Source organism: Sander lucioperca, chromosome 18 (assembly GCF_008315115.2).
Source record: "Sander lucioperca isolate FBNREF2018 chromosome 18, SLUC_FBN_1.2, whole genome shotgun sequence".
NCBI lineage: Eukaryota > Metazoa > Chordata > Actinopteri > Perciformes > Percidae > Sander > Sander lucioperca.
The window spans coordinates 14,428,804-14,679,872 of NC_050190.1; the positions used below are offsets into that span (position 1 = coordinate 14,428,804).

Below are 251,069 nucleotides of genomic sequence, written 5' to 3' on the forward strand. Positions count from 1 at the left end.
ATTCAAATATCATCATCAATCACACAGTGAGTGAATAAAATAAATGTATTCGGTGACCGTGCTAAAGCTAATGTTGCAATAATGAACCCCCAGAGTTTGCCCTCATTTGACACTGAACGAGTAAAGGGAATAAATTAATTCAGAATTTGCAACCTGTCTTTGTGATTTTCCTGGAAAATATTTTTCATGCACATATAATAAAAGTGTTGTATTACAGAAATAAAAATGTCTCTGCGGCACGTGTTACTCTATACTCCACATGAAATATTGACCTTTCAAAGCCAAAACAAAGTCTGTAATACGTTTTGGAATAACAGTCTATTCAGTAGCGAAAGACTTGATCCTCAAAGGACCAGAAACTGAATTTTGATACTAATCATAGACAATGATTCACCTACTTCAATAGGATGTGTTAAAGCGCTTGAAACGTCTTAGGTCATTACCTCACTTGCATGACAATCAGAACAACTTGTATTCTGTGGAAGGGAAATAAAATGACTTCAGCTGTGAAGGTGAATACTGCCACCCAAAGGGACAAATGACTCATGCAAAGCTGATAAGAGCACATTGCACTAGTGATATCATAGATAACAAATGTATACAGAAGCAAGTTTTTAGCAGCTCTAGGGATGTCAATGGTGGTGAGTCGGCTAGTCCCCCACTTAGATGCAGACTAAAACATCTCAACAACTATTAGATAGATTGCCATGGAATTTGGTACAGATATCCAGATGAAGAATCCTACCGACTTGATCTCCTCACTTTTCACCTAGTGCCACCAGGAGGTTGACATAAAATGTCTTGTGATATGTGAAAAGTCCACACAAATATTGGATCAACTGCCATGACATTTGAAACAGACATTCATGTTCCCTCCAGGAGAAATTGTAACTTTTCCTGCATAATACCAGCAAAACCAAAGGCATTCGCATCAGCCTTAGCTGTTTGTGTTTAATGCTAATTGCCGTACCTTAGCATGTGAACACGCTAAAATGTGTGTAAATGTATCCAATAAGTACCCTCAAATATTTGAATGGAAAAAGTAGTGTTCATGGTATGGACACTACTTTTTGCTGACAATCCTACAATGCAATCATAATTTGTCAATCAAAAATAGTTGTGTTGTGCAGCTTTACAGTCAGTGATGATACAAAATGATGATAATAATAAATCTCAATTTACTGCTCACAATTAAGTAAACTATAAAGTGTCAGTAGTTAGGGAGTAGTGAATGAGTGAACAAGAGAGTGGTTTTGGGGAGCCTTAGTGCCTTAAATTCACTCATTCAGTACTTCAGTTCCCTCACTTCTTCACTTTTTTTAAATTTAGAAAATGAAAAAATGAAATGTGTATCTATATATTGCTTTAAATAATTTGGAAATCAGTTTAATTTGCCCACTAATAGCATATTGGCTTTCAGATAGCATATCCTTCTTGACATTTATTAGCACGCCACACACTAGGAATTAAAATCCGCACCATCTTTAAAGTCAAGGCGTATCACACCATCGGGATTTATTTTTCCCCAAACGCTCCCTTTACGGAGCTATAATTATAGAATTCTCATTTCCATAAATCCATCGTAAAACCAAGCTAAACTTCCATGTGCACAAAAGCTTTGTAGTCTGACCCTCACAGTGATGAATCAGTGCTAGTATTTTCACTAACAGTTCATCAGCTTTTGCATTATTCATTGGGATGAGATATCTGACTTTACTACTTAGACATAACCAGTTTTCAACTTTGCACCATTTCTTGGGTGGCTGAATGGTATAGTCATCTGTACAAATGGAATCATTATTTGGGTGTCTGTCTGCTCCTGCGGTTTGTGCATAGAAGCAGGTATGACTATAATGGTATTTGTAGCAGGAATGCTGTGGCTAACCACAGCGATGACTGGAGAGAGGCTTCACATAAACACAGTTGCCGTGTTTTAATCCAGCTTTATATTCTTTAAACAAGACAGCTTTAACACTGTATATATCATGTCAGCTTGTTTTGAGTTGACTGTCTGACTTTCCAAAGTTTACAGGCCCTCAAATGATTCACAAACAGCAATCTGTCAGTTTTTTTTAACCTGAAAATAAATCACTGACTTTCACATCATTCATTTTATTTTTCATTTTTAAAATGATTTTTCTACTCAATCATCCTTCGATGAACTCTGTGTTACGTACAATCTGTGACAACATCAGCTACCATGCAAATTGTCTGTATGAAAATAGTACCACAAGTCTTTAAGGACCCACCAGAGCGCAACAGTGAATTACAGCACTTCTCGCTCATTTATCACGGCAGGGGGTTCAGCTGGAGAGATTGTTCAGATTGTGGCCAGGATTCTTCTCAAGAAGAACCGCGCTGCCAACAAGGACAGCCACAGCTGGAGAGGAAAATAAAGCCTCTTTCTTTAACATGAAATGTGCTGCCTTGTTAAAATTTGTGCATGTATTTCTTTAATAGGCACCTAGTTCAGCAGTTCCTTTTCCAGACTGAATGCACAATGTCACGTCCCACACTAAGAGCTTTACATCAACAGTATGAATGAGCAATTTACACAAAATGTAAAAACCTGTATAATAACCTCTATGTCAAACCAAAAATTGAAAACACATGCACAAACTGGCTGTAATTTTTTACTTCTGTTCAAAGTGCATTATCTATAATGAGGATTTCCACTGAGTACCAAAAGAATATGTTATTAAGGTACCATTAGCATTATTTGGACTTTGGACTTTGGACACTTGACACCTTGCAAATACGATTTTCAGCGCCTCCAACTCTTAAGGGAAATATCTGGCTTTCAGCTGCTAAATGTTACAATAAGTTCTCTAGCTAGTTGCTAACTTTTGGTGTTTGTTGTTCTGTGCTGGGCAGGGAGTGTAGTGGGTTTTAAAAGCTTTTTGCCAAAAATGGCTGCCTTCTGCTGCTGAGAGCTGTGAGAGTCAACCAAAACAGTAAAGTTGCGGGTCAGAAAACCATAACAATAAGCTAAAAAAAACTAAATTCTCCATAGAACTGAAGGGAACTGCAAAGTCATTATTCCCTTTGGATTCATCACTACAAAGGACTCCTTTCACATACAAGTATAGTCATGTAATTTTGCATTTTGTAATCAAAATATTGATTATAACTTCTTTAAAAGGAAAATGTATTAAATTCTCTATTCCTTGATAGTGGTTTCTAAATAATAGTGTCACATAGAAAATTGATGGAGGATCACCTGCTATCCATTTATCATATGAAGCATGCCAATCCAATTTTTTTCTAACTTTTCTTACAAAATAATTCTTACGCTCCTGCAGAGGAACACTGAAGTTTTGGTGATCCCTCGCACAGCGGTTTTAGTACAAGTGACTGGACTTGAAGGGAAGCAGTTCCAGTAATCAATAAAATAATGACAAAAGGCCGGCTGCACTCTCCCTTTCATCAACCATGTGCGCTTCCTGCAGCAAATTCCAACAGAGTGACTTGTCCAATAAAAAGATGAAACATGTTTTTACTGAAACATGCTGATGTGAAACCCTGCATCCTAACCGGGTATGTTTACTTCTCATATCTTGGACCATTTGCTACATATTAGTTGTTGAATGCATTTCATATTGCATGTTCAGTCAGTGTTAGAGTCCTCCAGATATGTAAATATCGTAATTTTATATAAACATATTTCTTGCTACTGTACCGCATCGTATCAGTTGGTATTTATAGAGTGGAGGTCAGTATATGATGTAAACAAGCTGAATCTGGTGTAAATCTCTATAAATATAGTGTAGATACCTGAATAACTGCACCAGCAGCTGCTATGTATTGAGGGTTTTCTTCAGTTTCCCTCACTGCATAGCAACCATGTTTACTCATGCCTATCAACAGACTCCCAAAGGCCACTCAGCGCTGCTACAAGGAATCTGTATTATTATTTTTGGCTGTGTACTTATATGGCTAACTTATTGCAGATTGTGATAAGAAATGTAATGGTGCCGGGAAAAAATCCCACATTCTTCTCTCTGGTACTGAACAATAAAACTTGCAATAAACACAAATGTAGTATCATTATCACTCATTGTTTTTCACCCCAGTTATCCTAAATTGACAAATCACACTGTCACTCCGGACATGTTCTACCAAATGGTGTGTATTAATCAGATGCAAAGCACTGACAAGCACACACACAAACAACATATAATCGAAACCGGGCGTTCATTTTTTGAAAACCTCTGACTCATGGCGATTTTGGTAAACGCACCATCAGATCATTAAGATCCAAAGGGCTTCTTCAGACGTTCAGGCAGAGTGGAAAACTTTCATTTGTCTTATTTTCGAGAAGTCAATCCACTGATTCTCGACTGCAGAATGATTATTGGTATCAGTGTCAGAACCCGCAGTCTGGCATGTTCATTTATGTCTCTTTTTGTTTGATTCGGTTACACAACCTCAATAACTCACTTTGGACAACAATAAAAGCTTGTTTGTTCTTGTGCTGACTTAACAAACAGCAGATTGTTCTGTTTTGTCCACTGGTGGTACCACCAGCCATACCAAACATTCCAGCCACCTCCATTGACAAATCCTGTCTGGCTCAAGGTTTAAGTCTTTAGCATATACTCTTAGTCACTGCCAAGTCAGTTATGTAATTGAAGTCTGCTGTTTCTGAGACTTTCACAGTGGTTGTCCCTCTCAGCAGGACACAGTACGAGGACAGCCGCTGCCATATTTGGGCAAAGCAACCGTGTCATCTCCAGAAAACACACTCTCAGAAAGAAATGGTATGTGCTATGTTCCAATTTTTCAGCTGTCTTTGATCTGTGCTGGTATGTGTATCTGTTTGTTATTTGTCCATTTTCTTTTTTGCATCAATTTCCTGGAGGAACAGTTCTATCTGTGGATGTGTGTTCAGTAGTTTTGGTCTGGAGACTGTGAGAGCCTGCAATTTGTTTATGTTAGGAGGTTCTTTCCAATGCAGTCACGGCTGATGTAATGAGATTTTTGCTCGCTAAATGCATCGATTACTCAAGTAGAATCATAGTCACTGTGGTAGCCAGAGATGTACTACTGAACCGCTGTGACATTTCATTGTATTGTCTAATGATGATTAAGGCAGAGTGTTTCAGAATGATCTCCCTGTAGTAGTGGGAAGAGTTTAATCAAAACCAATGTGTTTGTAATCACAGTGTCTTGATTTATGTGGCTGCAAACAGTGCGGAGGGGCCACCAAATCAAAACTGTTATCATCACCCATGCACACACACACTCTCTGCTGTGAGGATGTGCCACTTTAGAGCTGTGAAATAAAAACATCTCTGACAAACAGCATGAGTTTGAATGAAGGCAAAAATCACATCTTAAAGCCGTCTTATACTTCAATAATCGGAAATCTTACAGGAGAAAATGCTCTTTTCCCGGATTTAAAGGGAGAGAAATCTTTGTCAAATTTGTGGTTTCAAAGTGTGTGTGTGCCAGAGTTCATGTATTAGATTGGGTTCAGCTTCTGTCAACAAAGCTGCCGTATCAGTGGCCTTCATTCAAATCTGGGAAATGTTACCTCTTCAATGATTCTATTGATTAGAGCAGATTTATGGCAATGTATTTTTTTACATAATCACGTTTTTCACCTGGCAGCTACAATTTAAAACTATAAGTAAATGTTTGTTTTTTTTACAGTTGCCTACAAAAGAGCTACTATGAACTTTTGTTTGAACAATATTTGAATTTTTGGAACTCATCTTTTCTCTACGTTAATCCAAGTTATTTCACTATTGCTTGAATAGTCTGTACCACGTCTCTTCCCACCCGTGAATCTAAAGCCTGACTGCCAAGACTAAGAATCACTGATCCATTTTCATCTGCCAGAACATACAATTATTGCTAATGCCAATACTCCGACACAACACAGACTTGCACACGTCATTTTTAGAGCGAAACAGGGACAGAGAGAGGGAAGAAATTTGGGTCACTGTCATTTAGCCACAAAGATAAATGCTACATGAGAAACCCTTTAATCCCAAGTTTTAGCCTTCAGTTATCCCATACTAATTACTGAGATAACCAAAAGATGATACTTTTACCATGACCTTTTCCATATTATCTTGTTTATAAACCAAATGATTGCATTGCAACATTATCGAAGTGCATCGCCAAAGGAAAAGGACGGTATAAACTGATATAGCAGACTTAAAATTGTTTAGTGAAGTGTTGCGTTGGCCTCTCTCCCTGCTGGAGCTGGCTGTGTCTGTTCTTTGTCTGGGCGAGAGCTGTTGCTCTCCCATTTCCTTCTCTCCTTCCCTTCTTCTCCCTGCTGAGGTAAAAATGAGTCACTGAGTCAGCAGCTGTGCTCCGTCATCCCCAATATCGCCCAGGATTCCACAGGAGACCAGCTGCCGAATCGCTGCACTCTGACAACATCACTTCCCCTTTGCCCTTCTATGGACATGTTCACTGCCGACAAAAAGGCCAGTAATAAGATCTATGATGATTAGATTTTGTTCATGTGTAATTTATCCTACATGTTTTGTTTAATGGCTTTTTGTTTAAACAAGCCCTACAATGCTGCAAATTCACTTTTTACTGTCGCCTTTCAAGACTTTATTTTCCCTATAGAAGCCATTGAAGATGTACATCATTGAGATTGTTGCTATTTTGTCTCTCGTAGGCCACCTACCTCAGCAGGAAACAGGCCTTGACAGCAAGGCAGGGGTTTAAAATAACATAAGCTCTGAAGAGGCAAAAGCCTCAATGACTCCTTCAGGACCTCCATAAATTATGGGGTCACACTTTATTTTACGGTACACTAATAAGACATAGTAAGCCATAGGTTACTTTGTATAAATAATGTGTTCTTTATTAGACAGTAAACAAACACAGTTATACCCTTATTAGACACCATATACCTAAATTATGCTGTAATGAGAACATCCTAAGAAATTCTAACAAGATCTAAAAAAGGGAAATAACGATGGATCTCACTTTAGATTACAGTACTTACTGTAATTACAGTATTCTATTGTAATGTGTTGCTAATTACCCATTACTGGGAAATAAAGATGCAATGTTGTGGCAGCTTCCATAGCCTATGTTAATGTGGTCGAATACTGACATGGCATTAAATGGTCTGATGTCTTAACTGGTATGGGAGTAGAGCGTTGATGAAGCATGCATTAGGCTATGTATTAATACCTACAAACTCAATGGGGCTCCAGAGAACATCCAGGATATGAGAAACTGTGTGAAGTAGTGACCAGATGGGACTCGACGTGGTTTGACATTACTTAACAATACAATTTTCTTCTAATGAGCAACAAATGACCCTGTAAGAAAGTGAAACTATGTTAAATAAATGCCAAAAAAATGTATGGTCCTCTGAGCTCTCAGTGTTTTGTCTGTCTATTATATAGGCTTTGCCCAATATTTAATTTAATATAACAGTGTCTAAGTATAGTATATTTTGGGTTTAATATGGCAATATATGTGGTTTCTAATTACAGCATAATGTAGGTGTTTGGTGTCTAATTGGGGTATAACTCTTTGTAGTGGCACTGGCAGGATTTGATTTCATAGCACGCACAAGAAGCGCCCGCCCGCTTGTAGGTAAGTTCCCATGCACGCACATGTATGTATGCGTATGCAAGATGCAAAGAGAGATTGATTCATGTTTTTTCGTTTTTGCACTAATGCTACCAATACAACACAACCATAAAACTCTGATTAGCCTACCGCACGGAACAGGCCGGGTTTACACAATCATCATTGCAGCTCTACAGTTGCTCATATTTGCAGAGTCATGAAAGACATCAGACTGCCAAATACACCACACACAGCTAGCCACACACATAACACATGGTCAAAATAATGTAGTCATATCTGTAGTGACTCTACGGATGGCTGAACTTGTTTCGGACGTGTTTTCTGGGTTAAAACTAAACCAATGTCCAGTGTGCTGTAAAACTTTGAATTCAGCGATTTTATTTATTCACAGATACATGCTAACTGCAATGTTTCACTTACGAGGCGGAGACAAGAGTAAAATTCATGCATTAACCTGTTTTGCCAAAACAGTGCTGAAAAAACTTGTGTGTTGTGTTCTCATCAGCTGCTATGTGATATATTAAGCATCCCACTCATATTCCATAAGTGATATATAAAGGCCAAACACATGGAAGCATATGAAACAAGCATAACTTTCACCTGAGATTGTGGTTGTTTTATTCATGACACAACAAAGCTGTTAATGTTTAGCAGGCCAGGGGGGTATTGCACAAAAGCTGAATTTATAAATCCAGGATAACCGATAAAGCAAAGCTTGACCTAGTCTAATGCCAAGCCAGGCTGAGGAGGAGCGACTAGGTCAAGCCAGGCTGAAGTAATTTGGATAGATGCGTGTTCACGGCTTTCTGTAACAGACCGCGAGGTCGATCACAGATTTACTGATGCTAAAATGGAGACTACGTATTGTGCATACTTTATACAGAGTGAGCAGCAGCTTCTTATGGAAGTATGAGGTTTACGTGCAGTTTAGTGTCCCAAATTCCACTATGGCCACGCCAAGACCCGCCCTACGAAGCAGCTCGATTGGTTGGGGTTAGGCATTTGACCTCGAGTGGTTAAGGTTAGGATAGTCAATTGGTTGGGGTTAGGCAGTTGACCTCATTTGACAAATGGGGTTACGTTACGGGGAATTTGGGACACTAAACTGCACGTATACCGAAGTATGATAACGTGAAACACATTATTTGTAAAAAAGAAACATGGCTGCTGTAATGAAACAGTGAGAGAAAGCGTGACAGACGATCACAGACTGCCTGAATGCATAAGTAGCCTAAATATATACATTAACTAACCACTGCTCTGAATTGAAACCGTCATAATCATACCATTCAAGGAGTTAGGCTAATTATTTGCACAAACGAACAGTTGTACTCTTTGCCTTAAAAGTGAGCAGAAGACTAATGTTACGCAGGAACTTTACCATGAAGATCAGTTACAACCACTAATCTACAATGCTAGAATAGGCCTATGATGTGTAAATATCTCTCTCTCTCACTCTGTCTCTCCCTCTCTCTAGTAAGGGCTAAAATATAAATTATCTAAGTAACATTAACTTCCACTTCTCGCTTTGTGGAAATAATTAGCTTAAATCATTGAATGGTTTCATTTAAGAGCAGTAGTTCATAAATGTATATTTTTAGATATATCATTCAGTCGGTCCGCTATTATCTGCCATGCTTTTTCTCACAGCTTTTTTGTTTTACAGAGGCAGAGTTTCCTTCTTTACATATTACATGCTTTGCTTCCTCATAGGCCTATATATGGACATAGAAAAGATACTGAAGAAATTAGACTCTGAAATCTAGAAACTATAAAGATAATTAAGTGATAAATATAATGCACACTGTAAACAATGACTGTAACACAGTGTATTCATCAGTTATTTCCCGCCAGCAAAATATAAGGTTAAAAACCATTGAGTTATCCTCTCCCTGTTGTTTCATGAATGTACAGTATGTACAGTAGCCTCAACTATATAGTTACTGGTCATGTGAACTAGGACTATAATTAAGGAGGATTGTACAATTAGGATATAGCTTTTTATAATTGTACAATCCTCGCAAATTGCAGTTCACTGGAGAGAACACACATTGTGTGCTAAGAATGCCAAATTAAATGCACATGGAAGAGGAACATAGATGATCCTTTGTTAAAGAATACAAAAATAAATAAATCAACTAAATAATTAAAGGTGTATGTTCCACTTCCGGGATTACTCTGTTGCCAGCGGAAATTGCACTGGATGACACTCTTTTCGCCCGGATGTCCTGTACCTTCCGCTTTCTTTGTGTTGGAATGGTTAACTGCTCCTCAGATCTCTGCAGGGTAAATCCAGACAGCTAGCTAGACTATCTGTCCAATCTGAGTTTTCTGTTGCACGACTAAAACAACCTTTGAACATACACACGTTCCATCAAAACAAGTTCCTTCCCGAGGCTATTTTGCAGCGGCACCCTGGCTCTGTCCGGCACTTAGCGCTGCCCATGACGATTGTAATTGGTTTAAAAAAATGCCAATGAACCAGAGCACGTTTTTCTCCCATCCCGGAATGCTGTGTGGACTAGCCAGACCCTCCTCCGCAGCGCGGTGGAGGAAGGTCTGGCAAAGCAAGACTACATGTTCCCTTACTTAGTTTTGCGTGTTAGCATGCTAAAAATTTCAATTGTCTAATTAGCATTAAACACAAAGTACAGCTGAGACTTATTAGTTTTGCAGGTATTGAATCATAAATCCAAGTATTGGACAGATTGGTGCTAGAGTAAAATTAAGGGATCATCAAAGTTATCACAAGGGGACATGAATGTCTGTACTGAATTTGAAGGCAATCCATCAAATAGCTGTCAAGCTGGAGGAAAAAGGGGATCGCCATAATCAGGAAGATTCCTCCTCTGGGTAGCATGAATGTTGATACAAAATTTCATGGCAATTAATCCAACAGTTGTTGAGGTTTAGTCTGAGCCAAAGTGGTGGGCCGGCATTGCCATCCCAAGAACTAAAAAATTAGCATTCACAAGGCAGCTGTCTTTTATTTTGGAGTTTTATCCTGAGAGTTCAGGAGCAAATACTTACTGTTTTTATTTCACTGCATAGAACAAAAATAAATCATAAAAACAAAGGGGAGGTCTCTATTTTTGTCAGGGCTGTTGATTACGCATGAGTGGATTCCATTAGTCAATGTTTAAACTGAGGTGTTTAGTTTTCCCATTCCACTGGCTGAAAGGACAGGCAGGTCTCTGTCTCGCTCCATCTCATCTTCCTTCCCATTTTCCTGGGAACGGAGGTGTCGTGCAGTGTGCTGCTTATTTGAGGAGTCACTTGGAGGCATGGCGTTGGAGATGAGCACTGTATCTGTCACTGCCTACTGACAGTTCACTCTCAGACAACCCACCATTCTGCTTAATGTTTATCCACAAGTCTTTGTGGAAAATACAGCCTGAATTCTTGGAGACATGCGGGTTTCTCTGTATCCTTTCACCTGTTTTGTTTTCCAGGTGGAGTAGTGTTGGACCTACCCGAGGGCCTTTCTCCACTGATTTTTGGGCAGTTTATCGCTCCGCCTCATCTGTCCTCCGTTTCTGAAGAAAAATAAAAAGCCAGTGGAAAGAACCAATGTGTTTTGCCTTTCTGGAAAGAGGGAGATTAAAATCTCGCGCAATAATTGTTGCTTGAAGTCTCTTGTCTAGCTTTAAAAAAAAAAAAAAATCCAGCTTTGTTGACTTTGGCAAGCTGATGATGTTTTAGCATCAGAGCACAGGGCACCATTGTATTTCAGCTCAATAGTGGGCCATGTTGCCTAAAGCAAAGACACTCATTGATCCAAAACATTAACTTTGAGGATGACTGGGCACAGTTTACTTGAACAGATCGTTCCTTTCTCGTTGGAAGTAGTCTCTAATGACTAAAAGCTTTGCAGAATGATCCCATAGCGAGTAAACATAGCCAGTATTCAACTAGAAGCAATTATCTTCCAAAAAGGTAGCATTGTAAATAACTGCATGAATGTTTACGCTTGTGACTGTAGATAAGGTTATAATCCTTTATTTTTATGAAATCACACTGTTTGTTTTTTTTAATTGTTGGTGAGCAGCATTGTCAATCATTGTTAGTGGTGGAGTCCGCCATTCCCACCCTGGATTCATGCACAGCGGTCCGATTTGCACGAACTACCCAAGGGCAAAAACTTTGTTTTCTGTCGGAGCACATCATTAGATGAAGAGTTGCAGGCCACAGGCTGCACACCTCCATCTTCTCAGCAGATAACAAACTGTGTTTATGGTACCCGGCTTTTGTGTGGACAATTAATGCTATGCAGCAGCATGAAGTCAGAACATTGTTGCAATTATTATTGACTTTATTAAACCAATGTGAGTTTGTTTGGCTGCACCGTAAACAGATACATCAGTTGCTTTTATTTTGTATTTCAGCTGCGCAAAGAAGTATTTTACTACACTTGTTGTTAGGGACAGTGCAAAAAAATATTGGGGAGGGGGGCTGAATCTTATATTTTATTCTATAAAACAGCAAGACTCTCACCAGCCTCATTTAATAAGTATTTGTCCCAAAATGTTAAACTATTCTTTCTATACAATGTAATGTCGATTAGTTTCCAGAGAAGAATATTCAGCCGTATTGTAATAAGAGAACACATCCTTGATTAAAGCTTTAATGTGTAACTTTTTGATATTAATGAACGTCCATTACATTCAAGCCATTGCCAAATGAGTTGCAACAAGGCTTATTAAGACTATCAGCTCCACACAACTCTCTCAGTATTTCTCAGTATGGCTGTGTTCAGAAGATTGTGGCGTCCGGTGACTTTCCCGCACAGAAACTCAAGTGAAGATAATTACCTCTTCTGAAGAGTCCATCATGTTTTTTTTAATTATCCGTGTCCTCCTTGGCTACTAGCAACTGCGTGGAGGAGGGGGGCGGTGCGGTCATGGAAGGCTTGTATCATGTGGACGCGCTGACAGTTTTGTTGCCATTACCTCCTGGGGTCGGCAGAAACTACGCACTATAGCTTTAAGGAAGAAGAAAGTTTACATACTCATGCCAGAAACTTTGATTCCAATCAACAGTTTTGTTGGGGGGGGGGTTAGATCAGATACCAACCAAGACCAGAAAAATCTGTGTGGGGAGTTACTTAATAAGTTACTTAAAAATAGCAATGTTAAACAACAATTTGACCTCAGTATGGATTTAATAATGATGTCTGGGTTCTGCCATGTTCTGGTTGAATGCTTGATTGTTCTTAAACATAATTGTTGATCCATTAACACAAATGATCACTTAAGTGTAACTGTTGACTCTGCGTACTAATTGTGTCCAGCTCTTCATTAACAACAGTTACTGATAATGAAGATATTATTATCCGGATGTAGGCTATTATAAATGTTTAAGGGGACTTTTCTGGTTCTTGAGTGATATACAGAGACTTGATGACCCCTCCCTGTGTGTGAGATGTGGTGTTTGGCTCCTGGGCCTACATGACACCATGCATCTGTACACCGGCCAGACTAACTTTCCCTCTCATTTGACTTCAGTGACTGCTTTTATTATAGTCTTACATTCAATTTTGCACAGCTCTAGTGAAAAAGTGAAGAAATGAGTTCAAAGCTCACGAGGGGAAGAACAGGAAAGCTTTTTGACAGCGTCCTCGGGAGAGAAAGTGTCTCATTGGAAACTCTCTGAGCAAACTCTCGGTTTCTGGATTGTGAGGTAATTTCATTTCGACCTTGTCTCACCCTGGGTCTGCTGTCCAGGGGATTTCTTCACACCCCATTTGGAATATGCTGCAGTGGCAAGTCCACTGAGATCTGTAAATAAAGGAGCCGACAAAGGCAGGGCTGTGGAGCCGATCTTGCATAATCACCTTCAGTTAGTGCTCAATCTGATTTGAAACGAATACCAAAAAGATCTCAGGGCAGCAGAACAAGCCCCAACATCTGCAGCTCTGCTCCTTTCTTCCTATCTTCTCAAAAAAATATGGCTATCGGAAACCTCATGGCTGAAAACACCTTCGCCTCATCATCTGTTCCTCTTTAACACCCGGCAGTAGATCCGCCTGCTTGGGCTCAGTCTTTGTATGATACTTCAGCTGGATCTGACAACTTGTGGGTTTTTTCATTGTTGGACCAATTTGAAGGAATTTCAGAGTCTTTTCTCGACTGCCACCTCACGAAAGAGTCAAATCTTCACTTTCCAAAAGCAACAATCTGCACCTGTTGATTCTCATTAGAGCTGACAGCGTTGTGCATGTATCAGATTGATTTAGGGCCTTTCTTAGTTCAATGTTGATTAAGAGTATATCAAATCAGTATGTAGAAAATGGTAACCAATCATTTTATTTGGAAAAATACAAATCACTCCACTTCCACATCCATCTGTTTGTCATTTTTGCATGTGTGTGCCTCAGAGATTATGTCCACAAACAGCTGACCATTGGGGGGAGCATGTCAGAACTGGCAGCGGGTCAAATGGCAAGCCCAAGTCCACAGAGGACAGTGGGAGTGAGAGGAGGACATGAGGAGGCAGGAAAGAGGGCTTTGAGTCACACAGCACAAATAAGTGAATTGCACCTCTCTGCAGGGAGGGGTGACTGACTGACTGGTGTTTGGATCCGTCACAGCCGTGGAAATGGCTGGAATCTAAGCAACGACTGGAAAGACACTCCACATGTGTATACTTGACAGTAGTGTGTGCTGATGAGCCCACACACTCGTTAAGTCAAAAGAAAACATATGCAAATATGCAGACACCATCCATCCATCTTCGTCCGCTTATCCGGTATCGGGTCGCGGGGGTAGCAGCTCCAGCAGGGGACCCCAAACTTCCCTTTCCCGAGCCACATTAACCAGCTCCGACTGGGGGATCCCGAGGCGTTCCCATGCCAGGTTGGAGATATAATCCCTCCACCTAGTCCTGGGTCTTCCCCGAGGCCTCCTCCCAGCTGGACGTGCCTGGAACACCTCCCTAGGGAGGCGCCCAGGGGGCATCCTTACCAGATGCCCGAACCACCTCAACTGGCTCCTTTCGACGCAAAGGAGCAGCGGCTCTACTCCGAGCTCCTCACGGATGACTGAGCTTCTCACCCTATCTCTAAGGGAGACGCCAGCCACCCTCCTGAGGAAACCCATTTCGGCCGCTTGTACCCTGTATCTTGTTCTTTCGGTCATGACCCAGCCTTCATGACTATAGGTGAGGGCAGGAACGAAAACTGACCGGTAGGTACCGGTATGCAGACACATGCACATCAAAAAGTTCATTTTCTGTATTGTGCATTATGCAAATTAAAACTTTCCTATTCAGAAAATCCTTATTATATCATTCATTCAAAGTCAAAATAATTAAAGATCAGGCATCATCAGGCATTAATCACTACTTATATCATTTTATAGACCCACGTTTGGATCTCAAAAAAGTGTATTTGTAGAAGGGAAAGAACAAAAACTAGCTCAGTCTATGATAGTTTACATACCAAAGAGGAGACAAATTATATTGACACACAGAGCAAAGACAGGAAGTACTAAACCAAACATAAGAGGACTATCTCACCTTAATGCTAACCCACAGCTGACCCTGTGCTAGTTTCAAGTTGGGACACACAAAGCTAAAATTAGAAACTGAGGGGATATGAGAGGACTGTGTTAGATAAAAAAAAAGATGAGCTGGTGACACTGTTTATTTTTCCCATCACTTCCTGTGGTCTAGGGAAAGTAAACTCTTGTTTCAGTCTGGCTGTGCAATGCTGTCTAACGCAGTTGCTTTGTGCTTACTGCTTGTCCATCATGTGCAGTACACATGATACTGGATCCTTTTTGCTTAAAGGCAGCTGAAGAATTAACCTGTTTCTTTCTTCACAATAACCAGATGCCTTGAAGTGAAGACAGCCATCAGATTATTAAACTTCTCATATGAAGGCATTTTTACCGAAGCGGGGGTCGTACTGCTGCAGACTGCTGAGTCTAGGACAAACGCTCATTGACCTTTGAGATAAAGCGAAACAGATTTCCACAAGCATAGGGAAACAGTTTGGTCACAATAACCTTTGTGACTTTCTTTTGAAGGCGATTGCTCTAACCACAGCAGGAAGGACAGCCAGCGTTCTTGTCCAAAAGTATTTAATCTTGTCCTCTTCTGGGCAGGAATGTGGAGGATGGCCATGATTATGCAGACTGGGAAGTCTTAAATCACCAACAGAAGCTTGCTTCTATTCTGCAGACTCACGCTTTCTCCGCTTTCTCCCATTTGTCCTAGCTCTTTCTCCCATGATGCCTTGGTCTTATATTATTCTGTTATGTATAAAGCAGCCATGCTGTCACTAGCTTTAAAGCTGCTCTATAGAATATTTTCATATTAACAATGGATGAAATTACTATGTGTAATGCAAAAGGTGTCGCTAGTAATAATGAACCCACAGAGAATGATCACCCGACTGTGGTTCCGCTCATAGCTCTGTGGACCTTTGTAGCATCTTTCAGCTTAATATTTTGGTTTTACTTTTTGGTTCATTTTCTTCGCTTTTATCAGTGTTGTTTCCAGGCGCATCAGACAGCTTTTAATGGTGAAAAAGCTCTAATAACCCAATGAAGGCTAGAAAGAAGAAAATATCTTCAATAATGAAAGCATTTGGTTTCATAACTATATATAGTGAGGCTGTATATAGAGTACAGAGTATGGACGATTAGGATCTTCAGAGCTTTTGATATCTCGATCCTTGTCTTTGCTTTGGCATGGTCCAAGTTATAGGGATCAAAACATAGCAGCAGACCAAGTCTCTATCAGATAACAAGGGCTAAAGACCTGAGGACATTTCAAGCATATGTGGTCTCTCTGCAGGGTTTAAATCTACGGAATGGTCGGGGGATTTCAAGAGAAAAAGTTGCTTTTTTGTAATTGCACCACTTTTCCCACTAGTGCCTCTACATATGCACATCCACTGCTGGTCAGCACGCGTTAAGCACGTGTAGTTCATGGGTTTTAGGGAATCAATCAATTCAGCAAAACTTACTCCAAAATATGTGTGATTATATTTAGGATGCAATTCAAGCTCCCCACTACCTTAAACACTACTACAAAACATAAACCTACTTTTAAGTCTGAGCTGTTCTCTGTCCACATGCTGATGTTTAATTGAGATGACACTGGAGCGAACAGCAGAACACGTTTGAGGTGGCAGGAAAAACACAGCAGGCCGCCACAGGACTGTATATCCTATATTCTGTTGGTTTAGGTTTGGTGGGAGAACAATTATTGAAGTCAGATTTAAAAATGAATCTCGTGCGCCTCTTTTCTTTGGAGCTTACATTAAGAAACGGCGACCACAACATCCCTCCCTCTCACTCTGCAGCTGTAGGACTCTCTCCCTCTCAGCCACAGTGCTCCTGCCTCCCTAGACATCTCGAATGACTGCTGTCAGCATAGTCATTAAGTCTTTCAGTCTGGGTCTGTTTAAACAAGCTCCTCTGGCGGCCAGTGGCCACACAAAACAATTCCCAGCCACGGGATGATTTGCTTCTCTCTGCCCAAATTCATGCCTTGGTCCATTTAATGGGTGGTCAAACATACTTATTGTTAGGTAGAACAAACACTCCAAGACATGTTTTTGTTAGCTTCCTTGGCTGCTTGCGATGAAAGGGTACAAAAACTGCAACCACCTGTTTCTGTTATCACCTAAGAAGAATGGAATATGCTGTCAATGTGTGGCTTACATTTGTTTTTTGTGGATTCACTGAGAAATTAAAATCCTTAAAATTTAAATATAGTCTGCAGCCACACTAGCAGCACTGTGAGGCTGTACTTAAGCACAGCGGTGCTTTGAGCTATATGTTAACATCAGCATGCTGACAATGCTAACAATGCTAACAGATAGCAGGTCGAATGTTTGCAATGTTCACCATCTCAGTTGAGCGTGTCAGCATGATAACATTTGCTAATAAGCACAACACAAAGTACAACCGAGGCTGATAGGAATGCCATTAGTTTTGCAGGTATTTGGTCGTAAACCAAAGTATTTGACAAATAAAACCTGACCTGATGGTGGTGCTAGAGAACAAGTCAATGTATCACTAAAGTCAGAAGGCGCAATCTCCTGAGGACCATAAACGTCTGTCCAAACTTTTATTGCAATCCATCCAATATTTATTAAGATATGTTAATCTACTCCAAAGTGGTGGACTGACTGACATTGTCATCCCTAGTGCCATACGCTGCTTCCATGGCTAAAAATAGTAACACATTTCTTGTATATTTTTGTACCAATAAACATTGCAATGTCTTATTCTTTTGTTACATTATAACTCATCCATCTCAACAAGTCTAGTCCCTAAATCCAAGCCAGATTCATCTAGAAAATCTAGGTATAGAGATTGAAGGTATCCTCATGGGTCTAGACAGGGGACATACCTGTCTGAGTCCAAATGTAGCATGTCATCAGGCCAAGGACATCAATGTCCTCTAATGACAAAACCACCTGCTATCGCTGGACAGATTCTCTGAATACCTTCTTTTCTGTGATTTGAGACATCTGTGCTTTTGTAACAAGCCAGTCACTCAGTTCCCATCCAGGCTGGTGAAGAGAGGAGGTTTTTTTTTTCAAGGTACACTGGAGATCTACATTGCCCATTCATTTGGATCTCTCCATAAACATTGCAAACCGCTTTACCATCAGTAAGACAGTCTAGTATGATCACACTCTTTCAAAAACAACACTGGATACCGTCTCCCCGGGATGATTACCTTTGCAGCCTGAAATGTGGCTTCGAGGACAGAGACAGCTTTCAATGCTGCCCGTCATCTGTTTCTATTTCATACCATGCTCAGTTACAAGCACCATTCCTCCCAAAACACACACACACACACACACATGCACACTTGTGTTCTTGACCCCTTTTTGGCCAATGTGTCAGCCAAAACCCAAGCCACACAGAGCACCCCTGAGTGTTTTTGTGTTCACTACTGCCCTCCAAACCCACATGAACTTGAGGCGAGAGGACAGTCTTAAATGCCAGACTTACAGTGGATAAGAAAAAAGTAGCTTTGATGTGCTGTATTTTTGCTGAGTGCTGAAAGATCCATCAGTGCTCGCCACCCCGCCAGTATCACTGTGGATACCACTAGAGTTCCTAAAGTAAGATCCTGCATCAACTCCCCATGGGAAATAAGGTGATGAAATATCGTCTTATGTCTAGAGTCAGATCATGCTCTTGTCATAACACTCTTACAGTGCTAAATGATTTCCTTTGGGTACTGCTGGGATTGCTACTGGGTGATTGTCGTGTCAAAAAGTAGCAGCAGGCATGTGTTTAAAATGTTCAAAAGGGCTTGTGGTTTCCACCCCTCTATTTGTTTCCAAATGTAATCAGTGCAAAGTATGGCCTCTACACGTGCCTGGAAGGTTGAAAACACTCAAACAGTCCTCAGGGTCTCTTTGTGACATTTTAAAGGGGATAAGAGTTTAGATTTGTGAGTGCAAAATGCATCACCTCATTCCTATCTAAATCGTTTTAAAACCAGAGCTTTAAAGGAGGTCTCATGTTACCATTACTGTAAAACACTGGACATGTAAACCACCCACTGACCTTTCCTTTGCTAGAACTCAGATCTCAAGTGCTGATAGAGTGATGGCTTTGTACCTGAAATGACAAAGGTGTGCTATTCACCTCAACACAGCCTGTGAGCTACAGTAATGCAGATCTGATAGTGGACAAGGATCAGCAACAACATTACATTCCAGTTCCAACAATGACAGGCCACACTGATATTTGAAGCCAAGTGTGAGAACGTAACAGTAACCAAAGTTAAAGCAGACAGACTGCCTGGCATGCGCAACATTTAGGACACAGGATAGGCATAATGAGCCTGGCATTGTTCTCAACAGCATGCTGCAATCTGGGAGAGCAGTTGGTCAGCAGTGCCAGTCTGTGAGAGAAGACAGCTCTGCCGTACAATTTGTCTTAACCAAGCAGGCATGACAGAGCCCTGAGAGCATGTAGTTGAATGAGTTTGTGCCCTGACTTAGAGGACAAGGGTGAATGTCTTCAGCTTTCACAATAGGTTATGTGTGATCACAAAACAGATAGATGAAAACAAAGCCCACAACATGACATAGTTTCCATGACAAAAAACATCCCTTTGGAAAGTCTATGAATGCATGACACAATGCACAATCTTGCTCATTTCAGCATAGCAAGGCTTTCTTCACAGTCAGTCACTGGCAAGAAGTCCCACGTCATATTGTCGACAGACCGGGCTTAGTGAATTTAGCTTCTCCACTAAGCAGGCTGCTGAATGAAAATTGTTTTTGGACTTAACAGACACGAACATGGACTTCTTGAACCGAGTGACATAGCCCAGCTCTGTCTGCCAACAGCAGCCAATGTGGTAGCATAACCCTGTTGTCATTCGGCTCTCAAGATCCCTCAAGTGTTGAGGCTCAAAGTTAATGAGTTGAATCTCTGCCCCCTGACACATTGCTAGCACTTCCTGCAGACTGAGAGGAGTCTCCGGTTAAAGAACAACCTTGTCTTTATGCAGAACAACACAACCTGTGTGGGGAAGATTGATTACTTGAAAATGAGATGATAGGACACAAAAATGTAGGGGCCAAATCCTTTCACTGTTAAATTGCAAGATGTTGATGAAGGATCCTATGCAGAGTTCTTCTTGCTTGACTAAATGAGAGTAGTTATCCTAATGCAGCAGTACTAATCAGGATCAATGATTGCAGAAGCAGTGCCACTGATGCTCCATTTTTTGAGTTGCCTGTTTATATGCTTGTGGTCAGAACTGCATGAAAGTGTTTCCATCTGTAAATAATCATACACTGTATATTATATATGTTGGGTAAAGGTTGAATCACACTACTATACAGACTGATACTTTACATCAGTGGTTCCCAACCTTCTTTGTCTGATTTAGCCCTACAGCGCTGTCAAATGAGCTCATAACCTCCCATTATGTTCCAAATGTATGGAGCAATCAATGTTTGAGTTGTTTTGGTCAGGTTTGCAATCCACCACTTATTCATTACTTTTAGCAATCATCTACACTCACCTAAAGGATTATTAGGAACATGGATTATTAGGATGGTGGTTTATCAGTGAGGGTTCTTTGACTTCACTTTCAGTGTTATTTCGACCCATGTGGCCTGCCTCTCATATCCCCAGAAATAATATACTGCTTTCATCAAATGCCTGTACTGGTATTGTAATACATGTCTTATCTTTTGAATGAAGAAGATGTGTTCTGTATTTCCCTCACACACAAATATAAAGTATAAAAACAAAACCCTGTTTCAGCATGGGCACTATCATGTTTATCTCATATTTACTGTGGCAATACACTGTGTTCACAGCGCACATGCTGTGTTCCTATTCATGCCATATTCTAAAGCCCTGTAAGTCATTTTGGTGTTGATGTTGAGAGTGGAATTATGGCAAGAATGTGCAGTGATGTGCCTGAGCACACTGTACTTGGCTGTTCATCTTGGTGGTGGTCTGTGGCTGCTTAATAGTGGCGCTTTGGTTCTGGAAGAACACTGAGCTTCTGGATTGATGAAATATCCCTGAGATCCAGCAATTGAGGGCCTTGAATTCATTACACATGTCCTCAGTCTCCACAGTTTAACCCTGTGATCAAGTGCTGCCCCTTGATCACCCGTGGAGAGAAATACCACACAGAAGCCATCTCCTGTCTCCTGAGGGAGTTTGTTGTTGAGTGTGAGAGCTACTAAAGACTCTTGAAAATAGATAAATAATGTTGGTAACCCGCAGAGCTTAACTGAAGGGAATTCTGAGAGGTCTTATAGAGAGGCTTCGCGGCTCTTTGGTGTAGAGAAAGAGACATCTGCTTTCAAATCTTGCATGTGGTCAGAGAGTTCATTACTTTTAGGGTTTACTGAGCCATTAGCTTGGGAAGGGATAAATAGCTGTTGATGTGTCATTAGATATTAGCCTGCTGCGATGAAGTCAACTGAAGTGGGAAGGTTATGTGGTCATGTCAAGGTCTCAGAAAGTTCAGTAGTCTAACCAGACAGCAGGGCCTGATTTACTAGACCATCAACTGGCAATGTTAAACTAACCTGATGAGGACTAACAGGGCAAAGAAATCCAGTCAAATGTAGCATTTTAAACTGCCAGGAGCACTAGTGCAGAAAAAGACACCACATCTCCTCTTACACCACTGGTTACAACAAACCTACTGATCAGTGAGAAGCAGGGTATTTTAAATGGTTATCATTCTGCTTCATGCCTAAAAGTGTAAAAAAAGAATTCCTCAAAATAAGTTTTTAAGTTAACAAACCTGACCTCTAACCTGCCAAAGCCCTTGGTTAAGATAATTAAATTGGCTTACTTTTAGAGGAAGTTAGAAAATCTGTTCCTCTGTTAAAGGCAGGAATCAATTTCTGTCAACAAAAGCCCTTAACCGCACTACCACAAACCTGCTGTTACTCTATCATAGGCGGTAATAAGCACATCATATTTCAGCAACAGGCATGCGATCTGAAGTGACATGTTATTTTCTCCTTGCTCTTTTTTTCCTGGATTGAGATCAATGTTTTTTTTCCTGGATTTTAGGAAATCACATGAACTAAAAGATGAGGAACGTGCAAGCCACATGACGTGGTGCTCATTATTTAAGGCAAAAACTTTCCATCCATCCATTTTCACACCATACATTGTACATAGATGACTAACTGGAAAACAACCAACTTGGACTATAAATGTGGTCGCTAACTATTGTAACTAATTGCAATGATTCAATGTAGGCTACCGTTGGCAGCACATGCTCTCCTCCCTAGCCCCCCGCTGTTCTCTGCAGTCTGCACTTAAGAGCCGCTTCGTCCTTGCGTCTTAGTCAGTGGGAGACAACAATATAAGCCTCTTTCCGACCAAGTAGTTACAGGAACGTAGTTATAGGAACAGTCCACTTCTAAACAGTTCTACTAACTACACTCCCCCAAAACCGTTTTTGCAATTTGCATTCACACTGGCCAAGTGGCCATAGGAACTGGTAGGAGGGGTAAGGGAGTGATGCAAGCACGGCAACGGCCTTTATAGCGTCGTCACTTGACTTTAGCGCCACATACAATAACAAACCAGCATGGAGGAGGCCATCGGAATGTTCCTGTTGTGCCTTGCCGGGATCCTCATAATGGAGTTCGAACGGCGGCGTTTAAAGACTAGGCTGGAGTACTTAACAGAGAAACACAGAACACGAAGGCTCCAGCGTAATATGATCCTAATTAATATGATGGAAGAAGATAGAAGAGCAGAGCGCAACAGACAAACAAAACAACGGGTAAGTTTAACTAGCATTAACAATTAGCTGGTTGAATGTGTGATGTTTGTCTTATGAGTTAGCATACGTAGGCGAATTGCAACAGACAGTGAAGAATATGTACTGTTTGTGTTTCAGACGTTGCTAGGTCACTAAGCGTTCCTATGCGTAAAAGGGAAAAGACCCCGCCCTGAAGTAGGAGCTGAAAGAGTTACAGGAACTGCGGTCAGAGGAACTTAATAATCCCCAAATTGGTCCAGTCGGAACACGAGAAAAATAGGGTTCTAGGAACATTATGTTCTAGGAACTGCAAAAATCCCTCCGGTCGGAAAGGGACTGTAGAGTACTATAGCATGAGCAAGTTAAATGTTAGGAACTCAGTGGTGCGGGGCCTTCTCTATAAAGATACTTCATCTGCCAGACACCACTGTGCGGCGGGGTATCGACATCAAAGAGACGTTCAACAAATCCTTGGTTGGATTCACAGACATGCTACTGACGCCCAACTACTTTTGTACTTTCTAAGAACTCTTGGCTTCTTGTGGCTAACTTGTTGTGATACATGTTGACCAAGTGTAAGCTGGTTTTCGGTCCTTTATTGGGGTAAAAAAATAGCATTTTCCCTGCAGTGTTTCCATGAGTGATTAGCATATATCCTCTTTTAATGTTGAATGTGCTTTGGTAAAAAAATGTCTGCCAAATAACGTGCTGTATGTTAAATCGTGTGTAGTGTAGACGAATCATTGACTTTGTATATGTAAGCTATGTTGTGTCAACAGAATTATGCAGAGACATGATTAAACTCTGGCGCTAACAGACAGCTTGACAACTCAAAACACACACGCATGCAGATCTGTGCTGACTCATCAGAGGCAGCAAGCTGTTATAACGAATTAATACCAACATAGTGGTGAGAGTCACGGCATAAGCAACAGTCCTTTGGGGGAAAAGGGCCCTCTCTCACTCTGTATGTGCCCAAGCCACAAGCATCCCTGAGTTACATAACCGTCCATTTGTGTAGGCGTAGACTTCCATGTGTCTTTTTTCCTCAGGTCCTGACGGCCACACAGATGGACAATGAAATGAGGTTCCAATATTCTGATAGCATTAGCCAAGGGAGAATCTGTCATCTTCATAGACTGATAGAGGGGAGACTTGATCTGTGTAAGTGCATTTCCAGGTTTTTAAAATGAAAGATATGCTCTGAAGAGAATGAGGCCCGGTGTCTGCCAGACTCATGCTGTCTAGATTATTCATGCAGCGAGGAAGGGACCTACATCGACCTGCCACTGACAAGTTAAACTAAAACAAAATAAAGTTAGACTACAGTGATGGATTTAGAGGACAGACCAATTGAAAGATCCATTTAAAAAAAGCAAAATTTATTCAAATGTATGTTACATTATATACATTTAGGGTAGATGATAATCATAAAGTGGTATGAAATCGTTCATCATCAGTGCATGATTTGTGTGACGCGACTAGAAATGTGCTTGTTTTATGTTCAAAGTGCATTTCCTGAGCAGATGGTATAGTAGTAAGCTTGGCAGTCTTCAGAACCAGGCAGAGAAGCCATGCTTTTCCTTCACCACCCATATGCTGTCAATCACCTTCCCATACTGGAACACACAGGAAAGTCTTTGTTAACACTGGAGGCAATACTCTTTGACCTTTAAATATATCCTTTCACCTTTGCTGTGCTTGTGTGCATGTTGTTCCTCCATGTGTGCTCACCTGGTCATCAGAGACCTGCTCCAAGTAAAGGTGGGTGGCGTTGACCACTTGCATGCGGGTGTAGCCGTAGTCTGTGCTGCGGAAAGCGCTCCACTCTTTGGGGTTTGGATTGAACCGGTCTGTCTTCTCTCTGCAGCCCTGCAGAGGAATCAACAGTGGTTAAACTGAATCTGTTAGTGATGAGATGTATGCCTTTCTCCACAAAGCCCTGTGTGACATTTACAACTGTGGCTGAGCCTTGGTGCGAATCTGGCTGCATTTCGATATGCCGATGACTAATCCCTCTATGGTTGGAACGAAGCATGCCTTGCACCGCCCACCACCACATAACCAAAGGAACAGCTGGTACTAAACTCATGTGGCAGAACAACTGCTACACAGACAGAACTGTGACTAATACATCACGTTGTTTTTGTTGATACTGCTGTCAATGTATGCATTGATCAGTGCGGGCAAACATTACCAGTGATGCAGTGGCATGAAAGTACTTACAGCAGAGCCTGTGATGATGTGTACTGGAGCTTTTGGGTTCACATAAGGCTGCTCTTTGCTCCCATTGTACACCTAAAGAGAAAAGCATAACAAGTCTCTTTCACTTATCCAAATGAAGACGATAGATGTAAATATGTGGTGAATTAAGAACACAGGGGCTGACCTTGTCACCGTAGACAGGCCAAAGCCTCTCATATGTGTGCTCATGTGCCCACAACTCCACATCCACTCCTAAAAGATATTTAATGATAGTCAGCAAAAGAAAGAAAAAAAGACTGCCCAACAGCTCATTTAAACACATTCTGCTGCATATTCTAATGTTTCTCAGATCCCCTTTCCCCCCATTTCATTTTGAGATTTCTCAGCAATCAACAAAAGCTTAAAATCAGAGCAACCAAAATGTTCAACGTTCCACCACAAGTTTAATAATTAAATGCAACAAACAAAAGTCTGAGAAATGTAATACAGGAAAAACATTTGCAAATGTGTTGTTGGGATGTTAGCCAGACCAAAGGCCTGCTTTTTTAATAAAGGATGTTTAGATTGCTCTGCTGAACTGTTGGAACATTAGTCTGTCTGAGAGTGCAAATTTGTGATCTTAAACACCCATTAGCAGCACACAGCTGGTTGTCAAATAGAGACCATACCATAGTGGTAAAATAGATCCTCGAGACCAGGAGCTGGCGGTTTGGTGTCATTCAATCCCAGTCGGACCTGAGATATAACAGAGAGGAATAATGTCAGAATAAATTGGCATTAGTGTCCGAAACACTACCTGCTACCTGAAACACTACCTGGTAGAGCCCTATCATGCACGTGCCAGCCTCACTCCAAACAGTGCCAAGTGCTGAGGGAAGTAAGTCTAAGTGGAAACTATTTGGTAAAAATAACAGTTATTCTATCTTGCACCCAGCGCAATTGACTTTGTACACCAACGCATGTATCATTCCTATTTTGCACCCGACGCACAGCGGACTTTTCCCTCCACAGACTCACATCGGTAAATTAGGGAATGAACTTGCGCTCCCGGGGGCTGTTAGCAAAAAGAGGAAGCGTGTTCTGGTGCAAACGTTCCCTAGTGCTATTTTGCAGTTTCAGAAAACAATTCCACCACAGACCAGAAAAAATCTAGTCTAAAGTCAGTGGCGCGTTATTCAGATGCTATTTTAAGGGCGCATGCTTGGCCGTAATGTAGTGTGTGCACACCGTGCATACACATTGCTTCTCTCATCTCACGGATCCAGCAGTTCCCATTTTTGCAAACCATACATAAATACAAGGAAAAATATGACCTTGTTTTACACAAGTTGTGTTGACATGAATGAGGAAATATTAGAGGACTTGATGTTGATGTTGAACTGCATGTGCCGATGCCACTTAACCCAAATGCCCCAGCAGCAGCACGGGAGAGGAGAGACAGAAGAGCTGCATCGTCTAGTGAGGTAATCTCGGTCTAATGTTAGACTACATTGCAAAAATATCACCATGCATTCATAACCTCGTGATTCAGTGAGAGTGAGCCCAAAACATTGGAAAGTATGTTTTTGTGACATTTCTTTATTTACATTTTGACAAAAAGAAAAATCAATAGCAAACGTCAGTCTCCTGGCTGTTTACCGCTCCTGGCGTGTGCCCATGGATGTATTAAGAGTGTGTGCCTAGCAAATCCGCCATTATAATAGCAATCCGCCATGGAACAAGTGCGCCTGCTTTTAAAGGGAATGTGAGATAACGCTCTGATTGGTTTCTTGCACGTTACGCCCAAACCACACCTATGAGTAATGTAGCTACTTCAGACCAACCCATTTTAGATTTGTGTCGGGCGCAAGAGTCATTTATCCCGCCGGTATAATAGCAACAGCACCCAAGATCCGCCCACAAAGCTACTTGCGTTTGGCGTTTGATACTTGCGTTTCAGATCGTTAAAATACGATGTGGACTGGCCAGCCTGCAACACCTGTGACACATCTGCTACCAGGGGTAATTAAAGGGCCGGGGCAATACAGCAGAAAACAAATACTACAAATACCTCTATAATAATAAAATAAAACCTTAAAATAAATAACCTAAAAAAATGAGTACTTTAAAACAAATAACCTAAAAAACTATGAGTACTTGGTAGGCAATTAACAAAATGTTTTAAAGTAATAATATAATTTCTTTTGCTTGGCAAAATCAAATAAAAATGATGTTAGGTACATAGTCGTATTACCAAACATTTGTAATTATGCTTTGCTGGTAAAATGCCTGCCTAAATCATTACAACAGGAATTTTCACAGTTGAGACCAAGCAGGGGTGACCAGCTTGACACAGCTTCTCTTAACTCCCCACTCTATGAAGAGTTTCTTATAAAACTACCTGTCAGTAAGAGTTTGAGTCTTGTTCATCTTTATAAGGCAGTGTGAAGAAATTAGTAGTTTAGGATACACCATACATTAGAAAAAGTTTATGAATTAATGGATAGGATTCTGTGGTTTACACACATAGGAGTCGAACTTGGTACAGTCATCCTGGTCGTCATCAGAGCAGTACATTGGCCTGTGTCCCATGGTGATGATCCATGGACGCACTGCTCGGTTCTCTGGCTTGTTGGCCTCCTAGGTTGGGAGAAGGAAGTGGTGAAGACACACATATGTAAATGGGTAACACTTTACAATAAGGTACACAAAAAAGTAGGTAGTTAATGATTAACGAATGAGGAACGAATGAGAACTGAATGAGGAATGGTTAGTTAATGAGTAGTTACTGATTGACTGTGATTCAAGCACTAATGATTAGTTACTGTTAAACATACTGGTAGTTACTGTTAAATGAATGAGGAACGAAGTTAGTTAATGAGTAGTTATGGATTGACTGATTCAATCAGTAACTACTCATTAACTAACCATTCATTCCTCATTCGTTAATCATTAACTACCTACTTTTTTGTGTACCTTATTGTAAAGTGTTACCTGCAAATGTGTTTCAGATTGAGATAGGAAGACAATTTTATTTTGGAACAGAATGAGGAATCAGTAGATGTATAATGGAGAAAGAAAGAATGGAACTATTACTACAACATAATGGAAAAAAGAGAGAGTTAGAGATCAAGTGTGGGAACAAAGCAGAGCACTTAGCCATCATCAACACATGTAACTGCCTGGTGCGGTTATTAACCTCCAGGTCTTTCTTCAGCCACTCATACTGCTTGAAGAGGAGCTCCTGGCCGAATTCGAGATAGAAATAAACCTCAGTGGAGAGTGAGATGATGTGCGCGGACCCCAGGTTCCAGCTGCGGACACACACCATTAAAATGATACACAGCCTTGACCCAGTAGAGGAAGCATGGTAAAAGTCAGCGGGTAAGTAAGAACAGGCCTGACTTTAAATGCCAGATAAGTGTGAAAAGTACTCCAAAATCCAGGCAACGTTTAGTCTCTGACATTTTGCTGCAGAATGCAGTGCCAGATCCACTTTAGTGAATAAAACTCCTTGCTGTAATATGAGTGCTTACGTGTTCATCCTACAGGGTTAATGGAAAAGCATGTGTGCTGTATGTTATGAACTGAACAGTTTCCAGAAGCAGTCTTGGGATTTCAGATGCCTGCCTCCCCTTGTTCCTAATCGGCTCTCAGCCAGCAGGCCTGTTTGCGTCTAGACCAAGGGATTGATCAGTGGGCAGGTGGCCTGTGGTCTAGCAACGTATTATCTTACTGTTTGAGAGAAGGAGGTCTGTCATGGGCTATGAGTCACTTAGTTAGATGTATAGCTCCTTTGTTTAGTCCTCATGTCCCTGAGATAGGAGAGCGCTCCTCTGCTGCCAATTCCTCTGGGCTGCCTCTTACAGCTCATTAATGCTTACTGAAATACAGTAGGAGGTTTGGTAAATCTTAACATGATACTTCACAAGGCCCTTGTTGGAAAATAAAAGACTTCTCTCTCCGAGCTCTGTCTGTGCAGCTAGCCTCCACTTTTTACTACTGACCAAAACCGCTTGTGGTTAAGTACGTCAAAGTCCACCTTAACTAAAGCAATATTTGGCTAAGTCAGATATTGTGTTATTCCATAAGGCTGACATATTTTCGTCTCCCTTACCTGTACCACAGGCTCTCAGTCTGGCCTGGCATGCTGAAGCGGTTCCTGTAGTTGGAGAAGTTACTGTGAACAAACAAGAAAGTAAAAAACAAAGTTAGTTAGACGGACTGATCATACAATTTACGTTCTTTGGATATATGTGGTATATAATCGGTTAAAGATGACCATCAAACTGTGGTGGGGACATCTGCGTCAAACTTAAAAAAAAGATATATATATATATATATATATATATATATATATATATATATATATATATATATATATATATTGTAGCTAGTTTTAGATATTCTAAGAAACCGTACACTTTGCTGTTGCCAGGATATCAGTGGCTGCCTCTCCAAATTAAAGGCTGTAGAAAAACATGGACATGGCTTCTGTGACCTCACTCTATAGGTTTCCGATGGGAGGTTTTGAAGCTTAGGATCATGGTCAGATAATCAAAATTTGGGCAACGTGGGGGAGCCTGGGTGGAGCCGAGATGGGACGAGCAAGTAGGAGCCACTATGGCTGAGCGCACTACACCTGTCAATCAACAAAACAGGCCTCTAAATATACCCCTTCTAAAACCATGACATCTTCTTTAAAGAACAGTGTAATTTTAGATCCAGCAGCCATTTGAGAAATCAGATCTTAAGGCACTTCCACAGTGGTTTAGCACTGAGATGTGGTGGTTCCCACTTGATCCATATATATAGGGATGCTTGCAGTTATCTATCACCGCTGCCACAATCACCACCACTAATTTCTAGACTGTTTGCACTGCACCAGATGACAAAGTCAGACCTTTAGGACAAGAAATAATTAAAAAACAGCATCCAAGAGTGCACCATCAAGCACATTAAACCAGTACTAGTAAATATTACAATGGGTGCAACATGCAAAAGGGAAAAACTCTTTCATGGAAAGCTCTCCCTGACGCCAGCCCACCAGTCACTTTTTTCACGGTTTTTAATTTCAGCTTGAAAGCAGGAGCCAATCCCCTCAACGGACCATTAACTAAGCGAGGTGATGGGAATGATTGTTTTCTTATCTTACATAAGGGAGTTGGAAAAAAAGGCCATATTCTGGAGTGCAGCCTGAGCAGGGTGGGACAGTTCAGATCCCTGCACTGACTGGGTTAATGTAGGGTTGGGGGTAACTAGAGACCAGCAGGGTCAAAGGCTAGGAACAGGGGCACAAGAGGAGGATCACAGACACCTTTACTAATGTGAATAAGTCTACTTAACTAGTAAATAATGAGACACAGAGGTCAGAATTAAATGGCCAAGGCCAGTGTGATAATACTGTAGAGGCCAGTTTGTGATCTGTGATATTTTAGCACAAAGGAAAATACCGTTTGCCTCAGCATCTCTCTATGTCCATCTTGAAAACTTTGTTTAGGTGTCTATCATACTATTATTACCACATATCAACATGATCCTTACCAATAAGTATTTAAAAATTCAAATTCCACATTTAAGTCTTAGTTATTATGAAATGATTTAAAACAAGCATCATAGCATTTACAACAATGCATCAAATTACAGTATATTCTAATCCAACCACACAAGTAATTTAAGTTAAAATAGAGCTAAAGAGTGAGATGTGTTGCTGTGAAAATCAATTATGATCTGAAGCTCTCAGTCATGGCATTGAACCAGGAACAGTAATAAAATGGGTTCATACTCCCATCTTGTGGCTAGGAAGTGTACCCGCAACTATGTAGAGGGATATGGGAAGGCAGTTACACATAAACATCCATTTTTTTATTCAGTAAAATAATGCACATACTCTCTACAAATCCAAACAGAGTGATATAACCAAGCACACCCTGAGGGAAAGGATTAGCCTGTAGAAATGTAGTCAACTGCAGGCTTTAAAGTCTCTTGTTTTTGTAGCGGTGGAAAATCTGATACAAATACAATAAATTTATATTTATTTCATTAATCTGCCCTATGGGAGTCCAACGTAACATGTGAGTCATCCTCTGTAACCAAAAGCACGCTTGTTTCCATGTGTGTTTGCTTTTCCATTAAAACAAGATCAAGATAAAAATCTGGTGGCTGTCAAAGTCAATGTGAACAACCTGACTCTTAAACTGACCCAACAAGACGTTCCCTCCTCATCAAATCTTCCCTTTCATCATCTGATGAGCTTAATCCAGGCCGTTGGAGAAACTAAAGGAACAAGCTGTAGTCTAAAGGATGCATGTCACTAAACTCTCATCACATGACAGCAACGGTCATTTGCCTGTCCCACCGAGGGCCTGATGAACCATATTGTGCTTGGTGAACAAAGGCAGTCTTGATTGGGGCCTTAACATCTTCTGTGGATCCACTGTTCTCATCCTGCTGGAATGCTGACTGAAAACGTTTGTGGTCAGCCATGTTTCAATTGCCTTTTACCCATTAGGTTTTGAGGTTGGAAAGAGAGATGAACAGAGAAGTACAGCAAGAGCACATCAGACAGCGAGGAAGAAAAAGCAGGGGCCAGCTGCTGGGAATATTTGGATTCCTAACAACACCGCAGAGCAAAACACACATTTAGGTATAGGAGAGGGACAGAGAGAAGCTGGATTTATGGTTATGTAATGCAGTGAACTGTTTCTTGATATCAGGTTCTTAGTCAGGATGCAGTGCCAAAAAAAAAAGAGACTACTGTTACTAGCTCCTTAATGAAGACCAGGCAGTAGTCGCATTACACATGGCAAGGCCAGGCGAAAACTGTCTTAGTATAGCAGGGGCAAGTAAATATTATGGTGCAAGATCTAAATGTTTCAAAATGCATAAACACACACAACTGACTCCAGCTGATGTGCTTGGAATTTAGGGATACATTAACTGCTCTCCCTCAGGATGAAAGGCATTTTATGCTGCTGAAGGTCTTTATCTTCATACATTTTACAAGTCTTGTATCGTCTTCAACAAAACAACTTGGAACTGAACTAAAAAATGTCTCCCAGGACACATTTTAGGCTACAATTCAAAGACAGTTGTACAATTTGGTTCTGTATTAGGTTGTTAATACAAAGCACCCTGATTGATTATTTGCATTGTGGGGAGATAATAAGCTGAGGGGACAGACGCGATACGAATATGTCAGAATATCAATGTACAACAAGGCTGCTACAATTTGTTTACAACAAATTATTATTTTCATTGCCAATTTGTGAATCATTTTCTTAATTATAGCTCTATCTATAAAATGTAATAAAATAGTGAAAATGGCCATCACATTTGACCAGTTTCCAAGCTCAAATCGTGTGTTTTGTCTGGCCAACAGTCCAAAACTGAAAGCTATTCAATTTACTATAATGTAATACAGAGAAAAGCATCACTTACTCAGATTTGAGAATTGTGTATATATATATATATATATATATTATTTTCTTACAATTGTCTGATCAATAAATTATTACAAATCAATAACAAATTGTTTTAGTTCTAAATTTGTTTTCGAACACTTTGAACACAAGTTGCTGCATGGTTCTAGCCTCACTGTCCTGTCTCTCAGCTCAGAAACGTTCCCAGACATTAAATGTGAACAACGCGACGATAAGTCAAAAATGCAGACAGAGTTCCCACCACCATGGGCCGTCTCCGGGAACTGAAAAACAGATAGTGAGCTGATGATTCCTAGTCACATAAATGTTTGTTTTGGAGAGCGTCGCCTTGTTTAGATGTTGGTGGTTCCTGACACTGCTCCAGCCTTTAGAGACCAAAATAGTTCCCATCTGTTCAAATGGTACAGTGAAGAGTTTTCAGTAGACCAAAGTGTGTTCTTTATAGTGGAAAAACTGCAGCTCACCAGCGAGGTTGTTTATAGGGGGTTCACAATCCCCCCCCCCTCCCCTCCCCAATGCACACACACACACACACACACACACACACACACACACACACACTTAACATTTACAGTAGCCAGTTCTGAATGCAATTTGTCTGAATGCAATTTGTCATGAGGTGTCTGGCAAGTCTCTCTGACCAATATAGATGTACTGCTATTTTTGCCCAAAACCCATTAATCAGAATTTTGACCCGAAGCAGAATGTGAATAAAATGTAAACAAAAAGGAAAACATTAGCTGGTTGAAAACAGAAGAGACACGAGACAGTCAGGCAGCTTCCGTGTTGACTGCCACTGACTAAGAATTTCTCTTGACGCTGTCACTGTCAAAAAACAATGCTTCACCAAATGTAAGTTAATTTATGAATACGTCCTAAAAGAAAAATAAATAAATTCCACTTACTATGTAGATTCGTGGTTGCCTGGACAGGTCATGTAGGGCACGTAGGCTGCTATGGACTGGATCTGCCTCATGAACTCATCTCCAACCCTGGCATTGTCCTGGAACAGTGACATTCAGCCGTTAAAACATGACGCCAAAGATTTCCCCTTCAGACAACAATGTTTCATTTTTCTTCATTCACTGATATTCAGCCAAATTAGTTTTAAGAACTAAGTCCATTTTTCAGACAGCTTCAGAACCCAAACAAACCTCGTTGAAACCAGAGGCATTTTCTTTTTAGATATGCTCATACTGGCAATGCAGCTTTTCAAAACACATTGCGGTTCATGGCTGTACTGATGGCTTTTACCTGCCACAAACATCAATGACCTTTCAGACAAAATTCCCTTTCTCTGCTTTTCTATTTATAATATCAGTGAAGCCACAGGATGTACGTGCACATTCCAGCTGAAGAAAACAGCTTGGATGAATTATGGTTATACATTTTTTTGCAGTAGTCTGCTGATTGCATTTAGAATTTCTTCATATTTCAAAATAAAGGCATGAATAATACAGGAACTTATTTCAGGAAAAATGATATAAGCTTTCAAAACAAGGTTATGCTAAATATCACAGATGACAGTTGGGAGGCTTTTAGATGAGCAAATATGTTATTGAGACTTCAGATTCAGGTTTTGAATGGCGCTTATTTTATTCAAGAAATACTTGGGCGACATGACCATGACTCTCGTCTTTCACCGCAGACTTAAAGTATTTCACAGTGATGCTAATCATAAGCTGTGTGTCTCAACCACAGCTGAGAGCCTTCATATGCACTGATAATACATAGTGGTGAGTCTTGGGACTAGGGGCAGTGGAGAAAGGTAAAGTGGCTTATCTCATCTGTCATTGTGGAATAAGTGTAATATCAGAGTGGCTTTAAGAATATACGCTACTGATGAAAGATATTAGCTGTCAGTGTCCTTAACTGGGCACAAGTGTAATCAGAGTTCATGATATTGAAAAGACAGAAGAGTAATATACCTCATGCATATCGTAGGCAAAGTCCCCTGTAAAAAAAAAACATCTACAGATTAGAATTAATCTTTAGGTGTTTTTAAGAATGTTACGCTCTCCCAGTGTAGGGTAACACCATTATACAATATATGTATATCTTTAGTGGACTGTGCCAAAATTAGTTTCTCCCCAAAAAAGTTTTGTTTACTTATTTATTATAGAGATAATCAACTTAAAGGAATATACTTAATTGCTTTCTTGCAGAAAGTTTGATTCCACTCTTATGTCTGCATGTTAAATATGATGCTACAGCAGGCAGTTTGATTAGCTTAGCATAAAGACTGGAAACAGGGTGACCCAGCTAGCTTGGCTCTGTATGAAGGTAAATTAATCTTCCTACCAACACTGCTAAAGCTCACAAATTAATATGTTATATCTTGTTTGTTTAATCTGTACAAAAACTTGTACTAAAAAAGTTACATGCTGGAACTTATCATTTAGTGTGCTTTAGAGATGCGAGTAGGCAGCTTTTTGTCTTCATGCTAAATTAAGCCAATTGGCTGTTAGCTCTAGCTTCATATTTAACGTACAGTCTTGAGCGTGGTATCAATATTCTGATCTAACATTTCCCAAAATGTCAAACTATACCTTTAATAAATGACTAGTGGACCACGGTTAGCCTCCAATAAATAAACTATTATTATTATACTATACAATATTTGATCTTGTTTTATCAATCAAAGAATAATATTTTTTGTAAACTTGTAAAGTGGCTGTTAAACAAATGTTTAAATTGTTGTTTCATGTGAAAAGCCAACAAAAGACAAAGAAAAATGATACTGTTCTTTTATTATCTTTTATTATCCTGGTGGGAAATCGAGACAAGGGACAAAAGCTAGTGAGCCAGAGATTCAGTCGGATTGTTGGACAAACACATTTTGGCACAACACAGACCATTATCTGTTTAGACTCTACTCCCCACAAGTGATGGAGCAAGCAAATGCCCGGAATCCAACCCTTATGTTTAAAAGCAAAGCATACAAATGACAAATAGGCATTATTATGCTGATGTCAATAATTACCACTATATTACAGGATTATTTCTTTTGGAATGGGTCTGCTAGCTTACTGGATATGATTTATGTTAATATAATCTGTTGCAAGCTGTGCCAGGTATCTGTGGATAACTAATGCCTGAGTCAACAGCTGATAAAACATACTGCCTCTTCATGGCTTTCACAGTGCAAATTGTAATATTTTAATCAGTGTGGAGCTTACCTACGTGCAGGATGACATCATACATGCCAAGCTGTGTCTCCTTTTGCAGTCGAGCCAGAGACTGAGGGTTCTCATTGCCCATGTCACCATACACTGCAAACCTGGGACTGAAGCTAGTGCTGTCATTCAGAGCAGTGAAGGAGAACATGTCGCTCCAGCCCTCTTCACTCCCACAGTGGTAGACTGAAATTACACAGGAGAAGAAAAACTCTTTAACATGAGTTATGAGTGAAAGTCAGTAATATTAAAGCTCCACCCACCGTAAGTTGCAGTAGGTTTGAGGTCTGTAAGAGTGACTCTGTGGATGTACATCTTCCTCATCTCCTCTCCTGAGTCCACAAACAGAGCAGCGTCACCTTTGGCGCTCATGTCAAAGAGCCGACCCCCCAGAAGGCCGTACTCCACCTTGCTCTCTGTCTTATTGAAGGTGGTCCAGGTCACCACCATAGAACCTGGCACTCCTGTGAAGAAAAGCCCAATTATTGGAATCGTGATGTAGATTGATATGACAGAACAACTGGTGCATTTATTAAAGCCAAGAGATGCTTATAAAAAGGCTGACTTAGCACAAGAGTGGTGCTTTTGATCTTGCCACTGGCGAAATATAACCATCAGAAAGCTGAGATAAGCTGACCACTGGCCAGGTACTCATTTCATAAAGACACCAACATCAACTGCATTTAATGACTACCACGTTTTACCTTCATCAGGAATGAACGAAAGAACATTTATGCTGCACAGACTGTGTGAAGCAAGGGTTACATCAGTTACTGTATATGTATGGCAGTTAAGGGAATTACTGGTGCCTTTGACCTAAATGACTTACAACAACAGGTAGTTTTTTTCCGAGCAACGGGGCACTTCAGACATATTGCTGTTGCATTAAATAAGGTTTCGTCAAGGCCTTCAGTCATTAATGTTCCTATATTGTAAAAAGTGAAATTTCCATGTTTTTATTTTATTATAAAGCAGGTCAAGGTGCTATATAAATACTGTGAAAGCTTCAAAATGCTCAAATCTATAGAGAAATGAAAACAGCCCATATTCAGGAACTGTGCCTTTAAACAAGCCATTAGGACTTCCGTACAGTTGTGATGTCACATCTATATATAGATAGAAAGTGCATCTACAGTCATTCCCCGGCTGCAATGACAGTGTAGAGACTCAGAGAGCGCATATGCGGAAGAGCCGAAAACGCTGACCAATCGGAGCAGACTTTGCTTTTTCGGGGGAGGGCTTTAAAGAGACAGGCACTTGAAATAGAGGGTTTTAGACAGAGGGTGAATGCAGGCGTATTCAGGCAGACAGAGTATGACAAAAATATGTTTTTGAGCATTAAAGCACGTAAACGTATTTTAGTAGAAACCCAAAATACAAGTGTGAATCTGAAAATGAGTATAATATAGTACCTTTAAATTAGTTGCATTACATGAAACTGTTTTTTTTTTTTTTTTTTAAATATCAAGATCACTGAAAGTAGAGTACTGGAGTTAATGCACCGATCCGATACCACGTAAACAGCCCTAAAGAAAATCTACGTTAAAGTAGTTTATTTGTTCTTTTTCCGTTATAACTGACTGTCAAACTGGATAATAAAAGAAAGTTCTGTGGCATTCATTGTTTGTGTTTGTTCATGTTTCACAAAGAATTTAACCTGAGCCAGACCGAGAACAAAGATAGAAATAATATCACATCCATACAGGGATAGTAGTATACAGTTGTTAAAACATAATAAAATATATGACATACTGGTATCGGATCAGTACTCGGTATCGGCTGATACGCAAGTTCAGGTATCAGAATTGGTATCGGGAAGCAAAAAATGGTATCGGACCGTCTCTAACTGAAAGTGAATCTGAACTTCAGTGAACTTGTTGCAGAGCTGCAGAACAGTAACAAAACGTTCAGCGGCCCAGATGTACCAGTGCTTTCAGTCATTTTATTATTGAGTGATTTGTACAAAACATCTGTAAATCTGCAATCCATATGACCTGGATACTGGTTTGTATTACTAAGCGGAAAATTGTATCCCTAAATGAAAACACATGAGGCAGATGGAAACAGTTCAAATGCTTACCTGGATAAGAAAGGTGCACTTGCTCTGGCTGGGTCCAAATGGGAGGAACACCAAGCACCAACAGGGGTGCGAGGCTTAACAAGGCACAGGCAGCATGGACAGGCACCATTTTAACACTGGGCTGCAGGGACAACAACCTGATTAAAGTAGCAACACACGCCCAGCAAATAAAACAATCTTGTCACTGTAATCACATGATGTTAAAAGCTTTCATGACAAACATCACATGACTGAGCCTATTGATATAAAACCAAGTGAACCAATGGGTCTGTTTTGAAATGATACAGCCTCAATATATCCTACCTGACCTCAGTGCTAGTTTACACAGCACTCAGTGGCAGTGACACACTCACACACACACACACACACACACACACACACACACACACACACACACACACACACACACACACACACGTACAGACACCGTGTTTGGGGTATCTGATGAGGACCTCTGTCTGCATCAGTCAACCCAAATGATGAAAATGCAGAACCAAAACAGCAGAGTCAGCAAGAACAGCACGGAAAGAGATGATGTGTCAATAAAAACAGCTGATGTTGTTTTTCATTGTGCAATCAGGGAAATCAAAGTGAGCTCAAGTACAGCAGAGATTAGCCACAAGCCAAGGCTTGCCTCGGATCAATAAAATGCTAAGGCAAACAGCTGATGTGCCTCACTGATTGGAGTAAAGGCACTGTCATGGTCATGGCTCATGAAGACAAAAGCAAGATGCATTTGAGCCAAAACACTAAACATGCTGATGTCATTTATTAGTTATGGTAACTGCCTCTCCAGTTGAATGTGTCTTTCAGTGAGATCAGCTGACTGGGATGACTTAAGACCACAAATCTAGACCACAGCTTTAATGAAATGTTTGGTTTTTGAAATGTGCACCATTGATATCTCAATAGTCGCTAGAGGGTGCACACTGCACAGACTGAATTATGAATAGGATGCTTTATTCTCTGATACTGGGCGGTATTAGCAGTTGATATCGGATGTGTTAGCTGGTTGGCAGTCGCCTAACAGAATCAAAGGGAAAGATTGATTTTATTATTCCTGCTTAGGAATGGAAAACAAGGTGAGTTACACCATTTAGGATACTATTGTGTTGTAACGAAATGATATACTGTGAAAGTTATAGACTATTTGTGGACCACTGGTTGTAACGTTAAACCGTGCTTTTTTTTTTGTCTATTTGCCTATTTAGCTAGCGTTTGCTGTTAGCTGGCGAATTCTTACTGTTATTAATTGTAGCGTTACGGTAGCGTTAGGTTACGTTTAACGTTACACACAATACAAAGCCTTTTTTATGTTGTCTACTAACAACACGTAGGCAACAGTTTAAAGATACTGAATAAGGCTCTCCAAAAGCTCAACCTGACCCGAATACACGTTAAATTAGTAACTGAAAACACTCACAACACAACTTAGCTGTTTAGCCAGGGATCGGTTCCTGGCCACGTCATTGCGCAGAAGATCAAAAAATGCCCGCATGGATTGTGGGAAATTGTGTTTTGCCTTTAGAGCCTGTAAGACTTGAAGATGAAAACTTTATTCCTTTTTTAAACAAATAAAAGACATAACAAAATGCAATATGAATGCTGTGAATAATAGATTTAGAGACATAACCCATATTTGTGATTATCTTATTGTGTTGACCTGACCACAATATCTGGCTGTGTGCGCTTGTATGTATTAAACTATGTCTAACAATTTAGATTAAAAGGGGCTTTTCTTTCTCTAGGTCTAATGGACTCCAACAGTGAAGACGGAGAGTACCAAAATCATGAATATGCCTTACAACAAGATGCAGCCCAGTACAGAGTGACCTATAGGAGAAACACAAAAGAGGTGAGCTGGGTGACACATTATAATACACAAATGTATCTCTGTGTACTGGACCTCTTTTGCTTCTTATAATTGTGTTATTTATCACCATGCAAAATGTGTTGTTACATGCAGGTGGATTATAATAAAAATGAGGAGTTCAACAGAATGAGGTAGGTCATTGCATATTTTGGTTACATTACAGGAAGTGCACAATGGGATTTGGTTTACAACAGAATGTTTGAACATTTTACACTGCACAGGTATCCAGTGAGTCGCTCTGGCAAAAACCTGGGCAGAGTGAAGCGGGTAGTCTCATGTAAGAGGAAGACCCATCATCTGACAGTGACTCGGAGGAAGCAGCTCGGGACTGGGAAGACTTATGATGCTGCAAACAAGGAGAATGAGATGAACTGCATGCAGGATATGCAACAGGAGATATTTGACATGGACCCTTGGGAGTTCCCACTAAATGTCACTAATAACCACAAGACTGGTAATACTGGTTCTGAACAAGCCGACTACTGTACGCTCACTGAGGTCAGAAATACTATCACAGCTCAGATATATTGTTTTCTTGTGGTTTTTATGATTTTTGTTATGGATTACTGTGTTACTAATATGCAGATAAAACAACCTAACAATGTTTTTCAGCTCACAAGGGATCATAGCACAATGACTGATGTGCTCTTTGGAAGACATCTGAGACTGAAAGTATCTTTAACATTGTGGCAGAGAAATGTTGGAGAGCTGTTGACGTACTTTCTGAGGTACGTAGTGTGTAGTTGGTTTAAAAAATGTAACGCACAGAGTGTTCGCTAGAATTTCACAAATATTTTAATTTTATTGTCTTTGTGCAGAATCCAAGATATTGGTGTGTTTGTTGATTTTCTCCCACTGATAAGCAGAAGGTGAGTGACTTGAAATTGGTCTGAGCTACACTGCCTACAAGTGGAGTAAATGTTGCTTTAACCTAATTGTCTCTGCAGCATTGAGGAGGATCCCCACAGGGTCACCATTGGCTGTTGTGTTGACCTCTTTCCTTTAGTTAAGAAAGTCCTCACCAATCCATATGAAGAGTGAGTATTCCTGCTGCAATGAAGTGTTTTGTTGTTTGTTTTGCAGTGCAATTGAATTATTACAGAATTAAAGGCTTATGTTAATAGGGGAACTGACAGTATGTGGAAGGACAATTACAAAAATACTAATAAATTGAGATTGTCTTCTATTCTCACAGGTATCTTATAGTTGGTTTAAAGTGGATAAGTTCAGTTTTGAAAAACTGGTGGGAGGACCTAAGAACAAGTGGCTGTAGTGGCTCAACTACATGTAAACTTCCGAAGGATAGGTAAGTGTTGTTTTATGAGCTGTAGGATACTTCAGAAAGAAATACTGTATATATTCGAACAAAGTTGTATTGTCAAAACTGAAAAAAACATTGGGACAAAGTAAACAAAATAACATATAAATCCATACAGGTCACTTAATACTAGCCAGAATTTTTGCCACTATTTTCAATATTTTGCCTAATGTGTTATCAGAATACACAGCCATTGTGGTAAAGTATTCATTTATCGTCATTCTAGAAATTTCCAGGCATTTAATCAGCAGTTATTGGAGTTATGGTATCAGAACCCTTCACTGAAATCTGTTTCGGGAACTGCTGGAGACATGGCTAAGGTCAGTGCTGCATATATATGAATAAATCATTACCGCTGTCATCATTGGCTTTGAATTTTATAATACAAAAAAAGTCATCGTCTCACATCATCATCTTTTTCCCCTAGGTCATTGACTCCTTCCTGTCTCAACTTACCTGACGGCATCAAAGAAACAGATAACAGATCTTTCTCTGATAGCAGTCGACTCCTTAGATTGGAGCGACTGTTGTTTCCACAGAGAAGTGCCTTTTAGCGTGTAGCTGTCCCTAGGGGATATTGATGTATTTATTGGCTGGCAGATAAAGTTGAACAGTTGAAATACTGAGAATGTGCAATATAAATGTAATCATGTGGCAAATTTGACTTGATGGTCTTTTTCATTGAAGAAGTAGGATGTTGTAATCATGGAACATCAACAAGGAGTTTTATCATTGTGCAGTTTCAGTTAGGTCACAGAAACGTGGAGGCCTTAATGAATGTAAGAATGTTGTTTCATTGATATGTTGTGTATGCCTATTCTCTTTGATTGCACCACTGATGATGAATAAAGTTAGTATATTCGGTTTTAAAGTTTCTGGTTTGAAATTTATATTTATAACAACCAAAACAAAGGTTGGAATGCCCTTCTTCTTTAGGAGAAGACAGCACCTATATGTTTCCACTTTATTAATGGAAAGACAAAACACACACTTCTCTGGAACTGTATGTGCTACTTTAACTTAACACTGTTCTTTACCTCAAGTTAAAGTACGGTTAGAAAAATAAACTGCCAGATCACCAGCAACACATTTCAGCTGAACCCCTACAATCCAATCTCATCTGGACTTCAGCCTCATTTCATCTTGAAGTGATTTTAGAGATATGGGTTTACATAGCTCATATCTCTCCATTTACATGTGGCATTATCTCACTTGACACAGATAAGTGGAGGGTTGGTGTCTGTCATTGTGATGTGAACCTGAGGCTGAAGTCCACCTGTGACTGGGCAGGAGAAGCTGTGTGAAAGGACCTGCAATTCAGTGAACTGTCAGCAGTCGACGGCCCTGTTTGCATTCTGGTGCTTTTCATTCAGTAAGTGTTAACTAATACAGTAGAAACCTGGGAGAAGATTTGGGTACAGAGAACTACATATCTCATACAGGGGTCTTCACTGAAGGTAAGACATTCTTCAGTACAGTTTTCCTGTGTGTTCTTCATTAAGTTCACTGAATTCAATAAGAAGCGTACAGTACTGTATCATTAACTAAACACTGTTGGTCTGACGACAAAAGAAAGTGAAGGATGAAGTGTGTGAGATGCTGGCTGTCAGCTGTAGCCCTGCTGCTGCTAATTGTAGCTGGAGTGGACATGGAGCATCTCCAAGCTGAGAACCTGAATCTCCTTCCTCCAGATGAACACAACTTGGTCTTGAACCGTGGAATGAGAGGTATTTATTTGTGTAGACTTTCACTTTGACTTTTGTTTTTGCTGTTTGATGTCAATAATAATGTACTCTGTTTGCAGTTGGGGATTTGAAATGCCCATAACTTGTGCAGAATCTTCAAAACTGTCTCTGATGATAGTGCTACAGTGTGTACTTTGTGTTAAACAGTCAACACTGATTGCTTTTAAATGTTGAATTACCTATATCTTCAGATTATCAATGTGCATTCTCCTGTGGGTGTGGGTCAAATTCCAGCCTGCAGATCCAAATTGCTTAGTGACTCATTAATGATGAGTGTTTTGTCCCGTGAGGTGATTTGTGTCTCTTCGTAAGATAGTTTGTCAGACAAACAGTTGTAATAGTTTCGCAATTGATCAAAGTTTAACATGTTTACCTGCTGGGAGATATTGAGAAACAGTGTTGGTGTGCTGTTGCCATCAATGTAATGACTAATTCCTGGCATTGCTGTTTAACACAGTGTAGCTTTTGACACTACGACTGGGAGTGCTAAAGTTAGATATTTTGAGATTGTACACAGAGGGGTTGCAAATGAATAGTTAGACATTTTATAAAATACCACTCTGGTGTCAATCAATCCCTTTGCAAGAAACCAAATAAGCGTATTTCCCAAGATGTCAACTATTAATAAGAAAAAAGTAGTTTCAATGGAAAATATCTGTAAATATGTTTATACGTCTCCATAATGAGACATATAATACATGTCAGAAGATTTCTTTTTTTTAAATAAAAGCCCTCATTGTACTCCTATTCCCCATTCAATGTGATTGTCAACACCACTGAAGCATCACATCGATAGAAATCTATTCTAAGGACATGACTGATGTGTTATGACTGATATGTTAATTTGCCCAACAGTGCTGCCCAGGGACTGCCATGAAATGCTGATGACCTCTTCAGGCCAGGCCAGAGACGGGGTGTACCTGATCCAACCAGGTGACTACCCCATCGTGGCCTACTGTGCCATGCAGGAGGGAGGCTGGACCGTGGTGCAGCATATCACCATCAATAGCAGCGTGAATTTTGATCGTACCTGGGCTGAGTACAAGCATGGCTTTGGGGCTGTAACTGGTGATCACTGGCTCGGGAACGAATACCTTCATCAGCTCACACAAGGCCCTGGGCACTATAAACTGGGAGTAAAACTAGTGGACCGAGATGCCATCACCAAGACAGGGGAGTATGATCCATTCCTGGTGGAGGATGAATCGTCGGCATACAGGCTGAGGCTGGGGTTGTTCCAGGGCACTGCTGTAGATGCTCTGACCCTGGACACAGAGAACTACCTGCATGACAACCAGAGATTCACCACTAAAGACAGAGACAATGATAACTACTTCCAAAATTGTGCAAAGCTGGAGTTTCAAGGGGTGCCGGGAGGAGGTTGGTGGTACGACGCCTGTGCTGGTGCCAACCTCAATCGCAGGAATGTCATCTACTGGCAGAAGGACTGCAACAAGGAGCGACTGTGCAAGTATGCATGGATGATGGTGAAACCTTCAGACACAGTTAAACTGATTCAAAGTGGAGACTGCAAAAAAGATGAGCTATAAGGATATAGGCTTTGTGATACTGTGTGACAATGGGTTTGGCAACTATTGAGGAGCAAGAGGGTTTTTTTTAGGTTTTCTTTGCAAGAAACACTACAGAACGCTACATCACTCATTTTCTCCTAAGGGCCATTAAACTGGACATTCAATTCACCACATTTTATTCCGAAATGCATGGACATGATCACAAAATACTGAAAAGAACAAAAAAATAAATCATAAACTTGGAACACAGTATAAAAATGCAGTACGGTTTTAGTTCTAGCTTTGTTTCCATCGATCACTATGTCAATACATGAAGCAAAGCATCTCATCATTCCCCAAATTGCAAGTGCAGATTTCTGGTTTATCACAGTTACGAACAAGTGTTTCATGACATTATAGCTTATGATACATGTAAAATATCTTTTTTTTGCATGTCATCTCCCATCCAATGCTAACACAGAGGAACATTTTACAAACAGCATTTTATTTGCCACAGTACATTACAAGTTTGTCAGAAATACAATGAAGATATGACATATTGATTTCGCTACAGTAATTCAGAGAAAACAAGTACTGTATTTCAATGCTCAAAGAAAAAAGAAAATATCCTGAGGATGAAGACTAATAAACAGTTTATAATAAACAATGTGTACTCTTATATCCTCCACACTGTTCCTATTGTAAACACTGACATTGTTTAGCAAGTTTGTCATTTAGTTCGAAGGGTTTGTAGGGTAGACCAGTAGGGTTCCGTTTGGGGTTATTTATTAATTTGTGTCTTTTAATTTGTGGAATCATTACTCCTTAATGTCCGCTGAGATTTTACAGAACAGAAAATGCAGAATGTGTAATGTGAAAACAACAAAGATGAATTTATATTCACTTATCTGACAAATTACATTGGCACGTGTGAAAAGGCTTTGATTATGATCAAGTTACAATCTTGACTTAGCAAGCAGATTCAGGACGACACTTATTAGCCCTTTAAAATAAAATAGCAATTTCAAATGTGCATTATTAATACAAACACAATACCTACAGAATGAAACTGCATGTCATGACATTTTGTGTGTAAGAGCATCAACTTGGGGGAGGATACTGGCAATTTCTAATGCTTTTACAGAAATATACAGTGTAAATTATTAGAATAGAGCAAGTTTCTTATGCTCCGGATATCAAACTGTGCATCCTATTGAGTACAAATACAGTGCAATATACCATAATCTGTGTGTTAATCGGTGGCATGAGAGCATCAATTTTGAGGGAAAATACTGGCATCTTTAATATTTTAGAATCTATTTACAGTGTCACTGATTATGTTGGGACAATTTTAAGTCTTCAATTTCCAAAGTTTGAGCAATAATTAATACACACTATAGCAGACCTACTGATTAAGGAGCAACATTATAAATGTTACCACCTCCTTGATATAGTGTTTTTTACTTTTGATATTGTGTTGAATTCAAGTTCGTAAAGCCAAGATTATCAATACAAACATATAATTTACAGCCATCATCATACACCATCTTAAAAATAAATAAAATTTCATGTAAGTTTGGAGCTGACCGCAGGGTTTTGTCCATACCAGTATAGTTTCTCCTCAGTCCTTTTCTTCTTCCACTGGCAAAGTAAGAGCATACGGAAGGTCTTTTGGAAAGTCTTGTTACAAAGGGCATAGCACATGGGATTGACGGTGCTGTTAACATAGCACAGCCAGTAGCCCAGATGCCAGAGTGAGAGGGGAATGCAGTCTGAGCAGAAGGTGGAAATAAGCACCATGATGTTATAAGGCGTCCATGTTAGGATGAAGGCCAGCAAGATGGCACTGAGAGTCTGAGCTGCCTTCCTCTCCTTGATCAGCACCATCCTCTTCCTCTTGGTGATCTGGTTCTTCAGCGTGGTGTCTATGGGCTTCGACGTGGAGGAGGTGGACGGGATGCTCATGGACTCAGCCGAGGAGAACGTTGACGACGCCATTTTGGTGTCTCCGTTTTTGCTGTGGTGCTCCACGTGAGTGTCTTTGGCCACAGGCTTGAACTTGTAGGATACACACTTGCTGCTCTTCTGAGAGTTGCTTTTAGGTGGTGTCTGGAAGAAGCTATTCTCTTCATAGCTGCTGCTGAGCTGCTCGCTCTCACTGCCCACTCCACTCTTGATGTTCTCACAAGCCTGGTTCCTGAAAGAGGGCTGGAAGCCCCCTGGAGACACAGGCCTGTCCTCATCCTCGGACGAAGCATAACTGTTGAAGGTGGTCAGCTGACCAGCTTTGGACCACTCGTCATTGGTGGTGGCTGCTGATTTGGCCACATTGCTTCTGCTGGAGGAGGACCAAGAGGCTTGATTCCTGTCATGCGAAGCCGACCTTAATTTACAGCTGAAACAGGATCTGATAATGGTCTTCTGAGGCTGGGGGACCCCAGCGTCTGTGGGATAATTAATCCCCTGCAGCTCCGCCAGATCTTTGGTCCTCTTCTCTGTCTCCTTGTAGATTCGACAGTATAGGATTGTCATGACTGATACAGGAATATAAAAGGCAGCAATCGCTGTCCCAAAGGTTATCACAGGCTCAGAGAAAAACTGGATCTGGCATTGCCTCTCAGGAACAGTCCTTTTTCCTACAAAGTATTGCCAGCAGAGAATAGGTGGGGCCCACAGAATAAGTGACACCAACCAGGCCAAACCTATCATGATCCCAGCTCGTTTTGGAGTCCGCTTGGCCCTGTAGGTCAGAGGTCTGGTGATGGAAAAATATCTGTCAAAACTGATCACCAACAGATTCATCACTGAGGCATTACTGGCTACATAGTCAACTGCCAACCACAGGTCACAGGCGAGGTTCCCTAAGGCCCAGTAGCCCATCAGTATATACGAGGTATACAGATTCATTGAGAAAACACCTATGATGAGGTCAGCGGCTGCCAAACTCAGCAGGTAGTAATTATTCACTGTCTTTAGCTGGCTGTTGACCTTAAAGGAGAGCATCACCAGAACATTCCCCACAATAGTGATGAGGCTGACTATGGCCGACACAGTCGCAATGGTGATCACCTCCCAGAGACTGTGAGGGACCAGATGGATATCCATTGAGCTGGTATTTACAGTAGAGTTTAGTACACTCTCTCCTTCCATGATCCTTTGTGTTTATTAGCATCCAACCATGACAAGAGTGTTTGGATTTGTCATTTTCAGGAAGATCTTCTGGTAAGAAAGGAAAGAAAATGTTATTTCGTTCATGCCTACAAAAAGAAATTCCATTCATAGCCACTAGATGGCATTAATTCAGCATGTTGAGCATCACATATTAACACTTGACTTGACACTCAGAAGGAAAATATACAGGCTTAACATGTTTTGCTCTTTGAAACTAAATGTCATTTAGACAAATTTGTGTTTTTCATACATTCTTAACAGATGATAGCATTCACTTTAGTAAGTCATATATACATGTGGCATTGAAGGCATTGTTTTCTCCATTTTTGTCATTTGCATCTACTGGAAAAATTATAGTAAGCTATTGTACTTCACCCAGCTCACGCAATTAGATCAAGCTCATGTGAGTATACCCATATGGAGTGTTTTAGGGGAACATCTGTGGCACATTTAAAAAAATCCAGGTCATTACATAATTGTATTCCTTGCTCTAAATTTGTGCTGTTATATTTATAGTGCATTAACTCAATTCATAGTTCTCTAAGATGACCATTTGACAATGAAAAAAATCACAGATAATTCTGGTTTTTGACTAAACTAAAATCCTCCAACAAACAAATGATGACAGTGATTTTGGTTATGTTGGATACTGCCTTGTGTATTTAGCGCTTACAAGCTTTATAGCTTTTTGTCTAGAAATTTAGAACCTAGCACATTGTGATGTTCCTTTATAACATTACTGCAGAATAAATGCATCAGTAATAAATACATAAGTCAATCCATCAATTGCAAATGTCACATGTGTAATGCAGCATTATTTAAAATGTTTCTGCTTTCATTATTTAATCTGTTTAGAGATAGTTTAACTTTGAGCATACTTGCCCGTCCATTCACTATACCAACTTATCACTGCACAGAATCATTAGGAGGCAGAACCTTTCCCTGCATGCACCAGGCAAAAATACCCCCAAAAAAGTGGCCAATCTTTGGCAGAGTTTAAGAAAAAGAAGCACAGTCACATTTACAGTTATGGGCAACTTTCAGTTCAGGTGACCTGCATGTTATTGGAATGTGGGAGGAAAATCAATAATGTAAGTGTATACAATGACAGATGCAGTCTGTGCCCAACTTTGAGGTTGGTGAAAAATACAGATCTGCCCCCATTTCAAACTCACTGGAAACTAATTTGTCAGCCATGCATCAAATTTCTATTTCAGCACTTTTAAAAGCGATGACACAAAAATAATCAAACAAGCATACATTTTCTTTGCGGAGAGCCGGTGCAATTCTTTTGTCCTGCAATATAGGTTACTCCCTTCTCTGCAGCACTTTAGTCTTTAGAAATAGAAGCATTTTCAGTCCGTCTTTTCTGTCTCCAAAGCCAACCACAGAAGCATGTGTATACAACTCAGTACATCAAGTCATATGTTCTGGTCTTATCTCAATAAGGTTTGGACTCACTAGTCACCCACTAGTCAACACATAATGTTTAAGCACTGTTTTTACGGATAATTAAGTCACATCCTCATTGCTCATTGCTCATTGCTCATTGCTCAGTGCTCATTGCAATTGTGCAGTTTCTAGTGTCAGATATTATTGAGGCGGTAGAGCCCTCACACCTAACTACACACCCTGCACCACTAGAGAGCAGCAAACACCCTCCACACGTGGAAACTCACAGCACATATGGTCCCCTCACTCTCACACAGTGCTGGACGCACCAATCGATAGTGGCTGAGGGGCTATCCATGCCAAACTGGACCCATGTGTTCGAAACAAGCCTAGGGGAAAGTGCTACAGCTTAATACCTTGTCTTTCCTGACCTACAAATGCATGACAGTCCCATGTGGTGTTGGTCATGCCTTGAGGGATTTTATCAAATGCGTTGAAGCAGCATTAAATCCCCAGGGTTTGAGTACATTTGTATATGCGCATGATTATATTCTGTTGGGAAAACACAGATTTATGCCCATTCAGTGTTTGAGCGTGAGGCTAGTGTCTCTGTGTCACACTGTTTCACAGTTAAGATAATTTCTCACTCCCTCACTCCTCTCTCAGGAAATACTTAGGGCAACTGGGCATTGGTATTTTCAACCATGCCACTTGCTCTGCTTAAAATAAGGGAATTTCAGTGCCATGTTACAGCCCAGCATCTGCGCCCTGTGCATGACCTTCAAAGACCTTGTCAGCTCCAGAATCATTACTTACTATTGAAAATGACAGGTAAAACAGCAGTAGCATATCACCATCAGGAAGGCAGAGACTGTTTGAGGCTCTCAGTGTGGAGCAACAGTGAAGTTAGAGAAAATTCACATCCAGAGAGAGAATCCTTCATGTGGTTTGTGGCAATTGAACATTTGGCAAATTAGTGTGGGTGCGCTGGCATCATGGATGTGTTATACATGTGGGCAGAGAAACAGCAGCTGGCCGAAGATAAAGCTGGATGAACATTTTTACGGTTACTTTGTTTTGTCCGAGCACAAACTGCTGGATTTGTCAATACACGTTCATCCCAAACTTCTTAACCAATGACTATTCTGCTCCTTTCTTTCACATAATCTCTCCTGCGTCTCATGTACCAAGAAGATCTCTCCTAACTGCTCTCATGACTGGATAGCTCCTCCTAAAGTGTATTACAATTTCAGCCCACAATACAATGCTTTCAACGTAATCACTATCCAGTATTTGAGAAATAACTTCCTCACTTATTGGCATTCATTTGACAGTGCCAGGCAGGAGTGCCAGGATAGCAGGAGGCCCATACAAAAAACATTCCAGTCACTGAGGGGGTCCTCCTGCAGGACTCATCCTGTTGTAGAATGGCATTTTATATCACATCACTCAAATCCCTACATCATTACACTGTTTAGTGTAAGAGATTTCATGAATCTGTCTACAGAATTATCTGCTATTTCCTGGTATGCACAAACCGTTGTTTTGTTCTTATTGTTTACCTTAGCATAAACCCTCATAATATAGTAAAATGGTACACTGATTTCTAAAACTAAGTTTTTTCCTTTTTTCCATTCCATCCAGAATGAGGTCAAAGCCTTTAGCTATAACATTGTTAGCGTTGCCAGCTACCTTGGTCGAATGGTCCACCACTTTGCTCTTAAGTGAAATATCTCAACAACTGGATGGACTGCCATAAAATTTGGTACAGATATTCATGTACCCCTCAGAAAGAATTGTAATCATTTTGGTGATCCTCTGTCTGGCGCCATTATCAGGTCATCAGGTCAATTTTTAATTTGTCAAATACTTCAGTTTATGACCAAATACTATGGCAACACAGCTATGGACAACTTGTCTGGTTGTTTTCTTCTTAGCAGGGGGAAATATTTAAGGGGTGTCAGCCAATCTTCATTGTGTTTATTACTATTAGCTAGCAGCACACTAACACACTACAACCATACACTAAACTACGATGGAGAACATGGTAAACATTACTCCCAATAAACATAAGAACCTTAGCAGTAGGCTATTGTTGTGAGCAAGTTAGCACGCTGACATTAGCATGTAGCTTAAACATCAATAACAGCCTCACAGAGTTGATCGTCTTATTTACAGCGTAATTCATATTTTATAGTGTTCTGTGACTAATTTTAAGCTGTAGGGACACAAGCCAGTTTAGTAGTAATTGAACCAAAATAGTCTTCACCAGCTGGTATGAAAAGAGTTTCTTTTCCTTTTTCAGAACAAAAAGTGCATCTAGGCTGAACCATAAACACATACACACACGCACACGCACACGCACACGCACACGCACACACACACACACACACACACACACACACACACAGAGACACAGAATAGACTTGTTCTACCTCTTGACCTCAACAGGTAGAGCAAGTCAAGCTTGCTAATAGCTTCTAAATCGAAGCAGGAAGCGTCTTAATGGTACACTCAGAATAAACTCAGAGTCTGTGGTAAACATGGACTCTGCATCACTATAAATAGTGAATATGGTCTGTTGCGGCCACTTTTTATGGATGCAGTTTGGTATCAAACATGACGCACGGTTGGAAAGAGCTTTGTGCCGCGTTTGAAAAACAAAGACAATGCTGCAGAATTTCTGGTAGCATCCCACCTGTATTTTGACTTGGTTATACAGTGTGTAAAAATTTTATATAGGGTTCATCACTATGCATCAGTGCAAAATATTGAAAAGACGTAAAGACGTGCTCTCACTCTTGCCAAGAAAAAGAAAACGTCCTCATTACATATACATCCTAAGAGTATTAGACTGCCTCCTGAAAATATTGTGTTAGCTCTGTATGCATAAGTAATTTTCATTGATCCAGTGATTAACAGTGCCCAGTTTGTGACAGAGGACAGGCTAGGGGCACAAATCTGAACCGAGCCTCCATACTGAGTGCAGAGGCGGACATGTTGAAGGGTGGCTTCCTGCAGGTCCTCTGGCACCTGGCCATCAGTGCTCCTGTGCTGTGGCTCCATACACTGGCCCCCACCAGGGCTCCCAGTCATACATAACCTTTTTCTACACTCTCCTTTGGTTGCAGAAACATGATAACAAATAGCGTGTGTGTGTGTGTGTGTGTGTGTGTGTGTGTGTGTGTGTGTGTGTGTGTGTGTGTGTGTGTGTGTGTCATTTGTAAAAGAAAGGGAAACAAGATGAAAAAGCAAAAGAGAGGCGAGTCAAAGCAAAGGAGGCAAAGGACGCTGTGTGTGTCTGCGCGGTGAGTATGTATGATATGCAAATTAGCCCAGAGCTTTTTGGCACAATAGTCCGTGCATCCTGTAGTCAGCCCACTGACCCATGATTAAGATTCCTGCATATGTGGCATCATGGATGATAACATAAAAAGTGCTTGAATTATTCTGTTTATCAGGTATTGGAGGAGAAAGAAAGAAGATTATAAATGTTCACATGTAAGATCTTGTTCTGAAACATGCAACCTGAAATATTTATCAATGTGTCAACATTGGTGGCAAACAAAAGTAAGAATCCATAATCGGTAATGCAGAGTATACTTTTCTGCTTTTTTTTTATTTCGTGCCTAAATGTTTTCTCCCATGTGAGTTTAAAATTAGTTTTAAAAATAGTGCAAACTTAAATTTCATCTCTTCTCCGATTAGAAATGATGAAATGAATATTACATATTATGATCTGCTTTTGAACACCCCGGTGGGTTTGGCAGCTGCTGAAGGGAATAAAACAGTAACGCTTAATGACTTAAGGAGTTCTTTATTATGAGCAACAACATTTCATTAATGCCCCATCATTTAGATAATGATTTGGCTATAATAACCTCATTTGTGTCCTCGTGAGTGTCTGTCGTTGTTTGGGGTTGTCAGATGTTTGTTCCCAAATTGTAACACACCCAGTTTTCTTTCTGCTGATGTCACATTTGTTGGTAAAAACAAAGGTAATGGTTTGAATAAACTCTAGGCACTTATGCTCAATTGAGGGTAACCTCATTAGGTTGCTCAAAAACAAATGGACATACTAACTCAGTTTGTTAATATATGTAAAATCTAGCTCCCTGGCATACTATGTATGAACTTAAAGAAAAAGATCTGATGCCGTAGTACATCCCTGCTGGAAAATCATTGACAATTTCACCAAAAATGTGATTTAAGGTGAAATTGCTGCATAAAATCTAGTGTTCTACGATCTAGTTACAATTTTTCTAACCCACCAAACCATTGCTGTTTTAGGTTTAGACTACTTCCAGAGACTGCTTTAAGAGAACCACAACCTTTCTTCATTTGTTGCAGCACCTCACAAGATCTGTGGGGACTGGATGGACTCGTTAAAATCTCGCTTCACTGCTTATCCCTTCCCTGTTTTGTCATTTCCACTTAATAAAGAGACGAGGCAAAGGATGTGAGAGCCTTGTGCTTTAGCTTTTGAGAAAAAATATTGATTGTTTTTCATTTTAGAACTATGCAGTTGAAATGAGGATACCATTTTGAAATTTCCGATATTTCAAAGACAAGTCTAAAAGGAGATAGGAGTAGAGGAGAGACAGGGGAAGAAATATGATTGTGCCATAAAATTAGGTGTACTACTGACAGACTGAGAGAACATTTGAAACAGAGATATGTGAAAGATTGATGAGCGTATAAAATAAATAGATATGTTGCTATGTGAAGAGGCAAGATATTGAATGCCTTACAGCCTATGGAAATATCTAATGTATGGCACTTTTCTATACTCCAAGTCCTCCAGTAGAACAGACGCACACATATTTTTCTGCCAGTACATTCTCTGTTGCTTTCATCACGGTAAAAGGCTACATTAAAAATACATGTCAAGACCTCTCAGACATGCACTTGTGCACACATGACGCTGTTTCCCCTTAAATCCAGGTCACGCCTTTGTGCATTAATCAAAAAGTGCATACTCAATCACTCATGATTCTCTGGAGACTCTGAAACAAGTCACTGATGTAAAGGGAAAGGGAAAAAAGATGAACATACTCACAGTTGACTTTTATCAGATCTCACAGTCGTCTGTTTAAGGGGGCATTGTGTCTCGTGGTGAGAGCACAATTCATGGTTAATCCTTTTGTTTTGCCTAGGAAGCCTTCAGGTCAAGTGTGCGCTGAGGAACAGGATCACAACACAGTTGGAGAGAGGATTGAGGTGGATGGGAAAATCCAGCTGACTTGACCCTTGCATGCCAGAGGGGTCCAAAAGGTAAAAAGTGTGAGCACAGAGGCAGAGGAGAAAGCGGACGAAGAGTAAGAGGAGGGTGGACACCAGTAGGCTTCGGTCATCCCTGTTCAAGAGGCTGCAGAGTACGGCATCACATTCCCCCACGGCCATCTAACACAGCCACCGTGCATCCAGATGAGAAAGTATCCTCAAGTTGCAGATAATCTATCCTCAGTCATTCATAAATTAGTAGAATCTGCTCAGGAGCCAAAGAAAGGAGAGAGAACTTTTCCTCCCAGTGTGAGCTGAGCTGGATGAACTACCTCTCAGCCAATTTGAAGCAGAATGTCACTCAGAGGCTGCCTGACGCCTGAGCCAAGTCACTGCTACTGCCACACTGCTGCTACTGCTGCTGCTGCTGCATCTACTCTGGCCCACAGACACCGATGTAGCTGACGTGAGCTAGCAGGGAGGAGAAATTCCCATAGGGCTGAATGGTTCATCATGTTTCGGGACAGTGAGCATGCCAGTCAGATCACAGAGTGTGACGGGGGAGGGGGGGGAGAAAAGGAGGTGGCTGGGTGGCTTTTAGAGGCTTTTGAATGTGTAGGGGCGGGAGGATGTTGATGGGGGAGAGTGGTGTTTAGTCAGAGCAGTCAAGCTATATCCTGTTTTTGTGTGGTTGTGTCACATAAACCATTAATCTACATCCAACGGCATGTCTTTTGTGTGTGTTTTACAGCAAAGCAAGAAGAGACAGTGTTTGAACAGCCTTGTGGTTATCAGCAAACTTATCTGCAGAGCATAAAACACCACTGCTGCCTTTGTGCTCACATGGGAGAGTGCTGACATGGCTTGGGCCAGATAATCAGACTACTGAAGTGACAGATGTTTTTCATTGGGCCATTTGCATGTGTGTTTGTCTGTGTGTGCGTGTGTACATGCACATGCATACACAGCATGCATGTCATTGTGCTGATTGGGGAATTATTCGCTTGGCATTCGCTGACTGTACTGGATTGGTTTAAAGTCCTCATATGTTTTAATCCAGATGATGGTTGCTGATCTGTCCCATGAGCTCCCATCAAACTGTCAGAGAGATACACAAATAAATCCGGTTGCTGCCAATATATTACTTTGAATTGTAGAATATACTGAAGGTATTTCCCTTTAGCGCATAGTCATGTTTTTTATGTGATACATCCACACATTAACACTCACACAAAGGCACAGGTGCACACACCAACGTGCTATTGCCTTACAAGCTCATTCATGTTGATTATTTTTGCAGGATGTGTCTTATTGATTAAATCACAAAAGTCAATTCGAAATACTGTCAAGCTTATGCATTATTCACTTTCTCATTAAAAACTGATTATAGATCAGTAACTGAAATGAAGCGTGTGACCTTTAACACTAAAATGGTTTTCCAATACATTGAAACTGAAAGTGCTTTTTCTTCCAGATATCTTTTTGATTTTGATCATCATCTCTGGGAAACAATATTCACATGCTTCTAATAATAGCAGATGTCACTGCACTGCATGTCATAGCAGTGCTATCATTCAGGCATCTCTGCTCATCTGCATCCTGAAGGCATGGGTGATTTTCCACAGGTTGCTGTCTTATCACTGCATGCCTGTGAGAGAGATGAGATGGGGGAGGACATCAACACAGCCAAAGATAAATTGCATCTGTCCATAGTCCACAGGGGCTTGCTTATCTCCTGACCCAATTGTGCACCCATATGCTGGCAAAAATAAGATCAGCCTCTACATGGTGCGATTCTGATATCTTTTTTTTCTTTCTACTTTTCCTCTGAAAGTGTTTGTGCTTTAAGTGAAGGACTCTTCCTGAACTGAACCTTGGTAATCAGCTTCATTTAGCTATATACTGCACTTTTTTTCAAATTAGGAATTAGCTTCCTTCACTATAAATGATAAAGAAGCAGCACAATAATCAAATGAAACAATCAATTGTCACTTTGGAAGCCCTTTTAATCTAGTTAATCCCCGGCATACGTTTCCCTCCAGACTGGCTGAAAGAATCGACTCTTCTGATGTCCTTCTCTCTTCAAGGCTTTGATGTGCAACAAATATTTATCTGCCGTCGTGCCTGCCTTTTTTTTTCTGTCTCCTTCTGGCCCCAAGCAACAACTCCTTTTTGACATAATGATTTTCCAATACCTTGTACTGTTTCAGTGGATTTATATGTCCCCCTACTGTGAAGCTTGCTTTTATCCCTGAGTATAAAAGATTTGTTTTGTAGATGATAAGATACACAGGGTGTTCTGGTTTTAAGCAATTTGCTGCACAAACACTTTGTTTAAAGCCTTCTGATGAGGAAAGTTTTCCAATATTTGATGAAAGCTATGTTTAGGGTCATGAATACCTCAGTGCTTACCGAAATTAGAATCAAGAAGCAGTATCCATGTCACTGACGAACAGTAAATGAAATCAGCCGGGTCTGGGTGGTACATGAGCTCTTCCTCCCTACAATGCAACTTTAATGTTGCCTAGACAGTGGAGATTAGGTTGAGCTGTTATTGTGGACCTGTGGTTTGCACTCCTTTCAGACATCCAACACCTACTCCTTAGATACTCCTGCTTAAAAACAATGGCTTTGTCTGAACAAGACCTGGGCTAACCTGTGCACATGTGAGCGTTTGTGTACCTGTGTGAGTGTGTGTTATAAGCCATATTGGTAAAGCTTTAGCTTCACAGCCCATGACAGTGTGAGTATTTAGTCCTGTCATATCATCACAGTTAAGGAGCCATATACACTTCCACCCTGTAACAAACTTAATTAAAGTTTAGGGTACAACATACATAATATAAAATAGTGTGGTGAGCTATTTATTACACACAAATGTCATCAATGGTGTTTTCAGGGAGGCAGTTCAACATTTTGGAAAACATTCTTTTTTTGATATCTTGCAAAGAATTAGACGAGAAGATCGATACCACTTTCATGTCAGTCTGTTCAATATGAAGCAAACGCAAGAAACTAGTTAGCTTAAGACTGGAAACAATGGGAAACAGCTACTCTGGCTCAGTTTATAGGTAACACAATTTGTCTACCAGAACCTCTAAAGCTCAAGAATTCACGCGGTTTATTTTGTTTGTTGAATTCGTTCAAAATCTGGAGTCTAAGAATAACAATTAGTAGTTTTACGGCCGGTTGCGTGCAGGAATATTTCTTGACCGTGCACAGTTCCTTGGAGCCTTGTTGTCCCCGTAGGGTTGCCAGACAATTAATAATTTGAAGGCTTTAGAGGTGCTTGTAGGGAGATCGTTTTTTAACTTTGGACAACATAGCATTTAGATAGTTACACTGTAATTTGTGGGCTGCAATCAATTTTATTGATCTATATCTGAAGAATTGAATTAAAGAACAAAGAGAAGAGAATAGAGGGAATCAAAAAAAACTTTCATATGGCCCATGTGAACACACACCTTCACAATGGCATATTTGCAAAATCAAAAAATACCAAGTAAACACTGCTTGGTTAGAGTTTATTTCCCATTTTACGCTAATGACATCACTGAGTCGCTGTTGCCCTTGTGTATGCAGGTGTGTGATACGCGAATGCACTTATGTGCATACTGACGCAGATCCTGTGGAGGACACTGTGTACAAGATGTCCAGACTCCCTCCCTATCAGGTTGTCCAGGCACCATTCGCCTGAATTATTGGTCGCCAAAAAAGGGTGTCAAGGCTTCAAATGAGCGCGGCCAATGCCACGGAGAATCTTATCAGCAGCAGCCAAATTTTCACTGTGTGAAGAGAAAAAGAAATTAAACACCTTTTCAACAAAGCTTGCCCCAGCCTGACCCCAGAGAGACAAAGTAGAAGAGAAAAGAGACTGAAAAGAATTGATAAAGGGTGTTCAATATCTGATCTCTCTCTCTCTCTCTCTCTCTCTCTCTGACTCTACTTGTCTGTCTGAGCACTGGCCTGCTCTCACATTGGGCTGGCCTTGCAGAGCTGTCTGTGTCTTTTTAATCACTGTAACTCAGAACCACCCGCTGAATGCTTCCATCTGCCCCTCTCTGAGATGAGAGATGGAAAAATCCTGAAAGAGAGAAGGTATGACATCCAACTAAAACAGCTCCATCATGTTTATAATCATCCTCCGTGAACAAGTAGAAGTCTAGTACCAATAAATCATATTCATTTTCGCGCTGATACAAAGCTTGTTTCTTTCACCCCTGGTGAGATGAATTCTTGTGTCCATCCCCAGGACATTGTTCTAATCTGGTTTATTCACATGCTATGTTCTAATAGGAGGGCCCATTTATCATGCAATATCCTGAGGTATAGTATGTTTTAGTGAATCCACTATTTCTCATTGTGGAAATTCTATAAGCCACCAGCCACAGTTTCTGCTCATGCGGCTTATAAGAAATGACGTTTTTACTCCATGAGGGGAAGTTTTGCAATCATGTCTTCTGCTTGGTCAGTGATGAATAAAAAGATGAATCATTTGCACCATTTAGATTAGTACAGAATGTAGATAATCATAACAATGTTGGGAAATGTCATTGATCCATGTCCACATGTATTCATTAAATAATGTTTACTGTCAACTTTCCCTTTTCAAAACCACAAATGAAGCATAGCGTAAGTTCAGGCAGTTCATGGAGTCAAGCTTGGCTATTATCTCAGCACATACTGTAGCTGACAGTCCCTAAGCCAGCACACCAGCTGATGGCTCAGCTGATTTCCTGCTAAGCATATGACTGGATTTCCAAATAGAGCGCTCTATTTAAACTGCTTTTCCCAACCTACCTTGCTGCATCTCTGCTAGCGCTTGCAACCCACCTCCACCCCAGCTCCTCCTTTTAAATTTATATTTATGTTGTCTGACTTAATCAATGTCATGTCTGCAGTCATTGATGCTGCTCTGTTCTGTACCCTAGGGGGATCCTGCCACTGCTGTTCTCCCCGCTTAAGGCTTTCCATGACTGCATATGGAAGGGCAGGGAGGTGTGCTGAATCTATTTATTGACAAGTGTCCTGCCTGAACTGTGAATTTTTGTCAGTATCATATCTTTGTATCGATTGTGATACCACACATTCCTGTATTATAACATATCTGCATATCTACCCATAAACTAATGAGTTGAGCATTGCACATAAATACATTCCTGTATATTATATACATGTACTGTATACTGTATGTGAACCTTATCATACCAATACAATATCTACAAGATTTGCACTAACCATGTACAGCATATTACCAGGCATTATAGTAACTGTATATATTTAAAATATGGTCTTGGGTTTTTTAGTTTTAGTCCAGTTCTAGTTTTTGAAACAAATGCTGTTATTTATATCTTTTTGATTTAATTATTATAAGTATCTATTTTATTATCATCATCTACCTCTTTGGGTGTCCATGTCGTCTGTTTTGTGATTTATTGAATTGGCTGCTGCAATTTCCCTTTATTAATAAAATACTCTACCTATCTACTCTATCTATGTCTCTTTCCATCAAAAGTAGAGATTAGTTGTGTAGCATTACTGGTAGTAACTTCACATAAATAAGGGATTTTAGTGTGGCTGTCTGGCACTGGAGGTGAGTAGAAAAAAAATGGATGTTGAATTAAGGAACGGCTCGGGAAACCGAAGTCCGTGCAAAAAAAGGTGTTGGTTTAATTAACTAAAAATCACAATAAAACAGAGGAGAAAATTAAGACAGAGCAAATAAGCTGAAAAAATTATATAAAACCACAGCCTCATACCAAGTTGCTCCCAACAACAACTCTCCAACAGCAGGTAGGTAGGTTGAGTCTTGAGGGTGGAGGATAGCTCAGGGCTTGTGCCCTTTTCTAAATAAAACAGACTCTCCCACAGTCAATGCCTAAGTCGCTTACAGTAACATACCTTTCCTGGCCCCACCCTAATTGGACTAAACCACTAACCTAATTGGAATAAACCACTGCATGGGGATCAGGTAAACCAGAGAAGGAAATTTCCACTAAAACCTGATCCTTGCAGGAGCATAGCAAACATTTGAATGCCAACAATATTTCAAGGTGAAGAAACTATTAATAAACTCATCCCCTTAGAATAAATGTTATGCTCCTCCACCCCTTACCTAGCCAACAGATAGAAAGATGAAGAGACTACTGAGCCCTCCCCTTCCTCTTCAGCCCAGATTGCCAATGACCATTATGACACTAATAAAAAAGGGAAAATCAAAATTGGAAAACATCACCAAGGTTAACATATTGCACAGACAAGCACATAAACCTGATAATATCTTATTGATTAAATTGGAAATAAACCAACTGATTCATGGCTCCACCTGTACCTAACTAGGCACAGGTGGCCTGACTGAGCCTGATGACAGTGACTGCTGTAGGAAATGTAGGGAATGTGGACATGTGAAAACATATAGAGAGAACCTTTTCACAATTTTTTTATAATAATAACAATTTATTTGTTTTTTTTATGAGTGAGGTGAGAAGATTGGTACCACTTAATTTTATCAATTTATGAACCTACAGGACATCCAGCAGCCAGTTAGAAATAAATGAAAATTATTGTTTCTATTTTGTGCCCTTTTTTTCATCACTCTGATTACTCTGAGAGATCATTGAGTTTATCGAAAAATTGATTTGTGAATAAGGAAGGAAGCTCAAGCACCTTACTATTATTGTTAGTTTTTATTTACTGATTTATTTATTAGCATTTTCTTTCTCTTCCTTTTCTTTTTCTATTTTTATTTTATCTTTTGATGTTTTGTTGTTATTTGATGGTTAGACGTAATCTGTCATGTATTTGTTCTGTTGTTTGTTTGTGGAATGTTTGACTTTTTTGTGGAATACAAAAAAAAAGACTGGAATCAGGGAAAAATGTAAGCCTGGCTCTCACCAAAGGTAAAAAAAAAAATCATCTCTGCACACAACTGCATCAACAGTATACAGTATCTTTTAAAGAGCCAACGCTGTTTGTACTGCACTTGCCACATCGCGAACATCTACATCACGAACCCGCCGACGGCACGCTGCTGCTGCGCTTTGCTCAAAGTAGCGAAACGCTGTTGCGGTGCAAACAATGGGTTTCAGAGCGCAGCGGTGCCGTTGCTGCCTTTGGTCTGAAATGCCCTAACCCAGTTACAAACACAACTTTGTGCTCCTGTTCGGGAAATTTAAGCTCGTTTAAGTCAATTTGATCGTGAATCTTGCATGTCTACTTCAAAAAAGAAGATGCACTTAATGAAAACACAAATGGTCCACAAATGATTTTGGTTATATTAATAAAGATTATTGCTTCAAAGACAGAACACATCCTAACTCTGAAGCAAGAGGCACACACATCACATCAAAGCGCTTCTACATTTGCAACTTGTTACGAAAGACTTCAGTTCAACTAATGCTGTACAGAGAGAACTTGAGAACAGTCTCTGCTTTCTCGTAGATAAAACTTTATTCATTTAAACATTGACCCTCAAAATTGTGTACGAGGCCCGAATGGCACTATTAGTGTAGATCCTGCTCCCAAAAAAAGCATGGCCCAGTTTAGAATGTGGGTTTGAACAAGTGACACCAAGTTTTCTGCCTCCATCAAAGAGAATGCCTGCTGACCCAGGCCTAGTTTCATATATGGAGACTTCAAATTGGGTAGACGTGATGGTTTTGTGTGATGTTTGTGTGAGAGAAAGGAGATAACTTGGCTTCAGTGGTGTCACTCCATTAACCTGTGATTATTCTTGTGTCAACACCACAGATCTGACATAATAGAGGGCCATCTCCTGTCGGCTGACGAACTGCTGCGCCAGCTGCATTCGCAACGATGAGTCAGATGAAGGGCGGGCAGGAAGTGCATGACAAACAGATGTCTCACTGACGCGTTATTATGGATCCCACGTAACTTCTAGGCAAGTCCTGCCCTACGAAGCAGCTCGATTGGTTGGGGTTAGGCATTGAAAACTCAGATTGGACAGATAGTCTAGCTAGCTGTATGGATTTACCCTGCAGAGATCTGAGGAGCAGTTAACCATAGTCCTCATAAATCGACCAGAGTTTAAAATGCCAACACAAATAAAGCGGAAGGTAACAGACATCCGGCCAAAATGAAAGACATCCAGCAGAATTTCCGGCAGCACCTGAACAATCCCGGAAGTGTTTAATTCTTAAGTCTGACGATGATTTAGCCTCTGGGGGCAATGGCCAATATTTGGGGGTTCCAGTGTAGCCAGTGGATATCTGAGCCACTTCATCTTCTGTGCGCCGGGTCCGATTAGCACGAGACGCGAGAATGGAGTTGGAGTTGAGAAAGGACATCCCTATAAACAGATATCTGCATATGAACAGCAGATAAATAAATAAAAAAAGTTAACAAAAGCTAAATCGTCGTTGTACGTAGCCGATAAGTTCTGAGACTACATTTCAGCCAATATGTTTCACCTCTCCACAGACTGTTTACCTGCATGAAACCAAAACCCACTCAAACGTGATTGACCAATACTACCCAGACTACAAACGGACTACAAATGGAAACCAGAACGTTTGATACCAACATCTTTTGCCGTTGCCTACAGATTCTGCATTCATGTGCAGATATCTGTTTATAGACATTACATTTCCAGTTTCCATTTACAATATATCACTTTTAAAGACCAGTTAACAAAGAAGACATTAAAACATGTCTTAATGCATATGTCTTGCAATTGGGATGGCGTGGATAATTTAAAGCAATTACAGCAATAAATGGTTGGACACGTTTATTTGGGGAAATTGCTTTTTTTTCTTATACACTGAGAGGATATAAATAATACACAGAGATGTCAATTTTCCCCAAAAAGGGCTATACAGAACAGAACCCAACAAACCTATATAATTGAGCTATGGCATCCATATGAAGCATAAATTGAGAAATGCTCTCACCAGGTATAGTAATAAGATGGTGGCCGGGGTGGTCAAGGGAGTAAGAAATGACACAGCCAGTAACAGAGTATAGCAGGTGAAGCAACAATCAGCTGAAATACAATGACAAAGCAAAGAAGTATCTCATTATCTTGATTTAATGTGATTGGGATGTGCTTAAATGTGATCGGTAATCAAAGAGTCAGCTGATACTGAACTGCACTCGCACTGCCAGAGCTTATGTTGATTCTTCATAAAGCTTAGATCGGGCCCAAAAAATCAAGCCCAACCCTACCCGAGCCCGTGCACGTTGTGTCCGAGCCCGGCCCGCCCCGACACATTGGCCCAATCCCAAAGTCCGGACTCACAGACTCACAGACTTTGGTGCGCGTTTTCGCAAAATTCGTAAGGGCTTAGGGTTGTCCCAATGTCGAATTTCAAAGGGCGTGAGGGTTTGAGTACACACTTACCGAGCCCTTTCCGTGAGTCTGCATCGATGCAGACTTCACCAAAGGGAATTACCCACAGTTCAAAGCGTTGTGACGTTTACCGCGGAGACCATAGGGCACGACACATGACCACGGAACACAGACCAACCTGTTGTCCAGCTTGTAAAACAAGAGTTTGAAAAAATTGGGAATCAGGCAGCCGTCTCCTGTGCCTTGGCCGTGTGGAAAGCAACAAACTTAAAATGAAAATTCCCAAACCGGCAAGTGTCAGCAACATCTTTGTTATTAAACGTCACCAAGGTAACATGTGATCTCGTGAAGTGCTGTCCCAATCCCATTTTTTACCTATCTGAGCTCATGTGGCCTCACACACTCACTCAGTTAGCACCTGAGATCAATTAAGTATGTGAGTCTTTAGTCCTTAGTCCTCAGGGCTCACTTTGGGATTGGGCCATTAACTGTAATTATGAGCCCGAGGCCGATTTAAACCTGACAATTTTTTAATACGTGGGCCGTTATAACTGACGTTCTCAACTACAATTCATTTTACCTGTGGGTAACATATCAAGGCAGCAACATAATCAAAGCCCTGGAACCATATAGGAGACTTTCTTGTCTCGATCACCTAATTAATACTGTCCTTTGGCACAGTCTGCATGCCGATGGAGAGACCATATCTGCTGCTAAAGGACTCGTGGGATATCAGAAACAATCTGGACTGGTTGCGCAATTATCGAAGACAGTGCTACTACAGATGAGGGAGACACGATTTAGCACAGTTTACTCAAGTCAGGACATATACCCAGAGCTACGGGAGAAGCTGGAGAGGCATAGCTTTCTCCCCACCCAATTAGGCTAATAAAGTAATGATTAAAAAAAACACAAATGCTTGATGAAGGGCCCGGGCAGAGAATCTAAACTCTAATTCCTCATTCATCATTTCAATCAGATGATGAATAGTGTCTATATGCAGCCCTGTGGTGGCAAGAGATCAACAATTGTGGGAGACATAACACTTGCATAGATCATTTACATTTGCTACAGAGTTTGTTCCTACTGGCACATTTGTATCCCATCCATTAGTGTTTTATACATAGCAAACATCCCAGAACAACAAAACAGCCAAGTGCATCAGATGTTTGAAGCCATTTAAAATGGAATATCTTTCTCAGGAAATGCATCTTTGTAAAGAGTTTCATTTCAAATCACTGCAGTGGATTTGAGCCAGGATTGCTTTTTGCTGAGAGTACAGCATTTAGGAAGTTCCAATTGTTTCACATCGACTGCCAGATAATTTTAATAAGAGGCTGTTTCGCAGTGAAATATTTTTCCCTCAAAGCAAATATATATTAATATGTGTATCGATCATTAGAGAAGAATGTCCATTTATTTAGATCACTGTGTTGTTGCCATACTCAGTGTATTGATTTTAAACATTGTTTAAATGAATGTTTTGTGCTGGATACAAATAGTTACTTTAAAAGAAAGCCTTCTGGCTCTCATTGGCTCTTATTCTTGATCTGATGATTTCCTTCATTTACCAATATGAACGGGTATAATGTTGTTGGTGAGCCAGAAATGGCCTTAGAGCGCAAGAATGATGCCGAACCCTGTCATGGAGGTGGATATTGAGCTGCAGCAGCAGTCAGTGGAAAACTCTGCCATGCTTGTGCTGAATTCCTAAATCACAAGCCGTTAAGGAGGCTTTTCACTATACTGCTGCCCCCGAAGGCTCTGGTCACGCTTGCTATTCTCAGCCTCTTGGGCATAGAGATTTTGCAGAAAAGGAGAGATACAGTCGAGGTCTGGATTAATCTTCGCAAATTAAGTCTCCCCAAAAGATTTGACTCGTTTTAGAGCAAATGTCATACATCCTAAAACAATATGGCAAAAGGACAAATGTCAAAAACTACATTAATCCACTGTGACTCATCTCCACGAGAACAAAAAGAATGTGTTTTGTGTTCTGCATGGTGACTCATTCACTTTTTCAGCCTCCTCTTCTTCGTTCTGTCACTTTTGTGTTCTATCTTTCTCCCTCTCTCCATATCTCTGTCCACATTCCTTGGAAAGCATTTCATGCCTGAGCAAAGTGCATCTGCTTATCTTCATCCATACCCCGTTGCCCTCCGTATGGCCTGAGGTCCACAAGCTTTGGAATTTTTCCAGGGACAGACTCTCTAAGGCTTACCTCGGTTCACAAGGATGCACCTGGGGACCCACGTGTCGACAGTTACACACTTAAACCACCTACAGTGCAGAAGTACAGTGCAGAAGTACAGTCAAACTGAACCCTGAAGCCCTGATATTCCAACATGCTATTCATATTAAACATGTACACCTCTGTCAAAACCACAGACAGATGACAGATGCATACAACCTCACACCCATAAAACACAGCCCAGACTCCTCTGTCCCACTGTTGTCTGTACATATGCTATCTGGCTGCTGACATTTGCTGTCCAACAGTCGTGGAGCAAAGCTGTCAGACTGCATCTCATCTGCTTCCTGTCACACTCACACAGCATCAATCCCCCGTGACTCCTTACAGCTCAATGGCAAAATGCCTGAGGAAGGACAAAAAGAGTAATTATTTAATGGTTCTGTCAATGGCAGTGAGAATTCAAGATACAGTGTAATTTATTTGATTCAGCAAGATGGACATCGCAGCATCCCTGACTCCCAAATCACAGGATACATTTCATGCTTTCAAATGGCTGGTGGTGATGATCCATCATTCAAGGAAACCATAAACAAATAAAAAATAAAAAACCTTGAAAGATCCTGTAATATTCAATGTCATGCCACACAACGAAGACATAAAAAAGACTCCACGGCCATGCTACAGTGTGCTCTGTAAAGCTGTATATTTAGGCACAGTGGTGCTTTAAGCTTATGCTAACATGCTCACAGTAGCCAGGTTTCCATCCAAATGTAGAGATTTAACTGAATTTATATTACTTTGTTCACTGTCTTAAGCTTGACAGTATGGTAACATTAAATATCACTAAACGCGAAGTACAGCTGAGGCTGAAAATGAGGTCATTTTGCATGTATTTGTTTTTTTATTTTAAAGGTCTTTGACTTCCTAATACTTTCCTATGACTTTTCCTGGAAAGAGCTAGGTCTATGTAATTTAGCTGCAATTATAGGCTAAGGAAAATAAGGAATTTTCTTGCAAGGTCTGTCAATGTAATGTAATCCCAAGCAGATACTCAATCATTATTAATTTATTATTGGGAACATTATTTACCATATTTGTTTAAGTGTGTGCTTATCTGTAGACAAATTTCACATTTTTGCATATTCAGTTTGGCTAGCAGTTAATTAAAATGAATTGAAGTTGAACTAATTGAGCTTTGTGATAGTTTATGCCAATGTGTTAACAAAATCTGTTCAGAAAGTGTGGTGGCAAGTCTAACCCAGTATCGCTGACATCCACAACCTATGCCTCCATCCCCCAACAGGAATTTCTGCAGCAATCTCTGGTCTGCCACCTCTACATAGACCTGTTTTTATTTTTATTTTATTTTTTTTAAATATGAAAGAATGAATAATTATTTCCAGAAGGAAACACACAGCTGCCTTTAAGTGCCAGACAGAGAGTGGGTGCAGTATAGTGAGAAGTCTTTTGTGTGACTTTAATATTGTGGCATTAATACTGTGGTCAAAAACATGTGTGCAGAGGCAAACTAAAGGCAGCGTGGAGGCTTTTGATGTCAGGTTCTTTTGTGTGCAAGCCTCATGGCTTTTAATGAGGCAACCTGCCTCATTATCGGAGCTCTCCAAGGCTCTGACACAGCCACATGGTGGGACCGCCTTTACTCACTGTTCTGAAGCCACAAATTACAGCAGCTTAGCCCCTCACTGGGACTAGAGGCCAACCTAGTCGCCCTTTCAATGGCACCGGAGGGACACAGAGTTGTTCATACACATGTTTAGACAAAACTAGCTTCATGGGCAATTCCTTTGGTCAGTCCCATTAGAGTGAAAGTTTGAGATTTGAGGCATACATTTGGGATGCTGTCCATATCGATTGAGCAGAAATATTCAGCAAGTTGAAACAATAAAGGCAGCAGCCTCTACTTTCAGCACAGCCTCTGTTGTGACTTTTTTCTCATTTTGTTTGGCATTAATTTGTTAATTTGTTAGCTGGAAATAAAGGTTTCCTTAGTCATGCCAAGACTGTAGCCAAACTTTAATTTCACCTGGGGACAGTTTAAAAACAGCACCGCCCAGCAGGGTTTTGGAAATATTATCTGCAGAATCACATTAATACGCTTCACAGTCTGTTAAATTCAGATTAACAATATTTCATTACCTGTTCTGCAGCTTTCCTTCATTTGCTTTAACTGACCTTTTTAAATGTGGATGAAGTTTAATATGTAAATATCAGTTTGTTCTTATAACTAGATTATTTTCCCAAGCTCTTTACACTGACACCCTTATTAATCTTACCATTATTTTGTTAACCAAGAATGAATTCAGTTGGAAGTCAATTTTTTAAACACGCAATGTAGTGCCACTCTTGTATGTGTTCTTTTTAATTTTCTCTCTCATTATTTCTTATGAACTCAGACTTTTACTTAGAATAGATTGAGAAAGATTAACTTCATGAGGGAAGAAACAAACACAGTAGCTTCCAGTAACCTTGGATTCTGTCCCTCAGGCTATACCAGTGGTTTTGCATGTGTTATCCATTTATCAACAAATTGCTCTTCCGTGCCTTACTGATGAACATTTTTCCAAAACATAAGTTATAGACTTTAGACTTAATACCTTTAGACAGATAATTAATCACAGAGATCCATAAGCCTGCTTTATTTTAGTGAACATTCTGAAATCATCTCATGGTGATACAGTGCAGCCAGGGACTGATGAATACCTTTACTACTGGTGCCTTACAGACACTTTATCATCAGGTCGAACATAATTTAAGAGTCAACTGCAGAACAGCATACGTTTAATATAAGAAACTACCAATTTCTTTCAATTTCAAAATTCCCAGTTAGTCTTTTATCAGTGGGTTTATCAAAGCTCTTTTGCTAATAATAAATACAAACCGGCTGCTTGCGTCTTAATGAGAGCGGTAAGAGTGAACAAAAACTGTAAAGTTGCAGTTACAGTTGGCCTAAAGTCAAAACAATGAGATGAAAGCTATAAAGCTATAAAGCTCAGTAGAGCTGAGGGGGACTGTAGAGTTGGGTTTGTCACTAGCAACACCTTTCACATTACACATAATCAACTGAGATAAGTGCAGCTTTAACTACACCAAGGTTTGAGACTTTCCAGAACAGTCCCAACGATTACAAAATCATGCGATAATCCTCATTTAAGTTCACTGTTGTAGAAGCATTATTCTGCATTAATAAAAAACACTTGCTGTCAGGAAGGTAGGTAATTAACCCAAAAAACGTATGATGTGCTTTGGAAGTGTATAACAGTGAAATAGTATGCACAACAGGCAAAAACAGCATGAGCCATTATGATCCTCAGCAATAAAAAACAGCTTCACAATCATTGTCAAAATGTATTTTGACTATTTTACTTTACTTGTGTGTGTGCACAAATATTCGGTTTGGTCCTGTGTGGGAACCGCCAGAAGAAATCGTTCGTGACTCCATTGTTACAATGCAGGGAGTTAATCCAGGGACATCCTGTGAATGGTAGACGCTTTTCACAGCCTTTAGAAGAAGTCCTGTCCTCAGTCCTTTGACCCTCCAACTGACTCTTAAAAACACTTTCAGACTGTCCTGAATGAGACTTTTGCAACTTTTGTTTGAACCCATGCTGAATATTGTCATTGTTATTCTAGTCTCGCTTTGCCAGACCTTCCTTCACAGCGCTGCGGAGGAGGGTCTGGCTAGTCCACACAGCATTCCGGGATGGGAGGAAAAATGTGCTGTGGTTTATTGGCATTTCTTTAAACCAATCACAATCATCATGTGTGGCGCTAAGCGCTGGACAAAGCCCCGGTGCCGTTGCAAAATAGCCTCGGGAAGGAACTTGTTTTGGTGGAACATGTGTACGTTCAAATGTTGTTTTAGGGGTGCAACAGAAAACTCAGATTGGACGCATAGTCTAGCTATCATAAATCCACCGGAGTTTAGAATTCCAACACAAAGAAAGCAGAAGATACCGGACATCCGGCCAAAAAGAGAGGAATTTCCGGCGGCAACGGAGCAATCCCAGAAATGGAAAATCATGGATATAGACTATTGTTATTCTAATCAATTACTAGCACCACAAAAGACACAAAATCAAAATCAGATGTTCAATGTTAATGAGAGTCAACCAAAATATCTTCAAACTGAGTGTGTTTGCGTGTGTATGAGTGCATGCCTGGACTTGCTTGCAAGAGGAAAATTGTGCAACATTGAAATAGTGTTTGTTGCCCAAAGCTGTAGGCAAGGTGCCAAATGCTAATTGGGTGAGATGTCTGTCAGGAGTCCTCAGTGGGCTGATGCTTGCGGGCCGTTTACCCTACAACACCCCAACTCTCCAGTAAGGTGTTTATTTTGGGCGTATAGCCAGTGCCCATCATGTGGTCCCGCATCCTACACACAGACAATTTATCACCCCACCATACACCAGCAAATGACTTGCTCTCACATAAACAGCCTATTTTAACCACACAAGCCCTGCTGTTTACCCCCATTTGGGTAAACCATGCTGAGTTTTGCCTGAAGCATATTGTTTCCATATAGTCTCAGCTTTACCAGTTTGTGTTATATGTAGATGATGTTTGAGTCAGAAGCACTGTTGCTTGACATTGTTGTATATATGTGTATTGGCATGCTAGCAAATATAAATCTGTAAGTACAGTATATGAGGTTATATGTTGTTTATCAGGGAGATCAGCCCATTTCAATGTTCTTAAATAATTAAGTGATACATATAACAGAAAGTGTATCCCTGATGAGGAGACAGATGAGAGAGGGGAGATGAGAGAGCCACTCTTAATGGAAAATAAACACAGATGGCCTCCCCCAACTGCTGAGAGGTCTTGATGAATTTACTGTCAGAAGTATAGCCTCATACAGCCAGGCCATTGAGTAAATATTAAAAGTGACACCTCTTCAAAAGTTTGAGGATAAACCAGGGCTAATTCGTGAAGGGCACTTTGGTGGTTTGAACTGACATACTTGTCTTTTTTGGAGTCGCACTCAAGCATGAATCTTTCATTTCCATCCTAAATAATGTGCCGAGGTTTATTGATGAGATTCACTTTCCTGTGGTGCCGTGTGCTAATTGGGCGAAGTTGCACTAACCTCCCTGGTTGAATGATAAGAGAATAAAGGCAAGGTAGCTACTTTGAATAATGTACACAGGTTGTGCTTCTGAAGGTCTTTCATGGCGTTTTAAATTTAGAAAGCTTTTTTTTTTTTTTTTTTTGATTTTTTTGGGGCATTTATAGGCCTTTATTGACAGGACAGCTGAAGAAATGAAAGGGGAGAGAGAGGGAATGACCACAGGTCGGAGTCAAACCCGGGCCCGCTGCATCAAGGAGTAAACCTCTATATATGGGTACCCGCTCTACCAACTGAGCTATCCGGGCGCCCAAGTTTAGAAAGCTTTGTCAGACTTTAGAAGTAGTTCAAAGCAAACTGCCAGAAATACATTGTGTATACTGGGAGTGGCACATGTAATATGTACTCTCAATCACCTTTAGTATGGTTTAACCCTCTAGTTTTGAGGCTGTAAAATTAAGTGAGAAAATGAGTCTGAACTCAGTGTACCTAATATGTGTATTCTTTGGTTGAAAGTCCCAACTTAGTGTACTGTATTTTATTCAACTGTACTGTTGATCATTTGATAACCTGGTTAAGCTCTCTTCCTGACGTAGTCACGCTTCTTTAGCTCTCACTGTGTGTTCACAGAGCTACGTGTATTTTATTTATAATTAAAGCTTTTGTGAACCATCAGTTGAATAGTTAGCCTAGTTATTCAGTCAGGGATGTTACACATACACACATCATCTCTGATCTCAGTGGATGAAAGTTATATTTCACGTGTGAGACATGTAGTAGCTACAGCTGGGCATGTGAGCGAAAAAATGGGCAACCTAACATGAGTAATGGAGGTCAGAAATGACTTGCTGTTTGTTTCCAGCCATTGTGGAAGAAAGGACACTCATGGCAACCCTTGTCTCCCTTTATGCACCGGGGGTGAGGAGAGGACGGGATCAAAATCAAAAGCAGTAGCAGCAGCAGCAGCAGACCCAGAATAGCTATTACAAGCTTAATAGTTGCTGGTCATTTATTTACTGCAGAGATGTATGGATGATGGTTGGCCATCACAATGCCCATTTCTGACAACGATTGCAGCTTCATGGTTGCTGTCGTATTACAATCCCAATGTTTCATCCTCAGTCATAATTAACAGAATTAAGAGATTCACAAGCTGGATAATGCAGCTGCAATTGTATATTTAATCAATAACTTATTGTTCCATTTATCTCAGCGCTAGATAACTGTGGCAACATAAAACCCATTCCACATAACAACAAATTTTAATACTGGCTGTGGACTCTGGTGACAACTGCCTGCTTTGTTTTTATGTGCACAATAACCTAAAGCTGTCTAAGCTAACAGCCAAGTCCTGGGGCACAAAATTTAATAAAGCAGAGTGAAAAACAACAGTAAATTGCCTTTATAAGCTCATGTCATGTGAAAATTACCTGTGGAACGCACTTCAGGCTTCTCACAGGATCGAATGACATTATTGTATCTGTTTTTCCTTTTCAGTGCTGTCTAGAGCAAAATTATATAATTGCACGCCTCTTTATTAACCTCAGGGTAGCCAAGAGATATAGAGTGTACTTGTGCCATGTGCTGTAGCTGTTCCACTCCATGTTGTTTAGGTTGCCAGCTACAACAGCTTCTCTCTTTGGACAGCACCGGTTGTGCCTCCGGTGGTAAAGCAACTGCAACTCCTTTACAAAATAATTTTTCATGTTTGAAATCTGCAAAGAGTTGACACTTAAGGTGCCCGACAAGATTAATATTTTGTATTTTGAATTATGGCAGCAGGGAGCAACTCTGCCGCAGCTCCGGGCTCCATCCAATACCAGCCTGTACTGTGTACATCAAAGGCTGCTGCTATCCACTACCTTTTCGGAGATTGTAGCTTAAAATAGCAATAATGTTTAGCAATATGACACAATTAATATAGAAACTTTTGCTAACTAATATCATAAATGAATAGTTTGTCGTCCCAGACCAGAGAAGACAGTTTATGTGGTTGCCAGTTTATGTGGTTATCTGCAAAGTTTCTATTCAAGGATTGTTGAACTTTAAATTTTTGACGTTTCCGTTTTCCGTCCAGCGCCCACGTTGTTTAAATAGCAAATGCACCTGCGCCCATCTGCGCGCCCATGGGCGTGCTGATCTTACAGGGAGGTGTGTTCAGGTGAATTCTTGGTGTATTGCGGGTATTCAGGCAGCGGGAAGTGATCGTGCCATTGACCAACAAAAACCTAGTCTAAAGTCAATAGCGCAGCATTTCATTGTTATTTTAACAGCAAATTAGTAAAATGCGCCTAGGCTTACGCACAGCGCGCGCACACAATGGTTGTTACACACACACAGGGAAGCAGCACACAAACATGCAAAAGATTACAAATAAAAATATTACGGTGCAAATCCGCCATCATAATAGCGATGCGCCAAGGTACAAATGCGCCTGGCTTTTAAAGAGAATGGGAGATGACACTCTGATTGGTTTATTGCATGTTACGCCCAAAACACACCTATGAATTAATGAAGACACTAAGTACAACCCTTTTGAACCATGCGCCCGGCGCACGGACCCTTTTTTCCAACCTGTCTCGTTTGGAGCATCAGAAAAGTGTATTGAGTAACGGAAAATGGGCGTCCCAGTGGACCTTCTGTCATAGTCTGTAGGCCTGTACATAGCAATGGATAAAATGATCTTTTCTTGTATCCGTGTCACATGGGTTTCGCCACTGCCATGTGTCTTTAGGAGACTAGCGCAAGTAAACGTGAACACAAATTATGACCGTTTTCTTTCGCCCCATAGTCACCGAAGTAAATATTGGACTCATTTTTCACAAGCCACATACGGTATCTCCTATTCTGACAATAAAATGGTATTTTTCAGATAAAACAGGAGAAAATAGTGGCCGGGTTGGTTCAGTGGGTAGAGAAGGCGCACATATACTGAGAGGTTTATGCCTCGATGCAGAGGTCCAGGGTTCGAGTCCGAACCTGTGACCATTTCCTGCATGTCTTCCCCCTCTCTTTCCCCTTTCTCACCTAGCTGTCCTTTCGAATTAAAGGCGGAAAAGCCTCCCCAAAAAAAACAGAAGAAAATAAATTAACTTTGTTCGAGACCTGTTTTTGTCTCAGGAACAAACTCTCATGAGATCTGGCAACACGGATAGGCTAAAGTCATCTAACGTTTGCGAATGCTGTAACAAAACTTATTTTGATAATGGTGACTATGGCTTTTAGCTGTGTAAATAGTTAACGTCAGCAAAATAAAATATAATAAATTATGCAAATATAACTTTTCATTCATCCACACAACGTTCACTACACTTTTAAACGAGGCCACGCCCATTTAGGAGACAGGAAGTGTGTACCATTTCATACCATTGGTGCAATCTTTAGCTATAGGGAATATGTGGCTTAGTCTACAACTACCAGACCTTCTATTCTCTCCCCATGACCTGTCCCACCATTAAAGGAACAAGCAACCAAAGGGCAGATCATTTTATCCATTGCTATGTACAGGCCTACAGACTATGACAGAAGGTCCACTGGGACGCCCATTTTCCGTTACTCAATACACTTTTCTGATGCTCCAAACGAGACAGGTTGGAAATCCCAAACTGCTCAGAAGAATGGAGGGAGATCTTAAAAAGCTTTTAAGAGACTTACCTCTGTGCCCGTCCTTGACTCGCATTAGTCAGCATCAGTGTCAACCCCATTCATACTCTGCATTGATAATAACATGTATTATTCATAGATAGGAACAAGCAAGATTAATTATACAATCACTGTCTTCATCGTTATCATCAGTCATCTGTTTCTTATGCCAAGCGCTATTCTTTCCAGTTTGTTATTGCTTGTCACTAACGGTGTGATCTAACCGTAATTATCTCCATCTTTGTAAAGAGGTTGCATCCTGCTTTGAAAAAAGCAGGCAGCTTGTGGCACTTTGAATGACAACCTGGTGATAAAAATCAAAGCATGAAAATATCAAGGATAATTACTGTACACGTGCATACTCATCAACTACAATCTACAACACTATTACCTTGATTAGAGCCATCCATTTGTTTCTTTGCCAGGCATGTTTCTTTTGGCTTAGTGTACTATTTGGAGCATTTTTTTTTTGCATTGTCTCCTGTGTAGCAGAAATGTCTTCGGTGGAAAACAGCAGGTGGTGTGAGGTGAGATTAAAGGTACGATGGTTATACCCTTAACATGTTTCAGACGCTATCTCTTTCCTTGCCTCACACACTTGTTCTTGCTTTCTCATGTTCTGTCTGATCCTCTGTGTGATGCGCTCATCATCATCCTCCCTGTGCTCAGATTCATCTGCAGGCTTAAGCCCACCAATCTTTGGATCAAATCTGAGGGTTTGTTGCCTGCAGAAAAAAAAGTGTGATCAGGATCAGGCTTCTGGATAGTAAATGTATATTTTTATAAAAGATATATCAAAGGAATACTCTGACATTTTGGGAAATATGCTGATTCACTTTCTTGCCGAGAGATTGATTACAAGATTTATACCACCTTCATACCTGTCAGTTAAATATGAAGCTACAGCCAGCAGCCGGCTGGAGAGTGTTTATGTTCCCTCAACCCTAGGAACCCTAACAGTATTACTGCACCAATGAATACAAGGTCACATATCCAAAACATAAAATATGACCGGGGGTTGGGGGGTATGTGGGCTGAGGGAACATAGGGCCTCATTTTGATTGGGGGGGGGGGGGTATTTCATAGAAATGAGGAAACATAGCTTAGCTTAGCACAAAGACTAGAAACGGGGAAAAGTTAGCCTGACTCTGGCACATAACCTACCGTAAAACCACAATTTTTCGTTTTTACACAAGTTTTTGTACAGGCTAAAAAAAACAACAAGTATGACTTGTTAATTAGTGAGCAGTGGGTGGATCTTTTTACCCTCTGATAGAGCTAGCTAGCTGTTTCTCCTAGTTTCCATCAGTCGTGCTAGCCAGCAGCCTGTTAGCTTAGCACAAAGACTGACATGGGATAACAGTTTGCCTGGCTCTGTTACTTAACTCTCCATCAAAACCTTAACTAGACGTTTTTACACATCAGCTTTTATATGGATTAAACAAACTAAATATAACATGTTAGGTAGTGAGCCTAAAGGTGTGTTCAGATAGAAAGCGAAAATTTGATGTGCAATTTGGGTTTATTTGCCCCGCAGCAACTATAGCAACTGTGCTGATTTTAGCTGTAAGATAGCCAGCAACGGACACACAAACCGCGTTCCTCTGATCGTTTATGAAGCAGATTCATATACACATAGGCCTATATACAAATGTATTTTGTTCAAGTGGAAACATAAATTTGCACGACCACATGTTCGTGACTAATCGTGCTGCCCCTGATAAATTTGCGTCTGTCTTTAGCCGGCTGCTAGCTATAGTTTCATATTAAACGTTAATGGACATACATGAAAGATATATTAATCTTCTCATCTTACGCTCAACAAAAAAGCAAATAAGCGTGTGTCCCAAAATGATGAAATATGCAATAATGAAATATGCAATACAGAGCGTCCAGTTAAAAGTTAGTCAAAAGTAGATCCCTCATTACAATACACAAGCCTGAAAGTCACATTTGCACACTCCTCTTATTTCTCATTCGTCCTCTCCAGGTATGTTTGGCCTGGTGTCAGAGCTGGAGCTGCACTTCACTTGTCTCTTGCCGTATCAGCACAATAGAACACCCATGGAGTACGAAGCAGCTTGTTCAGCTCACTTCAACCCTCGCTCAGCACCGTTCACCTCACATCTCTGTCCCCCTGCACTGCTGGCCCTGCAGCATTCAGTCACTCAGCAGCCACGGGCTAAAGTGCCTCTGTCTGACCTTGGACATGTAACAGATCCCCTGGACAAGAACCTTAGACCTGGTTCTCTGCAGAAATCCAAGGACAAGACCATTAAACCAGAGATGATGTTCAGGTACTTGTTAGGTGATGAAAATATATAAATGGGTTGTTAAATCTATCAGGATTTCAGTACTACAAGAAGGTTTGTGGTTTCATTTTCATGTAGAACACTGTTTTGTCGCTAGCTACTTTCAAAGTGATGTTGCCTCACAAAAAAAAAATTAGTTCTTGTAGGGGGTCTGTCTAAATCTGTCTTAGAAAGATGAATTAAATAGGAGTTGACAGACAAAGCTCTTTTCTCTCTGAGACATAGTGAATGAAGGGTTTCCCGCATTTCCCGTTCAGTATGTATGTCCCAGAAAAACAACAGAAGAAACTTCACCAACTTTTGTGCCCTTAGACTTTGTCAATTTAAACAACCCAAATCTATCAATCCCAATCGTTTCACACCCCGAGGAAAGCCTTAGATGGTAAAGATACGAAGCATTGTGGTTGATATGTCATTCAAATGGACTATAAAGGGAACTGCAGTCTTCCCATAATAAAGACCACATTAGACCTGGCCTCAAGCCTCCCAATAAGGATCAGAGACATAAATATATACTGTCTAACAATTTACCCCAATCCCACTGACTTCTTATAAAAGCTTCCTTGAGGCTGCAATCGAGTTCAATTAGGTGTTACAAGTTCACTGACAGATGTCCCGATTAACAGTTTTCGAGAAAAAAAGAGGTTATGAAATACAAACTTCGGAAATCTTTCATCTTTGTCTTTTACACCTGCTGGTGACTTTTTAAATCCACACACTGTTCGCCTTTCTTCTCCACCTGTCTTGCTCTGTCTCTGTCTGTCACACGCACGCACGCACACACACACACACACACACACACACACACACACACACTTAAAGTCGCACATAAACTCTATTGATGTAGAGTGTGCTTCAGGGAGGAACACATCTGTCAAATAAGTGGATGCCAGTGGATGGAGGACAGAGGGTTTTATGCTAGCATGGAGAGCACTTACTGCAATTGCACACACACATGCAGCCACACACCAATTTTAAATGGTTTCAGGAAAAAAGTACTTTCCTATTTAGTGTACAAGTGCTAAGCATCTTTTTAGAGTAAATCTCACCTCTGTTTCCATCTGTTCATTTTATGCTCTGCACAAATTTAGCCCCTTATGTTTACTGAAGGTCACTATACCCTCACAATGCTGAATCAGTAAACACTCATTTGTTACTATGTGCAGGTAGATGTACCTTCCAAATACAAGGATACTTAAAAGGAATCTCCTAAATTAGCAAATTACTGTATAATCTGAGAAAAAAGGTCATCTACAGTACCTTATTGTTTTGAGAAGCAACACCGATCAATCTTGAAAGTCATGCCTGATTGCATATCCTCTACTCTTGATTGTTACTTTTTTGACGAAATAATCGCGACATAAGGTTTGCTAACTATTGTTTAGCTTTCGACCACATCAAATGGTCTTCATCAGCGAATGGAATTGGTCAGTTGTCACATGATCAGTCAATTAATCAGCAATAATTTTGTTGCCAAACATTCTCTGGTTCCAGCTTCTGCATTGTGAGGTTTTGCTGCTTTTCCCTGTTTTATATTATTACAAACTTAATGTGTTTGTTGGACAAAATTAGTAATTTGAAAATGTCACCCTGGGCTCTGGGAAATTGTCAGGGCCATTTTCCACAAATGCCACAAGACATTTTGTGGACAAAACAATTACACAATTATACTCAAAGGTCAAGAATGGACTGTCATGCTTTACTGTAAAGCAACACGGAGGGTCCTAAAAGTGCTATGGATCAAAACATTATAGCGATTAAGCTTGCATGTCAACAGAACCATCCCCATAATAACTGAGAAAACAATTTTGGCAAAACTTGCTTCTTTTATGCTTTAAATGAGACTTTAAAAAAGTCAAGAGCTAATCATAAAAATGACTAGTTAGATCTCATTTTGTCCAGACAACACAAATTGGTGTTTTATTAAATGACACAGAGGCGGATCCTCAATTTTGATGACAATGAAGCTATCAGCTGAAGGTAAGCAGCATGCTGTCCTTCAGTAAAACAAAGTTAAATTCAGTTATCCATTAATGGTGTTGTAAAGGCCATCAGAGTTGATTAAGCCTGTGAAGAGGGAACTTAAATTGCCTCTCTTCCTCTTCATACTGGGTTTAGCTGTTAAGGTGCTGTTTGTTGTGTGATGTTGCACGAAAGGCACAAACACTGACAGGATGAATCAACGAGACAATATGCAGTGACTTGTCAACAGTTGGAGGTTTCTCTGCAGGTCGCCAGCTGAAGGTGACAGCACAGATTGTGACTCAAGCTGCTCTCTTTTTCCTGCCGACCTGTCATTCCACAGCACTCCACAGCACCGCACACCAGGCAATGACAGTTGTATATGACTTTCAGCTGCTTTACATCAGCAATTGGTTATTTGCGGGAGTCATAGAGAGAGGTTAGGCATTACAGCAAAAAAATGATACAAAAATGATTGCATACTGAATGCAACACAGATAGGGGGCTAATATCTCCAAATTAGCACTCCGAGTTCAATCTAATAGTCATTTTAAACCATAGATGTTTACCAAAACTAAATCAAAAATATTTAGAATCATCTAAATTATAAAAAAACTGTCAGGTCTTCCACCTGAAGAGGATAGTGGTGGCATCTAGTGTAAAATGTCCCCATGGTTGTCTTTCCACCTTAAGCCTAACCTTAAGCCTCTGGCCATGTGTCCTGTTTTATCAGAGCTCTATGTAGGCGATCAAGCCCCTGGCGTATGTGTGAGGAGCTGTGGGCAACAAGCTGCCCGCTTGCTGTCCCAGGTAACATAATGGAGTAACTGTGTAAAGGCACTTCTCAGGAGAGTTTCTTGTCTTTCTTCATGTTTTCATTGAATACATGTTTTACTATTATATTAAAGTTGTTGAAAAAAAAACAGAAAGGAAGAGTTTGACAATTTAGGAAATATGCTTATTTGCTCTCTTGTTGTGAGTTAGATGAAAAAATCTATACCACTATAATGTCAATCCGTTATATATGAAGCTAAGCAGAAGTAGCTTCTGCTGCCAACGTATATATCCACGATCTTACACTTCCCAGATTGCTCCATTGCCGCCGGAAATTCCGCCGTATGTTCTTCTTTTCTGCCGGATGTCCGTTACCTTACACTTTCTTTGTGTTGGAATTTTAAACTCTGGTTGATTATAGAGGACTATGGTTAACTGCTCCTCATATCTCTGCAGGGTAAATCCAGACAGCTAGCTAGACTATCTGTCCAATCTGAGTTTTCTCTTGCACGACTAAAACAACTATTGATTGTACACATTCCACCAAAACAAGTTCCTTCCCGAGGCTATTTTGCAGCGGCACCTAACGCCGCCCATGACGATTGTGATTGGTTTAAAGCAATGCTAATAAACCAGAGCATGTGTCTCTCCCATCCCGGAATGCTGTGTGGACTAGCCAGACCCTCCTCCACAGTGCTGTGGAGGAAGTTCTGTCAATGCGAGACTAAGCAACAGCAAAAACAGCTAGCCTGGCTCTGTCCTGTCCTCATTATGTGCATTGAGTTAACCATAGAAATAGAAAGAGAGTAGAATTTATGTTGAACTGTTTGCAATGGTAAATGGCAGTCAGCACTGTGCATTGACCGTAAAAATAAAATGAGTTAGCACGCCACAACGCTCACAGTTCTTTGCAATGGCAGTGGTACATCTTGACCATCCTGCTATGATAATTTTAACAAAAATGTCCGTTCTTCCATCATTCCAATTTTTTATATTAACATATTTCAGGCTTGTTTGGTTTGTTGGAAACAAAATTGAAATTTGTTTGTTTGTGTTGACAAACTGGAATTGAATAGGCAATATGTCATCAGTTTGATGGCTTTATTGTTACTATTTCATGTTGAGAATGGTTTCCCACAGCTTTCATTATATGTCAAATTATTGAGAATGATCATATCAGTGACTTCACATATTTTCTTCTCCGTTGCCATAATGGCCACATAATATGCTAAATAATGCTGCAGCCCCTTTGCTTGTTAAAAGCATAGAATATAATATCTAAATCTTCAAATTGAGTTTGTATAATTGTGTAATATTGCTTTTGCTTTACACTGTGTACTCAAACCATATTACGTCAATATTTACTATGACAGTCACAGCTTTTCAAAACAATTAGTGATGAATGTAGCTTTTTAATCTTGCAAATCTCAGTGTGCTGGGACCATAAAAACCAGTCAACATGCTGGAGCTGTTACAGGTGTAAGTTGAGGAGTTGAAGAGGCAGAACTGCTCTCAGCAGCAGGCTGCAGCACTGTGTGGTGCCTGAGGTGTGGTGACATAATGCAAGCTGACAGGTGGCACCATGGGTAATAGGGCTAAAACTCCCATCATGCAGCCCACTGAGGCCCCGTCCTACCTCTCTGAACAAACCAGAAGTGCACATCTACTCACCCCGTGCTACTTACTACACTGTAATCAAAAGCTGCAGGATGGTCACGATTATCATATAGCTTTGAGGTTTGGAGTGAGTCAAATTAACTTAGAACTAAAGCCAAGGGCTGTTTGCACACAGTAGGTATCTTATTTTGAAAAGATTTGGATTAGCCGCAGAGGCAGATGTTGCATCTTGCTGATTTTGGGACTGAAATGACTCACTGTCTCAAATAACTTGTCCTGTTATGATGTTTTAAAAGTTGAAATGTACTTTTTGTGGGTGTATTTAGAAAATCAATATCACTTCATGTATCCCAATGAATAGCACAAACATGAATATTTCTTGCATTGATTTCTTTATTTTTTCCCATCAAAAGAAATGCACAGATCAGCAAAGCTACTACATACAAATGGCCATACAATAGCAATTACATTTTTGTTCTTGTTTGAAGTTGTTCAGTAAATTCTGATGTCATTTTTACACTGTGTACCTTGAACATTTGCAGTTATGCTGCATTCAGCAAGAAATCTGTCAAATCAAACCAACGCTGTTCTTCCATGTTCAAATGAAAAAGTTCAGCCACAAACTACATATCTGGACAGCTACTCGTTACTGCTCCAGGAGAATTACTGTACTTACATACAATAAAGAAGAAACAAAAGTTTTGCATAGCTTCATTGTAATGTAGATACAGTACTGTAAGGCACTTCATGAAAAAATTAGGCTTTTTTTATCCTACATACAGTAATAAATCTTTTTGCCACTTTATTCTAAAACATCTCAATATGCAAGGTTACAACATCTGGAAAAAAACTTCTTATATCACATTTTTGCGCACTATGTAAATCTACTGAACTCCTCCACTTTACTTTTGGCATTAAGTCTCAAGTTCAATATTTTCAAAATATTGAAGTTGGGTTCTTGTGCATAATATGACTGACACATTGTCCAATAACCCCACACAACCCAGTGTTTCTCAAAAAGACAAAAAAAAATTGTGCAATGATTTGGGGTTATGTGGAGTAAAAGGCAACACGCTGTCAAAGACGAGTCCCAAAATAAAAAAAATGAAAACGTCTGGGCAAGTTACAGGTCGTATTCTCATCGATTGGCACTGTACCGGTGGTCACAAGGGTACATCTGACACGGGTAGGAGAGGTTTCTCTTTTATAGATTAAAAAAAAGTAATTTTCTCTTGTCTCTCCTTCGGCCAGTCTGAAGCATTGACGGGATGGCTGTGCGGTGGTGTAGTCCAGCAGCAGTATGTAGGACTACATTTTCCAGCAGCCCACTTAATATAGATAGAGGTAAAGAGAATGCATCTGCTCTATCCAAATTACCCCTTTGGGGATCAATAAAGGTTTATCTTATCTTGTCTCTTATCTATCCGAGCTGATCTTCGTACTGTTTGCGGAAGCAATCTCCAGCTGGGAAGAAATCCCAACATCGCTCCTGGTACATCTTCCACACATATGACTCCTGGAGTCAGACACACATACATGGGTGTGAAAGTGTTACTCAAAATTAAGTAATTTACATTTTGGACAATGTATATGCATGAATACGTACATTAGGGGTGCAAGATATATCGACTAAATATCGTTATCGCAATCTCATGTTGCGCAATATTATTGTACATGCATACAAAAATAAGCTGAGCAATTAAATGTTCTTATATATTGGAATGTTTTCAAATTGCAATTTTCTATTTAATTATAATTTAAATAATCAACACTGTCTGAACAAGCTGTAGGAAGTGAAAGTTTAGGTTGATGACCATGACTTGCTGGCAATAATGCCAGCTGCCATTATTGCTGACTTTATGGCAGGTGTTATCAATAATGTCAGCTGTCATTATAGTCAAATGTCTGTCACATTTATGTCAAATTTACTCAGTTGTAGTCAAATAACATGAATTCTGCAAGTTAACAAAACAACAACAAAATACATTGTGGCTGTTGCCTTGTTATTATGCCCACTCTTTGAATGCCTTAGTCTGTCCATTTTGGTAAACAATGTTTTTTTTTTTGTTTTGTTTTTTAAATGCGGTCTTTAAAAAGTCTTTTCAAACATCAATTTCAGACAGGTAGTTAGCAGGTAGCTAAGTAGTTGTCGAATATAAATGACAGACAAGTGGTTAATAGAGTTATTCACAATCTCACAGTTGAACTTTAAGCACATCTTATTGTTTTACTGCCAGGAATCCGGGCTTTGAAGTAGTTTAACGTGACTTACCAGCAGTTTGACATTAACATGAATGACAAAATATGCAGTTGGCACTTTTGCATTTCATTAATATCGTGGAGAAATGTCAAGTTTTATCATAAATGTAAAATTCTAATGTTGTTCCTTAAGGAACACTGGACTGAAACAACTATTCATGTAGAAACAAGATGTGATAATGCTTATTTGCCTTATTATCTTATTATAAAAATAAATAAATCACAATGTAAATTCAACAGCAATGTTGGTCAGAAAGATTGCAATTAGATATTTCCCTTCAATCATTCGGCCTGAGCACAGACAGCACCACATTATTTCTGACAGTGACAGGATAATAATGGTAATAATTTTGTCATTTTTGGTTGGTTGAAGATTAGTGTAGAGTCATACTGTACCTGGCCAGTGTGCTCTGTCTCATCCTTGTTGATAAGGTACATCAGGAAAAACCTTTAGAGAAAGCCAGGCCAATGAGACAAAAAACAACCGTCAGACCCAAAAAAAACAATGACACATTTAAAATTCTTCTATCTAAATATCTGAGAGGAAAAAAAGAAGGCTTTGCTGAGGTACATTTTACTTTGTTAACACCGTAGTAACAAGATTCAGTGTTACTGTACAAGTAACACCATCCCATCTCCATCCCCAAATCACCTGTTGTTTCTTAAATCAAGATTAAATGGCAACGGGCCGCTGTATCTCTGTGGGTATCGCAGCCTGCCAAATTCTGATGAATACTGTATGAGAGCATGCTATCACAAACCTATTTTCCAATAAAGTTCATGTCATTAAATAGTAATGAAGCAACATAATGAGGTCGCTCTCATATCCTCTGGCCAGCTGACTGTGAGCGCAAATGGACTGAGACCTTCTATTGTCACGGGCATTACACAGAAACACTGGATAAGCAGGGAGTGCGGGGGGAAACGCAGAGACAGATGGAAAGAATACCTGAAGGGAAACTAGTGTTCTGGATCACTGGGGCTATTAGTGACTTTGGCCCTGATGCTATGGTAATGTGCTGAAGCCATCAATCATGTGGTTAAATTACAGAAACACATGTTGGCGAGAGATGACGATAATGATAATCACATTTGCAATAAAAAGTAAAAAAAAAAGGTTATATAAAATGCTCGAAGGCGGGATACTTACAGGTAGTTGGCCAAATTGTGCTCTTGTAAGGTGTGAGTCTCGAAGCCGTGAGGGGTTGTGTCAAAGTAGTCGTTACCGATCCCACAAATGAAACATTTGGTCTGGGGACAGAACAGATAATTAGAACACCTGCTCTCTTTTGGACATTTTGCATTATTTTGTAAAGGGGGCCTCCACTCATTTTACACATAAAGATCAGTTCACTCGCCATGGTTAGTACTACTCAGCCTGTGAACAGTTGTATTAAGTCTTCTGAGCTTTCTAAAGTCTGAGAAAATAACAATGAAAGTCATGTCACCGGGCAGTGTTGGGCAAGTTACTTCCAAAATGTAATACATTATAGATTACTAGTTACTGTCATTTGAGAGTAATTAGTTATATTACAATATTACTGTCTCTGAATTGTAATGTGTTACACTACTTTTGCATTACTTTTGAGTTACTTTTACCAAAATAACAGGGTTATGTTTGATTTGGCAGCTAGCTTGTGAATCCACTTTAATACATCATAGATTATTCATATTTTGTATAATTAATATAAATATGCAAAGTAACTAAAGCTATAAAAAATAGATAAGTAAAACGTATAATAGGTAATTAGGAGAAAATGAAAATACTCAATTAAAAGTACGGCATTGTTGTAAAATGTTTGTTTATAGCACTTCAATAAGAATTCATGTTGTTTAGTTTAAACACTTTTTAACACTCTAAAGGAAATGTTCAATTATAGTGTGATTAAAACTCACTATTAACATTATTTATAGTACTTGATTTACAGCTGATTTGTGAAAATGTAGCCTACACAACCTTTTTTAACAGTAATTTAGTATTACTGCGAACCGTCACAGGAAGTGCTTTTATTTTGAAGTAGGCTACACGGACGTTGTCTGTTGTGTAGCCTACTCTTGCTAGCTTACTGAGATGCAACATGTCCGTCAGGCTCCAGTTGTTCACTTTCTTGTTTGTAAAACTGCAACATATTGAACAGTAAATGGTCACAGTAAAAGACAAGCGCTTTTGGTCGTCATTCGAAGCCATTCCACTACAGGCAGAGTTACTCTCCACGGCTGATAAAAATGCAATGATATTTACGTGTAGCAAGCCTCAACATTAATTCCCGACATGTTTATATCTGTCAGCCGCTGACGTACCGTCACCTGTTGGGACATACATGCTGTCCGTACCGTCTCTGGTTCTGGCTCTGACCACGGGAACAGAAACAGGACAGCTCACTTCAACGCAGTGTAATAACTCCTGAAAATAATATCCATCTCGCAAATGTATCTGTCTCTGCAGTCATCTCAACCATCGAATACAGCGACAGGAAAATAATACGCCTTTTTTTTTTTCCTGTGAAGAAATGTGCGGTGTTGGTGAATTCTTTAAAAAAACAATGCACCACTAAATGTTGCATTAAAATGCATTGTAACTCGCGTTACTATATAATATAATATATAATAATATAATATTACCGAAATTTAATTAGTAATGCGTTATATTAATGCGTTACAGCAAAAAGGAATACATTACTGTAATTGCGTTACTTTTATAACGCGTTACTCCCAACACTGTCACCGGGGTCATCTGGGCTAAAACGTCATTCACTCATATTTTAAACTAAATATTTATTTTCCCGTCACTGCAATCTCTTAAGGACCAAACGTGTGCTCAGAGCTTCATCTGACTGACTGTTGCTTGAAAGACTGAAGAGAGATGGAGAGTTCAAAAAACAAAAGTAGGCCACATGTCTAAACTCAAGCTGTCCTAAAAGGAAAGGAATTTCCTTTTCAACAGTGTTCAAGTTAAGCGGCTTATTTTCTGTAAAACATACAGACTTAGTATGATATCATCATAATATGACATCACATCCCTTCCTTCTCTTTGTCATAGTACCATGGTGGTTTTAGTCATTTACAACTTACACACAACTTATTTTTGTAGCTCTTATCATACAGTAAATAATGTCATTAAATCATATTATGTTCCTTCAGAGGACAAAAAGCCCTCCCATCCTCAACCCACGCCTGCTTCCCCTGAACGCCTTCAGCGCTCCATAGTTTGGCAAGTACGGGTGAGAATTAAATCTACTCTCACCTCCATGTCCTCTTTGACTTGTTCCTGCTGGTCTCTCAGCTCTCCAAAGGCATCAATGATCAAACCTGCAACCATAGAGGAATTTTTTGAGGAAAACGTTTGAGAAAGTTTTGTTGAAATGGGATATTTTGGCTTGTGGTAAAACACTACAACAAAAAAACAAAAACAACAAAAAACTCAAAAGTGCAAGTACAACGCTGAAGCTCACCCTGGATGATGGCCAGGAGGATGACGATGACGAAGAAGAAGAAGGTGATGTCAAAAAGGATGCGGTAGAGCTCATAGGGGTCCCCAGCTGGGTCCTCGATCTCATCCCCAATGCCCCCTCCTGCTCTCACCCCAACGTACATGTGGAACAGGTAACACTGTGGAAACACAGAGGGAGGCTCTTTGCAAGTCTGGCTGTGTTTATCTTTTTTTTTTTTTTTTTTTAATACATGTGATTGATACTTACAGTCATCATGTCATCACACTTCATGTCTGGCTCATCCTCATCCTCACTCTTGTTGTAGAACTTCCTGAAGAAGTTGAAGGCCACCACAGTGTAGAGATAGACCACAACTGCCAGCAGGCCCACTGTCAACACCAGCTTGAAAGAAAAACAAAAAAATACAGATCGCAGTCAGTAAAATGTCACTACAAACTTCCTGTCTATTTATGTACTTGGGCTAGAAACATTACACATAGCTGCCAGCTCCCATTCGTTTTCTATAAAAAGCAGTTAAACCCTCATGAGGAACGCGGGCGGATTGCTGGCGGCAAGAGCAGAGCAGGCAGCAATCGCACACATCAGTTTGACATTTATTTATATAAATACACTCCATACAGACACAGCTCCTGCACTGATGAACCTAAACAGCAACAACAGTGGAAGCAGCATTAAAATGTCGGCCTATGTAATTACTGCTGTGCAGTGTTACGTGCCGTTCTTTTATTAAATTATCAAATAAAAAAATAATAAAAAAAAACTGCATCTGGATTGACGGTGTGATTGATCTGCCCACAGGCAGCTGAGTGCGAGAGGTGTCAGCGATTCCTTGCGGCCTCGCCATGTGGGTGCATTTCCACCCTTGGAGATTGACATTCAATTTTTGCCTCAGGTCAGTTGACATGAGAATTCCCTGTAGGAACTGACAGTCAGCATTGAAACTGAAATAAAGGCAATTGAGCCATTTTAACTCAAATGTCAAAGGATACTGGGCTTATCTAAATTCACATGTACGCATCCGCGCTCCCTTTACTTGAATCTCTCCCTTTTGCCTTAGTTCTCCAAATTATATCATGAGGGAGAGATGCAATTATTGGATGCAAAGATACAAAAATGGACACAGCACATACAATATTTACTAGATGACACATTCTTGCTCAACCGAGCATAATTTTAACATCCATTATACATTATGACATGTTGCACGGAAGGCAACACAAGCCACTAGTGTGATACTTGCCAACCGTGTACAGAAAGTGTAGAGAAACAGATATTAGACCAAATCAGATTTACAGTTTGCCAATATCTTAGCCAAAACCACTTGTAGCATATCAAGGCTTGGCTGCCTACTTTTGCTTCAGAGTCTCTGTACTCTGGTGGTCAAAAATGCTAGAAGAAAAACACAAAAGTCCTGCAGCTCACACAATTCTTTTCAGAGTATTTGTTTCTTTGCTGATCAAGCAGTAGAACACAGATAATGGATCATGATTGCCTTTTGTGTTAACATCTTAAGCAAAATGAGACATTATACATTCTTTCTACAGTTGACAACAGGCTTGACACCAGTATTACACAAAATGCCATCAGAGGCTCGAGGTTGCACATCGAGGAATAAACAGCCGGTGGTTACAACCTAACCCCGACCACTAACTCTGCAGTGACCCCTGCTGCTTGGAGGAAGACCGGCATCCTACAAATCCTTGCCTGTTTGCCGTTATGTGTGACGGAGGAGAGGATGGTGCGAAGGGTCTTGAACCCCATGGCGATGTCCAGCAGATGAGCAGCAAAGAAGAAGTTGTTGTAGTGGCCCAGGATGGACATGGTGGTGTACCACACTAGATACAAGAATGACTAGTAGAGAAGCGAAGAGAAGTTGATCAGAATCCATCTGTCCGGTCAAAATATCATCAATCAACCCATTCATCAAATAATTCACTCTTCCATCCATAAAACCACAAAACAGAGCAATTAATCATCCCAAAGTGTACTCAAACTTACATTGTCTGTAAACACCACTCCCAATTTCCAGACATGGTACTTTGTGTCGATTGAGCTCAACCTGGCAAAAAAGAAGAAAGGTTGATATGAGGGGCTCATATTTCCTATTTGACCTCTATTCTATCTATTTCTGTCTAATCTCTCACCATGACACTAGTGAAGCCTCTTTGACAACGGTTTCCTCTGTAGGGTTGAAATCCAAGGCACTCTTATCCATCCCCAGCAGCTCTGCTATCCTCTCAGCTCCATACAGGTCTCCGTACTTTTTGATCACCTACAAATAGCAGCAAAACAGGAACAAAAGTACACAAGTAAGTATCACCAGATTGGGTTTATGGTTTGTGTTTGCATAAAAGAATACACAAAAATTACACCTACTTTGCGTTTCACAAATTTATCCCAGTAGTTGTTGGGGAAGGAACTGATAAAAACAGCAAAAACAAACAAACAAATCTGCATTAATCCATTGTTTATAAAAGATCATGGGTGAATAGCTGTACTGTAGTTGTCTCACGGAGTATTGATGACCAGTCTGTCCCACTGTCCTTTGATGTCATCATCTGACGGCTGCTCTGTGATGTAAAGGCCGGCAAACTCCAACTTCCTCGCAATCTCCTTCTCACGTTTGAACACTACCAGGGGCACCTTGGACACAAAAGGGAATTGCGTTGTTAGTGCAGTAAAGGAAATAACACAGTGATTTAAGTTAACATGCTGCATATCCAGTCCGTTTAGATTAGAAAGACTTTTATTGATCCCAAATTGGGAAATTTCAGTGTTACAGCAGCAAAATATCAGACACACAGCACACATACAGAATATACAAGACATAATAAATAGGATAGAATACAAGAACAAATATTCAAAAAATAAAGATAAAAAAATACAAAAGAAAGAATGTACAAACGTATATACAAGTTGGGAATAAAATGTACGACTACTTAAATAGTATTTATAAAGATGCAAGTAAAACAGCTTTACTGCTAAAAGCAACAGGAAGTCAGCGATCACAACAGCAGGGCTAAAAAGCTTTGTTGAAATCTTATTTTTTACAGTATAGGGCGCCTAGATAGCTCAGTTGATAGAGCGGGCGCCCATACATAGAGGTTTACTCCTCGATGCAGCGGGCCCGGGTTCGACTCCGACCTGAGGCCCTTTGCTGCATGTCATTCCCGCCTCTCTCTCACCTTTCATGTCTTCAGCTGTCCTGTCAAATAAAGGCCTAAAATGCCCCAAAAAACTAAATAATTACATATGTGTATTTTCTTGTCAGCTAGTGTTACTGTACCTTCAGGTAGTAGTATCCCACTACACACAGGAAAGATATGATAGTGTGTAGTATAGCCAGACAGCGAAGCGTTGGCGCCATGTAACCTGTGCTCTCCTGCAGGACGAAATACTCAAGTGCAGCCTCGTCTTCATCCTCCTCCCTGGTTCTGCCTCGACCATCCCAGGGGTCTTCATCGTCTGAGTAATCACCGGCCACCTGAAAGACAATGAGTCGTTTAAAAAGGTATTTAGCAAAGCCCTTACAACAATGTTCAATAATTAAACTGTCTACATTAACACCTTAAATTCGAGCTTACTTTGTAGAAGAGCAGAATGAAGTTGATAGCAAAGGCGACAAAAAGTGCCAGGAAGCGGAGGTTGTAGAAGTTTCTGGCAAGGTAATTCTGTGAAAAAAATTATTCCTGTATAAGCTTGTACCACCTTAACATACTTAAGCTAATAGTTCTAAACTAAAGACTTTAAGACAGCTGTGAGGGAAATATCTGACCAGCATCTTAGTCTGGTAGATTTCCAAGCCAGCGAAGAAGCTAGCCATGAAGACCTCTGGTAGTTCTTTCTTCTGGCCGATCCTCTTCTTCGGGGCTTTCTTCTCCACTGGCGGCTCTGGAGGGCCTTCATCTTTGGCCTTGTCATTGTCCTTCTTCTCGCCATCTTCTGAACTGCAACAATAATTTCTCTATTAGTGGCAGACAGATACAACGCTGCTGCCAGGTCACAGATATGCGCACACACACACAGACACACACACATGCATGTATGCATGTGACCTATGAGGAGAACAAAACCACAGAAGCACAGTACACCCAGAGTCTACCAGATTTACATCCAACATCACATCCCATCAGGAGGTAACTTAAATCTCAAAATTAAATATCTGACATTGTTCGTACTCGAAGCCCCTTTGTGAGGAATTTGAAAATGTTAGAATATTTAAAAAAAAAAAGACGGTGGCAGACAGCGAAACACGATGATACACTCTGTGCCATCAGAAAATGTTTAAAGATGTTTTAATCACATACAACTCATATACATTTTAATTCCACTGAGGATGAACAATGAACAAATTAAGAACACTTACTCTCCTTTCTCTGAATCCGATTTGTAGTCTCCATTTACAGCTCTCTTCTTTGCAGCCAACTAAAACAAAATACATTGTTTTGACCATCAGTCACTTAAACAGTTTGTTCTAATATAATAACAAATGTGTTTCAAGTTACTAATGTTTTAGTGTCTCCAGTGTCTATCAATAAAGACATGATTTGGAAATTGAATTGGATTTAACATGAGTACTGACCTGTGCCTTCTTCTGCTTAACAGCGCTGGCAATGGACGGAGCATCCCCCACCACCACCTCTGACACATCCCCCAAACCTGGCTCAGCCCCGTGCTTTCCCTCCTTCTTGGGCTGTATGTTCAGCAACTCAGCCATCAGGTCTGCCTCTGCTGCATCTCCCTGAGCCATCTGACCCATCTCCGCCAACGCTGAAGCTTCACTCGCCTCCATCTTCTCCATCTCCAACACGTCTCCGTGGATCCCAAACTGGGTGGGGTCTGGCATGTTTCCCAAAATGTCCGTCACCTTCATGTTCTTGGCCCCTTCGACGAGGCCACCCCCAAACATGGTGGTCCACAAGATGTGGAAGAAACCCCAAACCAGGCTGTAGACAAAGTGGAAGAGGCCTGTGATGATCATCCAGAAGAAAGAGAAGAAGCCTCGCACCATCTCCCTAACGCTCATCTTCCTGAACTTTCTGTACTGCCGCCTCATGCTCTTGAGAGTGAGCAGCTGGCGGAAGTGGCAGAGGCTTTTTTTCATGGAGATGCAGGCGATTGTAAAAGCTGAGGAAGACTCCAACATCACACTCTCCTCCTCTTCCTCCTCCTGCTGCTTTTCCACCACACTCTGGTTGTCGACCTCATCTTCCTCCGGACGCTCCGCTGGGTCTGGCTCGGAAATTTGAGAGGCCAGCTGCATCTCGAAGATGGTGTCCTCGCAGAAGTTGACAAACAGTTCCATTTTCTCACTCTCCCCGCCTTCGTTGACGACATCGAAAATAAACTGCCGCTTTGACTCTTTCACCTGAGGCTTTTCCCACTGGGTGCGACTTGACTCACTGATCTCAAAGTAGACTCTCTCGATGCGCTTGGCTCCACCCATGATCTCAATACGACCTAAATAAGGCTCGAAGTAGCTGAGGACACTCTCAGCCAGGTCGAGGAACGTTGAGAGGCGAGCATCATGAGGCATATGCTCAGAGAGATTAGTCAGCAACACAGCTACATTAAAGCCAATGTCCTTGGCGGGTTCATGAAATCTCTCCACAAACTGTGTGTAGTTGAACATGTCGTTCTCATCAGCCTCAGCGCATGAGAGAAGAAACTCAATCTCAGACTGGGAATACTGTTTCTGGTTCTCCATGGACTTCTGGAAATCTTTCTTTGAGATGACCCCTTTCCTCTCGGGGTCATACTCCTTGAAGCTGTCCGAGGTAGTCAGGTCCTTCAACTTGAGGAACATGTCGAAAAACTTCAGGATCATCTCCACGTTGCTGGAAGATTCCACCAAGGTGTCCACCATTTGTTTGCCAATAGTACCATTGACAACATTACCTGTGAAGTTACGGAGAAAGAGACCAAAGCAAAGTTTGTTAGTACACACGTTCACAGGCAACACTCTATGCAGATTATGCAAAGCGGCTTTGCTAAATATTTGATTACATTCGAAGCAAACAAATCTGTTTAATGAAAGTCATAAAAGAGACAATATCCTTGCAAACTCATGATGCTGGCACAGCTCATGTGGTGACTCATCAAAAAGTAAACCTTCGAGTAGGGAGAGCATCATGACGATCATGTCCTTCTGCAGGTCCAGCAGCTCCTTCAATAATTCAATCTGACTGGAGTCCTGTGAGGAGAAGACAAAAAGGGAAACCTAGTGACTCACACTACACTATCACACAGACTACTGATGGCCTCCCTGTAAGAGTACAGCCATCATTGTCTAATATCCCTGAGAGATCAAGGCTGCCTCAGATTGTGGGGACCCACAATGGCCCTGCTGGGGCCCAGAAGGGCCTTCTAGGTAACATCCATCCATCAGCACCAGGGTTAATGTTATTTTACTGTCTGAGAGCAGATGGCTAGGTCCGTCTGACTCAGTTAGGGTCTCTATGGAGTCTGTATTCGGCATGCCATAAATCTGAGGCGTACTTTGATGCGCTAAATTCAAAATTCAAACCCCTCCACCTGTGCTCTCCTTCATACAGGCTTCTACTGTCCTTTCTAATGACCATGAGATAAGGTTAGGCAGCTGGATTTTATCCCATTTCCGGCTTATTGGTGGAAATATCATGGATTTGATGGAGTCATACATCATATACTGTAGCTGATTGGAATGACATATGTAATTATACTGCAGTAGCCTGAGGTTATCCTCAAGCCTGGAGAGACCTCTAGTGGCTACAGATATGTTAAAGGAGCCTCTATCTGACAAGGACACATACCATTGGTGGATGAATTATTCAGATTTTTACTTAAGTAAAAGAAGCAACACTGCTAAACAGAAGTACTCCATTACAATTTAAAATTTGACTTCAGTAAAATAACCACTTAAATGGTATATGGCTTAAACACTTGGCTAAAAAAAACATCCCAAATATTACATTTTTGCTTATACATTAATGCAAACCCTGATTTGATTCCAGCAGGCTTCCTCTGTTGCACGTCACACATAGAAATTGAATCTAGTAGTTGATCTAGTGGAGCTAATTTTAACCACTTTATAAACTTAAATCTATAATACTGAATCAAATTTTATAAAATGGTATGTTTTATAAATATGTAAAACCTTAATCTGCAACTATACTGAGAGAAATAAAAATGAATTGATTGATTGATGCTAGTAGCTGTCAAATACATGAAGTGGACTAAAGATGACTATATTTCCCTCTGTAGTGGAGTAGAAGAATAAGGTAGCATAAAATGGAAACGTTTGTCAGCACAGTACAAAAACATGGCAGCACCGCCACTTTGCAGACAAAAGTACAAACCTGGGATAGTTTCATCTGCATGTTGGCAAAAACATGCAAGAAGCCCACCACTGCGTCCCAGAGCCTGCTGTGAGCCAGACTCTGCTGGTTCCCGATACATGGACCCTGGAGCACACAGCATAGAGAGCACACAGAGCGAGGAGAGATAATCACAGAGCATCAAAATCAGATGTTTGAGCTCATGATTTTAATTAGCGCTTATTGTGGTGCAGTGTGTTGTGATATGGTACCTGTATATACTCAGTTAAAGAGTTGAAGACCTGCTTAGCCACTGCCAGTGCTTGGGAGAAGTTTCTCTGACCTGCCTCATCTATAATATCCTTACCAGAGTAGTACCAGTAGAAATCACTGATGGATTCCTAATAGAGGAAAGAAGAAAATGATTTGGCACATTAAAGAACATAAATGAATGATTTTTTTCTAGATCTGTCTGTAATAATTTCATACCTGGAGTCTTAGTAGGTAGTCTACAGTACTAATGATGATGTTAACAGTAGTTGTGTTCCCTGTCTGAGTCCTCAGAAAGTTTTGAAAATCTAAAACATTTGACAAAATAAGAGGAAAGATATAATTGGTCGTTGAGTAGATTCACACCACCCAGCCTGTTGTTTAGAGACATGCAGCTCTTCTTTAATTTTGGTTAATGGAAAAAAAGTGTCCACCTACCATTGTTGTGGCCCTCACAGAGAAGCTGTAGAAACCTAAAGAGATCCTTAGTGAACTCATCATTCTGCAGAACCTTGGAACCTGAGGACAGGAAATGAGATTCACTGCCCCTTTCAGTGATAAAAAGGTCAGAGACCCATCATTTTAATATCAGTACAGGCATATGGTCTTGCATAGCTTTCACTTTCTCATAAAGCTGCTGTCTGGCTGTCAAACAGCATCAAATTATGTGCACTATATTTGAAGTTCAGAACACACAGACGAGGTATAGTGCATCATTTTTTCCCCAAAATAAAACTAAGCTTTTTTGTTTCTTACAATAAAAGCTTTGGAAGATTTGTTTTTTATTACACGCTGGTTAGTATCATCAAAATGAACAAAAAAATAAAAAGTCCGACACAGGTGACAAGCACTGACTTCTTACAAAAGAAGAAGTGGAGAGATGTGAGTCAGTTTGGGGCACCTGACCATGGACTGAACAATCTATCCAGATGTCATATAAGCATGCATGCGCTCCTTCAGTCCAAGGTACAAAGAAGGTGGTTGTATTGCATTCAAGACAAGGGAGGAGGAGAAGGAGGAGGAGGAGGAGGAGGAGGAGGAGGAGGAGGAGGAGGAGGAGGAATGGGGGTAGAGAGGGATTGGAGGGGAATGAGGAGAGCGAGGAAGGAGTTGAACGGAGAGCAATCAAGATGTCAGCATTGCATAAAAATGAGTAGAATCTAAACCATGTATTTACCCCGCTCACTCACGTTGACTGCGACCGATGAGATAAAAAACATGATCAGGAGAAAACAAACAAACAAACAAAACAAAAGCAGACATAAGCAAAGGAGAAGACATTGATATTCAATCAGAAGAAGTAGGAACAGGAGAGAGTGATAGCGCTATAGATATATCTTTACATACTCACATTGATTAGCGACATTGACATGCGGTTACAATTAAACAAAGTCTTGAAGTGCAGTCTGCTCACTAGGGCAGGTGTTTAGACTACAGGTTAGACAGACTACAGGTTAGACAGAAGACTAACAGTTACCATCACTTATGCCTGAGTTCATGAGGTGAAAATGAGCTGGAATATGCATGAAAAAAAACCATATCTTTATACTGTATGCAACCCATCAGATAGAATAGAGACCTCTGATTAAATGTGGATTTTCATGTGGATGTACTTGTGACTGATTGCTTTTATATGGCAGACAAGGCCCAGACAGGACTTAGACATACAGTAGCACAGGTTTATCTATATTATGATGATGACATATAACATGACACACGGGAGACACACGTGACATGGAGATGGGCTTGCACAACAGCAAACTAAAGAGCAGGTGTTTTGTCAAGCTAATGCTGCGTCCTTCGTCTTGCAGCCAATTACAAGCCTGACTAAAAGGACGGTAACGCCATGAGCCAGGATGAGCCACATCATGCCACAATAAGGTGTCCTCAGCGAGATCTCTTACAGCTCGCACTGCGGTGTGGGCCACATCTGTAAGACTGAGTGGCTGAAAATGCTTAGTGTTGCTGAAGAAAAAGGTGCGTCTGCTGCACAAATAAATCTAGACATTCCACAACCTGTTTCATTGTCGAGTTACAGAGATACTCTCAGATCAGCATTCAGCAAAAACACAGTGAAGTACATAAATTACTTACTTTAAGTATTGAGATTATGTCTATATTGTGCTTTTCCATACAATGATACACATCATAGAATCGCACTATGCCACAGATATAGACTTCGTCTAAAGATTCTTATTCAGTACCACATTAAGGTCATAGATATATCGTGTATCTTTGTGATTAAAAGTCTCCTGTTAGAAGACACATTAATCACTCATATTGTTTGTAATCAATGACAGTCTCAGAGACGTTTACCACGTGTAGTATCCTCACTTACTTGATCCTTCTTCAGTAACCATCCCCAGACCTTCAGCTTTATTTTGCCTTTCAAATGCATTTAAGTCCAGGACACTATAAGAGATAAAATACAAAGCCTGAATTACTGTATGATACATTTCATTTCTATAATCTGTATTTCTGCAATATGTATTTTAAAGTGGTATTCTAGAAATGTAGTATTGCACTTCCTTTAAGTTAGTGGATTCATAAGAGACAGTTCAAACTATAATGGTTAAAACAAATGGTTGATAATATCCTGACTTTTAGTCCCTAATATATTTCAGATCTCCAAAAACACTGGATCCTACACTTCCCATAATTCAACCAATTAAATAGCATGTTTTAATTAAAGCCTCCCTGATTGGTAAAAATCTTTCAACAGCCCCAGTTTGTAAATGAGGCCTTCTGTTATACAATATTAGTCTCCAAGCTCAAGCTCAGATAAACCCAATGACATCATCAGGGTTATCTCCACTGTTCTCACAGGTACTTCCTGTGATCAGTAAACTGACATTTCTGCGTGTAGTGGGTGGAGGTTATGGCTTCATTACCTGCAAGACATCATCAGTCCAGACAAACTTTTGAAAAAGCCAACATCTCTTTTTTCCTTCAGGTAGTCCAGCATTTTCTGCATCAAGAATGAAGCACAATAAATAGTGGGCTGATGCTGTCAACTATACAAATTGTGCATGCCAACTGATGTGTACCTGCTGCACCAGTATGTTTCCCCCGTTGAGGACAGAGATGCCTAGTTTGAGGGTGAAAGTCACCATAGCACCAAGCCGACCTGATGACCGCAAATGATATATCATACAGTGGCGATACCAAAGGTGGCAGTTATAAGAAGGCAGACAGGTGAATGTGTCTCTTCCTACCTTTGCTGGCACTGATCATCTGAAGCACCATCTCCGCAGCTCCTCGATCATGTAGTCTGGCTTGCTGGTACAGCATCTTTTGCTTCTCCATTTCCTTTTCCTGTATCAAACGATAACAGTAAGCACCACTTCTGAATAGGTTTAAAAAAAACAAAGTGAAATTCCGAAGAGTATTCCTGAGAAATCAATAGCACCTCAAAAGTTTTCTCTTTCCCTTCAACATCTTCTTCTTCTTCACCTTCATCACAACTCTAAAAGAGAACGCAGAATGTCAAACCTGCAACATTTTGCTTAACAGGAGCATACATTTTAGTAAAAGCAATTTAGAGAAAAAAGTACCTTTGCCATCATATCTGCATATGCAATATACAAGGGATCCTCTTCCAAAGAACTAACAAAAAAGGAAGATAAATATCTGGTGGTTAAACTTTGTGTAGCACACAATCACATCTCATCTTATTAATAATAATAATAATAATAATAATAATAATAATAATAATAAGAAAGTTCCAGTGGATATATTTATAGTCAATGCAACGTATGTAGAGTAAGCAGCACGACTACTGATAAATACTAAAAAGAACTGCTTGTGTTTCAGTCCCAGTGTGAAATATATGTTGATGATTTATCTTAATGCAGCTCTTTATTAGCTAAGAGACAGGCCAAAACTATTATGTAGCACAGATGGAGCCAAACATGTTGGTGCCAGGTGGCCAGGTGTGTGACAGTGAGTGTGTATTCACCTGCACTCAGTCAGAGCGTTGTGGCTGAAATGTAGAATGAGCTGGTGCAGAGGGTCTGGCTGCTTTCTGACCACCTCCTCTTCCTCTTCCTCCATCTTAGGCTGCGTTTTCTGGACAAACCCATGCAAGTACATACTGGAGCTCAGGCATGTAGTCTCAATATCAGCTATATGATCCCAAAATACTTTGTATGAGCAGTAGTTACAGTAACATTGAACTGTTACTATTATCGTACTATACACCACTTACCTTAAGAAAATAAGGTTGTATCAGAAAAAAGACAGTAATAGCATACACTGATAGCATGCAGACAATAAACCACAAGTGTATGCACACACACACACACACACACGCACGCACGCACGCACACGCACACACACACACACACACACACACACACACACACACACATCTCAGAGAGATCCAACAGGGCCAAGAGATCTCACGCTCACATTCACACACAGCGGATGATGTTCAGCAGTGTTAAAAGGTGAAGAATGGAGTTAAGCATGACTCTCCATGAACCTAGTTTACACTTTATCATAGACTTCCTATTCTTTCACGATAGCAAACACATTGGAACTTTTTTTCTGTAGTGTTGCTGCAAATATGTGTGCTTGGTTGGCTAGATCATAAAGTTCTGTGGCTTTCATTTCAAATAGTGTGGAAATAGATGAGATTTTCAAAAGTTGTATTATCGGTAATTTAAATTGTTATCTTTATTTCATTATTTATAAAAAACAAAAAAACACACCCATTGGCAAAGTAGGGTATATATCGAGTTCCAGCGTGCCTTCATGATAGCCTCTTATTCCACATCAGAAAACTGAATTTGTTAAACTATTACATGAATCCTTGAAGCATTTTTAATCAATCTCTGCATATTTTGCTGTAGGTTATCATGTGCTACAAAGTGCCGATGAAGAAGCACTTGTATGAAGTAACTGTAATGTTTTGATTGTTCAAATTTAAGAAAGACACTACAACTTTCTGAAATTTCATTGGTAAGGCGAAGCATCGAGGGAGGATGCCCTCTTACCGATGTTGGACGGGACTTGATGGTCGAAATACACCGGCTGGCTCTGACATCAGCGGTGATGTCATGCTTGCCAAAAATGGTTGTGTGTGTGTGGTTGAGAAACATCATATGGATGACTGAATGCGAGCCAGTGTGTGTGGTGGAATTGGCGTACTTTTAATGATGACAAGTAAAGGAAAGTGGTGCTGTAGGGGCGACGCTCAGCTCCCCACAGCACATGGGTAACAACAAGAGGGCACTGGGGGATGACACAAGTACTTACTGCAAGATCCTGCACTAGCTTCTCCTCAAAAGAGTACTCCTCTGTTTCTATCCATATTCTCTGATAGGCCAGGAGGAAGAGGTTAATAGAGCGATGCCTAAGGAAGGGTAAGAGGAGATTAGCCTGGGTTAGATAAGAGCAGAGCAAAGGAGGGGAGAAGACCCTCAAGGAGAGGTTAATGCAGGTTAGTTTAGGATGCTGGCACATCCAACTGGTCACCTTAGAGGAAACTTATCATGTTGCTTAGAAATAGAGAAATGCTCTCTGCCTTGTCATCAGCAGGCAGGAATTGCAATTCTAGAGTAGAATAAGGAGTTGATCTGAACTTTGATTGTGTTAAGCACCCATGTATCTGCACATCAGCAACAGTTAAAGCTGACATTTAAGGGCTGGCTCTCGGTGCATATTTAGCATTCAGACAGTGGTATCAATCTTCTCATCAAACTCTTGGCAAGAAAGCGATTATACAAATATCTCCTAAAATGTTAAACTATTCATTGCATTACTGTACGGATATGGACCAGTGGAAAAACCAGCGGGAATATTTGAATGGGAGTTGCATTTGTAGCATAAACCGTGCCTGGAGGAAAGCGAGGGGTACAATAGTTAAGAAAGGTATGCAAGGTCGTACAGTTGCAACGTTGGATCAGCGCTACGTTACCGTCAGCATGGAGAGCAGACGGTCATAGTCTGAGTTCTCATGCATTATCTCCAGCCAAATATGTCGGTAGGCTTTCAGGAAGTAATTATTGTTTTTGTGCCTGAGGGGATGAGGTACAGTAGAGTGTGATATTGAGGAGAGAACAAAGGCTGAATAAAGAGACAAAAGAGAAAAGATGACATTTGAATGTGTGAATCTCCGGGACCGTCGACATTATCCAGAAGTTTCACATCCAGCCAATCCACAAATCTATTAACCCAAACAAAAACCATCAATTGCGCCCGTATTGTAAATACTGTCTAATAATTATTAGCTATTGCATACTGTGTCATATTTCACTGTCAACAACTCTGAATAAATGAGTCATGCTGTCAGGCAGGCGGGCAACATCGTCTCAGCACATATTGAAGATGGCCACCCCCAGGTTGGGCCTCATAATTGTTTTCCTCCCTACTGTAGCTCTCTGCCTGACTTCATGTGATTGAGTTACAGAGCAGCAGGGCATGAAATTGCTAGTGTCCTTTTTTTCTACTCCTTGATAACAGCTGCGGGCCAGACATTTGTCCTACAAATGCTGGGAGGGAGGCTGTACATTAATGCAGGGTCAGAACCCAGGAAGAGAGAGAAATTAGGGTTGGGAGTCAGACAGAAGAAGAAGAAGAAGAAGAAGAAGAAGAAGAAAGTGTGGTGGTATTTGGCCAGCAAACACAAAGAGGTGATGTTACAATACTGGCTACACAATTTCTCATTTACTACTAGTACCACAAGGAGCTCTCTGCTACTTTCGAATGTTCGAGTGTCATGCTGGATTCACCATCATTAGGCTGTTTAACATGGTTTTAGGCTAAAAACAGTCCAGCAAAGATGTAGAGGCTGTAAGTGTAATGTATGCAGTCATACCGTGGCAGATTATAAAGTGGAGCCATGCGGAAGCAGGCGACAACCGCTCGCTTCCTCTGCTTGGACAGCAACTTCTGCCATACACATTTCTTGGATCTCAATGGCTGCTCCACCTAATAGGAGTAGAATAAGTTAAGATTACATGTTTAATTAACACTGGAGTGGCATTCTCTACGAGGAAAACTCATCTCTGATAACTGATAGCACTTTCATCAGGTTTTTTCCTCAGCAGGACTATTTCTTTAGTAACTCATGGTGTGAAAAGAGTAAAAGAAGAAGCGCAGGAGAAGAGTCAGAAGCGGTCAAGCGACCCAGTGCAAATTTTCTGTCAAGGATTACTGCAATTTATGTTTCGCCACTCACGTGTAACCAAGTAAAAACAGAGTTGATTCTATGCTTTTTTGTGGCTGTACCAACCAAAGTGCACAAAAATGGAACAAAAGACAAGGTTCAATGTTGTTGTGATCTCGCAATATACTGTACACACAAGGATGTGAATGACCAGAGCTTTTATTATGTGCTATGATGAATGGACAGGTGAGTGTGGAGGTGACCATATCCTATGCAGATGTTCAAGACTGACTCTTTGGCAGCATATTTAAAGTGACATTAGCTATATGATTGGTGACCCTGCACCTTCACAGTTGTTTAATGAAAAAAACAACCTGGGTGTCATTAGCAGCTCATAATATGTTTGGATCTGCATAAATGTTTGAGCCCGACCTGCTCCAGGTTGAAGACAGCAGCAGATATTCTCTGGATACGGTCCACCACCCTCTCAGGGTCCGGAGGCCCCTCGCTTCTCATCGCTATGTCCTTGTACAGGTTTAGCTGCCACCTCACTGCAGGGTCCTCTGACTGAGAGTGTGTTACAAAGACAGATGTGAAGTACAATGCATAGTGTCTTTGGAAGCTAATAACCACAGAGTCATTGATTTCGACATGCTCACCTTTTCTCGAAGATGCAGATTCTGCCGAATATGATCTTTGACTTCTTCATCTGTGTCTCTCTTAAACAAAAGCAGGAATAGGGATGCAAATGTAAAGCTTACAAATCTTTCAAAGAAGTGTTCTTGTTTGAGTGTAAGAGTAGATCTTCACTTTAAGCAGTGATCTCATTAGACCTACATCAAATGTGTGGCCAGCGCATGGTCACATAAAAGTTGTCTCACCAGGAGGTAGCGAGTCTTGGCTAGAGAGATGAGCTCCTGGTCTCCTGGGGTACACATGTTGAGGCCGATTGGCAGCATCTTCTTCAAAGCAGCCACAATCAGCGAGGTCTGGATAGAGTAGAACTCACCACGCCTTTTCTTGTGTTTCCTCTCCTGGTCTTGTCCTCCAGACTGAAAAAATCATGATTTTAACCTCAAACAACACAAAGTGGTGAATAAAAGAAATTATGGAAGCTTGATACACTGGTCCTTTAAAAAGGTAATACATACCATTTTCCCAATTTTGCTAGGATTAATGTTGCACTAAAGCACTTGCTTTCAACATTTAAACTGATACCTTAACAGTATTTTGTTGGAGCTCAGTTAACAGTGGGAGAACTCTCACTGTATCTGAATAAAAGCCAGATGCAACTGAGGCATTTATTTTTCAGGCCTGGCAAAATCTGTGACCAGACTTAATCCGGGCCAGTGAAGCATAAAGAAGTTTCACACCTCAGCAGAAACAGAACTAGCAGACTGATGCTGTTAAAACAGCAAGACGTTACCAGTGAGGGGAAATTGCACTTTTGTTCCAAATTGAAGCAGCTGGCTCAGTGAAAACACTAATTTCCCCACCCCCCCCCACACACACACACACAGACACACAGACACACACACAGAGCAACATAATAATAATAGCATGAGGTAACTATTGGCCAAACACACCAGGGTACCACAATCCATCAACAGCAAACACACCAATGGCATGTGATCACATGATTTGCGACAGAAGGGCTGAGCTTCATTACTCCTGATGAGATGTGTTCCGCCCAAAAGGCAATGAGGAATAAGCAAAGTTACCATGTCACACATGGTGATGAATGGAGGCCACAAATAATCAGGTAACTACACTATAGACAATATAGCACAGCTGCACAAGCTATTGGCTTTTCTGCTTAGCGACCGGAGCATATAAGCCAATAAGCTGGCAGGTAAACAGCACATGCACTGCATCACTCTACCTTCTCCTTAAAGGACTGTTTGAGATAGAGAGAGACAGAAAGAGAAAGGCAGATAGAAGAAAAGGATGAGAGGGCAATTAATGGAGGCACACAGTCCTCACATGGACGTGCACTGCGATGAAAACCATTTCTTTGCCTTTAAACAGCTAAACCAGGCAGAAAAGAAAAGAAATGATATAACCCCTGTAATGCTGAAGAGGGCTAAAGGTATGAATGTTAGTTTCTGTCATCTGCTGTATCAAGCTTGCATGCAATAAATTCATACACGCACACACACAGTCATCAGTCAAAGTCCATTTTATTATAGTCATGTTATTAGCAAAGAGGTTCTCTACTCCTCTCAGTCGTTTGTCATATGTGTGTTTACACATAGTTCCTCTGAGATTGTCATGGGCATTTTACATGTTAACATGTACACAGAAGTGGTGGTGTCAACATGGCTGAGAAAAGGTTAACATGTATTTTGCTCATTCATACTAATCCTGCTTATTTATAGATCTTTTTAATCTTTCTCACACACGTTCAATGGTTCAAGGATACCGTTTCACACGACTAAAAAGGTTTTAATCCACTGCCAGAGCAAGGACAGAAAGTTGACAGTGTTGAGAGGTAGGTGGCAAATACAAAACCTACCTTAGACATCTTGGTTTTATTATCCCCGGTCAAGAAGGAAAGGTTGTTGATTTCATTTTGGACCACAAAGTTCTGCTCTTCTCTTTTGAAATTCTTGAGAAAGACAAATGTCGAAGAAAGATCAGTGTTCTAATTCAGAAAAGCTGGCTGTTTTTTGGAGCTAAGCATACATGGAGATGAGAGAACATACGTGTGACTTGCACCAGAGGATAAATATCTCAGCGACCATTCTGAAGAGCTCATTGGAGTCCGCGTCTGGTTCTTTCAGCCACCTTGACCTGCAGTAAAGGTGAGAGATTAATACATCATCTGTATTTCTTCTGCAAACACTAAACATCTGCCTCATCTCCTCCTAAATACTCATTTTAAAAACAACTCTATCATCCGCTCCTCAGTGAGCTAACCTGTTGTTGTCCACATAGCGGATTAGCATGGGGTAGAAGGCGTACAGGTCCCTGCAGAGCACGGCAAACTCGTCGAGGATGAGCAGCTCGGCCTCCTGGGTGTCACCCTTACTGTCAGCCTTCAACAGCTCTTCCTCAGACACTACCTTCACTGTCTTCTTCTTCAGCTTCTCCAGTGTAGGCAGGAAGTGGCTTTTCAGGAGGTCTGCACGGGCCTTGCTGATGATAGGTTGCACGTACACTGAACAGTGGCAGACGAAATGTCACTTTAAATGTTAAAATGTCAAGGTATCTCAGAAAGTTGCCAGTATTAGTAGTTGCCAACATTTGCATATAAATAATGCCCATTTTTTACTTTTTCCAAACAAAAGTAAACCACATTAGCAATTCAACCATTGAAGCTTTTACATTAGCTACATTTCCTGTTCTAAACTCAAAAAAAGATATAGCTCTTTTGCTGGTGTTCTAGTGAAAGCAACGATTTGCAATTTTTTGGAATAAATAAAATTAAATAAAACAGGGTATGAGCAGGTCTTATGGTTCATGCAGGATTTCTGTGAGATGGTAAAACGACACTGTCTCTTCGAAAATAAAAAAGTTAAAAAAAGAAAAGCAGCCCATGACCACCTGCAATCCTCTTCATCCAGGAGGCCTCATCGATGCCCAGGTTGTTGTTAAGGATCTTGAGGATGTTGCCGAGAATGAGGCTGAGGTTTTCTGAGGTGACAGTGGTGCAGCAGACGCTGACCCCACTGGCTGGCTGGTTCTCGGGCCCCCTCTCCCACCAGTAAGACAGATAGTTACACAGCATGGGCAGCACCACCTCGATAACGTGAGGCATCTCTGTGTACCGCGCTCCAGACTCAGCCATGTCATTGATGTCCTTCATCAGACCGTCTAGCCGCGGCATCCCGGGACACATCTCCTTGACTGAGTCTGCTATGCCTAGGTCTAAAAAGATCACAGGGGATTTACATGTCATCAAAATGACATTTTTCATTTTCATTACATTTGTTGGGGGGATATTTCTCAAACAACAAATATTACTTAAGCACAGTGAGTGTGCTGACATACACACAGCAGATATACACATAATGTACAAAATGTATGATGTATGTAGGAAAAACATATCAGCCTTTTCTCATACTGTAGACAACATCTCAAAATGATAAGATGTTTGTAAATTGTTGTTCATTATCCATAATAGCGGGTTAATCTGCCACCTTGGTCCACCGCTGGTAATTAACTTATTTGACAATAATTACATATGACTCACTGGCTCGTTCTCTGGCGCTCTTAGTATTAAAGACGGAGCAGGGGTTGTACGTGTTGAGTATCGGCTCCAGGAAAGCCACAGGCATGGCCCCAGCCAGGGTGGCCAGACACTGGCCAAGAGCTGGTAGCTGTCTGTGGGACACAGAGAGGAGCAGAGTTGGTAAAATCTGTGTTGAATATCAGTTGGTTTCATCACTGAGGTTTTAATCACTTGACACAATGTTGAAGCTGAGATACCTTTCTACATAGATGTTTTTCCCAGTACCCAGTGCATAGAGACTGGTCAGGATTCGATAGCAGGACACTTGGACATCATCCACTGGAAAAGATAAAGAAAATTAAAAGTCCCCTTATTTATAGGGGGGTGGGCAGATATGTCCCATGGTGTCAGGGTGTAAGAAGCAGGTAATCACATAAGCTTAACATCAACTAGACTCCAGTTTTTTTAGCAGCCTCTCGCACAATATGTTTAATCATTCCTCTGCTGTCGGGACTCACAAAGCAGGTCGACTCCAAAGTGGTGTTGAGTGATGTGTTCAAACAGAGCAGTTAAAATGGGGAGCAGAGCTACGGTGGTGTAGTTGATATTCTGCGACACGCCTTTCATCTGGGAGCGAGAGTGAGTGAACTTCCCCAGCTTCAGGTTCTCGAACGTCTTCTCTAGGTCCTCTGCGGCGTTCTCAAAGAACGTCCTCAGCCCCACCCTCACCAGCTCCGAGCCCGACTTCATCACCGTCCTGTTGGAGTGAAAGAGAGCGTGATAAACGACTAGAACCAAATGACTAAATATGCAAGGGCAGGGCTATAATAAACCACTGGATACACCCTTGGTATGCAAAGGACAACACTGTTTACCCACATTCGGACACGGTCAAAAATGTAATTACTTCACTCTCGCAATCGCTGAAGGTTTTAGTCATGAAATATGAGACGTTGAGTATCAACCTGACAGCCCTTACACTGAAACATCAATGATTTATTTAATGAATAAGGTGACTATTTAAATCCAAGGGGAGTTTACCAATGTTGTAGACATACTGTATGACACTGAAAAAGCACGACGCATTAATATGATTAGTCCGTCCATTTTTAGCATTTCACAGTTCATAACATTGCTAAATGAATTACCCATTGTTAAGCCTTGATGTGTCTCACTGGGAAGGACAAATGAAAGACCGAGTCTGTGGGTATCCGCTGTACAGTAGCTCTTCAGCACAAACAAGACACAATAATGCATTGCCCTTTTAGCCTCATTATGTGTGAGCTGCATTAACAAACAGTACATTGTCTCTAAGGAACACTATAAGCCTTGGGCAACATGTGCCGTATGAAATTTGTTTTGCTTATTTAAATGCCAGAGGACGCTCTTTGTTAATAGCAGTACCTCCCAGAAGACATTGCAGTAATAACTGTTTAAAAGAAAATGCTCATGACAAATGAAAACCTCTTGAGGGTCCTACAGAGGTTACATTCTACGTCATTGCATTACACTGGAAAAATGTAACTGGTTTCTCAAATGATTATTGTTTAAACACTGTCATTATCCAACTGAGGCTTTTGTTAACATTTAAAAATGTGTTAGTTTTCATTTCAAGAGAAAACTCAAAGCTGCCAGGTTCCCTGTGAGTCTCGAGTTCTGCCAAATTCTCACCTGGTGTCCAGGGTGTGTGCCAGGATATGCAGACAGCTGACGATGGTAGTGGAGTCGCTCCCTACAAGACAACCCAAAAGACTTCAATATGACGTGAACATACACACTGGCATCCATGTTTAGGGCACTTTCCTGACCTGAACTGACCCTCTCATGGCAGCAATAAGTTAATGTCTGTGTATGTACCAAACACTCAACAGCCTCCAATCAAACAGGTGAGTTAAGGGTCAGTTAGACGTGGTAAGGTTAGTGGATCAATATTTAGTTCACCACCTCAGATGGATGTGGGATATCCACTGTGGTTAATGGCACGATGGGTTAACGTATCAAATTCAGTGGTTTGTCTTTTTAGTCGCTGTTGTTGAAAGAAATAGTTAAATTTTTTGAGGATATAGGCATATTTGATTTCTTTTTGATAGTTAGATGATCTCATGTCTGTATGATAAACATAGAGCTACAGCCAGCAGCCGGTTAGCTTAGCTTAGCGTAAAGAGTAGAAACTGGGGACAACGGCTAGCTTGGCTCTGCCTAAAGGTAAGAAAATCCACCTACCAGCTCTTCTTAAGATCACAAATAAGCATGTTATATCTTGTTTGTTTCATATACAATTAAGTGCAGTTTTATAGATAAATGCTGCAGTATTTGGTATCTAATATGTTACCCAAAAAGCGTTTGCTGTGCACTCAAAACTATATTTTTAGGCCACTGTTAATAAAGTCCTTAAAACAAGACACCTCAGTTCATGAGAACCGAAAATAAGTTAATGACAACCAACTTAAAGGGGAAAATCACCCCAAAATCAAACATATTTTTTCTTACATGCAATTAATCATGTATGAGAGGCTCATTCTTTTAACAGCGTGTGATGTACACATTAATGGTATCCTCCTCGAGTGAGCTGTAGCATTAACTAGCTAATGTGAGCTAGCATAATCGGTAAGCTACAGTTACAGCTCCGCCGAGGAGGACATGAGTACGCTTCCTTCTGCGCTGTGATACGGTTGGCGAGTGTAGTTTGGTAGAAAGAAAATAGTTTCTACATGAAACTGCTCACAAATAAGGTCTGTGGATTATCTTTAGTAACCGGGTTACAATTTCTGGAAAGAGACATTGCTGTTGAGTTTATCAAATGTATTCTTTTGGCGCATTGAGCACCACATGCTGAGTGCCACCTAGTGTGCCATTATATCTGAGAGAAGGCAGGCATTTTTTACGGCTGATATCTCCAACAACACGCATGCACACTGCTGACCAGTCAGTAGCAATTAGCTTACCAAAGAGAGAAATCCTATGTCTGACAAGAGCTGCCAGTTTACAAAACAGGCTGGAGGTGTGATCGACAGACAAAGGAAGGAAATCAGACAGTTACAATGAGTACATTCTAGAGAGACGATTAGTAGTTAAGATTATAAGAGTTTAGGATTTTAAGTAAAGAATGGTAAAGAGTTATTGTCATGCTATATTGCTGTAGGTGAATGTAACTGAATGTTTCGTACCTGGTGACCATCTCCTTCTCCTTGTTGGAGGCGTAACCGCTACTGCTCAGGTTCTTACTAGGGGAGGAGAGGAAGTAGAGAGAGTGGTTCTTGAAGTACTGGTCGATGAGAGGAAGGAGAACCTGAAGGAGGACATCGATAAAGACAAGATCACATCAAGTTGACAGTAACTGAATTTAAAAGGGTTATCAATATATGGACATCAGCTGTGTTTATATCACATCCTTACTTTGGCAAAAAACTTGATTTCTTGTTCATGAGGAGACCTGTCTGTTTTGCCACTGGCAGCCATGGCCTCTGGATTGAGAGCGTAAATAACAGATTTAATATTAAGTAACAAGACTACTTCAAGTCTCTTGTCAGGGCTCCAGACTAACTTTTTGCTTTGGTCGCACTGGTGCGCCTAACTTTTTTATACAGCTGTGTTAATAACAATTACAACTGTAGACAAATGTCAGCAGTTTGGACCGGCGGCGCTGTGTCTGTCTGCATGTCGCAGGTGGGCCGTGTGTGAGTGATTGGGGGCGGGGCTGCGCGGAGAGGAGAGATCCAAACACAAGCACGGCTTTACAGAAGAAATGGGTCACGTAACGCAACATTAAACCATATCGATATAAACGACATCGCTTCGTTAGTGGAGGTGCACCGGTGCGACCTAGGAAAAATCTTAGTCGCACCCTTACAAATTTTGGTCGCATATGCGACCAAATTGGTCGCACTCTAGAGCCCTGCTTGTAGTCAGGTCCTATGTAATATTACCATACCCAGGTGAGCGATGAACTCTTGAGCTGAGTCGACATACTTGAGCAGCTTCTTGAGGAACTTGTAAGCGAACCTCTTCTCCATGGTAGAGGAATCCTGCTCTAAGTCCTTCAAACCCCTGTAACACAATAGGATATTAGCTATAAATCAACCCTTTTAACTATCAAATGGAAAGGTTATTAAGTAGTGTAAAGTTTCTGCAAGACATCAACGTGATTATACATAACAGCCATTCTGAAATTGTTGACCTCGTGATGCTATAGCCGTTGATCTGCAGGTAGCGGAAAAGGTCCTGGGCCTTCTCCCGATCACGGGCCTTCTCCTTGGCTGTCAGCGTGTCATAGGGCACCAACAGAGGGTGTGTTCCTCCCCCTGAAACCACAGACAACCCAGCGTTAAGTAAGACAAAGTCTATACCCATGAAGTTCTACTTCCGGGATTGCTCCGGTGCCGCTGGAAATTCCGCCGGATGTCATTCTTTTCGGACGGATGTCCGTTACCTTCCGCTTTCTTTGTGTTGTAATTTTAAACTCCGGTGGATTTATGAGGACTATGGTTAACTGCTCCTCAGATCTCTGCAGGGTAAATCCAGACAGCTAGCTAGACTATCTGTCCAATCTGAGTTTTCTGTTGCACGACTAAAACAACCTTTGAACGTACACGTTCCACCAAAACAAGTTCCTTCCCGAGGCTATTTTGCAGAGGCACCGTGGCTCCGTCCAGCACTTAGCACCGGCCAAGACGATTGTGATTGGTTTAAAGAAATGCCAATAAACCAGAGCAAGTTTTTCTCCCATCCCGGAATGCTGTGTGGACTCACCAGACCCTTCTCCGCAGCGCTGTGGAGGAAGGTCTGGCAATACGAGACTAAGTAAGACTTGATCAGCCACCGCTCTCTACTGTTTGTCTGTGTGAAGGCGTAGGTGACATGAAGTGGATGCACCACTCAGCTGAACCTATTTAGTCAAGACCGGTGAGGCAGACACACACATATGCTCATAGACACATATTAATACTGCAACAAGCGAGTGGCACCTTAAATCCACCCACACAGGCATACTGTCTCTTCCATCTCTGTTTTGCAGGTATCTCCTTGTAATGATTGAGTTCATCAGCAAATCACCTCTGCTTCCAAGGTCACACTTTTTCTTCTTGGCCCAGATGTTATGGTAATTTTCAGCCAGCACCTCCACCATCCCCTTGGATCAAAGACAAGAGACAATCAGTACATCTCACTGAGGAGCATGTCCTGCCCACGTTACTCATTCACATTCAGAAAATATTGCTTTTCATCTTGTATTCAGACTGAGAGATTGTTTGATGTAAAAAAGAAAAATAAAAGCATGATAAAACAAATAGGAGGTCACTCACCTGCAATTCTCTTGATAGAACCACATTGCTTGTGTCTATCGGGCTCGGATTGAAGCCATTTGCCTGAAAATGTTCAAAAAGATGCAGATTTACAGTGAGACGGTGTGTTATTAGTTATTACTCAACACTTTGAAAACACAAGATTTAGCATTATGTTAAAATGATTATTCTGTGTCCTTAGGCTTTCAGTCTATTATACAGGGAGATCAGCAGGTTTAACTTACATCTTTATAAATACTATTTAAGTAGTTGTACATTTTTATTCCCAATTTGTATATACGTTCTTTCCTTTGTATTTTTTTCTTTATTTTTTGAATATTTGTTCTTGTATTCTATCCTATTTATTATGTCTTGTATATTCTGTATGTGTGCTGTGTGTCTGATATTTTGCTGCTATAGAACTGAAATTTCCCAATTTGGGATCACTAAAGTATATCTAAGCTAATCTAATCTAATCTAAGACCAGTGATTTCCAAAGTCAACTAAAAACAGAAATGATAAGTAAAAAGAAAAAATAACAGCCAAATAGGATTAAAAATTGCCCATCAATCTCAGTCAGATGCAACGCACCACATAACGCCACATGCTACAATTAAGATGTGTGAAAACTAGTTAGCAAGCAGAGAAGTTAGAATAGTTAGCTTAAAGTAAGGAGAAATATGTTGAAATTGTTCTCAAAAAAATAATGGATAAACAGTTGAAATAGTTAGCTAAAAGAAATAAACAGTTGAAATAGTTAACATTAGCTAAAATACAGTAAATAAACAGTTGAAATAGTTAGCTAGAGGAAATGGTTAAAAAACGTAAAATAGTTGGATTAAAGTAAGGAAAAAAACTGCTAAAAGAGTTAGCTAGCTCTAGTAGTACAAGTGCAAACTTAACTAAAGCAATCTAAACACGGATAATTCAACTGCATGATAAATATTTATATTGTTGTAATATCCACTTTTATATAATTAATCCAAGCCGGTTCAAAATCTGCACTAGCTTAGATGATTAGCATTTATGAACCTGCTTGTTTAAGAGAAAATATACAGAAATCAAAATATTGTCTCAAAAAGGATTAAGATTTTTTTTTGGGCATTAAAAATATTTGATTATGAATTTTTCATCACACCTCATACCAAAGACAGACAATTTTGTAGAGAAATTATTTTTTGACTATTCGTCTCCAGCAAACCTTAGCTTTGGTTCGTTTTAAACCTTTCACAAACGTTTTCGGAGGACAAGCACATTTGGTGTTAGTGTTTGTGTTTTGCGCTGTACCTGTGATGCCTGAGAGATCTTTCGCATTTTCTCGTTCTCCCTCTGTTGAGACATGCTTTCTCCATCCTTAGTCCTGTCGATGCTCCAGCCCATTGCCAGCATACTCTTCATGGACTCTCTAATTGGCCATCTGTAAATCTCTTTCTCCTGAAGCACAGAGACAGAAATGGGGAACAAGGACTACGGTAAACCCAGAAGCCTCAATCTTTAGGTTAGCCCTTCATTGTTACACAAATCTCACATTCAACATTCTTTACCTTCTCTGTCAGGGCTTTGTAGATTCTGAGCTGAGGGTGAATCTTGGCCTTCTCATCCACACAGTCGCCATATTTCCATCCCAGCAGCACCTGAGGCACAAGCACAAAGGGATGTACAAGGGTGATAGCAATCTTCATTGCCTTTACAGTCCCCTAAGGACATGATTTATTATTTGAAAGACCGGGTAAGAGATTAAGTATGCATAACATAGAGTCATGGTACATTCAGTTCTCGCTGTGCTCAGCAGTTAGTACTTTTTCTGACAGATGCAACAATGCAGGCTAAGCTGTTGGCGCGAAAGAGAGCAGGGGGCTTCTACACAGAGACTAGTACAATTATTGTCAGCATGCCCAGAGGATCCCTTTCAGCAGTGACAAAAATGAGGCCTCACCAAAGGAAACAATGCTGTGATATTGGAAAATATAATATAAAATTTTGATCTGAATCGTTTTTTTACTTTTATATGGCTGCATTTCTGCTGATTTTGCGTGCAGTATTTCTTCAGGGAGAGGCATTTTTTTAGTCCTTACAACACTCATGACTTGTTCCAAGTCAAATACTGTGCAATGTAATACCTGTTTTTCCCCAGACGAAAGCTCTTTTCTTTGGCCTTACCTTCTCTGCTGACCATTTCTCATGGGAGTGCTCTGCATATTTATTGGCAAAGTGCTCAAGCTTCTCTGGAAGAGCAATGCTAGAAAAAAAAAGTGTGACAATTAGTCAGCTTTTGTATGCAAATGCTTGTTACTGTCATGTACTGTGCATGTCATCACAGGTTTGATATAATAACACATTTCCTATTAATGTCTGGCTCCAACACGGCTTACTTAGCAGTACTGATGGGTTTGGGGTCAAAGTTGCCCTGAGCATCTACAGAAACAGGCTTCTCCACAGTGGTACTAATGGAGGCATCCACGTAGTCCGGTGGCAAAGCTCCAGCTATGGCACTGAGGCAAGGCATGGCCATCTTGAATAGCTCTGCGTCATATTTCTGCAATGCAAAACTTAGCTTTAAAAATTGAAGTACAGTTGTGCAAATTGTATTCTTATTTTAATTTAAATATATCTATTTTGTTGTTCATTTAAGGTGGAACTTAAATAACGTTATAAAGCCACACGAGTGAAAGTGTAACAGAGCAGTGGGACCAGGAGCAGGAGGAAAGACGTTAATGAAGAAATATTTTAAAAGCTGAAAAACCAGCGTGCTAGAGGCTTTGGATCAATGATGGCTGTCCAGATATTGATGTTTTCAGGCCGGCCTTTTGCACAGCCTCCTTTAATGAGTGGGCATTTACTGTTGAGAGATGTGCTGAGTCCAGCCATCTGCATCACGGACAGACCTCAAGATATTTGTGCCAATGAATCCCTCGCATACATACATGTTAATCAAGACTGTGATGAATTAGGTGACTTTTATTTAACTGTTTATCACTTTTGTAGAGCATAATGTTTTTTAACAAGAAGTAGATGTTGCTATGACTATTGCTCAAGAAATGATTAAGTCACAATGAAATTGCAAAGGACCTTAAAATAAAAAAAATAAAATAAAAAATAAAAACTTGAGTGACCCCCTCACCCTCTGTGACAGAGAATCAAATACTCCCCAGAAGATTTTCTTGGTGAGCAGTAGTTCATCCTCGGATGCTGTGCCGTAGCTGCCCCAGCCCGATGGGAGGCAGTAGTACTTCCAGTTCTGCTCATAGTGGTTGGTGAGCAGCTAGAGGACACACATAGGGCAACGGTCAAGGCAAGCAGAGTTATAAACAAACAGAATTTAGTAAACAGGACACTTAACTGTGTTTTCAATGACAGGCAACAAGTATACAGCCTGTACAAATGCTCACAACACATTGGCACTGGACCATGCATGTATTGCTAACAGCACGCCAAAAAGGAAATCAGTTCTCCAACACACAGCACAAAGAAATCCAAACATGCACGTGAATGTATAGAACAAGTGTGTAAACTAGTCACAACCTATTACTTCAGTATTTCTCTCGTGTGTTCCAGACAGATTGAGTGGAGCAGTGGAGCCAACAAGCCTGTAATCACACAGTCCAATACTTTATCCTCTTATTTACCCTCCTGCAGCTGCCCACTTCTTCCACACCAGATGATTAATACCGTGAGTGTGTTAGAAATGTTAGAGTGTGTGTGTGTGTGTGTGTGTGTGTCTGAGAGACAGAGGTGTACTTGAGTAATATTAGTACATTAAAAGGTACACCTGCAATAGAGTTTTTGGTATTTAGCTTTAGCTGTTGGTACCTCCCCACCAAGCTGACAATCTAATAAACAGAGGTAGTAAGGCACAATCAAGCAGCAACCACACAGACAAAACAAAGGTTAGATTATGTAGAAAAGTACAGTAAAGAAAAGGCAGACAGAAAGCAAATAAAACTGAGGCATGCAAGCAATCCAACATGCAAAAAAAGATAAATGGCAAGATATAGTATGTCAAGTGGATTTAAAAAGAGTGAGGAAAGTGAAGAAATTGTTGCCCACTCTGAGAGGCATCTTGCAGTAATCGGTCAGCAAGGGCACATCAAAGACGAGGCGGTGCAAGAGCTGCTGCAGCATAGAGGGACGAAGGTGCCTGCAGAATAAAGTGAAAGAGAGATAAGAGTGCTGCTGCTGCCCTGAGCTGCCTTAAACCAGAACATCTTTGGACTCTGACCACTTTTGTGATGCTGATTTTATCTTAATTTTATTTAGGGAAACCAGGCCCTGAGCCATAATAGAGTTTTGTTAGAAAGCAGATAAAATGTACAATTGATCTTTGCTATTCCTTCCAGCTGAGATACAACAAGTGCTTGGTGTATTATCACTAGTAACAAAACCTAGAGAAAACTTTTAACTCTACTCAGAGAGTTTCAAATGTTCCTCACTTGCAGACAGCCAGCAGGCACTCCTCTATTGCGTCTCTCTGGGCCTTGGTGAGTGAACGGCCCTTGGAAAGGCGGTAGATGGTGTGCAGAGTGGAGTCGATGAGGGTGGCGTAGTGCTCGGTGCCGGCAAAGAGAGGGGCGCAGCGGGTGAGGAGGGGTAGCATGGCTGAGCCGATGAAGCGGTTCATGGCCAGGGCCGTCTCAGTGGTACATAGACCCTCCTGTGGAAAGAACGGGTCACAGATCATACAACATGTGACCGTGGGGACATTACTTCATTTAAAGTGAGACTATGTAATTTCAAAAAGATTTGCTGCTACAGCCTTACTAAGTCAGGTACGACCAGTGGTGGTATGGTGGCTAAAGTTAGCAAACTTTAGATACATATTTCATAGACATTTTTAGAGTCAGGCCACTACTTTTCTCTTATTTTGCTACTCTTAAACTATGTTTGAGCATTCACAATTGTTCATGTGGTGGGATTTCCAGAAACACCATGTTGTGGTAAGATGAGACAAAGGGAAAGCTTAGGCAACATCAGGTCATTCCTAGGTCAGGGGATGAGAATATTCTTCCAGACTCTAATAGCCAAACCTGTTCATGAATGAATACATGTTTGTGTCTCTACAGATTGAGGGAGTCCAGGCAGCTGCATGATAAGGGAATGTTTGTTCCTCCTTTTGGAGGTTGGTGGAAACAGGGTAAAGGGGCCTGACACACTTTAGCTAACATCCCAGATAGAGATAGACTCAACTAGCTTTTAGGTGAGCATCTTTTGTTTTGGCGCCATCAATATCTTGGCTTAACAAACTTGACAGCTTGAGCAAGAGATATATGCATCTGGGGGACACAGAGGGACCTCAGAGTTTGGACGGCACTACACTATAACACATTGTGGTTAAACTGTACTGTCTGCCTAAATTTCTCCTCGATCGAGTTCAATAAATGCTTTTGTATAAGTCATCAAAGTCTCCTGAACCTTGACGTATCCAGAAGTCAAGCTGCTCCTGAGTTATTCTATAACAGTCTAGTAGTTAACAAAAGTTACATAGTCTTGCTTTAAAATTAAGGAGTGTATTTGATGGCCATTTTCAAAGACTATGGTTTAAATGAGCACTATGAAGTTGTCTTGTAAATAATCTTGCAAAACGTGTTAGCAAGCTAAGCTAAAGAGAGTACGGTAATATTACAACCACGAACAACATAACATACAACATAAAAGGTTCCCAGATATCAGACTGTGACACATGCTGCATTGATTAAATTAGCAGGAGTAAATGTCAGTGTGAACAGCACTGTGTTTTGTCTGATGTGATGTTACAGAGGATATTCTTAGCTTCTGCCACATTAAAACTGTTGAACGGGGCAGACACCTTCAGAGCTATATATAAAACACTTTACCCAGGGATCTCCTTGCTGTCTAGGCCCTAACTCAAACAAACTTGTGCATTGTACACATCTTATACACACAATGGGACTCACAAAATAGCTGACTTCACTGCAGGCTAGGTGCTCAAAATGACTTTCACTTGTGTGCTGCTGTGCTTTAAATAAACTTGACATATTATGTTATGATGGATTAATTTCAGCCCAAAGTCTGCACCCTATGGATTTGAGAGTTTAGAGTTGAGCAAGCCATCTACTTTCATCCATTCATCCATTATCTGTAACTGCTTATCCTTTACTGGGTCGTGGGGGGCTGGAGCCAATCCTAGCTGATATTTGGTGAGAGGCGGGGTACACCCTGGACAGGTCACCAGTGAATCACAGGGCTGACACATAAGCCTCTTTAAAACAGAGATTCCACAATACTGCGGTAAATCACGCCATCTTTGATTTTTTACACTGAACCAAAGCATAATGCTCCCCAGTGTGTGATTTCAGATAGCATGGCGGCATTCCGGAAGCAAAAGAGGCGTCACATGTAACACAACAGCTTCGGTGTGGTACGAGTTTGTACGCTGACCACTGCACCCCCATGCCGACCAAGCCATCTACTTAAAACTCCATAACCTTTTTGTTGATAAATAAGAGTAAATAAAAATTACATTAATCAACCAACTTGAACCAAGGCTTAATGAGGAGCTCCTCATTAGTATAAAAGGTTATTAAAAATATTATTGCTCCTGAAACGCCTTGATAAGGTTCATGTTACAGAGGCTGGCCATTCAATACTTCTCTCCCGCACTGTTGTCAGCTTTACCCACCGTATCCAGAGAGGTAGCAGCCCTCAGGTCAGGAAGGAAGCCCACTTCGAGCAGGTGAAGCAGAAAGCTCTGGTCCTCGATACCGTACACCCTGTCCAGAAACAGCACCATGGGGGCCTTGTGATCTGGACAGAAGCAGGCTGACATGTCCGGCTCAGTCACCGAGCCATCTGAAAGAGATTGAGACAGGAAAAGAAAGGCACAACATATAGAGTAAACTGCATAGGTGTGGAGCAGTGAAATACCCAAAGAACAGACCACAGTGCATAATGACAAGTCCTTTCTGATTAGGAAAGCAATGTGTATTCATTAGGGGGCATGCAGCAGCATGGTGCTGGAGCCACGGCTCGCTGTCTTCATTCTTGGCCTGCGGACAGAGCTTGTGTGGCGGTGTTCTAGGCAGCAAATTTAATAGGCGAGTCTTGCCATGCTTATGCAGATCAATCAATAGAGCAAGACAGCTCGCTATAGAAATGATCTGGCTTACTCAGAGCAATGGGAGTGTGCAGTAAAGCGTTGTGCTGATTAAAAAGGCATGAGCAGTGAAATGTAATCAATAACCTTCCGCCTTGCACTGAATGTACAGACTTTCCTAAAACCATTGTATCTTTAAATGAGCTACACGTGGCATCCTGTAGTAGCATGCAAATGGATGGGATGCATCCTGTGGTGGAAGTATAAAGGTGTGCAGTATGCTGCCCTGTGTTATTAGAGTGGACATCCTGTAGAGTACCTTTGTTGGGGATGGGCATTTTGAGAGGTATGCTGATAATTCCCACAAGGTCTTCAGTCGGCACCAGAGAGCGCAGGATGGCACGAATACGCAGAGCTTCACCTTTCCCCTTGTTGATAAGCTGAAGAAGAGAAAAGGAAGTGAAAATAGGGTAAATCTGTCAGAGAAAAACAACAAATTCACAGTTTCGATCAAACGTACATGCATCTCTGGGGCGCAACGTCCCAACAGGTCAATGAGGGCAGAGTAGAAGGACATGATGGCATTGCCCATATGTACCACCTCCTCCTCATCGTCACCATCAGCAGACCTAACAGTAGAAAAAGTGAAGAGTTGAGAAAGAACAGAAACAGAGGAAGAACATTTCTAAAAAGCATCACAGCAAAGATGCAAGCAAAGGGGGATAAGCAGCTAATTTTAAAGGGATAGTTCACCCCAAAATTATAATAAAATTATAATATATATATAATATAAAAATAATGTTTCCTCTTACTTGCAGTGTTATTTATCAATCTAGATTGTTTTGGTGTGAGCTGCCCAGTGTTGGAGATATCAGCCGTAGAGATGTCTGCCTTCTCTTAAATATAACTGGATCTAGATGGTACTGAGCTTGTGGTGCTTAAAGCTTGATTTATGGGTGTGCGGAGGCTCCATGCAGAGCTTTCGCCGTAGCCTACGTAAGTGGTCTGAAGTTTATACTTGTGCGTTGGTGTGTGTGTCGATCTCTAGCAGGGCCGGAATGTGTGTGTGCGTGGGGAGTGTATGGTAGAGAGAATGAGAGAGTGATGGTGATTAGCTTTGGAGCGAGTACCAACTCTAGAGACATTAGTGAAACGACAGTGGGAAATCTGTAGCAGGAAAAGTTAACCCTCTCCTTGATTTCATGTTGTTTATGAAGAAGGAGAACCAGGAAATGAGTAGGGGGAAATGCAACGCTTCCAAGCCTCGGCCGAGCGTCGCCGCGACGTGCAGTTACATTTTTCGAGAGGTGCACGTCAGGCTACGGCGTAGGGTTTGGCGTAGGTACGTGGAGACACGGACCTACGCCGTACGTAGCCACGGCATAGATTTAACGCAGAAGCATACATCACGCTTTAGCGCCAAAACCATTCATTTGAAAAACTCAACAGCAATGTCTCTTTCCAAATGTAGAAACTATTTTATTTTCTACATGAAAACTGCTCACAACCAGGTCTCTGGGTTAACCGGGTCATGATTTCTGTAAAAAGACACTGCTGTTTAGTTTTTCAAATTTATTTTTTTGGCGCTTTGTGCATGACAAAGTCTAGTGCCACCTAGTTCCATTATATTTGAGAGAAGGCAGGCATCTCTACGGCTTATATCTCCAACACTGGGCAACTCACACCAAAGCAATCTCGATTGATAAATAGCACTATAGGTAAGGGGAAAAATATGTATTTTTGACTTTGGGGTCAACTGTCCCTTTAAGGGTAAGTCCTTAGTATTGACTTGATATGTTTTGCTTACACGTCAGAGCTGACTCCATGCACAGAGCCCGGCAGGTCCAGAGCCGGTGTTTCAGATATCTTGATGGCTTCCTTCATGGCAGCCAGCAGGCCGTTCCCTCCCTCCCCCCTCAGGGCAGGTCCAAAACACTCTGGACGACGGATGAGCAGCTTCACAACAACGCTGGAGTTCTCCTCCACGCTCTCGCCTGGCACACAAACATAAGATCATAGGATTACATACATAAAAGAAAATACATAATTAATGTCAGCAAAGAAATACAGCACATTCACAATCTGTAGCGCTAACATAAACAAACACACCACGATAAACAAACACACCACAAGCCTCAGGCAAAACTCCAGGTAGACTTTGCCTTAAGCAGCAGAATGAAGTTCAAACTTAGTTAGACCTTTGCTATCTTTTTCTGCATGTTTTGATAAAGACACAATAAAAGAATAAACAAAAAAGAGAGGGAAAGAAAGAGACTGGATGGTCACTGCAGTCTTACCGTTGACAAAGACAGCAAAGCGTAGGAAGGAAAGGTAACGCTCCCCCTCAATGGGGTTCCAGCCGATGTCTGGATAACCTTTAGCCAGGAGTATTGGACAACTCTGGAGACCACAGCCTGCTAGGTAGGTGACCACCTATAGATACAGCACACCCATAACATATAGATCAATACTTATCCAGCATTAATCTTTTCATCATAGGTGATTTCAAACTCCTGTTACACACTACGGTTTCACAAAAGGTTGAGCCGTACCTTGTCCAGATCAGGCTCCTCCAGTGCCAGAGCCAGACCATTGTTGTCCATCACTGAGGAAGCAGCCACATCCAGAGGAGTGGAGCCCCTCATTGCTGGTGAAGCTACAATACAAAGCACACTGGTAGGGTCAACCATTTACTCTATTGTATTTCATATGAGCCTGTGTCTGCTTTTATATATCAATAAAGTGCTGTCCAAACAGCAGGGGGTAGTGTTGCCACTCCTTCCTTAATATTAATGGTAGCTGATCTGCCAATGGCTGGTTAAAATAAGTGATAAAGGAAAATTTCCTCTAACAATTTGCTTTTGACACATACTCATGTTAGCTTCCACAAGGTTTATGGGAACCAGTTTATGTAGCACTGTGCATACAAACACATCTTTGATCCTGTGGTGGTATCTTGTATATTCTTTGTAGAATTTTACAATTTTATACATAACTTGTTGTGACCTGCCTAATGAGCAATCTCTGAAGTGTGTGTGTCATGCGTTCACGACTGGGTGCATGTGTGTGTGCATCCAAGGGAGACACTCTCTTGCCCCTGCAGGGTGCTCTCGGTGACTGTGGCACCGCCATCTTCTAACAGAATGAGAGATGAGTCGCTCTCTTCGCTGATAGATTCTCAGCGCTTCCACTCACAATTACACACACATCTTCTAAGGTGTGAGGCTAATATACAGTATGTGAACTCACAGGTGCAAAACAAGTTCTGTGATGGCAAAAGGGCAGCTACAATGTATCACCTATATTAAAGAGAGTGCTGGCAGTTTTTAGAATTTGGCTTTCATGCATCCTAGAGGTGGTTTTACAGATATGTTTGGCCTGTACCATCAATCTTCTTTAAGAACATCCTCCAGCATGTCCTACAGTCCTGATCAAGTCGTGTGGTTTTCATCCAGTAAAATAATGTTGTAGCTCAGCATCAGTAATCCTTTGGCTAATGATGGATAATAGTAAGAGTGGCAGCTTAACAGAGACATAGAGGTGTACCCACCGAGGCCCACGCTGCTATTCTCCAGCAGGTAGCTGAGGTGGTCGAACATAGCTTTCTGGTTCTGACGGCTGATCCGACAGAAGTAGCACAAGAAGCGACAGCAGCTGGCCACCATCTTGGGGAAAGCAATTTCCTGTGGAATGGCACATACAGACTAAGTAGGGTCAAACATCGTCCATGGTTAGATTTTTAAAACAAGATAACTGAAATTTCACATTACAAAGCACAAGTACACAAAATACACAAAGTGTGTACACGTGTACAATTTGATACCAAGTGGTTTTGGAGAGGTTGTTGCTTAATTTTGGGGTGCTGAGTTTATTATAATTACTTTCTCCAGGCTTGTTACAATAAAGTCCCTGGCATATCTTTGCTCCTAATTAACGTCTAAAAAGCCTGACACCTTCACACACTGCCAGCCAGCCTCACTCTGCCCTTTCTGCCCTCCATCCCAGACTCTGATGCTGTCAGCCTGAGGAGGAAGCCCACCTACTGGGACCATGTCTTCATTTTTGTTTTTAAAGATTATTTTTTTGGGCATTTTAGGCCTTTATTATATAGTACAGCTGAAGATGTGAAATAGGGGAGAGAGGGGGAATGGCATGCAGCAAAGGGCTGCAGGTCGGAGTTGAACATGCGGCTGCTGCGACAAGGACTGAGCCTTTGTACATGGGGCGCACATGCTACCAGGTGAGCTATCCAGGCGCCCCGACCATGTCTTCATTAATGCACACTTACAAATGATAACACACAAAACTGAACTTAAACACAAGTTTTCTCAGTGAGCAACATTCTTTTTGGCGAGGAACTGCAGTGAACTGTGTGGGGGCCTCTTTAACGACTTGTGGAAGCAGAGAGAAATATAGAAGTAGAAGTTGTTTAACCTGGGATTTGTGTCCTCCGAGCACATTGACCATGACCTCCATAACGGTCTCATGCATGCCCAGTATTCTCATTAGGTTGGGATGCTGGTAGAAGACTTTGTTGTTCATGATGTCACTGGAGAGGGAAAAAAGACAAAATGGATACTTGATATTCACTAAAAACACAAATGCATTTTTAGTAGTGTGCCAAACTAGTATGAAACTAAGGATAGCAAAACCAGTATATATATATATATATATATATATATATATATATATATATATATATATATATACATATACATACATACATACATACACACTTTTTTTTTTTTTTATATAAACAAAGGTGAGCCGATAACGTATAACATATATAACACAAGTATAAATATACAAGTATATAACACAAGTAGGGCTCCTCTGAGAAACCTACGCAAGTCCATCAATCATGAGCTTCTCCTCCTCTTTCCCCATACGGACAGACAGCAAAGATCTGATCTGACCGAGGGCGGCCAGGAGGTTGATGGTGTCCTGGATGGAGGCAGCACTGATTGTGTAAGTCTTCCTCATGGCCCGGAGCAGCTCCCCGATGCTGTCATACTGCCTCCTCAGTAGGCTAAACATCTTGCGAACCAGCTCTGAGTCCAGGACGTGACACTCCTGGGCCCAGCTGACCATCGTCTGAGAGATCAGCTCCTTCAGATTAGCTGGCAAGAAAGATGGGTAAAGATAAATGATAATGTAATTTCCTTTTACTGTATAAAAGGAACTTGTTCCATGAAAAATTAGTGTATTTGCTATGAACAAACTTCATATTTAACTAAGTTGGTGGACTTAGAGTAAGATAACACAGATTTAAAAGGAAAGAATAGTCAAAAAGTTGTTGAGATATCGTGATTATTGGTCTAAAAACGCTGAATCTTGCACTTCAATTGTAAATGTAAGATGTAAAACCAGTGGAATGGCCCTTTAACATTATATTATGTAACAGCAGTTAAGCCTTAAAAGTGATTATTTTATGGAAATGTCACCTGCCAAGGGACCGGTCACTTCACATGTCATACTCCTCAGAGAATCAAAATTACATAATTTAACATAATTAAAGCAGCAAACTTTTTCTTGGGGGCAGCGAAACAAGCTGTAAACACAATAGTGACATACGTATTAGCCTTATACAGGTAAGTAGTTGTTGTGAATGTGTTCGCAAACAGTTTAATATTTTAACATTTAGCAGACAAAGAACAAAACAAGCATTGTTCAGAGTCAGGTTTCCGGTCACCTAGCAAAAGTCCAATATTCAATCTCTTTTTAGCTCTGTTTGGGTCCCCACCACTCCTCCTACTAGCTGCTAAATGCTCCACTGTGTTCACCAGCTAATCACTTTGTCTTGCTGTCGTTTGGTGTTGGGGAAGTGGAGTACAGTTGGTTTATTAAAAAAAAATCTCACAGAAAACAATGCTGATGAGAGCGGTGAGAGTGATTAAACCATTACAAATGTAGACAATAAACAAAAAAATAATGAGCTAAAAGATGCTAAAATGCTCAGTAGAGCTGAGGGGAACTGCGGTAATGAAATATAATTATCTGTGGGTTCATCAATACTAATGAGCTCTTTTACATTACACACGTAATTTGATGAATTGTTAAAATAAAAATATTGATTAGTGCAGCTTTAATGTTGCGTAGTTAATTACAGTTTAGTATCCTCCTACGCTATGCTGCTTTCAGAGATCATCAAAACTACATTGCTATACATTTATAATACACATAATAAAGACAACTTTGGTGTGGGTGACTAGAATTACTAATTATGAAGGGGGTATTGGTTAAAACAATTCAGGTTTTTCTTATTTTCAGCAGCAAGATGAGATTTGCCTTAAAAATAAGAGAAAGACTCGCTGGATTGTCCTGTAATCCTTACTGCATATCATTGGCCTTACGGAAAAAATATACTGTAACCTTCCTTCCATTAACTGAGTTCACATTAAGGCACATTTCTCCCTTAAACACAACAGACACTAACATACACGCAAAACACAAAACTCCATTAAACTGACGTTAAAAAGGCATCCACTTGACTGGGTGCTCCCTTTTCTACACAAGCCATGCCTGAGCAATACATTCAAAGGCTGCATTCCCACACTGGCTCTGTGATGCAAATAAGACCTTGAGCACAGAACAAAAAACCACTGACAGCTCCTTCAAAGTCTTTCGTGTGGCTTGAGTCAAGCTAATAGGACTGCACACGTGTATCAGCCACCTCTACAAGCCCCAGCTTCTAAAGGAAAGGTAATCAGCTGTGTTTCAACAATGTCAGAGTTATTTTCTTCTATTCTATCAGAAAGAAAACGAGCTCATTCATGAAAAGGCACATTTTCAGCGGAGCGAAAAGGAAGCCCTGTTATATAACGAATAAAGGAGGGGAAGTGGACAAGGTATTAATAGTTCTGTACAGTACAATATTCTGCTTCTGTGGTTAAATTGAGACATTTGTTTGGACAGCTCGTATGTGGGTTACCTTTAAGATGTCATTAAACTGGATCAATAGGGTGTGTGTGTGTGTGTGTGTGTGTGTGTGTGTGTGTGTGTGTGAGGGTGTGCACATATATTTGTGAGTCTGTTCTTGGAGAATGAATACACAAAGGAGAGGGAGACATCAATTAAACCATTTAGAACCATAAAAGATGAAGCCGTTTATACACAATTGATTTCCTTAAAAGTATTGCAATTAGGTGATTGTTTTTAAAAACCCCTGTGTCTGTTTGGTTGATTGGATCCGTTGGTTTTCCAAAGACTATTTGACATAAAGCTGTCAATCAGTGCAAGTGTGTGTGTGTGTGTGTGTGTGTGTGTGTGTGTGTTTGTTTGTTTTGTGTGATGGGTGGGGAGCCAGCAGCAGTAACTGATCCTGCCGCTGAGAGTTGCGTGGGTGTCGGAGAAAGGGCAGAAGCACCAGCTTGCTCCAAAATGAGAAGCAACATTTCTTCCTCTCAGCCAAGATGCTTCACAACACCTGGCTCTTATTCTGTCACACTATCAAACATGCTTGCTTGTTCCATTTCTGTCTGTTTGGCTCTTGAATACACCCCTCTAGCACTCTGCCCTCACTACACCCCAGCAAACAAATCAGACCAGGCTAGCGTTACATTGATGGAAGCCAGCAGTTTTTTATAGTGTGAGAGTTCACACACAATCCCTATACTCTCACATACATCAAGGCAAGTCATCGTGTCTGAGCATTAAATGCTTCTGGTGGATAAGCCATTCATCAGAGGAGGAAAACGACATCTGCGCTCCTCTTACTTCATTCCTGTGAAATAATGGCAAAGACGACGGCGCCTTTTGTATCTTCAGGGTCTCACTGTGCAAGGAGGAGAAGTTATGGCTGGAGTAACACTACAGAATATATCATGTCATCTTCACTCTGGCCATCCTCATGCCTCCTGGCAAACCCTCTACTTCTATAAGATTTTATTTTCAAAACATATACCAACTGTCACATTAACTTCTCACATTATGTGCCTACAAAGAAAATACATTCAATTCCAAACAAAATAAAAAGAAACAAAAACTAGATCATCACGAAACATGCAATATACTGTATACTAAGCAAACAGTGGTTTATGACCAAATGCCTGCAAAACTAAGGACGTTCCCATTAGCCTCAGCTGTACTTTGTGTTTAGTGCTAACTAGCAGATGTTAGCATGCTAATATGTTAAACTATGATGGGGAACATAGTAAACATTATCTACTAAGAATTAGCATTGAGCATGTTAGCGTGCGGACATGAGTACAGCCTTACAGAGCAGCTGGTTTGGCTGTAGACTCTTGTTGTACATTTGTTTTTGGAAAGCTTTTGTTAAATATGAATCAAAAACCCAGACACTACACTACTTCTAAAGCTACTATGCAAAAGCCACGGAAAGGTAAAAAAACAAAACAAATATGGCTACCATACAAGCTTTACCCCCAACATACAGTATATATATAAATCACAAAATTATTGAAAAAAAACTTTTTGCAGATAAGAGAATTATCCCACAGATATTCTGAATTATTCCACTCCCTTTCTGATGCCTCCAGCTGTTACAGAAGTAGATGTGATGCTCCTGAACCACCCAAAGCACCACCCAAAGCACTCTTTTACTGAGAAATACACACTCCTTTATTTTCACCCAGCCTTGCTCTTTGGAGATCAGCGTGGTGGTCTTATATGCTCCACGTCAGGGTCACACCAAATCCCAATGGAGAGATTGCCTTTCAGCAACACACATTTCATCCCAAATGTATCCACCTGCAACTTGGCAACCTCCTGTTGCCAGCATTGCTTCTAAGAATAGACCAGGATGGAACGGCAATGGCCATAGATTTCTAACAGATTCTCAGAGGGGTTTTCAGAAGTAATATAATACCCTGCTTAATGTTAGTTAGTCCCTATCTACGCAATTACAGGCATACACACGTCTTGTTTTATTGCCAGAAAAGGTTAATTCTCAACAGAGGTCACATATAAGAGCCAAACTGCTGCCATAAATGGAGACTAAGATGCGCTAATAAAACTGGAAAGATCCAACAGTGAGCAGCAGTTTTAAATAACACACTGCTGTCTATAGTGAAGGCCAACAGAACAAAGTAGAACATATTTTCTACCAGTTAAGTAATAATTTGCAATCAGACACTTGATTGGTGGCCTCTTACAGAGTAGTACTTGAGATAGAAAATTAGATACAACTTGTTGTGTATTTATACTGTTGTGGCACCCTGGTTATGTGTCTGTGGGTTTAATCAGGTGAAGGATTTGTTTTTATCACCAATGTTTTTTCCCTCTCATGGCTCCTCTCTCTGGTTTCCTGGGGGGGGGGCTTCACTCTGGAGCCTCTCCTTCACCCAGCTCCATATTACCATAATGAAATTGAAAAGAAATTGAAATGGAAATGACTGCCACCCGGTGACTCAGTCCACATGACACCGGCAGACAAATAGAGGCAAAACTGAGGGTGCTAGAGCTGCAATACAGGAGCTCCTGCTTTTAATTCTCACATCCCTCTAAGCGAGGAATACAGACAGAGAGCTCGTAAAAAGAAAGTGAGACCATAAACAAGCTGAATGTAGTGGAGAGCAAATGGATAACGTGTGTAAGAACTTATGCTTTTAAGGGAAAGTAACACATTTTGCACAAGCAGTATAGAAAAAGAACAAATTCAATATCAAAGGCACTATTTCTTTGCAAGTTTTGGACATTTGGACTTGGAAATAAAATCTTTCTTTAACTGCTTACTAGTCTGGATCAACGGAAGTACATTGCCAGGATAAGCCTGACAAGCCAGAAGTGTCCGGCAAAGCGCTGGATGTCCGGCTTTGCCCTTCCCCTGCTGCTGTGTGTCAAAATCCCACTCGCTATGGGAAACAAAAAGAACAACCTCCGAACTAGCAAGCTAACGTTACACGCTGAAAATGGCAAGTTCTTCTGACGAAAATTTGAATTGTGCAATAAGGCAGGCCTGCTTTGTTCTTTCGGTGAATGATTGTAAAGATCTACAAAGAATATGTTTATGGCATTTACTATCTAAGTAGGATGTTTGGGAACTGATTGGTGGGGATTGCTATGGACGAAGTACAGCTGGCAATTCACTGGTAATTACCTTTAACCATGTATCCAGCTAATTTAAATAGCTCACGTTAATGTATAGTGTGAACAGTTAACTTAATTTAATATTTTATATGGTGTTTTCTTTCGTGGGGTGCAAATATTCCACCGAAACAAGTTCCTTACCGAGACTATTTTGCAGAGGCACCGTCGCTGCATCCGGAACTTAGACGATTGGTTTAAAGAAATGCAAACAACCCAGAGCGTTTTTTCCTCCCATCCTAGATTAATCGTTTCCAAATCAAAATCGCCATTTGAAAGAATGCATTTAGCTAATTGTGAAGACCGCGATTAATCAAATGTGCAATATTTAGTTGAATGTTTGGTGTAACATTTGGCATAACATTTCTTATTCCTCTTTTTATTATTATATTTGTATTATTACTATTTCATAAGATAAATGCTGGAATAATGTTACATATCACAGATTCAATGTTCCATGCTTATTAAAAGAAAAACACTTATTGCTGGCAATTCATATCTATGTTCTCATCCTTGTATAAGAATATAGAGCAGATGGTGTCTCATGTTATAATGCTCCATGACAAGATTTATCACAGTATTACACAGTGAATATTGAACTTTAGCTAAACTTAAAAAAAAAATAACAATCTCAAATTGAATTGTAATCGCAATATCTGGCAGAAAAATTTCAATTAAATTGTTTCCCCAAATCATTCAGCCCTACCTAGAATGTATCTGTGCTGTAGCCAGACTTTACTCACACTGTAGAGATAGGTCTGGCAATGTGAGACTAACTGCTTTCTGATCTTGCTACTGTTTCAGTATGTTGCTAAAGTAACAAGGCTACGATTGGATGCTTTCTAGAATATGAATTTATTGTGAGCCAATGCATGCATGAAAACGCTTTAATTGCCCTCCTCCAGCCAATCAGATGTGTCAAATGTGTTTGTCACCGAGACCCAGGTACACTGATGCAGCAGGTACACTACAGCATCGCTATTATTATGAAGTAATAAAAACAGTGACTTCCTCACATGGTGCGGCTTGCTCCTTCTCTGTGGGCTCCTCCGCTTTGTGGGACTGGCCTTTGATCTTGTTCACCAGCATCAGCAGGCGACCTTTGATAGATGTATATTGCTCGTATTCGTCTTCCTCCATAGGGATTCCTGCACAACACAAACAGACATGCTATATACAGTACATGGAGAGCAAAGTATATTAGAGCAATATCTCTGCTCTCCTGTCGGGTTGGCATGATGTGTAGCATTGGGTGTGCAGTATCTCCTATTTCTTAGCAATTTCAAGTTGTTTTTTCATTGTTCTCTGTGTCGATGGTGCCATGTCAGGTCGGCGCTATCTGGCATGGCTGAGACTGCCATTAGATCGGTTGTACCACGGAGGGTTGGGCAATTCAATTATTTATCAAAACATCAGGATGTCAGAGCAATGTGAGGCACTGAACTATAACTCCTGTGCCGGGAAACAGAGAGAGATGCAGAGAGGGAAAAAGAGAGCATTTCTGAGTACTGTAACAAAGTACTGGAACAATTTAGCTGATGTTGACACAATGGCAGCCCAAGCAATAGATAGAAAAGGCACAGCTCTATATGTTTTTATATATAATTCTTTATCTATTTTTGATTTTCCACCCACACTGCCAGCTCATGCTGCTTTTGTAAAATATCTATATACAATTATACAATCAATCTAAGCAATATGAGATAATTGTATCAAGTTAAATACAATAATGCATGTTTCATGACGAAGATAACCAATAAAGCAGCTCATAAAAAGGTTTTTGTGAGATCTGCATTTTACCACAGTGGAGCTGCAGCTGGTTGTGAAAATCATACAGTTCCTCCTGGATGTCTGTTGGACATGGACAGTCCTCGCCCACACTGAAGGTCAGCAGCATGTTGATCTAAAGTATGGAAACATTGAAAGAAGACACTTACATGCATAAACAATGGCTGGTACTTTAGTTTCAAAAGCAATCTGAACATGATGTGAGCTCATTGTAGGATTCACAGGAAAGAAAAAAATAGCTTAAGTGGCTAATTCTCCCTCGGCACTCACAGACCGAAGGACACCATGACAAGTCATTAAAGTAGCTTTGAAGTGCTGAACTCCATCTCCAGCTGTGACCCGAAAGGGATACTGTATGTGTGTGTGTGTGTGTGTGTGTGTGTGTGTGTGTGTGTGTGTGTGTGTGTGTGTGTGAGTGTGTGTGTGTGTGTGTGTGCTCACGCTCACTGGAGCAATGACACCACAGGAAAGAAGGATGAATTTGCCTCGAGGCTTTGTTCAACACACACAAAGAGAATGCTTGAAACATTTGGAGCGAGGATACTGCTCCCATTCACTTTGGAACCAAAACGAGGGAATTTTGACATTATGAAAACTAAAAAGGGAATCTGAGGGTGGGGAGAGAAATTAGCAATGTATGTGGAAAATTACAGAAGTTATATAACAGCTTCCTCTGAATTAGCCAGTTTCATGCATCATTTGAAGCAGTCAGCCTGCAGTCTTTCCTTGTGGTCAACTATTATAGATTCATGTGTACTTTACTGTAAGGTTCATCAGCTCTAATTGATTTGACTTTCTGGCATTCACCCTCTGTGGCTGATTTGTACCTTTAGGTCACATAAGCATCAATAAGCTCACATGACGAACACGCAAGAGTCATCAGAATCACATGAACAGAGGTGAGAATTGTTGTGAAGTTGATGCCGTAAATATGTCACAACTCTAATGTGAGAAGGTGAAGAGAGGTGTTACCGTACATTCCCCCCTAGTGTGGAGTGATAGTCTATAGCAGTCTTAGCAAAGACTTCATCTTAGGCACCAGAAGCAGAAGTACATTGTTTCAGTTAAAAATGTACATCTCGTTACACATAAGAGAGAAAATGATGTGGTTTTCATGACAGCGCAGGGTAGGCAGTGTGGATGCTGTTTCACTCTTGTCATTTGTTAGCATCGTTCATTGGTCAACATTTTTACACCAGGGATTATAATTAGAGCTTCTCTCAGGAGTTAGTGGGTTTGTGCAGACTGTGTTTCATTGACATCTTCCTCACTCTCTAGTTTGCTTTGTTGCACCAGCCAGTGTGGGACAACTTGTGTGTGAGTTCAATCTGCACACCCCCAACCTGAGCAGACCTGAAACTAATACACCCTGAGCTAGTTTGTACATATTTGTACATCAGTGTTTCCAACGACTTTTACTTCCTACCCAGCAGCCCTGCAGTGACTATGGCCTCATCTCACCTGTTCTTGAGGGGGCGATCTGAACTCTTTGGTCTTCTTTGCGGTAACAGCAGCAGACATGTTGAGGGCCAGCATCAGCTCGTTGTAGCGGAACTTCTGGTTGTACTGCAGCTTGGACACGAAGCTGTCAGAGAAAGACACGATGGCCTCGATGCGGTGCTTCAGCTCGCAGTCGCAGAAATAGTGAAGCAGCTCACACATCTGGGGAACAGACAAGGGGAGGAGACAGACAACAACTACAGTTGCATCACTGTTGCACATCTAGATGCAGCTGTTATGAGCAACTCTGTTAGGAATACATACAAACAGCCTTATGGCATCATATTACCCCACTTATTAAAGATCATTTGTTCAATACGACAGAGTCATTTCATATTTGACTGACTTCTGAATGGGTCTATTACCGTGGTGCAGTTATGGAGTATGTGAGTGTACTGTAGATGAAGATGTTCTTTGATATTACAGGTTTTGGTGATTTACCTTCTGTAGTGTACATGAAGGTTTAACAAATATAAGATGATGCCAGATCTGTTCACATGTGCTCACTATCACCTGTCGTTTGACGGGCTCAGGCAGCCGCTTCTCCAGCAGTCCTTTCATTGGCTGTTTAGCCTCTTTGGCGACCTCCTCTTCTCCAGCTTCCACTGCCTTCTCCTCTGCCCCTGTAAGTCCTTCTTTGTCTGTGGCCCCTGTAGCCCCCTCCTCACGTGTCTGTCTGAAAACATTTGGGTCAATGAGCAGTAAGATCTTATGGACGTCCTCACTACCTAGTACACCCATAGTCAACAAGGTGCTGATGAGTTTCAGGATTGGCACAAACTGGTACTCCACCCCTCCTCCTACAGGATCTCGGATGTGGTGGCCGCCACCCTGAACGGCCTCTGTCAACATTGAAATTGATTTCTCCTTCAATGCGTCCAGTGGGATTTGTGGACTGTAAAGATGTTGCTCCCGTTTGGTGCTGATGAAACAGGGTGGAGCAAAGTTGAGGCGGGGTTTTAGTGAGGTACTAAGCCCCACCCCTGGTGGGAGGTGCTTTTTGGAAGCATCGGAGAAGAGGCGAATGGAACGTGTCTCAGCCGTGACGGGGATGATGAACTCATCTTTCATCATGAGTCGCGCTTCTTTTGCTGTCTCCAGGTGGGTGCTGATCAGGACATTGTAGAAGCCCTCACGTAACATGCCTGACAGGTACTGATTGTCAATGGTGTATAAGAGCTGTGATTGGTCCAGGTGGCTGCAGAGGGCGTGGGCCACACGAGTGTTGCCCAGAGCACAGAGGGCACAGTAGAGCTTCAGGGTGTGGTAGTGGAACCTCCTCATGTCTTCCTGCTCAGACAGCTCCATGATGTCGACACACCTTTGAAAAGAAGTAAGAGAGGATTAGCAGGAGAGGTATACATTTTGATTTTATCCTGCCAGTCTGGAGATTGAGCCGGCGACCTCCAGGTCCCAAGCTCGCTTCTTTAACTTTAGGCCACCATGCCTCTATGACGTGTAATGTTAGAAAACCAATCACCAGCATTATAAGATCTTGGTAGAAGCATGCTGCATGCTTATTGGCTCATTGATGCTGATTTACTCCTTAGGCATTGAAATTTGGTTTTGAATGAATGAACTTCGATACTAAGGAGGCAATATGGGCGGTGCCTAAAAAGTATTGAATTCGGTACCCAGCCCTACAGAGAGTGTTATTTACCACACAGGCTAATAAAATAAGGGTCGTTAAAGGCTCCCTTTAATCAAAGTGATACAAAGCTGGTTTTCTATAATACTATAATAACCGGCTTTGCAAATGTTTTATGAGGAAAGAAATGCATTGAGCACATTTCTTATACTTCAAGGATACGCACAATATCCTTTGAAATCCAACTGAATAGATACATCATATAAGCACACTAAGCCATGTACTGCACCTGTTCTCTTCAGGTATATGTACAGCCAACATCTGTAGGGGCTCCACACACTGGACCACCCAGCCATGTCTCTCGTTGACCCTGGCTGTTTCCACCTTGAGGAAGGTGTTGGGCATGCGGCTCCACAGCACGGCGCTGATGGTCTGGACATATAGACGCGGTGGACACTGGGGCACCGGGTTCTTATGTTCACTTTTAAAAATAGCGGATGACAGAGGCATGGCATTCTGGAGAGAGCAAACAAACATGGAGGGAGTGATTAAAGGAATATTTCAATTTTTCAAACAAGGCTTTGTACACTCATTTGCCACCCTGACCTCCACAGTCTTACTTTTTGCTGCAGTTTAAAAAACACGCACAACCCCCTGCTCAAACAGACAGTCATTTTGAACAGTGTGAACTAATGACGCCGTTATTTATCTAAGGAAGTAGACAGTCACAATCTGTCAATGACTGATTTGTGTCAATGATAGCTTTCTTGCTTAGTCACACAATCTTCTCTTTTTTTCTCTCCTCTAAACAACTGACACAAGTACTCATCCCGTTGTTGATGCTCTCAGTATCTTTGGTGCAGACATAAGCAAGTTAAAATATTAGCCTAGTGGACCTACAGCATCTGAAGGGTGTGTAGCTGCATAATCCTGTGTGGGGGCTGCATCTCTGTGAGGTAACATAAGGTACTGCGGGAAAGGTTAAAATGAAAAGGAGCATACTGTGAGCAGTAAAAATTGCATTTCCTGGAACAATTAGGGGACTCCACCTTGACTTTCGACAGCTCGAACTGGAAGAGGTTAGGGCTAGTGGGTCGCACAAACACAGCAGGGAATAGCTTGGTGTTTGGTTCCACCTGGAGCAGAGAAAAGAGCAGCAAGTTAATAACAGGTCCAAACAGGAAGTACACATCAAAAGCTTGAGAATGACTGTCAGAAAGCAGCTCAATTATGCATCATAAGAACTCCACTGCTTAGTATGTGTATGCATGATCGTTTGAGAGTGTCGGCTGGCAGGATGACTCAGCGGCGGGTAAAGCATCACCTTCAGTGACGGTGGGAGAACATAAGAAGATTATACCCTTCCAAAGGTTCTTTAAGATTTAGTTCTCAGAGTACATCTGTACAGGCAAATTCTAAATCTGAAATGTAACAATACAGACGTCACAGCTCTGTTGGGAAAATATGCAAAGACAGATGACGAGTTAACCTCAGGGTCAACAGGATAAACTGCCGACTGACAGAAAGAAGAGTGGACGGACAGTTGTAGTGATTGCGACTTACTGGGGGATTGACACATAGACGAATAACAGGCAAAATCACAAGGACGCTTAAAATTAACTTTATATATTCTGCAAGTCCTTACAAAAGTAAAAAATAAAATCAAGATCTTAAAAAGTTTTCTGCTGTATGTATATTATACACTGCATCTACTTTTTTTAACACAACTTTTGCGCAACATATAATAATAATAATAATAATAATAATAATAATAATAATAATAATAATAATAATAATAATAATAATAATAACTTTTATTTATATAGCACCTTTCATGAAACCCAAGGACACTTTACAGAATTACAGTGGCTATACTAAGGGAGATTGTAGGCTGTGGTGAACAAATGGTGTTTCAGGAGGTTTTTTTTAAATGTCCAGGGATGTAGCATTTCGAATATCTGCAGGGAGGGTGTTCCAGAGGGATGGGGCTGCAACACTAAAGGCTCTGTCTCCAAAGGTTCGAGGTGTGGGGAATGGAGAGCAGGCCAGTGTCTGAGAATCGCAGGTTTCGGGGTGGGGTGTATGGATGGAGGAGTACAGTGGGGCCAGGGCATGGAGGGATTTGTAGGTGAGAAGGAGAATTTTATATTTGATGCAGGTCAGGACTTAATTGGGAGCCAGTGAAAGTGGATGGGTGTTGGGGTGATGTGCTGCCACCTCTTGGTGTGGGTGAGGACCCTGGCGGCAGAGTTTTGGACATACTGGAGCCTGTCTAGGGTATGTATGTATTCAGTACCTGGTAGGATGTGGTTATCTCCTTGCCACCGACAGTGAATGTCACCAGGCCGGTGGCCAGGTCTATCAGACAGCCAATCTCCAGGTCCACGTTGCTGCGACTGGAGGTGTGAGCAGCGCTGGTCACATCACCACCCCACACGATGTAGCAGTTACTCCTTTTCACACTATTAAGTGCAAATATCAGTCACTCATCTTATCTTGACATACAGTACATTTTAATGAAAAAAGGTAGCAGTTTAAAGTAAAGAACATTAAACTTTAAAGTAAAGAACTCTAATGAAAGGAACTTGAAACTGCTGCAAAAGGAAGTGGGTGTCCCTAAAAAAAGGATCTTACCTCTCATGGACTCGTCCTCGCTCGTCACCCAGGGTTACAGTGACCGATCGGTTTTTACTGAGACTGAAGTTGTTGCTATAGTAATGGTAATCGGGGGTAACCCATCCAACCCACACACCGGCAGGGTCCTGACCTGCGAAGACCCTTACCGAGTGGTAGTACTGTAAAGACACATGCAAGAGTTAGCCAACGCTGGAGGTGTTGCAACCAAATGGTACTAAAATTAAATGATTCAATACCGTAGTGATGCTGCTGTAGTCCACTCGTCTGCTTTCATCACTGTGCCTCACAGATCTCAATGGATATCTATCGGAAACCGTATTCAACAGGTGATTATCAAGTACAAACCAGGTGATGGATATTTTAATCTTCAGCTCTGATTAGCTTGTGATGTTCAAAGCCATTATAAGATGTTGGGTTAATATAAGATGGATAAAACCCAACATCTTTTACTTCAAATATTTGCATACTAACTGACACTGAACTTGAACGGTCCACTTGATGTCATGATTGTCAATAATCTAAAAGTGGATCAGCAAATAAACACGGTAGGTATAATGCTTTGGAATGAGTTGCTTGATATATGGCTTAAATTCATGATTTTTTGAGTACCTGTGTTTGACTTTAAGGGTATCTTCCTCGTGGACTCCGTTCATGTCTACAACAGGACTGGATTTGAAGAAGGAGTGGAACTCTACCGGCATACTGAGACGACAAAACACCATATCTGCGTTGCTGTTCTGGGTGCCAAATGTCTTGTGGGTGACTTTAAGACACGGGGGGCTGTCAATGGTGCCGTCAATCCTGGTTACCTGCAAACAGGAAGAACGTCTTTGCATTCATCCAGTTATCAATTGATGTTATTTTTACCATTGAATATGTCACTGCTTTTGCTCTTACTGCGATGTGGTTGTGGTCCTTCGGGACATTGACAAAAGTAGGCAGCCGCTTGCTGAACCACATGGTGACCTCTCGGTTCATGTTGACAGCAAAGGGTTCAAATCCCTCCTGAAGGCCACACATGGTGTAGTACTTGAAGGTGCTGGCATCTTTCCCAAGATTCATACGCCCCACCTGAGCCAGACCAAGACTGCACACTGGAATGAACCCTGAAGGATAGCCAGAGGAAGTGAGGGAGGGAGAGGGAAGAGGAGAGAATAAATTGCCTCTAAGAACACACACACACACACGCACACACACAGCAGGAGGGGAGGGAAAATCAATCCAGCTTTTGCAAAAAGGCAATTTACAGGTGTCACATTAAATAAGGGTTATTTCGTTATAGGGAGCCCCTTCTTTTTCACTTATGTCCCCAGCATGGTCATACTAGGTAAATGCTCTGCATGTGAAGGCTTTTTTAAAAGATGAGTGAACAACAACTTGTTCTACCATCACCTTATCCGTCTGACACTCCCTGGCCTTAACATCACCTATAACTGGCTCTGTTACCACACACATCCTTATCCACATGTAAACTTTCTCACCATCCTCAGTTTCAAAGTCAGTGAAGCAGAGTTCAGAGCCCTTGGTGGTGATGAGGATCTCTCCATTAAGGGTGAAGATCATGGACTTGTCCTCCATGTTGATCATACAGCCCACGACGTCCCCAGCATGCCAGCACCGCCCGAACAAACGGCTGCCCATGTTTAGACAGTGACCCTGTATACAGCACATGTATAAACGTAAAATAAAACACACAGGAGCACATAATAGGATATACAGTATATTACAAGAAATGTCCATCTCAAATCTTTTATTCTCAATTACAGAACTTCAAGCATAAAGTATTCAAATAAAAGAAAAAGTCAAAGTCAGTACAATAGTATAAAGAAAAATACACTTGATTCAACAATATTACAAACCCATTGAGTTCGAAAAAAAATAGGCTTCAGGATTGGATCCCTTTTTTGTGGAGTAATCAACAAGACTCACGGAAGGCTTGTATAATGTGGACGTGCCGACAGTTTAGTTGTCATTACTTAGAATTCCTCATGGGGGAGACAGAAACTACGCACTATAGCTTAATTTTTAATGTCCCTATATACAACTCTGAAATGTGAGAGCAATCCTATGTTGGAGAGATGCCGTTGGTATTGGCTCGAGCTTAAAAATTGCACACTTTGTCAGGCTGGTGCCGGGCTAGGGCTTAAACATCACGCGCCAGGGCCCGGGCTGGAGTTTTTGGCACTTGCAGGGCCCTAAATACAATGCTAATGATTATTAGGAGATTCATTTAGGTTTGGTTGACAGCTTACCCTGTATCCATCAAAGACGAAAGCGAGCTCATCCGTGCCAAGCTCCACATCTGGCTTACATCCAGGTCTGGCCCAGCCCACTCTCATGTCTCCTCCCGTCACAGCCTCGAATTCAAAGTACCACTTCCCGGTCTTCACGGCATACGTCCTCTCCACTCTGAAGAAGCGGACCCTGTCGATGCTGAGCCGCTCAACCACTTGTCCTACAGGGTGGAAGGGATAGCCACAGGTTGTAGATTGCTGCTTCAAAACCAGCAGAATCCCCTCCAACAAATAAGGAAATCAATAATGGAAACATTGATTGTAACAGTCTAACATTGGGTGAGGTTAAAGGCAATCATTTCACACTCACACACACTATTCTATATCACTGTTGACTGAAAGGGAGTGGGAGACTGAATCCTTTTACTGGATTGAATGTCAGTGCATTTAGATGGGCATAAGTCCATGAGTCAGACTCACCGCCTTCCTGGTCCGAGGGCTCAATGTTGTATCCATAGCCAATCAGAGTGCGGATGGCCTCTCGCAGGCTGTCCCTGTTTGACTTCTTGGTGCGTTCATCCAGCAGAACATAGGGAACCAGGCGAGGGTTACGCTTACTCTTCAGATCCTGCATAGAGGACAGCCAGTCAGAAAAGATTTTATGCAGGAAAAACATCCCCAACTATCCCTGGTTATGTCATCAATTGTACTGTAGGCGAGCTCAAACACACTACGGTTACGTTTGTTACAACTGTGCTGTCAAACCCTGTAATTGAGAAGGTAATTGTCCATTACTTATTGCCATCGCGCTACTGCTGCTCATCACTTCCTCTATCTTTTTCTGTGTCATTTCCAAAAGCAGTTCTCCCACTGGGGTTCGACGAGCAACCAAGGAAGTATCGTATCAATGCTACTTTAGCAGATTTGTGGAGCTTAACTTGAAATCCTTTGCTGGTTATGCAGATCACAGGCTGTTTGTTTGGTCTGGCATAACAGCTTTCCCTGATATCATTTAAGGGCTTAATTGAAAACCTTTGGCATTTTTCCAAAACGCTGGTCAGTTACCCAGTCTCATGTTATCATAGAAAATATGACCAAACATCTGCTTTCAAGATAGATGCCAAAGTGTGTACTTGTGCAAACTGACATGTAGGTGTCATGTAGGTGGCAGAGCAGGGACAAAGAACATGGAAAAATGGCCAGTTAAAACATTATGTGTCTTCTAAATTAGACATTACTCTGAAAGGTGATTTCAGAACTCTTCACTCCTTTTACTTGCGTTCAGTTGCCAGCTTTCATTCAGTAAGCCTCTTTTTCCACACTATTAGCAAAATAAATGAGCCTTCATTCACTTAATGTGGGAAGAATGATTACATGACGTATCAAATTATTTCTGCTGTAGATTCATGCTTTTAAATGAAAAGCAAACAGACTAAAACCATCCACCCTATGACCACAGAAACAAGATTCATTTCATATTGCATTGAAGTATATAGTTTCCACGGAGATGACACTTTTTACATCACATCATGGAAGAAAAGTGCAGTGGAAAATGAGGACTGTGTTACATCCAATTTCATGGCAATGGTACCAAAACGCACAAAAGCCTGATTAACAAAAGCTAGCAGTCGGTGTATTCATTTTCAGCACTTGTTTGTTCAACAGATTAGAAGAGACGTGCTGTATTAAGTGTGTTCTGGACAATGTCTTCTGTGTCTTGTTGCCCTTTACTATAGAACATCTTGCTGTGTGTTGAATAATGACATATAGCTAGGAAATGTCAGACTAAACAAACCGTCTGACATATGTGCTGGTAAAGTAGAGACTGTAATGGGAGATGAATTAATGAACCATGAAGGAGAAACTGAGCACATAAAAAAAATATAGCAGCAAAGCTGGACACCGAGGAGAAAGCTGCCTCAACAAGCATCTCAGGGGGCTTTTTAAGGTGAGATTTTGTTTGTTTTGGTCCCAGCATAGTGTGCATGAATACATGCAGCGTACCTGCTGAATACCATATGTCCATCCCTGTTTGATGCGGTCCTTGGCCCACACATTGTGTGCATTCTCTGCCAGTTTGTCCACCAGCAGCTCCTGACCTGGAGTCAGTTTTATGTCAGACAGGTCCAAAGGAGTCGGCTTATAACCATTGGACATCATGTAGCTACAGGAAAAAAAAGAGAATGCAAAAGGTTATGGAAGTAATAAAAGGTAAATCCACCAGGACTAGCACTACCCACATGTATAGCCTGATATGAATCGTTATGGCAGCACATACAGTATATTAACACTATATATAATTTTTTCCTGGGTTTACACACCTTTTGATTCACCATTTTTAATCTTAGCTCTTACTGTAGAAAGCCCAAAAGGCATTATATCTTTCAATTGATGGTTAAAATATAAACCACCTTTCTCTGCAAGTCTGTTATTATTTTTTCATTGACTAATTATTGGCACAATCACGATCAGTAACTAGAGACAGCTTTCTAACAAACAGTATGAACTGAGCTACATTTAAATAAGAAATGTGTGTGTTTTGATGGACTTTGTACAGTACATATAGGCATGCACGCTTACTTCTTAGGGAGTTTTATCTTTTTGAGGGAGCCCTCAGCATTTGGATTGACCTGAACTACACGACAGCCCAATGCCAGCAGAGTCCTGTGAGAAAAAACAGCAGAAAGTGAGTTTGAGAACGAATGCAGATTGTGTTTAATCCACACCTGAACATCTCTTCTGATTTGACAGTTCATGTAGATCCAACAGTAGCGACTGAGGGGTTGGGAGTGTTCAAATGGAGTTAAATTGTGCGTGTCTTAATCTGTCAGGAGAAAAAGGCCAAAGAATACCCATAGGAATGCAATGGGTGTGAAGTGCTTTTGACACATTTTCTTCATACCTTGTGAGAGAACAAAGTGACAATAAAAATGAGTTTGGTGTTACTCAGAAACCCATCAGTCTCACCCAGATGTTTCTGCCTGTGCCCCAGATCAAAATTAATCACAGCAAACCTTAACATTCTCCTGTATCATCTAAAGAGCATTTATGTAAAGCACCTGATGAGTGGAAAAGGACCAGCAAGACTTGTTTGGTTGAGCGACACTGGACATGGAAATAACCCTTAAGTGAGGGTCATATCTGACCACAGGTATGTGCATTTGTTGTTGTCTTACAGACACTTCATTTTAATCCTTATGAGTTTGTACTCCTTGGTTTAGACTGTAGGTGATGTCATGTATGTGATGCTCCTAATTAATGTTTATGAACAACTGTTTTAAACAAACTAGAACAAATCTAATCTATTTTTCTTTTTGACTTTCAGACACTCTCTTTCTTCTTCTCTTCAAAAACAAAAGTACCACAAAGAAAATAAATCCATAATACTTCAACATACTTCAGAGTTTCTGTTGACATCTGCAGATTGTAGTTCTTTTCAGTATCTGGCAGCTTGGAGAAATCCACCAGGCATGGGTGCTGCCGCTTATTATCATCCCTTATCTATCAGAAAAAAGAACAGTCACAGAAATCCTATTTCAACTTCCTTTTTGTTGTCTGGAACTTTTGTCCACAGTTACTCCATTTGTCTGTACATCATGTGGGAAAGTTTACTAAATATATGCATATGAAATGTACAGCCTTGTAAGTCATTGTAAACCAACAAGGAGAGGAGAATGTGGTTTAAATAAGGGTGCTACTGCTTACGGTGATAAGACAGTCTACTGTAATGAACATGTTATGAAAGAGGAATAAGGGAGCATGTTTTCTTGGGGGCGATAGAAAGGTGTACGACTGGAATACCAAGTGATGGTGTAATGCCTCTCTCGAGGCTGCACTGTATGCCAAATAATCCCTTTGGCAATGCTGCTCAGAGGAGGCGGCATGGCAATGGCGGATGTTTACCAAGAAAACATGCAGGGCTGCGTACAGATATGCAGCTGTGTGTGGGTTCAATGAACACCAGCCAGCTCTTTTGTAAATAGTACAAGAACTCTGTGAGAAATCTCTTCTCTGGCAGTTCTTCATTTTACAGAATTACATTTGTGGAACAAAAAAAAAAACAGGGGCGAAGAAACGAACAACACTTTGCTTATTCGCTTTGCTGTAGGACGTCTACTGTTAATGCTGCTGTAATGAATCACAATGAATGACAACTACAGAGCACAGAATGGCCTGCAGCGTAGCCACATCCAAAAATCTCTGTACATCTAATACTATGTGTACCATGGCCATATCTCACTATTTGACACACTTGTGCCTCTGACCTCCTGAGCTTAAAAAAAAAAAACGTCTTGACAATAAAATGCTAATGTTAAATTAAAGATTCTGTTGAGGTGCCGAAAAAGAATGAAACTGGCGGTATTAGTAATATCTGGAGGATTCCGTTATACGTTTGTATTATAGACATAAGAGCTGTGTTCCGTATTGTTGTTTGTGTTGTCATCTGTTCCTTTAAAGGGCAAAACAGGTCACTTTGGTGTTATCCTTTAGCTAATGTACAATAAACCAAGAAAGTCTTGTTTTTGAGGGTATAAATTGCAGGTATAATGACTAGAATTTGGTTTAATAATGCAAAATAATAATTTTGACTGTTTTTCAACTTATCATATTTAAAATATACATTAGGTGTTCTACTTCTGTGTTAACTAATATTTAGAATATAAGTATTTGGATATTATGGGAAATACACATTCATTTTCTTGTCAAGAGAACCAGAAGACAGTTAGCTTAGCATAAAAACTAGAAGCAGTGGGAAACAGCTAGCCTCCTCTCCAAAAGGACGTCCCTAAAGCTCACTAATTAAAGCCTCTGAACACCCACACAGGTGTTTTCAGTTATTCTGGCTGATTATGCTGCGTTCCAGGCAACCCGTAACCCGTGTTTTCACAACCTTCTACCCGTGAAAGTGCCCTGGAACGGCAGGCAAACCCGTAACTTTCTACCCGTGAACTCGTACCAGATCGTTGTACTCAAGTTACAGTTTTTGACGTCACACACACATAAACAACAATGGCGACCCCCTGTTGATGCTGTACAGACGCAGGTGATTAACAGTGAAAAATAGAAATAAATATACATAAATAGGCAACGTAAAGTAATTCCGCACATTGTAATCAAAACAATACACATACGATTGTGTACTACTACAGGTAATGTTTATTAAATGAAGCCCAAAATATGTCGCCAACTAGAAATCGCTAGTATCAGCTAGCGCTAGCTAACGTCAGCATTAGGTAGCCGCTAGCTAACGTTAACGTTAGGTAGCCGCTAGCTAACGTTAACGTTAGGTAGCCTAACCTGAACCCTGGAACGCTACCAAGTCATGAGTCGTGACTTGAAGTTGTAACTTACGGGCCAAAAATTGTGTCTTGAATGCAGCATTAGACTCTTTTCAGGTTGAAGGTGGGCCGGAGCTCTGATGGGAACTTATTAGGTCACAAATTCTTTCTACCAATAAGGATGACAAAGGTGTCCTTTGTCCCGCCCTAACAGGTGCAACAACACTAACAGTGGACTCAGGAAGATGTCAATCACTCAGTCTTTCCACACCCACACAGTCCTGGAAAAGGTCCAATCAGCCACATTAACTATAAACACCTGTGTGGGTGTTCAGGGCCTTTAACACATTATATCTCATTTGTTTAATCCATAGTCTGGAGTCTGCTTGTTAGCTAGCCGTTTTCCCCGACTTCAAGTCTTTATGCTAAGCTAAGATAAGCAAAGAGAGGGGTATTCATCTTGAACATATAACTCTCAGCAAAAACAGAAACATAATTTTTCCCAAAATATCAAACTATAACTGCATCATAAAAGCGACTTTTGGGTTTACATTTGGAAGGCATTATGTCTTTAAAGAATCAATTAAACTTCTTTTAAAATAGGAAAAATTAAATGAAGATTTAAGATTTTGAAGCTTTCCTCATGGTTTATTGTTGCTGTGAACACCCTGTTCTGCCCTTTGGTGAAACAACACTTCTACTAAAACACAGACACAATGACTATGCTAACTACAAACAAACTGGAAGTATGCATCTAAATGAATGGTATGAAAAGCATCGGACATGGAATTGAGTTTTCTTTCCACTTACCCTCTTTTTGGTGTGAACCGCAAATTATAAAAGAGAAAGCAAGATGACGTACAGGCTTTTGATGATTCAATTCTGATACTACCAACAACTAATGCATTTAAAGCTGTTTTTAACTTAGATTTTTTTAGAAAATGTGTAATTGTGATGTTTATTTCTCCACAAACATGGCAAAATGTATGGGTTATGCTTTTTTTAATCTTTCGATCCAGAGTGATGATTTTGTTCTAAGAGTATTATACTATAAAGGAAAGGAATCAGCATATATTTCTCACCTTGCCATACGACCAACCCAGCTCAATTTTATTCATGCCCCACAGTTCGTGGATGTTCTCAGCAAGCTTGTCTCGAACCTTCTCTAAATGAGGCGGCATAACAATCTGAGGAAACAGGCAAAGTATGAACCTAAATGAAAAAAGTTAAACAGTGACAGGATTATTTACATGTTTGACTATTCTTCTCCTGTTAGTTTACCTGGCTAGTTTCAACAGGTGTGGGGATGAAGGAGGCCTGTGACATGAACTGTGTGGTGCCAAGCAGATCTCGGACTCCATTCGCATCCCTCTTGTACTCTTTCACCGGCTCCACCTTCATCTTCTCTTTCGGCAGCAGAGCTTCGTAACATGGAACGTAACTTGACGGAGGCAGGAACTTAAAGTCGCCATGTCGGCCACCCAACAGGAAACGTACCCTGACGACATAACATTTTATTAAATTATTATTCTGCACACTAAAGTTGTAGGAGAACTTTTTTTTTTTATATGTATGCGGGGGGGTATATATCTAATATAATTTATGATAATTTATATATCTAATCATAAGTGATAATCAGACAGCTATTTATGAAAGAAGCAGAGAGTGAAAAGAAAATCCAGCTAAGTGTAACGCTGTTTCTCCTCTAAATCCACTTCAATCAGTTCCCGCCTCTGCTCTAACAGAGACAAGTTTAGCTCTGAGACAGGAAAAACGTCACAGGCCATCACTGTAAAGAGGCTCTCCTGAGGCTGCCCAAAATAGCTACTCAAGTAGTAGTGGTGACGCAACCAAGCCCATTCTGACTGCAGCTTTCAATTATTGAGCAGTGAAGATGTGTGGCTGTCATTTTCTGGCACGTTTAAATCCGTGGAGATGTTCACCCCGTTCATTGGGTCAGTTTCAAGTACAAGCTCTGAGGTGTCATTACCCACACAAAAGTGGCTATAAGCTGGCACTTTGTGTATGAAATGCTGAACATTTACTCTAATTGAAATGTCTCAACAATTGCCGGATTGATTGACATGAAATTAGCTACAGACGTTCAGAATCCCCCTCAGGATGAATTGTAATAACTTTGGTGATCCCCTGACTATTCATCTAGCACAATCATCAAGTCAAAATGTTAACTTGTCCCACCCTTTGGTTTAAAATTAAATACCTGCAAAACTAATGACATTCAGCCCCCGCTGTACTTTGTGTTAATGCTAAATTGCAAATGTTAGCATGCTAACACACTAAACTCAGGACACGTTGCTTCAACACTTTGTGGAACATAATGGAGTCCACCCTGATTCCCCTTCCACTGCCGGGTATTGATTTTTTTTTTTGAGAATATATTTTCATCATGCAATAAGGATTTCAAATAGCTTACATGAACAAATCAAATCAGACCAGTCTCTTGGTGTCAAGAGTCTCTGCGCTTCAAAGAGTGAAAGCTGTTAATGCAGAATGCTGCTTTGCTCTACAAAGTCAGAGTCAATCATGGAATCATGGGAAAAGTGCTGGAGCTTGAAATTCCATTTTAAAGTCTTGTCCATCACACTATCTGTGGTCACCACGGCAACAGAACAGAATATGAAGCCGGCCTATTTTACCTGTATATGTGTATATATATATATGCTTGTTTGTGTCTCATCTGCCTGTACTTCTGTGTAGCTCATTTATCATCAAAGAATTTCAGGGAGTCAATTTGTCTTAGACAGCGCACAGTAGAAACAAATAAACACTCACTTGACCCCTGCAGAGAAGCTGACGACAGGGAAGAAGAGCCCATCAGTGTTGAAATTTTCGAACATGCCTTGAACGGGCTGTCCGTTGATCCTGAAAGAGATGCTGGGAGCTCCCAGGTCCAGACAACAGCTCACTACATCCTCTGAGGTCAGGATGTGCTGGTTCATAGACGCAACTGCCCGTGGGATACGACCTGTTGAGGACACACACAGGCACACACACACACACACACACACACACACACACGCACGCACGCACGCACGCACACACACACACAGCTGAAAAAGACCCAGTGAGTGACGCTGGCACAGATCACGTCTCTCTCACACACACACATAGGATTAAACATGCACATTTGTACACACAGTTACACACACTCTGGGCAAGGAGATCATCCCTGCAGGGCACTGATCCTGTCTAGACACACCCTGGCTGTAGCCCAGGGTTACCACTAATACATTAGCTTATTATGATATCATCTGAGTTGCACACTGAATTGCATTCCTCCCACTGACCTGACCAGAGGTGGAGTCCATCAAAACCATACGAGTAGAGGTCATCTCCGACTCCATTGCCTCCCCATCCCTCTCCTCCTCCAGGGTAGGGAGCGTAGCCTTTAGCGTTGGCCCAGCCCACTCTCAGGTGGGTGGGCTCGCTGGTCACAAAGTGGTCCACCTGGTCAATCATCAGCTCGTAGTACCACTTCTTATACTGAGCTGAGCCCTCGCTCACCCCCAGGAAGATATTCGGTCTCATACTGGCAATGAAGTGAAACATGAAATCATTAGTTATCCCTCAGAGGCAGTGACACATTCTTAGATATTCTCATATTCATTTGTAATATGCTATTTTTTCTGAAAACTAATGAAAAAGTCTGCCCTCAGGACAAGATAATTCAATTTGCTTCTAATATATTTGGTTCAGGAAGTTCTTTAAAAGTGTTGATAACTTGAAGCAAGGCAGAGCAAAGTCATCACTTCACTAGTGTCAAGACAATGATCCAGAGAGATTTGTGAGATTAAATCTTAGAGTTTAAAACGATCTCACCCTCACCAAAACGCTTCTTTTCATTGTACAAAGGACAATAAAATGTGGAAGGATAATACAAGTTAAAAGGAGATTTTAAGGCCAAGTACAATCTCAGCGAGCTTTCGTGTGCAAACTATCACATCATGGTTGAGCGTACATACGTCACACCCACAGTGGGATGGTTGGGGCTCTGGAGCCGGCATGCACACGCAGCCAGACCGGCTTTCAAAACACATATTTTTCCATCTATGCATTAACAAATAAAGCAAGGTAATACAGTACCTACATTTACAAAATATATGTTAGGAATAGAAATATATATATATATATATATATATATATATATATATATATAGACCTCTCTAACTGTTATATTTTGAGGTTATGTTACAGCTTGTGATGCTACAATGACTGTATTGTTGATTGTTTTTGATTGGAAGTCTTTACTGATTTAGATATTCCTTGAGTTTAATGGTGCATCCAATTTAGTAAATAGTTTGAAAGTAGGTGGCAGTTACAAAGAACTTTAAAAGTACTTTACACACACAGCGATGGTTTAACAAAAATCTGGTGCAACCCAATCCTGTACACCAATCACAAACTAGGACTTTATTCACTTGGTAATGAATGAGAATTTAGTTCCTTATTTCTAACCATTTGATTTGCAAATGCAATTGAAATGTAAATTAATGAAAAAAAAGCATGATGTTGAAAGGAGACATGGTGAGTGGATGGCTTTCTAACCTCTGGACATCATTGACCAGCTGGGTTTGCAGCAGGAGATCTCTCTTGGGCAGCAAGTGATCACAGATTAGGTTCTGATTGGTTCGCACAGCTACGCCGTTACACACACACAGCGAGCAGAGCACATCCAGAATCTAAAAAAGAAAGCGAGGCAGCAGGGAGGAAAATAAGAAACATTATCGAGAGGAAGAGCCCTACAGTTCCCCAATAACGGATTTCACATTGACCTCACTGTCCCTATTAAACCCTGGTTATGAATCCATACCTTTCCAGAAATTACTTATTATTATTATTATCTTTGTTCCTAATCAATGGCCAGGTTGCTGCTCTAGGGACAGACAGTTTTCATGCAACCACTGCTTAATTACTCAGAGATGCTTATTGGGGGCAAAAACATGTCCAATAATATTCCATTGATGTTATCTTAGCAAAGCTGTAGAATTAAATTGGCCAGGAAACTCAGCCAAGGGCGACAGGCCACCTTTATCATTGGCTCTTTTCTCCTGCTTCTAGAGCTAAATTATACACTCCGGCTGATTTATGACCCAGGCCAGCTGACTGCCTGCTCCTGATCTACTTTTACTGTTAAACTGATTGATTCATGATGAGGACACAATGCAACCAAACCCCTGGGAACCTTCTGTCAAAGACGGAAGTTTGTATGCTAGTGGAAGGTAAGCACAATGAATTAGTAGCAGAAGACAAGAAGAGGTGACAAAGAGGCCCAAAGGGAACTGTTATGGAAATAAATATGCATCCAGTGAAGCATTTTGTTGAGCCTAATGAGGAAAGAACTAGAGATGGCTGGATGCAAGATAAACAGGCACTTTAGGTGGTGGTTGTGTGCTTTCTTGCTTAAAGGTTTATGACAACATTTGAGTTATGGAAATATGTCAGTATATGTTGAAAGTTCAACATTTTGAAAAACACACATTTGCTTTTTTTGCAGTTAGATGAGAAGATTGATACCACGCTTATGTCTTCAGGTAAAATTTAAACTGGAGCCAGCAGCCGGTTAGCTTAGCTTCTTAGCTTAACGGAAACAGGGGAAGAGCTAGCCTGGCTTTGTCCAAATAGGTAAAATCCACCTACTGGCATCTCTAAAGCTCACTAATTAACATGTTATATCTCATTTGTTTAATCCATACAAAAAATGAAGTATATAAATATCAATTTGCAATTTAACAGGGGATTATGTGCCGGCCTATTTTGTGGTCAGGAGCTGTTGCCAGGCAACCAGCAGAGACTCCAGGAAGCTACTGGTTTCGGCCAAGATGTAGGTGCTGGTAGACAGTTTTTGTTACATTTGGATAGAGCCAGGCTAGCTGTTGCCCTCTTTCCAGTCTTTGTGCTAAGCTAAGATAACTGGCTACATATTTACCTTACAGATGTTTGCATGGTATAGATCTTCTTATCTGATTTAGCAAGAAAGCAAATAAGCACAAAAACCAAACAAACACCAAAATGTCAAACTATTCCATTAAGAATATATTTCATTGTTTTTTTACCTTATTCTAATTTGCATGTGTAATTTCCTTTCACCAAGACCTTTATTTTCCACTTGGGTTCATTCAACATTCTCCTTGTGCATCGACCACATTATACACAAAAATACAGCCCAGATATGTCATTATCTTATATCACAGTGGAGATTGTACCCCAAATTAACATTTGACTGCTACTTGCTGCTCACCTTGTGGTTGCGTCCGTGCTTGTAGAGCAGCGATATGATGGACTTGATGTGTCCTCTCTGGATAATGTTGAGGGCCTCGGGGCTCTCAATTAGAATGCAGTGCAGAACTTCCAGGATGCCTGCACAGCCGCATATTCATCAATTAGTTAACAGGTGCAGAAGAGAAAGACACACCAGAGGACACTTATCAAAGATATTCTGGCCACATGGATTAACAGTCAACACCAATCTTTATCATACATTTAAAAAAAGAACGGGAAACTATATAATTTCTAAGTAGGCAGTGTCATCTTTTTACATCTTTTAAGACTCATGTCCCTGTCGAGGAGTGCTGCATTCCCACTGAAGGAACTGGATAGCTTTGTGATGTCTCTCTGACAGAGAAAATGCAAGTTATGTCACAATGCCGTTTCACTGGAGGCTCAGTATGTGTGAGGATGATAATGAGCATACCTGAAGAAGACTCCAGTCTCTCCAGCTTGCTAACCAGCCAGTCCAAGTTGTTGGAGAACTGGGTGCAGTTGTTTCTGTTCCCTCTTATTAACGCAGCTGCATGGTACAAGCAAAGAGTGCATGAGTCACATTTTATAGGAAAGAAAACAGGTTTTTGGGTTAAGTGGTTTGATGGATCCTCTTCAGTGCAACAGCAAAAACAATTTTGCCCAAAGGTGGACACTTTAAATGCATGCCCAAAGATATGGAAGGTTTAGCTTTACCTTATACATATTAATTTAGAAGCTGCCTAAAATAGAGGGAGGGAATGACACAAGGAGAGAAAAGACATAAAGCGGACAAACACACCCACATTATGTCTTAGCAACAAAGAAAAAAGACAGGGTCACCCAATGCAGACAGACAGAGAAGAAAGGAGGGAGGCATCCTAAATCCACTTAGCGCTACGCAGAAGCAGGTGTGTGAAGGATGGAATGGGGCGGGGGGGAGAGAGAGAGAGAGAGAGAGAGAGACGTGGCTGGAACACTAATCTAAGCCAGGAGGTGAAATCAGTGTAAATAAGAGTGTGAAGGACACACTTGGAGGGCAGAGGGGTTTCGGTGTGGCAGGACAAAAGATACATTTTACATCCAGATTCTCTTCTTAGGAATGTGACAGGAAGAAAATCATGCCTGCTCACAAGTACATCCTTTATGTCACAACTGATGACGAAAATGTTTCAGCCAAACATTGTATTCATCAGATACAGCAGGTTTTTTTAGACAGAGAGGGAGAGCAAAAAATATTTATTTCCCCCTGCCAGATCATTTTAGTGAGATATGTCTACATCTGACAGACCATATGCTAGCAGTGCAAGAGGTTAAAGTGATTTTGCAAAGGCATGGCTGATGACATAGTGCTATGGGAATACAAAGAGCACAAGAACAAGTAAATAAAACAGAAAGCAGCATAGTGATGAGAATTGACATTCAATGGCTAAAAAAACATGGTCATATGACATAAAGCTGTCAATCAGTGCAAGAGTGTGAGTGTGTGTGTGAGTGTGTGTGTGTGTGTGTGTGTGTGTGATGACTGATCTTGTTGTGTTGATGCTCTGGAAGCACATCACATGAACTGGGTATCTCTTTTGTATGCAGGGGGTAAGTCTTTTTTCCCCAAAAACTGTGATTATGTGTGTGAGTGTTGGAGATGGGAAATTGATGGTGTGTGTGTGTGTATGTCTGTATAATGTTAAGTTGAATTCTGGAAACCTCCGAATACAATCTTCCACTGTGAGGCATCTGTAAATGGCTGGCTAAATACCAGGTCAGCACACTTCTTCATCACCAATGCAGCTACTTTACCTTCAAACAACGACTCATCTCTGTGATTGATTACAGTGTGTGTGTGTGTGTGTGTGTGTGTGTGTGTTAAACGGGCTTCTTACCCAGCAGCTCATACAGCAGGTTTAGAATGTCTTTCCAGGCTGCTCCGGCCTCCGACCCCGCACACTCACCGAAGTGGGCAGCACTGTTGTAGAGGTTGAGACGATCGATACAGTTGGACACCAGAGTCAGCATGCCCTACGAAATGCACAGTGATCAAATATGTGAACGTGACAGAACCACACGAAAATAACATAAATATGAAATACATGTATTTTACACCGACATCCCCTATTAAAATACATATCGTTCAAATAGCAAGCTCTCATTAGTATGACAACTTAATTTGGTGAGCTCTTTTTCTGCAGCATTCAATTAGTCAACCATCCTGAACGCAGCCCTATGGCTCTCTCTTGTCCAATTTGGTGGTTGTGTCATGGTGATTTATACCACAGCGAAATATCTATAGTGATCAGATATGCTAAATGGGCACCGTAAAAAGACAAAATGGAAATTGCTGATGATTTATAATGCCAAGGAAAATCATGAGTCAGCTGTCTGCAGTGAAAAATTAACCTTCTAAATGTAATATATTAGGAGTGGGACAGAGATGTGCCGCTTTGGTATATTATCATAGAAAGACGGGTAAATAAGATGAAATGCTGAAATATGCATAATTTGCAAATACTGAAACCACCAGAAATGCACATTTATTTTACTTAGCTAATTCACATTCATGTATGTTGGCTTGAGGATATGGTGACACATTGTTGTAGCCTGTAAAGGTTAAGGGGAGTGTGGATAGTTGACATCATAGGCACCCTCAGTAAGGCAGCTGACATTTCATAATTGATGATCACAATTTAGGTCCTAGAGGCTTAGCAGAAAGCTTCAGTGCACTCGTGCCAGCCTCGGGAAAACTTATAACACCAGAACTGCTGACACCTTCAAATGCAATGCCTCCAAATACAAGATGGCATTGAAACACACTTCAAAGAATCAATTGCTTTAGCCCGTCACATACTTTGTCTTTTGCAAGTTTGCCGCTGCTCTCGACTCACCCATATGTGCAGTCACTTACTGAAATTGCCTCAATCACAAGTCAAACTCTTTAGTCCAGGGGGCTTTTAATATTTTGCTGCACTGCAGAACAGCTCACTGTGTTATTTTTGCTGTGCCTTCCTTTATGGTGAAACTTACTTCCTGTTTGAAAAGGTTCTGCCGGTTCTTGAGCGAACGCAGCTTGATCTGCCTCTCTTCATGCTCCAACTCAGCATCAGGGAGCTGGAAATATGTGATGAGGTCATTGAGGGTTTGGAGCACCTCCTCAACAGGCAGCGACACCAGTACCCTATTCTTAACACCCAGACAATCCAGGTCTCTTGGAGGGAGAGAGAGAGAGAGAGAGAGAGAGAGAGAGATGGCACAGAAACGTCAACACATCACAAATAACCCCACATTCAGACAGAAAAGCAGTGCCTACTTACATTTGTGATCATGCATAGTTTTCAAAATACCCCCATTCATCACAAATGCAATAATGCCTGGTAAAGACACTCTAATTGGGAGGCTGAGCAGACTTGCGGGGAGGCTGTGATGACTAACACAATGTTTAGCCCACAGGTTCATCCATGCTGAAATGCTGATTTCCGCTGGCCTGCTAAAAATAGCTCCTGTCGTACTCGTGGGAGGGGTGAGCGGAGATGTGTGTGTCACAGCCGCGGGGGGAGGCTGACAGACTCTCACATGTTCCCGCCATGAGTGCCCCACGAGCCCAACCCAGGGGACAGCGGGCCGTCTGATAACAAATAAGGGCGCTGGAAGCATCCACTTACGTGCCCACGACTCCCCTTTTTTATAGCTGGCAGTGCATAGCCGTGACGCCGCTGCAATGTTTGCCATTTGGAAACGCATGACTGGACCACTGAGTGAGCTGTCTGGGACTTTGGCACCTCACTCAGTCAAAACTCACAGGCCCACAGCTTAACTCCCCACTGGGTGCGTTGACAATCTGGAGGGATTTTTGTGTGGACTGTGTGAGTCTGTGGAGCTTTGAGATGTCTGATTTTTAAGATTAATCTGTGTGTGATGTTGTGCAGTTGGGGGACTCTTTGTTTTATCATCTCTATTAATTATGCTCCATCATCATTATCAGTGTAACGATTATGCAACTTGTACCATGACAGGACATTTTGCAAATTAGCCTAATAAAATGGCTCAATACAAATGTGGACTGTAATTTGGTTTAATTGGGCAATTTGTGTGATCACGTCACTGCATTAGTGAGGAACAGCAGTGTTACTGCTTCATCATACCTGATGAATCGGTTGAAAAGTAGTGTGGTGTTGCGGATGATTCGTGCAGCGCGGGACTCCTCGTGTTGACAGCGCTGCAAGGTCAACCCGTCATCCATGTGACCTTCAGAATGTAGGCACGCCTTGACAGGGCAGACACGAAGAGAAAGAGTGTGAGACACTGCCATGAGATGATATAGGGAAAGAGGGGAAAAAGGACCAAAAAAGGAAGAGGAAGTCATTTAATGGAGAGAAAGTGACCAGCCATCGGGAGCCAGCACTGAGCCACAATGTCTGGAACACAGGTGCTGACACTACAGGCTATCTGGCTGTGTTTACATGGCGGACACATTGTCACGCATATTATCGCGCACACACCTCTATCACTTCTGCCATAATAGCCAAGGGACAAGGTTTATATTTAGCCGAGGCAGAGATACGAACTAATAGACAATAATCTTTATTTTTAGATGTGCTTTGCATCTGAAGACGAAACAGTGTGTGCTCGTGTTTGTCTCCGCTCACTCGTCTCTTGAGGGGACCCAGACGGGCAGATTTGACATCAGGTGCCTGGTAGGAGAGCCAGAGTCCCGTAGCCATGTGCATGATGAAGCAGAGCGAGTCCCCGTATTTAATCTCTGCCACCCCCATGCCCTCGATGTCCCGCTTGGGGCTCTGCTCCAGCTTCTCCTGCACAGGGGAGGAGAAAATGTCAAAGTTGTCAGTCTGGAGCATGCTGGCACAATACAAAACATGCACTTTCAGACACACTGCATGCAGATCTGTTTTTAATCAACCACCAACCAAATGTCAACTGCATCTGCTGTTTATGGCTCCATTTATCACAGCGGGATGATTGTATTTGCTTTGCTAGGATCAGATATAACTGCGACCCCTAATCGACATGAGGACTTAAGTGATAAATGACTTCACTTATATTCTATAATACATGCTTTGAATCCACATTGGAGGAGTCACTAATTGGCTGACAATCACTGGCCATATCTAGAAACTCCATTACACAGAGTAAGGCTAAATGGACGGTTCAGTCAGAGTTGGCAAGAGCAGCTAAATTAACCTCGATGGTGTAGCTTTCACTGCTCCAATAATTCTTGTAATTTTCATTGTCCTTGGAAAAATGTGATTTTCCAGTTCAAGAGGAGTGGGCAGTTCATTTGTAAAGGTTTAAAGGTGATCCTTTGTGTGTAATGAGAAGGTGTGTGGTTGATCACATGTGACACAGGTCACCTTGAGGAACAGCGGGAGAGTCAAGTGAAGACATTTTGTGCCCTTGTATCTGTGTGCGTACGTATGTCCTAACCTTAGAGGCTCTGAAGCAGAAGGCGGTGGCGATGGTGTCTGACCTCTCCCGGTCCTGCAGCACCAACCCCCTATCCTCAGTCAGGGCCAAGTAGTGACCGGTGGTCAGGTGGCGCAGTCGGAAGGGCTGGCCCCAGCGGATGTGGCTCCCACTCCAGCTGTCAAGATCACACCCACACATTAAAATGAAGCACACATGCAAACATACAAGGAGACACAAGGTGCATTAAATAAGCCCTGGAAGCCTAATAGCTGCTAATTAGTTGATCTAAACATTGCTGCCAGCTGTTAATTATCTAGCATGCCACGGGGTAGAATAATAAGCATATAGATGAACTATAGCTATAAACTAATTATGCACTTTGTTTCTGTTCAAGAAATTAAAAACAAACCACGGTCAAAAACATTGTATATGTGACAAATATAATATTTGACACAAGATTTGAAATGAAAAAAGGAAAGGCTGCGTCCCCTGTGAGGCTGTGAAATAGCCAGGATCAAAGAGTTAGAGAAAGGGAAAGCGACAGAAGGAAAGAGAAAGAGGGAGGGAGATAGAGGAATAAAGAGACAGAGATGCCACAGTGCATCATAGGTAGTGAGAGGGAGGAAAGGACAAATGGGTTTGGAGAGAAAAAAAAATTGAAAGAGAAAACAGCAGATACAAAGAAACAGGTGGGATGGAGAAATAGGAGAATGGTGGAAGATTATTTTAAAAAAAAAGCTTTTAAAAAAAGAATAAAATAGGTAGTGAGAAACAGTAAGGAAAGAAATAGATAACAGATAATGTGAAACACAACCCACCTGATGCGGAGCGGCTCCAGCCTCCACAAGGACCTGGCCTTGGCACCGGCTTTACCCGTCTCATAGTTGACTATCCTGGGGATGCCAGAGAAGCATGAGTGGGTTGTCTTTCTGTGAACACTTTAAATGTCTAGCCACCACTGATACTGTCAAGGTCATTCATCCTGCTTCGAAAGAACACCACCTCTTTACTCTCATTTGTTACGCTGATATTCACTGGGAGGATGTTTTTCTACACAAAAACACACACACTGGCTGTATTTACTCTGCTGACTAAAGCATCACATCCCTCAAACAGAGACATGTGCGCCCTGATAACCCACACCTACACTGTCTATCATTTGGGTGACTGGGTTCAAAGATAAAATAAATCTCTCATCACCCCCCCGCTGACAGCTTGGAGTGTGTTTGATCTGCCCCAGAAAAACGTAAGACCTCTAAACAGCTTGTTCCTTCTGTTGAATTTGAAGGACAACAGTAGGAGAAAAGCCAAAGCGGGAAAATAATATAATATAAATATAATAATCCCGCCTCTGTCTTTGCCATGCTCTGTTCTAAAAATAGACACCATGTGTGTTTTCGCCCTGGAGGAACACACATATCCTGGCACCTGGCTGAGCGTGAATGGGCCTTGCCCGCTGGTGTGACCCATTTCGAGCCCAGTGTGCCATTTTTCTGTGGCCTACGTTATCTGTGTTGGCACCAAGCAGCTATACTGTAGATAAAAATAACACGGCAGCCATTTTGGCTCCCCGGAGAGATGAGTGCCACGCTGGTCAGAGGCATTCTTTATGAAGCAAGGTAGGAGGGAGCTGAGGAAGCATGGGTAACTCACAGGTCAGTTAGCTTCTCTTGTGCTACATACTGTAACTGCTATGCCATCACTAAAGGGTGACCCCCAATGTTGCAGCGTAACCTAGTTTGTTCAACCCTTGCTGTGTTTCGCACCTCTGCTGCTCTTCACTCTGGTCTGATCCTGGGATGGCCACTACCTCGTCATGTCCATGGAACAGCCGCATCACATGACCACCCAACAGGTAGCCTATTGGAGGAGGAAGGACATTAGATTTAGATAAGGAGACTCTAGACATTTTGTTTCCCGTTTTTTTTTTTTTTGCTGCTTTTGCCTCCACTGTGAATGCTTGTCATCTCATCGATGCAATCTGTTAATGTTGATGTTGACTTCAGAAGACGTTTTCCTAATTTCTCAATAAAGAAATCCAAGCAAATTCAACATGACGAGGAGATTTTCACAAATGCTGGGAATGGTCACAGCGGAAAATATACTTTTAGATTGGATGTTTCAAAGAACAGTTTAACAAGATGCTTTTTAACAAATGAAAACGCTACATTTAATTCTGAAACAGAAAAGTCTTTTGAATGTTTAGGGGCCTATTCTTGACCAATTAGTGGAAACTTGCACTATCCTATCTTGAGATATATTTACGAATTGACATTCATTTGACAGCCTACACCCCCTCTTTTTATTAATATATATAGTTAAAAAATACTATAGAATCATGGAGAGACATGTGGAAAGAATTGTGAAGAAATAATGGAAGCTGGGACTTTGTGTGTAGCCTCTACCTTCTTCTATGTTGCTACCGGAGCAGATGGGATGGACGTTCCACAGGGTTTGCATGAAGGAAGCATCCACCTGAATGTTGCCATTGGAGATGGATAAGTGCTGCAGGAAAAGAGGAGAAAGATGTTGTGCAGCATTTACTTATTTGCATACATCAACACCAGTGACAGGACAAAAGACTGCCCTGGGCAAAGGTGGTTTTTTTTTATAACTTTACTTGCATGGTTCTACTTTTTTGTTCCACAGAATACGATAATTTAATACACTGAACCTGTAAGAGATTATATTAAACATTTATACATTTTGTAAATAACTCTCTAGACTACAACCCGATTGCAAACAAGTGTGGGTGCTATAGGAAGATAGACACTGGCTTTCTGTTATCTAAATGAAACCATTTATTCAACATCAAATGTGATGTGTGAGTTCAGCTTAAGTTTGACAGTATCTGTAATCACTGATCCAGAAGAAAACTCCAGTTTATAACTTAGTGTTGAGGGAACCATAAACATGACGGACAGATGCCTTGAGTGTTTGGGGATTTATACCATCTGGGGGGCTGTAATGCTGTGTGTGTGTGTGTGTGTGTGTGTGTGTGTGTGTGTGTGTGTGTGTGTGTTTTCCACAGTTCTTTTGTATCCAAAAAAACAACTTTTGTGGCAGCTGTGTCCTGATCATCTTCCCTCTCCATAGTGCCTCCGCAGCCCTTGGGTGCTGTCCCCACATACCACTGTGTGTGTGACAGCAGAGACAGACTACCAGATTGACATTGGTGACTGTAAGGCGATAGTGGTCATCTGGCTGTGCCCCTACCGCCATGGGGGGGTAAACACAGGCTGGCTGCTGTCACCAACTTCATGGATCACAGGGGACATGTTTCTCAGGGTTCACATCGCACAGTGCTATGATGCGGAGCTTAGAGGGCAGGAAGGCATAATAGTCAAAGAAATTAATGCTGAAAAGGTCAGTTCAGCAGTGCAATAGGAATATAATCATTATTGATGGCGGCGGGATGTGGGGAGGATGACGACTCATTTTAAATGGCACTGGCAGCAGTCTGAAGAAATCCTAATCCACCAAACCAGACATTTCCAGTTCAGATCAACTTTTGCTTAATGTAAACGATAGCAGCCTTGCAGTCATCCAGAGGGAAAAAAGGTGTTGCTTTTAACGTTACAGCCTACAGAGAGAGTGTGGTAACAGGATTGGAATAATCTGAAATGTTGTCACATTAGGGGAAGAAGAGTTGATGCTCTAAGACCTCTATATCACACACACACACACACACACACACACACACACACACGCTACAGCTTAAGGATCAAACAACAAACAATAAACTTACAAGGTATCGCTCTGAGGACACACTGACGAGGATGAGGTCATCACCGATCCGCACTTTCTCTCCTTCAGATCTCTGTTTGGAGGCAGGGTGGATCGTCCACCAACAGGCCTCACCTACAATGATACACACGCATAGACACATTATATATATATATATATATATATATATATATATATATATATATATATATATATATATATATATATATATATATATATATATATATATATATTTATATATTTATTAGAGGTAGGAATCACCAGAGGCCCCACAATATTATCACGATACAATATTATTGCGATTTCAAACATATTGCGATGTTCTGCGATATATTATATATATATTATATTATATATATAAATATATATATATTATAATACCTTTTTTCCTACTTCAAATTATGTCCTCAAAGCAAAACCTTGTCAACATCTGTTTTGTCTTGAAAAAAAATTGTCTCTGGTTTGTTCATCTCGTTTCACTTTTCCATCTGGTGGACTTAAAAAGTGTATCAATACAGTATTGCCAAGGAAAATATCACGATACTATGCTGAATGTCATCTGTAATTACTAATAATGCAATGAGGGGGGAGAAGGTAGAAATGAGAACTTGGATGCATGTGGATGCACCATGGCAACACTCTTTTTAAGTCATATTGAGGTGACTGCTCATCTGGTGCATGGTATGAAATAAATAATAATGCAAATGTGCATCAGAGATGTAATCAGCACTGACAAAAGAACCACACTGTATGTCTACAGCGCTCCACAGGGAATATTAACTGAGAAAACAGACGCTTGTGAACAGAGAGGGAGGGATAAAGAGAGGGGAGCTTGCAGACAGCAGAGAGAGATAGACAGACAGAGTGAAAGAACCAGAGGGAAACAGGAACAAAGACAGGGACAGACAAAGAGAGACAGAGCCAGCAAGAATGAAAGAGGAAAAAGAGGTGGATAAAAGCAAACTGTACAGAGCTTTTCTTTTACCTGTTGAATCCTCCTGCAGACCAACATCGAAGGACAGCTTATCTGTCTGTGATCTTGATGTCTTCAAACAGGCCAGATACTGTGGTCAACGGACACATCAAACCACACAGGACAGAGCTGTCAAACACACTCCTCTGCAGAAGACCTTGCTAATTTATTTCGATGATGGCGACATTGATTGTGCGCGATCTCTTACCATAGAGCTGAAGGAATGCCGCAGGAGGATGGCGTGTCCATACAGAAGAGTCTTGTGTCCACCGCTCTGCGCTGCCTACAGAGATCATTCATGCACACACACACGCACACACACACACACACACACACACACACACACACACCAATACGTAGTTACATATCAGCTCAAGCTGAACAGCCCCAGGGGTCTCCCTCCAACTGCTTCAATCTACACCCGACCTCTGGCACTGAATGTTGGACCTTCTCGCCAGCGAAGATGACCTCAAGTTGGGGGGAGGGGGTACATATCTCTTGGGGAGGGTTTTGCCACCCCATCTCGTCAATGCAGACATGCAATCTGACTTGCCACAGGAGATGGTGTTTCTGGCTCCTGTATCCATGAGCGATACGGGGTCATCTTTCCAGCACTCCGACAACGGGAATGTGGGAAGGATGCACAACTACTGTCAGTCTCCGGTGCAATGTCAACATTAGCAGGGAATGACTCCACTGCTTATGAGGTTGGGTTAAGATGCAGGAGGGGAAACAAATGGTGTCTCTACTGGAAGAAATGCAAAGGGGATAAAGAAGAGTTTTTGTTGATTTTCTTCAAGCAACTCCTGTGTTACTCACCTTCCTTATGAGCCTCTAGGAAGCATTAAGGTAAAAAAGAGTGTCATTATTCAGAAAGAACTATTGTTCTCCTGAGCCTTTCTCTGCCCGCCTCTGCCTTATTTTAGTCTTTGGTACACATTATTAAAGTGGCGAGAGCACACGATTGTCAAACTGTCAATTCTTTTAAGAGGGATTTAGAAAAATAAGTTGACTCCCATTCTTTGGCATTTTACAAAGTATTGCCATTGGCACAGGATCCAGAAATCATTTCTGAAACAATTCCAAACAGCCAAGTTTATGCCACATTAAACTGAAACTACAACCACTGCAATGACATGTAGTAAAGACTTAAAATCTACCAAAGCTCAGTTTTTTTTTCCAATTTTATTTATCTGAGAGACACGTAATGCATGGCAGTGTTTCGTGAAAGCATCCTACCATGCACAGCCTCTCTCTCCCGTTTCATTCTCTCTCTCTTTTTTCTCCCTATATCCCCCTCAATTGGCTACATGGGACAATAGCCGGCCTGTGATTTGATGCAGTTGTGTCGTGCAGACTGCAGCACTGGCTTTCAGGCTTCTTCTGTGCTCCTGGCTACTGCTATATGCTGGCTGAGGTACTGAGCTTAATGCAGCGAGGCACATCCAGCTGCAATCAACACCACAACCAATAAACCCAAGCCTTCTGCCCATCTGTACCTCGTGGCTGGGGACTGCGTTATACAGATCGATTGTGCACTGAGGGAAATTGTGGCTCATAAGAAAAATAATCTTCTGCATGTAGAGACACATTGCAGCAAAAATTCAATCCACCTTGAGCAACTGAAAAGAGTCAGACTGTATTAACCTAATCTCATTGAGCCATAAAGAAGAAGACTATTGGATCAAAGAGGTATGAGAGAAGAAACAAGTACTGGATCTCCTGTCCAGCTGTTGACCAAAAGTGACATCCTCATATCAATTTAAAGGCATGACATTTAGCAGGACGCAGCCTCCTGGTGTGTGAGCCCTGCAGCAAATTACATGTGTGTGTGCATGTAGCGGCAGTGTTGTGGTTTCTCTCAATAAAGGAAGTGTGACTACAGCCACAAACGAACACCAAGCTAGAAGAAAAAGTGGTGGCAGTGATGGCAGAGGAAAGAAAACACTAGCACACCAGATGCCGTCATGGCAGCTTGACTGACTGATCTCATCATTTGCCCTTTTGACCAAATCAAACAGGTCAGTGCTTTTTGGATGAGCAACGACAAATTCACACAGAGTAGTGGCTGGTGAATACTGATCTAAAAGGGGGTTGGCTTTTACACCAGTTGTAAGTGTGTTTGCAGTGCTAAGTCTTTGCAGGTCCTCTCCAGTCCCCTGTGTCTCAGGGCCTTCCGGCTAAAACAGCCTGAAGTACCGATTTTCTCTAGCCACTGTCTATTGATAAGCCCATCTGTTCAAAGGCATATTGATTTCAGAGCCTCAGCCGAGACATATTCAACCTCCATTTCCCCTTTAATGGCGCTTCCTCCAATGACATTTCAGCTCAGGCGAAGAATGATGAATAGGAAGGCAGTATCGAAAAAAGATAAATGTGAGTAGAGAGAAAACAGTGAAGTAACACAATAAAAATGGACAATCAAAGACATCTAAAACTCGCTGGGGGCTTTACTACAAAGGCACAAAACGAGAGAAAGGTAAAGGAAAATATTTTTGAGATGAGTTAATCTTCCAAGTAGCCTAATAAGAAAGTATGAAACGCAACAATATTAAAGTCCATCTGAAATCACATTTATTCTTCCATTTTTGCAGTTGTGAATTTTTGTTTTATTTATTGTTAATAGTTCTTTATTATCAAAAGGAAGAAGAAAAAAAAGGTATTTTTCAGGATCAGAAATGTTTGTTTCCCTCTAAGCCGCTATCTGTGTTTGATTGACAGCAGCTGGCAGGCTGAGCTAAAGCGGGGGAACGAGACAAGTGCTGTTGCTAACAAGTTATGAGAAGACGTGACGTGCGTTGTTAGCATTGGTATTGAATAGTAAGGACCACACAAGCATTAAATGGACCAAAGTGCTGCAGATGATCAGCTAATTAGCTATCGGGCCAGCAAACTGATGTCACAAATGCATATTTTCCCACTGAACATGTGTGTAGTTGCTCGTTCAACAAGCTAAAGTGCAGACAAGTGTGTTCATGTTTGTAAATTAGATAAGAAGGAGACTTTAGCAGGAAAGCTAATGCAGGTTTTTGTCTGTGGCTCTTGTGTTGTGTAGCAGACTGCTGTCTGTAAGTCTGACCATCTGCCCATGATAGAAAGGTGACGCTAATACTTTATGCAAATATGTTTAAAAATAAAGCAATTTCATTGGCTGTATATGCAAATAAATCCAGGTAGACAGAGGACTAACGGTAATCCGTCAAAGTACTGCAAAGATAGGCACCATCATAAAACCGAAAAATACTAAATAAAAATGTCTTCCTTTTGACTTCTGATTTTTTTCACACACAGGACATGATTTACAGGACATGATTTACAGACCAGGGGTCTCATTTATAAAGCTGTGCATAGGATCCTTACTAAAAGTGTACGTACGCCCAAAAGCCAAAAATGGCGTACGCCAAAAGAAATTCTGATTTATAAAACCGTGAGTACGCACATCTGTAAGCAATGTTCCCTTTATAAATCACACATTACCCACAAGTGTGCGTATGTGAATCAGCCTTTTATCCCGCCCTGTACACGCCCATTTTTAACCATAAATAGTCAATGCAAAGCATGTCATGAATGCTGATCAGTATGTTAATGACCCTGGCAGTTGTTCTTTGGTTACGCCGAATCATGACGACTGGCGGAGAATAAGCAAAAAACTTCTCAGACGTTCAGGAATTGCTGCAAATTGAATGGGAACCTGACTACATATATTAATAATACCGTCCAAAAACGGCAGGCATTACGGCACTTGGGGACAGCTTCGATATACCAGACCTAGATTTAACAGAACTATATATTATATCCAAACAAGCCTTAGCGATAAAGTTGAAGATTATATATCATAGTTATAAAAAACACTTAGCTGTCTGCCATTTCCCTCTGGAAACAGCCGGTTGCCCCCAGAGTGGCCAGGACCTGTATTTGGACCGGGATGGCACGGTTCCAGCACGTTGCCCTCTCTACTGGACCCAATTCAGTACATAGATCCAAGGGCACAGCTTTAGGGAATTTAAATCGGCATATCAGCCAGTCATCGTCATGGTCCCTGAAGTCTCTTTCTCTCCTGATTCTTCCATTAGCGTAGTCCTTCTGCAGGGCCAGCAGGGCCATCATGCAGCATTACGCACAGGGGTTACCGCAGTATTTATATGTTTACAACAATTTGTAATTGTTAACATCTTGCCAAAATCACAGCATCAACTAGTGGTATCCCCCACCCAGAGATACAATTTGAAGACGAAAGTCTAATAGGCAAACACACGTTTCTTCATGCAGGTTTTGTTATAAACAGTATTAAAGTTCGGACTGATAACGAGGACATTAACTGTAACGATTGCGCGAGAGCTTAACGGCTGTATTTCCAGACTTTGACATTTGATGATATATGCACAGTATTAATGACAGGTATTTAGTTATTTAGGCTGCACTGTGTTCTGCTGTTATCTAATGCTAGGGTGTTTGATGCGATCCTCCTCCTGCGCTCCGTAGCGAACAATGTGACGGTGAGACAGCACCGATTAAATATTAAGAATGAATTTTGATATAAGATTTGAGTTGGAATTTACAAGATGTTTATGGAACAATTATCACTCTGTACAAGCGCAAATAACACTGCTGGATTTAATCTTCATGAGAACGTGGATCATATGGAGTGAAAAAATGTGCGTGAGGCATCAATACTTCAAAAATATTACGACTAATCGTTATTCCCACATGTACTTTCTGCAGTCTGACTTCAGTTCACCTTCTCACCATCTGCGTCGCCAATTCCCATATTCTCCAAAATGTGCGTACGCATGGGTCAGAGTTTGCGTGGAGGACCGCACATTCTGCCATCAAGTTTGTTTTTTATAAATCACAACCTTTGCGTGGATGTGGCTTACACACATTTTCAGCCCTGTTTTGTGCGTATGCGACATTTATAAATGAGACCCCAGGTATTGTATGTATGCTATGGCAAACAAAAAATGCAGTTGGTCTTTAAGTGTTATGTTAAGGCCTAAAGAAGGGTGCTGATGCATGAGGGATGAGGCTGGACTCGCAGTTAAACATGTCCATTCAAGCTTTAATTTAGAGTTTAATATTTTGAGCATCACTTTTCTCTGCTGTGGCTCATAATTCCCTGACAGCTAGCTCTTAAACTCCCCACAGCGGCAGTGGAACCAATGGTCTTGACTTCCATCCTTCTGCTCCACAGACAGTCCACTGTGGCCAAAAAGCTCTAGTCCTCCAACATCTATTTATCTCAGAAGTCAAGTAAATGAATATGAGCCTTAAAGTGCTCATATTATGCTCATTTTCAGGTTCATAATTGTATTTAGAGGTTGTACCAGAATAGGTTTACATGGTTTAATTTTCAAAAAACACCATATTTTTGTTGTACTGCACATTGCTGTAGCTCCTCTTTTCACCCTGTGTGTCGAGCTCTCGCTTTTAGCTACAGAGTGAGGCATCTCACTTCTGTTCCATCTTCGTTGGGAGTCGAACATGTGCAGTACTTAGGTAAGTACTGCAAGCTAATCAGAAGCAGAGTTTGAGGGCGTGGCATGCTAGCAGCTAGGCGAGCATTATAACGTGTGTTACAAAGTGATGCACGTTCATCACGGAAGAAAAGGCTGGACTACAATAGAGCTGTTTGGAGCAGTTTGTGAACAGTGTTTTCTGTTGGAGATGGTAAGTCCCTTTGGGGTGGACTTTGGGCTTTTTCACTTTGTACACCTATAACATGCACAAAAAAGATGTAACACTATAAAGGAACAGGAAAAAGCCAAACAGCATAATATGAGCACTCACTTTACTGAGGATTCATGTGGCAAAAGCTGTGTGGAGAGCTTTTTTTTTTTTTACTAAATCACTCGTGATCATTTGTTGTCACAGAAATCTTAGTCTCAGCTGTTTGCATCCTCTCATAGCATCTCATATCACACAGCCAAGGGTGAGTGAGTAAAAAATATACTGTGACAAATTAGAGCTTATCCTATGTGGTGGGGTTTATAGAAAACAAATGATACTGCAATGAACATCCATCTGAATGCCCCTGAGGGCAAGACTAATGCTAATCTGACGCTAATCCAGCATCGGTGCCGCTCTAGTTCTCCGGCAATGGAAAGTGAGTTGTGTGAGAGTTGATGTTTGCGAGGAACCTTATTTGGAAGTCTATACTAACCTCTATTTGTCTCTGTCAGCTCGGCAGGAGCTCAGACACAATCTTCTCACCCAGTGTACACAAAAAATCCATTTGATCATCAGTTATTTCAAAGCATGTGCTCTGGTGTTAGCATAAACTATAAACCATTTCTAACGATTTCTGATGTAAAGACAAATGTTCAGTGGTGATGGATTATAGTAGGCGTTTGTGTATTGTGACTAATCTACTGCGTCATGCATTGGGGATGAGAGGGGAATGGTATGAGTGGTGAACATACCCATCGCTCCGGGCCGCGTGTCTATCATGCAGAAGATGGAGATTATACACAGAAAAGGGAGAATTACACATCTGTCACAGCAATGACAAAGAGAAGCAAACACACTTGCAAGAAGTCGACTAAAACAACATCAGGTGCAGAAATTACAATGATGAATTGTTAATTACAAATTCAGCGACATAGTATTGACTGGAAAAAATCAAAATCTGCTGTCACTGGCTCTCTTTGCTTGTAGAATGCTTATTTTAAAAAGGAAGATATGTATGTGCTAAAGTATGCTGTTTTCCTTCAAGCCTTGGTGTTAATCAAATGGGCTAAAAGTGCACGCTGCAGCAATGCCAGGGCATCCCCTTCATCCTTATTTATATACATAGGGGTCCGGACCTCTCTGCAGTCGAGGTCCCCTGGCCACTGTAATGGGCCTATTCTGCCCATTAATCTCTTTATAGTGACTGAACAAGTTAAGAGTATTCAACTTAGCTTACTTCATTCATTACAATACACTGTTTTACAACCTCCTCTTTTGAACGTTTGAACGTGTGACATACAGTACATGACTTTATGGCTTATGAGGAGTTGAAGTATGGATTGTCAGAGTGTTCCCTATCTGTGTTTGTGTATTAGCATGTGTGTGTGTTCACAATCACTCACCCCTTCACTGTTCTGTCCGCTCTTAGCCAGCATCTCCTGTAGGGCCCGTACTGACAGAGACTGTTCCAGCACAAAGGTACAGATGCACAGGTCTGGAGGAACATACTGCAACAACAGACAAGTGGGTCTCAGGTTACAAATGATTACCACAGTTTTTAAGGCCACTTTCATCTACTTTACATACAGTGTTCACTCTTGTGTTCTCATTGTAGTAGTTAGTTCAAGTAATAGTTTCAAGCTGCGGGAGACTTTACAGGCTCTAAAAATGCAACTGTCTTCTCAGGCTAAAAGGAGCTACAGAAGACATTTGTACCTCAGAAGACGGAGTTCATTCCTTATGTCGAGTGTTGTCACCTGTGCCAAAAACTCTAATATTATCTCTAAACAGAAACACAACCAGTGGGGCTCAGTCTCCCAAAAAGTTGGACTTACAAAGGATTTTTACACCATCTCTACCCCTCTACCATTTAGATGAAAGAAAAAGGCATTTAGGTCCAAGAAGTGTGCAGTTTACTTATTTCTTGGTGATGAAACCTTTGAAACTGTTATCTCGTGGGGGGCAGTGAAAACATGCTGGATACACAACAGCTTTTAAGTTGAAATGAAAAATTGTTAGCTAACAGTTACTTTTTTACACATCCAGGAGATACAGTACATTAGCATTAATTTGGGGTCGTGTTTGTGTCCACCTGACGGATGGAAGTCCAATATTCATTCTCCTTTTAGCTCAGTTTTTGGAAAATATCTAGTGAATATATGGTCTTGCTGTGCAAAGACTACAGGGCAAAAGAAGCACCATCTACAGTTCAGTATTATACTGTACAGCACGTTCTCAACTAAAGTATGAACCAAAAACGTCAAGGCTACTATTACGAAAGCAGCTGCCTCCTTTACATTGGCCCAGCATGCTCCTTCCATAACCAAAGCAGCATTAATGAAATTATTACCACAGCCACTTGTCCTGCCTCCCATCAATACTGATTTTGATTTAGTATGTAAATAACTTTTTGCTGCATAAGGAAAACATCCACATATAATATGTGATATTCTGATTAGATGCCCACTTATAAAATCTGTGCTGACTGCTGCATTTTTACCGCATTTGAACCAAGTTCCTCTTAATCAAGTGGGCGATATTCATTGAAAGGTACTTTAAAAACAGATTAAGTGCTCTCTGGTCAGTCTGTGCTCAGATAAGCCAGGTCACGGACAGAGCAGTACATGTGCTAGATGAAGAAGATCGACCAAATTGCGTCCCAAACCGGGACAGGAGAGGATACGGGAAAATTGCTGACAGAATGAGGGAAGCAGGGATGGAGATATTGTGGGGAAAGGCTACAAGATAAATTAGATCAACACCTGCCCTGGCCTCCTTACTGAGTAGCTCAACTCCTCCCAAACTGGTTCATGTAAATCTAACCTCATTTGCAAACTTCACACAACCCAGTTTCAGGGTAAAGTAACAATAGATTTACAGTCAAGATGCAAATGACCACTACTGTGCACAAACATGGCAATCTGATTATTAAAAACTAAGTCATGTTGAAGTATAGATACTCCAGACGAGACTGTGCAAATGATTCAGTGAAAACAAACAGAGCTGATTTGATTTATGCCAGTGTGTTGAAGTCCAACAATAGTGCTTCCAGATTGTCTCATTGGCTGACACACTCCACAATCGCTTAATTTAGATATCAACTTGAATAATTTGCTTTATTTTAAAAGATGGTATGAATTTATTTTCATGCTAAATAATTTATGCTATTGTCGTCCAGACATGCAGAGGAAGACTCAAAACTCCCATAAATACACTTAAAGCAACAGTTTGACATTTGGGGCAATTCATCCATTGATGAGAAGATACTCAATACCACTCTCATCAGTCAGTTAAAGCGGCTCTAATCAATATTAACAATGGCTGACATGACTATATGTGAAAGGTATCGCTCAAAGTGATCAACCCACAGAGAGTTATCACCTGACTCTGCAGTTTCCCTGAGCCACAAGCATCTACTGCTTGACAGCAACTTTTAGCTCATTGACAGGCTCTAAAAACAGACTCTACAGTACCTGCACAGCACCAAACAGCAGACGGACACAGTTAGTGAGGAGCATTTATTTCCCTCATGAGTTAGTGGAGACCAAAGCAGAGCTAAAATGAGTGAATATTGGATTTGCATTCATCAGGTGGCCAGAAACACGACTCCAAAGATACTTAATGTTTCTCCATATCTGCTAAGTGCATAAATAGTTAGCAAAAACTGTTTATAATATATGAGTGTACTAAGTGGTAAAAAACACTCACTAAGTGGTAAAAACCTGTTTTGCGCTTCAGCCAGGAGATGGTTAGCTTAGCTTAGCATAAATGCTGGAAGCAGGGGAAACAGCTACCCCAGGCTCTATACAAAGGTAACAAAAACAAACGAAACTGCCTACCAGCACCTCTGAAGCTCACTATCACATCATATTTTTTTATGTTTTATCTTGTTTGTTATGTCTGGAGTCACCACTGTTTGTGTGGCAACCTCACAGTGACGAAAGGGTCACTGCGCCAGGTCAAGAAATAGTCTCCTCGTAAAAGAACTTATATACTTAAATACTCTTTTTGTATAGATTACAAAACAAGATACAACTTGGTAATTAGTGAGCTTTGGAGATACTTTTTAGGCAGATGTTTTTTTTGTTGCTTTGGACAGAGCCAGGCTAGCCGTTTCCCCCTGTTTCTACTCTTTATGCTGAGTTAACTGTCTCCTTCATATTCAGCTTCACATTTAATGTAGAGATGAGAGTGGCATCAAACGCTCAACAAGAAAGCGAATAAGTGTATTTCCCAAAATGTCAAACTATTCACACTTAAATATACAACACCTGTACAAACTGTATGCAATATAACACATTGTCAGCATGCTGTTTGGGTTGGGGATGTCTCAACACTGACCAGCCTTCCCTCTAGCACTGTCACTGTAGAGAAATCATAATAAAGGGTCTGGGGGAAAGCAATCCAGCCCCGCCCTTATCTCTCTGGGTGACTAACAGCTGACCTTTGCTCTCTCCAGGCGCAGGACTGTAACAGTAGGTGGGGAGGGGACTACCTGGAGAAAGCAAGGCAGTTAAATGAAGATCTAGAAGAGCTGGAGGTGGTGATGAGTGTCCAGCCCTGTCAGGATGTCCTCTTACCAGGAAGAGCAGGGAGACAGCTTTACAGCAGCTTGGACATGCCCGGACATTTGGTTTATGACCAATAGTGTAATGAGGGAAAGAGCGCAGCTAGATTGTGGGCAGGGATAGATGGCCTCTTTATTTCTGTCTCCACAGAGAGAGTCAGAAAGGGCAAAGCTGATTGCCCTGAGGAGGTGATCTCATACTCTGTCATTCCAATTCAGCTTAATTGGAGGAGCTGCTAAAACTGTTAATTGAAGCAAGGAGCTAAAACAGAGGATTTGCAAATAATCATAATTAATAATAATAAATAATAGTCAGTTGGCGTATATGATGAAGTCCAGCTTGATTCACACACTGTACACACAACAAAGACACAGCATCACTGCCATTATGGTATGTGGGCATCTACCCTCCAGTGGTCGTAATATTGAGTCACTGACGGGCGAGAGCTGCTGGTCGTATATCACAATCAACCAGCTTCTTACAGGCTGATTGATGTTGCCATTTAAACTGTGCACACTGTAAATCAACCTCATCCTGCGGTGCTGGTTCTGTGCCCCATTACTAGACTAGTTCACCAAGGAGAGAGGCATCTGATTCCGCTTCCAAATTGCCATCTGGGTTTTTTCACCTCTTCGTCGCTGATCCCAACGGTGGGGTGATGCCTTTTCATAAAAAAACGCAGGCCATGAAGACAAAGTGCCAGATAGAGAGAATATCCATCACACCTGTCAGGTGTAATTACCATCCAATATGGGGTGAAAGCCTCACCTCTCTCTGTGCACAATACCCTCACCAACATACACACACATCCTCTTTGTGAGAGCTGTTGGAGGGCAGGAGGGGGTTGTTGAAAGGAGAGAAGATACTAAATGCCACGAGTACATGGGTCTTTTATTCCTTCTTATTTTAGCCTCCTTTCCCTGAAAAGCATCTGTGTGTCTCTGACACATTTACACACTGTATATGCCTGGTGTCATAGCTTGAGCGAAATGAATTTCAGACAATACTAATAGATTATGATTAAAAGACTATCAATGGGGAAAAAGCCCATTAGGCCTGCTGTCAACAGGCTTTGCTATGGGAAAACAATAATGCTAGATAAGAATAACTGAAATTGTTGGGTCTTTGTAAATTATAGAGCGTGGTCTAAACCTACTCTATCTGTAAAGTGTCCTGAGATAAGTGTCTTGGGATTGGTACGGTTCTCTCCAACAGCCAATCATTCCGATATTTCTGCCTACTAGCTTGATCACTGTCACGTTGAAAAAAAAGGTTCAGGATGCGCTTCATAATTTTCATTTGTTTGTTTGTTGCACAAAAATGCAATAAGGTGGCAACCTGCTGATTACAAAGGCAAACAATTAAATCTAACTCAACTGTCGTAATTAAAACTTTGCACTTAGTCGCACAAACCATCGAATGCATCAGCATCTACAGCTACTGCTCAGCTGCAATAAAGCTGTAGGCAATACGAGCAAATGACAGCAGTGTTTATGAAACAATCCATCAAACACGTCCAGGGGCGTCATTTCTGGGAATTATCATCTGACGGCGGGCCCACTGAGATGCCATGTCGTTCCTTAACCCTTGGAAGAAAAGCTCATCAAGAGCGGCTGTGAGCTGTTGCTCCAGCTTTGATGGCGTGCTGAGCTGCCTTTCTGTGCGTCTCCGCTTTGCTTCACTGAATCTTTGCTGGACCTAAACAAGGATTAACTATATGGATGTTTGGTTTCCATGGAGCTCTCACCCTGCGTGAACGCATCCTTTCATCCGGTTCAAATAACTGCTTCATGTAACATTTGTTGATTACATTCTGTATGCGCATGTGTGCGTGAAAATATAAAGTTGATTATATAACTGGAGAGAAAACAAACTCTATCAAATGAAGTAGATGTTTTTTGATCAAGGAGCTCAGCAGAGACATCCAACACACAATAACATGTATCTCTTTGTTCCACTGAATATTTTTCAGATCAGAAGGAATCAAACCGTGCAGCGGTGTGCCTACCTTCGCCTCAGATGTGGGCTCCAGGTAACACAGCCGATTGCCCAGCCCCTCAGCAGCCAGGCAGAACTTGCGATTCTCCTTCTGGATGCAGGCCACGCACTGGAGCACCACTTCATCATCCTGTCAAGAGAAAACAGACTTTAGTCAGTGTGTCTGTGCATGCAGACGCTGCGAGTGTGTGCGTCATGTCCCAAGAGAACCCCTCTTCACCCACACACATGCACACAATTTCAGGGGAGACTCTTGTGCTTCTAAGGCCTTAAAAGTGTTTTGTCTCTGGTCATTTCCCTCCACAGTGGTGGAGAAACAACAGGAGACTGTTGGACGCAATAACACAACTCTCAAAATATAATCTTTATACTGGAACCCCTGTGTGGTCCTTATAGCGGTGTCACTATTGCTTTTTGTGTTTGTTTAATGAGGTACTTTCAAAATAAGATAAATAATCTGTACAACCACAAACAATAACTTGTATAATTTAATGCCTAATTTGTAATTATTTTTTTTAAATCTAGAAATCTTGGGAATTAACTATTTTAAAACAAGCAGTGCATTTTTAATAAGTCTGACATTGAGTTTTGACAAGTTTCCTTTTTGGAATTTTTACACGAGGATCAATAAACTCACATGTCATTTTCAGGTAGCATACCATACTTTGCTTAAACTTTTAAACCAAACAGTGAAATGCACCACAAAGAGTTAATTCTAATACAAATACTGTATATTTCCCAACCTTCTCACAAGTTATCCTTTTTTTCTCGGACTCCGCCCGGCTAATTGGAGGTTTTTCCCGTCTAAATGTGATGATCAAACAGAGACCATCCATAATTGATCCCTTTGAGTCCAATCTCCTTTAGGCCGTTTACTCTGTTTATATGGTACAAATGAGGCAATTGATTGGAGCATTACATGTTTAAAAAGAATATAATGTCCAAGTGAATTAATTCATTATTCATGTGAAAGAGGCATTGCATGGCTTTGATGCTGCATACGAATTATGTGTGCATATATTTGAGAATGAATGTCTATATTTGTTATACTTCTATATATATGTATCTAAGAAATGTCTTGTTGGTGTCCAAAATGTGAGCACAGCAAAGCCAACTACAGTGTCACAAGAAACTAACTAAACCCCCCAATATGCATTCTTTTGGGAGAACAGCTGAAAACAAACATCTGATGCTGCTGTTGTGTAAATGGCTTGATTACGTTTAAAGTGCTGGCCCTGTGAACGCTGAGTTGGACATAGTTACTCTTCATAATAGCAGAGCAAGCGGAAATCTGCTGATATGGGCTGCTATGGGATAGGGAAGCAGGGAGCAGCTTCTGCACAATGGCCAGCTGCATTATTTAATGTAAGGGGGATTGTGCTGAGAGCAGAGTGCAGCAGTAGTAGTAGTAAAACAGTAAAGCACTCCGTTATAGTGTAGCATGATGCACGAGAGAGAGAGAGAGAGAGAGAGAGAGAGAGAGAGAGAGAGAGAGAGAGAAATATTACCAGTATCTATGTGTATGAGTGCATGTGTGTGTACAGCTTTGTTTTTAACATTTTTGAGCATGAAAATCAATATGACAAACAAAGAGAGAGATTCTAATGCAAAGAACATTGTGAGCGAAGAAAAGGGTGTCCTTCATGATAATACCACAATTATTTTTAATGTGATAAAAAGTTTGTCTTATAATATAAATGACTAGCGATTAGTAACTTGCTGATATATTTACATCATGAGTCATTCATTCCATAAGACAGGAACCCAGCATTAGGGATAAGGTTGGGCTCAAATAAGGGGAAACCTAACATTGATGGGGAAACAGATTTTGACCCAACTCCAGCTCTAATGTGGAGGCACTCCCTTGCAAAAAAATGGACTGGAAAGTGAATAAATAATACAATTAATAATAAAGTATTTTCAGTACTTAATCATATCTTCATGGATATCATTATCAAAAAACAGCCTGCAATGTCATAATCCTATTTTTAGGCAATCTTGCCATCAGTCTCATAATGTACAGTAGGGGTCCATACATAGTGTATGTGCAGTAGGAAGCAGATATAAATGCGATAATACTGACCTGCTGGAATTGATTGTGCCATTCATGGGACTGTTATGGGAAAGACTTCGGATAATGCTGCCAGTCTTGGCTCAATATGAAAATGAAAATGTTATTCAACTCAGATGCAGATTGAAATGAATAGCCCTCTACAGTTAATCAACACTTGGCTGGGTTGAAACATGCAATCGTTCTCCCTGTTGAGGGAGTGAGCATAGGGTTGATTTGGGCAATATAAGAAGGGTATCGATCCACGCATCGCATTCCTGCCTGTCTGAGTGCCGACACACACACACACACACACACACACACACACACACAACGCTAACTCTCATTTCTCTGGCCCACAATTGGCCCTTTTCCCCCGTCTCACCCCCACACTGAAGTACAATTCCGTATCTGACATTGTCTCTTTCTCTGGGTCTCTTCCTCCTTCCGTCACCAACCCCTCTTACATCTGGCTGCTACAGAGGAGGAGGGGGCACTCACTGCTATCAACCATTCATAAAGTGAAGCTCAAAGTGATGGCAGTCAGACTGGAAGGAGAGAAGATACTCTCCTCAATTTGGAGATGGGTTAGTTTACAAAATCTGAATAAAACCTCAGAATTTAGGTGTTTCTACTCATTTTAGCTGACTGTATGCAAATATATCTATAGCAACAATGAGAAAGGTCAAGCAGAGTCAGAGTGTTGTATAGACAGCCAAAGAGATACTGGAACTTCCGGGTTCTGTCAGAGGGAAGGAAACCTAATTTACATCATCACCATGACTTTTGTAATAATAAAGGACAATTCAGGGGATCACCAAAGTGATAACAAGTCAACTACACAGCTAGCGTGGCTAAAAAAATACTCTCAATGTGATTGCATTGAAGTGCAAAAGCTAGTGGAACAACAGTCATCCCAAATGTGATGTCAGGGCTTCAGCGCTTTTCAGATTCAAGTAAACAATCATTCATTCAGCTGTCCTTAAACTGTGAGAAGTGAGCACTCTCCAAGGGCACATTGAGATTGAATTTCACTCTATTATAATACTCCCGCTCTCATACTGTACTCTCTCACTTTTATTCCTTTGTTCTGTGTAAATCTGTGTGTTGTGTATGCACCACCAACAACAATAGCATAAAACTCCTATGAGACTTGTGTGAGTAGCACTGGAGCATTTCAATGAGCGGGCCGTGATGACAACTCGGCTTGTTTTCTTGGTTTCAACCAATCACACTCTCTTGGTGCATTGCACAGGGGAATAATGACGTTGATGGAGATTTCTGCATAGCGACAGGTAGTCATACCAAAGGTCTCCTCAACAACGCTGCAGTAAGTCAATCAACCAATGAATTTGGGCTGAGATGAAAAGACTCCTGTAAAACCCAAAAGTGTTGTGGGTGTAAACCTGCCAGTGCTGCCCTAACGGCCTGACCTTGTAGTGCTGCTGGCATGGACTTATGAACTGACAATACGGCTTCTAAATAAATTATCATTATTGATGATCGTAGAGAGTGATTACAGAGTTTAGAGGAATGTAATGGGTTGTTATGGCTCATGAAAAAAATAATCCTGGCATTAGGCCCCTTAGAAGTGTGCAATTATTTAAAGAGCATCTATTTTTCTCTGCCTCTCTTTTCTCCCCAGCTTGTTTTTTAGGTACATATGCATTTTTGATTCCAGGCCTCCAGACAGCAAAGATGAGAAGTCCAGGGTTAGTGGAGTGTAAATTATTCTGTTGAAGGCTTCCTCTCAAGTACTGGAATAAGTAGAAGCAGTCTGAACCAAAACACTCTCAGGAGAAGTCTGGAGTATCTAAGCCTAAGAGATGTCTACAGCATTTCAGCAGGTAGTGCAGTGCATGCCATCAGCTCAATGTAGAGAGACTCTTACCAACTTATTGTGCACTGCGCAGAGCTGCAGTCAGGGCTTTGGCAATGTATTCTCAAGTACATCCTGGAGGGGCTACAATAACTACTGTAAAGCTGAAGTCACAAAATATCTTACACACACAAGCTGGAGTAAGAGAAGAAAATAAGATTCTTCCCGTTTTTGGGTGTGATGGCAGTTGAATTGCTCCGGTATTTCGTGTGTTGCTCCAATGCCTCCCATAAGGCTTGTTTTACCACTGCTTGCACTATGTTACACGAAGCACCCATGACATCACCATCACTCATCTACTTTCATGTGAGATATTCTACCTCAAGTTTAAAGCATCAATGCTGCAGAGAAAATAAACACTGCATAATAAGGACTTTGGGGGTTACAGTGTTACCACTCCCACAAGACAGGAACAACATGACAAGCAGTGGCATTATTAATGTGTCTCCTGTTTAAATCCATTCTAAACGGATTTTGGCCTCTCAGATGCCTTGACACCCGAAAGAGCCACAAGCTATGCACCCATATCAACAACATGTTCTGTCACTTCCTGAAAATGTGGTAAATAAAGCTTGCACATAAAGCTGAATTGCAAAAATTGCGTCAACTGAAACTACCAATCGTCTGTTGGCATGCCCGAGTCTTACAAAAATAAATTGGTGCGAAATGGTTTGTAAATATAAATAAGTTCATTAAGACAAGACAATTACACCTTCCGTAAAGAAGAAATTGCCATTGCTAAGTATGCCCCATCAAAGTAAAGGCTTGAGGTGATAAAATCCAGACTGCTCCCTGCCTCGCTCTTTGAGGTCAGATTTGTTCTGTCTTCTTCAGCTTGATCCTGTGCCAAATATTCATCAGTAAACTGATCCTAGGGTGGCACCGAGCAACCCTCGGGAGAAGGTTGAAGGGTATGGCAGCACAGGCGAGAGGAAGGGAAAAAGAAAGGAAAGTAGATTGGCAATGAAAAATCTCCTGCAAGCAAAGCCAATGCACCACACATACACACAGCAGAACACAGCACTTGCCTCCACTTGCCTTTGTCCCTGTGTGACTTAAACAGTGTACTGGCTAATAAGTCTCCATCCTCACCAGGGACCTGCTGCCAGTCAACACTGTACACAGGCTGGCTCACACACCGTGACTTTGTTCTGGACAGATTGATACAGCTGGTTGGGCACTGCAGAACAAAATACAGCTGGGCAGTGGTTGCACCCCCTACAAGCTTTCACTCCTGCCTTGTCTTTCTCTCATACCCACACACAGACAGAGTAGGAGCAGAAAAAGACCAGGTGTTTCCCAGGCCTATTTGAAGGCTATTCACAGCAGTAATAGGAGAGGAAAGGACCACAGTCTATAATGGTGCACTATTAAAACAGGGGAATTATTGGCCTAACCTGTTCATGCCTCCTGGTCATGTTAGGTGTAGATGTTAAATATGATGTAACGTTACAGTACAACTACCTCTGAATCATCAGAATCCAAAAGGATTTAGGACCAGGTCAAACTGTATTTGTCACTTGCGCCTGGTTAGTTCACCTGGTAGAGCGGGCGCCCATATATAGAGGTTTACTCCTCGACGCAGCGGTTGCGGGTTCAACTCCGACCTGCAGCCCTTTGCTGCGTGTCATTCTCTCCCATTCTCCCCTTTCCAGTCTAAGCTGTCCTAAAGAAATAAAGGCCTAAAATGCCCACAAAAATAATCTTTAAAAAAACAAACTATTTGTCACTTTAAATCAAGGTGGCTTAATGTTGTTATCAGCTCCAGTAGTCAGAATAAAACTGTTTGTAAGAGTAATTATATACAGTGTGAGGTGCGTACCTTATTTCTTTCTTGCCATCTTTCTCTATAGTATAATGATCCTATAATGTCGGATGGTAGATTATGTTGGACTGTACTCCTATGTAGTGCACAGTAATGCCTGCATTCATAAAGGATTGGCAATTAAATTTAATATATAATATGGCCCTCTAAATTTATTTTTGGCAGTTATGCTACTGCTTGTGGTGCTAAAGTGACTTCCTGTTTAGTTGATAGCTTTTGATTGGACGGTGCTACAGATGTTTCTTAGCAGCTAATTTACACATTACTGAAGTCTTCACTAGCTGAGACATTTCTTACATTTTAATGGTACAAACTTAGAAAACCACTAAAAAAGTTACTACGAACTTAAAGTAAGAAGGACATTATGCACAAACTTACTAATTAATGTATAAATAGCTGGTCCCTCATACTGTAGTTGTTAATGAGGATCAAATCAAGTCACTTTCTTAGCACCAACACTTGAAAAATATTTGTATGACAAATATTATTAGACCATCTTATTGATCCTCCAGTATCAGAAGAAGCACTGACAAGAAATGTTTGTTCTAGAATATTCTGGTGGATATTACACATGCTTTCTGCTGGCTTACTGTTGAAGTATTCATAGACTTCCAGCTTAATGCTCTCTTACACTGTGGTGCGACACCAGCAGAAATGGAAAGAGCAAGAGAAAAAAAGGTAGTCGAGGAGTGAAGCTTTGTTCTCATGACTCAGTGTTGCTGTGTAAATGGGAGCACCAATGCTCATCTTGAGGCACACTGCTGAACATGCTGCCCCCAGAGCACAGACAGCCCAATAAAGAGAGAGAGAGAGAGAGAGAGAGAGAGAGAGAGAGAGAGAGAGAGAGAGAGAGAGAGAGAAAGAACGAAAGTCAAACAGAGCTACAGAGAGCACAAGGAACTCACACAAACACACATTATTAAAATCCACAGGCCAGAGTGACACTATAAATTCATCTCGACATCCGCAAAAATTTCAGCCTCCTTTAAAGGCTTTGCTTGGGGTGCTGAAGATGGCAGCTTTACAGCTCGTTATTGAACAGTGTCAGTCCCTGGCACAAAATGCATGCAGCTGCATTGTGGACTGCACTGGCATGGATACAGAACGAGGTTGGAGAATCATTCAACACATCTCCCATTTGTACACAGTGTGCTCTACCTGTAGATCTTAACTTAAAATCTGAAAATATCGAGTCAAGTAAGTCAAGTAAAGAAAATATAAAATATAATTTGCAATGTCTCAATGGACGTTACAGGTCCACATCAACAACAGTTCCTGTACCAATCTAATTTCTCTACACCACTATCTACAGTAAGATTTTTGCCCTCTGAAAAGTAGCTAAACTGCTATTTTCTTTCTCTATTATAGCTTGGTTTGCGGTAGGTAATTGGCTGAAAGGTCTATTGACACAAAGTCGATGTTCTAAGAATAAATAAACAAGATAATACCACCAAGGCACTGCAAAATAATCTAATCTGCGGTGGTTCAATAGTCCCATCCATATCTGATCCTCTCAGGTGTGTGTGTGTGTGTGTGTGTGTGTGTGTGTGTGTGTGTGTCATCTGGCGCATATTGCGCTTCAGACCTGGACTGTCTAATCACTGTAGGCAATTTAATTACACAATCACCATACACTCACTCTATACAGCTGTAAACAGCAGCAACCATATGGACAGAGGCAATCCATCTCGGAGATTGGACAGATATGGCGATCACTGTGAGCCAAATAGCTCAGAGTGAAAAATGGCTACATCTTAAATGGCACAGAATGTGTGTAGCTGCTGTTAGCTCAGCACTCTAACAGTATATTAGAGCGTAGACATTACGTAAAAGTTAAAGTATTAGTCCATTAAAATGAGGGCTGCTACAGGTCATGTGAGGAGAAGGTTTAGGAAAAATAAATGTTACTAGGTGAGCCCTGCAGGCAGATCAAACCCCTCCCAGGTCTAGAGGCATTTAGCCTGTCTGCATGCTTCAGTGCCGTACGAGCAGAGCAGGGAAGCTGTAAAGTGTTTCATTGCACCTTGCAGCATTTCTTCTCCTCCCCGGCGGTGACTTTAATGTGAAAGGCTAAGTAAGCATTTTTATATCACTTCCTTGCTTTAGGCTTCCACTGTCTACACTGTCTATACTATTGAACAGACAAAAAGGAAAAACATGGCAATGGAACATCTCTGTGATGTTTTAAATGCCTTGACATTAGACAATGCAATGACTATGGAAGGAGATTAGGCTAGTATTGCACATTACCTCACTTGACTACATGATGGCATCGGGGATGCTCAGGGGCAATATGTGACAGCGCTATAGCTGGGGCTTAGGAACAAACTTCTCACTCTCTCTGCTTCCCCTCCACAAAGTAGCCTCAGTTACCAAGGGAATTGAGACTTTTTGTGGCAGAACACAGCAAAGTGAAAATTGGCTGCTTCTACTTTCTGACAAGCAATGTGTTGTATTTTAAGAAAAGAGCCTTTTTGGAGGTTCAAAGGGAGAGCAGCACTAACATGTGCATTTCCAGACTGATCTCATGAAGTGGCGTATGTATGACACGCCAATTCGTATGCCATTATTGGCGTGTTATCAAGACGCATACTCGCTTTTTAGCATGTTTATCAAAGCTGTTCAGCCTCCGTTGACTTACATTACCTTGCAATTGCGTGTGAATTGACGCCGTAGCGAGTAGTATGAAAGGGCGAAAATCTGCGTAGCGAGGTTGGTCGGGGTGGAGGATGGGTAAAACACAGGACTTTCACCCAGGAGGGGATTGTGTGATGTTTGCTTTCCACGTTTTTTCTTTTCCTAAACCCAACCCGCGTGTGATGTTTCCTAAACTCAACCGTAGCCTCGCGATAACACGCCACGTGGCTTTAGAAAGTGTGTATGTTTAGGCTGTGACGTTGCAGACTGCTGTCCGCTGTATACAGCATAGACATACACACGGATAGCTCAAAATGCATACAGATAACACGCCACTTGGCTTTAGGAACGTAGCGTGTATGTTTACACGAAGTCATGATGTCATGTTGGCATTTGTAACCATCCTGGATCCAGGAAGCTAAGCCTGACTCACAATTTCGACTGTGTGACGCTAGAGAGAGGCCGAAGAGGTGTGGAAATAGAAATTACACCTTGCTTTCAGGTCAAGAAAGTGGAACAGTGATTGCAGGTGTTTCAGCAATGCCACAGCCTGTGCCCAATCCACAAGGAAAGGATGGCATGTCATTTGCTGTAGGATAAATCAAACTACAGAAGTTCAAAGTCTACAATATCTGCCTGCCAATGTGTTAAAGAAATAGTCGACATTTTGGGAAATACGCTTACCGGTTTTTGCTTTCTTGCTGGGCGTCAGATGAGACAACCAATACCAATCTTATGTCTGTACATTAAATATGAAGCAGACGGTTACTTGGCCTAACATAAAGGAGAAACAGAGGACACAGCTAGCCTGGTTTCATTTGTACAAAAATGGGTGCCTGGGTAGCTCACCTGGTAGAGAGGGCGCCCATATATAGAGGTTTACTCCTCGACACTGCGGCCACAGGTTCGACTCCGATCTGCGGCCCTTTGCTGCATCTCATTCCCCCTCTCTCTCCCCTTTCAAGTCTAAGCTGTCCTATAGAAATAAAGGCCTAAAAGGCCCAAAAAATTGGCTTAAAAAAAAGAAATAAATTATCTTAAAAAAAAAAAATAAACAAAAAACACACACAACTTGCAGTTGGGGTTTCTTTGCAAAAGCAACTAGCGAGACTCAGATTTTGTACAAATAAAACAAACGTGTTAATTAGTCAGCTTTAGAGGTGCTAGCTTTATTTATGGAAAGACCCAGGCTAGCTGTTCCCCCCAGTTCAAGTATTTATGCTAAGCTAAACTGCAAAGCTTATTTCTCAAAGCAGGGGGAAACAACTAACCTGGCTCTGTCCAAAGGTAATACAAATTTCCCTAGCACCTCTAGCTCACTAATTAAACCATTAAAACTTGTTTGTTTAATCCATACAAAAACCCAAAGCGTGAAAATAGAAGAAGAATTTATAAATATACAGGAGGTTATGTGCTGGAGCTATTCCTTAGTCTGGTCTGTGAGTTTCTGGAGTGAGATATAAAATGTTAATACATAAGTCTTTGTGTTACAATGCATGTAAGCTAACCATCTGCTAGCTCCAACTTCATATTGAAACATACAGAGTAGTTCTGATCTTCTCATCTAACTCTTGCCAAAAAAGCAGATAAGCACATTTCTTACAATGGTAAACTATTCATTTAAACAGACTCATCAAGTGCAAGCATGGTCACATTTAGGCCATGCTGGGTAATGGAGATGTGATCCAATCACCCTATATATCCTACAATTCCAAAGCTCTAAAGGGAACATTGCCCTCAACAATTAGCTCTTGCCAAGAAAGACACATCTTTATATTCAAATGAGATTATATGTTTTTTACCCTGTTCGGCAGAGACCTGGACAGTGTAACAGTATTACACTTGTTCCCTATATAAAGTATGCACTAACAGTGATCGCTGTGTCAGCTTCTCCGGGATAAAAATATCCATTGTCCTTTAAGGCCTGACCTGAGTGAAATTCTTAAGAGCACTCATCCACATGCTTGCACAAAGGAGAGCTGAGATTGAACTACAGCTGAGACACCGCTGTGTCAAACTCTATTTGTTTGGGGACCGGTGACGATGCTCAGGTGAAGAGTTCCGGTGTCAAAGCTGATGCACAGCTGAGACTCAGAGAAACGGATCACATAGGAAAATAGAAGGCAGATAGAAAGAGAGAATGCTGAAATCGTTCGACCACATTTAGGGACACATCACCCTGAGGAACATAAATGCGCTACTATCTCTATCCATTCCCTCACCTGCAGGGCTAGACACAGACCTAAGCTACAGTACCTGCCATGTGCCATGTTAGCAGAAAATACTCTCAAAATATGTTGGGAACTGATGAGGGTAATGTGGGTTAAGTATGTGCTGGCATTCATGTGTGCGTCGGTGTTCATGCAACCTCCATGAATATTCAACCCTGCTTGCTGGCAGGGCTGGATATTGCATTTCTTTATAACACACATCGTTGACTCTGCAGCAACAAGACCCAATAAAGAGGGTGATATCTGTGCTGGCGTGGTGCAACGCAGAGGTTGTTAAAGAGGTATAAATCTTTTATGAGGTGGGAAAACGCCACCGTTGTCAATATCAGATGAAAAGGCAGAGACTCTGGCACCCGCCTAGTGGGAGAACATCACTGGATTTTCTCAACACAGCAATTGTCGTAGCGCTGGATGCACCTATGTGTGAAAATCCTGCAAATTACTCAATTACACACTTTTAGTCGAGTCAATAAAATGCTTCACTAACATGCTCTGGTGGCACTGGGAGTACCTTGCCCACAGCATAACGATCCAGGATTACATTTTCAGAAGACTATCAAGGTTTGCTTAAAAACTCAGAAAACTCAGAAAGACACTCAACTTTCTCCTACAAAGTGAGCCTCAACAGCAGCATATTGCAGCAGTAAACACTCCTCTGAACGGCCTATTAGGGGCACAGTGGGGAGACAGAACATTGGACATAATTACGACAGATCTATGCCAGAGCTGCTGTATGTAGGAGGAGAATGATTCACAAGCACAGCCAAGTAGTGAGCGCTTTAATGATTTTTATCCATGGTAAAATGTTTGAAACACTGACATTGTTTCAGTGGTAACAGGGAAATCCTAAAATGTTTCAGTTGCACAGCATTTACTAACACTTAAGAGAGGTACGCTCTCAGAAAGTGAACTAATAGATAGAACACTTCCTCTTGGTTTAGTTATAGCATGGTGTACATGTTCCTTATAACTATGTAACTGTGTTAATTTGAGTTCCATCACCAGATGTCCGCTCTACTACATGAGTCTATCCACATAAGTAAAAGAATACATCTTCACAGGAAGCCATACGTTTGGTCACGGCTTCAGATTCAGATTTGAATCGGTTTAATCTGGCAGAAAGTGGTAAATGAGCCAAACCTTTTCTCCGTGGATGGATTTGGTGCCATGCTTGCAGCTAATTACAATTGAGGAGGTTATTCTTTGTTTTTGTTTTGGGTAAAATAGCAGCAAACAGTGACACCTTGAAAGAGGATATAATTGATGCGGTGCAGCATAACCCACTGCACCTCATAATCAAATGATTGCGAAAACAGAGATAAAACTGAGAAAGCTTGACAACACCAGGGAGACTCACAGAAACAAGCCAACTGTATTTCTTCTTTTCTTGATTAAGAAGAACCACTATAAGCTTACATGTAGCATCCACATTTACTTCCTATTCTACTTCTGCCATACCTATCACATTCCTATTTCAAAATATAGAATTGTCAGACATTTTAGGAAATACGCTTTCTTGCGGAGAGTTAGATGAGAAGATCCATACCAGGATCTGTCTGTTCAAAAAGCTATAGAGGCAGCAGGCTGTTAGCTTAGCACAAAGACTAGAAGAAATGAGAAACAGTTAGCATGGCTCTGTGTAAAGGTTAAACAAAATCCACCTAAAGCTCATCTATTAACATGTTTTTTTACAGTTTGACAGAGGCTACAGTATCTCCCCTTGCTTCCAGTCTTTACGCTAACCTAAGCTAACTAGCTACATATCAATTAATCCTGTAAGGTCAGGGCAGGTAATTCGATTAAGGATGTGACATCACTCCGTTAAAACCATGTAGTATTTTAAAAATACAACTAAAACAACAGCCAACAACCTAGCACATAATACAGTGCTAGGTTTTATGAATGAATGTGCACTCAACTGCTCTGAGCGTAGCAAAAAAAAAAAAAGATTATTTTAGAAGGCAAAGGTGAGAAAGTAACACACAAGTAAAAAAGTGTGGAGGGCACATATTTTGATCTACCAGTGACTAATGGATAGCCACAGCCTTTTGGAGTGCAGCATATTCAGAAATACATCTTTGTATGAGCCAACACTAACTGCCAAGAAGCAATGGCAAAGAGAAGCAGAGATAGCCCTGTTAGCTATGGAGGAGGCAGCAGCTAACAACAGGCTAACAATTGCTGGTGGTGGCAATGGCTGGTGGCCTATGTTGCAAGTGCACATATGGTTTGGTTTAAATTTAAACAAGATGGCAAGAGGTGAAAGGAAATTGAGAACAGGACCAAAGCTTTAAACTACACAGCGGCAGTGTGAATGTACTGCAAGATACATAAAGCTAACTGGCTAACACATCGCCCTATAAGTAGATGTGTCATATTGTGCTCAACATAAATTCTGTTTCAAACATTAATTTGGGTGATATGACGTTACACAGACCAAAACAACTTGCTAATGTTTCCTGCATTGCCAACAAGATGAGCAGCCCTGTTTAAGTGGTGTGCAACAATGTTATGTTTGCATGTTTTCTGTACACTGCCAGTGGAGCTTGCAGAATTAATTACACTGCATTGTTGTTGGTCCAAAGCAGCCAACCGTGGATAGCAGGAGGTGGCCAAAGCAACAAAAAAAAGACGTTACAGAGAACCAAAAGTGCTAGGACTCATTGACATCAGCGCTATTATTAAAGATAAGGGAGAAAAATAAATTTGCCTTTGAATAAAGTGAAATGTGCCAGGGAAGGGTTGGTCTGGGTACAACAGCTATTTTGTCATTGGTGTGAATAACAATTGGGTGTTATTTATTTGAATGTAATAAGAAACATACAACACAGTTAAAACAGGTTTGTAAGTCCAACCACTTTCCAGAAAGTCTTTTTGCAAATGCTAACATATAATTAATAAACGTTCATGAGTTTTGATGGGGAAGTGGAAGTTTGTTAGGCATAGATATGCATTTTGAAAGTAGTGAAATTACATTAATTACAAATCGAATGGGTCTTGTTTTATTTTCTTTATATAATTCACTTATCTGGTTATTGTTTTCTTTCAGGCTATAACTATATATACAAACTATAGTGTGAGGGATAAATTCATTCAAGTCCTTCCCAAAGGTGGCACTAATCATGACTGAAGCTTTGCACAGTAGAGGTGTAATATTTTAATGGTTGGTGTTTAATATATTTTAATAATTAAATAATTTTGATGCTGGCTACATGAAAAAACTGTTTCCATATCCAAAAAGTGGCGAGTTTTATGGAGTGTTAAGTATTAAAAATTGGTTTATGCATGACACCTCTGAATTACTATTCATAATTTGCTAGAGGGAAATTGTCTTAGGTCAAAGAACTAATATATGTATTCAATGACAATTTAGTATCAGCTAATGGATTTTGAGTCCACATTAGTCAATACTGTCATATCAAGGCTTGCCACCCTCTGATTCTATAGTTGCAAGTATAAATGGCACACATGTTGGAGGTCTACAACCAAAGAGAAAAGAACAACAGAGTCTTCTTTGGGAGGCCGCTTCCACCGTCTTATTAAATATTCATGCTCTGAAACACCAGATTAATCAGGCCTGCTTACTGCATGCCACTGATATTATTGAGGAAATTTCTTAATTTGGTGGCACGATCAATAGCTCATTACAGCAGCTTTACACTAGGCTGTCTCTGGGCAGGCCTGCTGGCTTAATTCCCTCTACATCACAGGCCTATCTTATCCATCCATCTTCATCACGCAACACAGAGAAACAGCCTTCTGCTGAACAACACTTCCACACTAAACCTTACACAAACTTACTTTTCTGCAAGTTGAGTTTTTGAATGAGTCTCAGATGATGTTAATGGGAGATATGAAAGAAATCAATACTGCAGTAAGGATATGGAAGTATGTGCAGTGCAGAAAAAGAGAATGTATTTGATCAACACCATGCCTTATACATGATATAACGTTGCATTCTGGGTAGTTTTAGATGCAACTCATCCAGGACAAGAGAACCACTATGATAAAACTGAGCCCTCTCAACAGTTCTACAGGGAATCAGAGGGGAAGCCGTTAGTTTTTCGTTTTTGCCTTGGGTTTAGTCTTCTTTACTGTTCAATGCAATTAATAGTATGTTCGACATTAGAAATTGTTAGGACACTACGCACTTTGAACCTGTGTTGTCATTAGAGAAGCATGGTCACTTTTGGTTTTAAATCAATGTATAATTTCTCATAACACTTTCATGAAAACCCTGTCACAAGAGTTTAAGGCTATTTAAGGTGCAACCCTGTTATGAAAACTAAAATAAATGATAAAGAAATAGAACCATTTAATTTCATACGTGCCCAGAAATAAATAATTACATAGAAATAAGGAAAGTCAAGCATTCTCACGCGATTCAGTAACAGCTGGTAAAAACATATGGCAAAAACGCTCGACAAGTCAATATTTCCCATTGCAGGACAAGAATTTTTCATGGTGAATCTCTGCGCATAAATCTGCACCACTATGCTCAAAAAGCCTTCTGGGTTGCTAATGAAACTGAGCTATTACTTTTTTAATTCAACCATGAAATGACAGCAGACCTCATAATAATATTAAAGCTCCCCTCCTTAGTGTCAAGTAGAATGCGATGATGTGCTGAACTGAATTCCCATCAGTGGGAATAATTCCATGGTGATCTCTAATAATTATACACAGGGCAAGTGACAAAGTAACAGGAGGAGCCAAATATGAAGCAAGTCGGGCGTACTTGTAGCGCCAAAATTATGCACAAACAAGTATCAACTTAGATATAGTAAAAACAAAGTAGGCTTGTGATGAAAGGTCAGCAATAACCTGGAACACTTGTGCCTTGGCCTAACTAAAGATGCTTCTGTACAGTTTTATAGGAGTGCACACTGCAGATCAAGGGCACCTTTGGTTGCCTCTGGGCCATCATGGAGCTGTTAGATGCAGCCTCCAACCTAACAGGATCTCTCGCAACACCATTTCAAACTGGAGGGAACATCCTCCAGTAAATATACAGCACAGCATATAGATACACAAAGTAGCACATGTCAATAACATGTAAAGCCACAATAGATCACAATGGATGTGAAAAGAATAAGAGCCACAGGGAGATGAAATATAAAAGTGAAAAGCAGGAAAAAGTAAAACTGTGAAATGTCAAAAGGGAGAGAAGAGCAACAGCAACAAAAGAACAAGAAAGAGACACTCAGCAGGGTGTTCACAGAGACATATGTGGGTGGAGGCAGCAAGCTCTGGTACGGATATCAGGGGCACATAGCATATCCAAAACTAACACTTTACTGCTTTACGGTCTTATGTTTTTACCTCTGATGTGGTTAATGTTTTGGTCTGCCGGTTTGGCTCGTTGCATTACTTCTGTGTTGCCGCAATGACAGTCATCTCGTGGATGCAAAGAGAGACCAGTGCCTTCACATAAACAAGCCAAGCGCTGCCACAGTGCATTAGTCACAGCCCTAGTCTGGCCTTTTCAAAGTCACTACTCCCACTCCAACTGCTAATAGATCACCAGAATCTGATATTCGCCTAGCAGGGATCCTTGCAACAGAGAAGCTGTGTGCGTGTGCCTGTGTGCACCACATGCTGTAACATGTTTTTACTAATAAGTGGCCTTCTGTCAGGAAAAAAAGCAGAGTGAAACAAGAAAAAAAAGTTTGGTATGATTCCCTCCTCTTTCTCTACTCTCTGCTCTAATGACAACGCACAGTAGGCAAGCAATTCATTTAGAAAACTACTCTTACGTAATGAGCAGCCTGAGATATGTAACTATAAGCTGGTATTTTATTCACTGCTTATAATGAAGCCAGTGCTTCTAGAGCTTGTGCATCGGAGGACATTTCCAAACAGGACGAATAAAGTTCCTGCAGAATATGCAGCCTTATTAAAGTGTTGGTGCGACCCCCTTGCCCCCTCTGACATTAAACAGCAGTTTGGAGAAAGCTTTTCTCTGATTCTCCTTGCTCACAATCAGTACCGTTCCTCTTTCTGTAACATCAAATTACCCATGGCTGTGATACCCTCGCTCTTCACCTCTCTTCCCTTCCTTTCCTCCCACTGAGTTTATAGGCAGCAGTCCGGCAGGGGTAATTCTGCTACCACTCCAGGGAAATTACTTTGTGCTGTTGGAGAAAAGACAGTTTGTGAACTGCTTTATCAAGCTCCTTGACTCCAATAACAAGCAACATTTGGATGCCGGCAAGAAATATACAGCCTCTACATATCCTCACAGACTGTTCGCCACTCAGTGCCACCGATGTAAAAAAATAAATAAAAAGCTAAGTTAAAGCAAGTTTAGAGCCAGTGTGTATGTGTGTTTTAGAATAGGCATATGTGCATCCAATTGAGCATCTGTTTCTGCAGGACAGACTTTAGTCATGTACTGTAGATACATGTAGTATGCATATATATATATATATATATATATATATATATATATATATATATATATATATATATATATATATATATATATATATATGTATGTGCATGTACTGTACGTGTGTGTGTGTGTGTGTGTGTGTGTTCTATTCCTCTACACTGAGTAGTTGAGCTGTGCCTTGCTGAGACTGATGAATAATTTCTGCACAGTGCTCTGCTGTGGCACGTCTGGTGCAGCCTGACTGCACCACACAGCTACAGCTCTGCATTTGCATTCAACACACACACACAAACACACGCTTTTACACTCATGAACACCAAGCTCGCTCAATGCGCCCCCATCACAACAACATCCAGCCTTTCAGCTGCTTCCCTGTGTGGAGGGATGCAACAAGCTGCTGCTAAGCCCTTTTTAAAGCAACAGCAGTTTCCTTTAGTCAATGTCATCTCAATTCTTCTCCCTGGGTTACATCTGGGGGGAAATTGCTCCCTGTGAATCGAACAAATGGGACCAAAACAGCCAAGCAAGCTAAAACGATTAAATCCACAACTCTCATGAAACTTGTTCTCCAAAAATCCTGATTGGTTTGGCATTTAAGTCCAAGCCCAGAAAAGTGGTGCTGAAATGTCAGCTCCTTTTTTGGAGTGGCAGACATGCTGATGTGGTGACCTCTATGTGCTGTGGTTAAAAGGTTGGGGGACTGCGGGACAAATATGGAGGAGGTATCAGCTTTTTCTGAGAGAAAAAAGGGACATTTTAAAGATCACTACCATCCCTTGGGGTAGGTAAATCTTTCAATGCCATCTTTCCATCACTTACTGTATGTTGTTTATCTGATACCTAAAGGTAGTGTTATGAAGCTGCATTGTATCTGCTTGGATCTCTGTTGACACTGTTACTTGCTGGGTAAAATACAGCTGATAACTAGGAGATTACAGAAGACATTGCCTTGTAAAATGCGTTTTAAAACTTCAACAAAAAATGACCATGTTACTATAATTTACATAACTATCCAGAACATCCCTGTTCAGTTTACCTCAAAGTACAGCAGGTTACACATCTGTGAGTAGCTTAATAAAGGGAAACCACAAGCAGCAGTGCCAGTGATATGTGCAACCAAACACCTCCTACTGTCTCTGGGTCTCCAGTGCTCGGCTCCTTCATCGGTCCTAGACGAGTGTGTATTTTCAGACATGATATGCCTCTCAATGCATTTCTCCATAGATGGGCACATCATGTCATCATCTATCTTTTTAACAACAGTGGAATGTGTTCTTCTCTGTACTGACACTCATTTTCAGCAAATGCATTTTTAATAAATAGCAAATATTTTCACTCTAATGTAGTACTAGAGCCAAGAAGAGCGAATAGTGTGCATGTTTAATACTAAATGATAGCCTTTTCTTATAAGCATATAAATACAGACTATGACCAAAAAGTAAGACAGCATTAGTAACCTGTGGTGTAGCAATACTGTATTTTATACAAAATGTTGTTCTTAGTTCATTTGCATAGACCTTTGCTGTTGCACAGGAACCCTGGGGTGACTGTCTGGGCAGGCAGCCTACACTGCCAGGGCACTACCACGTTTGAATATATTATAATGCAGCATGCACACTGGTTCAGAACTCCTTTTTTTCCTCAAAGATATTTAAGTGATGCTACAAGAACAAACCTTTTAATTATGCGAGTTATTTAAAGACTAAGTTAAATCACTGTGTTTGTACCGTCAACCTGTCAAATTGTAAACAATTATGACTACAACGGTGCAGCAAGGTGCATATGTAAGTTTTACATGGGACAGTGCTGTCAACTTCTTGAGACAGAGACTGCAGAAAAGACAATAGCTGTCAGTGAGCGATGCGCAAAAACAATAGAGCACTATCACCGCCTCTAACATCTGCAAGAAGGCAGAGAGTTATCAAAGGCTACAGGATGCAATGACATCTGGGAGAAAAGCCAAGTGACAGGCAATCGACAGTAATAATCCCACACGCAAGGTACCATGAAAAAAAAAGAGCTACACGTATTTCCACAGTCACCAGAGCAGCGCTTCAATTACAAGCGGAAGGAAATGTAACGTTACTTACAGTTCTGAGGAACTGAATTTCATCCTCTCCTTCTCCACCTTCAGCCATGGCTGCAAAGGAGCCTGTTCAGACTCGGGAAGCCTTCGCTGGCTCCTCTCTCCTATCGATATTAGCATATAGCTAATCCACGGCCATACAGCGGGGAGACTAGCGCAGCATGTGTCACTCAAGCCCCTGTGCTCAAGCCCAGCTCACCGCCCGGAGGAGGAGTGTGTGTCAGCATCGGTGGGCTGGAGCAACTGCGGGCGGTGTGGCGGGGTAACAGGGAGAAGCCAAGTCGTGTAGCGGAGATACAGAAGCGTGGTCTTTATCTTCGACGTCACCGGCAAACCGTATTAATACAACCGTGAAAGCGCGAATATTCAAACAAAAAAGCATTAAATGCATTTAAAAAAATCACTATCTAAATTAGTATGACGTATGTTTTTTGTTTTCCCGCCCTATCTCCTAGCTACGAGTCACAGAAAACATGTCAATGTGTGAAAAGGAAATCGACAGCGTAATTTTACAGTATGCAGGAAATGCATGTAGCTGCTATTTGCATTGCTGGTCCAGATCAGCACCATGGTCAGCACCCCACAGTGTAGACATGCCTCTTCTATGTGGGAACAAAGCATCTATTAGGCCTACTATACAATGTATAGTTATAGTGTGCGTTTAGCTTAGCATTATTCCCAACATATTCCTACACATAGAATGTGTTATTAAAAGCAGACGTAGGGCCGTCACACATCCTCCAATATCAACACAAATCTAAAATATCTACAATTACAAATTGCATTTATTTTACCCGAAAACAGAATCTGTACACGGCATTGCTATAAAGAAGCCAATATTATTATTTTTTATATAACCGAGAAAACTGAGGATTGGTTTCCCTTCATTTCATGAATAGAGAGCCTAGCTGTAGAACACACCCCATCTTGCAAAACTGACATTTAATTAAACATGTGTTAAACTATTTAAAACATTATGATTGGATGAACAACCATTCAATTATTTAACATTCAATGAGATTAAACTCAATAAAAAATGCATGCAAGAGAACTTAACTTTTTTCTGTGGACTCAATACAGTGACAACAGTGATCACTGGTCTTTGGTTACGCGCTGTTGAATCAAAGTGACCCTGAGCCATAATGAAGCCTACTCATCTACAACTAAATTAAATAAACACACATAGTCTACATAATCATAATACGATGCCGCCCTCTAGTGTCAAAGCTGTGACATAACATTGTCCTCCTGATTGTTTCCTTCCTTCATTTAGCCTCATTCCAGAAGCACTTGATCCTTATACCTTCTTCCCTCTACTCATACCACAGTTAAATCGTTTGTTCTTCCTCCTTTTATGGTTACAAATTATCTTCCTCCCTTAATTACTGTCTTTATTGCCCAATTAACAGCCTTTTGACCAGGGCCAGGCTAATGATAACATTCATATTTCAGTGCTCTTTGTAATACTCACCTTAGATATTTCAGTCAATTTCTGAAATTGTAATCCTACTTTCTTGGTTGGTAGCGTTCTCCAGTCCTTCTGGCCTGTGGGAAATAAGCAGCTGCGATTTATCGTTCAATAATCTTCTTGAATCAACGCCAATACGAAAAAGACGGTGTTCACCCAACTTCGGTGGACTCTCCACTCAACTGATGCACATATGCTACTGAGTCTGTTACACTTACACCTGTCCCCCGCAAAACGATGACAGGTAGGAACCGGATTTTTTGTATTTCAGGGAGCCGGATTTATATTACAAAAAAAAACTTCGTATAATAATTATTATTTTTGAACAATATTTCATTGAATTTCTCTTTATTTACACACTAGCAGTCACAATAACTTAGAATACAGACAGAAAATTTATAAAACGGGAAACAGTTTAAGAAAAATACATAGGCCAATTAGACACAATTATTCCATTATCATTTAGCAATTTAACTATCATATTAGATATTTACTTGTGTAACATTTACGTTGCTATTGAATGGCCCTTTAGCCTAAGAGCCTAATTTCAGTTATGAATTGAAACAGCGTGGTGGCATAACAGTGATGCACATGTTGGCCACTAGGTGTCTCCGTTTCGTAGGAAATTGCACGATGCACAGACTGAATCCCATCACATGGCCTACCTGCAAACTGCAGCTGCATTGACTCAAAATGTGGGATGTGATAAACACTCAGGAACCAATCAAATAGCGGCGAGCCGGCGCTGAGTTTATCTATTGGACTAAACTCCTGTCAATCACGACAGACTTTTTCCCTGTGAAGCAGCGGTGAGCACTGGCTGGCTGCAGTACAGAGAAGATTTTTTTTTTAACCATGCCACAAAATTGGGTAAGTAATTGTTTATATTTTACGAAGTGCTGTTGCGCTTTTACCTGCTGCAGGTGCAGTGAACTGTAACGTACTTTCAGCTTCTAAATAAATATTGACGTGAAGCTGATACGAGGCTAATGCGGAGTTGTATGCATTACATTTTTGATTTATAATAAATGTTACTGAATATTTCTCGATTCCAGTTGTAGAGGGCAGCAGTAAACCCGTAGGATAGTGTAATTATGCTGCCATTTTAACACTGACAACTTGCACTCGGGCTTGTTGCAAGGTGACAGTAACCCACGGGATTATGTTATGATGTAAACAGTTCAGATATGTTGCCAAATGTTGAGGGAATCCATTGCAGCACATATCAAATGTGTGCTAGCTTTTCTGCTTGTAAACATCTCAAACGGCAGCCATAGCATTGGGCTCTGTATGTGTCGTCACCTTGTTTGACACTCTCAGGTTTTATGCGGCAGCAGCTTGTAAAATGTTTATAAAATGCGGTTTAAAAATGTTTTATGTACACAACAATGCCAGGAGGATGAAGATAAGATATTGTTAGGAAGGTGAGTGTATAGAATCACTGTCTTGTTCAATCTATGCCGTGTTGGATTTTGTTTAGTTTTAATTAACAAATGGGTTTGACAGTGAATATGGCGGGGCCCATTATTGGGAAATGCTTCAAAACTATAGCTCTGCATTAGCATCCAAATACTCTGTAGAGCCCTAGCTGCGAGAGAATGCCTATTCTACGTTGAAAATGTAAACTAAAGCTTGAACTCCTATGGATTACTTTAAAGTCACTAGTAGGACTAACATGTTTTGGACATATATTTAGATGTATAGCTGTGTGCTACTTTCTCTCTGACAGTATCTGGACAGGCCAGGTGATGAATAGCCAGAGATCCTCCTCTGCACTCCGAGCCCAGTCACTCTGTCTGGGGGCTGACCACTTACTCAGTGTGAGTGCTTGAGTGATTAACAGAGCACCCATCATGGAGGGCACACACACCGTGCTGATCCTATATGCACCCATCCATGAGCTAAGCAACATCAGCCTGTATTTCCCCAAGAGGCGGGCCCCGAGCTTTAAGTACAAGAGCCGCGCCCCTCATTCAGAAAGGGTCGGTAATGACCATGACCGGGGAAATGAGGATCTCGCAGTGTCCGAACAAAGAGGCCAGTCTTCCTGCTCCTCAGACAAACTCCTCATCTCCCAGCAGGCAACAAAGGAGGCAGTTGCAGAGCTCTGCTGGCTGGCGGCGGAGCACCACCAGTTGCTGGTGGATCTTTTATCACTGTGTAGGGATTGCGCCATCAAAGTTAGGATGGGTAACCAGGATGGGAAAGTCCAGGATTACATGGAGGGTCAGGAAGTTCACCTTGGAGGTCAGGGTCTCATCAGCAACAACTATTCTCTCACTGTATCTCCCGAGCACAAGAGGGCAGCGGCATCCAAGAGCAAAAAGCTGAAGAAGTTGGGAGGCAAGAAGCTTGACAGCGCAGAGGATTTGCTGCACAGTAAAATGAAAAAGAAAGTTACCAGTGGAACTTCATCTACTCAGCTTCCTGTTCTCAACAGTGCGCCCATATCTTCAGCCTCAGTAATGCAGCAGATTCCAGGTGGTTACCTAGCCTTTGGCCATGTCACCGACAGCCCAGTCACCGGCTCTTATGTCAGTGCAGTCAGTAATCCCATCCTGCCCATGGAGGAACCCTTCCAGATCGGTCATGAGGGCTGGGACTTCATGGAGGATAACCGGCCATTTGACCCTTACATTGATTTCTGCAATGACTTCTCAGAGTATGATGGTGAGCTGGGTTATGAGTCGTCATTCTGCAACCTGATGGAGGGTCTGACCAGACGGGAAAGTGGGAGCAACCTTCGACCAATTAAGAGGTCTGATTCCTTGGGTGACACAGTATCTGAGAATGCATCAACAGTCAAGTCTGCTCAGCAGCTGTATGGTAAAACCAACCAGAGTAATACAGGGGTCAGGGTGGTGGCCAAAGTACAAGATGTGGAAGGGAGAGTGCAACATGTCAACCATACATGCTCAGACAGGGCAGGGCCAGCCATGCTACATCCAGGGACTAACAGCTGCCAGCATGGGTTTGGAGAGTGGAAAGGACCAAACAGAGAGCACCTGCTGGAAGCCAATACAGAAAAGACGGGTAACAAGCTTTCTGAGGGGCTACGGTTGCCCCTATCCCACACCACCGAACCTTACCCCCAGGCCAAATCCCACACAAAGAGCCCCTCTTCACCTTCTCTCGCTGGGGTCTTCAACACATCTTTCCCTGCATCCAACCGTCTCCAGAGCATGTCCCCGGTCCTGTCCCCTCTATCCTCCAAGCAAGCAAGCCCACAGCTCAACCACCGCATTGTTCTGCTCTCAGATAAGGATGTAGACCATGAACCAGACAGCTCCAGTAACACAGATGAGCCCAAAATCTTCACTGAGGACATCGATAAGAACGGCAACAAACGGACTATCACTCGTCTGGATCTGAACCTCAGCAGGCGGCCCAGCAACTCCAAGTGGAACTCCTCCAGCAACTCCACAACAACAGGTGAGCTATTAGAAATCACACCGCTCATAATTTGAACACACTCATTCATGTTCAAACTCCCTGCCTTGATGTGAATGTTGACACAAGTGCTTTTATCATCTTAGTGGCAAGAAGCGTAGTGTCAGAATATGCCCTTCATCTGGCATTGCTGTTGCTGGATTTTAAAGAACAGAGCAAGAAAGAGATGCCTTAAGAGAGATGCAAGCGTGTGTCTGTGTCAGACTGACTGTCTGTCTGAGGTTGTTTTTAAAATGCTCCAGCAATTACTCTGCAGCATTGTAACTGACATACATTTTCCGCAAAGTGAGTTTTACTTTGTCACTCCGGCTGTTATCTAATAAACAAGCTAGACTAATAAATAAATTGCTTTCCAAAACGTTTCTCCTGTTAGTTTTGTCTGCTGTGTTCTCGTCTTGGCTCAGATGTGTGATCACAAATTAAAAACTACCTAGCAGAGTAGTACAAGGGGCAAGCAGGGCCTGAGAATACCCCCGCTGATGATCCATTTTAACTCTCTCAGCACCACCGAGGAAGGCAGAGATTAGTGTCCCAGATCAAAGGCTCAAAGTTGACACAGGGTTCGACCTGACCAGGGTTCTCGTGAGTGCAGTCAGTGTTAACTGAAGCATTGCCAATTTGGACTTTAAGGGATCTGCTATCCCTCCCCTAAACCCACATCCTCTCCAGTTCACAGGAAATTGACAAAGGATCAGGGACCCAGCTGACACAAGGGTTACAGAGAAAAGGATTAAGAGTTTCCTTATTTGCAGAACTCTTTTTCTCCTTCCATAATCTGTACCACTGTATTTTATGCCTACAATGCAGAGTAAATGCTTTTAAGTACTTACAACATACAGAATATTTGCAATGCCCTTATAATGGCACAAGCGCAGTTCAGAGTTTGTCAGTGTGACTTTGTTTCCACAATGTTTGTTTTACAATCGCTAACCTCACTTGTCTTGCCTGTGTGTATTTAGCATAACTGCTCATGCCTTTCTGTGATTTTTTTTTTTTTTTGTTTAGTGGTCAGTTGAAGAGATTTCCCTGTTGGTTTTAAAGTTTATACGCTTTTTCTGAAATCACCCCAAGCTGCACTTTAAAAGTTAATGTTGCTGCTGTTGGTCTGATGCTTCGAAGGATGCTTTAGCATTATTGCATTATCTACCACTGTAACGTGGTTAATCATCCCTTTCAGTCAGTGTAACACAATCATTGATTTAATTTGCATCAGTAAACAGATGGCCTTCCATTGATAATATAATTTACTAATAGACCATGCATAATGGTTTAATGTCAGTGTAGACAATTGTGTCCCTAATTCAAGAACTATGCATCATCTTTAAGGAGTACTTGAGTTGTTGCATCACAGTCCAGCACTAGCTCAACCAATACAGCCAGCAATGCTTAGCTCAGCAAAATATTTAGCTAAGCTAACTGGTGGATAGGAGAATGGATAGGCCAGCTTTACTCATGTGGAGATGATGTGGATCAATTCCCACTGAAACGACACTGTCCTTGTGTGTCCTCACCTAGGCATTTACAGATGCTGCCATTAACATTTATGCACACACACACACGCACGCACGCACACACGCATAATCCACATTGTCATTGGCATTAGACCACACCTCCTTTTTAATTTCAGTGTTCTTGCAAATGTTAAGTGACATTGTGACCAATGCTTTTTTTTTTTTATTTCCTGAGCATGGGCCTCACCAAATATCCTGAGTCCATCAGATGTAACTGCGTGATATCATAACCCATAAGCTGTCTGTAAGAGACACTGTATCTCCTACACTCACTACATCCTGCCAACCAAATTCCTTCACAGTGAAGGCTTAAACCTTTTTTAATCTTAAAAAATATCTTTCTGTCGATTTTCCCGCATCTTAGCTGTTTACTAGAGGTTGCTTGATAATTGAATACACTTCAGATGTTAACGCAGATAAACGAACATCACAGGGTCCAGCCAAAAAGGCTAAGTAGGTCAGTGTGAAACCCGGCCCTTCATGGTTTGTAAAACTAATAAACTAATTATGATCCAGGCTCTTTAATCTGTGCTTTCTTATTAAAGCTCAGTGCTTATGAATGAGTGTGATTATGCAGATGGAAATTGTAATTTTAAAGTAACAAATTATCTTGTTTGTTTCTAGCACTAATCTGTGGAACAGAATACCTTTTTATATACACTTACTAAAGGTGTGTATGTGGTTGTTTCATGTGTGTTTACACAATGCCTATGTAATATATCTCTGTTAGTTTCTCTTTAGGTTAGCATTTGTGTTGCTTTTTCTCTTATACTTATTAGCTTTTTGACGAGGACAGTCATCCCAAACACCATTAAAACAATGGTGCAATAATAGATTGGAGGCAGCAGAAACATCTAGAAGATACATGACAACATTAGCATTCATTTGGAGTCGTGTTTCTGGCCACCTGGTAAATGTAAGTCCAATATTCTCCTCTTATCTCTGTTTTTGGTCCTCACTAGCTTCTGATGGAAATATCTGGCTCTTTAGCAGCTAAATGCTTTGCTATGTTAACAAGCTAACCACTAACTTTGTCTGTCTGCCATTTGGTGCTGAGCAGGTAGTGTACAGTGGGTTTTAGAGCTTTTACGTTTGCTGAGGGGAGCTGCAGCACCGGGTGATATAACTTCCCTTAAAGCAACCTTTTTTTTACATTACACTAATCCATTGTCATAAAAAATATTGATTATTACATGCTTTAAAACATTTAGTTTCTTTCTCTCTCCCTCTCTCCCTCCGTTCCCTACTTATTTTATAGTCTGACATATGGCAGGCAACACCATAATCAGATTACCCAATACGTTCCTGCAAGGTCATATGAAACTGATCAGTGCAGCGCAAGAGTGTATCACCCCACTGTCCCTGCTAGCTGTCATTCAACACAAGATGCCCTGCCATGCAACATTGTTCCACCCAGTGAAGACAAGGGCCAGCTCTATTCACATAATGAAGTGGATCAGTCTGTCTCACAGTGTTGCTCTGAGCTGCACACTACATGTAGAGAAACAGGGCACAAATATAACGTGTAACTTGTTTTCTTTAATAAATGATTGCCACCGTGGCAAAAGTTAGTTCCGTCTTGTGATTTTCAGTATATGCCGCTTTAAAAAGGATTCTCCTCAATGCCCCACTATTTTAAACACACACTCAGCAGTGGGCTGGAGTGAACTTAACCAAATTTCATGTCTCCCAGTCAATGGCCCGCCAGACCCAATGAAAGCACTCTTCCCTCTTCCTCAGTTCTGTGTATCCCATCAGCCTCCAGAACTGCATTTCAAATGAGTAATGATGACTCTGTGAGCATCATGTCATGCTACATTGCTGCTCTGGCCCTCAGAGTGCCACAGCACTCATCTCTGAGTTTCCACTTGTAGCTACCCCTTGCACGGACCTTAGCACAGCCAGCCAAACCAGTCAGTCAATCAGCCAGCCTGACATCCCTGCACAGCCGACAAGCCTGCTTGGAAAAACAGCTGTGACAGGCGCAAAAGAAAGAGGCTGATTTATAAATCCTGCATTTTTTTCATGATTTATATAAAAGTCTATGATCCTTCTTCCTGGCTAAAAGTGATGGAGGGGCCCGGAGGCTGCCAGATTCACTCAGCATGCCACATGGCCCAGTTTTTCTACTTTGCAAGATTAGGTTATAGAGTTTCAGTGGATAAAATGGGGCAGACTGGGCAACACTGTTTGAGTGTCTGTTATAAGAATGAGAAACTGTAGTGTGCCAACAGATAGGGTTAATTTGTGAAAGCTTTGTATTCATAGATATGCATATAGATATTTCTGCGTTGTCTGGTCTGCAGTAGTCCCTTATTGATATCAAAGAAATGATCAGGTTAACTCATTGTCATTGCTGCTTATATTTAATAGCTTTGCTATTAGTGATTTCATGTCTGCTTTGTTGTGTTCAATACAGCCTCCACAAAGCGTTCTCTGACCACTGAATGAGTGATGACCAGCCGACAGAGTGAAAGGTGGATTAAATCACCACTGACAACACCCACCTGTCAGGATCAGACATTAGACGGCCTCTGAGCCGTGCCAAAGACAGATACGTTATTGTTAAAATCGTAATGCTTACTGTAGCACAGAAACACCCATGCTGTCTAACAGCTGCTTGCTCACAAACTGTGATTTTCATGGTCAAATTACAGCACTGTCAGTCAACACCTGCAGGTTTGCTCTATGGAAGCCCTGGTGTATAGTGTAGAATTGACTTTGCTAAAGAGCAGTGCATTATGTGTATTGACTCTTGATGGAATTCAATGGATTGCTGTTGTCTTGGGATGTTCCAGTTAGCGTTGCATTACTTGCTGTCAGACCAAACTGCATGACAAACACAATCCCATCTGCACTCGGTTCAGCTATGGACACTGCGATTTAGTCTCAGCTTTTAGAGCAGCAGGGAGGGAGATTAAATGGCAATAAGCACACTGTTTTACCCAGGGTTAGTGAACTTAAGCTGTGTATGTGTGTGTGTATGTGGATGTAAGAGTGCAGTCCTTTTATTACCTAATGCATCTAAAAGTTGCTTCTCTGTATCTGTTTACTGTCATGTCATTGTAGTGTTGTCCGTTACTTTATATATGTCTTATTTTTAGCATACAGCAGAGCTTCACTGCAGTGTGTTTGACTAGCTCAATGGTGTTTTAAGCCCTTCCAGGCAGCACTGCGACTGTTGAGTTCAAGGCACCTAACCCTAACCATAACCATAACCATTGCCTAATTCTAGTGCCTTCCAGGCAGTGCTGTCTGGAAGGAGACGTTGGGGGCTTAAAACACTGATAAACGTTTGACTACAGGAAGAAGTCCATGCCTTTTCCTCTCCCTGCCCAGATGATGGCAGTGACGCCAAGGAGGTTTTGTTTTGGCTCAGTTTGTCTGTTTTTGTTGGTTTGTCTGTCTATAGGATTGCGGACAAACTACTGGCCCAATTTTCATGAAACTTGGTGGAAGGGTGTAGCATGACCAGGAAGAAACCATTAAATTCTGGTGGAAGTCTGGACTCTCAGAGTGCCCTTTTACTTTATTTAAGTGACTGGCTAGCAGTCAATCTGGGGAAGCATAAGCACACATGCACAAGATTAAGATTGTTTAACCGTGTATCGTAATGTTTTGGGAGTCATGAAGGAACAATGCAAACGTATATCAATGGGTGTTCATTGTTTCCCTGTTTCATGTATTTAATAGTATAGGTAGAATTGTGGAGAGAGCTGTTTCTTATCACTAGTTTCTTTCCTTGGCCCGGCCTTGGCTTAACTCTGCATTTGGAAGTGTCCCAACCTAGTCAGCAGTTCCCACTGCGGGACCATGCAGCACAGCATTATCATAATGTAAAAGTTATTAATCTAATCCCTTTTTTCCCTTGCTGTCAAAGTCCTAGATAACTGGAGAGACTACAGGCATTGCTGCTGTCTCATAATGACTGATTGTGCTAGAGTACTGAAGCTGAATTTCAATGCTTCCATTTTTTAATAAAGCCGACCCCCCAGTTTTGTGTGTGTGTGTGTGTGTGTGTGTGTGTGTGTGTGTGTGTGTGTGTGTGTGTGTGTGTGTGTGTGTGTGTGTGTGTGTGTGTGTGTGTGTGTGTGTGTGTGTGTGTGTGTGTGTGTGTGTGTGTGTGTGTGTGTGTGTGTGGGCTCCTAACTGAATTTTTTGCATTGGCTGGGACTCAGACTCTGGGGAGCTATACAAGGGGACTTCCAAAGCTTTAGAAGTGGCTGCTGGACGGCAATACAGTAATACTGTATGTCCTCTTCAAGGATGAAATACTCAATACAAAGGGAGGTTATTGGATATGTTAGCAGCTTATCGAACAGAAAGTGTTATTATTTTTCTCCGCTCATAATTCTGCCCAAACAGGTCAAGGTGTTGTCTTACAGCTGGAGGAAATTGAGGTCAACAAGCTTCAAGATCTGTACCCTCCCCCCCTCTCACTCCCACTATGTTCTCTCCTCTCTCTCCACCTCCTTTTCTTCCTCTTTATTATTTCACCTCACTGTCCCTGCCGCATATCTCTTAACTAGCACGTTTCCTCCCTTTTTCTTGCATGACTGACTCTCTTGAGACAGTGAATGAAGACAAGACATATTATTTTTCCATGCACGTGAGAAGAATGCGAAATTGCATTTCTGCTTGTGCACCTTGAGTCCCTCCTGTGTTGGCACTGGTTCCTGAAGTTAATACCATGTGACTTGTTCGGTGCATAGACTGTATATAAAGAGGGTGTCTTGGTATAGTGCAAGAGGGAGCTTCTGCAGGTTGAAGCTGTGTCTGCAGTGTGTCACTGAGCAGTATATTAAAGTCCAAGTGGTTTGAAATGCACAGAATCCAACCTCCCCCAGCATACTGCGGCATAAACAGCACAGAGGGAGGAATCTGTATACAACTTTTAAAATGTACTTTTACCCTGTTTTAACTTCATTTTCTAAAATCTCTTAACACTCTTCATCATTGCAGTGCACTCATCACCCTCTGTGTGACTGCCTGGTCAGGAGAGGGCAGTCTTTCCCAATCTAAATTCTTGTATTTTCACTCCTTCAGGTCCTTTGGATGACTAAACACACAGGCAAACTTCACACATGTCTGCAACCACCTTTTATTGTAGTACATTGGTAGCGCTGAGCAACGCCATGGCTCTGTTACAGTGAACATTTCTTGAATGCAAATCAATAGTGGTATCTGTTTTTGAGGCCAGTGCTCTGCAGCCATTTTTCCTTATTGGATCAGCGTGGCTTTCTGCTGGTGTTGACGATGGGAACAAGGCCGGCTAAGTGCAGATAAAAATAGCTGTGTGCCTTCAAGCCTGCAGCAAAACGGTGGTCTCTGTTGCTTGATGCTAAAAGATTCTGATGCCTGCTTTCCAACTGGTTTCACTTTTATTTCCCATGCAGGTTACACAGGAAAACAACTTGCCTCAGTGCTGCTTATTTAGCCTTGTCACACATGATCACACCTGTTATGCTTCCTTGTACAACATGAAGTATTAATTTACCCTGTGGTGGTGTTTGTGTATTTGTGTAGAGGATCCCCTCTTGCGTCAGGATGACATTTGGATGTTGGATGGCAATGAACCTCAGGAGCCCATTTCCCACGTTCCACGCCCTGATCACCTTGACTTTCTACGCATCACACCACCTGAGGATGACATCATCGGGGACACACCCTACTGTCCCAAACTGGAGTACACGGTGAGGGCTCTCAAGTAATACAAATAGCCTACTTACAGGTCAAAAATGAGCCATAATGTGTATTTTTACATGCAGAGCAGTGTACCATAGCACTTTTTTTTTTTTTTTTTTTTTCTCTCATGGGACCATAGGGATTTCTCGCCATTCGGGCATTCAACCACCTGATCATGAATTCTTAGAAATGGATTAACAGGTCATGGATTCTAATCTGTAGACTGGGGCCAAAACTGACTGAGATCACTCCACTCACTCGCATTCATTCCTGTGACAGATGAGGCAGATTATCTGGGTGTGTTTTAGGCGGGTAGCAAATCAACGCAAGCCATGCATTGTTTTCCCAAGACACAGTAACTGCCCTGACTGTGAACATATTCAGTTAACATACCAGTACAAAGGCCATGCTGTACAGAATTAGACTCTGTATTGTTATGAAAGTGACCGCCATCTTACATACTTAATTGTCATCCATTTTCATGTCATTAGAAATAAACACACCTCTGTTCATGATGTATTCTCAGTGTGTTGTACCAGCTGAACAAACACAAAGGGGGGTTGTGACAATGACACAACCTATTTATGTGGGTTAGACTTGATAGTTTTTGTCTTTTTTAGATCTGTAGTGTTTTTCAGAATCTGCAACTTGTAAGTTAATGATTTCACTTCTGTTTTGAGCTCTCATGTGTCAGATCTGTGTTCATATCATGGTCTTGTCTCTCAGTCAGGCCTCTTTTTTTTTTAAGATTATTTTTTTGGGCTTTTCTGCCCTTAATTTTTGACAGGACAGCTAGGTGAGAAAGGGGAGAGAGAGGGGGAAGACATGCAGGAAATTGTGACAGGTCGGATTCGAACCCTGGATCTCTGCGTCGAGGCATAAACCTCTCAGCATATGTGTGCCTGCTCTACCACTGAACCAACCCGGCCACACAGTCAGGCCTCTTTCTAGTAAAACTAGTAAAAGTTACTGTGAGTGTATGAAATACCGCTGCTATTTCATAACTTAATTCCTCAGCCACAGAAGCCCCCTTTTAATTCTTCAAATGAGGGAAATAAAAATAGAAAATCATAGGAAATGCAATTACAAGTGTAATAGTGGTATCATTTTTTTATTGGTAAGACATTGCTGGGTTCATTACTTCCAATAATAATGTTACCATTTTGAGTCTTTAAAAGTGTCAATTTGTCTTCCAGTTGTGTTTCTTGTAGTGTTAAGTTATTGGTTCTGTGTCTGGGGAAGAAAATATTGTTAAATATAATTTTTTGTGTAATTCTTGGGCAGTCATAAAACTGGATTCAAAATATTTGAAAAGCAATGTGTAGAAATGTGCCCTTTGGTCCTGCTTAGAATGGGCTCAATCAGGCAATCTGAAGGAATGCATTCATGGAGGGTGACATTGGTTGATAAGGGCAACCACAGTCTGAAGAATGCTAAACAGACACAATAGAAATATATTTTTTTCCTGCTGTTTTATTTTCTCATAAAAAACTTTTGTTGTTAGCTTGTAAACTTTAGCTAACATTAGCTTGCAAACTTTTTAAAACCTCAAAGTGTCCTCAAATCTAAACTTCCAGTTTAGATTTGTACTTAGAGACTTAAGGTAAGTAAATCAAAATGTAATTTTCTTTCGTAACTGTTCTGTTGGGGGTGTTCATGAGCTGCTAATCACACATGTTAGCCTCTTAGCATGTTAGCTAGAGCTGGCTAAGGCCAGGCTGACTAATCACCATGTCTTAAGCCCCGTATTGTAGTAGCTCACCGCCGAATGGTGCAGTGCTAGGCTAATGGACCTCTGCAGCTCTCCACCTGGACACAGACTGACTCCCCCTCTGTATTTATTCTGTTACCTTGGTAGCCATTTTACGGAAGTGAGCAGAGGTAATCGGACACCTGCGGTGCCGGGCTCTGCATGTCCCCTCCCAGGAAGGGAGGAACCTGAAGGGAGGCGTCCCCAGACTGGATAGACCAGTGAGACACATTTTTTTCCAACCTGAGGTGGGGTTTTTTTCTCACACAACAGCACACAGGGCTTCCCTGTGAACTGAAAGACGGAGACAAACTAGAAGTACAGTTTAGTCATGGACTCTGTATACATACTGTATGCCAGCATATAGAGAAGGATAACCTACAACTTCATGGATAATACTGCTCCACTTGTCGGAACAGTTGGGAATGCTTTTGTGAAAGGCAGGTGAACTCTGCTCTCCCAGGGAGATTACAGCAGGACATGCTTCCAGTCACTAAACAGCTTGTCTTTACTTGCAGCGTCATGTGATCTTGCTCGCACAGAGGAGGCTGAACTGTACTACTGACAACATACAGTCAGTAGTAGACTCTATTTGATATTATGAAAGTCTACTATGTAGAACCTGTTTGTGCCTCACTAAACAAGAATACAGGATAGTGTTGTTGTAAATGGTGCCCTCCTGGAGAAGGTAAAAGGAGCTCGGGAGATTTGTCCATACAAAGGCCTTTTGTTCCCAGCCAGCGGTAGAGGTAGAAAAGGAGCAGCTTGGATAACTGGAGGTGGGGACATTTGTGACATTTTCAATGGACATTTTGCCAGAGCTACTACCTGTTTTGGTTTGCCTCTCTTTGGTCTCAGTGTGACACGCAAAAATGGACAGTGTGGGTAATAACTCAGATGGACCGGGGAGGCAGCCCACTAGTTCCCTCCTGAATGTCTTCAGCAGTTTCTTTGGCCGTGATACACCTGCCCCTTCAGACGCAGAGTCGGCTGTGCTGACATCTTTCAAGGAGCTGTCGGATGAGGAGAATCCTCTTCCTGAAGGCTGTCAAACCACTAACCGTGAGAACAAGCTCCAAGGGAGGGACGGTATTCATCAGAATAATGTGACTGCTTCCTGTGATACAGGGCAGAGGGCTGAATCACTGGAAACCTGCAAGGACCAAGTTAAAACAACAACCTTGATTGATCTAGATCTGGTCCAGGTCACGAGGGTGGAAACGTATAGTGACAATGAGGAAAATGAGGATGAGAAGGCGGCCAACAGCAGCACTAGTCTGTTGGAGAAGCTTGCCAGGAACAGGGAGCCTTCCCTACCTGAGGAGGGTAATAATACAGTGGAGCATGGTGATGGAGATGAGCTAAAAGATGCCAATGAGGCAGAAGCAGAGTACCAAGTGCCTGTGTTTAGAACTCACAAACTTGAGGAGAGATCACTAGCTAATCTATATTCAGACAGGTTTGTCAACAGAACTAACTCGAGGCCAGTTCTGGTCTCTTCAGTTTCCAAACAGGCAGATGGCTTCAGTCCCAAGCAGCGCACCACCACCATGTCTATGGATGTAGAAACTTCTGGTGTGGGAGAGAATGGTAGAGACGATGTGGGAAACAATGAGAGTGAAGAGTTTGCCAGCATAGATTGTTCTCTGCCTGTTCCTTCTATCATCTCCGGACATCTGGCTTTGGAGGCCTCAGCTCAAAATGCTGCAACAGCCTCTCCTTTAAAGCAGGATTTAGATAGAACACAGAAGGAGGAGACACATGAGCAAAGGGCTGAGGATGGGACTGAGGAACCTCACTCCAGCCAGGTGTCCTCCTCTGTTCCCTCCAGCCCTGAGGCTCCCAAAGTTTCAGTCCAATCATTCTCCAGTCCAGAGGAGCCGTCAAACTCTGCTTTTATCACAACTCACCCTACAGGGTTTAAAAAAAACATGTCACGGTCATCTGCAACTGAAGAGTCCCCAGGTGATATCCAGCCAAGTACCAGCCCTGCTAAACAGCGCATAACCGCTCCAAAGACATCAGAAACAAACACGCCACCTCCAGCTTCATCCAATGCACCCTCCTCTACCTCATCCCCATCCAGGGGCACGGTGCTCTCTTCGCCCCCTTCCTTCCAGATGCCAGCTCTCTTCAGTGGGTTGCGGGTGCTGAAGAAAGGAGCGGTGGGGGAAGACAGGGAGACAGTGTCAGAGATCAAACAGAGTGAGAAGGATGCTGACCTGGCTCTGCTCAGCCTGAAGAAGACGGTAAATAAAGCCAAGCTCTTCCCTGAGCAGAAGACAGTCACTCCAGTCAAAAAACATGCAGAGCCTAAACCTGTTACAGAAACAAAAAGCACTGTAATGGGACACTTGAGTCAGCTGCTCAATGTAGACAACCACGATGAGACCAAAAAGGCAGATGCTGGGCAGGATACTCATCCTGAAAACAGCAGAAAAGAATCTGATAATGGAGAAGAGGGTGCAGGAGCGAAAATTCCAGGCCCAGAAACCCCCACATCCCCACCGGAGAAAAAGAACAGATCAGACTTGGCCTATGAAACCTTCAAGAGCTTCTTCGGCCCCAAAACTATCAAAAAGGAAAAAACAGAAGATGTGGACCTGGAGGCCGTGAAAAAGAGAATCAAGAATGACAAGGAAAGCCTAAGGTCTATTTTTGAGAGAACTTCCAAATCCCCTGGCAAGGAACTCAACAGTCCCACAGAGGCTAATGTATGAAATCCCAATTATTTAAAATCTTTATCTGTATGATGAGGGAAATTGGTGCTGCATCATTGCAATGCAAGGGTCCATGCTGATGTTTTTGCATGTGTTGTCTCGGCACAGACGGAGGTCACATCTCCTACAGACAGTGAGGACCGGACCCCAGGGCGTCTTCAGGCTGTGTGGCCCCCACCCAAACCTAAAGATGAGGAAGAGAAGGTGGGGCTCAAATACACCGAGGCAGGTAAGAACCACAACCTTAGACACTGTTGTCTGTCTTTACATCTAAGACCAGGAATGCTGACAGAGGATCATGCCAGTCAAGCTTACACTGACACACCTCAGACCAATTGTATTTGTGGATAAGGGCAGTTGCGGATATAGAAATTATATCATAGGATTTTTTAATCGATCTCTTGTTAACAAACAAAACAAAAGTTGAGCCACCCGTATCACTCCTTTGATCACTCACACTTTTTTATTCTAAAACTCTAAAACAAGTCATGCAAAGCTAGCTAAGTATCATTAACATTGTGCAATACATCCTTTAACTCTATTTAAGGACACAGTGAGGCTATGTCTGCTCCTTAATGCTGCTGTTTGTGTGGCTGCTGTTTGGTGGCACCGCAGGATCGCATGTGTGGGTGTTAGTGGTCAAAATATTTAATGGAATTAAATATACTCTCTAGGCAGCACGCCATGGTTGGCCCATCTTAAAGGTGTAATGACTTAAAACACACATTGCTGTGGATGGGCTGATAAAATTACTTATTTACTTACTTATTATTATAAGTAAACTTTCCTGTTCCGAGTACAGTGAAATTGTGTTGAATTCAAAGCGTACAGTGCATTGCAACAGCAGTGAAACAGCTGTTGGCTGTTCTGTGTGGTGCAGCTTCATTCCTGAGAATAGATTAAGGGCGTTTTCACACATACCTCATTTGGTCCGGACTTTCGGACTTTTCAGTTTGATCCGAACCAAAATTACAGGTGTGAAACCTCCCCCGGACCACGGTCCGGATCAAAAGACCAAATTTTGGTCCGATAAAAAGAGGTGGTCTCGGTCCAGACCAAACTGAACCATGGTCCGGTTTGTTTATAGTGTGAAAGCATTTTTTGGATGGTTCGGACTTTCGGACCAAATACAAGAAGCTCTGGCAGGCTCTCCTCATGTTACAAGACCAAGGAATAGCTCCTTTAAGGAATAGCTCAGTGCTTAGTGTGTAGGCTACATGAGAGAGTGTGTGACGGTGAATGCGCTCAGAGCAGACAGCTGTCGGCTATCAGAGAAGAGAATACATCAGCAGTTTATTTGTTAAGTGGTAGTAAATGTACAGTGTAGGTTTCCGTTTGTCTCTGAATAAATGCTCCAGAAAGAAAGTTCCCGTGTCTCGCTTCTCAACATCACAACAAAACAAAAAGAGCCACGGCAGTGGGGGAGAGCAGCAGACAAATGTTACAATGTAACAAAAACATGAACCTTGGTCCGGACTAGCAAGTGTGGGTTATTCTAGTGATTGGCGCTTGTATAAGAGAATAGTTCAGAAGCAGAGCAAAAGTCCAGACTGTGAGCCATACAGATAAAACAACGTGTACATTCATACAATACGCATTGCTTTCAAACACTATTTCACCACACGTTTACACGATTGAAAAGCGCAAATAATTGAATAATTGATATTAAGTGGAGTTGCAGAAGTTTTAATTGATTTTAAGATCAGTCTGCTTCTAATCATTGACTCAGATTAATCATTGCTACAGTACAATGTTACTCATTACAGCGAATAGCTGTGTGGGTCTATAGATAGTTTATGCTAATGGATCAGTCGCAAACATAATCATCTTCTCCTTTTTGATTTTAGTCTTAATTGTAAATAGGAACAAAGACTCCCAAATGTAAAAATGAGCCCTAAATCCTAACAGTCCTGTCCTCAAACAAAATGAAATTAGAGCTTGGCAGCAGGTGACACACATCTCAATGAATAGGAGACACTGTGGTGTACAATGGATAGGACAGGGTATGATATTGCAGTGAATCACCGACTTTCCAGTGAAAATATGCTGAAGTTCAAAATATTTATTAACTGACAAAGTTGGTCTCTATTGTCTGTTTGTATTGTAGTCTGAAGTTGTACATGTTTCCAAATACTAATATACCATCATAGGCGTTAGGTGATTCATGTTGTTGGTGATCTTTTCACCTATATCTTATCTCATTAGAACAGGTTTTTTTTGTGTTTTGACCTAACAAAATATTTTAGTTTGGGCTTTCATTTGAGCCAGCAGTATACTTTAAAACCGGTTGGTTGAGTTGTGATTGTGGCCCTTAACACTGTAAGTGACCCACCCTTCTGTAAAATTGTACTACTTAACAGCAGTACATCTTGTTGTTATGTCTCTTGTCTTGCAGATTAACTTGATAATGATTTAGCATACCAATCTTTTAGCCAGTAGCTCGAGAAAACATAACTCTAACCCATTTTTCTCAATTGAAAAATAGAAAAAGCGAAAAGGAAAACCACAAGCAATGAGCTATGATTATTGTACTATATACTCACTCCATTGTATATTTAATAAATAAAAACTGCCAGTAGAATGAGTTTGTGTCGTCATACAAGTGTCCTTGTTCTGCCTCCTTACAGAGCACCAGGCTGCCCTCTTGCAGCTGAAGAGAGAGTGCAAGGAAGATCTGGAGAGGATGCATGTAAGTAATCGTATGACTTTAGCAGACATGTTAACACACTGACTGAAAACATATTACACATTGAAGAAAACTATCCCAGGTATCTCTGTGGGGGCTGGCTAGTTAAAGTAAGCAAAGTGAAAAAGTTCTATTAAATAGAAACAAACTAATATTTGTGAAATAAAGTTTAGCAATACATGTGTGACAATAAGGGGCCGATATGTTGGAATATCTAGTCTGACATAACAGTTGACTCTCCTGAACACAAGATGGCACTAAGTAAGCATAAAATGTTCAAGTGCAGCAGCTGGACTCGTTCACAGCTCTGCTTAATATTAACCCAGAGCAGTAGAAGCGTTAAGACGTCACTGTTTTTTTTTTTTTTTTTTTTAAAGTTGCCCAGTATTGTGTATAAAACGTCTTTGAGTGTAAATTGTTGGTCACTTTTAAATTTGTTATAATAAATATATAATAATATAATAAAGTTTTTTTTTTTTTTTTTTTTTTTTTTTTTTTAAGTTCTAAAGTTCCTTTTGTACATTTACATTCTTAGAGAAACAGTATGCATATGTTCAAATAAAAAAGAAAAGAAAACTTAAATCAGACTCAAATTTCTGTGAAATGTAGTTGTAGTGTGTCTTGTCTCACAGTAGAGAGATATTGTATATGGAATTTGGTTGCAAGCTTCCAATACAGCACAGAATGACACAAAATATTCTTAAAAAATCAATTTAGACCAGAGTATGAGCATTTAGTGATTACTATTATAACTATTAAAAACATAAAACCTTTGAATTATCAAATTATAATTTTTTTTTTTACAATGGCTTGATTATTTTAGTGACATAAAATATAGCAATCAAAATAGATGCAAACATCTTACTTAACATATTAAGTTAAAACTGCGCTGTGTCAATAAAAAAATCTAAAAGAGACCAGAATTTCATGTGATATGTATAATAAATTTGCTTCCAAATGTCTACGAAATACATAGTTCTATGATGGACATCTCATTTGTCTCCAATAAGATGGCTCATCTCAAATCCATTTTAAAGGTGTCTGTTTCATTCATCAACAGCAGAGGTTAGGAGCAGTGTTTCACAGCTGTTGTTCATATGTCAACTTAATCAAGAGTTAAACTTATTGTATACTCTTGGAAAACTAAAAGAGCATAGTTGTGGCCATGTTACATAATTTGTACAACTTATTAATTGCTTTATGGACCATTTCCTTGAAAACTCTGACCTCAGAGTTGGTTTCTCAGCCTGTCTGCTTAAAGCCTTTAATTTGACGTTGGTCTTTTAAAGTACGGATGCTGACACAGAGAAACATGTACCGCAGTCAGCCCACAACAAAGGGTGGGAACGTGTCTAATGCTATTTCTAAACTGACACCAGTTAATAACAAACATGTGTAAGATTTATTGCAAAACCATTTTCCTTTCTGTATAAAATCAATACTTTGCTTTGGTAAGATTGTTTGAAATGTCAAATGAAAACTGGGCCAGATTGTCGCTGTAAGAGTCAGATATTAATCTCTGGTTGGGGAAAACTTTAATGGGAATGAAGTTAAAAAACAAAGCTGAAAAAGAAAGGATTGTTATTTTTTAAACAAGAATCACGTTTGTGTGTGTGTGTGTGTGTGTGTGTGTGTGTGTGACAGACGTTTCTGATACTCTGCAATTGTTTTGTCTCTGGCATTCGGCTCTTGTTGCTTACAGTCTGACTTTGAGCTTCAAATCTTCCAACTGCGAGGTGAGCATGCTGTCTCAATAGCACATCTGGAAGGAGTCATTGCTAAGATGCAAAGAGACAATGGGTATAATACAAGTCAGGACCGGGGTGAGGTCCGCGATGCTGCTGTGTCCACTGCAGATGACCTGACACCCAAGACCTACCGCACTGTGAGCATCCAGACGGACAGGGAGACCTTCATCAAGAGCCCTGAGGGTGACAGTGGCAGCCTTGTTCAAAGCCCCAACCAGAATGTGCCGAAAAGACTCAACTTGGACTCTATTGGACTAAATCTAAAAGCTGAAACGGCCCCAGGCGCTTCTGGACCGCCCCCACCCCCGCCTCCGCCTCCCCCTCCCCCTCTCCCACCGGGCCTCTCGGGCCCTCCCCCCCCACCCCCACCTCCTCCTTTGCTAGGCAACACTGGAGCACCGCCCCCTCCGCCACCTCCACTCCCTGGAGGTCGTCCGCCGCCCCCACCACCTCCCCCTCCCCCGCCTGGCCTACCTGGAGCTGGTCCACCTCCTCCTCCCCCTCCTCCAGGCTGTGGCCCGCCACCTCCTCCCCCTATGGGCTTCAGTTTCGACCAGAAGGTGGAGAAGGCCCCACGGAAACTTGCCGTTGAGCCAGCATGTCCCATGAAGCCTCTATACTGGACCAGGATACAGATACAGGACAATAAGTATGTGGAATGTTGCCTAAATTCACTCATATTGCTCTTAAATGATAAATGCGGGTGATTACAACTTAGGTCTTATTTTCAGTGTTTTGGCCATCATTGTACAGTAGTTTGTAATAATAACGTTGTACTCAGCAAGTTAATTACAGAGATCTGGGAATGCGGCCGCATTGCTATGAAGAAGTCCGAACGGGCAAGAAACACGAGCAGTCAGATGACCATACTGTCCATACTGTTTTTTTAACAACACTCCAGATTAGCCAAATTGATGTGCAATGAAGTGTCACTTTAATGTTTACCAACTAATAAAGTGGTTTAGATAATCTGGTGTAACTATTGATTTATTTACAACCTCTATAATAAAAAAAAAACACTTATTTCTTGCCCCATTGGACTTCATTGTAGCAATATTGCCATGTTCTCAGATATCAGAAATGACTTAGGTGAGTGCCATGTTATTAAAACTTATGAAAGTGATGGCCAAAACTACAAACATGACACCCAAGTCGTAATAAACTGGAATTATTCTTTAAATTGCAGTGATTATGCAAAATTATCAGTAGCACACAAAATCATAAAATGTCTTCCCACACTTGCATTTCTTTTCCCTGAACTAATTTAAACCCAAGGTTACAGAAAGCACAGGGCTAGCATAACCTCAGTTCACAATTGTATTTATTAACATAATAATTGCTCGAATAACTTGATTTTTTTTATTAGTGATGTTTGGTAGATTACTGCAGGGCCAATGAAGTTCTAGGCTGCATTGAACCTGGTCTAATGGGGTCTTAGTTCAGCCCTGAACACTCCTGTTCAGAGAGATTTCTAAGATATGGTTGGTGTGCACCATGCTCCTTCGTCTACTGGCCCTATTGAGATACTCTGTAATTTTAAGTGGATTATCCAGCCCATTTACAGTGGCTGTGGTTGTTCCCTCCGAGTGCCAGGCTTCTAGCTTTATGGCCTTGTATTTCCATGGCTGGATTAGTGGGGGGAAACTGAGTTGTGGTTCGCACTTTCTCTCTCTGGTCCAGCGCTGGAGGACTGACTGACTACAGCAGTTTCATGTCAGCTATAAATTTAACTGTTAAGGGACATTAAATGGGTCAGATGTTTAACTATAGCTGGATCAGCTGTGTGATCTCTGTTAATGGTGTGAGGTTCTGAGTTATTGGGGGGGGGGGGGGGGGGGTGTAAGGTTTGAAATGATGCCAGGTGTCTATATGTATGCTGAAATACAAAGTACGTTTAGAAGCATGCGGGACAAGCTAGCTTTAATAGGGTTTCAAACTCAATTATAGTCATAATCCGGTCAATTAGAAACTTGTCTTGCATGGAAATATTTCTTGGGGTTCGGATGTAATTTTCTTTTCCGAGCTAGTTCCCTGCACATTTGGGTTCAGAGTCGGAGGCTGTTCATTGAGCTTATTTTCCTCAGTCTCTCAGAAAGAAGTATAAAATCAAAGGTGGATTTTGGGGCAGAAAACCTCTTGGCTGCCCCAGATGAATACTCTCACCACTGCAATAGGAAGCCAACTGCATGCAGAAACAATTGGACTTACTCGACCCTAATTGAGTCACTGGCAATGCAGTTGATTGTTCTGGTATTTAAGCCACGATAAGCCTGCAATCGCTTATGTTAGTGTGCTGTGTCCAGGTTCTCTTTCTCATTGTAAATGGGCCTCGACAGGGGGAGATTGACCTGCCAGTCTCATAAGCGCACAGATGAGATGTAATTAAATTAAACAATGACCTGCAACGTGTAAAAAGGATAATAGAAAACTAGCAGTTAGGCTGTTACAGCATATCATAGATGTTATTAGTTCAAAATCTTTCTTTAGAATAGGTTAATTTGTTAGTAAGCTGTTTACTGTGTCTCTTGATGTCTGTTTTATTAATAGACTTAGGGAAGGAAAGCAGAGCCAGATGTGATGGTAACAGCAACATAGTGCTTAAATCCTGAACATCCTCCTAACTTTAGACATCTCTTGTTCCGATTTCTGCCTCTGTTTGTTTTTTCCATGTTACTCAGCAACATCGGAAACACATCGCCTCCCGTATTCTCATCCATTTGCTGGAAATGGTCCTTTATTACAGAAATGTCTTAAACTTTTGTTATTTTTATCACCTAGCTCATAAACAGTGCTATTTATAGTTGAGATTGCTGTAATTCCTGCCAAGTTTTTGTGGGACAGCGAAATGGAAAATGAAAAGCAGTGGGCAGTTTGAATAAACATCAAATAATCTTCCACAAATGGAACACACAATTTGTTGTAGCTCGAAGAAAGAACCTAGATGTTTCTAGCCTGGCTGTGAGACACTATCATTGTGAGTCTGAGTCTCATTTCTGATGCATAGAGTTAAGTAAAAACTAAGATAAATCACAAATTAAAATCTTCACTTCATTTTCCAGCAACAACACACTCTGGGGTTCTCTGGAGGAACCAAACATCGTCGACGCCAATGAGTTTGAGGATCTTTTCTCCAAGGCCACGCTGCAGCCAGTGAAGAAGCCCCTGTCGGACACCTATGAGAAGAAAGCCAAAACTAAGAAGGTACATTCAGTTGCTCCACTCACTTCTCCTCATTTTGTGCACTTTGTCTCTCGCTGCAGCCACCTGAGGGCGTTGTAAGCGTGCTTTCTTATCAAGCTTTGTTTAAAAAAGACTTTGTATGCTGTCATGTTTTTAATCATAAATCAAAGAAAGAAATAACAAGAGGTGAACTGGGAAGAAATGGATTGCGACTCTCATCAGGTCCTCCTCCAGACTGCTGCCTGCAGTTGCCAGGTCTTGCACTGGGCCAACACCAGCTATCAGTTTAGGAGTTCACTCCCTTGTTTTCTTTTTGTCTGTGCAAGCCAAGCTAACTGTGCAAGATTGTAATGTCAGTAGGGCTTTAGAATTATGTTGTTTTTTTCATCTGTGCACGCTTCATAGTTTAGTTTTTAAGATGAAACAAGTTGAGAAAAGCCAGTCAAAGTGTGCTTTTGTGCCAGATTGATCTACCGTTCCCCCGACCTCACCAAAGACACACTTGTTGATGTCTTGTCAAATGCTGCAACTCTGCACCTCTGCTGCAGCCAGCGCCGCATCAGCATCCTGGCTGCCTCGTGGTCCTCACTGTGGCGTCCAAGTGGTTAAAAATCGGACACTGCCCCAGACTCTCCCCTCTAAATCTATACACATCCCCTATTCTGATCAATTTTTTAAGGCTCCACTGCGCTCCAGAGGGCATGTGTGTGTGTGTGTACGTGCGCGTGTGCACGTGCACGTGTGTCCTTGATCTCCATCTTTAGATCTCTCAATTCAGTCTGGTCACTCTAAAAAGCGGCAAGCTGTCCACTATTTGATCCAACTCAGACAGACACAAATCTTGCCAACTGTCTCCTGCCTGGTCTTACATCAGCCTGGAAGAGGTTTGACCCCACTAATGGAAACACTCCATGTCCTCTGGCGCCTGGGTAGCTCACCTGGTTGAGCGTGCGCCCCATGTACATCAGCCATGGGTTCGACACCGACATGCGGCCCTTTGCTGCATGTTACTCCCTTTTCATGTCTTAAGCTGGCTGTGGTTGATATCTATGTTTAGACATTTTGTCCCCAGCACTGTGATTAGACAGGAGTCTTATATTTAATATAAAGGTCTGTGTTTAGAGCCAGCGAGAGCATTCAGAGTCCAACTCTACGATTAAAGAGGGGAAGTGAATACATGAAGGCATGGTTGTTTTCAGCCCGCTTACAAGTCCAACTCGCTGGAAAGGTCGTCAAAATGAAAGAAACGTGTTTACTTAATCATGTTTTATCCCTGATAGTTTATACTCTGAGTTAAAGGAAGAGAAATCATTTGAGAGAGAAATCATCTGAATCATCAGCTGATGATGGCTTCCAAGAAGTTCAGCTGTTGGGACGATTGGGAAAGAAAGGAAGGGAAGCAAAGAAGGAAGAGAAACAGATCTTTTTCAGAGGAAGGGATAAGAGCAGGGTTAGAGACTTAGTACTACTGAGTTGAGGAGGAATGGATCCTATAGGTTGACTGAATGGGGGGTAAAAAGTGAATTACTTGTTTACTTGATTAATTGACTAATTGTTTTAGCTCTATACCATTGCTAGTGTTGTCACTGGAGATATTGAAGATTTAATAAAACGAATAAAATTAACTGAAAAAACAAGATCATATGAGTTTTACAGATAAACCTTTTACTGAGAAAATGTTTTTGGGACAAAGTGATAGATTAAGGGTTAAATCTTTTTTTTTGATTGGCTACTCCCCCTAAGCATTGCTTGTACACTTCGCTGTAAGTAGTGAGTGTCTTGATAATGTCTTATTCTTCACATTTTAGCGAATAACATTTTTCCTCATAATATGGCTCTTTAGAGTGTTCGTAGTGTGAGTCTCACAAGTTTGATAAATACCTGCCCAGGCTAGAGTTCTGGGGAGCCTTGACATGGCTGACCAGTGGTCTCTGTCCCTCTGCTTGACTACCAATATCAGTGGACACTCATGCAGACTACCTATCTCTGTAAGCACAGCATTCACTTATATTCACATTGAATTTGTGTATGTATTTGTGTGTTTCAATTACCTTGTTTGTTTGTTTTTATGCGTTTGTAAATGCACCTGCATGTGTACGTTTCTCTGTGCGTGCGTCCGTGTGCTCGAACGCACGTTTGTGTGATGACGGCACGTCCTCCTCGCGAGTCATTATGCACTTGCTCAGAAAGTGTTGCCAGATCATGCTAACACCACAGCCCGGGGCTGTGTGCGGTGAGAGGAGATGAGTGGGAGGGAATGGAATGTGTGTACATTATGCATATGAGCCACTTCCCCACTTTCCAACAACTCCACACGCCCAAAGTTGAAACTCGGCAGCCGATGCCTACATGAGTAAGTTAATCTTTATCATGTGTGCAATAGAAAAAAATCAAAGCTCTTGTTTACTCTGGAGCCTTTCTCTGTCTGCTGATTAGCATATCAAAGTAAAGGAGATGACATGGAAGAGAGCTATCCCACCCGAGCAGACCAGACCGGACTGGACCAGGGGTATAATTGCAGGCATGTGGCTCCGCTCCACTGGCTAGAGGAGGCAATGAAGAGAGTGCACCTATAGGAGTGTGGGGGGGCTGTGGAGGATGGGCATGTTGGTGCATTCTTGATTGAGGGATTAGAAGGGAGGGAGGGATGGATGAGGATGAAGAAATGCTCTTGAGTTTGTATGTGTGCAAATATGCACAGCAGTAAACACAAAACAGCAATTTCCTCCACTCAAATAAATCAAACCTGTATCAAGTTTATACATAGTGGATCTCCTTGAACAAACAGCAGCTTTAACCGGTTTATAGGAATGACTTATGAGCAATCATAGTGCGTTTATTAAATACATATTTAAAGCTCTGGCTATGACGTGGGAGAGTGGGTGTAAGATTAACAGCGCTGGGTGAGACTGGGGTTGCTGAGTGTATCGTAGGTGGTTATTGATGGGAAGTCTTGATCCAGTTGTTATTGTAACTTCTGCCTGGGTGATTCCAGACAGATAGTCAGACAGACAGTCACCGCGGAGCAGGCTGGCTGCTCAGCCGTGGTTGTGTAAACTATCCACTCGGCTCAGAACCAGCATCACCCTGCCCACCTCGCCTAACATCAGCCACCTGCTACAACTCAAACTGCTGACACTCCCAGTGTCTCCCTCCATCATTTTGTTTATTTTCTAAGGCGGCTCGCTTTTTCTCTCTCTCGTCTTTCTCCGCTTTCCTTTGACCTGTGTGTGTTATTCAAGTGTCCACAGCAGTTTAAAATGAAAGCCTCAGAGTTCTCTTTTTGTCCACAGGAGGGAGCCGTTAGCTATTGGTGTCTACCTGTCTCAGCATCAGCATCACGCGGCTCGCCCAAGCTATATGCGTGTCTGAAACCAAGCATCCAGCATCAGTTGTCTTTTCTCATTAACGTAACTGTTTAGGCTAATTGGCGAGTTCTGCAGCCACAGTGAGCGGGAAGGGTTCCTGGGCTGCTTTTAGTGTGGCCCGTCCAAAGTGGTTAATTAGAGGTGTTGGGAAAGCCTGGTACTCAGCCGTCTCAAGTCCCCAGAGTGGGAGATCCCCAGTGATCCAGGCAATAGAGCTGGAAGCAGCATGGCACCCACTAACGCCCTGTAATGCAATCCCACTTCTAAGACTTCTGCTCTCCAGCTCCCACTGGACAGCCCAGTAGCCGACAACGCCATAATACCTAATGAAGAAGCCTGACGCATTAACTTTTAGAGTGGGCCTTTACCTTGCCAAAACTCTCTCTGGCTTTACGGCTAATTCAGTCATAAGTAATTGTGACCATGTGTAGGCACAAATAAAAATCCTGTGAATTTATAGTTTGTTATAAAAGCCCTGCTTCTCTTTGCCTTGCTCTTCTAGACTGTCCTTTTATGGTGCCACTTGTGCCTTTGTACTTTCACTGCGACTTGATATTTTTTGATTATATCTCACACATGTTCTTCGGTAAACTAGAGGAGGTGCTTTTTCTGTTTAACTTTGCTCCCTCATTGATGTAACTTGACAAAGTGTGTCCCGGCTATGTGTGCGTGCTCCGCGTTTCCTAGTTGTTTGCATCACGATGATGGGTTATGACAATGTGTGTTGATTAGTCTGGTCGTTTGGGTCAATCCAAATGATTCCCACCAGGCTGCTGAGACTGAGACTTATTGGGGCTTCAGACGCTTGGTCTTGCTCATCATCTATTATCTGCTTTCACAGCACAGTGACTAAGTGATTTTCACCCGGCCTCTTTTATTCGCCATCTGTTCCTTAGTTTGTTTTATGTCTGTGTTTGAATAACAGCATTGGTGATAAATGTAGGTGTGAAGAAATCTGAGGCAGAATTTGGAGTAAATATTTAGATTTTAAAGCAATTAACAGTAATAATAGTTGACATTTGAAACCAACATCATACAATATGGTATTATTGTACGTACATGATGTTGTTCTCTTGTGAACCTAAAAAAAAAATAATTTAAGAAAAAGCTTAAGTCTTATTAACTAAAATGCATATTGTGGGTTTTACACTAAATCCCACTCATACTCTTGTAGTTTAATAATCTGAATTCAGTTGTTTTCTGTTTTTCCAGATTATCAAGCTGCTGGATGGGAAACGTTCACAAGCAGTCGGCATCCTCATATCGAGCCTGCATCTGGAGATGAAGGACATTAAGCAAGGTGAAAGATATTTTCTAATGTCGGTCTGTTCAGCATGTCAAAATGATTGTGCACACTATAATATTATTTGAGTCTCTTTCAAGGAAGGAGCTCTTATTTAGATTCAACAGCAATACATTGAATTTACAGTTTGGTTCAACAATAAATTGAGGACGACTCCTGATGAAATGCAGATGGAGTTATTTTTAGAGATGAGATAGCAAGCTCTGTAGCAGAGAATAATTTCCAACCTCTGACAACTACTAATTTGTAACAAGAGACAATTTTTTTCTTTTTTTTTTTTTTTATTAATTTGTGTTTCAAGTGGAACATTGATGATTTTTCCAGTTACTGTGGTGGGAAAGAAAATGACTCAATTTGTCAAAATGTGAGACTGCAACACTTGGATAAAAGGCTGCTTGAAATCCCACTGGTTAAAACCATATTGCCATCGCCTTTATTTTAAGAGCTGCGTGGATTGATTGCATGCTTGGTTATTTTGTGGTATATGCAGGCGTGTGTGTGTGTGTGTGTGTGTGTGTGTGTGTGTGTGTGTGTGTGTGTGTGTGTGTGTGTGTGTGTGTGTGTGTGTGTGTGTGTGTGTGTGTGTGTGTGTGTGTGTGTGTGTGTGTGTGTGTGTGTGTGTGTGTGTGTTAAAGTGGCTTTATGTGTGTGTAAACACATAAAATTTGTGTTGGGGACAGCGTAGATGGGCCAGGAATTGGTCCTGTCCTAGGACTCTGGCGTAGAGTGCCTGCCGCCTGCTAGTCTGAGCATGCAGCCAGCAGATCTGTTTATTGTAGCCAGTGACGGTTTCCACAAGCCTAATGGGACTGACACCCCACTAATGATCTAAGCATGTACAAAACCACCTTCCACAGTTAGCAGACACTGCACTACCACATAAAACCACCTCAAACACAAGCCAAACAGCACATAGCACCAGGACGCCGATTTTGTTTCGATTTCTTTTTTTTTTTCCTTTCCCTTCAATCCTTTTCTCTCTTCTCTCTTGTAGAGGTGGTTTGGTAAAACACCCAGCATGAGGCTGCTTCCTTGTACCTTAATGGGGGCTGTATGTGAAATGGACAATTTGAATCTGACAATGAGGGCACCTTAATAAGGACTTTTAAAAGCTCCAGTCCCTGGTCTCGCCTGCTTGCCTCCCCTTTGTTGCCAAATTAAAAGGACATGGGACATGTAATGTAATTAGAGCTACTAGGGAGGGAGGGGAGCAGAGAAGGTAGCACTCTGGTTTAGGGAGAGAGGGGGTCAACTGCACCCGCCGGAGTGACTGGGGGACCTCAAGGGCCACCATGGTTCAATGGCAAAGGGAGGCTCTCCCCCACACACCACCTCACCACACGCACACATACACATGTTCACACACCACACATGCCCTTCCACACCAAAGCCGATGAGTGAAAAGTGGAAGGAGAGGGTGTGAGGCGGTTGGGAGGCAGGCTTTGATCTGTCGGTGTGGAGAGATATCCGGCTCCCCTTGGATCAGAGTGCTCCTGTGTGCACACTGGAGCAGGCCCCCCTTTTGGTGTGTGATTGACGGCTGCATGGCTGAGGGACTGAATAATCCACTCTAATAAGATGTAGGAAATGGACCTCCAGCGTTCTCTCTGATCCAGACATTGGGACCACATTGACAGGTTTTCTGCAACAGGAACAGCTGGAAACCAGAATGCAAAGTATTACCTTGTTAGCTGGAAGCAGTGTGCAATTGAAAAGACTAGTGTTAAAATTGTGTTATTAAAATAGTTTCATTTACCTGTGCAATGCACAACGCATGGTACTGATGTCTTTTTTACACTGCTATAAACATGATTTTCTACCTGAAACTCAAATGTGTTCATCTTTAAAGTACCATACGTAATAAAACATCATTTTGGCAGTATTGAACTAACAAATTTATGTTTTTAATACTAGTTTAAGTTAACAAGACATAACAGATCATTATTAAAGCATTGCTATACTAAAAACTAAATATAATGCATTTTTCCTCTTAGAAATTAAATTTTTCAGCAATAAAATACATCCTATGTCAATTGTTACAACTAGAGCTGTAACAATTCGAAATGTTGCTGCACAATTAATTGTCTCAGAAATAATTGCGATTAACAATATAATTGTCTCTTTCAGTCAAATTTTAAAAATATTTATTTATTTGTTACTTTTTCAAACAAATTAAACTTTTGTTCCAGATACGTATTTTGGTTTTGTATCAGTTTTGTGACCCAGATAATGTATTAACACAAATACACAGCCTATGAAGTAAAGCACGCCTCTTTATTATCATAACTCTTTATTATCATAAAAACATTTTGTCTAACTGTATCCCCCCCTTGTCATTATTGATGCTATGAACGTGTATAGGGTCAAGTGCCAGCAACTAACAATATAAATATATAGTCCGACCAATAATCACTTATATAATTACAGTTTGGCATATCTAAACTAAATCAACAATTACCAGTCCTACGCCTTAAGACCTTAGCTAATGCTAGCAATTAATTGCAGTTAAACAAAGAAACGGCGATTATATAATAATTGTTACAGGCCTAAGTTCAACACACTATTGGGTTTTACTGCTCGATAGTCTTACCTTGGTCTGGCATGACCAGCAGTTTATGGTGGCTAATGTTAGCAAACCTTTGCTATATTTGGCTGTGTAATGCAGTGTGCTAATAACGTTTGTATGTAAAGAAGCTAATGTAATGCAAACTTCAGCTAGGTTTTGAGATGACATTACTGAAGTCAGTTTGTGACTTTTCTCTACCTGTGCTACTGTTACACTACATTGTACTATTTACATTTGAAAATTCCATCTCCCTTCGTTCTTTTTCAATTTGAACTGCAAAGATAGCCCTTACAATGAGGACCCTGGAAACGTAGGGATGACCCCGAAATCACAACATAACCAGAAAGAATGAGGTTTGATACTAAGCCTTTCTAACACTGAATACATTTTTTTTTTTTAGATTTTGTTTTAGGCATTTATTTTTGATAGGACAGCTTAGAAATGAAAGGGGAGAGAGAGGGAATGACATGCAGCAAAGGGCCGCAGGTCGGAATTTAACCTGCAGCCACTGCAGCGAGGACTGAGCCTCTGTATATGGGGCGCACGCTCTACCAGGTGAGGTACCCAGGCGCCCCGAAAACATTTATTTTGTAGTTGTCACAGCATCAGTTCTTGGTCTTGGTGACAGTGATGCTTTGTTACATTGAGTGACTGATTTAAGAGCTGTAGGTGGTGTGCAGCCTTCCTCAGCTGACACCAACCAGACAACTGTCAGCTGATCCGACAGCACTGGAGCCACCCCTCCCATCGTGTCCTCTTCTCCCTTACCGATCCATAAACCTGTGACACCTCTAAGACACAGAACAGTGACTTTCTCTTCTTGTGCCATCCTCCATGTTCTGCCTTCCCTGCACACTTTTGTTTTTTAATGTTTGAGTCAAGCTAGACAAACATGCATCCTGCAAGCCAAGCAGGTAAAAACAAACATCCTTCTTTTTCATATTATTTCTTAGTCCTATCATGTCATGATCTCTGCCAGCCTTTATTTACCCTTTTCTCTCTCTCCTCTACCTTTCCCTTTTACCTCCTCCTGCATCCTCTTGTTTCTTGCTTGGCTCACCTTTACCTGCCTCACTCTAAAAATTGTTACAGTCAGCTGTGGTGGTTCTAGCTGTGAGCCCAGTGGTTAAGCAGGCTCTCTGTTTTGAGCCAGTGTTGGCCCCAGCATCAGTGGTCTCAGACCCAGTCTGCAGCACACATTTCTGCCACACTCCCAGTTTCACCACCTCCAGTTAATTTAAATTATTACAGCTAAATTACCGTAGGTGTATAATTCAACTACATGGTAATTAATGACATGTTGTGGTTGTTGGTGCAAGGGTGGTGCAGTGTAGACACAATTGGCACGCTGGTTTTAGTCTTTTTTTTTTATTCTCCCATGTCTTACATAATAGTTATAGCCACAAATATAATGTTTTATTGACCCAAATTACGAGGCTATTATGAGTTTACGTCCCGAATCGGAAAAACAAGTTTGTTCTTCAAGCACCGGCAGAACTTAAAAGGCAGCGTGCTTTGGCCAGGATCTTATCCATTTATTAGACTGACTGCTTATAATGAATATCTTTACTGTTCCAGCTGTTCTGACTGTGGACAACTCTGTGGTGGATTTGGAGACCATTGAGGCTTTATATGAAAATGTAAGTATGAAGGAGCAGTCTGTCGAAGGTAATAAAACAAAGGAGAAACATAAGGCTGTAAAGTCATCTGACAGCGTTAAAGAAAATAGAGAAAGCTCTATATTATATTTATTGCTACAAATTGTTATGTCCGTCCCATTTTGAGTGCAAATACATTTTAGTATTTGTGCAGCATCTTGCAACAATTGCATTCCCTATTCAGATTTCTTCTGGGTGTCATTCTTTTTCTGAACGTATTTAGCTGTATTTATATACATCTTGACTTTGTGTTATGTGTCTCTATAGAGGGCCACCAGTGATGAGATGGTCAAGATAACGAGGCATTATGAGAATTCTAAAGAAGATGAAGTCAAACTGCTGGATAAACCTGAGCAGTAAGATCACTTCTACCCAAAACTTCTAGAATACTCCACAAAGAAATGATACATTCATAATTATTGATACACTTGTCTGTATTTATCAGTGAAATTAAGGTGAGTTTGGGCTTTGAGTTTAGTGCTATCAGTATTTATTTGCCTAATATTTTACCCAGTAATTAAGCTAAATTAAATTAATTTACATTAGGACACAGGACACATCATTTTTAATCAATTAATAAAAAATGTCATGAAATAATTCCATTATTTGTTTATTTGAACTTATAGGCAATTTTGGCCAACATTTACACATTGGGGCAAGTCTTTATCTTTTGATGTAGTCTTCTACAACTTTGTGTGTGTGCAAACATATGCATTAATGAATATTGCTTCAGTAGTTCCTGTCAAGGTTAAGTAGTCCGGGCCAGTTAACGATGCCTGGACCCAGCGGTGCCGCTCAGCCTGGCCTCCCTATTTCCATGTTTGACCAGAGCTGTCACTACGGCTGCCCGAGTCATCCCTATTCAGCGTCTGCCTCCATCAGCAGGGTCTAATCACACAGGATGTTACCGCTCCGCTCCCCTCTGACACGGCACTGTTTACATAAGTCGTCCCGCATCAAGCCGGAGCTACCTTTGATCAATCTCTGTTCGCCGCTCGTTGCTCTCCCTGCACCCGACCCCGCGGACCTTTCAAACCCAGCCGAGCAGCACCGCTCATGACTATCAACTGCCTGTGAACAGCAACATTGACTCAGCCGGCCTGCATGGTGAAGCGCAGCCTGCCAAGGACCCAAAATAGTTCTTCCTGTTAGACATTTTGTTTAATTCTGTCATAACACATCACACCCCATTCTCTTCCTCCACCACCTCCTCCTCCCCTTTTGTTATCCAGGTTTCTCTATGAGCTCTCTCAGATTCCCGACTTTGCGGGCCGAGCCCACTGTATCATCTTCCAGTCAGTATTTCTCGATACCATCTCCTCCATCCGTCGCAAGGTGGAGATCATCTCGAATGTCAGCAAAGTAAGAACATCATATCAAAAAACAGTGCCTTTTAGAAAAGTGTCACTAAGCTACGTAAAGGTTTACTAACCCTGTGTGTGTGTGTGTGTGTGTGTGTGTGTGTGTGTGTGTGTGTGTGTGTGTGTGTGTGTGTGTGTGTGTGTGTCAGGAGCTGTTGGAGTGTAATAGCTTGCGGGATGTATTAGGTCTTGTTCTGGCCTTTGGGAACTATATGAACGGAGGGAACAGGACAAGAGGTCAAGCTGATGGCTTTGGACTGGAGATCCTCCCCAAACTAAAGGACGTCAAGAGCAGGGTAACACATCACTTATAATTTTACACTGAAAATCTGCCATCATTTTCTGGCATATGTTAGCTAAGTAGGCGCATGCAATCAAATCACAGATCAATACATATAATATATAATTGTTTCTTCCTCAGGACAATCGTATGAACCTGGTGGATTATGTTGTTTTGTACTACCTGCGTAATTTTGACAAAGTAAGGCACTGTCAATTCAATTCACAAAATGTACACTCTTTAAACATCTGTCACTCAAACACTTATATACTAATATACTTTTATGTTTGATCCACTGTTCAAGCATGCCGGCACAGAAAAGAGTGTGTTCCCTATGCCGGAGCCCCAGGATTTCTTCCAGGCTGGTCAGGTTAAGTTTGAAGACCTCACCAAGGACATCAGAAAGCTGAATAAAGATCTGACTGGTAGGACATTCCCTGTTGTTTAAGTGCATTCATTTTCATTGTGGGTGTTGAGGCTTAAACCCCACACCACATTGCATTTTATTGCTTCGGTCACATTTGTTTCAGTGTAAATCAGTCAGTGTGATTGTATACAGTACCATCTTTCACCAGAGCAGTTTGAATGTAAACGTGCATCCTATGTATTGTTCATGCCTCTTGCAGAGAGGTTGATGGGCGTATTCCGGACTTTGGATGGCCTGAGGCAGCTTTTCCAGACATTGTATCTTTTAACAGCCGTGTCATCATGACACCACAAACGCTCCTGTTTCAGGACCAGTGACAGAGCGCCTAGCCAAAGAATCATCTGCATTTCTTTGTTCTAGAGCACTCAAAAGAAGGACATTGACAAAGCAGTAGAGTGACAATTGGCGGATAAATAAGTGAACATGATTTTGGTGTTCTGTGCTCAAAGTGTCGTGGGGCGCCAAGCCACTCAGTAACCCAGCCAGTCAGTCTTGGCCAGGGCCATGCGGAGGTTAAAGGCGATGCCCCCCAGTGCCCCTGGTGTCTGTGGTTATTTAAATCAACCAATAATATGGCATATGAAAGCAATTAGATATGCTCCACAGCTCTCCCCTACGTTTTTTAGATCGCTGTTAAAGCCCTCTCCTCTCTGACCCAAGGGAAAAATACAAAGCGTCTACTAAAGTACCCAGACCCACCTCAAGCTGTCACTCATTTATTAGGAAAAATGGAAGACCTGAAGACAATAAATGCAACATAATGGCCCTTGTATTTGATCTCTGCTGCAGCACAGTCTGGCACAGTAGTCCTCAGGGTTATTAGCATCACAGGGCAAGCGTTGGATTCTGGATGTTTGGTGAGCTCCACCTCTGACTCCCACCATTTTTATCCTCTCCAGCCGCCAGGAATAAATATTTATGCCTGGCTATTATAAACCAGCCTAAAGAAAGCAAGTGGTCTTAATTATAACGCTAACACAGATCACTTCCATCCACATTGTGAATTGTGTTTGAGAGACAGTAAGAGGCTAACACTGAATCACACTTTGGTTTACTCGCTCTGTTTGACTGAGCAGCAAGGCTGCCTGCCCCTCTTCTGATCCCGAGGTGGCGACTGCAGTGGTCGGTGGTGCCTTGCCCTCCAGGCTTGGGTCAAAGGTCAGGAGCCTTGGTGCTAGCAGTCTCTCCTAGCTTAGCCTCCTCCACAGACATTTTGCTCTTTGCTGCATGTGTGTGTGCAGCGTGTAGTCATCAGTGATGATCAAGAGCGGGTCTCCGTCCGCTTGGCTGCCCTCTCCTTCACTGGCTTGTGCAGAAACATGATCCTCTTTCGATGCGGCTTCCTGTTTGGGGAGAGGGGGTGACCTTTCTCTATGCTCCTCTCAGGGGGAGAAGGATGAGTGGGAGGCCATGAGGAACCAAATCTACTGTAGGACTCTCAGCTCCTATAAAGACAAATATCTTTTATTCTGTTTCTATATGCAATTATGTATAGTAGTGCAATTAGCTTTGGAACCCAGCACCCAAACCAAACATTATGTTTATCTTTTAAAATCCCGTACAACTTCAGCTCTATCACGAGGAGTTGCTAATCAAACTTTAAGTTGAATTTTCAGACCCATGAGTACCTACATAAAGATCACTTTAACTGCAGTGTAATTGGACTGGACAGAGAGGCAGGGACGCTACCGAATGAAATGGGATCAAATAAAAAGAAACAGTCAGAGCTCATTTGCCGCTCAGGGGAGTTTAGTGTTTCACAGAAGGCCTGGCCTAGGTTAGGCATTCATCGCTGTAGCAAATCAGACAGTGTCCTGATTTTAAATGGCCTTTAATGTCAGGTTCAGGCAGGGCCTTTAGCCTGAGGTTTGTTTTACGATGGAGGCTCTGCTCGGAACGGCATGTGTGAAGTTGGCGGGCTGAGGTACAGTCACTGCTCGTCTGACCAAACAAGACAAAACTAATGCTAAATGTTGGGATATTTGTCAATGATTGGTTGCAAATGGTGTGTACCTTTTTTTTTTTTTTTTTTTTTTTTTCTTTTTTTTTTATATGAACCAATGTAGATCAAAACGATATATTTTTGCTTTTATTTATTCAACAGTACAACACAATATAAAGGTCTTTTTACCAAACAAGACTCTTCACATCGCTAGTAGCACGATTATAGATAAACATTGCACTGGCTAATCATAGCATTATCCAATCTCTCATGAGGGATTTTGATGGTCCTTAACAAGAGTAATGCTTCACCTTATATTCTAAGCCCCGTCTCATGTTTCTACCTGTCAGCACAGTATTCTGCAGCAAAACTTTAGGAGAGGGGTTATAGTTTGATGGATACGGGTTGATCTATGAGGAGTGGAGAGAGTGTCTTACCTTTCCCTGCTGAGGCAGTCTCCTGGCTGGCCTCACAGAGGGGGAATAGCAGGCTTCATCCCATAGAAAGGAGCGCTGACAGTCTGCTGGGATTGGAAATAATTGGGGCTCAGTGAGAGAATTTCCCTCCAGGTATAAATAACAAGTATGCCAGGGCTGCAGCAGTGTACTGGTTTAACCTCTGATAAAAGCATTTTGCAAAGTACCTTTTTTTGTTTACAGCAGGGCTAACAGATTCTACATGCAGGTATTTGTAAAACGGAAAATAACAATATTTCATTTGAATTATTGTATTCGTTGGAACTGTAGTTCAGCTAGCTTCAACTGATAAACAACAATGTGCAGTAGAAACAAAGGAATCACTTGTGTATTCTTATGTGTTTCTCTGTCTACTAGTTTGCGCCCTCAGTGTTTACTTTTAATAATGATCCAGAGCTACAGAGACGGTAAGGTGGCGTGGTGTTTCTGAGACAGAAACATTCATCAAACAGCTAGTTCTCTCATCTTGTGGTGTTCCGCAGGCTCCCCATCCACTGTTAAAGCATTTTCTCTAATCCACACACACAGTTGTCCATTGTCTTGGTGTGCTGTGATTTCCTGGTAGCTGCAGTGGGGGGCTCTTTCTCACTGCGGTAAAATCATAAGTACATATTGACATCAAAGTCACCCATTTTTGCAAACCACACAGGGTAAATCCTGGAACAGAAGTCTGGCTTTCTTGTTTGTTTTTCTTCCCGTTTACTCCACCACCACTGCCACCCCCATTTACCCACAGCCTTTGACATGTTACCTCATATTACACAAAAGCGGGTCGACACTAACCCATTCGGATATGATGGATTGGGCGATGATTCCTCAGGAGATATAGATGCGTCTTTGTAAGTGTTGCTTGAGTGCCTTAGGATACCAGCTCTGACTCAGCCTGTATTCCCACAGTGTGGCATCCTGTACCTGTGGTACATGTGTTTGCACATCAGAGCTCAAATCTGGCTTAGGAAAAGCTCTAATTTTCCCTGTTTTTGCTGGTTTAACACAGTCCATAAAAAACACTTGTTCATTATCAGGACGCTGGTTTTACAAATGACTTCTAGCCATACGAAAATTCCCAGTCCTCATTTCCATGATGTCTTGGTGGAAAATACATTGGCTCCCCGGTTCCAAAGATGCTGAGTCTACTCTATGTGATCTCATCTGTTTCCCACTTGTAGTAACAGTGGAAGGGTTTTAAAGATCGGTGCTGTGGCTCCCATCATGATCCTGTCTGTCTGTCTGCGGTGGGAAACTAGTCCTCTGTGGCTACATGACTGGACAGAGAGCCTGATGGGACAAACTGTGCCAGGAGCAGCCGAGAAGCGACACTGTAGTATAGTCGTTGTAAATTGGAATATCAGCTTTTTGTTTCCTGATTTTTCACAAAAAGAGAAGGGAAGCTGTTGTAACGGTTAACAGTGGAGTGATACATTATGTCTTATTAGATACTTACTATTAGATACTGATTTTTGTCAACATAGATATACATTTTTAATTAGACGTTACAATAATTAAGACTTATGCTTATGTGACACTGTTTATATGAACATTTTTATTGTACATATGTAATTATTCTCTGACTAGTTTGATTGGTCATTGGTTTCTATGTATCAGAATGGTCAGTTTTTTATAATGTACATTATATAATTTGAACATCAGAATATGAATTCTAGATATGCATAATTCAGCTTTGATTAGCCAAAAATGCTGTTAATAATGAGAATTAAGACAAAACTATCACTGACTATTTTAATTTTTAATACAAAATACAAATTGACAAGTAATTATACCAAGTCAGCATGTCAATACTTATATTGTGACTAATCATGTTACTATTTACTATAGAGATCATCTCTAAACAATAATGTGTGTGTGTGTGTGTGTGTGTGTGTGTGTGTGTGTGTGTGTGTGTGTGTGTATACACACACACACACACACACACACAATACAATATACAATAATAGTTAGTCATAATATTAATTCAAGATATCTTATTCTTTTTCTTTAATTTCTCCTTTTAATTCTAATTTCTTATCTATAAAGACATAAAAAATGCCTTTACCCTTTTACTTTACTATCAAAGTGAGAAAGTAGTTTTAGGTTTCTAAGATGAATTTGCAACTGCTTCAGTTACCACGTAAGATATCTGAAATTACAGCTTTCAGTAGTAACGTTGAAGAAAGACTCGTGGGTTTAAGGTTATTTTGTTATGAAGCCTTTGCTAGGAATTAAATGCCATTTAGTCACAATTACACACTTGGTCCAGATTTTAAGAAATACACAAAATAAAAAACACTCCAAAAAAAAGTAATGACTAGTAAGTCCACATGAATAGAGGACACAATTTTTGTCATCATTTTATTTTCTCCATATTTATGCAGCCCATCAAAGCAGAAATTATGTACAATTACTTAAATACAAACATGGTTTAAAATACTTTCTAAATACTACTTTAAAATACATTAAAAAAAAAAAAACATGACAGACAAGACATAAAAACATTTTTGAGCTTTTCCACAACGTTCTCTTTTGCTTAATCTGAATCTTCTCTTGTTTTGTCCCTTCAAAGTTTGTGGGACTGTGCAAAAGAGCAACACATTAACATTCACTGCTCCATTAACACACACTTCGTCTTTATTTGTGACCAATAAAGAATTTGTAATATTTCAGACAAAAGCCATTATGTTTTAAGATCTTCTGTCTAAACTGGTATATGGCGTCAGTCTTTAACTCGAAGGAGAATCCTCCTTTTGAATCCACTCCTCTGAAATATATATTATCACTCCAAGACAGTGTCTCAAACTAGAGCTTTTAGTTTTTATTCTTTACAGCTGCTGTGTTTTTGTGGGCTTCCTTCTTGCGGCATTTGCTGTCTGGACCACATTTGGAAGAGAGCCGCCTCTAAATTGTAGACTTGCTGTTTTGAACACTCTTTTAATGGTTCCTTTTGATTTGGGGGATTTCTGGACAGAATATTTTGGTTGTCATGTTTGTATGGTTGCTGATTTCTGTTTTTTTTTTTTTTTTTTTTTTTTGTTATCACTGCCAGCTCTTACTATCCATGATTTTTAAGAAGTGTCCTGGAATCCAGACTGTGAGGCTGTACGTAGTTACTCTTCTATTCTAATGCGCAGACATCATGTTTCCTGTCTGATTTATTAAGACAGCCAATGAATTGAAGATGTAATAGACTTGAGTTAACATAGATGCAGGTGCAGCGACTCCACATGCAAACACGTGACAGCCAAACTCAGATCTAAAAGAGGCGAGTGAAGTGAGACAGCGGCCAGACCTGTTAATGCTCTTGTTGTGTTGCGGAACTATTACACTATGCAGTCATAAGCAAGTTAAGGTATTTATTGCAGCCATTAATGACTTACAGGTTGGATGAATGTGCCAAAGTTCTTTCGCCAGGCGTCTGTGCGTGTATTAGTGACTTGCAGTTGAGAGGAAATGGAGAAGGTTCAGCTAGAACACGCTCAGTCTTGGCTGTTTTCTCTGAGCTTATGTGAGTTGGCTCATTTGGCACAAAGCCCATCCACAAACAGCAAACACATCTGCTGCACTCACATGGACACGCAGGTCTGAGGGCAGAATACAAAGTGGATATTTGTCATTGACCACACCTTTCCAAAATACAATATCAGAAACGGCAACAACATGTAACGTCGAAAACAGAGGGATATTACTGATTTGTAAACCACGGTATGCTCTCCACCGCGAGTATCAGCTGAAATGAGTGGATCAAATGGAAAAAAGACTAAATAACCAAAATACAAATAAAATTGAATTAAATGCTCTGACTGTTTACTCTTAATCAAATTTCCTTTTGTAACAAGGGGAGTGTGTCTGTGGCTTTCCATTGTAGCATATTTATTTAGCCAGTAAGTATGTTTAATTTAAGTGTAAATCACTCTTTAAAGACAGACCAAGCTTGTTTAAAGTGATGTCGTCTTTCCTCGCCACATTTTGATGAACCTCATTTCACATATTTAGCTACACGGTGTTATTTATTAGATTTCTTAGTATGTAATTGTTTTATACCTCACCTCAATGGGGTTTCTTTTTCTTCCATTCCCTTTTTTTATTAAGACGCATTTATATAGTTCACCATTTCCCTCCTTTGTCTTCTCTGCTCTCTCTACCAGCTTGTGAGAAGAGCGTGCAGAAGGTGTGTGCTAACTCGTCAGAGGAAAACCTCCAGCCCTTCAAGGAGAAGATGGAAGGATTCATCTCTGCCGGTGAGTTGAGCTCTGACACAGACTGTACACACAGAAACAGTATGAAAGCATTGCTCCACACGTGGTTTGCTGCTTATAAATATCTTATCAATTTTGCTCTTGTGCTTTTTTTAATTCCAAATTTATTTGGAAAATCCTCATGCACACAGGAACTGATGCACGTGATAGAGAAACACAATAGTCCAGTGCAAAAAAAAAAATAAAATTAGGAAATCGTTGATTGCCACTTTAACACTATTAAATCAGTGATTAAGGGATAAGACGCCACGTTTAAATGTGTAAACTTTGACTCCTGTGAAGTACTCTTTCACTGATTGTAATCACAAAATGTTTTTCTACCACTGCGATAATTAGTTGTGTCAGTCAAGAGGCATCTTCTCCCACTCCCCTCAGATCACGCACAGTGACGCACTCAAGTTCTTGCCGCCAGACAGTGAAATAGACGTTTGTCCTGCTCATAAGTTGGCATGTCTGAAGAAAATTCTCTGTCTTTATAGATGAAACATTCATTCGGACAGAGCATTTACAGCTGAGGAGATCATTGCGAAACCGAGCTTAGAGAGCTAGAAAAGCCCAGTTTTCACCCAGCATGGGAACTTTAAAAAGAGGAAGGTATAATTATGTTTTTTGCCATGTCAGAGAATCAGCTGGGTGGTGCAGCATCTGTCTATGTGCATGTGCGTGTGCGTGTGCGTGTGTGTGTGTGTTTACTGAGAGAGGGCGTCTCAGTGCGCTGTAAGACAGCATGAGGACAGGAGTCTACAGGCCCGTAGAAGGGATCACGTTGCCTCTAACATGGTTCTCATGTACTCTCGGCTGCCATAAAGCTGGCAGGACACCTCTGGCTGTGGCCTTGTAAAGACTTGCCGGCCTCAGTGGATCAGGCCTGGGGACCACCGGGACAGGAGCAGAGTTTCCCCCCCCCCCCCGGGCACACTGGTCATCCCGCCGTCTGTCCCCTTTCTGACCTAGACACTGGTCTTCCCTCCCTTTATTATAGTGCTAATTAACTGGTAACATACTTCTAAAAATGCTAACTTTGTTCTTCTACTGTGGAAAGAATCAAGTGGACAAACTGCACATTAGGGTGATGAGTTTTCCTGAAAAACACACAGACAAAGAAAGAAAGGTGCCCAGAATCTCTCCACATCTAAGTCCCCTTTCAACCTTCATTACTTTTGTTCTGCAGGAAGCATTTACATTTAAAATTAATTTAAATTAATTTAAACACAAGTTCTTTGGTTGGTTCATTAATAAAGGTGACTGTGTACACATTTCCATGACTCATTATAGCTCACTTACCATTAAAGAGATTGTCCATGCCGGCCATTAGACACCCCTATGCCGCTCTACATTTGTTTCACCAAATCTTTATTATACACAAACCTTCCTCTGCATCCGAGTGAATGCTATTAAGGCTTCTTAGTTTGCCCCAGATGGCTCCATCTCTTTCTCCTGCTGTCACATCCCTGATTCAGTTGTGCCTGAATAAACAGTAAATGTGGCACCAGAAACTGGTCAGTTGGACTGTTTAAAATCCACCTGCTTCAGATGTCTTTCCTGAGTGCTTTGCACTGATGCCTTTGGGCAAGAATCCTCCAGCATTGTCTGCACAAGCTGTTGATAAAAATCCAGTTAGCCTGTAGGGTTTGATTAATGATCAGAGTGTGCCAACACCATTTTAACTTGATGAAGCTGCCATTAATAGTATACTGTATATTACAGCTTGAACAGCAGCCTGTGGGACCGATGCTCTCAGAAGCAGCAGATAAGTGTTTACATGAGAGACCAGAATGAAACTGGAACGCACTGCCTAAAAGATCCACAGACCTCACAGTGAACAGTTTTTATTGGAACTTTTTTCTACCAAAGAAATAGACACTACAACTCAGCAAGCTCTATGGACTATTTAGAGGGGCTGGTAACTTCATTTCTGGATGTTCTAGATGAGAATTTCCTTTTTGAATTTCTTTTTCTTTTCTAAACATTTTTTTGCATTTATTTTTTTAACATTTATTAACATCAGCTCATACAACATATTTTTTCAAGTCTTAGTGACAGAGGAAAGTGTCCATATGACCCAAGTACCAGATTACATTAAAGGACTAATTGCTTGCATTACTTGCAGCAGTGGAGAAACAATAGACTCACTTTACCATAAAAGAGTCACATGAGGACTCTCACCGGGAGACTGTAGCCATCCATATGTTTGCGGCGCAGAGTGAAACTTTGTAGGGAGTCCATGTTTGCAGTACAACTCCTGAAAAGATGTTATTACATAACAAGCCTGTGCTGGAATCACATATTGTTGTAATGAAAATGTGCCATGACATTGTTGTAGTTAGTTAATCCACCTTAGCTACTTCTGTGTGCCAAAGCCTCCCCTGAGCTGTGGTCAGTATCACAGAATATTTAAAAGCTTTCAGAAACCACTGTGGTTGCCACTGGCTACAAAGCGGCATTGATTTGCAAAGGCACATCTTGAACATAAACTTTCCAGTGGGATACTTGTAAACCTTTCTTTCATAAACAGAATTCCTCGAGCCGTTGCCCATGCTTTGGGAGGAGCGAGTGTGTAATCATCATTCGTGATGATTCCATGTTCCTCACATCAAAGAGCGGCTGAGGCTCTTAAACTCTGACTCATCAGTGAATGAGTGAATTTCTCACCCAGGTAAACGCTCAGGAGGCTGACCACAGACGCATGTGTTTGACACATGATTATTAGATATTGGAATAAACCGTTGGGTCGAAAGTCTTTGTACTGAGACTTGTGTTTCTGAGTAGCACTGACCCATAGCCCAGCCTGCGGAGAAGCTCACAGCAGGGCCTGCAGGTGAACCAAAAAGCCCTGCGCTCTGCCTCTTAAACTTGCCTGTGATCTCTCCCAGATCTAACACGGGACACCTCGGAAATGCAGTGATCCGTCCTCTTGTAAGGCTGTTCCTGTGCTCGTCCCGTCACTGTTTTTGCTCTGGTTTTGAGCCAAGTCCTCTCTACCCCCTACACTTTATTTCTCTCTCTATCTTCAGAACTATTCTCTAAGGTAAAGTTTAAAAAAAAGCCTGTGGTTGTTTCAACATCTAATCAACCACCTTTTCCTTTTTTAATAAGAGTTCTTTGAAATCTCTGGGGATACTCTTACGGGCATATTTTTTGTGTTGAAAACGAGCCATGACTAATTGAAAACAAATTCCTGTTTTTAATCTCTGCTTGTGTAAGTCTCATTTCGCTAGCTCTCTTCGGAATTACACATGTATCATCACATCCCTGCGCTTTCTTTGTTGTCAGTGAGTCAGACCCCAATAATCAAAATTCCACTTGTTCACATGACTGTGAATTACGTAGACTGTGTAGAATTTGCAGATAACAACTGTCCAAGGAAGCTGTTTTTGATGAAGTCTTTGAGATACATCTGTGTTCAAATAGAGGTGGTGTAGGGAAACAGAGAGGGATGCTTCATCCTCAGCCTCCCTCTAAGACCAGTTTCCATCTCGTTGTCATCTAGCTGCTAGGTATAGCAACGGTTTGGAAAAGTGTGTCAGAGTTTAAAAGCCCTAATTTATTGTCCCTCTCAGCATGCACATCTCATAACTTTCTAGTTAGCGACTACTGGTTTCATGTTTGCGGAGTAAGAGAAACTTCACACATCCTCTCTCTCTCTCTCTCTCTCTCTCTCTCTCTCTCTCTCTCTCTCTCTCTCTCGCTCTCGCTCTCGCTCTCTCTCTCTCAGCTCCAGTGCCACCTCTGCACAGTCGCACCAAAGGGGTACCTCAGGCGCCAGCCTGACCCCCACTGAGACTAACGCCATTGGTCACGCCCCCCCCCCCCCCCCCCTCCTTCTAACCCAGACATGGCCACAACCTTCATTCATTAGGTTTACCTCAGCCCCCTTGCCCACATACATATAGAGTAAAAGTAAAAGGGGTGGTTGGTCAGAGGCTTAAGCTCACCTTCTCCCAAAAGACCCCCAAACCTGCCTTTGAACAATTTTTGAGAGACTTCCCCCTCTTAAATCTTCAAGTAGGAAAGGTCCCCCATCATTGTAAAAAGGATGAATCTGGAAAAATGCAATAAATCTGAGATCACAGGCACTCTCTGGCCCTAGATAAATTCTTGCACCTCAGCCTGGCCCGCCGCACACATCTGCCTTGCATTTAGACACTTTTACATGGCAGGAGTCCACAGGAGCCTCCAGTTCCCAAGCCTCTCTGCTCAACCCTGCGCCCCTGCTTCAGCTCTGCTTACAACATGCACATGTATGTCAACATACACGCACCTCCGCAAACAGACCACCGCTCCCCGCCCCGAGCCCAGGCGTCACAGGCTCACACTCTCATGCGTCAACACACAGAAGCACGTCAAACTTTACAATGTGCTGAACTGTCACTTGGATAACATGCTCGGTGTGTCACTGACATCTCAAGCCAGAGCCCTTTTTCTTCTTTTCTCCTCAATTGCCAACATAAGGGCAGCTAATGAACACAGCGCCCCCCCTCTGGAGCGCCAGTGTTGCTGGGATCAGTTCTCAGTGGCTCTCAATGGAAACATTTGGTTATCTATGTCACCAAAAAGCCCCATAATCTGTCCCATGATATATCTTGATCCAATATTTCTCTTTCTTTATCTTTAACAGCTCAAAAGCAGCATTCAGCTGAAGAGGACCGACTCAGTGCAGCGCAGAGAAGGTAGGAGACCAACTTTAACAACTCCAAGCCGAGATACATTTAAAGTTATGACTGAAAGATCATGTTTGGATAGAAAATATGTATATTTCCTGTGGATTTCGTCCCTCAACTGTCATGGATTGCAAACATCTGCAGTTATTTGGCATAGTTCACATAGATAACATGGCTGGTTTCTGATAGCACTAATGCTTGCTATTTGTTTAGTTACATACAGTTATTAGCAGCAGCTGATAAGGTTTTTGGATAAGGTGAATGGGCTTTACAGTGTTGTGTTGAGAAATTCTGAAAATGCAAACCCACTTTGAATAGACAGAGATGTGATTTTGGAAGACATTTATTTTGCAGGATTAGGCAGCATTTTGTATACATTTAACTATTTATACACTAACTTCTAGGCCTTTTGTAATTTGTCTTAAAGACAAATAAACATGCTTACCAGAGACGGTGGTGGATTTCTACACATAATGTGCAGCATACTGTATTTTCAGCCTGAATGCCCTGTGCTTCCTCCCCTGCAGTTCCTATCAGTCTTATCTGCCATGTTTTGCGCAGAAGACTCCCGAGAGTTTCCTCAGAGATTTATAGGCGTAAGACACACTGGCAGCCGCTGAGCTCGCTGTCCGAGCGAAATCATATCTGGAACATTTCATATTGGAAAAAGATGGCGGAGCAGACAAACAAAGCAAATAGATTATTTTTGCCTTGTTTGGATAGAGAGCAGAATTGTTTGCTTTATATCGCAACTCTTCCACTTCCAAAATAAATCATGAAAGCACATAAAGGTGAAAGTGAATGACGCAGGACGCAGGAAAATGGAAACTATAAACAAGGAAGGGAAGTTGATTGCTTTGGACAATACTATAACTCAAGTAATTGGTTCCAAACTGTTCTGTTTCATGTTGCTGTTTTTCGCCATAGACGTGTGTGTGTGTGTGTGTGTGTGTGTGTGTGTGTGTGTGTGTGTGTGTGCTCTTGTGCATGAGTGACACCACTGTAATGAATGCATTGAACTTGAAGGGAAATATTGATCAAAAGGGCCCCGCAGCTGACAGCACCTTTTGCCTTTTAATGAAGTTTTCCTTTAATTTCATCTAAAGAGGGGGCTGACTGGCGCTAGGTAGAGCAGGAGGAAGGGGGGGGAGGGGGGGGCTGGGGGGCTTTTTCTCGGGTTCCCACAGAGCCACCTCGTAAAAGTGACACGTTGTTGATGAATATGGGCGTCAGCGGGCTCACCGGGCCCTGGGTGGGCTCTCACATCTGCGCTGGATGAGGGATCCTTGCACAAACACACAACAGTAGCAGAGCCGCAAAATGATGGTGTTAATAAAGGAAATAAATAACACATCCTCAGTGCTGCCTAATATCTCAGCCTCACGAGGAGTCAGTGAGTTTCGACGCCTGCGAGTCCAAGTCAACCACTAGTGACAAGGACCGGGCGATATGAATCAGCATCAGGATATTGGCAAGAATTATGGCTGGTTCCAGCTGAAATGTGTCTGTTAAAACTGTCAAATAGGGCTGCCACTAACAATTATTTTCATTATCAATTAATCTGATACAGGGGCGATTCTAGGATCAGACCTTTAGGGGGGCTCAGCCCCTAATGAGAATGTGACAGGGATACAGTGCTTTGTCAGTGTTAAACCCAACTTGGGTTCTAATCTGCACCAAAGAGTATAGAAGTACCAAGAGGCGAAACTCAATAGAACGTTGTGTTGTTCTAAACAACAAACAAAACTTTTTTTATTTTTATATATATATATATATATATAAATAAAAAAATAAATAAAATATAATATAATTTTTAGGTGGGCTGAGATGAAAAAAAGGGTCTAAAGTCGCCCATGATCAGTCAAAACAAAAATTGGGCTTTTGGGCTATAAAATAAGATTGACTTAACTTCATTATTTGATCAGACGGGTATAATATATTTCATTCAGGCAAAGTTCTTGTATGGCTGCTTGTCTTTAGACAACATTTAACATTTGAGAAGTTTGGCTTCTTTTATTTATTTTTTTATTCCAATTCAATTTTCAATTCAATTTTATTTATAGTATCAAATCATAACAAGAGTTATCTTGAGACACTTTACAGATAGAGTAGGTCTAGACCACACTCTATAATTTATAAAGCCCCAACAATTCTAGTAGTTCCCCCAAGAGCAAGCATTTAGTGCGACAGTGGCGAGGAAAAACTCCCTTTTAGGAAGAAACCTCGGCCAGACCCAGGCTCTTGGTAGGCGGTGTCTGACGGTGCCGGTTGGGGATGTGCTGAACAGTGGAAATAATAGTCACAATAAAGATAATGGAACAGTGACTAAGAAATAGTAGTTGTAATAGTTCATGTCATAGCAGGGCACTGCAGGGTGTTACAGTATGTAGCGTGGCACAGCAGGGCGTGGCTGGATGTAGCAGGTTCAGCAGGACGCAGCAGGGCACCGTAGAGCGTAGCAGGGTGTAGTGAAGCAGGACCACGGTGACAGCTGCAACCAAGATCTTGGTGCCATCCAGATCCAACAAAAAACGCTGGGAAAAAGAAACATAAGGACTCCAGGGAGTAAACTCCCCAGAGCTAGGTTAGTAACAAGCATTTCTGGATCTCCTCACTCCCTAACTATATGCTTTATCAAAGAGGAGTGTTTTCAGTTTATTCTTAAATGTGGTGACAGTGTCTGCCCCCCGAACCCAGACTGGGAGCTGGTTCCACAGGAGAGGAGCCTGGTAGCTGAAGCCCCTGGCTCCCATCCTACTTTTTAGAGACTCTGGGAGCAACAAGTAGCTCTAAATTTTGCGAGCGTAGTGCTCTAGTGGGACAATAAGGTACTATGAGCTCTTCTAGATATGATGGTGCTAGACCATTTAGAGCTTTGTAGGTCAGGAGAAGGATTTTAAATTCAATCCTGGATTTTACAGGAAGCCAATGCAGAGAAGCTAATACAGGAGAAATATGATCTCTTTTCTTAGTTCTTGTCAGAACACGTGCTGCAGCATTCTGGATCAGCTGGAGAGTCCTAAGGGACTTATTTGAGCATCCTGATAGTAAGGAATTACAGTAGGCCAGCCTAGAAGTAACAAATGCATGGACTAGTTTTGACGCATCGTTTTGCGACAGGATATTCCTAATTTTGGCAATGTTACGAAGATGAAAAAAGGCTGTTCTTGAGGTTTGTTTTAGATGGGCGTTGAAGGATAAATCCTGATCAAAAATAACTGTTACACTACTAACACTACTGTTAGAAATAATAGATTTCTAACAGTAGTGCTGGAGGCCAGGGAAAAGCCATCCAGAGTAGCTATATCTTTAGATAATGAAGTTCGGAGGTGTTTGGAGCCCAACACAATCACTTCAGTTTTGTTTGAGTTTAACATTTAATCAAATAATAATATCAAATATAGCTCTAATCATTTTAAGCTCTATGGATGTCAGTTTGGCCGATCAGTCCACCACTTTGGCCACTTCAACTATGGTTTGGCATAATATTTTGTGTACACATTAATGTTCCCACTGGGTGAATTGTAATAACGTTTGATGATCCCTTAACTTTTTATTTAGCGACATCATCCGGTCAAAATATAATTGTAGCCAATACTTTGGTTTGTCAACAAATACCTGCAAAATGAACGACATTCCCATCAGCTTCAGCTGTACACATTTAAGCATGCCAATACGCTAAACTAAGATGTGAACATGGTTACCTGCTAAACATTAGCATGTTAGCATTGTCATTGGGCGCAAGTTGCCGTGTTAGCGTTAGCATTAAGCTGACAGCACTGCTTGGTATAACCTTACAGAGCTGCTAGCGTGACTGCAGACTCCTGTTCCAATATTGATGTATATCAGATGTAAGACAGGTGTATACTAAATCACATATAACATAGTTGATGTCAGTGCAGTGACCATAAGCAAAACCTTTCAGACATGTAAATCTAAAACTTCAAAAGCTAATTTTGTTCAATTTTAATCACAATTTGTTCAGGATTGTTCATTTGGACAACAGAAAGCAATTAACCATAATATTAACTCGCCCAGTGTGTGAGTATGAGGTGACAATTTTCATTGAATTTAATTGTAATTAATTGAGCTTTCATTCTAATGAGACATTTTTCAAGTTATTTGGCCCATCCTCGGCGAGTGCCGATGCCTTTTCCCTCAACATGCAGTTCTAATTTGTCCTCTTCATGTTTGGGTTCACTGAGGTTTTCTGGTTCTGTCCTCAGTTCCGTCTCATTAAGTTCCCGTCTCCCACATCATGCTCAATTTCCTTTGGCCCAACTTCCTCCTCTACAGTCACCATGCAGTCATGGTTTCACAGATGCCAGCTCGTAAGTTATTCTACTTCGGGGTATTGTATGACGACAATGGCACAAAACGACTTAGTTGCCTCTGCTGAATCAGCCAACAACATGGAGTTTACTTTTTTTTTTTTACTGGGGAAACAAAGGAATGCAGAGTTGCCCGTCCAAATATTTCCCTGATTCTCACGTCTGCTCATGGTTTTGTAATGGGTCCTTTTTTATAGCTGTCAGTGAGGAATGCCTGCTGTGGGTGCTGCAGTAAACCCTCTCACGGCAATGGCATCATAGCATGGATAACAGAAGTGTATGTGTTTGTGTGCATGTGTGTACAAGTGGAATTGTCCTGCGCTCGCAAAATGGTCTGCTTAGTTTTGTTTACGGGTTCGTAGGTATACTCGCATGTCTGAGTGTGTTTGCATCTGTTTCGAGTGAAGCGTTGTATCTGCTTGTTGCGTATGCTCTGGAGGGTAAAAGGAAAAGTGCTGTTGCTTGATTTGTGCATGCTTTGACATGATGACCCAGGGTCAGCAGAGGAGCTGATGGAGAAGAGACCCTGTTCATCATGCCAGACCAGGCCCGGCTGCAACAAAGCTACCTGGGACGGAATGTCTGTTTGGTCAATCTAAACATCCCAGAGCCTTCGATTTCTTTTGTAGCGTACAGGATGATCTACAACGCTCTCCTTTTTTTTTTTTTCTTTTTTTTTTGGAGCATCCAAGCAAAATGACGCATCACTGGGAAATGGAAAGCAGGCTCACGCTGAAATCCCTTTTTTTCTCAGCTTTTAGCAGGCCGTCTGGGCAGCATATTGTACCATTTCACTCCATGTGAACATGTCTTAGATTAGCGTCGCATAAAGCCACCTAGCATCTGGAGGTCAGAGCCTATCGGGGTGTCAATGGGACACGGAGCATCCCCTGAATCATAGCCCCCTTTTATCAACCCTTTGACAGGCACTGCTAGAAAATGTCTTTCATGTTTGGGTTAGGGGAGGGAATCTGAAGCAGCAGACAGCTTTTCATACCTTGTGCGTGCTGCTGGGAGCCTTGCAAAGAGTTCAGATTTGGTTACAATTGAATTAGGCTGAGGAGCTGGACTAAAACAGTGCTACAGTCGCAGTGAACAGAAAATCTAGAATGTGTTTATTCACATAGATCTGGTGTGTCTGTGTTTTGTGTGTGTGCACACCTGTCTGTCGCACGTGTATATTTCATATCATATCTTATTCACATCTTTGATTGTCTGCCAGTGAATATGCTCCTGGAGGGGGGGGGATGGGTGTGTGTGTGTGTGTGTGTGTGTGTGTGTGTGTGTGTCTTTGTGTCTTTGCCTGGAGGAGCAGCAGCCTGTGTTTGGCTGTCTCCGTCTCCTCTGGCAGTGTGTAGAGGTCAATGTGATAATGGAGCCACCGCTACTGGCTCTCCCCCGTGGCCCAGTGGGGTGGACACTCTCCTTCCAGCTCTGTTTCTGACTCTACATCCATCATTTTCTGTGTGTGCTGTGTCGGTATTGGACTCTTTTTACCCTTTGTGTTTCTTGGGCATACACACCTTAGTGCTGTTTATAACTTTGACTTTCACATCTAGAGTAGTTTGCTGGAACACACTATTATTTATGTCCGAGATTATTTATAAGTGTTTATGTGTGATAAGACAACACTATTTGTGCCTCTGTTCTGTTTTCCAATACAGTTTCCAGGACATGGTGAGCTACTTTGGGGTGAAGCCAAAGTCCGGGGAGAAAGATGTGGCCCCGAGTTACGTTTTTATGTTTTGGTACGAGTTTTGCAACGACTTCAAGAACTCCTGGATACGACAAAACAAGAACATTTCCAAGGAGAGGTAGGTTGGATTCTGGTGGGGTTGCTCCATTTTTTTTATTTTTTATTTCTGTGTCAAAGACGCATGAACATTAGTTGTTTTTTTAGATTCTTGAAACTTTTTTAACAGTAAACCTGTGTTACAAATTTGAGATATGGAGTTTGAAAGACATGGGCATTTTCAAGGCAGAAAGGGTATAACGTAATGTAGGATCCAGTATTTTTGGAGCTTGACCCATCCTAGGGACTGGAAAATAGTCAATTTAATGAAAGTGCCATGCTAAATTGCAGGAGTTCACCATTAAAGTGATCGTCATAAAAAGCGGACTGACATTATCTGTAAAGCATGATGTAAAATATCTTGTTTCTCAGTCAGTTGATGTACTCCAACGCTGCAGAACACAACCTCAGCTACCAAACTAAAGCTGAACCGTCTCATCCTCGGGTCAGACTTCTTGTCTCCGTCACCTTCCGATAGGTGCTTAACGACCTCTAGACATCATGTCAAATTAGCACTAATTGTACAAGGGTGAAGTGCAGATGCTGAATTAAAGCTGAGAGGGAGGCCATCAAAGAGGAGAAACCCTGAGTGGCTGAGGCCTCGGCCCTCTGTCTGAAGAAATGGGGCCTGAATTTATGACGTTTCCTCTGACCTGAGGCGTCATGGTGGGGTGGGGGGGGGGCATTCCACCGAGGGACAGCAGATCCTCCTGGCGGCCGCCTGGCTTTACTAGCAAGCGTTACGGGAGAACTGATAAACACTGTAATGATGCTGGACATTTAGCCCAAAGGGCAGGAGCGCTCCACACACGGACACGACAAAGGGACTACACGGTAGAGAAGCTGTTTGTTACCGTCCAGCCAAACTGCGTGGTCATTCTGGGGTTGTATTTTCAGGTATCATGCGGTGCCTTCATGGCTCTTCACACTCAAAAGTTGTCATGTCGTGAATCTTACATTTAGTGTCCTCCAGCCATTGCTATCTGAACTGAGCCGTCTTCTCTCTCTGTGAGATGGAGGAGATTTCTCTGCCCTGCCATGGATCCGTGTGCTCTCTCTTAATTGTTTACTAGGTAATCGTGTCTCACATTACTCACAGCTGATTGTGCTTACGTACAATTAACTTTATTTTAAATACTGTTTGCACACTCATAAAAGCCTAGTGTTTTTAAAGGCTGCCTCATTATCTCATCAACCCACTGTCAATCTCTTCTACTTCTCACTTATGGGGCTTTCACTGACCGCAAACTCGTGTGTGTGTGTGTGTGTGTGTGTGTGTGTGTGTGTGTGTGTGTGTGTGTGTGTGTGTGTGTGTGTGTGTGTGTGTGTGTGTGTGTGTGTGTGTGTGTGTGTGTGTGTGTGTGTGTGTGTGTGTGTGTGTGTGTGTGTGTGTACACACGCATGTGTGTGTCCTTGTGTGTGTCTGTGCACGCGTGTGTCTGTGCGTGTGTGTGTCCGTGTCCCCATGGCTCCAAGACAGGGTGCCCCAGGGAGATGCTTAAATATCTTGCCCTTACAAACAACTTCACAAGGACACAGTGATGAGAGGCGTCTGACTTTTATGGTTTTCACAAGTTTCATGACTTATTTCCAAAGCTTTCAATGTGTGCTTCTAGTTTTAAAAGCTCTACGAATGTCAAGTCCTTGTGGATTCTCCTCCCCGTCCCCCAAGGTTAAAGGAAGCTCAAGAAAACATCAAGAAGATCACAGCAGAGAAGAGAGTTGAAACCAAGAAGATCAATGCCAACAGTCTGGTAAGAACGGATCTACATATAGCAGAGATGGAATTTCCTGAAAGCTGCTCCTTTCTTGTGTCTGCGCTGATATCAATACACTGAATCTTTTTACGGTTCTTGCCAACAGAAAGAGAGGCTGCGGCAGAAGGAAGCCAGCGTGTCTTCCAGCTGAGTGAAAGGACTAGTGACATAGCAGCAGAGAAATAACGAGGTTGGTGTAGATCGCAGATCACAAAGTGTGCCGGCCTTATTTCTCTTGCATTTCGATTCGGACTGCCCTCTGTGCACCATACAGACTCACAATAAAACCTCGCCGGACACGTACTACTCTAACCCTAACCTCCACCACCCTGTATACATATGAGCTGGGCCTGCAGCAAGGATGCATTGCTGACACAGCCGAAGTGATGGGAGTCTTCAAGTCAAAAGGTTGATCTCATTCATCCAGCAGGGCATGACCTCTTGAGTGCCCAGCTTGTGAAAGGTCTCAAGGGGTCAGTGGGATTCACAACAGCTGACACATCCAAGAGTTTCATTCTGGGTCTACAAGAGCTGAGAAACTATTTCTTTCTCAACTGTAGATGTTAGACATCAGAGTGATAATGCTCCTATATACTCAAAGTGTTAAGACGTTGTGGCCTGAAGAGGAAAATCCCTGTTGACAAAACATCTCTCTTTCTGGAAGTGGTAAAAAAAAAAGCAGTTGCTAGTGTTCCTTGCTGTAGCGAAAAAGCTTTTCATTCACCATGGCTCATTAAAAGTCTTGTAAATATGTCATGTTGTAGAATCGTCAGGGACCGTGCAGCTTTGAGGAGTATGATAAATTATCTGCGCTGGGCTTCACATGCAGATTAAGACATGTTGCGTATATAATGTGTGTGCACACAAATGGGTATGTAGAGGTTTCACTGTATTGTGTGGCACTGCCCCAGACGGGCCCCCCCGCGCACACACACACACACACACACACACACACACACACACCCACACACACACACACACACACACACAAATGTACTTAAAAACATAAGAAGAACACAAGTTTTGGCCGTGCAACCACTCTCACCCAAGATATTAAATACACATTACGAAAAATTGCTAATCCTTCTTTGAGTGCTGTGCATCACCTTGTGTCCAGCACACCTTTTAAGCACTTTACTGCTTGCAGTAGCTGTATGTCGTAGCTCGGCTCACCATAAGCCACACTCCCCTGTTAATGCTAACTGCGTGGATTTTTTTTTTTTATAGGATGTGCACTTTTTTTGCACCCCTTTTTCTATGCAAGGGTATGTTCCACTTAGACGATTCATGAATTGTATTGCTTCATGATGAAATCCTAATAGATACTTTTCTCTAAAAAGTCTATTAAAGTGTATGTTTTCTTTTTGCAAATGTAAGAGGTAACCAAGCTCCTGTCTCCTTCAAGAAAAGTCTATTTATGTAAGGAAAGATTTATTTTCTGCCAAAAAGCATCAGCTTTGTTCCCTTTTGAGGCTGTATTTTTATGAGTTGTAATTGATGGAGAAGCTTCCAAATAGGTCAGTCAGATGAAAGATATATTTTCACATGGATATTACTTTTCTGTTGTGCCCACTAATTCAGTGTATGCGATGATATGATATGTGGTGTTTAAGTAATTTGCATAGAATGATGATGGCCTTTTCTGTTCAGTTTTGGAGAGATGAGGGTTGTATTTTAGGTATTGAGAATATTTTAGCATATCATCTGAAGCCATGTGAGTTATTATAACTCAGACAGACTTCCATTATCAGAGTATCCATAAAACTGCACCTTGAATTACATTTTTTTACCCTCTAAAGTTTTTCACCTGTGCCATTTATTTTGTAAAAAAGAAAATCTAGATATTTCATAAACTGCTATGTTTTAATGTTTTACTTTAGAGGGTTTAAAAAGCAAAAAAGAGCTGATACCGACCAAGAAACTGCTGTGGTCGGTATGTGTGTATGTATGTATGTATGTCGGGTTGATATAACCTTAGCTCTAATATAGGTGCTCTGTAATTTTATGGAATTGTTTTAAATTTCAAGATTAAACTACTGGATGCTGAACAAACTGGACCAATATCTCTCATTTTTTTCTTCTGTCAACACTTCCTTTAGGCCAACTTTTTAGAAGCCCGGCGGTGCACCAAGCAAATGTGACATTTATGTAAGAAACCTGACTCATCAAAGAGGATTTGATGATTCATAATTCAGGCTCTTCAATAAACTGAGTCAGAATTAAGTCATTCAATCAAGCCTCATTTGTAGATATTACAACTTGTTCCTGGAAGATAAAGTGATTAGCAGTGTTAACATGAGGGATTTGTCATGTCACTTGAACTTTGTTATAGGAATGAGATGGACATTTCAGTGTTTTAGTTTTAGTTTGTTGTATCACCCCAGTCTTTCTGTGCCATAGAATTGAAATGTAGGACCTGGTTTTACATATTCAGTCATTTAAAAAACTAAATTCAAATGATGGTACGCTCATCAAACAAGGATCAAAAAATCCCCACTTGATTCTGATGAAAGAAAATTTTAATGTCAGCTCTGACTGTAGATTCACACCTGTGGCACCAGCTCATCCCCATTTTTTTTTATTCAAACACTGAAATAATCCTACAGATTGTGGGTTAGACCATATATTAAGAGGGTGATATCCAATATGGATAGCTGAAGAATAATGCATTTAATACATTAAAAAGATATCCAACATTTGCGATTTATTTATCAAACGGAAAATCCCTTATCATTGGCACCCCCCCCCCCACCTTTTCAGTCCTCCGATAGATTTTCGAGCAAATTACATATAGTGGAAAAAGTTAAGTGACATCTCAAGGGATAATTGGAACAGGTAACCAAATCTTTTCTCCTGAAACTGACTACTTCTATGACATTTATTCCCAGGGCTGAGTGCAAATGTCTCCATGCAGGAGGAAAGCAGCAGATAACGAAGGGATAATTTAACATTTTGTTTAACACACTTGCCTAATTAACATCAGGTGTAAAGTAACAGATGATATGCACAATATTCCAACATCCGTTTATTTTATGTTTTGGTGGATAATTTAATTCAAAGGATAAACAAACCGGTTACATCAAAGGTGGCTTTACATGTTACAACTATTTAATCTCGATACTGTATAAACCACCGCTGTACATTGTTTGTTTTAACTAACATAGAAGCCTATATTGTCTCTACAACTGAGTAGGCACCCAACTTACAAAAAAAACTTTACTGGTGGATAAAATCACATTTTCCATTCACAAATATCGCCGCTCATCTATCAAATTCCACACAGTGGAAACATCCAGTTAAACACATATGCACACACAAATACTAAATAAGACAGGAATGTTTTCCTGTCACCATAAGCGTTTTGATTTATTAAATAAACCGGGGTTATTCAGTCCTCTTGGGGTGAAGAAGCCGTGCGTAAAACGTGCCCATTCCAAGTCAGCGTTCCCGTGCAGTGATGCTTGGTTTCAAACTTTGCAAACTGGTGAGGAGTAAAATGTTCGTTGCCGTTCAACGTCGGATTATAGGTTGCATGTCCATATTTGTTCACACTTTGTGCAAGAAGAGAATATTCGTAGCCTAAATGTAAGAAGCCTTCATGGATGCTTCTTCCGATGGAGACAGGCACGTGTTCTTGGCTGTGTGCCAGCCTTTCTTTTTTTCTAACAACAATCCTGTCCGCGAAGAATAAGAATATGAAAAACACACAGAACACATTTCTTTAGTCCAGGTCTATGGATATACAGCGGCACTGTTTGACGCGCTGGATGCGTTTCTTCTTGGTGGGTGGCTGCTGGTCCGGACAGTTCAAAGTAATAGACATGGCGGTAAAACGCTTCGGCTTGCAAAAAGAACAGGACTGGAAGGCACCCTCCTCCCTGCGGATGTGCCTGGGGATGTAAAAGGAGTTGCACTGTCCGTAACAAAAGCGATTGATGATGGTGCGGCTAACGCAGCCCTCCTCGTGGATGGTCTGCTTGAGGGGCTGAGTCTTGCACCAGTCCCGTTTTAAATACTGGCGCTCCGTCACATGTAAAGCTTCCTGGCTGGACTCCAGCACCTCGTCGGCCGGTGAGGATGAGACCTGCCTCTGCCGGGACCCAGAGCCCGCCTGCGGAGGCTGCGGTTGCTGCTCCGATTCGTTTGGGTTGCTTTTGTCAGGATGAGGAATGGCCCCTTGTGAACCTCGGTTTCTTTTGGAATCCACGGGAGAGGATAGCAACCCCATGATGAAAACCATACTGAAGAAGATACGCGTTGAGTTGGCCATCTTTGAAGAGAAAAAGAAAATAATGAATCACCTATACCGTTTCAACTCTGGACGGATTACGCACAGCTGTCAAAGCGTTTTCGCTGCGTAAAAAAGCAGTTTGCTTTTTTTTATATATATAACTATGCAAATCGAGAATATTATGTGACGACAACGTAACTGTATATTTGAATTACCTCAGTATGAATATCTGAGTAAGAAATGTAATTATGCTCCCATACGTTATAAGGCTATACATAGATATATCCGTTATGCAGGAATGTCACCAGATTTAGCCAAAGCAAAAGCATATCAACTTTCTAATGTTTAATAAACCAAGTACGTATCAACACATGGACACCACTGGATAACAATGATGCAGTTTTGTAGTTTCTATAAGCTATAAACAAAAATAAAAAAAAGCTCAAATGTAAGTGGCGGTCTGTAAGTGGAGGACGATATGCATGGATGTTATGGTCACAAACAGTCCAAATTCACTCACCTGTGCGAGCCTCCGCTGCTACAAGTGCGATGATCTGATCCTGTCAGTCCTCTGCGGCACCTTCCAAACTGATAGGCACCTACTGCTGTCGACTGTACACTGGTGGGGCTGTGGATGGGTGGGACACTAACCGCTCCATAGACAGGGGCCAGGGGGTTTAATACAAATTGCTCCAGCGCCGGACTGTCTCCCTTTTAAATGTTTGCCAGCTGAGATGTGCACAACAGTTCCCTCTACATTATTGGCTAAGCACGATGTAGAGAAAATCAAAACTATCCGCCCCCTCAACACTTCCCTGAACCCACTTCTAAAACAGACAACCGAGAAACGGCGTAGGGCAGGCAGGCAGGCGGGAGCAGGAGGAGGCGAGAAGAGAGAAAAGTAAAACAGTTGATTTTTTTTTTTTTATATCAAAACGAGCATGATGAAACATACTATACAATACAGTATATCACCATTTAAAAACTGAAATGAGGCATTTACAGTCCTCTCGTAAACTATGACCATGCAATCTAAGGATTATATCAATTAAAAAGGTTGACTATCGGATTACAGCACACCTGTGAATCCTCAACATAGACAGCAGTCGCTGTAAACTCATATACAGCAACATACCAAAACAACGAACAAAAAAATATGCTTCCTTTTTTTGCATTTAAAACAAAAGTACAAAATTAGCTTGGGAATAAACGATTGGAATGGATGGAAGTAGTCCCTGCTCCATTATATAGCCATAGGCTTTTAGTTAGTTATTGTACGTGTATTTACGCATGCACATTTTGGGCTACTATGATTTAAAAACCATTGATAATTAGTCTATTAATTAATCTGATTGAAAGTGGAATATTTCTTAAAATGGCTTTGGTAAAATTAATTGAAGACATTATCGGTACTACTTTCTAATGATCACCTTCTATAAATGGTAACGAATAGTATTTTTGTTTATTAAGAGCAACTGTTGGGTTGCCAGGTTGTGAAATTTTCCTCTGGTTGACGTTATATCCTTTGTTTTGTAAAATGATGTTATGAATGTTGGTAATTTGTTAGTAAATGCCTGCACTATTAAGCCACAAGCTTGGAGTTATATAATATTAATAAGTTGCTGATTAATTAACTTTTGGTCCAGATTCTCTGCGGATTTTTCCTGCCGTAAAACTAAACTACATAAATATCTAAAGGGCGAATCAGGTGTCCTACTAAAGTAGTATGATCACAAGCTAAAGACTTTTTTCACAACCTGGCAACTCAAATGTAGTGGTTTAAAAGCTTAACAGCTGTATAAAACATGAAATGAATTATTATATATATATATATATATATATATATATATATATATATATATATATATATATATATATATATATATATATATATATATATATATATAGTCACATGTTCAGCTTTTATAATATTCTGGAAAACAAAACTCCAGCAC

General features: G+C 41.2%; 8 protein-coding genes and 2 long non-coding RNA genes across 25 annotated transcripts; 5 read left to right on the plus strand and 5 right to left on the minus strand.

Moving 5' to 3' along the window:
* Window positions 1-2,184: 2,184 nt before the first annotated feature.
* Window positions 2,185-22,976, minus strand: LOC116035703. Its single transcript, XR_004101434.2, has 3 exons — window positions 22,605-22,976; window positions 15,114-15,119; window positions 2,185-2,195 (listed from the first exon to the last, which is right to left on the minus strand). It is a non-coding gene; the product is annotated as an uncharacterized LOC116035703 (long non-coding RNA).
* On the plus strand, window positions 4,544-41,755 carry LOC116035702 (KATNB1-like protein 1). Of its 2 annotated transcripts, none has more exons than XM_031278978.2 (10): window positions 4,544-4,760; window positions 39,446-39,552; window positions 39,664-39,701; window positions 39,792-40,068; window positions 40,183-40,298; window positions 40,389-40,439; window positions 40,518-40,607; window positions 40,766-40,876; window positions 41,115-41,208; window positions 41,316-41,755. In XM_031278978.2, the coding sequence occupies exons 2-10, from the start codon at window positions 39,451-39,453 to the stop codon at window positions 41,346-41,348; spliced, it is 912 nt and encodes a 303-aa protein (XP_031134838.1). In that variant the 5' UTR covers window positions 4,544-4,760; window positions 39,446-39,450; the 3' UTR covers window positions 41,349-41,755. The 2 variants fall into 2 exon arrangements, with proteins under 2 accessions (XP_031134838.1, XP_031134837.1); XM_031278977.2 differs by lacking the exon at window positions 4,544-4,760 and adding an exon at window positions 38,177-38,779.
* On the minus strand, window positions 24,177-39,213 carry acp7 (acid phosphatase 7, tartrate resistant (putative)). Of its 4 annotated transcripts, none has more exons than XM_031278972.2 (14): window positions 39,121-39,213; window positions 37,698-37,834; window positions 35,881-36,081; window positions 35,621-35,803; window positions 34,370-34,395; window positions 33,347-33,444; window positions 29,117-29,179; window positions 28,199-28,313; window positions 27,526-27,639; window positions 25,689-25,755; window positions 25,205-25,272; window positions 25,042-25,113; window positions 24,550-24,687; window positions 24,177-24,434 (listed from the first exon to the last, which is right to left on the minus strand). In XM_031278972.2, exons 2-14 carry the CDS (start codon window positions 37,804-37,806, stop codon window positions 24,369-24,371), a joined length of 1,320 nt encoding a protein of 439 aa, XP_031134832.1. In that variant the 5' UTR covers window positions 37,807-37,834; window positions 39,121-39,213; the 3' UTR covers window positions 24,177-24,368. The 4 variants fall into 4 exon arrangements, with proteins under 4 accessions (XP_031134832.1, XP_031134834.1, XP_031134833.1 ...); XM_031278974.1 differs by having other exon boundaries at window positions 37,698-37,818; window positions 39,121-39,179; XM_031278973.2 differs by lacking the exon at window positions 39,121-39,213 and adding an exon at window positions 38,001-38,064.
* A 137-nt stretch (window positions 41,756-41,892) lies between the features above and the next one.
* Window positions 41,893-44,808, plus strand: zgc:194887 (uncharacterized protein LOC571819 homolog). Of its 2 annotated transcripts, none has more exons than XM_031279168.2 (3): window positions 41,893-42,345; window positions 42,460-42,615; window positions 43,489-44,808. In XM_031279168.2, exons 2-3 carry the CDS (start codon window positions 42,471-42,473, stop codon window positions 44,181-44,183), a joined length of 840 nt encoding a protein of 279 aa, XP_031135028.1. In that variant the 5' UTR covers window positions 41,893-42,345; window positions 42,460-42,470; the 3' UTR covers window positions 44,184-44,808. The 2 variants fall into 2 exon arrangements, with proteins under 2 accessions (XP_031135028.1, XP_035850464.1); XM_035994571.1 differs by having other exon boundaries at window positions 41,893-42,302; window positions 42,457-42,615.
* Window positions 44,325-54,473, minus strand: chrm5a (cholinergic receptor, muscarinic 5a). 2 transcript variants are annotated; one of them, XM_035994569.1, is made up of 2 exons: window positions 53,767-54,473; window positions 44,325-47,360 (listed from the first exon to the last, which is right to left on the minus strand). In XM_035994569.1, the coding sequence occupies exon 2, from the start codon at window positions 47,292-47,294 to the stop codon at window positions 45,711-45,713; it is 1,584 nt and encodes a 527-aa protein (XP_035850462.1). In that variant the 5' UTR covers window positions 47,295-47,360; window positions 53,767-54,473; the 3' UTR covers window positions 44,325-45,710. The 2 variants fall into 2 exon arrangements, with proteins under 2 accessions (XP_035850462.1, XP_031135026.1); XM_031279166.2 differs by having other exon boundaries at window positions 44,325-47,363; window positions 53,767-54,472.
* A 26,724-nt stretch (window positions 54,474-81,197) lies between these two features.
* LOC116035508 (ryanodine receptor 3-like) lies at window positions 81,198-190,834 on the minus strand. Of its 9 annotated transcripts, XM_035994498.1 has the most exons (107): window positions 190,518-190,834; window positions 171,422-171,541; window positions 166,249-166,353; window positions 165,598-165,618; window positions 159,998-160,012; window positions 159,387-159,461; window positions 159,191-159,269; window positions 158,207-158,319; window positions 156,864-156,963; window positions 156,225-156,318; window positions 155,277-155,351; window positions 154,477-154,633; window positions 153,681-153,845; window positions 153,177-153,298; window positions 152,062-152,242; window positions 150,924-151,059; window positions 149,498-149,593; window positions 149,045-149,163; window positions 147,352-147,485; window positions 146,094-146,335; window positions 145,579-145,771; window positions 144,067-144,283; window positions 143,868-143,972; window positions 143,596-143,598; window positions 140,904-141,007; window positions 140,087-140,170; window positions 139,511-139,670; window positions 137,987-138,134; window positions 137,525-137,727; window positions 136,754-136,928; window positions 136,170-136,378; window positions 135,882-136,081; window positions 135,509-135,575; window positions 135,270-135,430; window positions 134,932-135,097; window positions 133,685-133,771; window positions 132,925-133,151; window positions 131,561-132,368; window positions 131,009-131,209; window positions 129,560-129,662; window positions 128,776-128,907; window positions 122,562-122,835; window positions 122,150-122,264; window positions 121,266-121,398; window positions 120,268-120,371; window positions 120,013-120,148; window positions 119,523-119,709; window positions 118,236-118,344; window positions 118,035-118,155; window positions 117,302-117,471; window positions 115,095-115,315; window positions 114,712-114,802; window positions 113,786-113,926; window positions 113,037-113,200; window positions 112,825-112,903; window positions 112,209-112,298; window positions 111,952-112,098; window positions 110,686-110,748; window positions 110,438-110,513; window positions 109,563-109,686; window positions 109,317-109,432; window positions 108,782-108,849; window positions 108,553-108,674; window positions 108,331-108,380; window positions 107,057-107,117; window positions 105,904-106,142; window positions 105,643-105,724; window positions 105,407-105,537; window positions 104,758-105,081; window positions 104,131-104,371; window positions 103,917-104,004; window positions 103,727-103,819; window positions 103,094-103,108; window positions 102,093-102,263; window positions 101,871-101,930; window positions 101,644-101,778; window positions 100,921-101,033; window positions 99,360-99,456; window positions 98,059-98,168; window positions 97,655-97,706; window positions 97,510-97,566; window positions 97,316-97,415; window positions 97,148-97,227; window positions 96,992-97,068; window positions 96,439-96,512; window positions 95,278-95,295; window positions 94,539-94,619; window positions 94,320-94,408; window positions 94,103-94,231; window positions 93,873-93,977; window positions 92,647-92,728; window positions 91,118-92,433; window positions 90,902-90,960; window positions 90,311-90,482; window positions 90,120-90,206; window positions 89,822-90,019; window positions 89,048-89,178; window positions 88,912-88,954; window positions 88,680-88,807; window positions 88,534-88,594; window positions 88,240-88,386; window positions 86,782-86,916; window positions 86,536-86,692; window positions 86,328-86,392; window positions 84,234-84,334; window positions 83,480-83,531; window positions 81,198-82,340 (listed from the first exon to the last, which is right to left on the minus strand). In XM_035994498.1, the coding sequence occupies exons 1-107, from the start codon at window positions 190,563-190,565 to the stop codon at window positions 82,245-82,247; spliced, it is 14,703 nt and encodes a 4,900-aa protein (XP_035850391.1). In that variant the 5' UTR covers window positions 190,566-190,834; the 3' UTR covers window positions 81,198-82,244. The 9 variants fall into 9 exon arrangements, with proteins under 9 accessions (XP_035850391.1, XP_035850395.1, XP_035850392.1 ...); XM_035994502.1 differs by lacking the exon at window positions 165,598-165,618; XM_035994499.1 differs by lacking the exon at window positions 143,596-143,598.
* On the plus strand, window positions 108,925-113,457 carry LOC116035510. Its single transcript, XR_004101388.2, has 3 exons — window positions 108,925-109,289; window positions 110,785-110,791; window positions 113,447-113,457. It is a non-coding gene; the product is annotated as an uncharacterized LOC116035510 (long non-coding RNA).
* Window positions 190,835-192,755: 1,921 nt separating the features above from the next.
* LOC116035719 (formin-1-like) lies at window positions 192,756-195,789 on the plus strand. The gene is made up of 2 exons (XM_031279005.2): window positions 192,756-192,851; window positions 193,711-195,789. The coding sequence occupies exon 2, from the start codon at window positions 193,835-193,837 to the stop codon at window positions 195,446-195,448; it is 1,614 nt and encodes a 537-aa protein (XP_031134865.1). The 5' UTR covers window positions 192,756-192,851; window positions 193,711-193,834; the 3' UTR covers window positions 195,449-195,789.
* Window positions 195,790-204,451: 8,662 nt separating this feature from the next.
* LOC116035717 (formin-like) lies at window positions 204,452-246,940 on the plus strand. 2 transcript variants are annotated; one of them, XM_031278999.2, is made up of 17 exons: window positions 204,452-207,091; window positions 207,206-207,326; window positions 209,725-209,786; window positions 211,486-212,180; window positions 214,591-214,732; window positions 219,292-219,379; window positions 223,527-223,588; window positions 223,874-223,962; window positions 224,839-224,968; window positions 225,117-225,263; window positions 225,389-225,448; window positions 225,546-225,672; window positions 232,232-232,324; window positions 236,961-237,012; window positions 242,999-243,148; window positions 244,799-244,880; window positions 244,990-246,940. In XM_031278999.2, the coding sequence occupies exons 1-17, from the start codon at window positions 205,250-205,252 to the stop codon at window positions 245,032-245,034; spliced, it is 3,987 nt and encodes a 1,328-aa protein (XP_031134859.1). In that variant the 5' UTR covers window positions 204,452-205,249; the 3' UTR covers window positions 245,035-246,940. The 2 variants fall into 2 exon arrangements, with proteins under 2 accessions (XP_031134859.1, XP_031134860.1); XM_031279000.2 differs by having other exon boundaries at window positions 204,480-207,091; window positions 225,552-225,672.
* A 950-nt stretch (window positions 246,941-247,890) lies between these two features.
* On the minus strand, window positions 247,891-249,916 carry grem1b (gremlin 1b). Its single transcript, XM_031279007.2, has 2 exons — window positions 249,635-249,916; window positions 247,891-249,153 (listed from the first exon to the last, which is right to left on the minus strand). The coding sequence occupies exon 2, from the start codon at window positions 249,151-249,153 to the stop codon at window positions 248,605-248,607; it is 549 nt and encodes a 182-aa protein (XP_031134867.1). The 5' UTR covers window positions 249,635-249,916; the 3' UTR covers window positions 247,891-248,604.
* Between the last annotated feature and the right edge of the window lie 1,153 nt (window positions 249,917-251,069).

Excerpts from the sequence above, each read along its gene's own strand:
- acp7 (XM_031278972.2), bottom strand. The coding sequence starts at position 37,806 with ATGGTGCCTGTCCATGCTGCCTGTGCCTTGTTAAGCCTCGCACCCCTG. Across the intron at positions 34,396-35,620 it reads TGATGTCATCCTGCACGTAG|GGGACTTTGCCTACGATATG; the intron begins GTAAGCTCCACA and ends TTTTTTTTACAG. Across the intron at positions 25,114-25,204 it reads GGCCTGTCTACGGTGACAAG|GTGTACAATGGGAGCAAAGA; the intron begins GTCAGCCCCTGT and ends TTTTCTCTTTAG.
- LOC116035702 (XM_031278978.2), top strand. The coding sequence starts at position 39,451 with ATGGACTCCAACAGTGAAGACGGAGAGTACCAAAATCATGAATATGCC. Across the intron at positions 39,702-39,791 it reads GAGGAGTTCAACAGAATGAG|GTATCCAGTGAGTCGCTCTG; the intron begins GTAGGTCATTGC and ends TACACTGCACAG. Across the intron at positions 40,877-41,114 it reads TGTAAACTTCCGAAGGATAG|AAATTTCCAGGCATTTAATC; the intron begins GTAAGTGTTGTT and ends TCGTCATTCTAG.
- zgc:194887 (XM_031279168.2), top strand. The coding sequence starts at position 42,471 with ATGAAGTGTGTGAGATGCTGGCTGTCAGCTGTAGCCCTGCTGCTGCTA. Across the intron at positions 42,616-43,488 it reads CTTGAACCGTGGAATGAGAG|TGCTGCCCAGGGACTGCCAT; the intron begins GTATTTATTTGT and ends TTTGCCCAACAG.
- chrm5a (XM_035994569.1), bottom strand. The coding sequence starts at position 47,294 with ATGGAAGGAGAGAGTGTACTAAACTCTACTGTAAATACCAGCTCAATG.
- LOC116035508 (XM_035994498.1), bottom strand. The coding sequence starts at position 190,565 with ATGGCTGAAGGTGGAGAAGGAGAGGATGAAATTCAGTTCCTCAGAACT. Across the intron at positions 131,210-131,560 it reads CTGAGCCCGTCAAACGACAG|ATGTGTGAGCTGCTTCACTA; the intron begins GTGATAGTGAGC and ends TCTGTTCCCCAG. Across the intron at positions 97,707-98,058 it reads AACGCTCTGACTGAGTGCAG|TTCTTTGGAAGAGGATCCCT; the intron begins GTGAATACACAC and ends CTTTTTTGTTAG.
- LOC116035719 (XM_031279005.2), top strand. The coding sequence starts at position 193,835 with ATGGAGGGCACACACACCGTGCTGATCCTATATGCACCCATCCATGAG.
- LOC116035717 (XM_031278999.2), top strand. The coding sequence starts at position 205,250 with ATGGACAGTGTGGGTAATAACTCAGATGGACCGGGGAGGCAGCCCACT. Across the intron at positions 207,092-207,205 it reads ACAGTCCCACAGAGGCTAAT|ACGGAGGTCACATCTCCTAC; the intron begins GTATGAAATCCC and ends GTCTCGGCACAG. Across the intron at positions 223,963-224,838 it reads CTGCTGGATAAACCTGAGCA|GTTTCTCTATGAGCTCTCTC; the intron begins GTAAGATCACTT and ends TTTGTTATCCAG.
- grem1b (XM_031279007.2), bottom strand. The coding sequence starts at position 249,153 with ATGGCCAACTCAACGCGTATCTTCTTCAGTATGGTTTTCATCATGGGG.